Below are 278,510 nucleotides of genomic sequence, written 5' to 3' on the forward strand. Positions count from 1 at the left end.
AAGAAATGGCACAACAAGAGCCAAGAGCAGAAACCTCCGTTGACTCTGCAGGCAGGAGGTTGGGCAGGCAGGGTTGAGGCAGGGCAGCAGGACCAAACCAGGGCTCTATGGCACAGAACCCCTTCCCAAACCCCATGAGGCTGGGGCATAGCTGGTGGGGACAGCAGTGGGAGGTGGGGATGGCATGTGGCAGCAGCCCCGGCAGCCAGTGGCCCATGGTCCCTCTGACACAGCAGGGAGCAAAGCCAGGTCAGCCTCGCCTGTGGGTGCTTTTGTCTGGAATTTGTCCCAGGGATGTCACATGCATCACCCTGGACTTGTCCCCACTTGGACACGCTCAGCTCACTGGGATTTAAACCCACCCTAAATGTCATTAAATCCCACTGCCTCCCTCCTCTCTGGAAAGCCCCGGAGCAGGGATGTGGTGCTAATTGCTGAGGGCATTTATGGTGGCTCATTGCTCCTCCATCCCTCTTGCTACCCATCTCTGGGGACACGAGGGTCCTGTCCTCCTTCTGTGGGATGGCCCATCTGGGGCTTTCCAGATGGGAAATCCTGGTTGTGGAGGGAAAAATGAGAGGTTTTTGTGCTGCAGAGGATGCTGTGAGCCCCAGGGGTGACACCCAGCTGGGCACAGTGGGGAATGGGACTTGAGAGGGAGCTGGGGCAGCTCATGTACTGTCACCCCAAATGCCACCACCTGCACCCGAGTGTGGGAGGGACTCAGATTTGGGGTGATGGGCAGATGTTCACAGCTGTGTGGGGTTTAACCCCTCACATCTAGCTCTGCCCTGCACAGCCTCCTTCCTCCTGACCATGGCAGCCCTCGGGGCTGACCCACAGCCACCCCCCCCTCTCTCCTGCCTCCATCACGTGTCACTGGGCTTTATATTTTAAACGCTGATTAGGGCTGACCTCATATTTCAGAGCTTACTTCATAGTCGCTAATGAGGGATTAGGAATGTTAAGCTAATTAGCAATCAGCAAACGAGGGCTCAGTCAGTCTTCTCAGCCTGACATGCTGTCAATGAACCAGTTATTTGATGATTATCGTAAACCTTCTCAAAGGGGCTGGCTAATTCTGATGGGCAGCAGGGAACCAGGGCAAGTGGTGGCCCAGGCAACGGGAGCCCATGGCCCCACACGGCCTCGGCTGCTCTCCTCAGGCTTGAGGGCTCAGGGGGCCTGTTCCTAGAGTCAAAGGATTTAAAGAAATAAAGAAGTTGTGTTTTGTTTTATTTTGTTTTCCAGCTGAAGAGTGAGAGTCCCACTTGCTCAGCCTCGCTGCTCCAAGAGAGGCTTTATCTGATGTGCCACCAAAGGAGGAATCTGGCCACCCCTGGATGTTGCTCAGCTCTGTGGTGGCTGGGAACCCTGTGGCAGCGTTGGACCTTGGAGTTGGTGACAAGCCCTGGGGATATGGGGACATATTAATCCTTGTGCTTGGCTCGTGGCAAAGGCTGTGGCTGCATTTCAGGGTGCTGCCCCATAACAGACCCCTCCTTAGGTTCACCAGTGGTTGACCTCTGGGGGGGCATGTGGCAGGGAGCAGATGGGAATCGGGCTGGCAGGGCTGCCAGCATCAGCCCTTTGGAGAGGAAGGAAGACACTCACTTGCTGCCAGGTCTTTATTTTGTGTTTGCCTGCCCTGCCCCAAAACACCCTCCTGAAAAACCCTTCTGGGTGCAACTTCCCAGTTGCTGGAAAGCCTCTTCCTGGAGCAGCTCAGCTTTCCACTGGGTTTGAACTCCCTGGATTGTTAATTATCATGTTATTTTGATTTACCTCTCCCCATCACCATGCGCTCCAGCTGGGAAGCACGGCAGCCAGGAGGTGCAGGGGGGAGGAAGCTGAGCAGCAACATGATCAATAATTCACACTGGTAAGGGGGGGAAAAACCCCAAAACCAAATTATCAAATCCCAGAGCCCTTGTGAGAATGTAGCAAAGGAGGGCATGAATGAGACTACCTGGCTGTTCTGGCCTGGGAGGGCACAAGGAGTGGGGAGGGCTGCTGGGCACTCTCCTAGCTGCTGCTTTCCTCCTCTTTTCACTGTATTTAAAACCGAAGCAGTCCAGCTCCACACCTGGTGATGGCCCATAGGGACAGGGGCTCAGCCCAGTGCTGGGGTCACTCCCCTGCTGTGCTGAGGAGCAGCAGGGGAACAAGGGAAGGGATGGGGACTGGTGGCATTGCTGCTGGGCCAGTGCCACCATGGAGGGATGGGTCTCCAACAGTCAGGGGAGCTGCCTCCACCCTGGACACAGCAGTGCTTTGCACTGGGTGTTGCTAAAGAGCTGTTTTCAGTCCTGGATGGGGATCAGGGTGGTGGCAGAGGCTTGTGGATGGATCTGGGGCAGGGACTGGGCAAGGACGCTCATATTGTTTCTAAAACCCTTTTTCCTGCCTTTTGAGGGTGGTAGGAGGGAACCCCTTCCCCCTCCTTTGCAGACTGGAGATGGCAGTTTCCCCCTAGCAGGGGCTCGGCACCAGCCAGGGCACAGGGCTGTGATCCCCCCTGTCCCTCCAGCCCCCAGTGGAGAGCACCAGCCAGAGGTGGATCCATCCTGCCCCACAGCTGTGCCCTTCCCCATGTGCCACCAGGGCCTGGCAGCCTGGGAGCTAAAAATAAGCCAAACACAGGGAATAACTGGGTGCCTAAATATATCCCTTCTTTAATTAACACCAGGCGACTGCCTCGCAGTCACGTCCCACTGCCCACTAATCCCACTAAGCTGTGCCCACGTCAGAGGGCTCCCCCAAGCAGCCTCCCCTCAGCTCCGGCCACAGCAGCGTCCTGACCGCCGGCTGGATTATTCCCACTGGCCCTAATCTGGGCCCCGTCAGGCTGCTGGGTGGGCTGGTGTGGGATGTGTCTGATGTGAGGGATAAATCAGCAAGGAGGGAGTCAGGGGTGAGACACGGAGCATCAGTCCTCCTGATATGTGCAGGCTGGGGGATAGGTGCTATGTCCCAGGGATGGTGATGCCCTGGGACAGGAGCACCCAGCAAGCTGCTTTATATTCCTGTGCAAGTCATCCCTCTTGTCTTTCTCCTCTCTGGCTGGAGGTTTCCTCAGGCTGGGAACCTCTCTGGCAGTGGGATGCTCTCCCTTACCACTGCCCAGGGAGCTCTTATGTGCAGGGTTTTCATTGTGCTCAGTGGGGTCAGCTGGAAGAGCAGGATCTCACCCTGGATCATCCCTGGCTCTCCCCGGTGCTCCTTTGGGGCAATGGGTCAGGCAATATTCAACCCATTGCAGCTTCATCAGGCTCTGTGGTCCCTCAGTGCAGTAATTGGGTGGAACCCAAGTTGCACCATGGCTCTTGCTGCTGGTTTCAGCGTCCTCTTGCATTTCCAATCCTTATATATATATATATATATATATATATCTAAGGATATATATATATGTATACGTGTATGTATGTATGTTTTGCTCCTTTGCAAGAGCACTGGATGCCAGGAGGGAGAGATGCAGGAGGAGATGGACCTGGTGGCTGCAAACTCCTCTTTGGCCAGCAGCCAGCTTTTCCTTATTGCTACAAGGCTGGTTTTCTCTCCCCAAAGCTGGCTCCTGTGGGGATCTGCAGGCAGCAAGGTGGGGCGGGGGGGGGGGGGGGGGGGCAGCATCCTGGAGGGGTTTCATTTGGGGTCCTTCGAAGTGTATGACCAAGCCACCCTGTGAGCAGCGACCTGCCTTTCGCTGGCCTGGGAATGAGTCTGGGCTTTGCTTTGGCAACTGCCCTTAATCCTGGAGAAGAAGGTCTCTGGGAAAGGTGGGGCCCTTCCAGGTCACCGGCAGCAGGGGGTGGGTTACTTTCCCCGCTGAGGAGCCCGGCTCTCTGCCTTTAATCTCCTCGTCTGAGCTGAGTCCCTGGGACCCAGCCAGGCACCGGGGCTCTAAGCCGGCTCTGTTCTGCAGCATCCATCTCCCCGCTGGGGTCGTGGCCTCCCTGGGGCGGGATTCTGACACCTTAAACACAACCAGGGGAATTGCACGTCTCCCTGGAGAGCCTGCAGCTCCCCTCCCTGCCTGCCTCCATTTCCCCTTGGTCCTGCAGTTCCGGGGAGGGTGGTTCCTGTGCCCTGGATCTCCCCCAGGGCTGGAGAAGGGAACTGTGCTGGGGGCAGAGCCCCACACCTGCTGCAGATGTTTGCCTGGGCTCTTGGTGGGACAGATGACACCCCAGAGCATGGTGGCCTGCAGTGGTGCTGGGCTGAGACTGGGCAGCATGGGGGTGGCTTGTGGCTCTGCAGGAACTGCTTTGTCAAGCAGAAAGTTTTCCAGCCAGAATGTAGAATTCCACGTAGTCGTTTTCCTCACTTGCCTGGGTGGTGAGAAATTGTGGTGTTTGTGTTTTCCTGAGCAGGAGAGGGAAGCATCAAGATGAGCCCAGGGATGCTGAGGGCTGTGAATTCCCAGCCCTTCCCAGCAGCTGGGTGCTGCTGCTGGCCCTCCTCCCAGCAATCGGTGCTCCATGGTTTGGGTCCAACTTGTGGGTGGTGGCAGCTGATCCCAGTGTCTCTCCAAAGTGTCCACGGTGGCTCTAGGGAAGGGCTGGGGCTGAGGCAGCCCTTCCCAACTACTGATGGGGGAGAGAAGGAAGGAGAGAAGCAGCTTTGGAGGGAATGGGAGCCTGGGGGATGGAGCAGGACCTCAGGCTCTGCCTTTGCTTCCAACAGGGAATGGATCCCAGGCCCTGAAAAATACAGATGTTGCAGGAATTTAATATTAAAAATCACAGGAGTGGCATTCCCAGGAGGAGGCAGCTTCCAGGGGTTGCAGCATTGTCCTCATGTGAGCCCAGAGCTGAGCTGCTGCTGGGGCTTCATCCTGTGGTCCTGCATCACCCAACCTTGCACCTTCTCAGCTCCAGTGCTGGGGCAGCACTTTTCCCTGACCCTCGGCTGTGATTTTTGGCTCTACAGGCAAACACCTGAAACAGGACCTCTCGGGGCTGGCACTCCCCATCCCTGCCTCCTGCTCACCCACTGCTGGCTCCACCGAGGATGTTTGAACAGTTTCAATCAGTGCCCAAGAAAAACAGAGAGCAGCAGAGCATGGGCACCTTCTGCAAACAGGTTGGCATCAAACGCCCACTTCCTTCCCATCCTCTCATCCTCTGTCGTCCACGTCCACGTTGCTGGAGTTGAAAAGGAGAGGATTAAAAATGTGCTTTTGACAGTTTCCAGCCCCAGGTTTGTCTCTGTGCCACTCTGGGCTCCCTCCCCCTTGGCTGCTCTCCAGTGATTTTAAAAGCAGATGAGCTCCTGTTGCCTCTCTCCTGCACTTGCCTGTCCTTATAGAAGTTGCTGCAGATGTTGGAGCCAGCTGTCACCCTAATTATAGGGTGCTCCTTAACTATGGTGGTGCCACTGGGTTTGCCCACGGGGCTGTGGATACATGTTTCCCCAGGGGTGGGGGATTCCTGTCTGGGGGGGCCCAGGCTGCTCCCCAGCATTGCTCGCTCTCCTTATTGCTCTGTTAAAAAGATTAGACTATTGAGAGGATGAGGAGGGGAGGAGGACCATCTTGTGGCCCCCTCATGTCCCCAGCCCCTGGATTGCTATGTGCTGACTTTCCTGGTTGCTTTAGCCATTAAACACTTTGAGCTGCCTTTGGGCTGGGAGGGACCTGTGGGTCTAGGAGGATGATGCTCCTTTGGGGTCTGTTTGCTGGATGGGGCTTGTGCCACCCAGGGAGAGGGGGATGATCCCCAAATATTGTTGAGGCTTGTGGGTGAAAAGAGAGGATGGTCGCAGGGATGTGCCTGAGGATGCTCAGGGATGCAGTGGCAGAGCCAGGTCTGGCCAGGGTCCCTGTGCACAGCCAGGGATGGATTCCAGATGGCCCATGGGCACAGGGGTCTTGCTGCAGCATTTTTTCAGCAGCTGGGCTGCCAGAGGGTCCTGTCCAAGGGCAACATCCATCAGAAGGCAGCTGGCAGGGCTGGGGGGAGAAGGAGGAAGAGGTGGGAGGAGGTTTTATTCCCTTGCTGCCAGCTCACAGGGCAGCAGTGGTCTCATGGGGCTGACTCCATTTCTCCATCCCATCTGTCCCCTCCCATCCCTGCCCCAGAGGCTGGTGGCAGTGAAGGAGCTTTTCCTGCTGCTTAAAAATATCTGGGCTGTGGTCAGCAGGCAGGGAAGGCTTGGCCTGCCTGCCCTGCCAGGGGAGTCATGTGGGTATATGGGCTGATGAGCTGGTCCCCTGTGTTGCAGGAGGGAACAGCCTGGGGCCAGGCATGACTTCAGCTGGGGTGAGGGACACCCACCCCCTCCTTCCGTGTTTGGGTGAGAGAGTGGATTTTGGATGAGTGACTGAAAAACTGGTTGGAAATCCAGCAGGTTTGGGGGCTGGTCAGGAGGAAGATGCTTGTCCACGTCATCTGTGGGTTCTGAAGGGCCACAGGAGTGTGCAGACTCCCTGAGAAGGTGCATGGTGTGGGAGGAGCTGTGGAGCTGTTTGGGTTTCCCACCCTGAGCCAGGCTGGGATTAATCAGATGGCTTCAGAGACCAATCTCTGAACTGAAACTGATGGTGATGGACATCTGCAGCTTCAGTGAAACGGTGAGGGAGGGATTTCTGGCCCTTGGGAGGTTCCCTGGGCAGAAGTGAGGGGTGCCATGTCCTTAGAGGGGCTGTGGAAGCCACCCACTGGTGCTGCACCCAAAATCCCTGGCAGAAAGGGCAGTGGAAGCCTGGTTGTGCGGGGGGCAAAGCCCTGGAGGGGCCGTGCATCACCTGCACCTTGCTCCCAGCAAGAGGCTTCCTTTCCAGAGCAGCAAGAAATACCTCCTTCCAGCAGGAAGAAAAAAAAATATAAATAAGGGCAACACGTAAAAGGAAAAAAAAAAAAACAACCAACCCAAACATCCCGCCCCATGCCTGGGATCAAAGCTAGGTGCCGTTGGGAAGCCCTTGGACAGAAATATTCCCGGTTTCTTTGGCCAGACTGCTGCAGTGAAAGGCCGCTTTGTTCCCAGGGCCTCGGCCTCCTGCTCGGCCCCTGGACTTTGCTCCCCCTGGGGCTGGGGAGGCGGCTCCGCCGGGGCAGGTGCCGGGGCTGGTGGGAGCAGCGGCAGCTTTGATGGGCGCGGAGGGGCAGGGTGAGGAGCTGCTGCTGCTCCCTGCGCACCCCCCGCTCTCGGGCCACCTATGAAACACCCGGAGCTATTTATTCCCCGAGTGATGCGTGTCCAAGGGTGCTTACATTCCTGCTCGCCCCCTCTTCCGCCCTAATTCCTGTCTTCTTCTCACGTCTTCCCAAACTTCAGGCCAAAGATACACACTTTTTTTTATTTTTTTTAAGCTATTTTTGTTGTTCTGGCCTGTTTCATAAGCTGCACCGCTCCATGGAACCGGAATTTCCCTCCGACAGCTGCTTGTAGGTACGGGGGCTCATTGGCTCTGCAGGGCTGGGGGCCACCTCGTTTGGCCGAAGTTCCCCTTGCCAGAAGTAAGGAGAAGCAGGGGCCCACATCCTCAAGGTCCTGTATCCCCCAGGTCCCAACCCCCTGCATCCCACATCCTCCTGGATCTGCATCCTCAAGTGCCACATCCCGAAGGTCCCAAACCTCCTTGGACCCACATGCCCAGGTCCCACCTCCCCCAGATCTCACATCCTCAGGTCCCCCATCCCCTGAATCTGCATCCCCAACTCGCACATTCCCAAGGCTCTGTATTTGCCCCCTCACACCCACATCCCTAAGTGCTGTATCCCCAAGACCCCACATCCCCAGGTCCCACATGCCCCGGGACCTACATCCCCAGCTCCCCTCCCACCCTGAGGACAGGATATCCTTTAAGTGTCTCACATCAGGCCAGTTGAAACCCTCTCCAGGTTTTGGATATAGCCAAGCTGACCAGTTTTGGTGGCTCTGCTGTGGGGTGGGAAGGGCAGCTCTGGCCGGAGCCCAGCCTGGGAAGCTCAGCCGGGCTCTGGCTCAGCCGGGCGTGCGGTGGGGAAAGCTGCCCAGAACAGGCCAGGCCTGTGCAAAAATGGGAACCTGTGTTGCTGATGAAAAGTGCTTTCTTTGGGTAGGATGTTTGTGTTTCCTTTGGCAGAGCGGCCGCAGGAGCATGCACAGCACCTGCCTGGGGCAGGCGGGATGGCTCTGCTCCCAGTGCACCCATCCAGCCCCTTCTCTGGAAAGTGGGAGGAAAAGGAAAAGGTTTGGGAAACGCTCCAGTGCTCACTGCAGGCTTGTTGCTAGTGAGTGCCTCGTGCAGGTACCTGGCGGGGCAGCCTGAAAAGATGGGATCTCTCACAGGGCTCCATGCAGGAGTTTCTTTGTTGTTTTGGTTTGTTTTGTCTTGGTTTTTAATATGCTGCCCTCGTAGCATCCCCTGGGATGGAAGGGCACATCCTGCACCCCTGGCATCCCAGTCTGCCCAAGATGCTTCATCCCAGGACATGCCTTTGTTTGTCCCTGGGGCCCTGTGACAGTTAATTCTCCTCTTCCTGCTCCTTATCCCTCTTCTGGGAACAGGCCCCTGGATTGCTCTGGTTTGCGTCAAGGCTTTCAGCCAAGCCAGCTGGGCGGGTAGGTGTGAGCTGTCTGTGCTCCATCTCCTGCTCTGAGGTTCAAGTCCCTGCCCTGTGTGGGGCCTGGCAGGGATGGGGAAGGGCTCCAGGGGCAGATGGCTGCACAGAGGGGAGTGGGAGCCCCCTGGGAAGTTAGAGTCAGGGTTTGCTCCATGGTGTGTGAGCTGGTGTTCATTCTGGGGAGAGTGGCTGGGAGGTCCTGGCTGAGATGTTTCCCAGGAGGCACCACCACCACCAAAGATGGATCTGGGGACAGGAAGGTGGGCAGCAGCCTGGACTAGTGCTCTGCATTTTTTCTTCCCTGCTCTGCCATGTCCTCTGGACTTGATCTCAGGTCTCACTAGGAGGAACTGTGGCTCATGGCCAGGGCAGACTTTATTCCAGCCCCTGGGATTTGGCAGGATTGTGCTCCCAGGGGATACAGGCTGCACCCTCCTTCCTGGCCACCTTTCCACCCACCAGCCCCCAGTTATGGTGGGGACTGGTGTGAGAAGAAGCTGCCCGGGCTCTGTTTCCATGCTTAGCTGCTTTGTCCATGGCAGAAGAGCCTGATGGGTCCCATGCAACGTCCATGTACATTGGAGTGGGATGGACAACCACATGCCTCATGATTTCCTTAGGGAACCCCTCCTTTGGGTGCCTTGAGGAGCCATGCAGCCCCTTGAACTGCCTTGCCCTTTATTTATGGATGTGTCTGTGGTACTTGGAGCTATGACTGGTGGTTTTGTTGCTCCCCTCACCCAGCAGTGTGGTGTCTGTTAAACTAAACTATTAGACTGAAATAAGTCTGAGAGCTGAAGCCAAGGAGAAGTGGAGTTGCTTGGTTTCTGCAACAAGTCCATGGCTTTTGAACCAAACCCTGATGCCTGGCATCAAGGCATTTGGCTGCAGGAGGACTGGCTTTCTGAGGTGATTTATTTTTTTTTCCCTAGACTTTTTTTTTTCCATGGAGAAGATTCTGCCCCCTGCAAATCTCCCACTTCACCCCTCTCATGCCCTGGGGGAACAGGAATCCTGTGAAAGTATCCCAGGGGTGTTTGTCCATGCATCCCACAGCCCTGCCCTGTGGCACCATGTCTGGGGGGGTTCCTGGGCCATCGCCTGCCCCCAGGAAGGGTCCCATGTGTGAGTAGAGGGTGGACTTGCAGGAAGCTCTGTGGTGTTGCCAAGGATGGAAAAATCCTGGGGATCTGCCCTTACTCTGAGAAGACATCTGAGCTGGGAGGTGTTTTTCTTTCCATCCAGTCAGCACTGCCGCTTGGAAATTTCCTATGCCCGACTCCTGGCTGTAATGTTTTCGTAACGAAACAACCCATCTGGCAAAGCCCTGAAAAATGATCCGCCAATTAGTGACTTACATCTTTCCTGTAATTCTACCTCATTAGCCTTTATGAAAAAGAAACACATTAAAAATAATAATTAAAAAAGCCCCAAACAGTCCCCAGGAGCACCTTGCACAGCTCTCCCAATTTCCTGCTAAGGTGGCTGGGGGTGCCGAGGTGGTGGACACTGGCCTAGGATGCCCAGGGCTCATCCATTGGGAGCCAGATGGCTTCCACTGCCTCTGGGTGATGATGCTGGGCCAGTGGCATCCCTCCAGTGCTCTGTGCCCCATCCCTCCAGTGCTGTGCCCCATCTTTCCAATGCTGCGCCCCATCCCTCCAGCTCTGTGTCTCGTCCCTGTGGGCAGCATGTGGCAGGCAGAGAGGACCTGACCTCAGGGGGCTTTAACCTGGGGCATCCTCCTTCATACGTGTAAATGCAGATGCCCGAGTGAGCCCTTGGGTCCGTGCAGGTGCTCCCCAGTCCCCTGTGACCTGAGGCTTTTCTGCCCTTTGTGGTGCTCCCCGTCAGCTGGCGGAGGGGCCTGGGGCCTGGGCGAGGGAGGGGATGCTGACTCAGTGGCCCAAAAGGCTTACTTGGCAATGTGAGAAAATGCTGGGGCAGCATTTTTCTTTTCAGTGGTCGACTTGGCGGGTTGGAAAACCGTTGCTCAGCAGTCTGCAAAAACGTCAACTCATGGGGTTGCAAAAAAACCCTGAGCCATTTGCAGCCCCGGCCAGCAGAGCCATGCACAGACCCGTGCTGCCCTGCCCTCATTTTCTGGGGATGCTGCCTCCACATCCCATTTGTCTCGTATGTGTGAGGGGGTGAAGCCCTCACCCCAAGTTTGCCCTTGTCAGCCCTTGAGCTTGCCCAAGCCCTCTGGGTGGCCACCTTCAGGTTGCCCTCTTGCCAGGCTGCCCGCTGTTACTTGGGCTTCTCCCCAGCAGCTCTTGAGCCCTCGAATGGGAAATGCAAGGCACATCTATGGAGAGATGTCTGCTCTGGTAAACACCCCAGCATCTCCCATGGCTGTAGCAGGACCAGTGTTGTTTTTTTTTTTCCAGACAGGATAAATCCCAGGATTGTGGGTGCAGCAGTGCCTGCACCTTGAGAGGGCCTTCCTGCTACACCTGAGCTTGGAATGGAAGAGGATCAGCAATGCCACCTGCAAACTCACTGATTTTTCAGTGGTCCCATTGCCTGCTGCTCATGAAGGGATCAGACAACCAAAAGGTCAGTTCCCAAACTCCTGCAAAATCAAGGATCTAAGCAGATCAATCCAGGGGAGCTGGGCCTTTCAGAAGGCTCCTTTAGCACCACAGCCTCCCTCTCCCCCAGCACCAGGAGCAGCGTCACCGAACGTGGCTTTCCCTGATGGCAGAGGAAGCAACGAGGCGTGCAGGAACGTTGCTGATGGCTCCTGCTCGCTCTGCAGACACTGTGAAAGGAACAGAGGGAAAGGCTCCATCAAGGAGTGCACGTGTGCTACGTGTATTCCTCCCTTGTCTCAGCCCCGAGAGGCTTTTGGGGGCCTGGCTGCTTCAGCTCCAGCCCAGAGCCATTTGGATCTCTGGGAGTCTTTTTTTAAAGCCTCTGGTAAAGATGATGCTCGTGGCCTCGGCCAGGAGACACAAACACAGCTAACACCACGACAGCCTGACCACACTGCAGTTCTGAATTTATTAGAAACAGCTGTCAGTACATCCTTCTAAAACATTACATGTCAATGTGCTTTATTGCAATTTTTTATTGCATTTTTTTTCTTTTTTTTTTTTTTTTTTTAAATCTAGAGCAAGTAGGCCCAGGATGCTTAGTGTCTGGGATTTAAAAGCCCAACCATCTAGTTAAAGAAAGTACAGCAAAATTGTAACACACCTGGTGACAAGTACAGTGCTGCATTACTGAGCTAGAAACTACAGGATGACTTGTCTGAAAACACTAACATACAATTGGTTTCCTTATGAAGCAGTTTGTTTCTTTTTTTTTTTTTTTAAGTTAAACTACATTAATTCCTTTTTTTTCTTTTTTTTTTTTTTTTTTTTTTTTTCTTTTTTGACTACACCATAAACGACAGAAGAACAGGTTTTACACAAATAACAAACAAGAGTACCAAAGTTACATGCTGGAGTTCACCTGGAAAACCAAAATAATTCGATAGCTTCTGGAGAAGCAGTTTCTTAATAGATGCAGTTTCCCTTAAAGAAAATAGAAGTCAAAGAAAAGCAGAAACATTAATGCAAAGGTTGTACAAAGGAGTGTGCTGTTATTTCAGCCCTCGATATAAGATCAAACACCCACTCATGCTTTACACTGAACCACACCTTATACAAAGAGTCCACTCACAAAGGGACACGTACCAACACCACCCATTGCACATCAGCTCTGGACAAGGAGGCCTTGGGGGGCTACTGAAACGTGCAAACGGTCATTGCATCTCACAGGAGAGCAAGAGGGTTTCTTTTGCTAAACCTTGGCTTGGGACAAAGTTGAATGCTTTGTCCTAGAGTAAGTAACACCCCAATTCAGTTCAGTTTACAAATAGAGTAGTAGCACCCCAAGGAAATCCAGAGTTCAGCGTTTCAGAAGCACGTACGCAAGATGAACACAATAAACTCCTTTTCATTTGACAAAAACAAACCCAACTCTGCCTAAACTCATGGCAGAATGTGCTAACAGTGACTTTTGTTTTTATTTTTAAGGGGCAGTGCCACTTACAGCTAATGCATATAAATGTGTACATGAATATATTTTACATATATCTATATACATACAGTACATATACACACACGCACGCGCACACGCACACAGATGATGCAGACCACTACAATCCCATGGTGCAATAAACAGCCAGATATACAAAATCAACAGGTTTCATCAAACACATCTTTGCTGGATGTAGAAGTCACTCACAAAAACAAAACAGACCAAAACCCCAACCAACCAACCAAACATAACCCCCCCCCCAGCACCCGATAGAGTCCAGCTGGTCCCAGCATCCTCCAGCTCCCCTGAAGCAACAAGACTGATGCCTGGGGAGATGGGGACAGGGCATGATATTCACCCTTGGATACTTTTTTCCTCTTTGGATGGCCTCATTTATACAGACAATCCCAAGCTTCTTGCTATGCACTCTTGGCAAGTGCCCGGGCACAGTGCTGCTGAACACTGGGGTAGGGGGTCTCAGCCCCCTCATGTGCCAAGGCTGGACTCACAGAAGCAATCCCAAAGGAAGGTGGTGGATGGGGGCATCAAATTAAAGCTGCTTTTTCTAATACAGGTTGATCAATGAGGTGTCTTTTTGTTTTTTTATCAGTAAGGGCCTGTTCTTACTTTTTTTTTTTTTTGCCTCCGAACCTCATATTACATTTTTAAAAGGCAAATTTTAGAATAAATGGTGAGTCTAGTCATAAAATACAGTGAGTCGAGGCCAATAGCAATTAAAAAAAAATATGCAAATTCTGCACTAATTGTATGGAGCCAGCCCCAAAGACCAGCACTACAAGCACTGCCATCATCTAAATGGTTAATGAGCTGAAGTTCCCTGTCTGCCCCTGTGAACAAACAGGAAGGAGCTGAAAAGATTTCAAGAGAGATTTTTTTTTCCCCCTTCCCATTTGGTGGAAAGTATTTCTGCCCACAGAATGCAAGATTCACAAAAATGTTGGACAAACTTCATCTGACCCCATCCAAAGCTACTTCTCACGCAGTGCTTTGCTAGCCAAGCTGCTTAATGAACAGGCCCATGTTTATCTGGGCTAGTCACTTGGTTCCCTTCTCCTGGCTGCACATGTTGTGCCCGGGGAAACGAGGGAATCAGCAAAGTTCCTGTCCAATATAGAATGAGGAGCAGCTCCTAAAAACTTCTCTAACTATCTGCTTGCACACATATTTAAGGAGAGCACAACCAATTATTCCAAAGGGAAGGGTCAGCTCTGGCATCTCCTCTTTCTTTTGGGGTTCAAGGTGCTGGTGCTATGTCATGGTCTGTCTACTGCTCCAGCAAAAGACAACCAGAGGGAAGCTTTGGGAAGCTGACCCTCTTTAAAGCTGTCTGCTTTGAACACTGAATTTGAGCAAGCCTAATCCCCCTCCCCTCACAGCATCTTTGTTCTTTGGGAATGTTATTTTGATTCTGTTGTTCCAAAAGCAGAGATTGCAAATCAACACAAGGAAACTTGCATGTAAGAAAATCTGATTTAAAACATGATCTAAACAAAACAACCCCCAACCCATTGTAGTGCTTTGTAAACCTGCTTGTAAACCCTCTGAACCTGCCTCTTACCCCACCAGCAGTACCTGTTTCATGTCTGCACAATGCAGCAAGCATACCAGACTCACTAACATTTCAGATTTTTATTCCCTGTTAGTGTAACAAAAATAAAAAACAAACAGACATTCAAAAACAGAAGTGAGATTGTTCAAGTACCAAATAAGGGGCTTTTCCAAACTTCAGGTGTGACACTCCTATAGCTATTCTGCTGTTTTAAAACAGCCACAGCACTCAGTTATGGACCTGGTGCCACCCAAGCCTGCAGAGAGCCCAGGATTTGGGGCAACCAAGACCCTCCTCCTTCCCCTGTCCTACCCAAAACAGCACTAAGTGTCAGCGTTCATTTCCACAGTGCCCATTACAGTTGCCTGGCTTTGCAAAGGACAAACTTTGATTTTTGCCCTGCTGCGACTTGGATTCAGGTAGGATTAAATACAAGCTCTTTTCCTGGGAATGGTTTTTGGTTGTGGAAGTCTTGCTTACACTAGTGTTAGTGAGAAAAGAATCAGGCCAATCACATTAAATGGAAAGCTTCTTTACCATCTGCCACATCAAGAGAGATGGGTGTGGAAAGGGCATTTGATTTTTGGCATGAGTCAGAGGGCTGTACTGGGTATAACTCTGGATTGCAACTACCAGTGGTGCAAAGCAGCTGCCTTGTCCACTGCTTCTGAGAATTAAAAAAACCCAACGAATTACAATGCCCAAATCTAGAGCACTCCAGTATCAGAAGGGGACTGATCACATATTAGTGCTTCACACACTAGTGAAGGGTCTGTCAGGACATCTCTCTGTTTCTAGGTTGGTTCATCCTGTTCTGAGTTATTACTGGTAATCAATAAAGAAACTAGTGGGAAAAGATTTATTACTTACTAACTTCAAAAACATGGCACTCATGGCTGATGCAATGGGGCCAATGGCAACTGTGGAAGTAGACCTGATTTCCATCCATAACCATACAAAATACTGAATCACCCCTGATCCCTGCAAATATATTTCAAAACAGATTAGAAGAAACTGTGCATATTTGAGTTTCAACTTCCCCCACCCCCATTTAACACTGTGCAAAAGTTATTTAACTCTACATATATATTTAATACAATATGGGTCAATGAGATCAGTACTCCTCTAACCGCAGTCTGGTAACAGACAGCTGCTCCAACAGTGACACTATTTCCCCCTCTTTCCTCCCGATGTTTTGACTCTTGAAACAAAAACCTTCTCACATCTTACTGTTTGAAACGAACTTGAGTTCCTTTGTTTTGCCTTTATGTTCACGTTTCCTGTATTTCTTTTAGGCTTAACAGCTGCTTTTTGAACTAGGGTCTAATCCTGCACCTCACAGGCCCACTTCTGATTTCTCAGTCATGCAAGTGTAGAACAGCTCCTGGAAGCCACGGGTTTCCTCACAGGTCTAATGCTACTGAGCAAACAGAATAAGGCTGAGCACAGTGAGCACAGTGAGCACAGCAGGACTGAGCCCTTGCCACACGGATCACACCGGCTACATGTGTCAGGCAGCTTTATTCCCATTTTCATTTGTCCTACAAGTGCAAAACGAATGCAAAAAGGATCTGTGCAATGGCATGTGAGAGTCAAACGGGACCAACTGTAGCAGCTGGGACTTCAGGTGCCTAAAGCAAACACAAAGAGGCACAAGGCCTCGGAGAGACTGCTGAGGAGAACGGAGCCAAATATGAGGAATATGGGCAGAGTCTGCCCACAGCCCTGACCTGAAGGTTTGGCAATGCAGAATTTCACAGAAAGCTTCAAGATGGCTTATTGGCTCCAAGTGCATCACTCACAGCAAATACATCACCTGCGATTAGCAAAGAGATCTCAGAGAGCAAGGGGCCCAACTCACTCACACCACTAGAAAGCCAAGCTACCTTCACAGACGCCAATGGAATTACACTGTATTTACCTTGGCAGAGCCAGGGCTGGAGCCTGGACCAAGACCTCACAGGATCAGTCAGATTCCACTACTGGGAGACTTCAGACAGTCCTGCTTTGCTATCCCACTGCTGTCAGTGCTGTGAGGGTGTGCCAGGATTTATGAGCCTGAAAGCAGACCTGTGTTTGTTTAAAATAAAACCAAGCCCTATCTAAAAATGGGGCCGATGTGAAACACTTGGGCCAGGTTGTCCCTGTCACAGAAACAGGGATCAGAAATATGTACCCTATCAGCCTCAAACATTAACACTAAGTAGAGGAGAGTCCAGCAAGACTGCAAAGGCAGAGGAAACAATCAGACACTCCTCTTGCACAGGTTTTTCCACAGGCACAAGGCACCTGGCTATCATTTGTGCCTTTGAACTGATTTCTCTCATCCAGCATTTGGACTCAGCCCAGCACCAAGGGAATGTTAGATGGATGAGAGGTGTGAGAATGACAGCTTTACAGCTACCAGATTAGAACTGCAGATTATCCAAGCTGTAGGGCAAGTTTCTTTAAAAAGAAAAATTTCCATGTCCATATACCACTGAGGAATCCATTTGAGATTTTCACTAAGACCAAAGACTACATCTTGTTTTTCCTATCCAAGAGGAAATGGGAGAGAAGGGACACGTGAGATGTGGGTCACTTTGACATAGCACCTTGCCTGAATTTTCTTCTTCTCTCACCCAGTTTTAGGTAAATTTTGTAGTGTTTCATTTGATTAGGAAAGTGTCATCTACAGAATTCTTTACCTGAAGATTGCACTCTGGCTGATTAGAAAGTGCCTGGGATGCATCGGGGTCATTAGTGCAAAATGAAACATCTCACAGGCATGCCAGGCAACCAGACTACCCTTCCTGCAAGGGCTGTCAGTGCTCCACTTCCCTGCTTGCAAATTCCCAACATTCAATGAAATAATACTTCCAGCATAAACATCAAACATCAACAAACCTGGCACTCACTAATGCCCAGGCATTACAGAACAAAACCCCATTTGAACAGGAAATAAGCCCCTGGGTCAGAAGCAGGTCTAGAGCATTCTCAGACCTGCACAACTGTCTGCTTCCTGTCCTGCACAATGGGCCCATTGGAAGGGAACTGCTTCCAGTAATGGGAACAAAAGTAACTTTCAAGGTTGCACACTGAACAATCACTTTGCCAGTTGTGCTTTGATGCCAAGAAGTTCAGTTTGCCAATTTTAGCTCTTTTTCATTTTAGAAGCTTAAGGAATGGAAATAAGCTGCTTTGTATATTTACCAGGGAGGGGATTTATTGGATGACTGCTGTACTTGATGAAGCCCAGGACTACCCACTCCAGTATTTGACAGCAGCTCTTGCCAACGATGGTACCAGACATCAAAAACTGAGTGCAGCTCTCTTCCCTTCTTGTGTTTTGCATCATGTCCAAAATAACTACAAGGGAATTTAGATTATACCAGTGTAAAATCTTGCTTGGCTGCAGTGGTGTGAGGGTTCAGAACCTAGCTTGCAAAGAACAACCCAGAGGAGATCTATAATTAGCATGCTCACTGCTATACAACTGGAAATGACTACACTTCATGAAAGCATTTGGTACAACAAGCCATCCAGAAGCATTTGATTGCACCTACCTCTTCTATACCAAAATCAAGTGTTACAAGAGCCTGTCATTGTTCAGCAAGAGAACTACAACAGGTGAGTGCAAGCTTCATTCTAGTTTACATTCTGAAGCACAGTATCATTACAAATAAAAAACAGAATCCCAAGCTAAGGAATGGGAGGAAGGGGGGGGTGAAGAAAGAAGAGAGTGAGCAATTACATCAGGTCAAACAAATTTAGTGTTTTGAAGCCACACAAAGTTTAGCTTTTCCTTTTATTTGTTTCAAGTTTTGGTGTAGAAAGTATGTGCAGATGCTAATGCAACCTTCCCGTAAGTGCTCAGTCTGGCAACAAACAAAGTTTTGGTGTGTTCAATTTGGTTATAAACGTTTCCTTTAAGTGAAGACCTGTAGTGCCATCGAACCCAAAACTTTGTTACTGTTGGCAATAAAATAAAGCAACTTTTCTTTACAAGAGTTTTTCCATTTAAATAAAAACCTGAAGCTTTCCCATAATTCCTTTGGTCTTCTCTCACCAAATTCCATGCTACCTCAAGACAAGCCCTCTTTTGGAAGTTTGGCTGAATCGCAGTGAAGCTCCTAAAATTAACAGAGAAGAATTGCTGTGGTAGAGCTTCCCCCCCTAGTTTCTTGGGAGTTTAAGACTGAAAGACATTACTGATGCCTCCAACAGAGGCTTCAAATTGTCTCTACAAGAACAAGAGAAAACAAAATCCAATTAGAAGTTCCTCTGAAGGTGCCTGGCAAAAAATTATCTCCATAAATCGATGTTTCGCTTCCAGTATTTTTGTATGTATTGTGTTGAGTTTATTCCCCTCATAAGGAAACACAAGTATCAGTGTAAAAGCACAGCTGAGCTTTTAAGGTAGCACCAGGACACCTACACCCAAGTTGTCATCTTGTTGCTGCTAGGCCTCTTTTTGATTCACATTCACAGAATCACTTCTTGTGCAAAACAAGCAGTCTAAGGAGAAAGAATGCCCTCCAAGTTCTAATAAAAATTGTAGAAAAGAATCCAAGATAGCCAACACTTTCCTCCTCCCCCAAATTTATCTGCAGAGAGAGGGGGGCATCTGTGCGTAGACAGGATAAGCAAGCCTGACATTTAGGGAATCATTGTGTTGGACAAGGGATGTCTGCTGGTAATGAAGAACCAAATCCTTCAGTGTGCTGTACAGGTTATATGGTTCTGCAAACCCATAACCTCTTGGAGTGCTGTAGATCACACAGTGTTTCACTTCTCCATCAGCTCTGCAAGGAAAAGAAACAGGAGAGTTTAACATCAAAGGACAAACCCAAAGTGACAGTCTATTAACAATTAACTAATGCAGCAACCCTGCCAGTCACTAAATTATATCATGGAGGACCCAGTAGATGCAAGTAGAGGAGATTAATATAGTCTGTGAAGAAACAGTGCTTCAGGGCATGCAATTAAATATTCTCGCATAATAATCCACATAAGAGGCCTCTTCTATCTATTGTACTCAATTCCCTCCTGCATTGCTCTCCAATTGCTTCTTGGGAAAAGAAGTCAAGAGCTTAACCAAGAAGATAAGCACCTGAAGTCAGCTAAGACTTTGGGCTCAACTTGTCTGGAAACTTTTCCACTACGTGAAGAAGCCAAAACCCACAAATTCTTAGGACGAACAGAGTATTTCATGAAATGCAGCACTAACTTGAGCCTGCGGGTTTTTTTCATGTTAAGCATGGCATGGGTTCAAGTCAGTTCATTATCTGAAGTCATAGTGACTGAGTCCCTAACTTGGCAAGCAGTTACTGCAACACGGCATTTCCAAAGCTGCTAGAAAAACCTAGCTGCCAGAAAGATCAAGTAGTATGTAATCCCTGTACTGGAGCCTATTGCAATCCAAGTCACATGTAGGAACAGGTTATGTGATGCCCTCCCTTTGCTAGCTTGTAGTATGATACCAACCAAGCAAAGGTATCTGATGACCCCATCACTGCAGTGACTCTGACAGTGTCTTCAGCATGGCAGATACAACAATCTTTAGTTACCTTGAGGTGATATACCTTCACATATTCATTTCTCAGACTTGCTTTCAGAAGCAATTAACCTCATGTGAAATAAATCAGTGAAAGCCATTTTGCACTCCAGAACAGGCCTGAAGGATTTTGAGATAATGGAATCGAAGTATTTCTGACCTCCATTACACCATCATAAAATGAAGTGAAACACAAGAAATCAATGCAAGGCTGTGTGGATGTCATAAGGCCTGCTGCTCACAAATAATGTCTTCTCTGAAGCACCACTGTTATCTTAAACATACAAGAGAAAGCATCTAGAACTGGCCATGTCTGGAAATGGAATGTTACGGTTCTACAGGCCTGTTTTTCTTCTTCCCATGTGTTTGTTGGCAGGGAGGAATATGGGAGAATTTGGCCTTAATTTACTTATGATTGTAGAGCTTCAAGTTGGAATACTGGAGAATTTTATACTAGCTACTGTGGTGACTGAAGAGGCTGCTAGAATTACAGTTATTGCATGTTCAAACTACATTTTATCAAAGCTTTTACCATGCTAGACTTCCTACAAACATGCAAAACATTCCGATGGGGAGGCCTAGGCTACCAACATAAAGAGCTGTGGTAGATATTTACTGAATAGTTAGGGCAAAAAGGAAAACAGGCTTACACCACAGAACAAGCATAACATCCTTTCTTGCTACTCTCTCGAATTAAAAATGCTCCATCAGGTTTTCCACAGAGCAAGTCTTCTGCTTGGATACGGTTGAGATCCCCTACAAACCAAGTTTTTTCATCATGATGTGGCAGGTTTTCATCTTCTTCATTCACAAAATATGGGCTGAAAGAAAGGATAAAGTTGCTAATTTAATCACTGGTCAGTAAAAGAGTCAATAAGCAGAGTAATTTATTCTTGCAGAAAGCATTCAAAGAAATACCGTGACAAATTCCAACTGGGAAATCAGGTTCCTAAGGGACATATATTAAAGGCTTCAACTTAGAACTTAGTTGTTCCAACTCCGTTTAATCCTAAATGCTTCAACAGAGTTGCTGCCTCATATGGCATACAGTTCCCCCAGAGAATTTCTCCCATTTTCTGCAGTCGTTCCTTTTTCTACAGTCCTTTACCAAGAAATTGTGTTTCATGTTACCAATCCCCACAAGATAAAACACTTATTAATGGAACACTTCTTAATAAAATCATATATATAATGACACTTACTCATCAATATTTTCATTTTTGATCCCCAGCCAGTCGTTTATTCGCTTCTGTCTCACCCCTTTATGATTGAGCCACCTGCCAGAATAAGAGAGCACCCATATGTTACCTCAGAGCACATGTACAGGTTTTCTTACTGAGCAAGCTGAAGCTTAATCACAAGGCCCCACAAAGAAACAGTCAGGAGCTTAATTTGTTCTCCAGTAGCAAAAGCCATAGAAGGCAACAGATTCCCTAAGTGTGATTCCTTGCATCATCTTCTGAGATGCCTCCTTTACTGGACACAGTAAGAAGAAACCTCTCAAATGGAGAAAGAGGAGGGTAGAAGTACTGCCTTGGCACAATGCAGTCCAGAAAGGAAGCAGAATACAAATTGTGACAGCTGCCTGTGCCTCTTGGGAAAATAAAATGCCACTGGCTTCTTCTAACCTCCTAATGACACCTTCTGAGATAGTGTGTTCCACTCTGTCTTCTGCTAGAACCCTAGTGCATTAAAGTCCAGCCCAAGGACATTAGCAGCTGGGTGACATGGGTGTCGGTGAATCAAAGATGGGTACGAATAACATCTGCCACACCTAGCACAGAAAGTACTAATCTCAGACAGCAGACACAGGTTTTGTTTATAACTCATTTATCGTAAGTATTTTCTTTACAGGAGTTGCAGAATGTGCCCTAGTTGTGGCAGACATTTAAGTAATGAAGTCATGAAGAGGCCAACCCATTACTCAGATGTCCCATGCCAGCATGTAGTACCTTCACCCTCACAGAACTTTGGTTATGAAAAGCAAATTAAATTCACATTATCCTAATGGAAACAGTCATTAATCAGGTTCATCAGAGACACTATTCTGAGGTACAGATCAGGCTTACTTACACCAGATACTGATCTCTGATTTTGCGGAGCTGAATTAGGTCAGGCTTGATACTATTCATTTTCTTATCAGTCTCCCTGTTGTCCAGAGCTTGTTTCTTCAAATCCTGTTCCAGGCGCATTTTACTATCATGGATCTCACCCAGGCGGGATTTTAATTTTTCATAGTTCATCATTATCCTGCAGACAAGTGTAATATTTGAGAGGTGAGGTCAAACCAGTCTGGAAGGATTGAGCCTTTCCAGTAGCACTTTTATATAGAGTATCACCAGAACTACTGTAACAGCAGCTCCTTTCTTTGACCACCTCATTTTAACATGAAAATTGCTGTAAAAGTGCCAGAAAAGACCTCTTGCCAGAAGGCCTCCTACCCTTTTGCATAGTTTGAACCCTCAGTTTACATTTTTGTCTGGCAGAGATGCAGAAACAAAATATCTCCAGAAGGGTAAGCTAGGACAGGCTCCTCCTTCTCTGTCAGATTCACTTTTTGGTATAGTAATTATGCAATTCCACCACAGGTATCAGTACCAGCAAGATTTCAAATGCAGACTTCAATTACTGGTCAAGAGCTACTAGGAGCTGACACTGTGTTATTCAATATTAGTTTGCATGTTGATACAATTCAGGAAAATAACATATTTCTCCTGGTAATTCTTTAGTCAAAATAAAGCACCACAATCACATAGTCAGATAATTACAGGTAACTGTCTTCAGTCTAAAAATTTCCTTGCTACCCTCCCATGATTCCTAAAGCACTGTATAAAGCTGGGTGTTCTACCTGGCATTTCTTCTAAGGCCTAGATACAGCTTTTTCTGCTGTCACCTTCACAGAAGGGCAACTTCAAATGAGGCCCTTCCTGAACTTCTGTTAGATGACCACTATCCACTAAGGAATAGTGGCAATTAAATACTGATCTTCTTTGAAAGTGACTAAAACTGACAGGACTATGAGATTTACCAGATCTATGTCCATTTTGCAGTTTACAAGTAAAGATTTTTCTGAATTACATTCTAAGCAAATCCAAATACAAGTGGGATAAACAAATGCAACTATTATTTCCTGATCCTCATCACAGTATCTCGATTTACTGAAGTTGAGAGAATAATCCAGAGATCTCCCATCTGTCCTGTCTACAATGCAATTCCCTGACAGAAGAGGGTTTAATGGAGGTTCGGACACCTTGGGCAAAAGTTTCAGAGAAAATACTGAGTTTGCCAGTGTTTTTTAGGAGGCAATATTGTATAAGAGAATTTTATGGGAGCATCAATGTGGACACTAGCTCTTCCTTGTAAGCAGGACTGGAGAGCCTACCGTTCGATCTCTTTGTCATTCCCCTCCCTGCGAAACCGCTCGATGTATTCTTTGCTGTATCGCTCCTGCGAGTGGCACTGCTCCTCAAATATCTTAATGGTTTCATTAAATGCTTCAATTGCAGTCCTCTTCATCTGAATTTCCTAGGTGAGGAAAGAGTCCTTCATCATTTGTTCGTGATACAGAGGACAACGCAAGACTCGATTACGGTCCCTTAAATTGACTGAGATGATGAACTTGTCTCCCCCCCCCCACAAGTCAAAATGTGATTAATCAGTTTGAAATTTAGTCAAATGTCTGCACAGAGTCAGGGAAGTACAGGGAAGTCTTACTCCCTGTAAATCTGCTCTCCTCCTGCTCTCTATTAGGCTGCAAACCCCTCAAATATTTGAGTCATATTTTCCATCTTAGTTTGCAGGAAGACTGCCAGCAAACCTCCTCCCCATATACGAAGTATCTGATTTTACAAGAAGCAGTCCAAATACTGTATTCACACTTCCTTAATGCATAATATCTGGTATCTGATTTGAACATGATTTCATAAAAACCTGGACAAACCCCTCTACACTTCTCACTGCAGCACAGAGCAGCTGGAAATACTCAGCAGGCAAGGAAGAAGTCTGCAGTGCAAAGCTTGTAGGGGATGGCCTTTTCCACTGCTCTACCTTATACTAGGAAGCTCAGCTCCTCTTTCTTCCTTGCACCTTCTCCAGGACTATTAGCAACAAGTAATATTCACTGTTACCATCAACTTCCAAACACCTTGTTCTATTCCAAAATTTACTAAGTGCTTTCCTTTTATTTTCTGACCTTGGACTGTCCTTATTAGCCAGAACAAGTTAAAATAATGTTCTTTACTTTTTAAACAAGAATAAACAAATTCTACAGATAGCTAAAGCAGAACCAACCTGTGATGTCCTGGTATATTCTTCATACAATTTGTCGTACTCTTTACTTTTTTCCTGATACTGAGCATGGTATTCTTGAAGCTTTTTACCTACTGCATCTATATTATCTTCTTTCACCAACTGATCCTGTACATACAAAAAACTATTCAGTCTTCAAGCAAGGCAGCTTTTCCTTAAGATTATGCATTAGTTCACTTTAGCATTTTACAGCCATTAGCATCACTTGTATAATCTGGTTTCTACAGAACACAAAACACCATAGTTAAAATCCCTCTTCCTCCATGCAACAAATTTACAGTTTACAGACAGTAGGAACTGGAGCTACGAGACAACAAGAACTATGCCAAAATCCTAAGCTTCCAAAACACACTACAGCTTAGGTCCAGGATTCCTATCCTCTGTTGGAGAAAGGAGGAAGTGAATTACTTGAAATCTGGTTTAATATCAGAGTAATTTTTTTCTGAAAAGCTCTGCAGTTCTTTTTTTTGTTAATGCAGGACAATGTTGCAGCCTGCTAAATAAAAGCTTTAAAAATAGGATTGAAAAATTTAATGTCTATGCACAGTGCAAGCAACTGCAGGGCTTACATGTGCTTCAGGGGCAGCTCTGGCTAGAACAGTGCCCTGTGGGGCCAAGAGGGTCCAAGGGGGGTGGGGGGGGGAAAAGAGCTCAAGTCTGCTGCATGTCACAGGGTTTTACTTCTCTATTGGACAGCTCAGATGGAGACTGGAAACTTTACAAAATGAAGCAGCTTAAATGGCTAGACAATTTGGAAGATCCATTATTATGAGCTAAGTGAAGTAAAATGTGAAAATTAACCTTTTTTTTCAGTTTTCAAAAAAACCCCAACAAACCAAAACACCCATCAGGCTTCACACAGAGAAAACAAAACAATATACACATTTGCAATTCTTCTCTTGTCTGCACTAATAGCTATTGGGGTCTGTTGAAGATCTTACCTGCTGGTACCGAGACACTGGATACATCAACTTCACATCAAGCTTTGGGTTATACTGAGCAAGAGACTCATTCCGGTAGTGGTTAATCAGTTCCACAACTGAATTAAATGTCAGTGGATCAGAAAAGCCATATTTTCCATCCCGATGATAGATCTTTATCAGTTTATTGTTGCCACCCTTCCTGTAAAGCCGTACAGTAAATTTAGAAGTTTTACTGTGTACCTCCTATCTCTCTTGAACACTAATACTGCCAGCAAAGACACTGGTGAGGTTCCTGGGCAAGTGGCTTTGACACTGCACACCTTCATAGCAATTCTCTACATCCTACCAAATGTTTTTAGTTTAGGAGTCAATACACACAGAATTATCAGCAGATATTATCTGAACAGGAGCAAAGCCCCAAAGTAAATTAGTTCTGGAGGCCGCTTATGGTATTTAAGACCTAGCTTGGCCAGAAGTTTCACAAGGGAAAAGGAGGATGCTGAGGGCTGAATGAAGGAGCCAGGTGAAAACCCAAACCCACAATTTCCTGCAATTTGGGCCATTAATAGTATATAACTGAGAATACATTTATACAGTGATTAACAAATCTTTTGAGTTATGGATACTGATACAGGATACATGAACCTAAACAAAAGCCTTTGAGGATTACAAGATGGCTGTAAGTTCAGGACTTTACATTATCCAGATTTATACATTCTAACACTTTCCACAAATATAATGTTTGTTTATTTATTTATTTATTTTTCACCAACAGACTGTTTAGATAATATCCTGTCCTTCCTGCACTCTCAATTTTGGTTCTTAAAGACATCCAGAAAAATAAGCAAGTCATGCCAGATATTAGTGCACAGGTTGCGAACTTCAAGGCAGAAGTCAAAGCAGAATTTTACACTACCCTTGGGATCAAACCTGCCATGAAGAAAACAGAATTCCATGGCAAGATCAAATATCTATCATATCATAGGAACTTCCAGGGGTGAGGTCCAGAGGCAGTGGCTTATGCACGTCACCTGATTGTTTCTAGCAAACCCCGCTGGGAGCCTGGCAGAAGCAAGTGGCTGGACAGGCTGGGCTAGGCACCAGCAGCCTGTCACATGAGGTCTGCTGTCTTAACTGCAGTAGACAGGGCTGGGGCAGCTCTGGGAAGTCTGCCACTTGCAGGCAATTTTAATGAAGAAAGGAACATGGCTCCAGTTCCATTATTTCCCAAATTTTAGATCAGAAAGCACAAGATACTCTTTTTACAAAGACACTGCGTTCAGTTCCCCAGAGCTGCATGCTGATGAGATATTCAACACACTCCCATCAATCAAAGCCCTAGTTTACAAATACCTTTTACTTTACCAGTTCTGAAACTATGAAGCACTACTGAGTGATCCCCTCCCTGAGTCCCATGTAATATACATAGAGATCTGTCCAGTACTGTTTAGTGAGGGACAGCATTCAATGCACAGAACAAAACCAACTATCAGACCTGGCTATTTATTTGCTTACTCTGTGATCTGCAGTACCTTTGGGAACATTTCTGAACTCTACACAGCCACTACTGACACTGCTATAGCAATTACCTCCTCAGGGTTTTACTACATGGACCACAACTGCTCAATGCCTACCGTAATGTCAGAGTGTAGTCTCCCTGCATCTTGGTTGATGCATCACGCACCAGGAATGTTCCATCTGGCATGTCTCGTAATTTGTCATTTACTTCTTCCCTGGAGAATGGAAAGGAAGGCCAAATGAGATGTGTAAAGGACATGATCATCTTTGCCACAATTATCAATACTGGAATCAGTAACACCAGTGTGCGTAAGAAGTTCCATCTTTAAAATATCAGGCAAATCTTCTTTCACACTCAGGCCTCCAGTCTTTCAAGGCCACCTAAAGCAAGCTTGAACTTGTGTAGTTATACTAAAAAATAGCAGCTGCAGTCAACTGCCACTTCGGAAGCAGTCTCTGTTTAAGCAACAGTAGCAGCTGTGTCTCAAAGTTCACAGCCTTTCCCTGTAATCTGCTCAGGTTTTAAAGTCTACACTGGAAACAAGTGCCCTTTGAGAAGCCAGTCCTGACCTCTTAAGACATGGGCTCTAGCATCATAGCTCAAAGGTGCCTAGAGTTTAGCACAGTTCTAGTCTCAAGAGATTCATTATTGGCTTAACTCTGATCTTATTTACAGTAGTTTTAAACCACTACAACCTTGCTAGCTTCAGAGCAATTTTTCCTTATTTACAACTGAAGCAAAAGGATACTCAGTCCAGATCTTTAACCTAAACAAAAAAAAAAATCTTCTAATACAAGTGAATACCTGTAAGCATTAGGAAAATTATTTCAGCTGAATAGTTAAGTGTCTTACCAGGCTTGACCACTTAATTCTGATTACATATCTCACTTTATAACAGCTCCCTCACAGACACACTAAGCACTTTTTAATACAATCACTTGGAAACTAAAGTTTATCAGGTAGCCTCAACATTATCTAAGTGTGGTAGAAAGCTTGCTTGAATCATACAAAGAAAAACCAACAGCAGCTTTTTTTGTTCAAATACTAAGGAACAAATATATTCCTACAAAACAGTCTTAGTTTTGATTATCTACAGGAAAACCATTATGTTCGTAAAACTGACTCCTGTTAAACATCACATGCATATCTGCTTCTCCTCTCAGAACATTTTACAGATTGGACCCAGTTAACTGGATGGCCTTCTCCTTTTTGAATGGATACATATGCTCTAAGGGCTTGGGCTTATACCTTCACTTTGCATGCTGGAGCTCATGACAAGATTTTCAGCACAAGTTCTTGACTGAAGAACAAGGCTCCTGCCCTGACAGCTCAATGCCACCCATGCTTGCTGGCTGTCAAATTAAGGTCATGAACAATTCCATCTTTACGTGGCATGCGTATCACATTTTAATCTAATAAAGCCACTTCAATGTGATTTGTACTGAATTACCTCTTGCCATCACGTGCACTGTTAATTGAGGAAGAAATCCACAGTCAATAAACTTATTTCAATATCGAGCAGCTTTAAACAAACCCTGCCTAGTGGCTTTTGTGATCAGGTTTTGCCACTCTGCTTCCCTTTAGAATTAAAAGAAAAAGATCACTGCCGAGGCCCTTCAAAAGCAAGATCTATGTGGATTTGCTTTATAAAGATAAGGGCAGTACAATAAAGATATGAAAACTTTATTTCCCCTCTCAGAACTTCAGTGATACTGTGGCAAACACATTGTTCTTGCCTCTATCTGACAAATTGTTTCAAAGTACTATGTGCACAAGTTTGAGCAATTCCTGATCACACTCCCAGCAAGCTTATGTTCCCCTTAGAGTTCCAAATTCTGGCCTCTTCAGAAGTGCCTTAAGAGGGAAAAAGATGACTGGACACTTCAGTTCTATTATGCAATTCACTGTCTGAACCTCACCCAAGCCATCTATTTTCTCAAGCATATAAAAATGGTTTCCACAAGAGGTAAAACTTAATTTATTTGGTAGGTGTCTTTATCATCTGCTCAGCACAGCTGGTGATGGTTAGCATTTGTAAGAGCTATTTTTATACCACCACGTAATAGAAATCAATACAGACGCAATTTTAACCAAATGTTAGAGAAACCAAAAATAAGAAAGCAACTCCTTCTATTCTGAGCAAGCCTCCTACTGAAAGTTTGCTGAACTGCATGCACCCCAGCACTGCATGCTTACAGAACCTTATTAGCTAACACATTCAGAAGCACTTTTCTTTTGAATTAAATACTTTACTCTTTTTCAAAGACTTTGTGTAGCTGGAGGAATATGGAAAGCCAAAATAACTGTCACCAACACTGGCAATATCTGCGCCAGAACAGTAAAAACTTGAATGCAAGTCCTGAACCCAGTGGAATACTTGTATTTAGGTGCTTTGCCAAGTAGAGTCCTGAAGCATTTCCCTCCTGTAAAATGCTGCCTGAAATAGGCATGTTCCTTTCCTCTTGAAGTCTAACAAGCTTAATCTATTTTTAATAACATATACTAATACATTCTAGCAATATGGCTTACCTTGAGATGTCTCCCCAGTACCACTCCGCTTCCTGCAGAGAGAAACTGGAATTGTCCTTCATTCCATTCGTATTGACTGGAGTAATTGGTTTGGGGGGTTTTGGAGGAAGAGCTGAAAATTAAGAACAGATTAGAGAGAGGTAAGCAGGGGAACATAAACCCTAAACTGTTTATGAAATACAACAGAAAAAAAGTGCGAGAAAATGTGCATCTTGAACTTCGATTTCAAGCTCTCTCCAAATACATGGAATTTGTAATTTTTTAAAAAAATTTTGAAGTCAACAGCTGCACCATGATCTTGGATTTCCTAGTACTCAAACCAAAGATGCTTCAGGGAGGGGAAAGGGAAGGAGTAAGAGGAAACATAAAATTTTGTTAAAAGGAACACTGGCTCAGGCAGGACTACAAGGACAATCACTGCCTAAACTTCCAAACAAGTTACAAAGGTGTATTGTGTTTGAAAGCCACAGATCCAAGGTTCATACTAGATTTGTTATTTAGGCCCCTGTTAGGAACAATAGCTATGACTCTGAATACTACAGGACCTGAGGTGATAAAGGAAGGGGAAAGGGGACATTAGGTCATTACTGGAGTGCCTGCTCCACTTTACATAGCTGGAATGTTTACCACAGGAAAGGGGATGCTACAAATCCCCCAAAGACAGGCAGAACTGCCCATCCAACTGCCTATACCTGCTCAGAATTCCCCTATTCTGAATTATAGGCAAACAGACTTTTACTTCTTTTCTCAAAATTGGCTACACAATGTAAGGACATACAACCCACTCAAGTTCTTTCTGTTTGTTCAGTTTTTGCTCAAACAACTTTATCCAGTCTTGAACGGAAGCCCAATATCAGGAGTAATTCAGCAGCCACAGGCACACTCATGTATTGCTGGAGACTTGTCTGTCAGCAGAAATGCACTACACTACTTCCTTTGAGAAAGATGTCTTGAGTGCTCTCCCTTGCTCCCAAAAGTTGGATGCTTCATCACCAACACTGCCACCGAGCAGGAGCATTTTTCAGGCATTTAATGAGACAGAGCATTTTACAGGGACAGGTTACATTTGAATTCAGAGTAAGAAAGCAGCTACACACATTGATTTGCTACTAGCACATTTTTAAGTCAGCCCCTGAACATCTGTGCTCCCAGCCCTGTGCCCTGGCCATCAGATTACACAAGCACCAGTGAGCAGGCCTGACACGCTGACAGCAGCCATCTTTCAGATGCACAGTCCCAGTGTACAAGCAGATTTAAAAAAAGAAAAAAGAAGAAAAAAAAAGAGCAGAAAGAAGATTTTGATCTCTAGCTCCAGTGCAGAATGGCTTAACGCTGAGAGGTGTGCAGCTTGGCACCCTCCCTCTGCTCACCTCCGAGCCACACCTCCCACATTAAAGAAGAGAAAACAGTGTTCCAACTGCAGTTCCAAATACCATTTCATGTTGAATATCTGACACAGTAACTTCACTGTTCTCAGACAAACCAGTAGATACTTTAATCGAGCCAATCTAAACTAAATCTGAACCTTGACCCAGACGTTTGCACCCTGGGGTTGCTGACCAAACACCTGATTCAGATAGCAGCATTCATTCTGTGGGACTGAGCATTAAACTGTAGCATACAGGTTCTTTTTATGGGCTGAGCTGGAAACTTTCAGGTGTGCACATATCTGGTGAGGCAATAACAGGTCTTGTTATAAAAAGAAGGTGAAAACCTTTGGATTCAGTGAAGTAGCTTCCTGGTTAGGAGGCTTCAGTTACTCCTAGCTCAACTACTACAGTTGTTTGTATAGCACCTAAATATTTGTACAAAGCACCATTGAGAGCAGGACTCAGTTCTAACCCTGCTTTGCTTGAAGCTCCCAGCCCCATCCTACTTTTGCAGGGTCAGAGGAGCATCCATCCAGGTTAAGCCTGCAGTGTCAATTACATTTACTGTGTCCAATGCTGTTCCATCTTCCCCATTCAAAATTCCTAAGTTAGGAAACATCTTCAGGTCCTCTCTCCTCCCCACCTCACATCTGGGCTGTGCTACCCCTGTGTACCCTAAGCAAGCCACAGGACATGGCAGTAAATCCAAGTTCAGAAAACCTGTAGATGTTCTGATCTACTCCAGAATTTTTTGTAGATTCTGAGTCATCAACAAGGACATGAAGATTCATGTGAAACACACACATCAGTGTGGAGAATTCTTAGAAAACCATCCCAGCACCAGCAATTTCACTGGGCCTTGCAAGCTAAGGCTTGGACATATAAAAAACTTAAAAACTTCAACGTATTTTACAGTGTAAAGCCTGTTTTACACTGTTAATAGGGGCTTTCCAGAAGAGGTTTTCAAGTATTCTCTAGAGTACTTGAGTACTTCTCTAGCCCTCCTTGTAAGATTAAGTCTTGCTCCTTTATATACTGTGGAATTATTTAGCAGCTTTGTTAGGGCTCATTCCAAAGCACTGGGCACTGAAAAGCAAATTAACAAAGAAAGGTAAGGAAGGGGAGTCTGGCATATGGACACAGAGCACTAGAAACTACACCAAGTATCCTTACTACAGGTGGGATTTTTCCTTCTTTCCCTTAATGGGTAAGTATCAGTTCTCACTATCAGGGGGTTGTCTGCAGAACTTTATTCTGCATGAGAAAACTGGAAGGAAATTCTTCCAGAGAGAAGAATAAGGCTTGGAACAGTTCCTGTAAAACCTGACTCATGGAAGCCAGTCCTTTTCACAAAAGGCTTTTGAAAAATGCTTTTTAATAGCTTGCACATTTTAAAAATACAAAAGTATTTGCAAGGGTGGATCCTGTTTCCAGAGAGCTATGGATCTAATTCTTTACTTTCAATTCTTTGAGCTCTTTGAGTCATAATAGATTTTCCCCTGTACTGGATACACAGCCAGCCCCTCGCTATTGGTTTGCCTGCAGACTAACATGCCCATCCATGTCAATGTTTCATGGCTATCCTCTCAGCCTGATCTGACTGTAGTTTAAACCAAACAGCCCAGAACCTGTGATGACACAAGGGAAGCATTTTGTAATAGCATGCCAGGCCTACTGTTACAGAGCAGTATTCACCCTACTGCTGCTGCTCTTATAACACTGGGACATTGGTTTGCTAGAAGAGGCATCCTAAAATAGTTTTCACTAGTACCTAGATAGTACTAATCACCTTGCTAAGATAAATACCGAGATATAGAAAGACAGTCTTTAATTAAAGAGTTTACAGATATATATATTTTTTTTTAAATCCAGTTTTATATACCTTACCTGGTGAACATCAGAGAGCTAAAATCCTACAGTTAAGTAAAATAAGGCTGGCTTGAAGTCAACAGAAATGCTTTCAAGAGCAGCCGTGTTTCTTTCCATGTCACTAGATCCAATTCTGATCTAGCCACAGGCACAATCTTAATTTATCTCAAAACAAACTCTGATTAAAGTGAACCATCCTGATGGTTTCTTGCCTCCTTTTTCCTGGGAGAGGGAGAACACTGATCACAAGTGATTAACAGCACAATGCATCTATCTGTTCTAATAAAGAACTTGTTAGCACCAGACGTGCAAGCATCCTTCCCTACCACGTCTATAGGACAGCTTTACGGCATGTAACTTTCCAAAGGGACCAGCTCAGCTGGACTCTTCCACTCTTGCACGAGAGAGATCAGGTTCAGCCCTGAGCAACCGCCAGCAGGCAGCAACGCGGGCAGGCTGGCTCTCCCTCACGCACTAGCGGACATCTCCGGTTTTCCTTTCTCTAGCAACTCCAGTCCCCTTTTTTCCATCTCCCCCAGGCAGCCTAGCTTGAGCTAAATCCCAGTCCCAGATCTGTGTCACTTAGAAGGCAGGAAATGAAAACGAGCTGGCGATGGCGTGTAGGCGGCGGCAGCCAATGCGCCAGGCCCGCCATCGGATGTAGCTGCCAGCAGGGCCGAGGCTGCTGTGCCGGCTCCAGCAGGTACCTCCAGCCCAGCTGCTCTGCAGGTCCTTGGAGAGAAAAGCCCATTGATTAGGCTTTGCCAAGGTAATTTTTCTGATGCTTTCTTGACTGCGTAGAATTGCTTTTTAAAAAGGCTACTCAAGGTTTAACTGACATGATTGCCTATCATTCAAACCACGTCCAACACCAAGACAACTGAGAAAGCTGGCAAGTGACTCAAGTTCAGTACTGCTGCTTTTTTTAAAAAAAAACCATAAAGCTTCTTGTAGAACACAGTAGGCTATATTAATCCCAAATCTAACTATAGCAAAGTACACTGCGACTTCCATGAGATATGCACTTCTCCCAGTTAGGTTCTGAATCACAACCTTCTAAAGTCTACAGGTCAAAGAGCCACCAGGTCCTGTGTCTCAGGGCTTTCAATGGCCTTAATTCAGGAGGAGTGTAAAAAGAAGAATGCCTTGGGTTCTCCAAGTGCTACATCCCACATGGCATCCAGTCAAGCAGCCCTTTTCTTCCTTGGTTGCAGAATTTATGTACAAGATAAACCTGCCAGTTAATTAAACTCTAATTTTCAGTTTTAAGGCAGATGCCACTTAGTCTAAGAATGGCTCCATAACATATTTCTTCTAGTATTTTCCAAGAGCTGCAGGCCAGATACAAAAAAGCATAGCAGGTTTAAATGCCGTGTTAACACTCTCTTAACTGTTAAAATCATAACTACCAAATACTCTGATAAAGTCAATTTTAATTCACTTGGCACTTTCATGAGCCTGTTTACTAGACTCTTTTCTGATGCTCTCAGTCTAGTCTCCCTCCACATTATGACAAGCAGAAACCAAATCAGAGGATTTCTGAGATAGTTACCCAGCTTTATATACCCAGGCTGGTATACAGTAGATATCCTAAAAACTGTAGTTTAAAGCTTTAAAAAGTGTTAATACTACGGAAACACACAAGTAACCCACGGTTAGGGCAGATAACATTTTGATGACACAGTCTTTAAGGACAAAAAGGTTTCCTCTTTGGAGGTATACATGAGGAATTGGAATAAAAATGCAGGCTAGCTTTAAAAAAAAAATTAAATTAAAACCCCAGTCTTTAACTACTCTCTGTATCTTACCCAATTTCTCACTTTTCTCAGTTTCTTTAACACTTTCATGACAAGGCTCAAAACCTTGCCTTCCCTCAATAGCCCTGTCACTGCTGAATAAGATTCTCTCAAGACACTTAGGAAAAAAAAAAAAAAAGCATAATTTGAACAAAGGTGCTTTTTCCACATACTTTTAGAGAAATTGTGTACTACATGTGCAAGCTGGAGCAACGATCTCTGCTTCTGCAGAGATTTTCCAGCTGACAAAGAGGAGGGAGGTGCACACCTGCTGACAGCAGTTCATTCCCCACCACCGGCAGGTAAGTTCTCTTGCCAGCTCCACATCTCAGCTTGTGACTTCTCTTGCCAAGACCCCTTTTGCAAAGGACTGAGCACCAGTGCCCTCCCAAGCTCCCCATTCTCAAAGGGCAGCAAACACAAACCGAAAACTCCTCAAGGGATGGAGAAGGAAGCTACTCAATCTCATTATTGCTGGCCACAGAACCTCAAGCGTGCTCACATTTTCACTCTCCTCCCCCAAAACAGGCGAGATGCCAGAGTACAGCATATTCAAAGAACTGAAGTCTTTCAATATCTCATTACAGAAAACAGCAGACAAGCTGGCAGAAAGCCAGGCAGGCTTCCAATGAAAACACTCCCATTATAGCTTTGCTTGTGTTTCTATAAACTTTCATAAAAACCAACACCTTTAAGAAATATTTCAGTTTTGATTAATTGGCTTTTTTGATAAAGATCTGTTTTGTTTGAAAACTCCCCAGCTATCCAGTCCTCTCCCACACCTCCCAACCACTGCTGCACCTCCTAGAGCCTGCCAGACTTCTGCTGCACTCTGTTCTTCACAAGCATCCACAGCTACCACACAGGTTGAAAGATTATCTGCTATGGGACACCTGCAGAATGGTGGACAACAACAGTGTGTGAAGAGGCTGGCTCAAGTTCAGAATCCTTTTGGGCATTTCACAAGCATCACTCGCTGCTTTTCAAGGATTGCTATTTTGTGGGCTGAAATGGAAAAAATGGAAGATACTCGCTGTCAGATAAATTACACCAGGATCTTTGACTTCTGTATTATAAAGTAACACAGCATCTTCATTCCAGCCTTTTCATGAAGCTGCAAAGCCAAAAAAACCCAACTTCTCAATTATTTTCACTGCTCGATGAAAAACAATTTTCCTTTCAAGCACAGTGTAACAGCTGCAAAGCTACAGCAGTGTCAGAGGTTCCATGACCAACAGGGCGGAGATGACTGTCTTAAAGTTGACATGAGGAGGATGAAAAGGACAAGCCGTCTTTTACTTACCAAGCATAATTAGCACACTATTAATAAGCTGGATACTAAAGCAATAAAAATGCTTTAGAAGTTTGGCCATGTTTTATCGCTCAGAAAGACTGTTACTACCCAGCATCACATGCTCAGCTCACTTGAGGGAGGAAAAGCTTTATCTCCTAGCCAGTAGACTTAGGCTTTTACCAACTCTCTGGATGAAAGTCAGCAGCAGACATTTTATTGTCCATGAAATCTGAAATGTTTGATAAGAACAACTGTACTTTGTAGTATCCAATGTATTATGTAGTCTAGAAGACTATATAATAGATTGGATACTACAAGAAGTCTAGAAGACTATAAAATAAAAGTAGATATAAAATGTAATGAGCAAGTAGATTCTCCTTTCACTTATAACTTAAAGGTCTTTCTCGCCTGCCTTCACAGACTTACCAGCACATGCTTTCTATCCCTCCACAGGCAGAGTCCTCAAACACCTATTAAAAAATACTCTTTGGTCAATACATGAAGATAGATTTTGGATAAGAGTAAGGAAATCACAAAATTTAGCGTAAGTACAGAGCTGCAGTTACCCAGGGTGAAGAAATAGCTTTTCATTGTAGAAGGCAGAATGAAATCGGGCATCAGGAGTGATATACCATGGCTTGGAGAGCTGCCAAAGCCAAAAGAAAAAGCCATTTTAAATAAAAACAGTCCAGAGCTGTTTTCCCCAGGTATTTCAAAGACTAACCATCCACCCAGACATCAGGTACAAGCCTCATAGGAAAATAAATTCACAGAAATCACTGGCACTACTGAGAAATGTGCCGCACAAGAGTCTACTTAAAAATAATAATACAGCTGTAAATACATGTGACTTTTGCTGCTCTAAAGCAGCATTTTATTTCAGCTTACCACTAGTTCAGACCTTTTAGAGCAGTATGTAAAATTGTTCCTCATTCAGTACCTGTCCTTGTGCTATGTCTAACTATTTTCTAGCTACCAAAGTAGAAATATTTCAACAACATGTAAATTGCTAACAGAGAGCTATATAAACCAAGATCAAAAGATGCATTTCAAATCAACACTCCAGAAGAAATCTGCAATTAGAAAAGTCTGACAAGTGTTGTAGGTTGTGTCACACATCATATTTTCAAAGAACCCTGGCCTCAAAAGAAGTTCCACCAAGGCAGAAGTCCCAACCCCTGCAGTCTCATGCAGGGCCCTCAGCAGAAGCCGAGTTTCACAGCAGGCATGAAGTTGTCTTATGTCAGGTTCAGGATGCACAGCCATTGCTCATGCCAAGATCTCAAGGTATAACAAAAGAAATTGATTCAATCTCCTCACTCAAGTACACTGTGATCTTCAAAATATTTTAATGAAATCCATTTCACAGCAGCAGTTTGACTTATTTCTGGCAAAACTCATCAGTGAGACTGTACTGTACCATTCGAAATGGGAAGGATCTTAAACATTCATCTCATTGATTCAAGCTTCCTTGTATCCTTCAAGAGACTACTTCTGGAGACAGCAGATGAATCAGAATAAGGATGCTACAAACACCAAAGTCTTCTAAAATTACACCAGTTCCTTGGAGGGCCAACAATATAGATCTCTATGATGCCCCCAGGATGACTATACAGGGCAGCATGAGTACTGATAGCCTGGGAAATTTAATTGCAACGTACAAATTCAGGTTGTAACAGACAACTGAACTTACACAACATTCTCAAGGAACTTCCCATGCATTTCACCTCTAAAACATTTTTCTGGGACAGGTGTTGGAATGCAAGCTTTACTGCCCACACTCAAAGAGAAATACACCCGAACAGTGGGTTGTGCTCCCTATTAGAGCAATTTTTCTTTCAATCCAGCATGGCAGCTCAGATGTCAGGATTTTTGCTTGGGTTTGTTGAGGGATGCAAGGAAGGAGAGCATTCCTCCAAAAGTAAAGATGATCATATGCACCATCAAGTTTTAGGGACTACAGAGGCTGAAATTTAGGATAAGGCTACAGAAGGTAAAAACCCTGAAGAAATGGCTCCTGTGGATTTCTTCTCTCAGGGGGAAGAGGAGGAAAGAAGCACAGAGCAACTAGTAGCTAACAGAAGGAAATGGGAAGTTCATATTTGGAAGAATATTTGGGCCAACCCAAAACTCAAGTTATTCTGTAGTAAAAGAACAAACTTAAAGGGGACACAGATTGATTTCTTTTTAATTTGTCTGAAGCCACAAATTTTTGTGCTGAGAAACATGGTGTTTTCAAGTCTTTCCTAAATAACCATGCTTCAGGGATATTTTATTTTAGAAGAAATAACATTCCTATGAACTATCATTAAAAGAACATTTTTCCAGTTCCCAAAAACTGGTATAGAGTCTGGAAGAATGTTGGAAGCAGAAACAGGTTGAAGCAGTTGAAGTATTTAATCTCCTTTTTCAAAGAGTGCTGGATGGAAGGTAGCCATCCTGAGTGTGCCACTGGACTCAAAGCCAGAGAAGAACCTGGATCCTGTTCAGCCACAGGAAAGCTTCAGAGCACATTGTGCTTTGGCATCAGGATTCATCAGGCAGCTGGTTGGTGTCCAGCAGGGCAACTGGGGTCTTTTTTGGAAAGGAGTACAATAGGCACCACTTGCACTTTGCTTCTTTTCAACTGTATGAATTCTTGTAAAGCTCTCTGCATATAACCACTTTTCTTCAGAAGAACTATAAGAATTTAAGGTACTGGAATATACTCACTGAAACATTGCAAAATCTTTGTTGAGGGGAGGACACAGCAAAGATTAAGGACAATGAAAGCAATCTTTTCTAAAGAGGTAACATCCACTCACATTGTTTGGGGACCCAGCACCAGCTCATATGCTGTAATTTACATTATGTGCAGAAGTGAATTCCTGCTTACTTGGCTATTGTGCAGATTTTAACCTGTCAGAAGGAATAAGATAAAAAACAGAAGAAAAAAGAAAATCTGACTCATTTCCATAGGGGCACTTAGTACATGAGCAGAGTCTGTTCTTTAAGCATTACTCAGCAACCTACTTTACAAAAATGAGTTTCCAAAAATCCAGCTTGAACACACCTATTGCTTTAGTGGGGCCAAAGTTTTACAGCAACCTGTTTCAACACAGTTAACAGTCTTTTTGACAATAATAAAGCCTAAGCTTTAAAACATACAGGGAATGCTGATAAAAGTATTCTTTATGCTGCTGTTTCCAGTGCCCTCTAGTTCTCTGCCCAAAAAGTGACTCACTAAACAACCAATATGAGATGATGTAAGGCATCCAACTGCTTTTAGTACTGGGCACAGATGTGTATGACCAGCTATGCCTCTGTTTTCCCAAGCTGTAGAGGAAAGATAAGACCAAATAGCTTCATCCTGGAATAAAGTATCATGCAGGCAACAGTGCAGACAGAAGTCAACTCTGCTGCCTGGGAAAACGTTCCTTTCCCCAAAGGAAATTCCAAGAAGAGCCTTCTCTTTTTAAACAGGTGAGGCAGAAGGAAGCATCATAGTCATTAACTCCTGTCAGGTATAGGCACCATGCAAAACAAAATTGTTTGGAACAACAATTGCAGAAACAACATTGTCTGCAGCTTTTGCCTTCAAACACGTGGTGAAGAGCTTAGTTTCTTCTCAGAATGCTCTCCCATGGTTTAGTTTGCATAAACTTACAGCTTTACAGAACACAGAGCTGAACAACTCCCTTCAGCAAGCCTTCCCTCTCCAACTATTTCTACATCATCTGAAAGCCTACTGATAAACAAAAATGTCACCCTTTTAAAGCAGGCTCTCCCATCTCAAAGTATCATTTCACTTTATATTAATGACGCTATTTTTTGTGTTCATGTACTTAATTGAAAGCTGATGAGTGATATTCTTTAACAGTTAGAGCCATCAAAACGAAAACCAAATGCAAGGAATGCAAAAGCAAGCCTGAAAACGCAATCAGAAAGAAAAATTAGTTACAGCAGTTATTAAATGAAAAGGCCAGTAGAGACATCTAAGTGTAACTGAAACAGAATACAAACATTTCACATCACAGTCCCCACAGGAGCTGTGACTCCAAACCGTTTTCCAGGATATGCAGAATGCAAGTGACTGAGCCTTACTTATTCCCTGCTGCACCCCAAAACAGTTTGCACAAACTTCCCTTCTGTAATAAGGAAACTTTACATCCCCAACATCTGCTCTTTTGGAAACATGACTTTCCAAAAGTAAGAAATTGGCAACAAAGACAGTTGTTGCTACAGAGCTGCTGTCTTGATTATATGCACTAGTGGAACTACTATTTATTTATTTTAAGATGTGTAACAGTAGAACTTTTATTTGACAAGCTTCTGGAGTCAGCTCAGGTAAGCTGAAGGACAATACTGACAATGCTATTAAAATTTGCATCTGTTCTCCCACTGGAAAACTAGTCAGGCATAGACATGCAGTGTTCACCTACATCTGGCTACTGCATACCACAAAGCCCACTTGAGAAGCCACATTCAGTTTCCACTCTAATATTGATAATGATACAGCAGGACTGGTATCTGAGTAAATACTGCCCTTGAAATCAGAACCCTGTGTTTTCCAAATTACAATTATAGTATTGCTCCCCTAAAACAAGGGTTGTCAAACGATATATGAGAAGAAAACAGAAACTATAATGAATAAATACACTTTTTCCCTTGAATTCTTGTCTCACTCATACAATGGCAGTGCTGCTTTTGTGAAGTAGACTAAACTAAGCAGCCTATAGATGATTCCTGCCTATCCCTTAATTATTAAAAGGTTTTGTAGCAACAGCATTGTTACAGCCAGTCTCAGCACATCAGGCAAGGAAGAGTAGTATTGTTGAAAAAGACAGTTGGGTCAAGTTATAAAGGTGGTCAGTCATATTTGGGTCTCACAGGCTTCCAAAGGCAGCTGTCACATAGTCTTAGGACAAACACTTATTCTGCTCTCTGCTCATAAACAGACAGGGCCCATTCTGCATTAGTAAGCCTACTTTAAACTTGTGATTTTCTTCATAACCCACACAAATTAAACTAACCTCTAATTTGTAGTTGAGCCAAATATCTTTGCTGACATTGGTATCTGAAATCCCAGTGGAACACATTTACTGATTTTCATCCAACTGTGACAAAATGTATTCAGTGATTACACATTTTATCATCAACACTACTGATAACATATCCTAGATTATGGGGGAAAAACATTACTTAGTCTCACTAATTAAAAGAGAGGTAATATCTAGGTAGTTATGCTTCAGGTACTCTGGTAACTTTTGCAGTCACTTCAACATCCTCTGTTCAGAAGCTCAACTTCTGGCAGTAACAACTTTGTGTGGACCTGAACAGATATTGTTAAATAAAAACTAAATTCAATTCAGTAACCTATTGACTTGTCTTTTCACCCAGCAAAACCGACAGCAGGAACAAACATGCAAGTCAACCCCTGACAGCCAGAACCAACCAGCACATGATGCTGCTCTAGCCATAATACTCTAAATTAATCCTGATTAGAAAGTTTAGAAGCTACTCTATGCAACCAATGATTCTAGTTTCGGCTTTAGATCACTTTAAGTTATTTAGTTGCACCTTGTACTGTTCACCAGATATAGATCCTACCTTATGCCAGTGATACATTTTATTATGTGTTTATACATGTCAGCAGAAGGAAAAAGTTTTAAGTAACAGGAGTCTCCCTGCTGGTTGTCACCACTGTTGCTCCTGTATTAGTTGTACTGCTCGAAGGCATGCTTTGCAAGGCTGGCAGAACCAAATTCCAACTTCCCCTGCTCTATTTAGGAAAACTGTTCTGCTCCTCTGTTTTGGATGGATGAAAAGCTAGCAGGAAGCCAGCAATCCCTTGTTGCCTGACCCTGCTTCTGCTGGAGTTGGGGAAAATTGATGCTTCCCCAAAGAGGGAGAGGCATCAACTTTATTATTATTATTTTTGGAATTTTTGAGCAAGCCTTGTAGCAGAGAGGCTTCAGGAGCTGCTCTGAGCATCCATTTACACCTACAACCCCAGACAGAAAACACAAGCACACTGATAAGCTGGTGCAGGTGCACTGAGGCCTGACAGAAGCCTCGGCTGCACTGCAGGCTGCCTGCCATCACAGGATTTTAGTTCTGCATTATTATTGGGCAATGCTAAGGTGAATATTAAGTCAGCCTGCCAAGATAAATTAAAGGTCTGCTGGCCCTTAACAAGAAACAGTATCCCCACCCTTGACTTAGAGGTTACGGGTGACACCACACATTACGTTCACCTCACTTTTGTCTTCTGCCTCAAGTTTAGGCACATTAACATGTAATCATGAGCAGTCACGCGTGATTTGAGGACTTGGCTCCTGGTATCAGTCGATGCCTAGTCCTGCAGCATAAAGACCAAGCAGGGATCTCTTCACGCAAGTTCCGTGAACAAAAGACCGTGCTGCCTCCTTTGGCAGCAGGGACACTCGCTGCAGATTGTGAGTTTGTGCGCTGCTGAGAAAACATATTGCCACCATTCAGCTGCTCAGGAACTCCAGCCACCGCGCGGGGGAATGTTATACTGAAAACCTTCACAAATTTTTGTTGGAAGAGGGCCAAATGGAGTTGTGGTTGTTACCGGGTGCAAATGCAGTGACTTTATCCCAAGGCATGTCGAGTGTTTAAGTCTTCCAAATAAATTCCTCCATGCTCCCCTTAGGGATGACCTATCAATCCCAGACCAGAAAATCCTTTCCCACCCCACCTCTGGATGAGGAAAATGCAAACCATCTCCTCCACACTATCCTTCCCTCTCCCTGCAATTTAGAAGTTACAGTTCTGTGAAATTGGGACATACACATGGGGATCATCCCATGCATAATTTCCAGCTCTGGCTTTTCTAGTTTAAAAATATGAAAGAAAGTTACTGAACACTTCAGAATCAGCATGTAACATTAAGTCCTTTTGCTAACTGGTGTTTGGACCCTGATCGCTGACAACAGGGCTTCAATGATGGGAGGCACTGGCATTATTAATGACAGAATTAATGTAAACTTCATGAGGCTGTATGGCCAAATATCTGTGGAAATACTGGAAAGTTGTTTTCTGACCAGTTCAGTTAGGTCAGCCCCTTTTAGCAGACTCCTCACACTAAGCCATTCAAGGAGCTTTATTTTTTTTTTTTAATAAGAAACCCCACACCAATTAAGTCACCTACAATAGAACTCAGGTTTTTGTTCACTTGATACGAGCAAATACAAATGCTAACCTCAAGAACAGTTATAATCAAAAACATTTACAAGGAAGATATCCTTTGAAATCACAAAAGCAAAGAGATTTATTTGTCTGAACTTTATGCTTTCAGGAGTAACATCTAAAAATAGGTGGTGTCAGCTATGCAAGAATTAAATGAGCAGTGGCCAGTATTGTGTGTCTGAGAGATCTGTCCAATTTTTAAAGTGTCAGCTTCCAGAGGAAGTGAGTACCAGTCCTTAAGATCCAAAAATCTCAGGATGATCACCTCCTACTCTTTTAATTCGAGTACCACATACCTATGGAGAGAAAAAATGAGCTCGCTGGGCTGAAACAAAGAGGCTAAACCACACTTGGCGATACAAGCCATGATTCAAGTACGGATTGAAAAGTGCATTTTTAAAGTCTAACAATACACACCCTGCAGAAGATAACCACTTAGGGGTACTTATTTGCTATCAATTTTTCTGCAGGCTAAGATTTTTGGTGCATATTTTACTGTACCTTCTGGCTGTATAGATCAGAGACTTGAGAACATAGAGGCCCTTCAATTACCTTACTGCTCTCAGCCTGTTAGACTCTCCTAGGTACAGATACAGTTTCACCAGTACCCATTTATGCTCAGTTTAATTCATTACCAAAGAAAGACTCAACCTCTTCTCCTTGTAAGCCTTCCCTTCCTCTTTGGACACAAAAGAAACTTTCTGTCCCATCTAAAAACTTCAGGCAAGTGAGGGACAATGTGAATCTCCATTTTCAGCACTGGCAATCCATGGCGGGGGCGGGGGGGGGGAAAGTTGCACCAAATCCTTTTGAACAAGGTTATTAAGCGTTATCAAAGTACCAGTGCCTCCAGGGACGGATTCCAGCCTGTTCCCGAGTATTATCCCCCCATCACCAAAACCCAGTGACGACACACACCTCTTCTGGAAGAGAAAAGGGTCTTGGAGACTGTAAAAACGATTGAACTGCAACTGAATGGAGGTAGGTAAATCATCACCATCAAAGTGTTACAGGCACATAAAGGCACACAGGTGAAGAGGCTAATAAAAATGCTCCTCTAGAAGTGAATACAGCAGAAATATATGGTTTTCAATAAAGGTTTAAAAAGGAAAAAACGGAGACTTGGAAGAGGGGCTACACGCAACAATCCTGCCTCCTTCCACTTGCCAAAAGGCACCAATAATTGCAGTTATCGTCCCTCCACCCAACCCCTCCAGAAACAGTATTAAGATACTTTCGCCCAGGAAACAGCAGGTTCACATCCCTGAAAAGTTTATGCAAAGTTTAACTACAGAGATTTAATATTTTTTTTTTTATTCCTTCCCCCCTCCTCTGCAGATTCCCCCTTTCTTGTTCAAAGGGGAAAAGTCTGCCAAGAGGAGGGAGGACGGACGGACGGGGAGGGGGGGAGAAAGAAGGCAGGAATGAAAGGTGGCCCCGACCCGCTGCGAGGGGCTCCAGCTCCCTACCTGGAGGGTCCATCTCAATGTAAAATATCAGCTCAGTGGAATAGGGCATCATCACTTCCCTCCAGTCCGTGTCATCGCGGTCCATATCCCACACCGTGTTGTACATCGCGACAGTCAAGTCCCGGCAGGTTTATAAATAAAGAGATTGGTTTTCTCGGCTTTTTTTTTTTTTTTTTTAACCGGGAGGGAGGAGGGGAAGAAAAAATGTATAAAAAAAAAAAAAAGGGGGGAAAACAAAAAAAGCAAAAGGACAAGAAAAAAAGAAAGGCCGAAAAGAAGCTAGCCCGCTCTAAAATAACACTTCTACCGAGAAAAAAAAAAAAAAAAAGGGAAAAAAATAATTAAATAGCAGAATTAAACTTAATTAAAAAATTCCCACTACACAAGCCACCTCAGCAGCCGCCCTGCAGGAACCAAGATAGGTAGGTAGTTATATATATATAATATATATATATACACGGAGAGTGCTTCTTTTTGTCTAAAAAGACACCTTTCCACGGAAAAGCCACTTTCCTGAATTCTCTCTAAAAATCGCCATTTTCGGGGTATTTGTAAAACACCGGGCTGAAAGCAACCCAAGACCTCCACACAAAAGCGGGGAGTGGGAAGAAGCGGGTAAAAAGGGGAGATTTCGGTCTCTGGATGAATTCTTTCCGCCGCCGGCAGAGGAGGAGGAGGAGGAGGAGAAAGGAGGGGGCGGCGGGCAACAATAACGGCGGGCGCGGAGCCCGCGGGAGGCGGGCGGCGCTGGGGGCAGCCGGGCTGGGGGCAGCCGGGCCGGGCTGCGCTCAGCGCCGGGCGGCGGCGAGGCCCGCCGTGCCGTGCCGTGCCTTGCCCAGCGGTCAGCCGGCGCGGCGCAGGCGGCGGCCCCGGGCGGCGGGCGGCCCCGGGCGGTGTGCGGCGCTGCCGGCGCCGCTCGCTGTCATTTTAAGAGGCTCCGAGGGGCCCAACCGTCGCCAACCGCCTCTCGCCCGAGGCCACGCCCCCCTCCCGGCGCCGCGCGGGCGGGGCTTCGCGCCGGCTTTTTAACCCCTTCGAGAGGGGCCCGGAGGGAGGGGAGCCGACGATCCCACCCGTCTGAGGAGGGGGTGGGCAGGGAAAAGAGAAGATGGGCGGGCCGGTGAGCAGTGCTCACAAAGCGAGCTCATCACAAAACGCAAGGCTCTCTTCCCACTGTCCCAACTGTTCCCCGCCTCCCGTTCGCCACTGCGGCCGCCTCTCTCGCCTCCTTCCCCCGGCGCCCCCCCGCTCCTCGGGGCAGGTGGTAGGGCCCCGGCCGGGCAGTCGCCAAGGGGCCGCGGAGCAGGCGCGCGGGGCGGGGGGAGGCGAGTCCAGTTGCCAGAGCGGCCGTCTTTGTCTGAGGGAGCAGCGGGCGCCGCGATTGGCGGAGAGCTCCGGGCGCCTCACCCAATCAGCTGGCGGCGGGGCTGGCCGGCTCGATGGCGATTGGCTGGGAGCCCCGGTTACTAAGCGGGACAAAGAGGCGAGCGCTGAGGCGGGGAGCGGGTCGGGGCGCGGGGGCGTCCGGCCCGGCCCGGCCCGGCCCGGCCCGGGAGCTGCCGTCGGGCCCGCGCTCCCCATCCCCGCGCTGCCGGTGGGGAGACGCTCCCTGCACACCCCGCCGGGGACATTCACCCCCCTGGGCCCGGTGGTCCGCAGCGCCGGGCCTGTCTGCTGCCCTGCAGCCAGAGCGGGCTGGCCGGCCTTTTGGGGATGGGGTCTGCGGGAGGGGAGCGCGCCCGGCACGGAAGGGGCTTTGCGGGTAGAGCCGCTGTCCCCATCCCCGGCTACCAGGAGCAGGGGCTCTCCTGCCTTCTGCGGGTCCCTGAGGTGTGTGCCAGAAAATGCCCCGGGCATCATAACCGTGCAGGGACTGAGCGTGACCCCGGGGCGGGCAGCGCTCTGCCTCGCGGTGCAGCCCGGGGGGAAACCGAGCCAAAGCGGCGGAAAAAAAAAAAAAAAAAAAAAAGGAGGAAAAGGCACCAAACCGGGGTGGCTGCCTCTAACAAGCTTTGGGATAAACCTGAGCCGCAAACGCACCCGAAAGAGCCGCGTCCCGGCGGGCAGAGGCTGAGCCCGCAGCCCGCGGGAGCGCGGCCGGCCCGGCAGGCAGCCCGGGGCTCGCTGTGGCGGAGCGTCCTCAGAGTTACAGCGGCTGAGAAATTAAGGAAAAGCCCTTTCTGGAGGCTTCCAACCAGTGTCGCGGGCACAAGGACGGACGAGCACCTTGATCTGCTGTGGAGATGTCAGGGAACATGAGAAAACTCGGCGCCGAAGCTGTCCCCTTTATTTGCACTTTAAAGCATGAAAGAGAAAGGGATGAACAATTTCTCCTGCTCTAGCTCCGTGCGGAACGCTCCTGAAAACCTAGTCTTGGTTTAGGTGAACTGGAGGGGGACTGCAACATTGAATAACTGAGAGGCTGTGCCGAACAGAAGAGTATGTGGGAAGAGCTGGGTGCAGAGGACCTGAAGTTTGCTGATTTATCACAACTTCCACAGCAAGCAATTGAGAGCAGCCCTGCTCCAGTAAAAGAGCTCCTTGAGGGACAGGCAGCTGCAGAGGAGCTTTGATTCACATAACTCACTGTAGATAAATTAATTTTATATCCCCAACCACAAACTCTTGATTAATCCACGATAACCAGATACCATCCCTTTTTCTAATTTTTAAATTAAATTTCTTGGGCTGATACAATATATCAGCTCGAGCTTTCTGGAAGTGAAATGCCCCTCCTGAAGCCCCTCCCAGTGAAATTCCGGTTGGTACCAGGGGCACAAGCCACCCACTGCCCACCAACAGTGTGCAGGGAGGGCTGGAGAGCAGCCCCACAAAGGCTGGGCGGTGGAGATGTGGACGCTGCTGTGCAGAACCCACGGTGCTGCAAAATGGGGCTGCTGTCCCTACTGCAGCCCCCACCTGGATTAGCAGCTCTGGCGGGGGGAGGAAGGAGGGAGGGAGGCTTGAGTTGAAACTCATTTTCCCCCTTCCTGCACCTCATTATAAGTTCCACCCACATAAGACCTAATTACTTGGCTTTTATGCTGGCAAAGTGGATTTCATCCTTGCTGTTTCCCATGGTGGTTGCCTTCATTTTCATGGCGGCACTGATGGTTACAGCTTATTGATGTTTTCACTTTAGTGATTTAAAGCAGAATACATTTTGTTATTAGCACTGGTTTCTCTCATTGCTGCTTTAATCAAAGATGCAATTTAAGGCAAAGGATTGTGTGTAATGGTAAACAGTAGGATAATGCCTTGAGAGAACAGAATATTAATGTGTTTTTATTTCTCAAAACTGCTTATAATATATCCAGGATTACTGGGCTCCCAACAGACACCCATGGGGTGCTCCCTTTCCTACCTTGCTGCCTGCCCTGCAATAGGGGTGAGTGGCTGTGTGTGTGCTGGGGGGCAGAGGGAGCCACGTGTGCTGCCTTCCTGCAAAATCCCCTTGGCCTGCGTGTCTCTCCTCCACAGCCACAAAGTCTGAGCATCCAGTGTCATGGCAGTGCCCTTTGGAGAACAGAGACAAAACCAGGAGCACACCGAGCACTCAGGGATGCTCAGGGTCTGGCCGAGCACTAGATCACCCCAAATCAGGAAAAGCTACATTCAGACACTGAAATAAAATGGCAATGCTTGACCAGGGGGCACAGTCCTTGAGAAAGGGCCCTGGTGCCCCATGCTAAGCAGGAGAGAGGCAGCCCCTCCAGCCCTGTGCCAGCCCCTGCTGGCAAGAGGCAAAAGGCAAGTGGCAAGCACAGCACCTCCTGCTGTCCCCAAGTTGACAGCCATGCACATGCTTGCTTTCATTTCCTTGGATCTGACAATTTGCATTTCAAGGCCAGATTAAATATTGAAGTTTTGACCCCTTCCATGTACTTGAGGAGGAGCCGAATGGACCCGCACTGGAACGGGCTGAACACAGAAAAACCATTTGTGCCAACTGCCTGGTTTCCTCTTTGCAGAGCCATGAGAATGTGATATCTGACAGCTGAATGGAGGCCACAACAGGCTTCTGTAGTTGGGGGGCTGGATCCACAGAGCTGCCAGCCAAACAACTAAAATGATGAGAGATTTCTGGGGCAGGCTGGAGACTCCTGGCCACTCCTGAGATCCAAGTATTAGCTTCATTGCTAGCACCAGCTCAGGGCCTGCTGGAGGGGAGAATGTTGAAGGTGGAGCTGCTTTTGCATCAGAAGGGATAACTCCCTGGCTGGCAGGAAATGTTATGTGAAACTTCCAGCCTTGCACGGCACAGGCACTGGGATTTGTGGGGCATCTGCCATAACTGGTGGCCAGCTTCCCATAGGGGTGGCCGCATCTTGCAAGTAACAGCATGAGAACAACCAGTCATAACAGTTTGGTTCAGCTAACAGGTTATTCTTGCCTTCTTCTCACCTCCTGGTGAGGAGAAGATGAGGAAAGGCAGGAGGGTTAGTCTGCTTTAGCTCAGAGCTGGGACTTGCGGGCAGGAGAGGAAGTGGTGGGAAAGGCAGAGGCTCATCCTTGTCTTCCTACACCAGCATGGTGCTGGCAGCACGGGGATGGTGCATCTTTCCCTTCAGTTGTACAATCTGAGTCCCAAAACCACCCCAGAACCACAAAGCATTTGCTACCAGATGAAGACAATCCCTGAGTACCCCACAGTATTAAAGAGCAGTTTCCCTCCCTGCATCCTCCTGCACCTTCATGTGAAATGCAATGGGTGCTTTCAAGAAGGACTGTGCTGCCTCCTCCTCTGTGCTTTAGAGTCACTTTATGTCCCAATAGGCTGCAAACCAGTCGCCTTGCTCCACCCCAGATGCAGCCACATTTCTGTGGTGAGGAAAAAGTCTGGCAAGTGTGCCAAAGTCGGGCGCTTTGGTTTGAAAATGATACATTGCATTAAAAACCCATATTAAAGAATAATATGTGGTCTGCAGAGACATTCAAATGAAACACTTCAGTGTTAGGAAGTGTCTTCTTATTTACAGCTGTCAGAGCAGCTTGTGCCCTCTTCCCTCCTGTGTCCACACGACAAGGAAAGAAGTTGAAATAGGGGCTCACGTAGGTAAAGGTCGCAGCACAATGCACGCACACAGAGTTGAGCTTGCAAGGAATCATACATTAGGCATTTCCTAACTTAAAAGCACTTGGCTTTGCATTGTAAACAACATTCTTTTAGCATAGGAAATAACATTAAAAAAATATATTTTAAATAAATGTCTACAATGTAGGTTATTGCAGCTGGACCTAATGTATTCCTCAGCAAGGTTTGGACTGGCCTTTCCTCACTGCTCCAGAGGTTTCTGCCCCCAAAATTGCAGCAGTAGCAGTGGGGGTTGGAAGCTGAAAGCTGCTCTCCTGTGAAGGGAGAGGAGGTGTGTGTGGCTTCTGCAGCTGGGCAGTGTATGCCAACCCTGTGCTCTGCCCACTGGGGTCTGGAGTGAACACGTCTGTGGCAAAGGGTGCCTGGGGATGGGTGTGCAAGGGGGTGGGCACCGGGGGGGGTGAGGGAAAGGACATGCCGAGCTGAGCTGTGCTGAATTGCTGCTTTGGCAGGCAGCACCGGGCCAGCTCTTTAGAAAGTTCACGTTCAGTTATTGTTTTGACAGGCTGCCAAAGTTTTCCTGAGGAATGCAGGCAGCAGAAGGGAAATGGCGATTTTCAAACTTTTTTTTTTTTTTTAACTCAGCCAAACCCAGAATGGAATTTCATGGGAAAAGTGAAAGGTACATCTTTTGCCTCAGAGCATCGTTGCTGCCAAATTTCAGAGGCTGGCTGCAAACAATGGAGGTGTCAGAGCATCTCCAAAGCAGTGCACACTTGCACACACTCACATGTGGTCACACAGACTCATGCTCACACTGGAAGCATCTTCTCTAACGGCGAGTGCTCCTTCCCTACACCCAACAGCCCCATAAGACTGACATGAACCCATAGCACTTAAAAATCCAAAGAACTATCCATGGTGCAAAAGCAGAAGACAAAGCTGGTTTGCAGCTGATTCAAGGTTTGCCACTGGGCCTTGGGAGGACGTGTGGGTGCCTCCCCACCTCGATCCCAGCCTGCAGCCAGCTGTGCACGGTGCTTCAGGGACCCTGCAACCATGCGGAACCCTCCCTTTCCCCCACACACTCTTCAGCATGTCAGTCCCAGAGCTGCAGGGTATTTTTGCAGGTCTTTCTACCCCTGGGAAGGGCAGGAGGTTGCAAGCTCCCCTCCTCCTCTACAGAGGCAGCAGAGTTGGGCTCCAGCACTGCGGCACCCCGGGGTCTGCGGGGCCGTGGAACCAGGCTGGGGAGCTGCCAGTTACCTTCTATTTTCCAGTACACTAATTTCTCTTGTCATCTTGCCAGTGACAAACAGAGAGAGTTAAACAGAGCAATCCATTAAAGAAGCAGCCTGGCAGACCGATTGTTAAGGGTTTCAGCGATCCCCATTTACACTGGCTTAAAAAAAATGTTGCCTCGAGCAGCTCCAATTACAGAATTATCGGACCACACTCCGGTCCCTTTGTGCACTTCGCATCTCTGTCATTGTTCCAGGCCTCTCTCCATTTAGTGGCTTGGAAATGGTGAGCAAAATGGAAGGAGACTTGTAACAAGTTCAGAGAAATTAGAGGGGAAAAAAAGAGAGAGAAGAAAACCACATGCCACCGCCCCCCAGTTCTAATGTCCTGAACCAGGACATTTTTTGAAATGTAACACTGTATAGGAATTTAAAATATTTTTCACTTCCTCTATTAATTGCTTTAATGCACTGGAACTACTTGCTCAGATGTTTTATTATTTTTTTTTTTTCCCAAGGAATGTACAATAAGCACTCTGTAAATTCCTCAGGTCTGATTTTAAGAGGAACTGTAGAACTTTATTCTTGGAGGAAAGAAATAATTCCAATACCTTCCTGCAATAACTCTTTCTTTTTAATAAACATGGCAGTGAATGTTTTGATCACAGCCAGTGGTGCAAGCAGCAGAAAGAGGAAATCAAGGACACGTCTAGGAAAATGAGGTTTTTTCCCTGCTCTGCTGCCATCCCACTTGGTCACCTTCAGGCTGAATTGTCAGCACAGGTTTGAAGGTGGCACCATTCCCAGTGGGAGGAATTCTGGAAAAGCCCAAATGAATGGTCACTTCTGCAAATGCAAATCTTGAACTCTGCAGATGTGTTATTATTATGAAAAAACCCCACAAACCCACCATAATAGTTTTCCTTCCCTAGGATGTGAAGCTGAAGGGTTTCCTAACCCTCCTACCCGTGGCTGAGCACACCACATCCCCCATGACACAGCAGCTACGTGACATCAACATTATGCCCCCAAACAAACAATACCTATTTTTCTTCCATCAAACTCCCCCATCCCTGGCTTCCCAAGCAATTTTACAATCCCTTAGCTAGTGTTACCCTAGTACTAGTACCCCTGTATATCCATAACATGTTACCCCATGGTAAGAAAATGCCTCCCTTTTCTTGTAGTGGAGATTATCTAGTCTGACAGGGAGGACAGGTGAGCAAAGCCATCCCTACGTGCTGCTGGGGGGAGACCAAGATCAAGCTTCAGTGCTAACACACAAGTGAGCTCTGGCTTCACTCTGGCACTGAACAGGAGGAAGTTTCTCATGACTGAGTCCCCTTGTCCCCATCTCTTTCCCTCATGGATCTGATCCATGGCTCTTCAGGTCCAGGGAACCTTGCTGCAAAGCATCCATACTCAGAGCTCTGCCCAGCCACAGTAACGGAGATTCCCACCCAATGTTTTGGGTGGAGGTGGAAAGAGGAAGGAAAAAACCATAACAACCCAAGGAGCTTTCAAGGGTATTGAAAAGTCACCTCATTTCTTGTTAATTGCTTAGGCCAAGAATTCAAATGTTGGCAGCATGTTGGCTGGGGTTGTTTCCCTTGCAGTTATCCACATGCAATTCATGCTTTGGAAAATGACCCATTTACCATCATGCATTGTTGCTTAGCTACATGCACTTTCCCTCTAAGTTTTCCCAAATGGAAACATGGCTCTGTTTGCTTTGGAGATCATTTTCCCTGGCTTTCTTTGCTTTACAGTAAATAAGCACAAGAAGAACAGTCTCTGAACACAAAGTGAAGAAATAAAACAAACAAAATTGTGTAGGCTAATCATTTATAAAGTAGCACATGGATGCCTTCCTTGTCCAGCCAAGGTGATGGGCAAGGAGGGTTTGAGCAAAAGCAACTGGCAGATCAGCTTCCGTATGACCTTTTAATGTCTGTCCTTTGCATTAAGGTTCTTTCCCTGCTGAAGATTTCCAAACCCAAAGAGGGAATTCTGCTGAATAATGCTGAGTTCCCCAGAGAAGAATATTAATTTCATGGACGACAGGTGGGACTTTAGAGCACTGAGAACTCACTTCATATCTCTGCTGCCATGCTTGCCTTGTGGAGTCCTAGACATCCTCTAGAAACAGGCAGGAAAACACCTCCTTCATCCCTGCGAACTACCAAGCCATTTTGCACCACTGTTTGGGACTTTATCTCCATCAAACCCCAAAATTTCACAGATTCACCAAGTCCTAGCTACAGTGGCATAGCTGTCAGTGGGCACATGCTGGCAGATCAGCCACCACAGCATGAAGTTCAGCTTCCCAGCACCCCAGGTAAATCCCTTGGCCATTGGCTGGAAGCCTGAGCCCATCAATGCCTGCACAGCACAGCACAGCTGTCCTCTAAACTTGCAACAAATCCAGAGCATTTGGAAGGGATCAGTTTTACTGCCTGTGCACAGAGGGGCTGTGCAGCACGTGTGCGTCTGGTCCCCTCCCTCCTGGGAGTGTTGGTGTTGCTAAGCACGTGCCTTAGGGCTGAGCTGTGCTGCCATGGTGCTCGTGTTCAGGATTTCCAGATGTCTGGCAGTTCTGCTGTTCCTTGATGAGCAAACAAAACTTGCAATGTCTTCAGATTTTACTGAGGACAAAGCTTTTGGGTAAAAAGGTGGCCAGGTCTCTCGCACAACACCTAAGTTGGTAGAGATCAATGTGCAAAGCTTTTTGTTTCTTGGCGCCACGAACACGCACTGGGTGTAACCTCTTTGTTGGCTGGAGGCAAAGGTGGCAGCTGCCCGAGTGCTGGATGCCTGCAGCTTCCAGGAGGAGTGGGCTGCCCTGAAGGGTGAGCCCTTGCCCTGCCTTCTGCTGACAAAGCACAAAATGTGTATTGTCTTCAAGAAGAAAAAGGGAGAAACAAAGTAAATAGGGCGATACCGATTACCAGGTCGAAACACTGGTCTAAGGTTCAATACAACAGTTCCCAGGCCAAGAACCTGCCAGAGAGTGAAGAGATGTATTGTGCCCATGCAAATCCCGGCCAGTGGGCTAGCACATCTCAAACACTGCATGCTCTGTGAGAGCTGCCAGCACCTGAAGAAGCCACCTGTACTGCCCCAGCATTTGGAAGCTCTTATCTTGCTTTGATCAAACGTACACAATGCAACTTTGGTTTAGGTGATACCTCCCAGATGAATGGCCTCTTAAGTGCTTTGAGGAATTAAATGAGAGAAAAGAGGAAGAGAGGGAAGAAGAAAAAGCCTTGCTGCTGCACTACAGAATGCCAAGTTGTTAGGTACTAAAATGACTAAGAAGGGAGCTAGGAGCAATGTGAGACTGGAAGGGGTAAGGGGTGACCAGGCTCACTGCCACCACAGGCACCCTGAGACAGTGGCTGGGTCCCAAAGCAAGTATTCACTTCACCATCCCCTGGAGCTGACTCAGGCCAAGGGCAGCGTTCATGAATGAAAATTCCTCTGGTTTTATTGTCTTTAAATGCCTGGAAATGCCTGCCTGTTGCTCAGAGAAACAACATGCAGGCAGGATAAAGGTCTGGCAAGCACCTCCCCTTCGCACAGTGTCCTTCCCGGGCACCCTTTGGGGCCCAGCCCTGCTGGCACTAGGTGCCCCCTGTGGTTGATTTGGAGCTTGCCCTGTGAAAATCAGACATCAAAAGGTCTCTTCCAGCAAGGGCTATTTCCACATCAAATGCCTACCTCCCGTCCTGAGCCATCAGGGAGAGAGCTCTTCATAAAAGGAGAGGAAAGATTAATATTATTTTTCAAAAGTATAATGGGAGGTTTCTACTCCCTGAGCACTTCAGAGTTGGTTTTTGCACAAAGCCAGAATTACTCCAAGCCCAAAGGAGAAAGAAAAAAAAAACACGTGCTAGAGTGGGTTACAAATGCCTGAAAAAGTGGTAGGTCTGAATAAAAGTGTTCATGTCACCACCATTTTGGGGCTGGAGGAGGCTGCTGCTGGAAGAGCCTGGCTTTCCTGTGGGGATATGCGCCCTCCATCCTCGCTTGGAGCAGCAGGGTTCTCCTGAACACCTGCTCAAGCACAGGGAGCACAGGGACGTGGAGAGAACCACAGATGGGCTGAGTTGCAAACTGGTGGTAGGGGACAAGGTGTGGAGAAGATGCTGGGAGCACCCTCTTGGGCAAGTGGCACAGGAAAATGCCTGCTGCCAGGCACAACCCTCCTGTGGCTCCACAGAGAGAGAGGTGGCATGAATCTAGCCCAGCAACTGGCCAGCAGTGTGACTGGACCATGGCATGGCTCTGCCTTGCAAAGGCACCTTTGGCCTCAACATCTTCTTAGAAACATGCTATTTCATCATGGAGTAACCACATCCCAGCAGCATTGACAGCAAGTTTCTGCTCCGTGGGCATGAGCCATTGGGCCAGATGGGTGTATAAACAATTTTTTGGTCACTTCCACTGCAGGAACCAACTTGAAAAATACCTCTGATTCAGAAGCTTGCAGCTTGCTTCTGAACAGCCAGACAAGGAGCAAGCTCCCACTCTGGAAAATCCCCTGCCTGTGTCTGCTCTGCATCCTTTTCCATGATGGGAAGGGTTGGGCCAAATACAGAAGATGTGTGGGGCTGGCAGAGCCATTCTGGGGCAATGTCCCCAGGCTGTTGGGTCAGGGCTTGCAGGGCTCAGCATCTGGGAGGTGATCTGTCCTTGTGCAACTACTTTCTGCTTCTTGGTCATTCAACAGACTGAGCCGAATCTCTTGCCAGCATGTACCTCACTTTCCTCTGTGAAGTGAGTTACAGGAGAATCCTTGCAGTCCCAAGCCCCACAGTCACTGGTGACACGAGATCCTGAGTGGTTTTCACTTACTAAGTGGGGAGGGAGAAAATCCTTGTGGGTAAGGGAGAGAAAAGTGCAAAATGTGATCCTGAGAGTTTAGAGAAACTCTTCTGGTTAAGCCAAATCTTGCCTGTCCCCAGCACTTGGAGTTGCCTTATTCATGAAGAGAGGTGGAACAGCCAACTTCACCACCTAAATCCTGCTTGAGCCATTAAAGAAATGCTTGAATAGTGCTTCAGGTTCATCCACTGGCCACTGCAGGGGCAAAGATTTCACAGTCACCCAAGAAAGCAGAAAAATCCCTCAGTCTTTCCACTGGGGATTGAGGCCAACGGCTGTAGGTTAGTGATGGGAGAAAGAACCAGCAAGAGGGTGGCCAGGCAGTGGTTGGTGAGTCTGTGCTGGCAAGGACTGAGTGCCCCAGCATCCTTCCTTGCCAGCTTTCCTGCCCAACCAGATCCAAAGCAAAGAAGGGTGATGGCAGATGCAGCTCCTCTCCCTCTGATTTTGGCTGCCTCTGGGAAGGTGGGGAAGCCCTGGGAAAGGGCTTTGTGGTGGTGACAGAGGCTGGCATGCAGTGGGTCAGTGCTGGGAAAGCCAAGAGGAGATGCCTGGGGCATATGATTGTGCCAGTAGGACACGGCTGGTTTGCTGCCTGCGGGACTTCAAATGCTCTGCCCAAAACAACTCGCTCAGATTTACTGTAAGTGGCAGCCTGGCCATCTATAGCTTGTGGTGAACCCTGAAAGGGCTGTGGGAGCCAAGCTGGCAGCCTGCCCGGAGGCTGGAGGAGCAGAGCAGGGGGCTCTGTAGCCCTGCCTGCCTGCCCCAGCCCCTGGCCCATGGGAACAGCATTTCCCAGATGTTGCTGATGTTTGTTTGGGTGAAGGCTGTGAAATTTGCCCTCAGCCCAGTGCAGGTCCCAGCGCCAAGTTTGGAAACATGTGAGGTGGATTTTCTCTTGCCAGCTGCTTTCTGCTGCCCAGTGAAATGTGAGCAGTAGTCCCAGATGAGCAGCTGTGGCTGCTGCCATGCCCAGGGCAGCCCCCAGCCCCACGTGCTGGTGCCAGCGCGCTGGCAGCGGAGCAGCCGGCTGTGCCCCAGCCGGGGCAGAAACGGATGGAACAGCTCAGCAAAGACACAGCCAGGCTGGCCAGCCCTGGGGCACCCGTGGCCAAGCTGGGAAACAGCCGGGATGTGCCTGGCTTCTGGCCTTTGTCTGAGGAGCTGGTGTTGGGGCAGTGGCAGCACGGTGGCGGCAGTGTGGTGGCCATCTGTGTCACCCTGGCCTAGATGCTCACATTCTCCTGAGCCCCAGGAGGTGCTGTGAGATGGAGGGTGACTGTGTGAGGCCTGGCTGAGGGGACTTGCCGGCGGCCGCTCCAGCTCTTCTCCTGGCTCCTCTCCCGGCCGGCAGGCTGCTGGAGCCTGGAGCTGCCGGCACCGGCCAGCTCGGTGGCATCACCCATGTCCCCGTCCCCCTGCCCCAAAGCCTCCCAGCGAAACCTCGTTGTGGGGCGCCGTGGCCCAGGGTCACTGGGCTGTGGGGTGCCATAGAAACATGCCATAGGGCCAAGGGACAGGATTTTTGACTCTCCTCTCCCTGGCGTGGAGGCCAAGCATCCTGCAAGGGAATACTCCTAAGGGGCCAGATCCTGCTTGCACACAGCTGTGGTGCTGGTGCCCACCGGCAGGCATCAGTGCCCTGGGCTCTGAGGACTGATGGCCTGATCCAGCACAGGCGATGGGTGGGGGAACTGGGTGACACCAGCTAGGGGTGTCAGGACCATGGCTGCATCCTGCAGCAACTCCCCCCTGGCCTGCCCCAGGCACCCAGTGCTGGCTGAGGACGTTTTCTGTTCTTGCAAGAAATCCTGCTGAAAACAAGAGGGGCTGTGCCTGCCAAGGCAGCTCCTTCAGAGCTCTGCTTTTGAACAGCAGTGATTTTTGCTTGGAAACGTCCAACTTTTTGCCCTGCAGAGGCTCTGATTTCGAATCCATCAGCACCAAGCTTCCAGGGACTGAGGGGATCCTGGTGCCTGCCCCTCTCCTGCCTTTTCTGGCTGTGGGATTGGCTTGCTAGAAAAAAAATGGAGTATGGAGCTAAAACATCCAGCCCAAACCTGATGTGCCTGGGGGGAAGCACTGACCCTGGCCCCGCAGCCCTCCAGCACCAGCTCGGGCTTAACTCTCTCCTCTTGTGGAAAGAGTTCAAGCCTTTCAGTTAAATCCGGGAAGGAGTTAGCAAGTCTTTGTGGCAGGCAGATTAGAGGCAGAGGTAAATTCTCCTGCTAAATGTAATCTGGCTGGTTAAAAGCTCAGCTCAGCTTTTATCCCAGCATTGTCTTTGCTTCTTTTAAATATAGGAGACACTTCTGCAAACAGGGACTTTTTTCCTTTCACCTGTTCAGAGACACAGGAGACTGGGGAGACCCTGCTACCTTCCTCCTCCTATCCCCAGGGTGTCCTTAGGGTTTATTACCACCCCCTCAGCGCACTCTCCTCTGTGGGATGGGTTTGGTGCTGGCAGCCTCTGTTCCTGCGGGTGCAGCAGGAGGGGGATTACAGCTAGCAGGGCCACGGGTCAGGGCAGGTGAAGGCAGCAGAAGCTCCTGGAACTGGGGAAATGGGGCTGAGGGCAGAGCCAGGGGCCTCTTTCACGCTGCAAGCCAGGGGTTCCTCTACTTCCATGCCCTGGGAAGCCCCCCCTGGATGGGATGGGGAAGGAGTTTGGGGGACTGAGAAGCTGGGGGTTCTGCTCACTGTGAAGCATATAGGAACCAAAGCCAGAAAATTAAAGAAATTGTAGTTATATAAAAATACAGAACAGCTATCTGGTTCTCTCTTGAAAACCCGCTTTCCAGAGCTGGTGGCACTAAGGAGGGTACAGGAGGGACAGAGACTCCCTGGGCAAGGCTAAGCAGCAGCCATGCATCAGTCCCAGGAGCTCATGGGTGCCCTGGAAAGGGTCCCATTGTCCACAGGGCTGGAAGATGCACAAGGACCTCTCCAAGGTGGTTATGGCCAGAGTGAGGAGCAATTGCAGGAAGCAAGAGGCAGGCAGGGATCAGGGGTTTACCAAGGATTGAGGGGTTTTCCATGCATTTAAACTAGTCATCATGAACCCAGAGCTATCTAGGAATGAATGACTGGAGCACAGCACCCAGGACACAGAGGAGAAAGGTGGGGAGAAACTAATACCTGCCCTGGTCCCCACCCTAGGGCTTGCAAGGAGCAGGAGGAAGATGCTCACAGAAGCTTGGAAGCCCTCAGAGCCCCAGGGATGGCCAATGGGTCCCAATTTGGGGTGAGATAAACATGTGCCACACAAACCCAGTGAGGTGCATGCTGCTGGGGGAGAGGGTGGGGGTTCAGGGGGGACAGGAGAAAATCCCAGGGGACAGCAGGGCACTGTGCCCTCTCTGGGACAGAGTGGTCCATCCTGGGAGCCATGAGGGCTGGGTAGCTCCAGGAGCTTTGTTAAGTTTAATCTTCCCTTGGATTAATGCTCAGGGGAGCTGGGGACAGTGGTTAAACCTGCAGGAGTGAGCCCTCCCATTGAGCATGGCACTGCAGGGGAGTCAGGGGGGGACAGAGGGCACAGGTGAAGGGCAAGGAGAGGAACAGGCAGTCCCAAGGCCTAATCTGACATGTGGCCTCGGATTTTGTGGGCATGTTTCTGGGTCCTGCCCCCCCGGGAGCAAAGGGATGGGCAGCATGAGGGCCAGCTCCATGCTGGGGTCAGGTCTGATAACACTGCTCAGCTCCAAGAGGCTGCTGCTGGGTTTGACTCTGCAGGGCCCCTGTGGGGTGAACCCCTCAGGATCAGGGCAGCCTGGAGGTGCCAGCCCAAGGGGGAAACTGTCTGCTCTTGGAAGGATGCTGTTCTGGGGGAATGCCTGCCTGGGTTGAAGTCTCTGGGATGAAATCCCTCTCTCAGGCTGAGCTGGCTTCACTGGGGCTGAGATTTCAGCCCAGCTCAGAGGAGAAGTGCAGCGATGCCCAGGGATGCTCAGACAACCCACGCTCCTACATGTGATGACCCCAGACCCCAACAGAGGACTCCCTATCTCATGGCATTCGGAGCCATCCCCCTTTGCAGCCATCTGCCACTCTGTGGGGCTTGCAATCCCATGTGAGGGCAGAGCAGCCTGGCTTGCATCCCAAAGCAGGTACCATGAGCCCCATGCAACCCCCTGTGACACCTCATCCCAGCCTTCTGGGATCCCCACACCGGGTCCCCAGCCATGGCTGAGCAGTAAATGCCACATGGATGGCATTAAAGGAGGTTCCTGTTCCTTGGCTGAGTGGGTGCTGCTCCCTCCTAGGCATCCCCTGGTCCAAGCTGTTTTAATGAGCAGTTGGCTTTGTCACAAAGGTCCCACTGAGTTACACCAGTGTCCCCCAGACCCTGAGCACCAGTTACACCTACTTCACCCCTCTGCAGGCTTGGCCCCTCATGGGAATCCCCTGCCCTGCACCTAATGCAGCCTGTGGCTCCATGCTCTGGGGCTGACATCACCCAAACCTGTCACCCGTTCCAGGGAGATGCCACAGGACACTGTCACCTCTACCAATGCAGCCAGTGTCACCTTGGGTGCCTCTCCAGTGGGGCAGGGGTGGCTTTACAGAGGCTGTGAGTGCCATGTACGTGTCCCCTGAGACAGCAAGGCAGAATGGGATATGCTGTCCTAAGTGGCATCTTAACTAGATCTGATCCAGCCTTGCAAAGCCACAGCACCTTCAATTCCCTTAGCACTCCAAATCTGCTACTGTGCATCTAAGCGGATTATTTTAAATACCCCATGATGGACTGCTCCTTTGTAATATAATCCAGCCTCGTGTGTCCCATTCCCCTCCTATTTGCTGTCATTTAATTGCAGCTGTGACTTCCCCAAAACTTCCCCAGCTCCCCCTGCTCCCTAGGAAATGTCCCATGTACCAGTGCCTTCCTCAGATCTTGCTCTGCTCTGTGCAGCTGGATCCTGGGGGTACTCGGGCTGCCTTCCCCACATCCTCAGTGTGCAGCCTTTCACGTCTTGGGGTGAGCAGTGGCTATGGGGTGTGCTGCCTTGGAGCTGCTTCATCTGCACCTACAGCTGAGCCCCTGCCCCACATGGCCCTCACCTGCACCTCAGGGCCAGATCCTGCTTCAACTGCTTTCACCCAAAGAGTGGTCCTGCAGGAGCCCTTTTGGGTGAGTTTTACCAGTTTTCAGGCCTCTTGCTCAAGCTGACTGGCTCTGACACCTTAGCCCTGCCATGAAGTCAGCCAAGCAAGAAAGCATCCTGCCTCCCACTGGAGAAGGAGGTTTGGGGAGGGAGGGGGCTGACACGGAGCTCATCCAGCCCTACTCTCAGCAATGGCAAAGAAGCTGCTGCTTTTCCAAGCACTTTCCTTTGGGGCTTGTCTGATTAATGAGGGCTTGTTATTTCCAAACTGTTTGAAATCGTGTTTATTTTATCTGCTGCTGGATTCCTCTGACTCAGGGCTCATCGTTAACTGCCAAAGATGAGTGACAGATCCCACTAATTACAGCTAATGATGGCCTTAAAGGATCTCTGTGCACGCACATGTGTTTGTGTGCACACATGCCAAGGGCCATTTATAATTTAAAGTGGGGAGAGTCATTAGCATAAACCGTGCCCAGATTAATTGCAGAGAGCAGCCTCTCCAGGGAGGGTGCTCACCACGAGGTTGTGGTTTCAAGCACTGGATGCTGAGGAGGGATGGTACAGGCCACCTGGGCAGTGGCAGTGTGGTCCTGAGGCAGGTGGCAGCCTTGGGAATACCAAATCAAAGCCAAGGAAAGCCACAGGAAATGTTTGGCACACAGTGACCGAGCAGCCGGCGGGGACCAGGGGACCCTGATATGGAGCACAGACATGACCAGCTTAGCATCCTCCCCACCCAGCAGAGCTCTTCAGGATGTTTCCAAGCTGAAACAAGTGACACACCTAGGAAAGCCAGTTCTCCTCCAGCTTCCATGGGAACAGGCAGTGAGAGCACCAGGAGACACTCTTGTGACCTCCCTGAAGATAAAGTAGCTGCAGGAGCACAACCCCTTACTAGACACCAGAGATGTCACCTGGGTGGCTGGGGTTAGCAGTGCCCCTGCCTTGGGGAGAGCTCTCTCCCATTTAGATGCTGGGAGATCCAGCCCTGGCATTGAGTTCTTTGCTTTTACCTTTCTCCCCCAGAGGGAGAAAGAGAGAATGGAGAAGATGAAGCTTTTCCCATCCCTGAGCTGGAGGACACAGCATGGGAAGCAGTGGCTGCAGGAACTCACGGCCACCATCCCAGCGAGGAGACAGACAGGTGGCAGCTCAAGCAAGGTGAGCATATCCTATGGAAGAGCTCACCAGGGGATTTTAACTGGCACAGTAGGATTTAGAATCATAGAATCATTGCTCTCCATAACCATAGCTCTCCATAATCTTTGAGAAGTCGTGGAGACTGGGAGACATCCCTGAGAACTGGAAGGACAGCTAATGTCACCCCCATCTATGAGAAGGCTTCAAAGGGCCACAAGGATGATCAGAGGACTGGAGGACCTGCCATATGAGGAGAGGCTGAGTAAACTGGGTTTGTTCAGCCTTGAGAAAAAAAGGCTTCGGGTAGACCTTATCGTGTTCCAGTACTTAAAGGGTGGCTACCAAGATGATGGGGACTCCCTGTTTACAAGAAGCCACATGAAAAGACAAGAAGTAATGGGCACAAGTTGCTCCTGAGAGATTCTGATTGGACGCAAGAGGTAAATTTTTCACCATGAGGACAATCAAGCATTGGAATTGTCTTCCATGGGAAGTGGTAGATTCCCCCACATTGGACAGTTTTAAGTCTCAGCTAGACAGGTGCTGAGCCATCTCATATAAACTGTAGTATTACCTGGAAAGGTTGGACTAGGTGATCCTTGAGGTCCCTTCTAACCTGAAATTCTATGATTCTATGATTTAGGTTGGAAAAGATCTTTAAGATCATTGAGTCCATCTGTAAACTTAGCACTGCCAAGACCACTACTAAACCATGTTCCCAAGACCTTCCCTAAACCAGCTCTTAAATTGCCTTTCCCCCACTCCTGCAAAGGGGGTGCATGGGGACAGACCCATGTGTCCCCCCCAGCTCCAGCTCCCTGCCTTTCCCCTCCTTGGGGGTCTGAGTGATGCCCTCACCCCCCTCTATGCTGTGCCAACATGGGTTGTAGAAGTGGCATCCGGGAAGAAACCAAAAGCTATTCCAGATGGCAAAAGACTCAGCAGAGCCCAGCAATGGCTCCACAGCCCTTATATTTCTGCAAACCAAATCTACCCTTCTTGGAAAAAGGTAATTCAAGCTCCTCAGTCTTCCTCGGAGCTGATAAGTGGGAAGAGAGAAGCACTGGCTCCCCAGGGAAGGGAAGCGCCATCCTGCAAACTGCTTCTGCATCTGTCTCTGCCTTCAGAAGATCTTACTTGGAAGTAATGGCAGCAGCAAGAATTGGGATGCTGAGATGGACTCTGGGGACAGTGCAGAGGGATTTCGGGGACTGGATGTGTTTGGCACAGGGGGATTGCCTGCCAGCACAGGACCCTGAAAGCTGGGAGAAAACAACTTGGGTGAGGGCTTTTGGCTTCCTCATGAAAAGATTAAGGTCAAGTCTTATGGCTCACGAATTTGTCTTGGATCTTTTTAATTGTTCTAGACTTCAAAACACTCAGGTTTCACTTTTCAAGACACTCCAGATGTTTCAATTTAAGGTTCTTGCAGGAACAGCTGTCAGAAGGCTGCGGGGCAGAGTTCTCCTCGGAAGTGTGCAGTCACTTGATAGTAATGACTGCTCCTGAAATGGCCCAGCAAGGCTTTTTGGTCAGGGCCAGCTCAGGCTGGTGCTTTTTGCATTACCAAAACCCTGTGTTTGGGAGTTCACACTGGGGTCCTGTGGCTTATGCTCTCCCCATCTCTCTCTTCCCCCTAGGGTGGATTCCTTTGGCATAATCACTGCAGTCACCTTCCCCATAGCTTTAAAACCCAACGTAGCAGGATCAGGAGGTGACAGAAGAGAAGCTTTGGAGAAGCCACTGGTGTTGGAGTGAGAGCAGTGCCAGTGATGTGGGGTGCCTGCTTCTGCGGGCTCAGCACCGTCTTGCTGCAGACCAAGAGCTCCGGTGGCACTGGTGACCTTGGGGACATCAGTCTGGGAAGTCCACGTCTCTGGGTACACAGAGCTGCACAGCCCATGGGAAAAGGGGGGGCTTTGAGGCCCCAGGACAACTTTGAAGTGTGCAGAGCTAAACAGTCTCTCCCAAGGCCAGGTGAGATGTTTTTACCCCTGTGCCATGGCCGAGGAGAGCAGGAGCCATCCGAGATGTAGGGTGCACAGCAGGGTGGGCCACCACAAGGTCCTCAGTCTGGGCACCACGCTGCAAGCTGCTTGCTCAGTGGCACACTGAGCCCTCCTCAAATAACTCCCATGATCACAGCCACCCAGAAAAAGAGCCCAACTGCAAAGAAAACAGGGAAGCAGCTGAAAAAATAAAGGCAGTGCCACGGCACTTTGTGTGCCAGGTCGGAAATTTGGGATGGTGCCGAAGCACAGCCCCGGATGCTCCTTCCGCCCCAGGGCATGAAGGGCCAACACAGGCTGCAGAAATTAGGGGTACCAGAAACCAGGGAGAGGGCACCCTGCCAACGGCAGTGGGGATGGGCAGCCAGGACTCATGAGCCCTCCAGATGTTTGGGAAGATCAGAGGATGCTCAGCAAGGATGCTTGGCAAGGATGCTGCAGCCACCCCATTTTCCATGGCATGAGATCCAATGGTCGAACCCCAGTTCTGTGTCCTGGGGATGATGCTGTAGGATGCCAGTCTGTGTGGGCACCCCAACTCACCACCCACACCTCTCACCAAATGCCAAAAGAATCTAAAAGGTAGAGAAATGTGCTCAGTGACCCACAAGTACCACCATGTACTCTCAGAGACTTGGTGTAGTCCCTGAGCCCTGGCCATGGGGCAGTAACTCTTTTAGCTGAAGGAAAGGATAAATGGAGATGAACTGGGCAGACAAAGCTTTTCTGGGAGAACTGGAAGGTCATTAAGCCTTGAGGTCAGGATAAGAGGCAACACCAGTGCCTGGCTCCCAACCCTGCAATTACTACTGCCAGTGACTGAGAACATCAAACTCATTGCACCTCTGTCTATCTCCAGCATTAGCCAGCCTGGGGGCAGGATCAGGTCATGGCTCATCTTGGTGCCCCTGCTTGCTGGCACAGGGAAGGTGTGGGTGGCGGCAGCGGTCCCTGCCCTATCTGGCATCCTCTGGGATTAGCTGTGCAGCATCAGGGAGCAGGGCACTGCCTGCAGTGGCCGAGTAGGAACAGATACACACAGATAAGGCAACCTGAACCCTGGGGACAGCCAGCCAGTTTAGTTAACTCCCACGCATCCAGGCTCTAATGAAGACACTGTCATCCCCTGTCCCTCCCTGGCAGCTCATGTGTGGACATCGCTCCTGGCTCCCAGGGGGACAAAACCCTCCTGCTTGCACGGGTGGGCCCACTCTCTTGGTGTTGTTTAGTGGCTCTCATGTCCCTTTGGGGACACTGCTGGCATAGGAACTCAGCTGGTGCAGAGTAACACAGCCTGCATGGGGACAGAGATGCTACAGGCATCCACAGCCAATGTGATGCTCCATGGCTGGTACAGAGAGCTATGGACAGTGTGGAGGCATAGCCAGGATGGAAACCACTGACAGCATAGGGACAGACAGCCTGGGTGGGGATCCAGGTGGTACAGGGAGATGTAGCCAGAATGGGGACCCTGTCAATCCAGGGACACAACAGAAGGGATGGAGACCCATGGACAGTGTGGCACATGCAGCCAGGATGGGGACACAGGCAGGATAGAGATACACACAGGGGAACCCGTAGAGCCCTGGAGTGCAGCGATGCTGGAGGGCAAAGGACAACCAGCCACACTGCCCACCCCTCTGATGGCCTCTCCCTGTCCCCTTGTACCTCCCTGGGCTCCAGCTCTCTGCAGCAGACAGGAAGGTCCAGCACTGCATGGGTGCATGGAGGTAGGGGAAGCTGTGCCAGGTCCCTGCCTGCATCCTCATCTCTGGCAGGCTGTGGGCTGCCTGGGGATGGGCACAGCACGGCACTCCCCATCCTGTTAGCTCCAGCATGAAGGTCCCCACCGCAGGAGCGGCCGGGCCTGACCTTGATCTCCATTTCCAGGTAAACAGATGAGGCAAGCAGCTCTCCTTGCCTCCCTGCCCAGCAGCCCTGGCCACACAGACCCACCATTCAGCCCTGCTGCCCCGCACAAACCCCCAGTGTTCAGGAGAGGGCTGGTGCTCCCTGGGGGGCACTGGGGGACACATGCCATGGCTGGGCAGTTGACACCCAGCCAGGCTGGAGCGGGGCCAGCAGACACAGTAAGAACCCCTGTGTTTTAGCCAGCTCCCGCCATGCTGAGGAGGGGGCAGAAAGGGCCCTTTGTGTGCATGGGACCCAGGGGGGTGCCCCTGTGGCTCAGCTGCATCCAGGGCCCAGTGAGACAGGGGTGATGGTTGCTGGTGGGTCTGTGGGGTGGTGCTGAGGAGCAACAGGTAGGAACCCCAAGGCGTGAGGGGGTCAGAGGTGGCAGGAGGGGGACCCCAGCCAGCACACCAGGGTGCACAGTGCTGTGTTCACCCTGCACTCCCATGTGGCCTCTACTGACACAGATGACAAGTGAGCCCTGGAAGCACATGGGACTTCTCAACAGATACTTGGGAGGCTGAGAGAGAAGGGTGGCAGTTCCTACCCCATCTGGGCTCTTCTCCCCTTCCAGTCCCCCAACCCTGTCCCCAGGCTTTCCTCAGCACTGCTGGCGAGGTCCATCCTACAGCACAGCCAGGGGTGCTCTGGCCATAGCAAGGCTCAGAGGGCCACCCATCCCTCCATGGAGCCTGGCACCCAGCTGAGTGCATCCCTGCCTCAGCCATCGGCCAGGCTGAAGGGGAGAGGGGAAAGCAGAAAGCAGAGCTGGGATGCTCCAGCATCTCTGCTGTTCATCCTGCTGCCTCCACCATCCACAAGCTGCCATCAGTGCCTTTGCTAGGGACAATTTCCCCTCTTCCATGCCTGGCACCTTCCTCTCTTGCTGCTCCCCTGAGAAGGTGGTTTTCTTCCACAACTAGCAAGGAAAGCGTTTTCCACCACGGCAGATGAAAATGGATTCACAATCCAATTTTACCCTAGTAGCACTTCAGTGGTTTTGATGGAGCTGCTCTGGATGGGTGCTGGTTTGAGCCAGAGGACAGCTGTCGTGGCTTCATAGACCAGGGGTTTCTTATCTGTGTCACCTTTGATTACTGTAATTGAAATCCTGCTCTGATCTGAGCTGTGCCTGAATGTTTCTTGCCTGTGCAGCTCTCAGCTCGAATGGCAAAATGACGTTAATAGGTTTTAAAGCCAGGCAAGGCCTGCGGGAGCATTTCTGCCTGACCTTCTGTATAGCAGCCGACAGCCACCGCTTACCCCAGCCCTGCGCTCAGCTGCTGCCACGGCCCTGCCATCCTCCCTCATTTTCTCTCCTGGAAGCACAAATCCTGCTTTTCCCCAGTGCTGCTTACGTGTGTGTGCTGGGCATCCTGCCCCCTCACACGCCTTTGGAGCAGAGCTGGGATGCTCTTGAGGGAGGCAGGGTCCAGAAGTGCCAGTGGGATCACAGAAGGATCAGCCTCCCTTTAGCCCTCCTGGTCCAGCATAAACTCCCCCACGGGCAGCATTACCCTTTTCTGGCATCTCCTGACCAAAAGGGCAGCAGGGTGACATGCTGCTGCCAGGCAGGCTGCAGGGGACAGAAATGCCACCACACAGGAAAAGATGCTCCTGGCTTTGGTGCCAAGCTGGAAAACTGGCTGTGGCTGGCGGTGCGGCTGGTGCTTTGCCACCCTCCCCTTCTGCTTTTGTGAAGCTTCTGGTGGTGTTTAGCCAGAGTTACTGCAGCAGAAAGAGCGAGTCCAGCCCAGACAGCCTCTGAGGGCAGGAGCTGGGAGGACACGTGCGCTGGCCCATGGTTTGGCTCAGCAAGCAGAAGGCATGAGGAGTGAGCCAGCCCTGGCCAAACTGTGACAGCAAAGCTGGTGGCTCCATTCGGGATGGGGAGGGTTTGCTCAGCCAGCCTGGCCTCCAGGAGCTGCCCTCTGGAGCAGGAAGGAGCTTCCCAGGTGCAAAAACCACATCCAGAGAGCCCTGCAGCCGCTAAGGGCCAAACCCTGGCCACACCAGACAACCTCCTTGAACCCCCAAGTTCTCCAGACCGGCAGCTTTCACGGCCACGCAGCTGAGAGGCGTGTGCTGGCCCAGCAGCCTGGGCTCGCACCAGTGAGAATCCGACGGAGCCATCCCAAAAGTTCCTATGCTGGTAAAAAAAAAAAAAGAAGGCTGCCCCAGCAGCCGGGCAGCCCCACGCATGGAGGCTCCCTCCAAATCCCAGCCAGCCGAGCAGCAGCGTTTCCTCTCCGGCAGTGAAACCCCCGTCAGGTCAGGGGCGGGCGGCACACACAATGCTTGGGGTTATCCAGCCCGTTATCAGCTCCAGCCACGCAGTGCGGGAAGGAAAAGAGTTTCAATCCCAGCCGAGCCATTTCCGTCAGAATTCAACCCCCCCCCCCCCCCCCGCCACGGCGGGTGCTGGGACATGCTGTGCTTTCAGCACCAGGGCTGTGGCTGCCCTCAGGAGAGAGGGGCTGCGGGGCTGTCACCCTACATCCCTGTGGCATTGGCAAAGGTTCCTCCTCGTGCCTGGGAAGCTACTGGTCCCTGGGAAGGAGCTGGTGATTCCGAGGGAAGGGGCTGCCACTGGGGTGTGTGGTGAACATCTGGTCTGGCTGAAATATCCCAGGCTGGGCACTGCTGCTCCCTGCCCTAGGTGGGCATCCCTGTTGTGCCAGGAAAATGCCTGCTTGGAGCAGCACAGGCACCCTGAGAAACCCCACTGGTAAAGGACACCTCTGCCAACCAGGAGGGGAAACTAAGGCACAGGGAGATACGGAGGGAAGCCTCCTGCCCCCTCATCCCCAGGCTGCTGCGAGGTATCCTTCCTGGGACTGCTACATCACACCCTGCTGGAGGAAAGAGGCTGCGGCACAGGGTCAGTCCTGGTTCCTCAGCCTAAACTCACGGGGTGGGGGTACACCTCTCCCAGGCCCTCCTGGCAGTGAGCACGGAGCAGGCAGGGGAGCTGGCAGAGACACCAGCAAAAGCTGGGCTTGCCGTGATGCTGCGATCCCCTCCCGCTCCATGATTAATTGAACATGGGCTAAAATTAGCTGCGGAGGCAGCACCCCTGGGGTCTCCCAGTGGCATCCCACCAGCTGCCTGCAAGTGGGCTAGAGAGTGGCTGCCTCCCAGCTGGGTGTTTGGGGGACTCCCGTCCTCTGCTATGGGTGGGAGCGTTGCTCCCTGCTCCACAACGTGGCTTTGCACCTCTTGCCTCCCCCCTGCTGCCCATCGCCCGGGCTTCTCCCTCTATGGATTCACCAGGCTCGGCTGCATTATGGCCAGAGCAGCTGGAGATGCACAAAGCAGCCTTTTGGGATAGCAGGAGCATGGTTCCCTGTCATATTCCTCCCATGCCTTCAGGGATCTGTTATTTTTAGATTCTCTCCCTACCTCACGTCACTAGCTGGGCTCTCTCTTTTCTTACTGTCCCCCCCACTCCTTCTTCAGTGTTAATTTGTTAATTCTGTATTATCTGCAGATTAGGGGGAGCCATAACCAGGTGCCTTGGTGCAGGGGACTGCCTGGCCACAGCCTCTGCATGCCACCCTGCACCCAGGATTTTTGGTTGCATTTTCTCATGGCTGTTTGCAACCCATCAGCTCCCCAGCACCCGACCCGAGGGGATGGAACAGTCAGGGGACCTGCAAACTGGAGGCAGCCTGTGGCTGAGGTGCCAAGTGGCAGGATGCACTCATGGCTGCACTGGGATGCTCCTGCATGGGCAGGGCAGCATCTGGATGTAGTCCCTAGCACCCCCAGGCTGGCCCCTCCTGGCAAGCTCTCGGCTCCATCCAAAATCCCCTGCACATCCAAGAGTACAGCCTTTGCTGTGACATGCTGACACACAAGCTGGGGAAGAGCAAGAGGATGGGCTTTTCCCTTGGATTCAGAAGAAAGCAATCTGGGAAAATAAGTTAATTAAAAACTTCAAAGCCAGATACTTCTAATTTGGTTTAACACAGGAGTCCTGCTTGGCAGCAATGTTGTCACAGAGATGCTTGCCTGGGGCTCAGCCTGGGAAGTGTCCAGTGTGTCACAACACGAGATGTTACCTGCCACCAGCATCACAGCAGCCCCGGGCCCTGCATCACTGGTGAGCACTGAGGTGTGGGTGGGGTGCCATGGGGCTGGATTCAGGGCTGGTCTGGGGACTGGCACTTCCAGGGACCAGATTTTGGAGCAACTGAGAGAATTACTCTAGTGGAGGCTGTGCCTCAGTTTCCCCGTGGCACTTCCCCACCAAAAACGGGGCAGGGCTGGGGGTCCTGGGGGTTCTTGCCTTGGTAGGGTGCAGCAAAACAGCAGCCCCCATCCTGGGGTGAGGAGGGGACCCTGGCTTCACTGGTCCTGTCCCCTCCAGCCACTGCTCTCAAGGAGGAAGGGGGAAAACTCCTTTGCTTGATTCTCACTCTTTTCACCAAAAAAAGCCAACATTCTCTCCTTTTTCTCCAGAAACCTATGCCATAGGGCAGCAGTGCTCCTGCCTCCAGTACTTCACTGCTTTTCTCTGCCTCCCTCCTCAGCTTCTGGGGTTGGGTGGGTTTTTTTGGTGGTGGTGGGTGTTTGGTGGGGTTTTTTTTTGTATTGTGTTTGGCTTTGTTGGCTTTTTTGTTTTGTTTTGTTTTTCCAGAAGTCTGTGCTGCATGGTGAGTAAAGGCATCTTGGTGTCTGAGGGCTAACGGCTTGCTGGAGAGATAATAAAGCAAAGGGGAGTAAATTAAAGTGGCTATAAATAGCACCAGGAGAGGAAAAGGAGATGAAGTCATCTTCCTTCAGCTGAGCTGGTATTTGCATCACTTCTTCCTTTTGCCTTTCCCTGCCCCCTTACCCAACTCTGGAAACACCCCCCTCAGGCTCCAGGTCCCTGCTCTGGGCTCGGTGTGTCCCCATGGGGCTGAGAGCTGTCCCCATGGGGCTGAGAGCTGTCCCCATGCCCCTCGGTTGGGGGTGGCTGCCCAGCACAGAGGGCTTGCAGGAGAGCAAGGTGAGGTGACCTGGATGTAGCCACCTGGCCCCAGGCTCCATCCCAGCTTTGACACTGACCCATAGCATTGCCCTATACAAACCAGCATGACCACACTGCTCCATCCCCCAGTCACTGGGAAGAGCATTCAGGAGGCATCATGGACCCATCCAGTGCCATTCCCCTTCACAGCCCATCCATGGAGGCTGCAGAGACCCCCCACCCCCCAGGAGCTGTGCCTACAGGAAGGGATGCCACAAACTCAACAACAGCAGATTTGCCAGGTTCCATATGGAACCAGATTCCATAATTTTAATTTTCACTCTTGACCATTTTTGCATCCAAGCCTCCATCATCAGCCATAGGACACATGGAATAGCCAGGACACCAACCCCACAGGAGCCTCCCCAGGGTTAGCAGCCAGCTTCAGACCTCACCCAAAACATCACTCTTCCTGCCAAAGTGGCCACTGTCTCTGCAACCCCTGAGTGGCCTCAAACCTCCCCCCCCAGCTGCCCCAAAAGCCCCCCGTGGCCCACTCGCATGAGGTATATTTACCCCTGAGTCAGAATGAGGTCACACCGTGGTTTCCTCCATGTAAGCTCCCAACTCCTATTCCTGTGCTATGCACACACACCCGCCGTGTTATTGCAGGGTATTTATAGCTATTTTACATGTATAATTATAAAACCACAACTCCACACACGCACGAAAATAATCACGGTGCCAGGACATGGGGGAACGGGGCCAGGGCGATGGGAGCAGGGCTGGGACGTGGACCCCCCCACTAATAATAATCCTTTGCACTTTATATAGAGCCTCTTTCATCCGCAGCTCTCCAAAATGCTTTGCAGGCATTTAATTAAGCTTCCCAACATCCTAACACGATGACAGCCAAGTAATAATATCCTTGCTTTTAGGTATGAAGAGAGGGGAGGCGGCAGAACTCGCCTGAAGTCCTGCAGCGAAGCAGCCTGTGGGGCAGCAAGCGCAGGTGCCCTGCACCCTGCCCCACACTTGTGGGGTCCCCAGGCAGGGACATGCCCATTGGAGGAGATTTTGACCCAGAAAGGGGTGAGGACCTCAGAGTCTTGCCCAACCCCTCTGCTCGGTTTGGGGTGGGGGTGACCAGTGACAGCACAGGGTACAGGGATGGCAACAACAACTGGGCTGCAGCTGCCCAACATCTGGATAAGCGAGTGGAAGAGCCATATGGATCTAGACAAACTCATGGGCAAGAGCTCAGGGGAGAGCAATAAATAAGATGACAGGTCTGAAAGGGCTGATTTACGAGGAATATTAGGAGTTGTAATCCTCCCTAGCCCGGCCACCCCCCAGGGAGGCAAGGTGATGACAAGGACCTCAATACATCACAGAGAGACAGGATTCACTAGGGACACATCTCCAAGCAGGAGGGCTGGAAGCAGCTGTACCTCTTGGGGGTCTGGGCAGCTTAGTGGGGGGACATAGCTAGATCTCAACGGATGCCTAGAGATGAGATCCTACAGGGATGGACCTCTGTGGTCCTCAAGGTCTGCTGTTTGTGCTTCACCAAGCGCCCTCCCTCCCATGTACATCCCTGCCTGGGTGGACCACTTGCCTCCCATCCTTGGAGTGTTGCAGAGAGCACCAGGGGCACGAGGTTGTTTTGAACACTGATGGGATGCAAAATGCCACCAAGCAAGAGAGACACAGCAGAAGATGGCCAGTAAAGGGATGGGACTTCAATCACCAGAGAATTTGAGAGCAAAGAGGTGCTGGAGGCAAGTGCTGGGGTTAGTAATAAAAGGGGCAGGACTGCAGTCCTGGAGGTGAAGACCAGGTGGGATCATTAACATCTGCAGAAAAACACACATTCGTGGCTCCTTTCCCATGCATGGAGAGAAGGGGCACGGGTGCTCTTTCTCATCCCCATCCTGGCAATACCCCATAAGCAAAGCAGCAGCAGGTTGATGGACAAAGTGTGATTCTGCACACATGAACAATAAATGCAAGTCAAAAACCTCAAACCCAGGACTGATCATCTGCAAGCACCATCCTGCCATTTTGTGGTTGTGTTGGTATTTTTTTCCTTCCAGACTGCAGCCAGATCCCTGCTCACCAAAACAAGCTGAGCAGCAGCCCCCAGCTGAGAGCACTGACATCTACACTGTGCTCCCCAAATGGGGGAGCAGGACCCACCTGTACCACACCAAGACCAAATAGAAGCAACACAAACATAAAGCAAGAAAACAGCTTCAAACCTTCCAAGGGGCTGCAAAGAAATGCTCCCAAACCAGTCTCTCCAAAGTGAGAGGGAGGGAAACAGGAGCAGTATGCCTGCCCAGGGAACCAGTGCAGCTCAGGCAGTGCTGCAGAAACCTGGGCACCTTCCTGTCACCACACCAGCCACCCAAACCTGCTGCTATCATCTCCCTGAATTTCAATCCCATTACCGCCAACTTCTCCACCATCTCTTACCTGGGGCTGCTGGCATCTCTGCTGCCTCGCTGACCACGATCAGGGACTCCAGGATCCTTGCACGGAGCTCAGGGCTTGCCTCAGTGCTGTGGGGAGAAGAGGGTGCTCCATGAGGGTGCCAGCAGCTCAGCTCTCCCCACCAGAGACCCCCCCACTGCTGGGACAGGAGCCAACCACCCCAATGAATCTCTTGTGAGTCTGGGGCTCTGGCCTCCCCCTTGGGCTGCTGGTGGGCTGCCATCCAGCCAAACCAGCCTGGCTGGGGGCCAGCATGCCCAAACCTGGCTACAGGCACACTGCTCTCGCTCTGCACAGCAGGGGCACCTCACCTGGCTGCTGCTGCAGGGTGGAGAAGCAGCTCCCCAAAGAGCTCGCCGAGGAGCCGGGGCGAGAGGCGGCTCCTGCGGGCGCCCTGGCTGAGGCGGCAGAAGTGCCGGGCGAGCTGGCGCAGGAGCTGGGCCTGGGGCTGCGGCAGGGCCGGGGGGGCCAGCAGGGCTCTGGCTCGCTGGCCACACTCCTCCAGGCCTGGGGTCTCTGCAGAAGAGGGGAAACAGGAGAAGAAAGGTGAGCTCAGGATGCTGGGGCATCCCCTTGCCTCTCAGCACCTGCCAGCACACATGGCACGAGCTGTGGCAGGTCTTGACTCTCCCTTCTCAGAGCCACAAGATGCCTGACCTCAACCTCTCCTCCAAATGCCACGACAGTTTCTTTGCAGCCCAGCCCTTCCCACAGACAGGCTGTTGGACACATGGGTACTCCAGGGAGCACAGGGCACACAGAGGTGACGCCCTGGAGGCTGCCAGCCCCATTTACCCACTCACAGCACCCTGAGAAGATTGTAGGGGGACTTCAGCCCATACCCCCTCTCAGCACAGCCAGGGAGGGAGCACTGGTAGCTGAGCTGCTCACCTGCCAGAAGCTGGACCCAAGCACCCCTCACTGCTTCTCCAACAGAAGAGAAGTGGGAGAGACCTGCCCTCGAGCACAGCAAAGCCATGGAAGAGGCAGAGCAAAGCAGAGGTGGGGAAACAGGCACCAGGTGCAAGATCTGCTGAATTTAATGGCTCAGCCCTCCCCTGCAGAAAAAGCAAGCTAGGAGGGAAAAGGTTCTTTAGGAATAAAAGAGGGGCACCTGGGCTGAGAGCAACAGGCACCACCATCATGAGGCCTCTGCAGCCATCCCTGCATGGTCTCTCTTGCCCCCTGAAATGCAGCAGCAGGGAGGGCTGGTTTTGGGACAGCTACATCCAGTGACACCTGAATTGCCCATGTAAATAAAATCAGGCATCTAATGGCATTGCACATCATGGAGGTGTCACCAGAGCCCCTGTCACAGTGTTCCGAGCAGCCCACAGTCTGGTGTTCTCACCAACATCCCCCCAAGTCCCTAGTGCCCTCTGGCAGCCTTGGCCAGGACTCCCCAGGCTTGTGAGCCATGAGCTCAGCGGTCTGGGACTGTGGTCCTGCCCTGGGCATGGGAAACAGCTGCTCTCCAGCCATCCTCAATCCCTGCCATGGCCTGACTCTTTCATCTGTGGGGGACAGGGAGGTCCCCAGGGCTGTGTTGCTCTCAGTCGGCTTCAAAGCCTGGCTTGGCCGGGGGCTGACTCAGCTCCCTGCAGCTCTTTGCACCAGGGCTGAGGCTTGGCACATGCCCAGCCATGTCCAGGCACCCACCCTTGGGGCTGGGGTGCTTCAGAGCTGGAGGGGTGGGTCTGGGATCCCCTCTGAAGCAGGTGCACAACCCAGCTGGAGTGGTGATGGGGTGGCTGTGTGCCCCCATATCCAAAAGGCTGCTCCTGTGGGATGTTTGGCTGTGCTCCAGGCCTCCCCTACCCCAACCAGCTGCTTTTTGCTCCCAGAGGATGTCACAGGGAAAGGTCCGCAGCCAAAGGGGGAATTTGGTGATGTTTTTGACCTCCTTTTGCAGGCAGTCAGCTTGCCACTCTTCTAGCCCACTGTCTTGAGTGGGGCAGAAGCAGCCTGCTTACAGGGCAGGCTGTCAAAAACCAGCACCATCTCCTGAAAGACTTATGTTTTGGTTTTGTTTTGTTTTTTTTTAAGCCCCAGAGAAATCCCCATTGGTTTTGCCTCCATTCCTGCCCCCTCCTCCTCCTCCTGAACCAGTTGTGCCAGGAGCAGAGCCTGCTCCAGTGCATGCTGTGGGGAAAGGCGCTTCTCTTTGAAGTTGCTTAATGAGGCAACCCAGCTAATTGCTTCCTAATTGCATTTTTATCTTTGGAAGGGAGGCAGCCTTTGATTTCTCCTCTCTTCGAAGGGTGAGGGGAAGGCAGCATCTCCATGCCACTGGCCTCGGGGGTATTTCTCCTGGCTCCCTGTCTCTGCACAGGGCAGGGAGGATGGGGTGTCAAGATATTCCTCATCTTCTCTTTGTGTCCCTCCTGCCTTACTGGAGGCCATGAGGTGCCTGTTGTATTTTCCCAACAGGACATGGTAGGAAAAGGCCATCCTGGTTCTTTTAGTGCCTCTGAAGGCAGCCAAGAGCACTATTTGCCTGTGCACTAACCTGGCTTAGGATGGGGAGGTGATGCACAGGGATGGAGGATACTGCAGTGACTGGCAGCTAGATGAGAGCTTCTGTGAAAGGGGAAATCTTGGTTTCAAAGGCAGCAGGGGGTTCAGGTCCTATCTAACGTGGTGGGCAAGTTCTTGGTGTCTGCCTGGTGATGCCTGTGAGGCCAGGGGCTGAGAGGGGCTGAGCAGCTCTGTGAGAACTCATTTGAAAGGGGTTTTGGTCCAGACTCCCTGTAGGGATGGACTGTAGACTCTGCTGACCTGGGTACAAGCCCTGGCCTGCTTGAAAAAAATTCAAATAAAACCAAGTCTTTGATGGTCTTGTACATTTGCACAGAGGCTGGAACACTTGCAGGGGCCTAAGACACTTCCTAATGGCACTAAGCTGAAAAAGCAGAGAATTTTCTAAGCCCATATAAAGCCAAGAGTTAACGAGATTACAGTAAAAAATTCTCAGGCAGCGGAGCCAAAATATTATAATAATGCTTTCTTCTGGGGCCAGCAGCACCCAGCCTTGGCAGCTGCCTGTCCCAACCAGCAGCACCTCCTCCTCCAGGCACTGCAGTGGGAGAGGACCATGCTGTGGTGGGGATGACGCTGCCCACCAGGTATCCCCTTGCTTTCCCAGAACATCTCCCAAAAGCTGCGGTGCTGCTTCAGCACAGGGGATGTTCCCAGTGATCCTTCTTGTGATCTGCCCTTAGTGCAGCATCTGGCATGGGATGGGGCCAGGATCTGCCCTGGAGATGCTGGGAAGCCTTTCTAGGAGCTTTCCAGAGCTCCTCCAACCCCATCAGGGTCCTAGGCACAGGGGGAGCCTAGTGGTACTTACCTTGAGCCATGTGGACCAGGTGGCTGTAGAGAGCTGGAGGGATCAGGGGTGCTGGCAGCTCCTGGAGGTACCACTTCAAGGCCTCTGCCAGTGTCTGAGCATCATACAGGTCCATGTCCACGGCTGAGGGGTCTGCAGGGAGACACCCAGTGGGAGACCTTAGACCACGGTGCTGCCCCTCTGGAGTGGAACTCCAGACATGGGTGTTGATTTCTTTGCCCGTGCTTCCTTTCCCCAAGTGTTTCAGCCCATGATTTCACTGCCAACTGTACCCCCCTCCCCCAGCAAATACTCCTGTCCCAATTTCCAGTGACCCTGAGTTCCATGTGCCCATGGAGGGCACGAGGCAGCTTCTCTGCCCCCTGTGCACTATACATCCAGTGCATTGGGCAGGGGCTATTGCTGTCCTACCAGGGTCCTGCTGCAGGCTGGCACCCATGGGTTGGGCTGAGCCCCAGGCACTCTAGGGCCATCAAGGCACAGGCACCAATTGCCAACCCCAGACCTGGAGAAACTGCTTGGAAAAATGCACCCATGGAACAGGATTATGGTCCCCAGGCAACACACATTGCTGAAGGCCCATAGCACCCACAGTGAGCCCAAAATACTGTGAATGCAACCCAAAAGGCAACTGGTGGAGGCAGAGAAGAATGCTCCAGGGATGAGGCAGGCTGAACCAACCCAGCCTGGGGTCAGGACAGGGCAGTGCTCTGAGCAGAAATGTCCCACGGTCCAGCAGGAGTCAAAGGGTGGGACACGTCCCTCTGAGCCCCATGGCCAGGCCAGCACAAGGGCATTGCTTCAGCGGGGTCCAGGGTGAAGAGCCCTTTCAGCATCCTTTGGTGTTGCTACATGTGTTTTTCTTGGAGGTCTCTCAGCCTGGTCAGGCTGGGAGGTGGCTGCCCGGAGAGTAATGGTCCCTTTTGCAAAGATCTGGAGGTTTCAAAATCTGCCTTTGATTCGAACTGGAGCCAAAGACAATGTTTTGAAATTCCTCTCATAGGAGAAGTCTTGGGGAGGTGGGGGGAATAATAAGAAAGCCCAAGATATTTGGGATTGTTTGAAACTGTTCATTTGTAGAAACTGAATTTTTCACTTCTTCTAAAGGAGAATATTGAAAAAAACCCAGCACATTTTGTGCTTAAAGATAAGGTGTCAGGCCCCAAATGGCCTTGTGTGTTGTGATTAAAAGGTGGTGGGCTTGCTCTGCTCTGACCCCCCTTCACCTCCCCAGTCTGGGTCTTTACCTCCAAATGCAGCTTTACCAAAATTAATGTTATTTTGGGAGATGCTTCATCTCCCAGCCCAGCATTTTCCAGCAGAAAATGGCTTGAGTCTCCAACCATTTCAGCTGACTGCACGTGGCTGTGCTCCCTCCCTGGGGCAATAAAGCCTTAAAAGTTGAGAAAAGCTGTTTCCTAGGACAAGACTTTGGAGGCCCATGCCTGGTAGGGCTAGGATGGGGAGCAGCTCTCTGACTTCTGCCAAAGGCTGGCTTTGAGCACCTTGACCTTGATCTCATCACCTTAGGGCATCCCCACTGTAGACAAGGCAGCTGGGGAGCCTGCCTGCATCCCTCCCCTGCTATCTGCTTGGGGCCAAGAAGCCATGGTGTGTCCCTTATGGATGCTGCCTGCCATTTGACTCAGAGACCAGAGAGAAAATGGATTGACCAATGCCCAAAGCGAAGCCTTTAACCCAGCCATTGGAGACACTACCTCATTCTCAGGAGCAAGCACTTGGCTGGCTGGGAACTGTGCCCAGGGGCAGCACGGGGACAGCTGGGAGAGATGCCACCATGCCAGGGCAGGCAGCCATCCAGCATGGCCAAACATGACCCCGGGGCAAAAGTAGGAACTGCCTTTCTGGCACCCCTGGATGTCACAGCATCACCCCATGGGCTCCTCTGCCCTCGGCATCCCCAAGGTGGGCAGGGCTATGCCAGCTCTTCGCTGCTGCTCCTTTGCCCTGCTCTGATCCATGCTGATGCTCCCATCTCCCAGCCACACTTCTTGACCTTTTCAGCTGGCCAAAAGGGTTATTTCTACCAGGGCTTGTGGTGGGATAACAGCCAGTTGCCCATTCTTGCTAGTATTTTCCCTGGAGAAGTGAGCTGGCAGGTCAGCTCCAGTGGGCAAGGGGAGGAGAGCAGGGCCAGGGATCCTGCAAGATGCTCCAAACCCCATTTTAGGCCAAATCTCCCCAGTGCATGGCTACAACCCAGGGATGCTGATGGAGAGTCTAACTGCCTGGGCAGCATTGCAGATTAATTGCTCCCATCAGCAGGATGCACCAGGCAAACCCCAAACCCCTTCTATTCCAGGGGGGGAGCCTGGCTGCTCTTCCCTGTCCTCTGAGAAGGCTTCTGCAGGGACCTGTCACTTGCTTCAAGGATGTTGGTGCAGACTAGGGAGAGCAGCCTCAAGCTGTTCCTGTGCAGGGAAGGGTCTGGTGCCAGGCACTGGCCCCAGGCCATCAGCCCAGGGCTCCACCGTGGCCTAATTAGCTCATTTGCATCATTAGACGTGGGTTTTAAGGGGGGTTGTTCAAAGGGAAGACTCAGTCAGTTTCAAAGCAAGACTCAAAAACATCTTTACACCCAGAGAGAGGCGTGACGGGGAGTGCAGGGGGATTTACACCCTGCTAACCGAGAGTGATGGCTGATGGAACCATTTTCCTTGGCACCTTGGCTAGAGAAAGCCACTAGCCTGTTGCCCCTCCTGCTGGAGAGGCTGTGGAATCCTTGCACCCCAATCTCACCACCTTCCCCTGGAGCCACAGGGCTGAGAGCAGGACCCAGGGGTGCTTTGGGCTGCTCCCTGGCACCGGCTGCACCCCATCAGCTCGGGGAGGCTTGGCTGGCAGCCAGGGAAGGGTTAACCCTAGAGCCTTCCCAACCAATTACCAGCCTGACCCCACGGATGCTGCCCTCTCCTTATCAGGGGGAGATGATAACCAGCTATAAGAAGTTAATGATGCTGCAGGATGAGTCACAGCTCTCCCGCTGCTCTCCAGATGTTCCCATCCCTTCCCTGGGGGAATGACGGAGGGATTCCATCCGCTTACCACAAACAGGAGGAAAACACTCCAAAACCCCAACCTCAACCCCATACCAAGCCCCTCTTGCACACAACCTGCCAACAGAGCAAGCAAGTGGTTGGAGACCAGCAGAGAGCATCCCTTGCCCAGGGGGGATGAAAAGCAGGATTGAATTTGGCACTGGGGAAGGGACAAGCGGGGTGACAACAGACCCAGAGGGAAAAGCAACGGGTGCTCCCAGCCTCTTCCCACCGGGATGCCAGACCCCACATCCCAGCAGAGCCAGAGGGCTGCCGGTGCTAGGGGCTGAGTCAGGCTGGGCAGGAAATGCTGGGACCTCTCCCGGCGTGAGTAAGTCCCGAGTTTCGGTAAAGGGAGTTTCAGTAAACGGGGAGGATGTTTAGCCAAGAGGTGGCGGGAGAAAAAGCGGGGGCGGGGGGTGAGGGGAGCGGGGGGACGACGAGGCGGGGGTGGTGGGGGAGAAGGGCGTTTGGAGGAGAGGTTTGAGCGGGTCCGGTAAGCAGCTGTCCCCTGCACGTGCACATAGGCAGCTGTGCCCCCTGTCCCCTGCCAGCGTGTGGGTGATAGGGTACAGACCCTGCCCAGCACCCACCACCCCTCTTACAGCAGGGGGTCCTACAGGCTAAGCTGGGCCCCAGCTGCCAAGTCCTGCCATGGTGTGATGCTCTTGGGTGTATGGTCTGCATGCAGAGGGGCACCCAAACCACCCATACCTGGGCATGACTTAAATACTCGCTTGGGAGTTTCCCTACCCCTTCCAGACCTCTTGCTGATGCTGCAAGAAGGTCCTTGTCACCCAGTCCTGGGGACTGTACCTTCCCATCCATGTGGACGATGCCTGCAGAAGGACCTGTACACCCCCTGGACCCAGCCAGGTGTTTCAGGCTCCTGGGCATCCCACAGTGGGGATTTACTGGGAAAGTGTGCATCCAGTCAGGAAATATTTCCCCAGCTTTGATTCACCATTATTGTAACATCTCTCAGCCAGCCTGCTGGTACCTTGTGCTGGGGAGTTGGCAGCTCCAGGACACCCCTTGCCAAGAAACTCCTGCCAGTCCCAAAAGCCCTCCCGATGGGTTTCACCTCAGCATACCACTGGCTTGCACTCAGCCAGAGCAGGGGTGCTGGGACCCCCTTTCAAGGCTGCAGTTCCCCACAGACCACTTCCCTTCTTCAGTCCCCCCAGCAGCTACTGGAGGGGATGGGAAAAGCTCACCCCCAGTTCACCCTGGTGGGTCTGGCAGGGATGTCTGCACCACTGCCATTTATTTACCCTTCTTTCATCACCACCAAATATAAGAGATGAGCTCATGCCTCTTGCCAGGCTCCGATGACGCGAGGTTTATTTCCACTGCAGGTATAAATAAAAAGCAGTGCGGCAGGCACCGGGGCGCCTTGTCTTTGGGAGTAAAGTCATCGTGGTGGGGTTAATTGCTTGGCCAGGGGAAACCAGAACCTTTGGGGACCTCCAACTCCCTCCAGCATCCCAGGGATGAGGACGGAGATGCACTCCCTGTCTAGGTGCCTTAATGATGGGGGGAGCAATTGTTAGCCCCGCCCCCCCCCAGGCTGGTCTTCCCTCCAGCTCAGCTCTTTCTGCCCAGCAGCAGCTCCTGGCAGCCCAAGCGAAGCCCCAGAGCCCACCACTGTTTGCTAATCCCCACCGAGGCCTGACCTAATTCCCGGGCACGTGAGCATGTCTCCAGGCAGACTGCTCCGCGCCGGGGCCGAGATGAAAGCGCAGAGCAGGATGGCAGCGCGGGCACGGCACGCCTGGAGACACCCGCTCCAATCCGCCTTGTGCTGCTGCCGGATTCGCCCCGGCACCCCCAGGTGCAGGCAGATCCTGCCTGGCTCTGCCAGCAACAGAGGCTTTTCCCAGTGCTAACTGGGGAATGCTCATGGCATTTGCATTTGCGGATGGACCCCAGAGCCTGGGTCAGGATATCCAATGTCTGGGAGGTTTCTGACTTGGGTGGGTTCAGCCCCATCCAAGTCATTTGGGGAACCCAGGGAGTCACGGGGTTTTGGGGCCCTGCAGGGTCTCTATTCCCTGTCCCCACCAGGGAGTAGAGACGAGGATGCAGAGCATCCCTACCCAGCTTTGGCAAAGTGCTGCCTGGCCACTCCACACAGGACTTCACAGCCATCCCCATGCCAAGCCTCCTCCAGCTCAGGTCCCTCAGCTCCAAAGGGCTCCAGCACCCACCAGCTCACCCACAGCTCTGCTGCCACTGGCCAGAGAAGGTCCCAAGTTTCCCGGTTTTGGCAACAGCCCTGAGAAAAAGGCTTCCCAGCCCATCCCAGCACCAGGGGGAGAGGGGTGCAGGCAGCCCCCAGTTGTATACGGGGTGAGAAGATATCACCAGTGGGCTCTGGGGAGGGTTGTAGACTTCATGTCCACAGGCACCAGCAACTTTGCAGCTGATTTGCCTCATCCCCTGTGGTGATGGGACTAGGGGGCTGCTTTGTCAGGCTAGCATAGGTAAGGGCTCCCAAAGGACCAGGAATGGGGAAAGGGTTTGATTGACACAAGCCAGACAGACACCTGTGCTTGCACAGCCCTTGGGGACATGGTGCCCCTGGACTCCCCAGAACAGCTCCTTGTCCTGGGAGAAATCTCCTCCTCCTCCTCACCAAAAATTCAGATGCTCTTTCAGTGCAGAAAACACCCTGTTTTCTCCAAGGTTAAAATTTGGGGGTTAGAAACTCAACACCTGAACTTTTCCAGCCCCTGCTCCTTTTTCCTTGTGCCCTCCAGCAGTTTTCCTGCCACCACTGCCAAACACTAGCGTGATCTGGGTATTCGCAGGGAAGCCAAAAGCTCTGGTGGGAATCTGGTTTTCCCCTCAGCCAAGATAGGGTTTGGTTCCAGCCTCAGCTCTGACTTTTCCCTCATTTCCCAACACAGAGTTAGACTTCTGCAGGCAGGCTGCTGGGAAAGATGGGGTTCTGGGGGAGAGGACCAAGGGAGGAAGGGAAATGTGACCCTCACCTCTGCCATCCTGGGCATGGAGCATGCAAATTCCCAGGTTTTGGCAGGGCTGTTTTATCCCACCAAATATAATGAAAGGGCTTGTATGGGCACCAAAGCAGGGAATGTTCTCCTGCCCTCCCCAGCCTGATTTGGGCTCCAACCAGGCCTTGAGGAAGCACTGCTGGATCTCTGATCCACAGGAGACTGGGGGGGGAAGGAGGCTGACAAGGCTGGGTTCTGCCGGGATGCTTGGCCCTGGCAGGGACATCATCCCCCATCCTGTTTGCAGAGCATCCCTCTGGCAGGGCTGAACACCAGCCCTTTCAAGCTCAGCACTAGCAAATGTGTGACATGTCCTACCCCTCCAGCCAGCTCCAAGGAACTCCGGCCGTGCCCTGCTCAGTGTTGCCGAGCACATGGGGCAGATCCCTGAGTTGCCAAATAAAAGAGCTTATTTAGGTCTCAGGGCAGATAGGGAGCTTGGGAGCATCGAGTCATTCAAGACTGCTGAGAATTTTTCAGGGCTCTCAAATGGTTTGAAAACCATGAATGCATTTCCCTGCCTGGTGCTGGGTCCTGCAGTGGGAGCAGAAGCCCAGACAGACCCAGCAACTGCTCAGAGTTCCAGCCCAGGCTCCGGCAAAGCCAGTGGGATTTGCCGCCGGGCTTGGGGAGTCTCTTGAGGCTGGGCAGGATTTCAGCAGTGGCCGCTGCGCTGCTGCTGCTGCTGGGGATGCTGCACCGGCTGCGCGGGGGTGACCGGTAACTCCTGCGTGCTCGGAAAGCAAAGCATCCTTCTCGGGCTATTGTCACCGCTCCTGCCCAGCCTGGGCATCGACCCCCAGGGCAGCCGGAGCTGCGGGGACCGATCTCTGGATGCCTTCACCTCATCGGGAGACCAGCTGGGAAATCCGGGCAGGGGGACAAGGCCGTGCGAAAGAGCTTTCTGCTGCTCCTGCCCCAGACGGCAGCGGCGGCTTCCCCGAGGGAAGAGCGGGGGAAAGGCACCGTGCCCCCCCATCATCCCCGGGGGAGCAGGACCCTCCTCGGGCATTGTGTGTTCGGAGCAGCCACGGGACCCCCAGCATCTCCTCTCCCGCATCCCTTCCTCCTGCGCAGCCCCGTCCCCCTCCCGGCGGGGACTCGGCTCCCGGTGCGCGGGGAAGCGATGAGGTCATGTTGCTTAATATAGCGATGTCATCACAGCCCTTCTCCCCAGCAACACGGCCCGCCTGCCGCCGGCTCCCGGCGCTGGCAGAGCCGCCGGTCCCCCCCCCCCCCGTCCCTGCACCGCCGTGCCGGGATGCCGGGCCCAAGGGCGGGGGGGTGGGGGGGACTCGGTGCCAGGACGGGACCGTGCGGGACCGGACCGTGCCTGGTGCCACAGTGCCGCCCGCCGGGCAGCGCGGCCGGCAGGACGGAGATGCTCGACGCAGCGCCCCCCCCCCCCCCCCGATTTAAGCAGCACACATCACATCCCCACATCGCATCCCCAACGCCCCCCCTGCCGCCCCAGCGGTGAATTTAGCAGCGGGGGTGGGGAGATGTTTTTTCTCTCCTCCCCACACCCCTGCTCACGCTTCCCTCCAGTCCTGCAAAACGCTTCCCGCTCTCCCCAAAACAAGGAGCTTTTCATTCCCTTTTTCTTTTTCCCTATAGCACCTACGAGAGCCTTTCTCCCTGCCCCATTTGTCAAATAGAAACCATAGAGGTTTGCAAAAGAAAATATTTTCCTCCCTAAAAATAAATTATATAAAAAAAAAGAGCTTCCTGTGAAGTGACCCAGCCCTGCACCTGCATCCCTCTTGGCAGCATCACATCGGGGTATTGGGGGAGTGGAAAGGGGGTCACATGCAGGCAGGGTCTTACAGGGCTGTAATTAGGGCTGTAATGAGGTCAGAGCCCATAACCCATCCTTGCTGTGTCTGGGCAGCCTTGCTTGCCTGGCAGCTTCCCCTCCTCAGCCCCCTTCCCTCCTGGGGGTAGAGGGAAGGGGACAGCTCTGGCACTTACCTGCCAGAAGTGCCTGCTTCAGCTCAGCATCTCCCAGCACCCCAGATGTGGATCTGTAGAGCATCTCACTGTCGAGACCTGGGGAGCAGCCAGAAGAGAGGGGTCAGTCCTGAGCCCCACATCCTCCCCTCCCAATATAAGGAAGTGGGCAAGGACTGAGACCACCAAGCTCCCTTGCCCTGCCCACACTGTGCGGGTACACACTGGGGTGTGTGGGGAGAGGTGTGGCTCCAGTGATGCTCTCGGGGCATCCCCAGACACGGGCAGGGTGGGTGGTCACACACATGCACCCATGTACACCCATGGATGGACACCATGGCTGCCAGTACCTTGTTTTTCCAGTGCCTCGATGAGTCTGGACACTGTTGGCAGTGCTTGCTCGGGAAGGGTGGGGTGGTCGGTGGGCTCTGCCTGCCCGTGGGTTCCTGTGGTGGAAAGATGAGGAGAAGGGGCTTGGAAACTCCTGCTTGCAGGAATTCCAGTCTCTTGCGTCTGCTGCCCCAGGGCAGCACCAAGCTGCTGCTTTGGCACAGCCACAACCAATATGTCAGCTCACGCACATCCATTTTTAAAGAACTTCTCCCTTATTTTATCCTCTTTTTGCAGTAAGTGACTGTCGGGGGCTCAGCTGCTTGCTGATCTGGCTGGGCATTTGTCCTGCCCGTGGGGAGCATCCCACCCAGAGCGAGGAGACCCTTCAGGCCAAAGTCCCTTCCCCTCCTGCTGTGGCACTGGGAACTGTTGCCTCTCATCACCCACAGCCCTCAGTGGCACCAGACCCATACCCAGCACAGGCACGGCTCCCTGCAGCTCTCATCCACTTGGATTCTCTGGTGTCTATAATAACGTCAAGCACAAGCCCAGGCTGGGCTTAGCCACCCCCTTGGCTGACACAGACCTCTCTTAGTCCTTGAAGAGCCCTTCAGCCAAACATGGCCCAGGCTTCCCACAGCACAAATCCCCAGGTGCTGTTGGCCCCTGGGTTTTATACCAAGGACATCTCAGCTTAGACCCTGCCAGAGAGGAGCAAACCCCCTTCAAGGAGCAGCATTCCTTGCTTCAGGACTCACTGTATCTATCTATCCATCCATCCCTCTGTCCTTATCATTCCAGCTGATAAACCCTTCCTGTGTGGGCCCTAACCAACGGAGATGCTGGCAGTGCAGTGCTGGGATTCCACCTCCCCTCTCATTAGTGGCCTTGAACCCCCATGGGAAGGTGGTGGGCAGGGGCTGCCATCAGCTGCAGAACATCAGAGCTGCATGTGAGCACCAGTGTGTGGATGGCATCTGGAAGGGCTGATGTACCAAGAGATCTTTTCCCAATTTGTATGGCAAATGGATCTGTTCTGTTGGAAATATATTAAAAATGTATAGCAAATTAAATAAAGCCTAAGTGTGACTTTTTCCCCCCAGTGAGGTGCACTGCTGTCCACTTCCCTTGTTAGGTTCATTCTCTCTTTAGTTTTTGCTGCCTGGCAGGAGGCAGGGAGCTCACATGTGAAGCCAAGAAACCCATTACAATTTTAAGGAATGAAAAAGACAAAAAAAATAAATAGGGACTTTGCCTTCAAACATAAACCACAACCTGGCTGCAATAGGTGGATCCAGGCTCTGATCTTGGCTGCTCTGGTGTTCCCTCTTTGGAACAGGGAGGAATACAAACCTCCTGCTCATGGATGGCTGATCAGGTCCCAGAGCACACTGTGACCCTCGAGCCCTGCAAGAGGGTCCCCTCTGCTGCCTGATGGTGTGTGGGTGCCTGGGGTGGGAACGGTGAAGATTTCAGGGTTTATAGCAAAGGACACGGCTGGGAGGCCACGGAAAATGTCTCCACTGCACGAGTGCTTTTTTAGATAAGGAAAACTGGGCTTTGGCCTCCAAAGTGATGGCCTAGGGAAAAGGTGGTGACTGCACATAATAACTGTCTCTTTCTCCTTGCTGGAAACAGCAGGAATGGCCCTGAACTCAAGTTGGAGCTTTAACCAGTGCTGTCCTCACAGGCGCCAGGCTGGACTCCAGCATCCTGACGCACTGCTCAGCTCCAGCCCCAGGTGAAGTAGAGATGGTGCCTCATGGTGGTGATGCCCCCTGGAACAACCAAGCAGGGATAAAATAGCTGCTGAGCTCTTGGGGAGTCCCCTGAGACCTGGACCCCCTGCAGATCCATTTTTTAGGATGTGATTACATTTTAAAAAGACCATTTATCCTTGCAGAGCCAGCCCTGGCTCCAGGCTAGGAAATGCAGTGTTTCTCTCCCATTTAGGGCTTCCTCAGTGGCTTCATCCTGCTCAGGGTGTCCCTGGGCTCAGTGACCACCAAGGGCATGAAGGGTGGTAAGCTGCTGTCACAGAAAAATAAGTAATGGAGTGGCCAAAACCAGTGTCCCTCAAAACCTCCATCTGGGAATGGACGCAGTATGGGAAGAATTTTCCAAAAAAAGAAAAAGAAAAAAGGTGTCTTCTCTTTAAGATGATTCTGAAGATTTTTACTCTAAGGGAAACCCTATCAGCTGGGAGGTTTGGGTTTAAACTGACATAAAACAGTACACACTGCTCTGCTGCTGCAGAAAGAAGTGGTGGAGGGCCACAAGGGTCCCACACACCCTGGCATTGCCCCAGGAAAGGCACCCACAGAGGGACACCACAGCAAGGCATTGGAGAGGCAGCACCAAATGTCCCTATGGATAGTGGGGATGGACACAAGGCCATGGCCAGAGCATCTCCTGCAGATGGCAGCACCCTCCCCAATCTACCCCCAAACCCTGATTTTAGTGGGTTTTTACCTATTAAAAAAAAAGTTGCACTTCTAAAAATATTTTGATTTATCCCTTTGAAGAAGCACATGCAGCACTGAGCCTCCTGCATTGAGACCTTCCACATGGGCCAGGCTCTCCAGCCAGGCTGCACTTGCTGCTGGAGATGTGCCTTGATCTATGGGGCATCACCACATCCCTGACAGCTGTGGTCCTTGGGGACATCTGCCAGCCCCTTGGAGAGAAGCCCATAGCACCCCCTGCAGGGGGCAGGTGCAAGGCAATGGTGATGGGCAGCAAGGGCAGAAACAAGGAGGTGGCTTCATGCTTCTCACTGGTGAAAAGGGCTGGAGACCCCTTAGTTCTGCTCCTGTCTGACCCCAGTTGGCCACAGTACAGCACTGAGTTTGCTAGGGCTCTGCCTGCAAAAACAGCCAGGGACAGAGGGATCCTCACACACCAGTGAGGGAAGGGGGCTCAACTCCCCCAATCTGGCACAGTAAAGACTCCCAAAAAGTGGTCTCCTCCCTCCTGCAAAAGCACAATATAACTGCTCATTGATCCTCACCAGCACTGCTGGGACTGTGGCTGCCTTGGCACACTCAGAGCATTGGCTGGGGACAAGAACCCATGTTTTGAGGAGGCAGAGGGGAGTTCCACTATTCTTCTCAGGCTGTTGAGAAGGGGGTCAACAGCAGGATCAACATGACAATCCCACACACGGTGATAGATGTTGTCAGGGGAAGGAGTTGCCCCACACCAGCTGTGTCCTTCTGTGCTCAGCCCAGGTGGTCCCCACCCTCTTAAGTCACAGTGGCAAAGGGGCCTTGAGCCCTATTTTGGAGAGAGATTGACACATCAGCAGATGCCCCTCTAAACCCAGGGCCACGGTATCTCTGATGCCTAGCCAGCCCAGGAGGGAAACAGCCTCGCCAGTTACTACATCTGGTCCCAAGCTGGGCAAGGAGGGTGCCCAATGCACCAGGCCAGCAGCCAGGCAGGCTGGGGTAGTGACAGCTCAAGGCTGCACCGCTCTTTCTGCTCCAGGCCCACAGGGACAGCACTTACTCTCCATCACATCCCAGAAAAGGAGAGCATCACAGCTTTGGCTGGGGTTGCTGGGTCGCTCATAGCTGGAAGAGGGGTTTCTTACTGTTTTTTTCAGCCTTGGTACATTACGTAAGTGCTGCGAAACCCCTCCCAGCCCCAGCGCACTCGGCCATGGTACGTGGTGAGGGCAGAGCCAGCTGCATGAGCCCGGCAGAGAAAAGGCTGGAAGCTCTGGAAGTTCTTGGAAGGGCCCTGCTGAATATTGCACCCCCCCATACTCCCCCTACCCCCCCCCCAGCACTGTGCTGCAGTCCTCTGGGGATGGAGGAGACCCCGGGGACTAACCCCACTGCCTGCCAAGATTGTCCCCTGTCCCAGCTTGTACAAAGTGACAGGGAGGCTGGGAGCTGGCGGGGGGCCAGCGCTCGCCCAGGCACCGAGAGCAGCCAGAATCGGGTGCTGCAGTGGTGGGGAGAAAAGCAGGTGGAAAAAGAGGTCCCCGGGGATCCCCATGGGGCCTTCTGCTCCTCTTTGGTGGGTCAAAGGGTTCCTGCATCTCTTCTCACAGACAGGGACCCTCTTGGACACACTATGCTGGCACAGCAGCCAGCCTGGGATGCTGGTGAGGAGCAATCCCTGCAGCATGTTCGCCTGGTGGTGTGAGCAATACCCTGGGCACCCCCTGCTCCTCCTGCAGCTGCCTTGATGCACCAGGGCAGCAGATATTCCCAGGGCAGCTCCTCCTTCCTCTGAGGATGGATCCCCACCAGACCACCCCAAACGCAAGCATCCGCCTGGGCTCCCCACCACCCTTGCACCTTGCAGGGGACACCCACCCAGGGGCTTCCACCTTCCCACTCGCCCAGCACTCACCCCAGGGTGGGGGGGTTCCAGCAGGTGGTGGGGGCAAGGGCCGCGGCCTGGCCTTGGTGGTGGCAGTGACGATGCGTGTGGGACCCAGGTACTCCACGTAGGTGCCGGGGAAGTTTCCACGCTCCTTGGTGCGCTCGTTGAGGCCATGGAGCCAACCCTGGGGGCTGCGCTCGTCCCCGTCCTTGTAGTCGGGGCTGCTGAGCAGCCCGGCCCTGCTGACGGTCAGCACATCCCCGGGGCACAGTGCCAGGTCCTCTTCCCGGTCCTTCTGGTACTCGTAGAGAGCCCGGTACTGCAGCCCATCCGAGGAGGCCATGGTGACAGCGTGGGTCACACTGCCCAAATCCAGCTGGGCATCGGGGGCCTGGGGCGCCCGCACGGGGCAGGTATGGTTGGGCTGGGGTGGGACGGGAGGGCTCCCTTCCCTGCGCCGCAGAGCAAATATCTCAGGGCTGGAAAAATCTCCACGTAGGAGAGTGGCTCCCAACCCCTCCAGCCCCAAAGTCACTGCGGAGCCACCTTGGTGCCTGGTGCTGGCAGCACGGGCTCAGGCGTGGGCAGGGAGGCTTTGAATCTCCAGGGCAAATGGAGGGGAGCTAATGAGGCTAATCGGGGTGCTGGGTACAAACGGTCTCTCCTCTTCTCAGCCTGGTCTCACCCGCACCGTGCTGGGGACATCCCCCCGTCTGCCAGAGAGAACAGGAGCACGTTAGCCACCAAACCACTACCTCAACCCCAATCCCCCCTGACCCCAGCCTCCCGTCAGCGGGGAGAGCCCAGCAGCTCCATCAGCTCCTGCTGCCCGGGGAGCTCCCGCCAGCGGGGCCCGACCACTGCACGCAAGGAAAGTACCGGCAAGAGTCTGGAAAGTAGGGCAAGAGATCACACCACGGGCTTTTAAAATAGACGTATGTGCCGAGAAACCTCCCGCTGCACGCAGCTCCCTTCCAGCAGCTCCATCCCAGCACCTCTGCACAGACCCAGTAGATGAAGACATCGGATTTCGGGGTGGGTTTGGGTCTTTCTTCTTCCTTCCTTTTTTGGGGGTGGTGCATTTTAAATGTTCCTCCAAGAACGACACCTTCCCCGGGGGAGGTGTGTGTGGGGGGAATGTGCCCACCCGCTGCCCCCCAGCTTCCCGCAGGTCCCCGTGAAGGAGGGAGGGATAGAGGAATAGATGGATGACGACCAGCAGCCGCGGGGCCGTTCGTCTGTCTGTCTATCCCCCCCGACCACTCTCCCCCAAGCCTTACCGGGCTCGGCGGCTCTCCCGGCAGGAGCGGAGAACGGGAGCGGAGCCGCGCTCCGGCGGTGATGTCAGCGTCCCTCCTCCTCCTCCTCCCCGGTAGCCGGGCGTCCCCCCCGCCGCAGCGCCGCGGGGAGGGGGGGAGGACGGGACGCCCGGCTACCGGGGAGGGGGGGAAAAACTGTAGGAGGTGGATGATTTCATCTCCAGATGCAGCATGTCTGCCTCCCCTGTGAGATGGAGACCCCCCCACCCCATCTGTGGGTCTCCATCCATCCTTAGGGATGCCAAAGGACAGGGTAGAACAAGCACCCCATCCCCCCCACCCTGTACCCCCCTCAGCTCTCCCTGCCCCAGCACCCAGCCTACCTCATCCCTTAGCTGGCATCAAAAACACCCGTAGGACAGGCAGGAGCTGCCATGGAGAACCCCAGCCCAGGGATGCTCCAGTTCTTTGCTCTACACCTGAGCATTCAGGTAGAAATATTGCCCAGCCCTGGGGTAACAGCTGGGCACCCCGTAAAACAGCAGAGGGTGATGCCCTGAGAGCCCACACATGTGGTGAGGCTCCTTAAAAATTAACACAGCATCAGTTAAGGTACAGCAGGGCATAGAACTTGGAGGGGACTGACAGGGCTCACATGGAAAGGGCCAAGCTCAGCCACAGCAGGGACATGCCCATCACCAGCCCACAGCAACAGCAGCATGGTTGCATGCAACAAGAGCATCAGTTCTCAGCTCACTTCCACAGGGGGACACCCATGCTATAGGTACCTCTGCCCTGTGCTGGTTCATGTCTCCATTAATCTCAGCATATATACACTGTCCCAATATTTCATTGTTTGTGAGGCTCAAGGAGGTCAATGTGACATTCCCAGAAGTCCAGAGGCTTGGGGTGGATTTTTTTTTTTAAATCCTTGCTTCTCACCCTGACTTCCCCAATCTTAGCAACTGTTCCTTGTCTTTACTGCAGGTTGGCCATCCTAAAAATAGATGGTACCTAAAACATGAGCTCTGGGAAATTCACACTGGCTGAATCCAGGCCAGCACTGGAGCAGTGCAGGGGTAGCACAAGGTCCAAGGGGGAACCCCAGGTGTTGGGGAAGGGCTGGGAAAACAGGGGGAAACAAGGCACTGAGGCCAGAGCAATTCTGAAGATGTGCAGCCATTCTCACCCATAATTTCAGCAAACATCCCTCTCCTTTCCCTGCAGCATGTGGCTTGACCATGCAGGGCAGCAGCATCCCTGCTGAATCCCTGAACCCCTGATGAATCCCAGAGGATTTATCTCCAGTTGCATTTCCCTGAGTGGCTCACAGCCCCCACTGCCCAGCCACTGGCTTTTGAAGACTAAAAGGGTCCCACTCCTGCTGGCACCACACTGCTGGGATGGAACCAGAGTTGCTCCTGGCTACTGCCTGGCTGCAAAGAGCCCAACATTACCCTTCCCTCACATCCTGCTTTCCTAGTCATGTTCTATGTCCCACAGGGCTGAGCACTGAGCCAGTGCTCTAGGGGCTGTCTGGGGAAAAGCAAGGATGTGTTTTCCTCTGGGAGGGGGATTATGGCTGGGGAGGCTGGTGGGTAAATCACCAACTGCTGCTACCATCCATCCTACCCTACGATCAACCCTACATACAGGCCAGAAATTAACACAGTCCCAGGGCTCTGGGGCAGAGAAATACTTTGGCATGACACCCACCATCTCCTCTTCCCAAGCTGCTGAGTAGGATCCCCTCACATCCAGCAGCTCTCATCACCCCTTTCTGATGTAGGTCAGGATCCTCAAACCCTCTCTTCTGGAACCCAGTTCCATTTTCCCCCCCAACCCTGAGCACCACCCTAGCCCTCCCCAGCAAGGCTGGCCCCTGTCCCAGGGCCCTACCTCATTATTTGTCTCCAGAATGCTCCACACCCCAGGTGCACTGCAGCAGGGTCATTCCCAAACCCCTCCCACCCTGAGGTGCCACTCACCCCCTATATACCCACCACACCACTAACCCCTCACCTTGCTCCAGTCCCAAAGGAGGTGGGTACAGCCTTTAGGGTGGGCAAAGAGCCCCCAGACAACACCCCATGAAGAAGTGAAAGGTGCCTCAGGCCTTCCCTGCTATTTATGGAGCAAGCAGAGGTGCTGCCTATCAGGGCCCTGATTAGCTACAGATCCTTCCTCGTTTTCCTAATGAGCAGCACTCATTGCAATGAGATTTTTGACTTGGCTGGCTGTTGCTCTTCTGCCAGGTGTGTGGGAGGAGGCATCCTTGCACCCCATGTTCCCCTTCAGGCCCCCCTTTGCTCACTGTCCACACAGCCCAGGATGGGCAATAGTGAGGAGTGGGACGTATATCCTTGCTGGGGTCCCATGCCCTGCTTGCAAGCTCCTTTCCTCTTGTGGCTGGATGGACAGCCCTTGGTGGGAGCATCTCCAGAGGATGCTCACCAGCCATCTGCCCCATCCTTCCCAAAGCATCAGGGGCAGCTCTGCTGCTCCCCTCTTTACTTTGGGGGCTGCCAAGTGCCGTCCAATCCAGCCCTGAGATGAGCTGGCCGTGCTTGCCCTTTGCTTCCTGGCAGTGGCTGGGGGAAATTAGCCACATGGCTGCAAATAAATAGAGCATAAATGGAGTTGTTAACATGCCCAGCTAGAGTAAGTGTGGAGTAAGAAGCTCAGCCCTTCCCAGCTGGGGAAATCAGAGAGAAACAATGTTTGATTTTTGCTGACTTTTCAGAGTCAGCTTTTTTTTGTTTCATCTCTGTTTCCCCCCTTTGAAGGGGCCCACCTTTTGCTTTCTCTTAGCTTTAGGAGCAGGAAAACTCCCTCTCTTGGTTTTCTCTCGGGGTGCCCAGGAGTGAGCTCTGGCCTCTGTGGGTTTTGATTTAGGAAGAGCCAAGTGCTTCTTCAAACAACCTCCCGGCGTGGTGCCCGCGGGCAGCCGGGAGCAGCTCATTCCCACAGCTGCCCAGCTGGGATGAGGGTGTGCTGAGCCTGGGGAGGGAGACACTGGGAAAAGCCTGAGGAACATAAGGAAAGGCTTGGGGCACAGCCCGGGGCTGGTACTGGGGCTCTTTCCTGTACATCTCCGTAGGGTTGAAGCTTCACAGCATGGCAGGTGCCAGGAGAGACTGCTGTGCCAAGCAGGGCATCCCAGCACTGCACCAGGGACTGAGAGCCCCTCAGCACCACCTCCCTGGGTGCCATCACACCCTTGCACTGAGCCCCAAGCTGGGCCTGGTCCCACACCCTAACCCATGGTGGGAGAAAGCTCCATCAACCAGCTGTCCCCATCCATCCTCACTGGCGAGACAACGGTGAAGGCTTCACAGCCCAGAGCATCAGCACTCGGGCATGGGCTTGTCCTGACTTGACCCCACAGCACAGCCCTCCACATCCCCAAACCTGCCCAGCTCTGCTCGACAGCAGCTGGTGCCTCTGCATGGCTCTTGTTAATTAATTCGGGAGGGATTTACCCGCCCGGACACATGTGAGAAACAAGAAAACCTTCTGTGGAGGGGCCTTGGCACCCAGCCGGTGGCACGGCAGGCATGGGGGGAACACGCTGCGGGGGGTAAATACATGGGGAGAAGTTCAGCCTGACACACAAGCAGGGAGATGTAACTGAGCCCCTGTTTAATTGCATTAACACACAGCTAGGAACAGCATCACTATTCAAATAGTTTACATAAGGTGCAGGACTAGATCCTTATCCCAAGGGGATGCACTGCTGGGACATGCTTGCAGCCCCCACTTATCACCCCTGTGTTCACACCCTGGGCTCTGCATGGCACAAATGCTGGCACCTGACGGGGCAGTCCCCTTTTGTGGGATTGAAGTTGTGGTTTTGCACATCGGCACGGAAATGTGGAAGGTTCCCCCAAGGAGGGAGCTGCAGCCACGGGGAAATCGGTGTGATGTCACTCCTTATTCTCTTCCAGGATAGGGGAATTGGTGGTTTCCCCAGTTCTCAGGCCAAAATGCTTTGACCCCTTTCAAAGCTGAGAACAAAAATATTTCATTTTCAAGATGTCAAAAACTTTTGGCTCCTGAAGATTTTTATTTCTCCCCAGGAGGGGGGAAGTGATGAATTGAGCACAAATTTACAACATTCATTAAGTTCTCTCCACAAGTCCTAAGCCAGGTTCATCTCTGGCACACTGCAGTGTGTCCATCCATCCACCGCTGTTCAGGCAATTGGACACTGGACAGACAGCAGGACAGATGCTGTCACCCCAAAACATGCACGTGAAAGCCTATTGCTCAGTGCAAGACACTGTGGCAGGATCCTGACACTGGCCACGTGCCTGGCTCCTGCACTCCCTCAGGCATGGGCTAGCAGCTGCGCTGGGGACAGAGGACCTCGAAGGTGACCACTTATGGCCACTTCCCTGGTCTCAGACTCCCTGAGCCAGGTTGCTGGAGAAGAGCCATCGTACCCAAGTCCAGGTGAGAGGCAATTCTGTGCTCCAGGGAAGGATGGCTTGGGGTCCAATTGGGCTGTGTGCAGAGACAGGAAAAGCAAGGAGGTGACAAGACCCTGCTGGTCAGGAGGGACATGGGAATGTCACCAGGCTTGTCCTGCTGTGGTCAGGCCTTCGTGAAGAGCCGGCATATCCAGCTGTGGCTCCCTAATGTGGCTTGGGTGGGTGATGCTGGGGAGCTGCCAAAACCCAGGCTGTAGTACCAGGTGCTGGAGAAGCAAGTGGAACAGCCATAGCTTGTCCATGGTTTTCCCTGGGGCTGGGAACACTTGGGAGTGAGACAGACTATTTACATATTTGCCAAAAATTATTTTTGGGGTGAGGAGATTATGTGCAGTGAATAGGGTCAGGTTGGGATGTGACAGCTTTTGGGAGAGGGCCAACATAATGGGGGTCCTAATTCACATCTGGGGGGAAGTGGTCCCTCTTCAGGAGAGGGATGAAGGCTCATCCCCTCCCTCTGAGTGGCTCTGTGGAAGCCATGGGTGGGCAGCTGCTGCAGAGAAGGGCTGGGACAGCAGGCAGCAAGGGGGAAAGCTCCAGCACGGGTTACATGAATACCCAGGGTGCCTGGGAGGATTGCAGGCTTCCCCCAAATACCACTGGAGCCTAATGGGGCTGACTTCATCCTGCTGAAATGTATCATTATGGCCAGGCAGGGAATTTGCTGTGGGGTTCTGGGGGAGCTGGGTGTGGGGCAGAGCATGCCAAGCATCCAGACCCCGTGTTTGCTGCCTGCTGTTGCAAGATGAGGGCTCCTGGCCTCCTGCGTGGCTCCTCAGTTTGGTGACAAGCAGAAGGGACACACAGTGGGTGCTAGGGTGGAGATCAACACAAGCCCCTGCCCCATCCTGGATGGGCACGGACCAACCTGATGCTCAGACCTGGGGTCACAACATCCTCCCATGTGCTGCTTGGCTCCCTGCTGCAGCCCCCCTCCATGGGAAACCAGCCCTGTTCCCAAGCATTATTTCAGAGATCACTTTTGGCAGCCCTTAGGCAATGGCAGGTCTCTGCCGACCTGCTCCAGCCCTGGCATCTGTTACAGCCGTCGCTGTCCTCTCCCGCCGTCACCCTCCCCCGGCCCCGCAGCGAAAATCTGCCTCCCCGAGCAACAGTTAGGGACGGCCCGAACAGCCCGGGCTTTTCCTTTGCTGTTGTCCCCTACCCTCCTCTGCCCGCTTCCGTTTTGGTCCAAGAGGTTGAAGCTTTGGGTTTTGGAGAGATCTCTGCCCGAGCAGTCCCGGGCGGTGGGGCCAGCAGCGCAGCCCCCCAGCACGGCCCTTGGAAGATGGGGTGACTCAACAATGGTCGCGCCGGGAGTGGGTGGCGGGGGGGGGGGGCTGTGACCCGTGGGGACACCCGTGGCTGGAAAATCCCAAGCACAGCGCCCAGCACCGCTGCCGAGCACCTGCGCAGGAGGGCGGCGGGGCGGTTCTGCAGCCCCCGCCCGGACTGATATCGTCGCCCCTCAAAGTCCCCATCCCAGGGGTTCCAGCCTCCTGCTCCGCGTGGCTCTGTCGGGTGGGGACCCAGCGAGGACACAGGGAGGAACGCACGGGCCCCGTGAGGGCTGTCAGCTCACAGGGGGATCGGGGACATCATCTCCCCCACCCCACGCCGAGAGGCCGGGGCGATGGGCGCGGGCAGCAGCCGGCCGGGCTACCCGCGTCCCCCGGGGCCGGTGGATCCGACGGCAGAGGGCAGCAAGCCACCGGGCACCCAGGGACACCCCGGAGGTTGGCCCAGGCGGGGGCCGGGCCGGGGGGCGGGGGGCACCGGCGGCGGAGGCGGAGGCGGCCCCGGGGCCGCGCCCGCTTTAAAGGGAGGAGGCGGCGGGTCGGGGGCGGCAGAGCGGCTGGGGCGGGTTGGGGCTCTGAGGTCTGATCTCCACTCAGGTAGGCTGGGCTCGGCAGTTTCGGGTAGTGTGACCCTCGTTGGTTCCCCCCCCGCGCCTGTGAGGACCTCCTAAACTCCCCTGGAGGGGGGCTAAGCCCTGCTGACAGCAGGGCAGTGGCTGTGTTGGGCTGGGGGCTCCCCCTGATAACTTCTCTCTGCTCTCCCCAGGCGCAAAGATGGGGTGCTTCACCTTTATCAAGGTTATGATGATCCTTTTCAACCTGGCCATATTTGTAAGTCCACCCCAGCTGCTGTCCCTGCCCGCGGCAGCACAGGGAGGGGGGTGCAGAGGGGTGGGCCTGGGCAGCCCCCTCATCTGTCCCGGGAACCTGGGGTGAGGGGCTGGAGTCTGTGAAAGCAGCTCCTGGGAAGCACCTGCAGCTGGACATGGGCCCAGTGAAGCCCACTGGTGTGGGCTGCCCCTTCATGCCCCTTTCTATGAGGTGTGTGTGGGAGGGTGTGTGGGCAGTTGGGTGTAGACAGGACTTGTGCTCCTGGTGGGGACTAAGGTCTGGTCTCTTGCCCCAGGCTAAGGACTAAAGGCTGGAGCTTGTGGGAGTCTCCTGCTCCAGGGGTCTGTCCAGCTCTGGCCAAAGCCAATGGGACAGTGCTGGGCTCTGGGGACAGTGGCTGTTACATCAGCCACCCATGTCCCTCCTTGTGCTGAAGCTCTGGCAAGGGGTGCTGTTTGCCCCAGAGCAGGGGGGTTTGCTGGGTTCCTGCTTGGGAGGGCTCTGCCCTCTGTAAGGGAGCAGCCCATGTGTGCAGGGGTGACCTGTGGTGTTGGAGGTCTCCAGAGCACACCCAGCCTTTGCGCTCACCCAGGACAGAGGGTGGTGGAGCTCCTTTGTGCTATGCTGGCTCTGCAGGAACATTGGAGCCACCTGGAAGTGGGTATGATGGGTTATAGCCTTGGGAAGGGGGGTTACAGAACCTCCAGGCTTGGCCTGGTGCAAATTCCCTCCTTAAAGCTCCTACCAAGACTTAGGACTGGTGGGTGGGGGGCAGCGCTGGGGCAGCCTGGAGGCAGCTTTGAGGTCTGTGGCTGGGGGCTGCTCAGCTGCTCCCCAGGAAGGAGGAACTTGTGACAGGGTGATGCTGGCCAGTGTCTGAGCTGCCCATGTGGGCCTCTCTGGGGTCAGGGGATGGCAGGTAGCACTTGGCTGGGGGTTTCTGCCCTGCTGCTGGCACCAAAACCCCTTGAGCTGGGCAAGGGGGCAGCTGTGATACCACAGCTGGGTGTGCTGGTCATGGGGTGTGTTTTGGGGTAGTGACCCATCCAGCTGCCCCAAGGATGTGGTGGCAACAGCCTGAGCTGCCCTCTGTGGCCACAAAGTCTTGCTCTGGCATGGTGAAAACTTGGGGAAGAACACCTGTGCCAGAGTCTTCCCAAATTTCGGGTTTCTGCCTGCCTGGGAGCTGACATGATCCTTCTCCCCCCAGCTCAGTGGCGGGACCCTCCTGGGAGTTGGCATCTGGGTCACAGTGGATGAAAAGTCATTCCTGGATGTATTTGGGGCGCTGTCTTCTAGCGTCCTGCATGTTGTGAATGTGAGCTACTTCCTCATCGTCATTGGTGCCATCCTGCTGGTGATTGGTTTCCTTGGGTGCTGTAGTGCCCAGAAAGAGAGCAAGTGTCTCCTGATGGTGGTATGGACTTGACTTATCATCTTACCAAGCCTCATTTAAGCTGGGTCTCTGATGGGGGAGATCTGAGGGACAGATTTCTTTGTGGAGATTTGCTCCTTGGGTGCTTCCATGGGGTGGAAGGATGGGTGGAAAGGCAGTGCTGGATCCACAGTCTGCTGAGGACAAGGCTGAAAGGAAGCAGAAGCTGGTGCTGAGCACAGGTTTTTCTTGGAGCGTGTCCAGAGAGGTCAGTCACATGCAGACAGAGGGTTGGAGGACCCCAAGGTTGTGCTGTGTCTGCCTCGGAGCAGAGCTGAAGACAATGAGATAGGGCTTGAGCTCTGAGGTATGATTCTGTGGCCCTTGGTCCTGCTTTGACATCCTTTCCCTTGCTGTATTCTAGTTCTTCTCAGTGATGCTGATCATCTTCATTGCTGAAATTGCTGCTGCTGTGGTGACCTTGGTCTACACAAATATTGTGAGTGGCGTATCTGAGTCTTGGGTTGGGCTAATCTGGGACTTGTTTTACTCCTTGGGAAAACAGGAGACTTTGGCGGGGCTGGCAATGCTGTCCTTGGATAGGGAAGCTGAGAGGTGGGCACTGCTAAGGGGTCCTGGTCCCTGCTGGCACCAGCTATGTGGGCAGTGAGGCTGGAATGAGGGTGGAGGGAACAGGGATTCCCATTGCCCTGAGGAAATGAGGGCTTGGTACAAGTTTCATCTACTTCTTTGAGCACATGTAGTCTAGTACCAGCTGGGGCTTGAGACCTCTCCACCTCTGATGGTAGGAGCCACATAGGAGAGGAAGTCCCTCATGCTGAGCAAACTCAACCCCTATTAGGCACCCAAGAAACCACCTGGGAAGAAAGGTGGCAGCTCCCACCCTCATGGGCTTTGCTTCATTAGGCACAGGAGAAGTCAACCGCAGGGCAAGCGTCATTCCTGGCTCCCTGGGTTATGCTTATCAGATGACTCACTGGCCATGAAGTGGCCTTGGTGCCAGGAGGCATTGGTTAGTGGGGAAGGGGCCAAGCTGGCTTTGGGACAAAGGGATGCAGTGTGATGTGCTTCTGGCCATGGTAGGACTGGTTGGTCTCCTCATGGGCTGAGACTAGTATGAGGGCTCTTGGCTCTGTGGTGCTCCCCAGGATCTTCTCTGATGGTGTTTCTCTGCCTCTTCTTCCAGGCAGAAACGCTGCTGAAGTCTGTGGTGACCCCTCTCCTTCAGAAGAAGTATGGGAGTGATCCAATTCTCTCAGAGAACTGGAATGAGACCATGAAAGAGGTGGGCTGACCCTTTGGGCCCCCAGCTGTAGGTCAGGATGCTCCCAGCACAGGCTTGGTGTTGCCCACCTGGGTGGGTCAGCAGGATGGGGATGAAGACGTTGTGGTCCTGGATGTGCAGAGCTATCGCCACACCGTGGCTTCCCAGCTGCCTGGGACCTACCCACTTAGGATCTAGGTGCCCCTTTGTTGGGGTGAGAGCTGTACATGCTGTAGAGTGGGGCAAAGTCCTGATCCCAAGAAAGCCCTCGTGCATCTTTCCCAGAGCTGGGTTGAGCCGGGTGACCCCCTCTATGGGCCAGTGGGATCCAGGCTGTGTTTGACCCAGGAGAGAGACCTGCAGTGATGCTCTCCCCTTCCCTTCATCTCTGTCCCTCCTAGCTCAAATGCTGTGGCCTGAATAACTACACAGACTTCACCGACTCCCCCTGGTATAAGGAACACAACGGCACCTTCCCGAGTACCTGCTGTAAGGACCTGCAGCCCTGCACCTCCGTCCTGGCTGCACAGAAAAATGTCACGGTACGGATGCTCCAGTGGCTCCTGCCTTCTGGCAGAGCCTGGTTTGGGGTGACCTGGCACAGGGCTCTGGGCATGGTGGTCCCGTGGGCTTTAAGTCCTGGGAGATGCTGTGGTGGCCTTGGCTTCTCCCTGGTGGAGACAAGTAGAGCTGCTACCAGCCCTACAGGGAGCTCTGCAGCAGGGTGGAGTGCCCAGAGCTGAGCATCAACCCAGGCATCACTGTGCCTTTTTGGGTGACTTTCTTCCCTCTTCCTCTTCTTCACCCACAGTACTGTGCTTTGGCCTGAGGTGTGGCTGCTAGTTAAAAGGGAGTTCACTGAAGGAAAAAAAAAAAAAAATCAGTAAAAATAACATTAGCTTAATCCTGGCTCAAACCAGGACAGTGGCTGAGATGAATTGCTCCCTGAAGTCCCCAGATCTCCTCCATGGCCGTGCAGCAACTATACCTTCCTTTTTGGGAATGCTGCTTCCCAACAGTCAGGGGTTTGCTGCCTCATGTCCTCCCCTGTGTGGTTGCCTCTTGCAGGGTTGTTTCAGGCAGATTGTGCAAGAAATCAAGACTCATGGAGGTGTGGCAGGTGGTGTGGCAGCTGGCATTGCTGCCCTGGAGGTGAGTGCCTGAGCATTATTGTGCTGCCTCCTCCTCCTTGCACCTGGAGGTGGGTGGTGGGGCTAGGACCAGACTAGGTGGCTGAGGGGCTGCAGCCCCATGAACTGTCCCAGGGTGGCTACTGAGCCTTCTTCCCTGGGGACACCCAGCTCTTTCTCCTTGGGTGTGCTGAGGGTGGGTGCTATGGGCTGTGACCCAAACCTGTTGCTGGGGGTGATACTTGGAAGGGCTGACTTGCCTCTTGTCACCCACAGGTTGCAGCCATGGTGGTTTCCATGTACCTGTACTGCCAGCTGGATCAGAAGTGACCCCAGGAGGATGATCTGTGCCCCCCTGCCATGCTGGGGGGGGCAGGGGGCACCCCATTGCTCCTTGGACCTGTGTTCCTGTGCACTGTGATTTACAGCTGTGTTCTGATCTACCGAGCTGGGATCTGTAGAGTTTGTCTATATTTTTGTACTGATGTGGCACACGGGGCCGGTACATGGAAACTTTTTTTGGGGGGAGGTGGATGGGGTGGGGTGTTTGAAGGGGGGGAAGCTGCTTGATCTGTTAGGGAGACAAAGTGGCACGGGCTGATCAGGGCTGCTGATCCAGCAGTGGCATAGGGATGTCTTGATTAAACCCTTGCAGGCATGTACTATACCCTTTCCCATGCTGTCCCCATTGTGTCCCTGTGCAGGGGCTGGCAGGGCAGGGGGTTGGTGCTGGGGCTGCTCTGTGTCCCATGCATTACTCCAGTGAACTGGGGTCCAGCTAAGGTGCTGGAGGGGGGCAACTGCACCCTCAAAGGGGGATGTATCTACATCTGTGCCCACATTCTGCCAGCCCTGATCCTGTCACTGTGTTGTCCCCTGAAAGAGGCGCTGGCTGGTCCCTGCCCTGGCATGAAGCACAGCCTTGTTAGTCCCCAGCCCTGGGGTGGCCAGGACCACCCTCTACCCCTTGTCATTTCATGGCTGAGCCCCTCTCCATGCTGTAAAGAAAAAGAAATAAATTTTTCATCTTGGATACCAATTATTTTCTGGAGGTGCTCTCTGTGCTGCCTTCCATCAATAACCCCTGCTGGGGGAGCACAGCAGTGGGGGGACCCCCCAGCCCCATGAGCTGCACGCAGGCAGCACAGCCCTTCCTCCAGCCTGCCTGCCCTTCCTCCAGCCTGCCTGCCCTTCCTCCACTGTAGCTCCTCACTTGCTTGGGTGCTTGGAAACAACTAGTTTGGTGTTTGCACAACAGCTGGGGAGTGGTGGGGGCTACCATTAGCCTTGCACCCCTGCCCTTTGGCTCAGCCCACTCAGAGATGCTGGTTCACTTGGTTTAAAAGGCAGGGCTGGCTCTGGGGTGTGTGTGTGTGCACTGGTGTTCTCATCAGCCCTGGGAACCCCAAATGGGTGGTTTGGGGAAGGTGTCCTGCCAGCTCTATCTCCAAGCATCTCCATTCCCCAGCATGTAATGCACCCAGAATCCCTCAGTGTGTGGGGATGGTGGGGGGTCATGGGTGGGCTGGGAGGGCTTCCAGTCCCCCTCTTTCCCCAGCATCACTCCTTGCCTGGTTTCGGTGCCAGCCAGTCATTCCATCTTGAGCATCCACTCACTGTGCCTCAGTATCCCCATTTCAGAATCAAGGCCAAGGTGAGTAGTTCTGTGGGTGGGTGTTGTTGAGGGCTGCTTCACCCTGTTTTTGACATGAGGCTCCCTGGTTGTGGGGCAGAGTGTGAGGGCCGTGGGGCAGTGAAGGACAGGCAATTAGCAGTGGGGTGGGAGGCCGGTGTGCAAACAGCTTCCCTGTGTTCCATGCCTGCCATGGCACCCCCTTATCAGCTCCTGCACTGGGTACAGGGCTGTACGGGGGCACAGCGAGGTCCAGTGTCTCCCCAGCACTGTTTGGCACCCTGGCAGGAGCAGCTGGGTGGCAATGGGACAGACATGGGGACCTACTCCCCACCCCAGGTGACTCAGCCCTGGGGATGTGGGTTCTGGCCCTGCCCCAAGGTGAGGTGTGGGGGGGAAGCTGCCAGAAAATGCCTCCTCTTCCTCCTCCTTGTTGACAGGTGGGGGTCCCAGTTCCACCATAAACTGGTGCATAATGTCAGGGCTTTTACTTCTCTTTTCCCTGGCTGAGCACACGGGATCTGCCTGGACCCTGGTGCCCAAAGCCCTTCCTGGAGGTGTCACGGTGCCCAGGAGCTGCGTGGCTGCCAAACAGCACCAAGCTCTGCCAGCTGGCACCCAGCTGGGTGCGACTGGGCACACCTGGCCTGGCTGTGACCCCTCTGCTCCCTCTTTTTGGGGCTGCCTTGCAAAGCTGACTCCTTTTGCCACCATCCCCCCGGGGCGGAGCAGGTGGGGGCGATGCCTGCTGGCTGGAGGCTCCCGGCCACACACCTCTTCCCTGCCGCGGGGTTTCTCTGGGCCAGGACAAGCAGTTTCTGCAGAGCTGAGTTTTGGCAACAACGCTCCAACCACCAGCTTGGCTCCTCCCCTCCACCTGCTCGAGGAAACTTGAAGGACCAGTTTCTCCTCCCGGATGCGTTTCCTCCCCCGTCACTCTTCCTGGCTCCAGTGGCAGCCAAAGGGTGACAGCAGGAGGGTAAGCCTGGCTGGTGCTGCCTCCCTGGTGCTCCTGCTGTGCCCCTGCCCTCTGCTTCCCACTGCCCAGGCACTGCTGGAGCTTCCAGGCTCCCTGGAGGAGACCTCATCCGAGCTGGTCCCCCACCAGCCCTGGCATGCACCCCAGCTCACTGCCCCATCCCTGCCAACCTGCCTGGGTGCCACCATGCCTCTCTGTACCCTGTAACTCTTGGGCTGATTCTCCCAGACTGGCACCCCTGGGTGCCTGGCAGCACCCCAAAAGCTGACAGTTCTGCCAACAGAGCATGAGGCATGTCCCCAGGAGCATTTAACAGCAAACAGAAACTTCCTTATTGCCCCCAGGAAGGTGTCCTTGGACTCGAGGTGCCCAGGAAGCTGCCAGGTGTGTGTGCTGGGGTGGGGGTCTCCACTTTTCCACCCATGACAGAGTGGGGGACAGCAGGAAGGTGAAGTCTCCCTGGCAGGGAATGCAGGCAGTGGGCAGTGCCCTGCTGTGCCTGAGCCTGGATCACTACTATCTTCAGCTGTGTACCCTGGCCATGGGTGGTGCCACCCACAGTGGGCAATAACCCCTGCGCGGGTGCTGACCCCCCTGAAACGGCTTGGAAAGAAACCCTCTGGGATGGGCAGAGCTGGCAGGAGCAAAAGGCAGGGTGGCTGCATCCAAGGCAGACTTTGCTTTTCTCCTGGGTTGGATTTGCCACTCTCCTGGCTCGGGTGGTGATGAGGATGGCAGGGGGGGGACCCTGTTATGCTGGGGGACACTGGGCAGCAGAGCTGGTGTCACCATCAGAGCCAGACATTTGGTCCCCATGCTCCAGAGTTTGCTCTGTACAGGGAAACAGGGGTGCGCAGAGACCCCCACCCACCTGGAGTCCCTGGGAATGCTGTGGCATCTCTGGCCTCATCCCATCTGCTGTGGCTCCACAAGCCCCGAAGCGGTGGGGACTGGCCTGGTACTGCTGGATTTCCCCCTCGTGCAGCAGCCTTGGACCTTCTTCCTGCAGGAAACAGCCACTTGGAGCTTACGCATGGAATTTCCCCCTGCTTGAGGGGTAGGATTGTTCTTGGCTGAGCTGCTCTCTGGGAGGCAATGAGGAAGGGGCAGGGGGCTGGGTTGGGTAGGCTGGACTCAGCCCCCTGCAGCGTCCTTCCCAGTGGTGTGTTCAGCTTCCCCGTGAGAACAGGGTGGGGACAATGAGGGGCTGGAGCCCCTGGCAGATGCCTGAAGATGCCTTTCACCCCTGGCAGCCCCATGGTGTGCTGGCTGACGTGTCTCCCCACCACGGATGGTGCCAAGCATGGGCCAAACTCCCAGGAGATTAGCAGGGCATGTTTGCCACCAGCATCACCTGCCCCAGGGCAGGAGCAAAGCCCTTGGTGGCAGAGGGGTGTGTGCTGGCAGGGAGTGGGCAGCACTCAGCGCTTTGGGAAATGAGCTGCCCCCTCCCTCCTGGGAACTGGCTTTGGTGGGGGACAGAGTGGTCATGAGTGGGAGGAGGAATTGCAGCTGTTTGGATTTGTGCTGCTAAAGGAAGTGAATGGGAAGGAAAAGCAAACTAAACTCATCTGGCACCAGCTGCCCAAGGAGCACCCACTGTGGGGCACTGCCCCACACCCACCCTAACAGCCAGGCCAGGATGTTCCCGGACTGGGGAGGAGAGGACATCCTTGAAGGGCATGGGCTGGCCTGGGGGAAGAAACGAGGCAATGCACCCTCTCCTTGGCACAGCCCTTCCCCCTCGCTCCCTTTCTCCTCCTCCCTGCCCCAGAGATAAAGCCTCTTGTGTGCCCACACAGCCCCAAGGGCGCGTTCCAGGCAGCTCCTTCCTCTGGTCATTTGTTGGGATCTCAGAGGAGACGATGGAAGGGCTATTAAAAAGGCAGCAGGCAGGAGCTGACATAGAACCTGGGCTGTTAAACATTAACACCACACCAAGCAGAACACGGTGTAATACGCATCGCAGCAACAGTCCTGGGTACCCAGTTGAAGATAATTCACTGCAGACTGGTGCTGGGAGGTGCAGCAGGGGATGGGGACAGGGATAGGGACAGGCTGGGTGCAGGGGAGGGATGCCCAGCAGCCAGGAGCAAGGGGAGAAGCCAAGCAGAGCTCCTTTCTGGGAGCTGTTTGGGCACCTTGGCGTTGCAGGGCTTTTTATAAAGCAGAGGGTGCTGAAAAATCAGGCATCAGCTCCGTGAGCTGGGATGCAGGTGGCCTGAGCAGTGTCACTTCCGCCCACTCACAGATGGGGACGGGGCCATCATGCCCTAGGCACTGTCCTAGCACTTCCAGCATTTACATCCCGCTGTCAGAGGGAACCATGTCTGGTATCCTGGATGATGCTGGCTGGAGGGTGCTTCCTTCCATCTGTGGGGCACGGAGGGACCAATGTGCTGCAGGAAGGGTCAACCTGGACCTTGTATCCCACACCCCAGCCCATCATCGGAGCATGGGGACTCTCCCTCCCTGGCATAGAGATCCCTCTCCAACAAGCATAACGCATAAAAATAACCACCACTAGCAATTATGCAAAATTGCCCTTCTCCTCCACCCCCACCAAGCTCTGCAAAGGTCAAGTTTCATGCCAAGGCTATTTTGCTTTTGTTTAATTATCAGCCAGCTCCTGGGACACAGAGCAGCCCAGACAGGTTCTCCTTTGTATGGCTGCACAAAGCCAGGGAGGTTGGGCTTTGGGGGGGAGGGGGGCATGGTGGGACCAGGTGAGACCTGGGAACCCACAATTTGGGGTCCTTATTCCAAGACCCCACTTCTCTCAAAGGAAAGAAACCCAAATCTACCAGAGGCCAGAAATGCAGCCCAGCCCTACAGGGCTCAGACTGCTGGATGGTGGGGTGCAAACACTGGGGCTGGAGGCTTGCTGCCCACCACCTAGGACAAGTAAACACTTCATCCCACTGACCCCAGAGGGGACACCAAACCAGAAGGTCTGTATTTCTCTGAGGACAGCACCTGGAGGTTGCAGGGGGTGGGAGCACAGTGGCTGATTACACCAAACAAGTCCCCATTCATCTGGTCAGTTTCTGTTGGTTGCTGAAGATAAAGGTGATAAAGCTTGAGGAGGAAACAGCTCACACACCTGTGCCAGCTGCTTGAGAACAGCACAGTGGACCTCTACTGGCAGGGGAGATGCAGGGCAAGTGCCTGGGGCCACTGTTAGCCCACAACCAGCCCTGCAGTGCACAGGGCAGAGGTGCCAGAGGACAGGGGTCTGTTCTTTCACAGCAGATGGCCACATGCCAGGGACTCTAGAGCAGGCCAGCCATGAAATACAATGAGGCTCAACAGCTTTGCAATGTTTAATCTTGAAAAAATAATTTGATCCAGAAAGCAGCAAGCCCTGGGGATGCCCACGCACCCAGTCCTACCACAGCTGCTGCACCAGAGCCTCGCTGGAGGAACAGGGAGGGACAGAGAACAGCAGCCAGCAGGCCCATGGCAGTGTGCAGAGAGGGGAGAGATTGAAGCCCACCAGTCAAGTCCTGCTGTTGCTGAGAGCAGGGAGCCACAGCCCTCTGGTCATGGCCAGGAGGGCAGCAGAAGAGAAGAGAACTTGCATTTAGCCATTCCCTGGCCATAGGACCACCTTCCCCAGCCCCAGGAGGAGAGAGGAAGCCAAGCCTGAGCCCTGCCAGAGAAGAAAGGAAAGGGGTGCATTTAGTTTCAGGGAGAAGGGGAACAGGGCCTTGGGAACAGGGATGCCAAGGAAAGGGCATCATGGTGGTGAGCTGTGCAAGTTTTTCTGAAGCAGGGTATGGAGAGCAAGCTGTTTTCCCCGGGAAGAAACAGATTCCCTTTCCCATCGTGCCAAAAGGACCTGCAGAGAGGCCACCTGCCCACTGGCTGCCAGAGCAGAGTTCCAGCAAAGGGCAGCACTGGGGGTGGCAGACAAGGGCAGGGCTGAACCCAAGCCCAGTACCACCATCTCAAGGGTGCCAACCTGCACTCTCGTCTCCCTTCTACATCCATCCTGTCCCTGCTGCTGGGACAGACGTGTAAGGGACCACAGGGGCTGGAGTCCCTGCAGCCACACTAGAGCTGTGCTGCATCCACACAGAGCTCATTTTGGCCCAAGAGGAGCAGATTTCCTGTGCTGGACAAAGGAGGAAGAAGGGGAACAGAGGATGGAGCCAAAGGGACAAGAGACAAACCTTCCATGACTCCTCCCACAGACTGAGAGCTCCCAGCTCTCCACCCTGCTTTCCTCCTATCCTCCCCTCCCCACAAGCAATAAATAAATAAGTTAGTGTAGTGTAGACCCCGATGCTCAGTTCACAGTGAGAAAATGAAGGGGAAGAGCCCTTGCGACCACAGCAAAAGGGGCTGAGCAGCAAATCCTTTTCCCAAAGGCAAACCAGAGCATAGCATTCCTGCCCAAGCCTGAGGAAGCCGGACAGAGAACAGATCTCTTGCTGCATGGATAAGACAGGGAGATACACTCAGCAAGGGAACCAGGACTGCCCCCAATGGGGGAGGGAATATTGGTACCAAATGACTGGGGGCAGGAGGGGGCCCTGGAGTCCTTCCTAAGGCACGGGAGAAAGGTTAGAGACCCCTTCCTCTCCCTACCCAGAAGGGGTGTACCACAGCAGGACAGTCAGGCTGCCCATCCCAGCTCAGCTCACTGCCTCCCTGCTAGCAAGATACCATGGTGAAGGGGAATATTCAGGAGAACAAACCTGCTCTGCCTTCAGCAAGAGCTGGCCAGGAAGGAGGGAAAGGCAGGGTACAGTACCACAGGCAAGGATCACACCAGAGCACAGCACCTCTCACTCCAGAGGACCCCAGTCCATCCTGCCCCTGAAGCCAGGGGGATGCTTGCTGGCTGCTCCCATCTTGCTCTGCAAGGCACTTACACCCCCTCTCCCATGACTCAAGAGGGCTGGGCTGGTGCTCCCCAGAGTGAAGGTGAGTGAAGATGGTGACCTGCTTCCATCTACAGTCACCTCCAGCTCCCAGAACCACAGGTAAAGGGGCACCTGACCACCCTCGTGTTGGGTACAGGGTGTCCCCTACACATCCACAGCAAGTTCAGCTCCTCTTCAGCATTCCCTTTTGCCTATGAGCTGGGGCTGCACCAGTTGCTGCAGCCCAAGAAGCAAAGCCGGCGTGCAGGGAGATGTCCAACCCAGCATACAGTCTTCAAGGTGCATCCACTGCGCAGAAGATAGAAGAAATGTTGGATGATCCCCTCTTCACCACAGTGTTCACCGCTGGGGATGAAGCCAGCCAGGAAGAGTTAATAAATAAACACCCAGCTGGCAGGCTGCAGCACTTCCACCCAAGCATGCTGCCTTCTCAGGACTTAGGGACCAAAAAGGGAAGCAGAGGTGTTTCTCAAGGCCCCCTTTAGCCCCCAACTGAGTATCTCCTTCCTCCAGCCTTGCCCAGCCAGGGTGCAACAGGAGCAGCATTAGTAAAGAGTCTCTGTTAAAAAAAAATGAAATTCCTGGGATGGGAAGGACCTTGTCCAGTGTGAGGGAGAGGGAGACCACCACAGGGGGCTGGAGGGAGCCCAAGCTGAAATGGGAGTCCGTGTCCTGCCACCAGCCTCCAAGAGCTGCTGCCACCTGTCTCTGCACCATGGAGGTCTCCATCTTCTCCCAGTCTCCCTCGCTTCCCAGCTGCCAGTCTCACGTCTGCTCTGCTGCAGCCACCGCTGGCACTGCCACTGCCCCCTCCTCCTTGGCAGGGGGCTCCATGTAGATTGGTGTCACTGATGAGGGCTTCTTGGACCTGCAGGTGAGGAGGTTGCATGGGAGCAGGCAGATGTGGTGGTCTCCCTCAGGACCCCCACTCCCAGCAGCACTGCCTGCCTTCCTGGAGTGACCTCCTTCTGACTAGGACATCCTCCAGCCCTAGACACAAATCCTGTCCCCCTTCCACCCCAATGATTCAGAAGGGAGGCGATATGTCCCAGGATTGGGTTGGGACAGAAGCAGATGATGCAGTGCCCTCGGCAGGGGACAGTGCTGTAAGGATGGGAGAGAACTACCCCAGTTGCTGTGGCCCCAGTACTTACGAGTAGGGGGAGGCAGGGACCCCCACCACGAGGAAGTGGTTCTTCTTGCGGAAGAGCCTCCACAGCCCCTTATGGTTCCCACGGACATCCAGGTCCCAGATGTGGAGGCACTAGGATGGTGGGGAGGGGCATCAGAGTCTGGGGACAGACACCAGGGCCAGATATCCCCTGGCAAGGGAAAAGCCACATCTGCTGCCCCTCACCATGACACAGCAGAGGGGATAGCACAGTGACTGGGGAGGTGCAGGACAGCACCACCCCAGTCACTATCCGTGAGAGAAGAGGGGGAACCCATTCCCATCCCTGCCTCAGGACAGGGGGTCTGACCACCACCTCCACCATCCAGAAAAGCTCAGACCCTGGGGTCCCACACAAGGTCATAGGATTTAATCTCCACCAGCCAAGCATCTGCCCTGGATTACCCAGTGCTTCTGTTAACACCAAAAGCTTAAATACCACCCAAGGGCAGCAAGAATCCATTTGCTGAGCTGAATCCCAGGCAATGGACAAACCCAAGAACAGGCATCAGATGTTCCCCAGCAATGTTGAGATCAGGGCAGGGGTCAGGACCGGCTATGTCAGGGCCTCACCTTGGCAAGCTGAGTCCAGGTGGCGAAATCTGCTTCCTGCTCCATCCTGATGAACATGACATAGACCTTGCCCTCAGTGTCGGGCACAAAAGAGTCCTCACATGGGTTCTTGCTGTGGTCCAAGACTTCAGCCTCACTGTGGAAACAGAACAGGGAGTGAGAGCGGACCTCACCTCCTCCCTGCTCCCACTGCAGGGCACTTCAGACAGGCAAGTGGTGCCTGGGGATGCCAAGGCCACCTCCACCCTTTCTTCTGGACTGGTTGGTTCACTCAGCATGCCCCATGGTCTCCCAACTGTCCTGAAGGCACTTACCCCAGGAGCCGATGAATTTCAGTCTCGTAAGCATCCTTCCTCAAGCTGTTGGAGGAGAGAGCAGAGATCAGGGCAGAAACAGATAGCTTGACAAGCAGGGATCACCCCAAAATGATCCAGTCTTAAAACTGCCCCAGTGTAATAAAAAAAAGGTAGGTTAGAACCAATGATTGGAGAGCAGAGACTGCCACATAACCTGGAGGATGAGACAGAAACAGGTGAGCCTTCAACATGTCCATCAGTGGCACAGGGTGGCTGAATCCAACTTCACAAAACCCACTGCAAACATTCCCCAGGGGCTGGAGGTTATGGCTGTTGCTCCAGAAGGAAGTGAGACATCCCCAGCACAAGGGGACAAGGGGCAGGTCAAGCAACTGTTTCATCCAGATCTCATTCTGACCAGCACTCACCTCTCCACATTTTTAAACTGGACGTTTGGAACTGTGTTGAACTTGTGCTTCTTGAAATAGGCTTCCTGGGAGGAAGAGAGAAAGGAATGAAGGAAACAGGGTTTGGTCTGGAGTCAGCAGCATTTAGAGGTCACCTCAAGCACCTCTGCTACCTGGAAAGGTGGCTGAGTTGGAGCTCAGCACCAGGACAGGGCCTGGGGGCTGAGGGAGGTCACTCACATGGAAGTAGCCGTTCATGTTGAGCCCCACGATGCCGAAGTGGTAGGAGCGCGAGATGTCAGGGATGATGCATTCCCGGCCCTTCCGCTGCTCCGGCATCCGCATCCACATGTCCCAGTCCCAGAGCTGAGGAGGGGAAACTGCCACTCACATTCAGGTCTGAGGACATGATTTGGTAATGTGGCCCATCCAGGGACCTTTCTGGTTGCCCATGCCATCTCTAGCCCCTTTGGCCCCAGCCTGCCTGGGCTGTTCCAGGCAGCTCCATGCCTGGTTATGTGATCCTTAAGTTATTGACTGTCCCTAATCCATTCTGCTTGGGCATCCTTCCCAGTGGAAGCTCAGGGAGAGCAAGGGCTCCTCCAAGAGCTGTACCCACAGGGACTGGGTGATGATCAGGGGCTGCTGACAGACTGATATGGGGCTGCAGAAGACAGGGTTCCTCTAGGATACTCACCTTTTCAGGGGTTGGCCACTTTGGCTCCAGCTCCTCCTTGTACAGGCTCTTGCGGAGCACCCAGCCCAGGCCTGGCATGGTCTCCACACGGTACAGGAGCGAGGGGTCCTCAGCTGTGTGCTCATAGCCCTGCCACATTAAGGGGAGCATTCAGCACCCTGCATGCACCCCTACCCTGCCAAAATAGGAGGCAACTTGCTCCATGGAGCATGGAGACCTCCAGCATGGGGAGCAAGGGACAGCCGTTGGGAAGCACAGGGCAGAAACAAGGTGGTGATTTGCAGGAACAGTTCAGGGCTGGGGGGACAGAACCACTTAGGATCATGGTGGGTGAACATCACACTTTACAGACAGAAATTGGACCCCACCCTGACACAGGAACAATGCAGGGCAGACATGTCCCTGCTCCACCACCTTCACTCACCCACCTGGTCATTCCAAGCTGAGATGCAGTACAGGCTCTCATCTTCCTCCAAAAGGTGTATTGACTGGCTCAGAAAGCTGAGGAAAGAGTTGCCCAGTCCCTGGTCAAACATCCTTCCCTCAGGCAAACCAAGGCAAATTCTCCAAAAAGGGACAAGCCACCCCCCCACTGCTGGGACCATCTGAACCACGATGTCGGTGTGAGATCAGGGGAAGAGCACCCAAACCAACTAAGCTGTATCTAATCATGGAGAAGGGACAACACTGTCTCCTGCTCCATCAGGGTCCATCCTCCTTATGAAAGAACTGAAGCCCTGGAGATGTTGCCCCTTTCCTCTTGCCATGGAGAAGTCCTAACTGTTTTTGTACAGAATGGATCATTGTCCCTAAGAAGCAAACCAGGAAGAGATCCCAGACCTTGAAGTCCCCCTGCACCGAGTGCCAGGACAGTGGACTCAAAACCTTCTGCAGGCAGAGCTCAATTACAGCTGCTGCCTGGGAAATGCTCAGCTTTGGACAAGTGAGCTACAGCACAGCAGGGATCTGGCTTCTCCTGAACAGCCAGAAAGGCCCCACCCAAACAGGAGCTCAGGGACCCATAGCTTTACCTGAAGAAGTCAACAGAAATGTCAAGGTCTTCCTCCAGAACCACAGCAAATTTAGCATCCTGTAGGGCAAGGAGAGCTGTCAGGAGGATAGGACCAGGAAAAAGCAGACACCAAGCAGTGTCTCCCTGTATTGTTCCCTGCCAGACAGGACCAACTCAAGCGCCTGCATGACAGGGGTCACAGCTGCCATGATCCCAGGGAAACCCTGCATTGCCTTGCTCCTGTGGGGAAGCAGCCAGACAAGGTGCAGGCAGAGGTGTCACTCACCGGGAACAGGTTGAAGGTTGCAGTCAGACTGGCTTTGTAGTGCTGCAAGAAAAGACACGATGCTGCCAGTGATAACATCAACCCTGACCACAGGGAGGGGGGTAGCCTGGCACAGATGCAGGGCTAAGCCTCTCTAAGGATCTGGGAAAGCCCTCTCACCTGGGAAACTCTGGCATTTTTAATGCTGATGGGGGTATGCTGGATTCCTGAGAGGCCAAACAGCTCCACGACATCCATTGGCTCCTGCAAGGGGAAGGTACAAGGGTCATCAAACACGTGGGTCTCCACACATTCTTCCCACCCCTGCCAGTGTCAGCTCCCTGGAACAAGAATAATATGCCTGTGGGATCCCCTGCACAAAGCTGTCCTCTTGAGGGCAAGTGAGGCTCAAAATGATGCTGTGTTGCAGATCCCACAGCAAGGAACTTGTCAAATCTTCTTGGCTTTTCAGTCCTTAAGTATCACCGTAAGTTTCTGTCAGCCCTGCTAGTTTGCAGATGCAAAGTTGTATCCAAGAATATCTGAGGTGCCCAGAATTCCCAGGCCCCCATTTCCACAGCGTGGAAAGTAGGCAGGTATAGAGCCAGGAACACCTAAGAACTGCTTAATGTTGAGACCACAAACAACTTCATTTTCTCTCAGTCGCCAAGAAAGGGACCTCTCTGACCAAACACACCCACACTGGGGGCAGAAGTAATCCACATTTGGGCTGACATATCTCTGTCCCAAGAAGGCCTCACCAAGGCCTTCTCCATCCCCTTACTGTCCATCCCACCTCCTACCCACAAAGGAGAGAAGGAGCTCCCATTAGACCAACCATTCCCCCTTTCCCTGGCATCCAGCATGGCAGCACAAGCATCCAGGCTGCCCCCTCATAGCCCAGGGATGCTGCTCTGGTTGCCATGGCAGTGGATGCTGCTATCTTTAACCACTCTGATGTACTGCAGTAAGAGCCTGCATAAACAAACCAGCTCCCCCAGCCCCACAGCCTGGCAGTGGTGGGAGATGCCTGCAAAGGAACAAGCCTGTTCCCTTTCCAGTCTCCATCACAAGGCAACCAGACAATACCTCATGGGCTGCTGCAGAGATGAGGGCTAGCAAGCTCCTCTTCCTGGCCTCAGCTTTCATGACTCTTGCGAAAAGACCATTTTGGGTCTATCTACCTCTTACTGAAGAGTAGGGATGGACAGGTACAACTGGACTGGTTTGTTCTGCTTCATGCAAGGAAGCTGGATGGGAGCTGTTACACCCTGACCCTAAACAAAGGGCTGGTGATAGTCATGAAGCAAGAAAAGGGGATGTGGAGAACAAAGCATGACCACCTCACTCCTGCACACCAGCCCCTTTCTGATGTGGGGATGTAAAACCTGGGCTTTGGGAAAGGCCAAAGCAGCTTTATCCACACTCTGAGCTGACTGACTGTGCAGCAGAGGGAAAAAGCAGCATGACCCACAGCAGGAGATAGGGGGAAGAGGCTCATAGCCCACCACCCATCAAGCACTGGGCCAGCACGACATCCTCTCAGCAGGAGGGACCAAAGAGGTGGTGACAGGGACCTCTGGGGGTGCTCTCACCTCATAGTACCCATCAATGAAGACTGTGATCATCTGTGGATTGACACCCTGAGCCGACAGCAAGGAGCGCAGCATCCTGGGGAGAGATGGAGCAGCCTGAGCACAGCACAGCCCCAGTGGGCCCAGGGGTCCAGCAGGGGGTATGGATCCCTTCAGGTGGGGAAATCCCTTCAGGTGGGGGATAGGGTGCACAGTAGGGGAACAGGACCTGCTACCCCTGTGCTCTTCCCCTTCCCATGGCTAAGGACTTTGGGATCTGTCCAAGCAGGTCCACCCATATCCCTTGTGGAACCCCTGGGAGAGGCTGGATCCTGCCAGCTGGATGAAGGGAAGGCTTGGGCCACTCCTGGTCTTGAGGTGCAGAGCAGAGAAGCTGTGTCCCCTGGCAGTGCTTACCTGTACAGGTAGTTGGGGCGGTTCCCTGCAATAACAGCTACAGGCACATCAAAGACTTTATTGTCTTTGAGCTGCAAGAGAACAATGTGTGTGAGTGGGGCTGGGGGAGGACATGCCAGAGAGCAGGATCCAAGGGGTAGGGATTTGTCCCGCTGTTCAACAGTGGGGCTGCAGAGTCCTGCCCCTTGGCTCAGGACCACACTGACCAACCAGGACTGCCCTCAGCGTTGCTGGAGACCCTGCCAGCTTCCCCATTTCATCCCACCTCAGACCCAGCTCCCAAACCCAACCTGTAACCACCTGCAGATCTTTGTCCAGACCCTTCAGACTGTGCCAAGGACAGCTCAAAGGTCGTTGTGGACTTGGAATTGCTAGATTAATGGTCGGACTTGACACTCTTAAAGGTCTTTTCCAACCAAAACAATTATATGATTCTACAGCTGCTCTGTCTCCAAACGTACTCTGCTGCTCAAGCTGAGGTTCCTAAAGCCATGGTAACCTGGCAGCTCAGGGGAGATGCAGGGCAAGGGAACTTCTCTTCCACAGCATGACCGTACCTTTGCTGGGGTCAAGAGCTTGCCCAGGGACAGTTTGCACCACCCAGCTGGTTCTTAAGGACAGGCCACTGCATATGAGCTACAAGCACACCTGATCCAGCCCAGCCCTCCCTGCTGGAGCCTTCCCCAAATACTCAGCCCCTGCACTCACAGGGTCAGGGTTGAACTCGATGGGTGTGGGGTCTTTGCAGCTGCAGACGCTTCCGTAACCTTCCACTTTGCTGCAGAACCTCTTCCTGCGGCGGTTCAGCTCGGTGTCGGGCCAATGGCACTCGGCTTCTGGAGGCACCAAGCAGGAAAAACAGACTGCTCATCCCCATGGCCTCACCTTGTGTGCTCCAGGCTGCTCTGTGACACAGACAGCTCTGGGCTCAGCCATCACTGAGCCAGTCCTTATTACTATGATCAAGCAACGTTTCTGGATGTGGGATAGAGCCACAGGAGCTATTCAGAAGCTGCTCCCATCATATGGCCTCTCTGAGTAATGGGCCATGTTCAAGGCCAACAGTTGAAAAAAGAGTGGATCAGGCCTGGTTTTGAGAGGTGACAAATGGCCTGACCATGTCTCCACTTCCTCTCCCTCACCTTTCTCATCAGCCATGCCTGGAATTGCCATGGGAGCAGGAAGAAAGGGAGCTGGACCCATTTTAAAAGTTACCATCCCCATCACAAACAGCCTTAAATCCATCCTGGATGTTGCTGACAGACCCTTGACTTTGACATAAAACCACCAAGAGCAGCAGGCAAACATCTGGCACTGCAGAGCACTTCCTACCTTCCACAGATGTCAGATGAACTTCTGTCTTCAGCAGTACAGGGTCACCCCACGTTGACAGGGCAGGTGACTTGGCATGCTTCTCCCCGTATACTTCCCCTGGAGCAGGGACACAGAGTCAGGATTGCCTGGAAGGGCCCATCCCTGTTGTGTCAGGGCATGACCAGAGGCTGTAGCTCAGTGTGGCAGCTTGGCACCTTTTCCCACTGGCCTCCAGTGAACTGCTGATGGGCCATGCTTTGCTTCCATCCCCTCCCTCACCCCCAGGAATGGAGTTGCCATTCTCTGTAACTTGCTCTCTGCTCACACAGCATGCTGGGGATGGACTGGGCTTATCTTCTCTTGACTTCTCCCCAAAAAAGGAGCCATGAACCCTCTCCTGGCCTGTGCTAGACTCACCTCCCTTCTTCCCCACAAATGTCCACATGTCTCTCCAGCTCAGGAATGGTGCAACTTGGCTCCCCAGACTTTTCAGGACATTCTTGGCTGTGTCCTTGAGGTGAAAGGAGCCTTCATCCTGCAACAAAACACAACCCTGCAGCTGAGCTCTGTCTCCTCATGCAGACAAGGAAAATCTCCCACCAATAGCAAAGAGGTACCGGGATCTCTCCTACCCTTGAACCAGCTGAGCCAGAAAACTTCAAGAGCAGGCTCCTAAGGCCTCTGTGCCACTAAACCTGCCCAGTGGCTTCACTGTGACCCACATGGAGGTCAGAGGAGTTGTGGACTCCTGTTTCATCAAGATCAAATTGTTCTCAAGCAGGGCCATGTGTTCAGCAACATTTCACACAGCTAAACTTGAAACCTTGAAGGAGCACAGTGCTGCTCACACAGCAGCCCAAAGCTAGCACATTCCACATTTACCCCCAAAGTCTGTAACTAGGACCCAGAAGGGTCCCACCACATCCTTACATATCATCATGTCCATTCTCCACCTAACATCTTGTTTACTGCTGCAGACTCTGAAACACCTGCTTTTTGCTCACCTGCCTTCCTAGACACACAGCAATAACTGTAGTAATAAGGTGGGAGAAAGAGGACAAGGGAGGTGATACAGGCAGGAGGCAGAACCCAGTGGGGATGTGACATCAGCCCTGGGAATGCCTGATGACATTCAGGAGGCAACTGCCCAGAAGAGCTCTAGGGCATCTTGACTCAAGTTGACTTTTTCTTTTGACACTAAGGTCACATACCTTAATGGTGAAGATCAGGATCCGGCCCCGTGCAACCATGTTGAGGAAAAGTACCATGGCTTCATCTTCATGGGGAGAATAGGTGTCAAAAACCCTCTTGGCCATCACATGACCCTGTTGGTATTCAAACGTCAGATGGATCTTGAATGCTAAGCAGCCAGGACACAGAATTATGGAAATCTGCCGTGGAAGCCTGAGCAACACAATGAGTTACTTTTCTGGTATGCCAGGGAGTTAGTCCTCTGGAAATTCAGCCCTTGGGCCTTCATGCATGACGTGAAGTGCACAGAGATCCAGGGGACAGCATTACCCAACCTCACAACTCCTCTCCTGCCTGCTCCCCAGGGACAGCTAGGCAAGCACATAAGAGACACTGCTGGAACACTTTGGGTGACCATGTTGAGCTCTGGAAACTACAGGCAAACAAGCATTCCAGAACTTCTCTCCTGGCTGCCCTTTGCCTCAGGCATCCAACAGTTACAGAACAAGGAAAAACACTGCCCAGTAAGGAAGACAAGCACAGGCAGGCAGGGATGCTTTACCGTGGCCTGATTTAAGACGATGACATGGATCCCTCTTCCCTGCTCCCGAGCCTCATCTTCCAGGACCTACAAGAAGCAATAAGAACCATATGTCAAGATCTCTTATTCCCTGCCCATTCAGCTCAGTAGAGCCCCCAAACAAGGGGCAAGTCTCCTGTGACATTTTGGCTTTGCTCGTGGCAGTGACGGATGCCAGAGTAGAAGACAATGTGGGAAAACACCTCCACAATCCTGTAGACAGGAGGGGGATCCACTCTTGACCTTCTCACCAGCCACAGAGTTGTCCTCACCACCCGCTGACTGAGGCTTCACCCATTCAGCTCCACTCATCCTCTGCTGACTGGGACACTTAGCATCCACCACTTACTGTTGTCCCATCCACAGCCACGTAGACCTTCGACCGGCTGGAGTACACCTCGACATCCAAGACCTTCTTGTTGCTGACAGGGTGCCTAGGGACCTCCACATTCAGCATCTCATCATCTACAGGGGAGAAATTCCCAGTCTCAACCAGCCAAGACACCTCTGGCTTGTCCTTGCTCAGTGCTAGGCCAGCCAAGCCAAGGGGGTCATGCCCACCAGGTATCCCAGCCCAGCAAGCCATAGGTCAGAATCTATAGGAACAGCAGCTCAGGGCAACCCAAAATGGCAACAGGTCTGGCCCCAGCTACCCCACACAGACCTCTGCAGCCAAACATGCTGAAGCCTTGAACAGACAGACCAGGAATGGGAACAGTCTATTCTATTCACTTTTATTAACCCCACATGCACAGACCTGTCTTTAATGCTGTAGCTGGTCACAAGTTTGCCCCAACTCATATAAATTGCCTCCCACCCTCCTGTTTCCTTGTTTCCAAAGAAAAGCAAGACACTGCCCCTTACCATAGTCCTGTGCAGACTCCTCTTCTTCCTCATAAGCAGCTCTCCTCGTGTCCAAGATCAGCTTGATGTTCACAATCACAGTCACAAGCAGGAAGAGGACAGCACCTGTCTACAGTGCAGGATGCTTTGTGTTACCAACTTGTGAATAACAACCCCACGATCAGGTCACCTCCTTGGCAGAGGCTGCCAGGCAACCCAAGGAGATCTTGCAAGGGATCACAGACATCTGCCATTTCCCCTGTTTTCTTTTGGGAAAAGGCAAAGAGAAAGAAATACAGGTGATCAAGTTTTAGGGTGAAAAGCTCTCATCAGCTGGAGGGCACTGAACTCTTGATATATGTGAATTAATCTGCTACCAACATGTCCCTGCTTCCAGACTGGTGGGCAAATTGCTGCTAAAATATTGCACCAAGGTTGAGGGTCTCCTCATGCAGAGTTTGGTAATTCAGAGTTACAGCTCCCACAGTAACCTTAACCTCTGCCTCCCCTGCAGCATCTCTTGTCTCTCCCTCCACAACCAGAGGATGTATCCAGGATATTCAGAGGGAGAGGAAATGCTGTGTGACTAAAGCAAGGCAAAGGCAAGAAGCTAAGGTCTCTTTTGGAAAACCACACTGTGCTACAGGTTGGACAGAGCAGCCCCAGCCTTCCTGTCTGCAGCAAACCAAGGCAACCCACATGGATGCTGACACAGAAGGAACAGCTGATGTTACGGGAAGGTCCAGGGTTCATGGAGCACTTCATGGGAACCCTCAACACGAGCATCACCATTTCCCATGGTCCTGTTCCCTGAACAAGGGGAGGGAGAAAACACTACATCATTTTTACAAGCACATTTGTTTATTAAGTTGCATCTTGGTTTTGTCTTCCCAGTTTCAGTCTTTCTGCTGGTATTTGGACTCAGCATAAAACAGAAACTACTCCATGCTAAAATGACCTCTTCTGAGACAGAGCCACAAAGGAAACCTTGGACCACCAACATCCCATACTAGGAAATGACATGCCTGCAGGTTTAAGCTGCAAGAGCACGTCTGGTCATGGCCAAGAGGATGGTCTTAGAGCTGCAGTGCTGGCTAGGGATGCAGGATGGCCTGAGCTGAAAGACAAGGCCTCAGCTGAAGCAGCTTCTCTTTACTTGACCAAGGGAGCTTTGCAGGCCAGGGCCCAGATGCTTTTTCATGGTGGAGAGGTGATGGCAGCATGTGGTGACTGCAGGGCTCTGCACAAGGACGAAGTCCCTGCCCAGCAGCCGCAGCCCTGCTCTGAGGAACAGCTCTAGCAGAGAGCTCAAATGCTGCCCTGGACAGTCATGTAGCCAGGGAAGACTTTGCTGTTGGATTTAAGACACAAAGCCCCAAGCAGCCATCACCCTCAAAGGTAACCCTGCTGCAGGGCTCTCCTAGCAGCCTCCAGGCCAGGAGGGACCACCCAGCTCACTGTAGAGCCACAACTCAGCACCTCCCCAGCCACCACCAGGGAGAGAAGGAGAGAAGTGACAGAAGAGCTCACTGCCATGGGCCAAACTCCTCCTGTCCTTATGCCCCCAGACACCCTCCAGGACACTGGCTGAACCAAGGATTAACTGCTTTACAGCACAAGCGACCAAGTCTGTGGCTTTCCCAGACACCAGCTGCCTCCAGGGCACGAGATCCCATTACTAAGCCCTATTTTCTCCGTCCACCTGTTGTGCTTTATACCAGATTTTATATGCAAACCAAACGGAGTAGGGGTGTTTTCCCACTGCAGGTTAAGCCCTGATGTACAAGTTTGGAACCAAGAGGGGAGGAATCAGTCAGGTTTCTAGCTGAAAGCCTCCCAAGAATGCTTGGATAATTATATCTCCTGCCATAGCCACCCAGGTCTATTTGCAGCTGAAAGGAGCTGCCAGGCATGTCAGACCCTTCCACACATGGGCACAAAGCCACTGCACGTAGCTTTCTGAGGGACAAGTTATGCTTTCCCAGCCTCTTAGGTCACCCAGGTCTGCCAGCAGATGCACCTCTGCCCACGCAGCTGCTCCGTAAGGGAGTAAACCCGACAGATTATCCTCCCTAATCCCCGCGGGCGGCTCACCTGGCACAGCTTCCGCAGCGCGCGCTGGTTCATCAGCTTGTACTTCCAGGCCAGGTACCAGCTCCGCTTCTTGTGGGGCTTGATGGCAGGGTTGGGCTTCCACTCGTCCATAGTCATGGGGGCAGCCAGGTGAGGCAGGGGTCAGGACGTGCTCTGCTCCGCTCCCGTCCCCATCGGGGCTCCCTGACGGGACAGGATGGGCACGGAGTGAGGGAGGTGAGGGGCTTCAGACCCTGCTCTCAACAAAGACAGGGCTTGGCAGGAGCAGCGGCCACCAGCGGCACTCACGTGCCACGAATGGCACCCGTGTGCCCCAAGCAGAAGCCCCACGGAGCCTCTCTGCCTGCCAGCATCCACAGCCCCACAGGGCCAGGCTTCTCCAGAGGCCTGTGAGCAGAGCACTGGGAAGCCCCTGAACCCACGGGGCAGCGAAGACTTCTGCTCCAGACCAACCTCTCAGCGCGGCTGCTGCAGGGGGGGGTTCTCTGGAAAAGATAAGTGGCCGAGAGGCACAGGCTGGTGCCACGCCCTGGGCAGTCAGGCGCTGTGGAAGTGCCCTCACCGGCTGTATCGGCCCCCGGGGCCCCTGCCGGGGACAGGCAGCCTCCCCACCTGCAGCGGAAGGGCTGGAGGCGAGACCAGAGCTGCCCCGCAGAAGACCCTGGGGCAGAGCGGCCGTCCCCAGGCGAGGCCGGGCTCCCCGCACAAGCCAGCGGGCCGGGGCCGGAGGGGGAGGCCTGGCAGAGCCAGGAGCCCGGCGGAGCACAGGCCCGCCCCGCGGGACCGGGCGGATCGGGGAGAGGAGGCGCGGGGCTCCCGGGGCCCGCAGCAGGGCAGCGCGACCCGGTGGCGCCGGCGGGAGGCGCGGGGAGATCGCCCCGGGCCCTTGAGGGGCGTGAGAGCCCAGGGCTGCGGGGAGAGGGGGCGAAGGGGACCGGGCGCTCCGAGAGCCACGAGCCCGACGCCGGAGGCGGCGGCAGAGGAGGGCGGGGGGTGGGGCAGGCGCTTCGGCATCGCGGGAAGCTCAGAGAGCGCGGGGTGGGCAGCCGGGAGGTGGGCGGTGCGGCCCGGCCCGGCGCGGCGCGGCGGGGGAAGGCAGGTCGCGCTACTCACGGTCTGCGCGGGGCCGGCGGGGCGGGGCGGGGCGGGGCCGCTTCCGGCGCCGCAGAGACGCCACGGGGGCGTGGCCAGCGCTAGCCCCGCCCCCAGCGCCGCTCTGCGCGGCCCGGCGGAACTCGCTGGTGCGCGGGGCGGGGCGGGGCGGGCAGGTGGGGGCGGGGCCGGCGGGCGGGGCGGGGCCGGGGCGGGGCGGGGCCGGCGCGCGGTGACAGCGCGGCCGCCGCGGCCGCCCCCACCCGCATGGAGGGCGGCGGGGAGGCGCTGCCCGCCGAGCTGCGGGAGCTGGCCGGCAAGGTGGGGCAGCGGCCGCCCGTCGGGCTGCTGCGGGGGCTGCGGGCCGCCGCCGGGACCGCCGCCGGGACTGTCGCCGCCCCCGCACCGCCCGCACCGCCCGCACCGGCCCGCGGCGCTCGCCCGCCGCTCGCCGAACGCCTCCGGGCACTACGCCTCGAGCTGGTGAGTCCCGCCGCACCGGGGGCGCTGCCTGGCACCCCCGCGGTAACTGCGCCCTCCGCCCCGGTCACTGCCTGCCGTCCATCCCTCCGGTAACTGCTCCGCCCGGTAACTACCTGCCCCCCCCGGGGGTAACGGCCTGCCACGTCGCGGGAACAGCCCCCCAGTAGTGCCCTGCACCCTCCCTGCAGTTTGAGGACACCCCCCGCCTTTTCCCCTTTCCTGTTTGGGATAACAGCCCCCAGCTCAGCTCACACTCCCCCTCCCCAGGGCCCTTCTCTGTCCCCCGGCTCACGCAGCATCCCCCCCCCGGGTCCCCCGGCTCACGCAGCATCCTCCCCGGGTCCCTCGGCCCCCTCTGTCCCTCCTCCCCCAGGCCCTGGCTCCGTGGGGTACCGGGGTGTCCCGGGGATCAGGATTTAGGGCAGGGACCTTCCCCAAGGGCACCGTGACGGGTCTGTCCCCTTCCCCTCCACGGCTGTCACCCCCTGGGTGACAAGGCACAAGCATCGCCGGGAGCTTTCCCGGGGTTTGCTTCCTGCTGTGGCGTCTCCAGCGGCTGGTAAAGGGTTGGGCTCCGGTGGCAGCCTTTCCCAGGGACCGTGGGAGTGCCGGTGGCAGCTTCCTCGCCTCCTCCTTCCCATGGAAGGAGCAAATCCCGGCGGTGCCTGCGCCTCAGGGAAACGTGGCGAGATTGGGCAATGGGTTCAAGTGCTGCTGGGGGAAGGGACTCTCCCACGCACACACACACACACACACACACACACACCATCGTTTCCAGTGGGAAATAGTCTGAATGCACCCGCATCCCTGCCGGCCCCCCAGAGACCCCCTCAGCCTGAGCCCTCCCCCCCGTGCAATTCAGCCATGCCAAAGCTTACGCCCTCCCTCCGTGCCTGCGTCTGGGACGCACTCTGACCGGAGGAGAAAGTCCTTGGGCTGCTCCAGGAGGAGGACGTCTTGACCCTGGTCTGCAAGGCTTGGCTTTGGTAACTTCTGCTCACAAAGGCTTTTCCTTTCTCTGCCCTGGCTCTTCTTACCAGCCGGTGAAGAAGTGGGGACACCTAGGGAATGGCACCCAGCTACCCAAAACCCCACACTGGGTTCCCCTGTCTCCCCATCCCCCCGAACAGGAGCTGAAATTCCTCTCCCAGCAAACCTTGTGCTCAGAGGAGAAGCTGGCCTAGGAGGGGCTGGTGGGAGGAGAAAACAGCAAATTCCCACTCTAGCCTGCTGGCTCAAGGAGAATGTTTGATCCCTGTGGCTGGATGTCTCAGAGGGAGATGGTGCCTGTGGGTTTCTCAGTGCTGGGGGGGGGGGAGTGGGACTGTGTGTCCCCTGTAGATGCTCTCCCCACCAGTGCCTGCCCCAGAGAGCATGGGGAGGAGCATGATGGTCCCCCCAGCTCCACCTGTGTGTCCCCTTTGAAAGAGGAAGGGCCATTTGCAGATGTGAGGAAGAAGAGTATTGCAGGATGTGCATGGGGAAACTGAGGCATGGAGCAGGGCAGGGTGTCACATCCTGGAGCAGGGGTCTGGGTGATTCTCCTCCACCCTGTGCCACACACTCAGAACCATGGCCACCTTCCTCCACTCTGGATGCTGCTGCTGCTGCCCCAGGTCCAGATGCTGGTGGGCACCATGTGGGGAGCACTGTGTAGGCTTTGGGACAGGTACGGGGGGTCGTTGTGGTGTTTCCATCAGCACATCTAGAGCATCTGGACCTTGGGCTCCTCCTGCACTAACTTTGCCTTGCTGGAGAGGGCGTTTCTTGGGGCGCAACGGGGGGTCAGGCTGGCCTGAAGTAGCAGCAAATCGATGGCCAACTTTCCAGCAAACAGTATGGAAAGTGGGGAGCATTTCCCCATCCTTTGCTCTCGGGGGGGTTCTTCTGCCATCTCTGACAGCCACAGTTGTACAAGACAGAGAAAAATGGGGAACCCCCCATCAGGGGTTCCCAGCTTTCTTCCTCCCACGTCTTCCCCTTGCCAAGGCCAGATGCTTTAGCAGCGTGTGCAGAAAAGTCCAATGTAGGCAGTTTTTGAAATAGCTTGCCTAGAAAGGAAGTTTCTGTACTTGGAAGCTGGCTCCTGCCCCAGTCCAGGCACATGGCTGCTATTTTTTATTTAAATCCAGCTTGAGGAGCATGGGGAGGGGCAGGGAGTTGGTGTCAGGTCTCTACAGATTGTCCCCCCTTTGTTTTTTTCTTGTCCTCTGGACTGGGGGGTGTCACGTGTTAAAATCCTGGCTGGAGTTTTTCCCAGGCTCCTTCCTCGGATGCTTTTGTCACTGTGCTCGCTGTGGGACCGGAGATGGGGGGTCCCCAGAGACCGGTGGGTCACTGGTGGGTGGGCAGGTGACTCTGAGGGCACCGGATGCTGGGGACTGGGCGCTGTGCTTAGAAATGATCCCGAGGGACTGGGACCCTGTGGATTTCCACTGCGTTGCTGGTGCTGAGGTGTGTTTGTGAAGGAGTCCATGGGCACCTGCAGCTCCCAGGCTGCCTGTACCTGCCCTGCAGTGGGTTTCTCTCCTTCTCCCCCCACCGCTGCTGCCGCCTTATTCCCTTTCCTGGCGAAATATTTGCATCCTCTGCAGGGGAAATCCAGTGGCTTTCGGCGGCCAGTATCACACAGACAGGAATGTCTTGGCATGTGGGGCTTTCCGTTAGGAAAACAGATGTTTCTGCAGCAACTGAAGTTTTGCAAAGAGCTTCCCCTGGCTCAGAGGGACAGGAGCCCGAGGGGCGGGCGGTGTGATCCACAATTCCCATTCCCCTGCACTGTCCTCCCCCGTTTTGGTAATGATTTGGGTCTCAAGCTCCAAATCCTTCTGTGTCACATTGTCACCAGGCTTGGATCAGACCCTAGAAAGTAAATACATGAAGGGGCCTGGCTGAAACAGTCCTGAGAGCTGTTGATGGTCCAGCCAGATCTGAGCAATGTCCCTGTGCTTTCCTGCCTGGTCCCTCTTGCCCTGCCTGCTGCCTCCCAGGGCTTGGGAGATGCTCTGGGCTTAGATCTGCACCAAATGCCTCCACTTCTGTGCTTACCTCTGTCCCCATCAGGAACAGTGACATAAGTGCCCTGGATTTGTTTCTCCAAGAGCACTGACAGCCAGTGAGTGCCATAAGTTGTTGGTCCCTAACAGTGTGTCCTCAGGCCTTGCAGAGTCCCCTGGGATGGTTCTCTGCAGGGTGTTCCCCTATGCTGTACTGTTCATCAAACACCTTGGGAGACTTGTGGCCACCACGGTGACACCTCTGCCGGGATGGGTTGGGTCTTGGGTCCCTCAGCCACCAGGGTCCCCTTGGTGACCCCCTAAAAGCCCTGCACTCTCTATCTCCCTGCCAGGCTTACCTGCGAGCGGTCGACGTGAAGATCCTGCAGCAGCTGGTGGTGGTGAACGAGGGCATCGAGGCGGTGAAGTGGCTGCTGGAGGAGAGGAGCACGCTGACCAGCCGCTGCAGCAGCCTGACCAGCAGCCAGTACAGCCTGGTGGAAAGCCAGGCAGCCTCACGGCGGGGCAGCTGGGACAGCCTGCAGGACCCCAACGACAGGCTGGACAGCATCTCCCTTGGTAGCTACCTGGACACTCTGGCAGATGACATGGATGAATATTCCCAAAACGCCGCTGAAACCACCGTTGCATCCATGCCAGGCAGAGCCCTGGTCAGGGCAGAGCAGGATTGGGTCAGGATCGACCCTGAGAGGGGTCTTGCAAAGCAAGAAAAGGGCAGAGCGGAGCATGAGTGGCCCCATGTGGACCTCTCCCCACCCGGGCTGCCCCAGGATCACCGGATTGCTAAGGAGCCGCCGGTGGTCAATGGGTATTTGGGCCAGCAGCCCTCCTCTTTGGAACCAGGCAGAGACACCAAATTGCCTTTGGGGGCTGGGGAGAGGCTGGGGAAGGGGAACCTGGGTGGGAAGTCTCGGAAAGCTGAGGCTGACTTGGAGAACTGCAAACTCAACAGCAAACTGCACCTGGAGTACGATGCCCACTGGCGCTGGCTCCAGTCTCAGGATGATGTGACATTCTTGTAGCCTGTGGCTTTGCCTTCCCAATCCAGCTCTCCTGACTGCCTGGCTCTGCTTCACTTTGTCTCCGCTTGGAAGAGCTGGGGTGGCTGGGGAGCGGGGACAGGCTGGCTTGGTGGTGTTGCACTGTTTGTTGGACTCCCTGCCAGTGTTTGGTGATGCAGCCCTAAGGGGCAGGATGCCTGACCTGCAGTGAATTTCTGGGAGAGGTGGGATGAAGTGGGTCCCTGCAAACTTAATTTTTGCTCTGGGGTGGTGCCTGCAGGTGGCTGGTCACTCCTCTGTTGTTCTTGATCTTGGTGACAGGGAGGAGCTGGTGGGGAAACTTGAGGCAGCAGGACTTCTGGGACCTTTCCGCTTTAATCCTCAGCCTCCTTTCTTCAAAAACTGGGGACCCTTCCCCCAAACTGGCTACCCAGATTGGGTAGGAGATGCTCCCATGCATTCAAAGCTCAGTGGCACCAGCATGTTTGGTGCAAGCTGCAGGGCAGGACCATAAGCAGGGCACCCCTGTTGGATGGGCTCATCTCCATCATCGTCTTCAAGGGCAGTGTCCATTCAGGGTAGAATTGACCTGGGACACCTGGGGTTTGGCCACAGCACATGGTGGATGCTAAAACCCCCTTCCCTGTGGGTGAAGCCCTGCCTGGTTTAAACACCTCTGTGAAGCCAATCTGAAGCATGATCAGGGCTGTCACCCTGCTGCTCCTGTTGGGCTGGGGAGCCATTTTCCGTGCCCCACGAAGGAAGGCCAGTGGTGGAGACTTCCCTTCCCTGTGTGATTATATGAGAAGGGCAAAGCACTGGATGGGAGGTGGAGATCCAGTATTCCCAATTTGTTTCTGGGCTGTTTCCCAGCTTGGGACCAGGTCCTTCAGAACCCCTGGGATGTGGCAGCGTATAGGCAGCCTTGTAGGGTCTGTGGGGCCCAGACTCCAAAAGGCTCATTACTTTCCCTAATGCGGCTTGATGGGAGTCATGGCTGGGATTCTTCATCCCTGTGATGAACAATGCCAGGTCTCTGCCCCCCACCAGCAAACAGAAACACGAGGCTCCACTGCTGGGGTGGATCTGCAGTGACCCTGGAGACAGCTTCTCTGTCCTTTTTAAAAGCCTTGGTTTCTGCCTGTGCCTTTTACTGCTCACCCACCATTCCTCCCAGCACACTCCTTGTCCCTTGCTGGCTTGTCGAGCATGGCTTGCAGCTGGAGCTGTGTGAGCTCAGGCAGGACCTGCTCCCTTCACTGGACGATGCAGGGAAGGATCTGGGCATCCTGCAGCCCCCTGCTTCAAGGAGAGGGGCTCTTCCATGTGTGTGGATGAGCCTGGAGGGTCCTGGCTTCACAACCTTCTGGTGTGTCTGTCTGTGGCCGAGTGCTGTGACAGCTTTGCTTCAGCCACAGTGCTGTCATTCCTCTGCCTGTGCAGATTGCAGCCTGCCTCTTTCCTTGCTGGGGTGGTGGGAGTGGGGACAGCATCTGCTGAGGTCAATGAGAAGCCAAGAGAGAGGGAAGACCTTGCTGTGGCATTTCCTACATGTGATCTGGCTGTGGTTAGGAAGGCGGTCAGGTGCATGACAGGCTCAGCTTTGTGTCTCAGAAGCAGTCCCTTCAGTGGAAACTACCCTCCGTGCTGAGACCCCCAAGCACCCTCCCTTCCCCTGCAGATCCTCAGGGCTTCCCTGAATGGATATGGAGAGCAGGACAACATCCAAAACTCCCAGAGATGGCATCTGCCAAGGACCTGGGGGGAATTCCAGCAAAATGGGACAGGGTTGCCCTACATGAGCATCCTGCCTGCCTCGGAGCAGCTGTGCTTGGCTTGTTGTTGCCTGCGAGCAGCTCGTGGCTCCCTGTGTGGCTCTGTTGCTGCTGCTGAGCCACCACGTCCCCCAAGTCTGGCTGTCCCCCGCTTTCCTTATAGCCCTGCATGCGATGAATCAGCTGAGGGTCCTGGGAGGAGATGGGCTATGTCCTCCAGTGCTGTTAAAATAATTCTTGACAAAAAATAGCTGGCTTAATAAATGATAGCACTTCTCCCAGGCTGCGCTGTCAGTGCTTTGCTGAGCTCATTGGGAGGGGGTTTCCAGGGGAAGGGGAGAAGCTCCAGCCCTAGACGCCTTGGAGCTGCCAGAAGCAATGCAGGCAGGGCACAGACCACCAGTCCAGGAATCTGTCTCTTCTCACACCAGGGTGGTGACACCTAAAATAATGCTTCCTGAAGCAGCTGAGTACCAGAGCACATCTGTTGGGAGTGAGGATGCTGGTATGACTGGATTTTCAGGAGGTGAGGCTTACTGAGCTCAGCTGAACTACAACTCCATCTACAAACAGCAGCTTCACCCTTCCTGCCCCAAATTTTGTTTGGCAGGTCCATTAGTTGCACTGGGGTATCTGTTTGCTTCCCTTGTTCTGCAGCTGCAGCTTTGGCTCCTGTGGCCTCCTCCACCCAGGACGTGCAGGGTGGCTCTGGGTGTAGGACAGACTTCTCCAGCCTGGCGTGGGGTAGGAGGAGCCACAGTTCTGATTTCAGGCTGTTGGGATTTGCTCCTGGGTGGGTCCCTTTAAAACCATTAGCGCCAGTGCTCACACAAACATCAGCCTTTCCAAAGCAAATGCAAACAGCTTATCCAGCCCTGCCATCCCAGCCTCAGCATCCGTCCCGGCTCCTGGCTTGGAAACCATGAACTTTTGCAGAAGAAGGGGTGGATGCTGGAGCCAGATAGACTCAGCAGGATTTCCCCACTTTCTGCTAGGCCGCGGTAAAAAAAACAAACAAAAAAAACAAAAAAAAACAATGAAGAAAACCTTAGAATCAAAATGCCCAGCCCATTCCTCTGCTGGATTTAGAGCCTGGCAGTTGGGCAGCTGTGTTGCCACAGATGAGCCTCTGCTGGGGCTCCCCTGGGCATGGACTCTTCAGCCTGGCTTACAGGAGCCTAAGTGGCCCATACACCCTAAATCTGGGTATCCCTCAAATCCCAGCCCTTGGAGCTGGAGGGGTGGATAAGAACCTCACAGTTTTCCTGCCATCCTGTGTCTCTGGACTGCCTGGATGAGGGGTCACCCACCTCTGGGCTTTCCTCAGGTACATGCAGATCCAACGTGTCCCAGACCTGCCATGGGGAAACACCCTGGTGACCTCTGCCTTGTTGAAAGGTGGGTGCAACAATGGGGTGCACAGCACCCATGGGTGGGAAAGAGCCTGCAGCACTGATCTGCAGCCTCTTCTCACTGCTGCCCAGGGAGGAGCAGTCTGCCTGGCCCTGCCTTTGGCTGCCCTTGGGCTGCTCGGCGCCGGTATCAGGTAAGAAAACAAGCAGATACAGCAGGCAGGGTCCCAGCTGGTGCCAGAAAACACCCACCTCTGTCACAATAAAAACACCAGCAAGCCAATTTTTTTTAAAGATATACACAGAGATTAGACTGTATTAATGAGGCAGTAAAACACTTTAATAGCTCTCCTTGCTAGTTATTAAAAAGTCCCCTGGGCGTTCCCCTCCCTATGAGCAGCTCAGCTCTGAAAGGGCCTGTCCCTGAGCACTGCAGCCATTTAAGCAATTTATGTTAGTTCCTGTGGGGAGGCAATGTGAAAATAACCTTTTCCCACGGGGGGGGGGGGAAGAGCCTGGTCCCTGTGGTCAGAGGGGAGGTGGCATCCAGACCCTCTGCCAACCACTGTGGCCTTTGGTCTGGTATCCCTGTGGCCCCACACAAGCCTGTGGGCTCACTGGTGTGGGGTGCCTCACCGTGGGGTGACCTGAGCAATGGGTGTAGGGGATGTGTGGGTGCAAGTGCAGCCTGTGGGGCAGATACTGGCACCTCTCCTTCCTTGGGGCTGGAGCAGGAATGCTCCCTGTTGTCACTTGTACTCTTCCCTGTGCATTGCTAAGGGGTCAGGTGCTGGAAGGAAAACTCTGTTATGGCTGCTCTTGGGGCTGCTCTAAAATGCACCCTTCGGGCTGTGAACAAGCACCAGCTCGTCTGAAGGCTTGCTTCAGACCTGCCTGGCATGGTCTTGCCTTTGGCACCCACTGCTGAGATGAAAAGATAAGAAGAGGTCCGGGTGGAGCAAGTGTAACCTGGGGCTGACAGTGTCCTGCCTACCAGTTCCCCCAGCTGTTTTGCAGGGTGATCTGCCTAAAAATCAGACCCCTTGGGAAAGTTTTCAGCCAGAGAAGCATGATGAACCAGTGGCAGTGGAAGGATGTCACCCAGGCCACCCCAGCCCCTGGAGAAGTGTCAAGCTCAAGCACCCCAAGGTTCTCTGTAAGCTTTCCAGGGCCCTGAGCTTGCACTGCCTTGTCCATTGCAGGCAGCGTGGGGCAGGAGGGACAATAAATGGAGCAGGAAGGGCTGGTTATGTCCCTAAGCCCTGAGATATTTTGTGGGGATCCTCAGGGTGAGCTCCGTGATGCCAAAAGCACCTCCCATTCAAAACAGCATTCAGCCCCTGTCCTAGGGGACCTGGCACCCAGCCTGGCCCCATTGTCCAGCTCTCCTCCAGCCAGCACGTCTCACTCAGCCTTCTCCCCACACCCTGCCCAGCACCTCCCTGTATGGGTTAAACCAGCTCAGTGGAGAACTCTTGTGTCCTGGGTTTCCAGCCAGTTTTCAGCTTTTCCTTCCCACTCGTTACAGGTCTCCAAGACACTACCCTTCTACAGGTTTTGTGCAGAGAGGCAGCAGAGGAGAAGAAAGAGCTATCACCTGGTGTCCATCTTCTAAGGAAAGGGCTTGCAGCATGTGCTCCATCTCTGCTACACACCAGAGAACCCACACTGGACTGGGGATGGTCCAACTGCTCGGGGCAGCTCAGGCACCAAGCAGGATTCTCAGGGTCACCTCCTACCTCCTCCCCACCAGTGGGACCCCCCCAGGCTCCACCCTGAGTCTGCTCATGGTGTCAGCAGCTGAGTGAGCGGGAGGCTGGTAAACACAGGGATAAAGCTGGAGTGTTAGCCAGGAGCGAGCTGAGCCTTTGGGAAAGGCCTCCCTGGGCTGTTCCCTGCTGGGATGGCAGCCGGCCAGGCCTTCGCTTTGGAGACTAATCCTCTGGCTTTAGAGCTTCCCAGCGCTCCTTGGGAGTGAAAAACAAGCGTGACTGCTCCAGGCCCTGTGGCACGTGAGCAGGGGTGGATGATGAGGACGCTGGGTGCTGAGGGGGAGCAGTGGCACAGCTCTCCCCTTCCTCCTCCCACGGTGCTGAGTACCCACCCTAGCCCATCAGGGTCCCAGAGGTGCCACCATCTCCTCTCCCCCTACCTGTGTGACCCATCACTTGGTAAGAGTCCCCCCTGCTTCCCACGAGGAGCTGGGACCTGGGGATGCCCCCCATCAGTGCCACCCCACAGGTGACACCAAAAGCCATCTGTGCTCTGGCCACCACCTCCTGCCTGCTAACCCTGCTTTGGTCCCCAGAGGGGAGGGGAAGAAAAATCTGAATTGCTCTTCTGATAAATTAATCTGCTTTCACCGTCTTAGTGCAGCCTGACCTAAAAGAACCCCTCTGGGTTTTGGTTTGTTTTGTTTTTTTTTTTTCCCTAGTGGGGTTTTTAAAGGAAAAATTAAAGCAGATGTATTGCGAAGAGGCTGTGGGAGACAGGGACCAGACCTGCAGCAGGGGGAAAGCAGTTCAGACAGAGCCTGATTTTCTGTGCTGCTCTCTCCTGTGAGGCCCCCTGATCCCAGGGGCTGGAGAAAATGGCATCTGCCAGGGGCAGAGAAACAGAAAGAGTAAAAGGTTAAAAGGTGTGTTGGTTCCCCCTGGCAGGGTGCAGAGTCGGGGATTTTTGATGAGAGAGAAGCAAAAGCTGAGCTGCTTAAGGGAGAAATCGTGTGGCAGCAGGAGGGCAGCAGGGCTGGCAGGGGAGGGCAGGCATAGGCAGAGATGCTGCCTGGACAGGGCTGATGCTGCATGGCCACCTCTCAGGGGGATATCAGGATGGGGAGCTGGACCAGAGGGGGATGTCCCCAAATGGTAGGGAAGCAGCTGCAGTGCTCATTTTTCTCCATGGATGGTCGTGTTCCTGAGGGGGACCAGGATTGGGGCTGGGTAGGACAGTGCTGGGCACCAGGGCGGGGATGAGAGATGGAATGTGTCTCTCCCAGGTACCTTCTTCTACTCCATCTCATCTCCCACTGCCACATTTCACATCACTTCTCCTCAGACCCCTTTGTCCCCAGGGATGAAGCCTGGATTGCCCAAATGCCCAGCCCTGGCTTTGCAGATGCAGCCCAGGTAAGGGAAACCAGCCACTCCAGGAAAAAAATGACCCTGACAAAATGCCAAAGCTCAGGTTTCTTGGGTTACATCCAGGTGTGGAGCTCTGTCAGCCTTTAAATCTCACTGTCTGCCCTGCAAAAGGCTCTGCTTTTGCACTGGTCTGCCCTTTTCTCACTCCTTCCCTGCCTCAGCTTCTCTCTTGTCGAAAACAGGGACGATTAGAAAGGAAATAAACCTTCAGCCTACCCCAGTTCCTCCGTGGCTGTGCCATGGGGTTGGTTCCAGCTCTGTGAGTCTCAGAGCAGAGCAAAGAGGCCATGCAGCTGCTCTGCTCCTCATCCATGTGTCTCTGTACGTCTGTCCATCCCTGGAGAGTGCTGTGAACCAGTGCCAGAAGCAGCCCTAGCTGGGATTTGTGCCCTGGGAGAGGAGATGCTGGGAACTGAAAGGGTTTGAGGGAGTTTTTGGGCAGCTGCCCCTGCTTCAGAGGCTCAGCCCTAGACCATGGGGCAGGAGGGTGCAGACAGTGTGAGCAGTAGGGATTATGGTTGCTATAAAAAGCACCAGCATCTCTCACCATGGCTCCCTAAGGCGCTTAGGGGAGGAAAGGGAGACTTAAAGAGCAACCTTCTGCACAGAGGAGGTGCAGGGACTGGAGCTGTCAGAGCAGCCCAGCACCCTCATCAGCTGCCTTCCCTCTCAGCATCCCCAAAAAGCTCCCCTGGGTAAAGAAGACCTGGGCACCTCTTCTCATGGACTTTCTCCCTGGGTCCCTGATGTTGGGTGACCAGACTCATGTCCCTGTCTTGGAGGATGTGAGCAACAAGGAAAGGGCTGGGGAGGGACAGCCCAGCCTGGAGTGGGGGTCCTGGAGGGTAAGAAGAGCAGATGAGATTGCTGTCCTGAATGTACTGACTCCCAAACAGCTCTCCCCTCCCCAGTTTAGGGGGAAGAGGAAGAAGGCAGATGCCAGATGATGGCAATAATACCAGGGACGGGGGGATGCGAAGGAAGGGAACTGCTGTCCTCTGCTGTTTTGCCCCAGTATGTGGCTGGTTCCAGTGGGCCAGTAGAGAAAGCAGCTGCAGCCGTGGGGTCCTGCACAGCTCCAGTGCCAGCCTGTTCCTGGTGTGGGCCAGGTGTGACCCTGCAGCTCATGGAGGTGGTTGGTGGCTCCCCCACATGCTCAGCACTGTCATGTTACCCCAGGGCTCGGTTGGTCCAGGGCTGGGCACAGCACCACGATCCCTCTTTGCATCCCTGCAAAAGAGGGGTTCCAAAGGGGCTCCTGGATGCAGGAGGCTGGGGAGGGGAGCAGGTCCAGGACGTTTTGTTGCTGGCCCCTTGCCAGACTTGAGCAGCCCGGTGGCCACAGGAGGGAGCTTGGCTCCTTCCTTCTCCTCCTGGTCGAAGGACAGTGGCCTAGGGTAGGTGACAGCCACGCTGGTCCTGGGTTCAAGCTGCTGCTTGGTGCAGGACCAGCTCCCCATGGGCAAACCGTGGCATTTGAGACCCCAAATGTCTTGGGAAGGGAGCAAGAACCCGGCTGGAGCAGAGGTGGATGTCTCCATCCTCAGGGAAGCCCCCAGCTTATTTCCAGCAGCTGGTGGTGAGTGGTGGGTCCCTGGTGCAGAAAAGCCCCCAGGGGCTGTTGCCTGCAGCCACAGGGGGACCACCTGGTGAGTGGCATGTCCCCATGGCAGGGACTGGTCCCTTGGAGAGCAGTGTCTGTGCCAGACACATGGTCTCATCGTTTCTCTGCAGTGGTGTCCAGGGGAACCTGGGATGTTGACAGGACAGGGGGGCAAGAAAACCAGCACAAAACCCCTCCCCCCCCCCTTTACAATCTCCTGTCTCCCAGGAATTTGGACCTTCCCATTTTCCCCAGCCCACAGCCATCTCCCAGGGACTGACAGACCCAGAATCACCTCCCAGCATCCACCCCGTGCTGCCCAGGGCCAAAACCCAGAGCCAAAAAAAACAAAAAAGAGAAAAATTATGGTGGCAGCAATGACGTGTCTAATTGGAACTGGTTAATTGCTGGGGGGAGGTTTGTGTACTGTGCTACTGCCTTTGCTTGCTGCAAAGCTGACAAAGCCCCAGTGTGGGACCCCTGGTAATGGCTCTCATTAAAAGCTATCAGAGCAGGAGGTTGAAATCACATCCATTTTCCCTAACCACTTCCAGAAGGGGAAAATGGTGCTCTGGCCCCTGCTATTAGGGGTGACCTGGGTACCTCAGGCTGGGAAAGGCAGGGCTCGTTTCCCTGAACGCGGAGGCAGAAGTCCTGACCATTTGCCTTCTCCTGGCAAGACTGGGTGGCTGGGCCATCAGTACAGCCTTCTTTTTTTAAGTTCAGGAACGATGTGGAAATCAAAGGGATCTTCATAGGGAAGAGACACCAGGAGCAAGGAATGAGCTTGATCCCAGTGCCTCTGCTCTGCTATACAGAGAAATGGTGGATCCTGGTTTAAAACTCTCAGTTGGGTAAGTGTTAGCCTTAAAATACCAGTGAAATCATCAGGGTGCTTGTTTTCCCACTTGGTTTGGGAGGTCACCCCACCGTGCCTGCTACAGGCTTCCTCCAAGCTCCTTAAAAAGAGGGGAGCAGTGGGAAAGGGGACTGTCACCCCTCTGCCTCACAGACTCAGGGCATATCCAGTGAAACAGGCTGTGAGCTGGAGCTGCAATACTCAGGGGAGGAGTGATGGCCTAGGCAGGTTATTGACATACCAGGCTGGGTTTGTCCCCTGCTGACCTTTCAGCGCCTTTCTGCAGCCCCCAGCTCCCTGCTGTGTCCTGGGTCTGTGTCCAGAGGCGCAGACACCCCTGTTTCTCACACAGCTGCCTCACCTCCTTTGCCCTGACCACCCTGTCCCCAGGAGAGCCGCACACCAAAGGACCGGCCGGCTCCTCTCTGGCTCGGTTCTCTTGTGGGCCTTGGGTGGTGAGTGTGTTGTGCATTTGGTTTTCTTTTTTGCTATTCACAAGGAAGAAAGGGAGGTCACAAACCCATGGGCAGATGTCGGGGCAGAACTAGTGATCCTGGGAGAAGGAGCAATGCCACCCACCCTTGCAAGGTCCTTAGTGGTCAACAAAAGTGCGGCAAGGAGGGCTTTGCTCCATGGTGCCAGCCCTGCCCATCCCTTCCTCTCGCCACCCAGTCCTGCAAGGTGGCTGCGGCATTGTCCTGCTGCTCCTTCCCTCCTCTCCATCCCTCCACTCCATCCCACTGCTCCATCCTGCTGGTCACCACGCTGGTCACGTCTGCTGAGGCAGGTGGCAGGTCTCGCCGATGGCAATGACCACGTCCTGGGGCTGGCGGTCCCGGCGCTGCGGCGCCTCCGACATCTCGCTCATCTCGTTGACGCTGTTGCTGATGCAGTTGATGTCACTCTTGTTGCTGTTGTCATCTGGGTTGGGGCCGAAGATCCAGTCTGGAGGAGGGAAAAGCACAAAACGAGCCCCTGGTTACCTCCAGCTGTCCCCCACTACACCCTACCCCTCACTCCAGGTGTTCACCCCCCCAAGAGGGTCCCTTGCCCACCCCTGCCCCTCCAGCCCCCTCCACTCCCCTGCTACTGGGGTCTCTGCTCTCCCCAGCTCTGGGCCAGTTTTCAGGCTGTTGTTTTCTGGGAACCCTCCCTGCTTAGGCAAATGAAATCACCCTGCTAATCCCAAAAATGAAAATGAAGTTTCTCTGAAGCAAAGTGTGCATCTCAGCTTTCCAGCACAGGAAAGCAAAGGATTTCCTACAGCGTATTTTTGCTGTAGGAAATGGAGGGGAATAATTAATTACTGTGTGACATTCAAATAGGGCTAAAGGCACAGCTGGGGACATGGCTTATCCACCATAGGAGTGCACCACAGCCAGGGCTTCAAACCCTCCATGGGCAGCTTCAGGGCTGCAGATCTGGCAAGTGACCAGAGCTGTAGGTCATGGCTCTGAGCTGATCTGGCCACTCTCACAACCCTGAGGGTGCTCAATCCCCCCTCCAAAATACAGTGGTCACTGCTGGATGGTACTGTGACTGAGATGTCCCCTGCAGCATGAGGGGCTGCAGCTCAGTGCAGGCAGGTGCTGCCACTTCCCAGACATGCCTAAAAAAAACAAATGGCTGTTGGTGCAGTGAGAGGCCATGTCCAGCCATGGGCAATGGGGAAACCAAAGTTGGGAAACCCAGGTGAAGGGAGAGGAGCCCATGGGGCCAGGCAGGACCTGGCAGCAGTGGGCAGAGGACCAGTAGGACTCCTTTGCTTCAGCCCTGCTCCCAAAATAAAGTGGAGACCTCCCACCACGCTGAGTGCAGGTGGTATGTTCAGAGAGTGGAAAGGGCAGGAGAAAAACTGCCCAAGTCCCCTCAAGTACCATAGTGCTGGCAAGAGTGATAGGGGAACTCAGCAAAAACATGGTCCAAAGGCTTTTGGGGAACCCCAGCTCTGTCCCGAGCTCCAGCTGGGGCACTGAGCTTTCCTTGAAGGGTCCACAGCCCCACCACAGCTTGGGCATCACAACCTTTCCCTGAGAAAATCAGCCAAGTTCAGGGGGCTCATGTAGGTCTTTTTTCCTTTATAGCCTCCATTTTGCTTGGATTTAGACCAAAGCCAAACACTGCCCCTGCTGCTTACTGGCCTGGCCTGACAGCCTGGGCTGGGTCCCTGCCATTGGAAGCCCCCTCCTGCCTCCAATTCCTCCCAGGCTTGTTCCAGACTCCTTGGTGTGAGGAGGCTCGAGAAGGCAGTAAGATCACGTCCTACAAACACTAGTAAAGGTTTCTTCTTGTTCTCCTTTATGTCAGAGGTAAAACTCCAGTGGGAGCCAGGGCTGGTCTGGCAGGAAAAAAGGGGAACAACATGTAGAAAAAGAGTTGACAGGTCCCAAATATCCTGGGAGCCATCAGGTGAGGCAATGAGAAGCAAAGACCACAGCTTTGCATGCCTGAACAAGGGGGATGTGGCATTTGATGGCCAAGCCATGAACCCTTGGGGGCATTTGCAGGCAGCAGGGAAGCAAGAGCTGGGCACAGCACCGTGACAAAGGCAGCAACACAAAGGATGGGTGTTTCGGGAGAGTGCTGGAGGGGGCTCATTTCCATGAGAAAAGGGTGACGGTGCATTGTCACCACAGGGTCCCCGCCCAGGGAAGGTGCCTTGGGTGAGGCTGCTGCAGTCTAATTCCTGGGTAACTGCAGGCTGGATTGTAGACACTAATCCGAACTGCTGCTTCTCTGGGAATTATTTCTGGAGCCTGCTGGATCTAATTATCTGGTAATCTGCAGGAAGATGTAATTAGGCTGTCATTAGAGGGTATTTACTGCAATGCCTTTATGATTTGACTGTGTAAGTAAGGAGTGAAGTAATTACACAATTACACGTTATTTGTGGCCATTTATGGCCTGTAACTTCAGCATGTTGCCATGTGCAGAAGAGGGGAGCGAGGCACCATGGAGCTGGCAGAGAGTCTCCTGCCAGCAGGACCTTGGAGAAACAACCATAAAAATGTCAGCGCCCTTGCCTACCCCCACCAGCTGTCTCTGTCACAGCTGTGGATGCTCCTTCTCAGCTTCTCCCTCCAGCTCTTCCCCCACCTTGCACAGCCTGCGGGTGAGAAATCAGGGTCCCCTGAGGTCCCCATTGGATGTCTGGGGAAGGGGGAATGAGAGGAGAGAGGAGACTTGCACATCTTTGGTCCTGTTGCAATTTAATCTTGTTCTGTTGTGGAAGGACTTTTGCAGGGGATGGGATGCACAAGCTCACATCAAGCACTGGCATGAGTTAGAAACCTGGATAAGCCTGCGAGGAGTTGTGATCAGGTCATGGAGTGTGGTGAGCCAGTGGTAACCAACTGAAGGCACCTGAAGCCCTTAGCACCATGCCAGGTATTTCTCCCTCCGTCCCTTACATCTGGCAGGGGGTCTGCATGAGCATGAGAAAATGGACAGAGCTGCCAATGAGAGGAAAATTAGATCCTCTTTTGCAGCAAAGTCCATGTCTAGGTTCGCACACACTCCAGCAAAGTCAGGCTGAACCGGGGCACCCAGCAGAGCTGGGGCACCCAAGGGCAGAGCTGGGGAGAGCAGAGCTCCCACAGTGTGGTCCTGGGGCAGTGGCACCCCCAGATCGAGGACAGTCACACTGTGGAGGTAAGGAAAAGCATTCCTTGCCACTTCCCAGCCCCTGGAAGGAGCTCCTAACACATGCTGCAAAATCAGGGAATGCACAGAAGCATGTACAAATGCCTCAGATAAAAGAGAGGGACAAAGTGACTTTCTCAGCCAGGCTCCGGGGGCAGCATCTGACCCAGAGACACCTCTCCCCACCTGCCAGGTGCTGCTGAGGCTCAGAGTGCCTGCTGAGATCCTGCAGGGAGAAAGACGAGGTGGAAAGTGCTGAGATGGGGTGAGATGGATACGAAGTGATTGATCCGGAGCAGCAGGGGAGAGGAGATAAGACAGACTGGGCAAATCAAGAGCTGTGGAAAAGCACCTCTCCCTAAACAGCAGAGTGATGTGACACAAAGTGCCTTTGCACGTCCTTTGTTCTCCCTGAGTCTTTGACAACAATGTTTGGGGCTGCCCGGCTTTCACAGTGTGTTTTACCCTTCAGAGTTGGTCCTTGCTCAGAAACCCCTTACAACGCAGGCAGGGGAGCAGCCTCCTGCTGCCTGTGTGCAGAGGGGCACAGGAATGCTCTGTGCCCAGTATCATCCAGGTGGGGTGGCCAGGTCCCCTGCGGGTGATACTGGGTGGGATGTCCACGAGGCACTTCAGCCACTGGAAAAAGAGATGTCCCTGACAGACGAGTAGAGGGAGGTAGGAAAAAGGACTAACATTCAAATGCAACCCGGTGAGTGAGACATTCACTCCCTGCAGAGATGGAAACAAGCAACGGAAGGGGAAACACATTAGATGAACACTCCAACTCATGCTCTAATTTATTTGCTTTAAACGGAGCTGGGTGTGAAAACAGCTGCCGAAAAAGCCCTTTTCCCAGCAGCTGGAGCAGAAGACCTATTTGTTTGAAACAGGACCTGACCTTGTGATCACTTTGTACTCTGCAGCAAGGAACGACCAGCTCTGGCCACAGAATTCTGGAGGGACATGAGTTCAAGGGTATCCCTGTGTTTGACAGGATGCAGCAGTCACAGCTGGACATCAGCAAAACACCATATCTGTTGGATTTGCAGAACAGGCTCTGCTTATTCATTAGCAAAATCAGCAGATATCTCCCAAGTTTTCTATGCTGGAAAATCCCTGCCTGCCTCTGGCAATGGTAATTTATTGGCAAGAAATCCTCCTCTTCCCCCAGATTTACATCTTTCTAAATTATCTTGCTCTTGGAGCCTGTTCTTCCTCCCCTGTTGTGCAGAAATGTCTTAGGTTAGCCATGCTGGATGAGCCCGAACTGTCCTGCAGCCCAAGCAGCACAAGCACACTGCTTTGCCAATTGACAGGTAAGGACAGTCCCTCTGCAGAGCTGTCACTGGTGTGAAGGGTCTGGTGGGGAAAGGAGGTGACACAGAGAAGACATTAAATTAATTTGTCTCAAAAAGGGCTTCTCTGCACCAGTATAACCCTGGGCCAAACCTGTATTTGATCCCAGTCCCATCCGCAGGGCATCATACTGCTCCGGAGAGCAGGTCAGGGCTGGTACATGGGAGGCAGGGATGATCCTGGGCATGGTTAGTTATTCTCTACCATCTTCCAGCCTTAGGCATTTGACATCAAGGCAGAGCACAGCCAGTCATAAGTGAGAAGCCCAGCTTGGTCCAAGCTGAAGGAAGACCAGCACTTGCCGAGGAGCAGAAAGGCACAGTTCTCAAGCCATGGACTTGACACAGCCCATCGCTGGGCCCATCCCATGGCAGGAATGGAAAAGCTGATGTGGGATGGTGCCTGCTCTAGGCCAGCCTCAGTCGATCCCTGGCCTGCTTGGGCTTTCTGTGGTCTTAGAATGGGGCGACCTCTGCCTGCGTTTCTTAAGGCCAGACCAGTGTGGACACTTGTCCAGCTGACAGCCACAGCCGTGGGGATGCCAGGGCAGATGCAGAGATAGGGTATCTGCCTGTTATTGCAGTACCTGGGAGTGGGAATTAACACAGTAAAAGCCATCCTATGGCAGCTGCAGTTAGACATCAGCACCCCTAAAACAGTGGCTAAGGAACCTCTAATGCACCCCCAGGCACTGAAAGGGAAACTGAGGCAGGGGGTGGTGTCAGAGGTGGGTTAGCACCGAGGTGGGGAAACAGAGGGGAACCTGACACTGTATCTTCTTTTCCCTTACCTTTGGGAGGCAAACGAATCATCCTCAAAACAGAGCTCAAAAATAAGATGCAACTCCTCTCTAATAGGCCATGGGCTGAACTACCTGACGAGCCCTGCGGTTCTGTGTGGGATAAATTAAAAGCAGATGCCAAGTCCCTGCAGGATCACCCAGCAGCTAGTTTCAGCAATGCTACATTCATGCACAGTTTCTTTGTTCAAGGAGGCGCTTTCCAAAGGAAGCCTGAAATGTGGCATGTGGAGATAAGGCTGAAAAATAAAAATACAGCTGGTGGGTCAAAAGGGCAAAGAAAAACTGACCCTGCTCTGAGAGAGTGGCTTAGGGTTTTGAGCAGTCCCAAAGCCATCAACCAGCACAGTCCTGCTGGCATTGATGAGCATGCCCTGCCTTACCCGATCTGCCTTGGGCCCATTCCTGAAGGAGAAGTTTCCTCAAGGTCTCATCCGGAGATCAGCAGCTCAGAGGAGACCTGGGCTGAACTGTGTAACCCAGCAAAGTCTCAGCTCCCCCACAGACCAGCAGACCCTTCCTGTGTGGTTCCCGTCCAGGCAGCAAGATGCTTTCCTGGGGACCACATGCACCACACTCTCCATGGCAACAACTTTGTTTCCAGTAAAACTTCCCCTGCCTTATTTTTTCTCCTGTTTTTGTGTTTAAATAAGGTCAATATTCAGTGAACTGCTGGGGACAGAGGAGGGAGGGTGGGCTGATTCCCAAGGATTGCAGTAGTTAGGTGCCCTGTACATTGGTGGCAGGATAGTCATTTGCCAAGCTGGCACTTCGCCGCAGCGCCGCCTCCGGCAGCTCTCCAGTGCTCCTGAGTTAAGCTGCTTTCCAAATGCTTCGACCCAATTTGTCTTAACTGGTGGCTGGATCTGATCCGTGCTCATGCAGGAGCCATCCCTCCACCTCGAGGGGCTTGCATCCATCCCCAAGCAGAGTTGCTCAATGAGTTTTGGGAAAGTGGCAAACATGAGACTTTGTCAGCTCAGAGCAAGCAGGGAAGGGACCAGAGAGACATTAAGGGTTTTTGGGCTTTTCTTGGCCATGTGTCTCCAGGAAGAGCCAAATACAGGCTCTTTCAGAGCCCTTTTATCCACATCCAGGTGCTCTGGACAAATGAGGACAGCCAGGATCCCTATCCTTGCCAAGGGGAACTCCGACTTCCCCCTCTCCAACAGTGCATCCTTCCCTCTCCTCTGATGCAGCTGCCCATTTTCTGATCCTCCCCACCCCACCGAGCATCATAGCAGCATTTGTCTCCCCCCAGGGATGCCTGGACAAGCTCTAATTGAATTTTTAAGAAGTGGATGTGAGAGGTGTCGATGTCTGAAATACTCATTCAGATTTTGCAGGGGAAGAGCTCAGGAGCATCCCTTGAGCCCCTCTGCCATCCCAAATCAAGCCCAGCGCCTGCTTCTCACTGTCCCTGTGAATGCGCAGAGCTGGGTGATGCTTTGACTCCCCCATCCATGTCCTGCAAGCTGTTATTGAGGAGCCTAAATCATCCCCGGTGTGTCCAAATGACTGTTTAAAGTAGTGATTAACTATTTGCACTTTAATCTCCTCAAAACAGGCTCCAGCCCTTTGGCATCTTATTTCCATCTCTCTCTGTATCCTAAATATGATTAGCACAGAAATGCTGATAGTGAAGGCTGGAGCTGCTGCTGAGTATATAAAACCAGGAATTGTGTTAAAGCAGCTGGTAGACCAGCTTCTTGTTTACTACCCCTTGATCCTCCTATCCTGTCCCCAAAGTGTTTTTATGCAAACTCATTCAAATGAATCCTTCTCTTTAAAGGCTGCTGCCTGGAAGTGCTAACAAACACAGACTCATCTTCTCTCCTCAGAGGACTGGATCATTTTAAGTGCATAAATGGTGTGAAAATGGGCCCGGAGTGCTACACAGGATGAGCTGGAGGCAGCCTTGGGTGCTGAGGGGAGTTTGGGAAGGGCTTCCTCCTCTCTGTGTAGATGGGGCAGAAGTTCATCTCTGGATTTCTGGTCCTGACTTGGAGAGATGTCACCTCCAGCCAGAGCAGGGAGGATGCTCTGCCCTTAGCAAGGGCATTCAGAAGGGCTTCCTCCAATGTGGCAGAAAGCAGGCACACCTCAGGGCCGTCCTTGTGCCTGTCCAGCTTTAGAACATCCATGGTGCCGTGAAAGGCTGTGAAAGTCTCTTTGCAAAGGGCTTTGCAAGGGAAAGGGCACCCTGCTGACCCTGTCCCATGCTGGGCAAAAGCAAAAGGTGCCCAAGGTCACCCAGAATCATGGATGCAGAGCTGGGAAGGTCAAGGCAGGAGCACAGGAACCTCCGGCTGCGGCTTCAGCCGCCCTCCCTGCCTGGGGCAGGTACAACGTTGATGTGGATTTTGGCCCTGGTTTGCGGGCCACTTAAGGGCTGGTTTGAGCACCCCAATCCATGGTTCCTCACATCAGGGACCCCAGCAATCATGTCAGGGGTGTAAGCTCCACAGCTGAACCAGCCCCTGCCTCAGAGGGGGTTATAACCTGCTCTGACCTGGTGCTTTGAGCATCTCAGGGCAGGAACATGTATATTTTTAGGTGCTGTCCCTGCTGCTTACCTTGCTTGGGAAGGCAAGGTTAGATCAGATGAGCAGCAGAGCCAGGAGACATTACAGCCCCAGCAAGCTGCTGATTAAGTGTTATATTTAACACTTTAAGGCAGTATCTGTTCCCTTCCAGCTGGGGTGAAGAAAGACTTCTCAGTAGCAGCTCCCTGCCGTTATCCTGGCTGAGCCTCATGTAAGACCCTGAGCATTGCTCCCTGCCAGGGGTTTTGACCCTTCTCATTCCAAATACCTCCTTTCAAAATATCCATGTCCCAGATCTGCCAGCCCCTGCCTGATCAGGACCCCCTGCCCGAGGGACTTGGCTTGCCCTCACATCAGCAAGGCATGGATGTTGCCCTCCTGGCAGGCATCAGTCGGAGTTTTGGCTGGTGTGCATCTCCTGTGTGCCAGGAGCAGGGAATAAAAGAGAATAATGAATGGACATGTGGGTTTTGCTCCAGATGAGTGTGATCTTCCCCCCTGCTGGAGGGGTGGGCTTGGAGCAAGGGGTGTGCAAAAGGATTTCAGCCCCACTCCCCAGAGCATTCAGCAGAGGCAAGCACATCTGCAGGAGCCAGGGACTTAAATCTCTCTGTGGATCCTTCCTGCCCTGACTTCCAAGCTGGAAAACCACCACCAGCTGCCTGCAGCAGGGTCCTGTCTCCCAAAAGGACAAGGCAACCTGGCTGCTGAGGTGTGGAGGCCAAAAGTACTGGGGATTCAGAAGGGAACAGGGCATGTTTGCACTCCCTGGCACCGCTAGCCTTACAAATTACAGTGCAAACAGCAAAAGTCCCACCTAGGGCTTGCCCTGAGCAGCCAAGCACCTCTGCCTGCACCTCTGCCTGCCCACAGCAGCAACAGTGTTTGAACTCTCATCCCCAATGACATGGGACCTTCCTTCCTCAGAAACAGGGTGAAACAAAAGAGCCAGGGAGCCAGTTCCCAGAAAAATGCACACTCTTTGGGCTGTCACTTACAGATTTTCTGCAGCAGCCTCAAAGGCTGTGATGATTGTGCTGGGTGCTGGGCAAGGGAAGCAGACTGCTGACCCGAGTTTCCTAGGAGTTTGTGGGTTCACTGGTGTCTCATAAGATATTAAGCTTTTATTTCATAATGCACTAGTGGGTCATTATCCTGTGCTCAGGTATCTGTTGCCATGCAACTTTTCATTTTGGAGACAGGCTCAGTTGAAACTGGCCGACGGATTTTGCAATTGTTCTGCAGCACAGACGTGCACACGTACGCGTTCGTACACACACGCACAAGCCTCACTTCTTCAGGAAAGGAGCTAAACCCCAGGATTTTCTCTGGGAAGCCAGTCAATACACAGCTCAGCTTGGAGAGCCCAGCATGTCAGATGGACTAATACCCTTGTAAATGTGAAAGGATCAAGGCTTCCACCCAAAGTCCACCTGAGTCAAAGGGAGAGGCCAGCCAGCATCCCCAGGCTTGGCACAAGCCCCTTCTGACCACACGCACCCAACGCGTGACGCCCCCACTCACCTATGAAGTCGTGAAAAAGGTCCTTGATGAGATGCCCCACAATGGCGTATGCCACTGCCACCACCACCAGCGCTGCCATGAGAAGGTAGAGGACAGCCTTGGGCAGAGGAATGGCATCTCGAGGAGGGGGTTTGTACTCCTTGTAGAGCTGGTCATTGTCTGAGTATGAGTACTGGAACAAGTGGTCCAGGCCAGCCGTGAAGTTGCTGGAGTTCATGGATTGGCTGTTGGACAGGTAGTTGTCCTGCTCAGGGTCCTGGAGGACACTTACCATGGAGCTGGTGGTGGCTTCCACTTGCTGTACCAGGTTCAGAGTCTTGTTAACGCTGGGGAGGATCTGGGAGAGGAAAGTGCTCCAATCTTTGATGGCACTGATGTTGCAAATAATCATAATTGCAAGGAGGAAAGAGATCTCCAAGCCCAAGAGATTTAAAAGGGAGAGAAAGAAGTGAGAATTGCCGTGCTTACACCAAACCCTGTACTGCAAACTGGGCAGAGAAGATCTTGCTGGGGTAAGATTCTCGTCTGCAAATTCTTACATGATCCAGTAGGGATGCAGCTGTGGTATGTCAGCCCTCACTCCTGGAAATACCCACAGCGAACCCCTATGGGCATGAAGTTCCTTGGGAAAAAGTAGGTGCTGGAATGATTTTGACTGATACCATTTTTGCTCCTCAGACGTCTCCCCCTGCTGCTACTCACTGCTGGAAGCTGGAGAGACAGGATCCGGTAGGTATTTTCAGTCATCTGGAAAAGAAAGATGAATTGCCGTTCTCCAGCTTCTTTGAACAGGTGACGGTCCTCGGAGAGACCGAAATCCCCCGCTTGCCGTCCCCCGGACCCGGGCTGGGGCACAGCGGGCACAAGGCGCCCGGAGCCGCGACTCTTCCCGTCACGCCGCCCGAAGCGTTTGCAGAGGAGAAACGTGTCTTCAAACCCCGCAAAGTTCAGCGGCTCCCGGTGTGCGCCGGGGCCGGAGCCGCGCAGCTCCCGGCCGCGCCAGCCTGGCTTTCCGCAACTTCTTTTACCGGCATCTCCCGATCGATTCCTTCAAGAAGCAAATCACGGGCAGAGACGGCGACCGCGGGAGCTGTGAGCCCGGCGGGAGGCAGCTCAGCCCCGGAGCGGCCGCGCTCGGGTTTTACCTTAGCTGCTCGGGTTTTACCTTAAGGACTTTTGCAAGCAACCAGATGCGCTCGCCTGATGCTCCGGCTTGTTTTATTCAGCGCTGGGCTCCCCGCGGACCTCCCCGCCAACGGCGACCGAGCGGCTGCCGCTGCCTGCCCCCCGCGGGGGGTGCGTGCGGGTGTCTGTGCCTGACCCCTTCCCCGGCCTCTTCCCCTCCTCTCCCTTCTCCCCGCAGCCGCCCGAGGGGGATTAGCAGCCGAGAAGTCAGCTCCGCAACTCCCGAGCCCGCCGTGAAGCTGGCGATGAGGCGGGAGCGCAGGCTCAGCCCCCGCCGCTGCTCCCCGGGGGAGTTAATCCTTTCGATGCCAAGAGACCTGCCTTGATCCGGCCGCTGGGTCTCGCCAGGGAGGTGTGCAGGGGCCGGTGGGGAACAGCCCGGCCGCGGGTGCCGAGCTCAGCCTTTGTCTGGGAGCTGCGCCGGCGGCAGCGAGAAGTCGAATCGCGGGCGCTGCCGGGAGCAGGGCGGACAGCATCGACCCCCCGCCGGCATCCCAGGGGAGCCGTGCTCCCCACAGCCCCCGCCCGGCCAAGTTTTGGCATCAGCGGGATGCCTGATGTGCAGAAAGCCCAAAGGATTTGGGGCCGAGCTCCCTCGCCATCTCCCCTCCCTGCTTCGCTGTCTGTGTAAACTGGTACGTGCCAGCCTGTGCCTGGTCAGCTTGATGATGGGTTTAACCTGGCCCGAGTTCCCTACAAACACATCTCCTCATCCACCTTGGCAATGGGATTTCACTGGGTTGCTGGCTTGGTATGAAGGCACTGGGACTTATTTAAAGAGGAGGAAGAGGAGATGTTAGAGAGGAGGAAATTGTCTTTCTATATTTGGAGGTGAAAATAAATCAAAGCACCATTTTTCACATCTACTTTTCATGTGTGTGTGGGTGTGTGCAGCTTCCCTGTGTAAGAAACAGCTGTCATGAGGGCAAGAAAATCACCACATTAGGCCCAAATGCAGCTAAATGGAGCTTCTGAGAAATAATAGCAAAAGATTGACTTTTGTGTCTTAGTGCTACCAGCCAGCAGCCATCCTGCCAGCTGCCTGGGGGTTGGAAGGGTAGAGAATAAAATGGCAACATCTCTCCCTTACAGTAAAATTCCTGAGGCTCAGGTAGGTGATGGACAGATTGTACAGCCCAGGAGCAAAGAAAATGTGGAGGAAAAAGCTTTTCTGCCCCTCTTGGAGTGTGCATGGACCAGGTCATATTGATGTCCGTCCTCCAGGAGCATTTTAAGGCCTCCTAAGATTTCTTCACAGAAGTGACAGCTGTGACTGGCTACAGAGACACATCAGGTAGGTGATGGGCAGCTGCTTGGAGACATGTCCTGCAATGGGACACGTCCTGATGTCCCCCTGCCCCTGCATTGTGATGCTGTTGGTGGAAGCTGCTCCTCTGCCTCCGGAGCATAAAACTGTGGGAATGCTTTGAGGGTGAGGGCAGAAGTCAGAAGCCAAGGGCAAACAGCTCGTCTCTCAGACTCTGAGTCCTGCCATGCAAGATTTTATTCTTCCAACAGGAAAAAATGTGGCAAGATTATTTATTTATAAGAGCTTTCCCATGCAAGGTGAGGTTTGGGCTCCATGCAGGGGGTACCACCATGCAGCCTGGCTTTGCCCCACTCTGCAGGCATGTCCTTTGGCTGAGGTCCCCAGGAGGAGAGGACAACCCCTGGGACATGGCCACTGGTCCTTGGGGACTGAAGCTGCTCTGAAGCTGTATTTTCACGGCAGCTGCTTGGTGTTAGCAGTTGCCATGGCACCACTGCATCAACCAGAGGGAAGTAGAAAGCATCTGGTCCAGTCTGAGCCATCCCTGTGGCTGGCTCTGGGTATGACCATCCCAGGTGGGCTCCCATCCCACCATGTCCCTTTATTCCCAGGATGGGATGGAGTCAAGCGATTTGGGCAAAGTATTTGCAAAGGTATGTGTGCATGGGGGGGGATTCATCAGAGGAACTGAGGGCAAAAGGGGAAGGGGCTCTGGAGGTCTTAAGGTCCTCACCACCTTCAAGTACTTTAATCAGACCTGGGCTGGAGTCCCAGGAGGCTGGGTCAGAGTCTCTACCCTGTGTTACATGGGTCAAAACAGCCAAACCAGAGGAATTCTATGGTTCTATGATACTAATTCAGCATGGGTGGTGAGGACCAGCCAAATGAGTGGCTGAACAGAATTGAGGGTGGGAGACACCTTCCCCACCTATAAACTTGAGGTGAAAACAGCCCTTTCCTTTCCTGCCATGCCATCAGCTGACTGTTTTTTGGTTTGGTTGTTGCTTTTTTTTTTCTTCTCATTTGAAAACAAAGGGAGAATGTACTGAGACCTGGCTGGCACCTTCTCCCCAGTGCTTCACAAGTGCTGGCCAAAGCAGCAGTGGTGTGGCTGTTTCTGAGCACGGGCACCTGCTGAGCTGGGGCTGTCAGGGCTTCACTGCTTTGGGCATCCTTGAACACTGCTACCCACGGGCACCAACTCACAGAGCCTGCCTGCTGGCTTGGCAGTGTGGATGCTGGTGGTCCTTGTCCTGCTCCTCACAGCCAGAGACTCACAGCACAGCTGGTGCAGCTGGCACAGCCCCATCTCCACAGCTCCCACCCTGCTCTCTGGGAAATGTGTGGCTGTGAATCAGCACGTGGAGGATGAAGCAGCATTAAAGGGGCTTAGGGTAATACCAAGAGCAAAAAAATTAAAAATCTCTCTGCCTTTTGCTTTTCCCTACAGTGAAAGTGAAGTTGGCCTCTTTCATTTTCATTAACACCCATATCAATCCAAACTGACTATATAGATGCTTGATTGTTCATTATACACCCTCTGCATCTCTTGTCTGAAAGGGAGGCTTTATTTCCATGATTATGTTTTCCATCCCATTACAGAGGGAGAGAGCATGGAGCAATATAAAAAGTGTGGATTTTAATAACCTTATATTTCAAACTTCCTGTTATTGAAATAAATGTTTGCATTTGCTGTGATGGGGGCTGGGGGAAGGAAGATTAAAAGGATTGCCATGGATTCCACTTAGGGAACATTGTTAATGATTTCGATAAATCACTTTAAATAAAAATCACAATCTCCACAATTCCACCCAAATGCCATTTGGCAGAGGGGTTGATTATGGGAGCAAAATGAATTTCAGAATTAGCTGCTTGTCCTAATGCAATTGGACAAATTCAATTTAGGGATACACACGTAACCAATGACACACATATCTCATGCAGAGAAGCTGTGTTTTGGCCCCTGGGAAAAAGAACAAATAACATTTTAGTGGGCCAAGAAAGACCCTGTCCCTCATGATGGATGTTCAGTGTTCGCTTCAGCAATTTCCTTACTATTTGTATTTTATGGCTTGTAACTCCAGTCACAGCACTGGTGTTTTATTCCCACACAGATAGGATCAAACTGGGACATGCTTTTGGTAATGCTGGTGTCCATGTGGAACTGGAAAAAACAACTCACATTGGGGTGATGTCCTGAGCAGACAGTCTTGTTTCTTGTCTGTAACTGGAACCAGATCCCAGGGCTTCTACAGAAGGTGAAACCTGAGGTAGTCCTTCAGCCCAGGTGCTACATGATGGCTGAGATCTGCCCCTGCTCCCAGTTCTGCTGCTGGCTGTCTGTCCTCCTTTGTGACACTGAGGGGATATGGAGGTGACAGGCTGTTGATGTGGCAACAACTATCAGGTGCAAATTGAGCTGGAGAGGTGGAGAGAGGTGTAGTAGTTAGTTGCTGTTAAGTGTGCCATGGCACAGGAGGCTTTTTGTCTCACCCTGGCCAAGAGTTATCCAGAAGTTGGCTGAGAAGATAATCAGGAGGTGCAGCTCCAGCAGCAAAATGTCCCTCTGTACTTTTGAATGAAGTATTTGTCTGCCAAAGGGTCAGTTTTCAATCTTAAGGTTCTTTTGTGTCTGTCTTCTGTGCTGGCACACCCTGATCCCCACCAAAAATCTCACCGTGCCTCTTCAGCAGAGTAAGATGCACAAAGATTGATGCCCTCACTTGGCACAAGGTCAAATGTTCTTCACAGGAGTTCTTCACATTTTAGCTGTGCAGGGTGGCATCCACGTTCACATCCAGTTGCTAGCTCATGGGGGCTGAGCAGCTCATGTCCCAGTCTCATCAGCCTTCCCACGGATGAGGCATGCTGACCTTCATGCATCCCTGGATGGGTGGGATGCTTTTCCCTTCCTCCCTGCCCTGGCTGTGCACAGCGGCTGCACCTACACCTGAGAGCAGCAACTTCATTTCCAAACAAATTCCAGACTTGTTTCAAAGTTTTCTCAGCAACCTTCCGGCCTGACAAGAAGTTGTGAAATACAGGCTTATCTTGGATTTTCACTCCTGGCATTCCTCTTGCCCAGTGATTTCTGCTTGAAAAAACAAACAAACAAGGAACAGCAGCAGTTTTTAGCAGATGAATCAGACTGAGCTATCTTCATCTATCTATATATATAAACACCTTTTACAAAAAAAGGTTTTTTAAATGCTGTGTTGTTCATGCTCCAAAAGCTGAAGAAGCCCAGATGATAATAACAAATGACATAAAGAACTTGCCATATTAAGTGCCATGCCTAGGAAGACTCTTCCCCATCTGCTGTCTCTGGTAAACAAAGCTGGGTTTTAACTCTGCATGTGGCACTGTCTCACGGACAGCTTGGCTTATTGTACTTCCCTACCTTAAAAAATGTCAATGGATCTGAGAGGCTGAATGCATGCACAAAAATAACCTGCATGAAAAGCTTGCTTCATGAAAGAAAGAGGAGCACTTCACAAGTAAACATGTCTAGGCCAATGGGACTAACTGCAGTGGAAGTGAGGTGGGAAGAGTGAATTATATGTTCTCTTTCCATCCCTAGGAAACACTGCTTGGCCACCAAACAGGGAAAAATAGCTGAGAATTATTTGCAGGTTTTATCTATGGGCAAAGCTGATGCACATGGGCCAAAAAAACCCAGGAAGGCTTCATCCCAACAGTCAGAAAAGTACTGGTTTTTCCATGTTCCTCTCCACTCACAGCTTCGCCATCCTGTAATCCAGTGAGAAGGTGAGCCAGGTTGTTGGCATCTAAAACTTCCCAAAGCCTCTCAAAGGGATCTGGAGGGAGAACCTGGCAATCTCTGCATTTTCAGTCTTCTCAACCATTTAAGCTGGATATGCAGAGCTAAAATAAAAAGTCACCAGCTGTTTGTTTTTTTTTTTTTCAAGCTAAATGCTGAATGGATGCAAACCTTGTTTGAGTCTTCAGAGAGTCTGGAAGGGCAGGACTGAGGTGTCCCTCCACTTGCTAACACCTGGGGCCCAGGAGGAAACTTTAAATGTCAACAGTGGTAGCAGGTAGGGTAGAGATGCAGAAATTTAGCAAGTAAAATAGGAAAACTCACCTGCTTCCCTAAAATACTTCCTTAGTATTTCAGCTAGAAGTACCAAAATAGAGACCTCCCCAAATGTTAGTTCTCATTCCCTACGGACACGCACACAGGAGTGTGTAGCTCTGCTGTCTGTCCCTCGCAAAGTCTGCTCCAGTGTCATCTCCTCCCAGAGCAGGACCTGCTTCTAACTGTAATGTCGTGCTGGTGCTTCAGGTGTGGAGGAAAAGCTGAGCAGGGTTGAGGCTGTGAAATGCAGCTGGGTTGCCAGGCAGGTTACAAATACACTGTGTGACTCCTGATCAATCTGCCACCGCATCGGAGAGGGGATGCAGTGCTCTCTTCTGCATTGCAGGCTGTGCTCCAGCAGTGCCCTTTCCCCACCACCCTTTCTAACCAGGCACTCATTCACTCAGCAACACATAGAGCAGTTCATGCCTGATCCATGCCATGTTGCCTGCTTAGGTTGTGTCTGTGTCTGCAGACTGCCCTCTCTTCTCAAAGGTGGGAAGCCAACCCCTGGGGCCATGTCCTGGCCAGCTCACTATGCCAGACAAGCTCACAGTAAAAGACCTTCTTTTCTTGTGCTCCAAAGCAATGTGTGCAAAGGGTGGGCCATGGATGAGAACATTCAGCTGCTATAGGTGTGTGGGTCCTGGGATGGAGATAAGATGTAGGCACAGCCCTTCTGGACTGAAGGGTGGTAGCATCTCATTTCCCCATTCAGGTCAGGCAAGATCAGGTAACTCGTGGACTGCAGCAGCCCTGAACTGAGTGACAGGAACATGGGGAAGCTCCAGCCTGGACTGAGCTGCATCTCAGCAGGGACATTTCCCCCAGCATCCTGTGGTGCTTCACCTCTAGCAGCAACACTTCTCTTGTCAGCAGCAGACAGGTGTGACTGGCAGTGGCAGCAAAATGCTTTGGTACTTTGGGATAGGATAATCTCAGAAGCAGAACCAGCAAAAGTAAGAAATACATTTTAACAAGTATGGAAACCACTTTTAACCCACCTGCAACCAGAGGTGTGACTGCATACCTTCTGTATTTTTATTTTGTAATGAAAGTGCTGCATGTTGTCTTTTCCAACCTGCCTGCCTGATGCTACTGAAGTGTAACTCAGCCAGGGAAATGTTCTCTTCTAGGAGTTCAAAATCGCCAGAGAAGGCTGAACTAGGACTAACAACGAAATTCATAATGAGCAGGGCAGGATTTTGTTGCATAGGCTGTTAATTACACAGAGACATAGTCCTTTGACTCCTGCCCTTCACTGCTGTGAAACTATTAAGTGACTTCTAATGTTACATCAAATAGTCCAGAGCTCAACAAAGATCTTGGTTTTCAAAACGTTGATTGCATGTTCTCCTGGCTGAACCTGCCGTTCCACAGGTGAAGGAGGTCTCTCATCAGTGAGGAGCTATGCAGTAAATTCTTGTCCTTCAGTGTTGGGTTAGAGCATTTCCTAGTGAATTCAACTTGAGTTTTCTTCACTGCAATCAGAGCCCACTTGCTCTGTCCCATCAAGCTCAAAGAGCTGCCTACTCCCTTCTTCTCTGGGGCACCCTTTGGTGTTTTTGATGGACAGAGTGATCTATAGATTAGTGTAAAAATGACCTTACATACTCTATTTCTTTCATTAGAGAGAAGAGAATAAACTAAGACACATTGACTAAGTCCAGGCATGTTTAGACGATCCAGGAAGAAGAGGTGAGAGATGGAGCAGCAACACCTCTCTTCATGGTGGTGCTGAGCTTCCATGAAATTGCACACAGACCTTTTCTCCAGAACAGGTCCCTGCTGAAGGCAATCCCAGGATGTCACTGGTGAAAGAGCACAGACACTGAGATTTCTGTCTCAAAACCAATTCTGGCTGTGGAGCTGTGCCCCAAGGAAAGGGAGCCTGGCCCTAGGAGTCAGACATTGTAGGCCTGTAGCTCCCATCCTAGGCTATACCTATCTTCACTCTTACCCTCTGAAACTATTCCCTCCCCATGTCAACAAAGCAAAAGTCTCCCTTTTAAACAGTTGAATGCACTCTGGGCACTCTCTGCACACTTCTGCCCGCCTCCTCCCATCTGCAGACCTGCCTTCCCTGCGTCCAGGCATGCTGCACACTGACTTCCTGGCCTTAGATTTGTTTTGAGTCGTGTGTTGCCTGTGCCAGCCTCTAGGCAGAGAGCAGACAAGCAGCCCTTCATCCACCACTGCTGATAATTTATAGCCTTTTCAACAGCTCCGGGGCTTTCAGTCACCATACGGGTTAATGGCTGCTACCAGAAGACTTTGCAGTTTTAGGCTTTCTTTAACAAGTGTCTAACATGCACCTGAAATATAAGTGACTTTGTTTGATTGTTCTTTTGCCCAGCTCAGCCCAAGGTCAAAGCCAAGAACAATACGGAGGAGCAATACTAAAACACATAAAAACCCTCTGCAAACTTCTCTGCAGGGCTCCAAAGCACAAATGTATTTTTATTCTCTTCGTGGTTTTCAGAGGGAATCTGCTCACAGACAGGGAAGCTGAGGCACACAGCAGCTGAGCACCAGACCCCAAACATAGTCAAAACAGGGACTAGATCCTCCTTGGTTTCAGCTGACTTTAATTAACAGAAAGCCAGGTGAGGTGCCTGCTTCATTCACCATAAACAAGATTCTTTAACCCAAGCCAAGGCTGCTGCTTTAATGGAGGACAGAAGCAGTACTGGGAGGGAAGGAGATGTGGCAATGGAGCTGAGCTGCTGAGCCTGTGTGAGGAGGGAAGGGACAGTAGAGAGCTCTCATATCTGAGACCCCAGCATTAATTCATATGTTGATGAATGCCATAAATTAGATTGCAATCAGCCTGCATTCTCAAGGGACTTATTCCATGTAACGAGGCAGATCCGAGTCTGTTCCAAATCCAGAGAACTTCTGGAGACTCCGAGTGCTGTTCCTTCCTTCCCCACCCTTGGTAAATAAATAATGTTGGAAAAGAGGAAAGTATTAGCTCTGAATGGATTTTAATTGAAGCAATGATAAATTCATGTTGTAATCTTTAATTAGCGGAGATAGTCGCCGGAAATGTAATTTACAGGAAACTTGTTCTGTTGCTTGGAAGTCACAGGAAGGTCCTATTGACGGGGTTGAGAAGGGGCTGTGGTTTCTGCAGTCTTGTAAATAATGTATAAAGGCCTGGGATGAAGGCACTTGGGTCTTCCGGGTAAAGCAGCCAGAACAGGCAAAGGGTCTCACAGCAGATTTGGGTCCTGGGTCCTGGCAAACCTCAGTCGAGCTTCTGGCTGCAGCTGAGAATCGAGCAGGAAAAAATGATTAAAGTCAGATGATGGCTGGTTTTGATGGTCTGAGCCTGCAGGTATCCACCCTTCACATACACAGCCTCTCTCCAGCTCCTGACCTTATCTTGAACATCACTGCTTTCTGTGAGCAGTGTCCCCTGTCCTTTTGTTTTACTCAGTCTCCTGGGATCCTGTGGATCTTGATCCTCCTGCTGTTCTCCACAAACCCTGGCCCACGCAGGTTCCAAAGTTCATCTCCTGGCTTAGTGAAGCTGGGCTGGGGAGTTTTTCAAAGCAGCAAAGACAGTAGTCAACTGTTGAAACTACTCTTCCTCCTCCGACATGTTCTCCACTGCTCTCACCTCAGGACACTTTCAAAGCTCCTCAGTTTGGGAGCAGGACAGGTCACAAGGGATCCTGTGCAAATTCTGGGAGCAAATTATAAGTGGCTGAACTGGAGACATCAAGAGGTCTCTTCCAGGCAATGTGCCTGTGAGACTCTGAAACTAAATTACCCTGTCTGGAGCTCCCAGTGAAAGAAATGGCTATGAGTCATGAGTAGTGATTAAGGACAGCTTTAGGTGCAGGGACACAGAATAAAATCATAGTGCTTGCTCCTCTGCTTGTCTTCTCTCTGCTCATGCTCCTCTTCGTGCCTGCTTATGCTGGGATGAAAGCAAGTTTCCTTTCATCTCAATTCCTAGCAGAGCTAGAGTCGTCCCAGCAAAGGGAATGTGAGTCAGTTCTAGTCCTGAAGTCTGTTGACAAGTTGCTAAAAAAACCCCAATTACTGGGAGAGGAGAAAGGGAAAGAAAAGAGATTCTGCCTTTCCATGCTGAAAGCTTTGTGGGGTGTAATGGAGAGAGCAAGTCTACCTTGGCAAATAATTGGTGCCAGCTGGGAAGAATTAGCTTGATGTGTGAATCCCATGTAGGGTTTGTTAAGCCAGTCCTTCCCTGGTAATCTGAGGCCACTTTGCAAGGAAGCCATGGGGAGAGTGTTCCCTGTGCCCTTTAACTAAACAGGGTCTTCTGACTTCATGCCAAGTGTGAGTAACGTATCTCCCATGCCTCAGTTTCTCCTTGATAACAAGGGGATGGCACTGAATTGCTGGGTGTGTAGCACCTGGGGTGTGTGTGGTTGGAGAGGGGGTAGACCTCAGTAGCCCATGCCTGTGCACAAGGCTAACCTCTGACCACCTGAGCGTGGGCACAGGGAGGTACCCCAAAGTCCAGCAGGGACTGCACTAATGGGTTGCTGCCTGCAGGGGGGTGGGGTTTGGGGTGGCCTTGGAACACTTCTCGTGAGCCCCAGGGCTGCAGTGCTACAGGGATGGAAAGCCCAGCCTCCCTTCTTCCTATAAGTAAGGGAAATGAAGCAAAGCTGAAAAGAGACGCCTTTCTGGATGCAGCAGGGAGCTCCTATTTTCTTCCTCCTTCATTAAATATGGTGTTTTCCTCTAATGAAGGGGCCATCCAGAGCACTAATGAAACTCTTCTCACATCTCAGTGTTTCAAATGCCACTTCCCCTTCCTGCACTGACATGAACCCAGGCTTCAGCAGCTCCAAGGGTGGGCACCTCGCTGCTTCTCTGCTGCAAAATGAAAGCAAAATTAGTTTCCCACCAAGAACTGCAAAGCACCCATGCAGCGGGTTGCTTCATTTGCCACTTCTCCACCTACATCAATAACTCCTTCATCTCTTTCCTGCTGAGCTCTGCTGTGTGCTGGAGAAGGGCAGCATGGTGGTGCCAGAGGGCTTCTGGGCTACCTTCTCCCCATCCATGAGTCCCAGCAGAGAGTCTCCACTGGGACCCTGATAAATCTGACTGGTCTGTGCTTTGCCTTAGGTCTTGGTTTTGGGTGTGTTTCTATAGGGTTTATCACCACCGGGGTACACCGTCCCCAGGTAAATTGCAAATCTGAGGTCACCTGGCACCCCCAGGCACACCTGAGCTGCCCAGCTCTCCACAGTCCCCTCTCCATGTTAGAGGTGATAAGGCAGAAAGTTCCCTCAGAGCTATGAGCATCCTCACTTCTGTTAAAGGTTCAGCTGCTAGTGACTGCCCCTGTGAGAGGCTGGGAGATGCAGACAGGAGATGCCCTGCAGAGCAGCATGACCAGCCTGAGGGTGCTGCAGGGGGCAGAAGTCCCAGGTATCCTGCCAGCTCTGGGTGTCTGCCCCTCAAATCTTCCTGATGTTGCTGGGCATGGGCTGCCTCTCTGCTGTGAGGATGTGTGGGGATGGCAGCAGCTCCAGGAGTGACTGTGCAGGCACAGAGGATGGCCTGTAAGTGTCTCCTCATTTATCATCAACGTGAAGTTCAATTTCAGCCTATTGGGGTTTTCTCGATTTGCCAGTTAATTAATAAAATCTGCATCGCAGATGAGTTCTATTTACATAAGAGCTGAAGGAGGCAAGTCTTCATCTTACTTAACAGCAGTGAAGATTCAGATGTCAGATTAACTCATTGCTCTCAGTGCCAAATTGTTATTTACTTGGTTGTGTTTTAAAGATGCTCTGAATTTCCACTCTCTTACTGTGAAACAGAAGCAGTAACAGGGTCTTTGTTTTTTTGAGCCCGGATTGTTTTATTGGAACAACTTCCAATAAGCTGCAAAATTGGTTCTGTACAAAGGTAGAGCCTAGAGGGGCAAGGATAGAGATCTGTCAAATCATGGACAGTACAGAGCTGGAAGGGAAGGACTGGTGCCTCTTCCTCATAACAAGGTGTTTCTGAAAGCAATCAAGCAGTAGATGTGATACAGACACATGCAAGTGCTTTTCACCTCAAGTGGAATGGCCCAGCCTGTTGCCACAGGATGTTGTGGAGGGTGTCACGAGTTCAGGGTGAGATTTGATCAAGTGTTGGTGGATGTTAAACCCCAAGAGCTGAGTATGGCTGCTAGCTGATGAAGACCCTTGAACCACAGATAGATCAAGTCTGGGAAGACTGCATCAAGAACACTTTGTATGTGCCCTGTTTCTGTTGATTGTTATGTATCTGCTACAGCCACTGGCCAAACTGGGAGGGCCACTGGCCTAAACCCATTCAGCCATTCCTAAGGCAATTTAGTTGATCATTTGGAGAAGAGACAACATGGGTCCCTTTGCTTCTTCAGTTGGTGGGAATGAGGCAGATGTATCTGAGAAGGTTAAGAGTTCTGGTATGTAAGGATATCTTCAGTGATGTTAGGTTTTTATCTTGAAATTGTCCATGGGCAATATTTTGGGGTGAAAACACCCCTAGCTAGTCTACAATGTTGAGTAGCATAGCACAGGGGAGAGAATCCCTTTGGATATGACCTTTGTTTGTCAGTGCCTCAACATTGTCCTTGTCTAATGAGCTTCTCGGAGGACTGAAGAATTACAAGGCTGTAGAGGTGCCAAAAGAAATTAGGGAATATGATTGGGAAGGAAACCTGGGAAATGAACCTTGCTTTTTAATCAATGTACCAAGCAAAGCAGGGCTAATCAGCATTAATCAAGTAGAGAACCGTTGTTAGATGGAGGCCCTAATTTAGAATAGGGGGCTCTACTAATGACCCAGCAGAAGCAGAAGAGCTTTTCCAGCTAGAATTCCCTGGCCCAAGACAGTGATTGATCTGCTGAGTGTGTATTGATCTGCTTTCCCAACTGCATGGCAGCCTGGGCTCTGCAATCCCTTCTCCTTTTTGCAAGAGAAGAGCTGGGTGGGCTCCCATGGAAGCGAGTCACGCAGCAGCGACCACCAGCCAGACAATAAACCTGCACCCAGCAGGACTGGGGAGTTTTTGTTTTCGTTATTCAGCCAGCGTGTGGGTGGGAATGACTCTGTCCTAGCAGCAGCTGGCTTCTTGTAGGCAGAAACCCGTGCCCTGGGAGAGCAGGAATTCCCTCAGAGAGCAGCCACCACCCTGCACAGATGCTCAGCAAGCTTTGCAAACTATTTGGGGGAGGCTGAACCTAGGGATGCTGAAAGCAGTTCCCCGGGAGGTGCCTTCAACTTGGGTCTTCCTAAGCCCAAGTAGGGCACCTGCAACCTGAGCTAAAGAAAACAGTGTGGGCAGAAAGAAACAGGTCATGTGGGTCTGCTTTTATCTCCACAGGGTAGACATTGCCCCAGAGAGGCCAAGGTGGCCATGTCTACTCTAGTACCTAAGAGAGCCAGGGCACTGTCCCACATTGGTCCATCCTCTCATCACTAGCACGCTCTCCAGCACTGTGTTGGTCCATGACAGTTAACACCCTTCTGGCCAGTGATGGAACATAGCTATGGGGACAGGCAGACAGGACCTGTTCCCATATGGTGATATTGAACCAAGCCACCTGGCTCTGAGGAGAAGACCCTCAGATGTGGGGCTGTACCACGGCCACCTGCCAGCAACCAGATTCAGATCTGTTTTATTTGGGTTGCTGGGTAATATCAAGGAGCTGTTGTGCTGGATACTGTCCTCTTACATTGTGGGAACCATTCCCAGGCAAAACATGGGTGGGATAAGAGGGGCAGGGGCAGAAGCTGAGGCATAAGCCAGCTGAAGGACCTGCTGGGGTCAGTGGCAGAGGGATGAGCTCCATCTTTCCAGGATGTGTCAGGTCCCTCTTCACACCTAACAGGAGACTCCAAGAATGAATTTTACCTTCTGAGGTCACATCCCATGCTGGCTTTCAGTAAGTGACATGGGTGCTGCTTCTGTCACTCTCACAATTAGTTATTTACAAATGCTTACTGTCTGTGCCATTAAGCCTGGGCGTGCAGGCAATAACTTGGAGGCTGAGACACTCTGCTTCCCAGATGAAGAAGGTGCATGTTTTTTGGAGTCTTTGTTTCATTCCATTAGCCAAATCCTCCCCCTGCCTTGCCATCCCTGATGTTTGAGGTGTCAGGCATGAAAGCAAAGGGAAGTCAATCAGATGTGTGGAGGCCTATTGGGGATAATTGCCAGGCTGCCTCGCAGAGAGTTTTGCCTGCTCAGCTGAGTCAGCTGGGGAGGGGAACATCACAAATGTGATGCCACCAACTTCTCTGTGATCTTTTCTTCCTCCTGAGCAGAAACGGGCTTAGAAACATCATCTGAAGAAGACATAGAAAAGAACAGCTGGTCTTGAGGGAGTCGGACAGATGGGCCCATCTCCTGCCAGAGAGGAAGGGAGGGCTGTGCGGGCAGCATGGACAGCTGTGAACGTGCTCAGGAGGCTTTTGCGAGGTAGTTATGGAGAAGTCAGTCAGGCTCTTTGCAGTGGAGCATAGTGGGAGAACAAGCAGCGATGGACATCATCTGGAGCAAGCAAGGTGCAGACTGGTTCTATATGTCCTCCTTAGATGTCACAAGTTTTTCCAGTGAGGACAGTCAAGCAGCGGGACAGGTGCCCAGCAGGGCTGTGCACCATCTGTCCTCGGAGGATTTTAAGACCTCAGTGGACAAAGCCCTGAACAGCCTGGTCTGACCTCAGAGCTGATCCTGCTTTGGGCAGGAGGTTGGACTTAGAGACCTCCTGAGTTCCCTTCCAACTTTGATTATCCTATGACCCTAGGAATACAACCTTCTCAGTGTCTGAAGGGACAGAGGGAAACAGAAGGTAGAGGTTGTACATTGTACACCAAAGAAAGCCCTTCCAGAAGTAGGGAAAGGGAAGTACAGAGATGCCTTGGAATGGAAAACGGAGTTTATCCATCCTTGGAGGCTTCTAGGAACAGACAAGATGCATGTTGATCAGGACCTGTGTGGGCAGACTTAACAAAATCTTGTGTGCCTTCACGTGTGAGCCTGAGCCTCTGAGGCAATATTCCTGCTCCCCACCCATTCCAGCACTGAGATGGACCTTCCTGAGGGTGAGGGCTGCTCCTCTTGCCTTTCACCTCCAGCATCTTGAGGTCTTGGGGGTGTCATGCCTTTCCCAGCCTTTCCTGGCCCCAGGTCTGCTGCCACCTTCACATGTTCTTCCTCTCAAAAGCAGCATTGGCAGTGCTTTCCAGGAAAAATCCCAATGCTTTGTAGGAATCTCCTCATCCCTTTCTAGAAATCACCCTAGGTGCTTTCTAGGAATGTTTCAGGACTTTTTCTAGGAACACATCTTATTGATTTCTAGGAATTTTGTGGGATGCTTTCTCTGAATTCCGGCTTTGCTTTCTCTGAGTATCCCATGTTGCTTTCTGGGAACCCACCACAAGTTTTTTCAGAATTTTCCAGAGTTCTTTCTAGGAAAATCCATGTTGCTTTCTCAGGATTTCTCAGGTTGCTTTCCAGCAATTTTCCTCTAGCTTTCTGAGATTATTCCCAGGTGTTTTCCAGGAATTTCACATATTACTTTCTAGAAACTGTCAGGCTGCTTCCCAGGAATATGCCCTCTGCTTTCTAGGAATGTCTCAGGATGTTTTTCAGGCATCTTTCCTTCCCTTTCCTAGAATTTCCCTATAGCTTTTTTTTTCAGTTGTCCTAGGGTGCTTCCAAGGAATTTCTTGGGTTTCTTCCAAGGAATATCTCAGTATGATTTCTAGGAATTCTTATAATATTTTCCAGGACTTTTAAAGTTTCTTCCCAGGAATTCTATATTGCTTGCTAGAAATCTCCCCTTTTCTTTCCAGGAATGTCCCATGATAGTTTAAAGACATTTCTCATGTTGCTTTCCAGGAATGTTCTAGTATGCTTACCAGGAACTTTGCAAATATTTTGTCAGAATTTCCTAGGATTCTTTGTAGGAAGAATTCTTTCCTTTCTTGGAATTTTATGTCACTTCCCAGGATTTTTCCAGGATCCTTTGCAGGAATCCTAGAAGCCTCTTTTTGTTGCTTTACTAGATCTCTTCTGCCTTCATGCAACTCTTTTTGAGCCTGTTTTCCCAATGTTGGCATGGGGAAGTGGCTGAGGTGGGTCCCTCTTTCCTGTTTTTATCTCTACTGGCTTTTGTGTGGAAGTGTGTTTGTTACAGCAGCCCTGGGGACTACTTCCTTGCCGTGTTCTTGTCATTGCTGTCTTTGTGGAGACTCCAGAGATGCAGGTGACTTTTGGCCACTGCTGCCAGTCTGCTGCTGGTTCAGGGATCTGACCGTGCCCAGAGCCATCTGCAATAACTCGGGTGTCAAAGCATCATTTGTTGAAATGTGTTTAGGCCTCCAAGCTGATGTCGTGAAGAGCAGCAATGTCTTCTGCTCTGCCTTAGCCATAAAAGTGGTGCTGAGGACGTTTCTCTTCTGCCACATGAAACAAAGGCATTTGCTTATCACTCCAGTCATGTCCAAGCTGCCCAGGTTGAATGCTCAAAAAGTCTGGGGAAGAAGGCACCTGGATCAGCAGTGTGGACGATGTGGAAACCACCAGTTCCTGTGCAATATGGTCCCATTAATCTCCTAAGGAGGTGAACGTGGTTTGTGGGTAATGCCCTGAGATGAAAGATGGGCTGGAGATTTTAAACCATTAGTGAAATCCTGGTGTTACAAAAGGCAAAATCCAGTGAGAGATCCAGAATTGGTCCCTTAGTTTCAAACCTTTGATGTGATGGTGATTTAGTGAGTGACCTTGGGTGCGACCTTGGTTTCCCACCAGCTTTGGGCTGCAGCTGGAATGGTGAGGGCAGCTGTGCCTTTCTCTCTCCCTGTCTCTGTGTCAGAAGTGTAGGAGATCTATTGAAGCTGAAACTTTTTGTGGGTAAAAAAAGAACAGCTTTGACAAATATCTCCGTTAAAAAAAAAAAAAGCCCTCAAATTCTTGAAAAGTCCTACTTTGACAACCAAGATTTTTACTTTCCTAGTTTGAAACATCCTTGTTCTGCAATTGCAGCTGATCATTAACAGCATGTTCAGAAGCTACTGAAACAAAACATTTTAATTGGCCCAAATCAGGTGGTTTTATTTTTGTTTTGTTTCATTTTAAATTCACAGAAGCTTGAGATTTTGATCTTTTGTCTTCATCTGGAACAGTGGAGAAAAAAGAAATCTCCAAAAGTAGCTTTGTGAAGTAAAGCCTTTACCCACACTGCTCTTAGCTCCAGCACTTGAGGGAAAGGCTCACGTCTTTCTGCCTGAGCCTGTTGATGAGCTCAATAAACCTTCCTCTCCCTCAGAAAAAAAAGAATGGCAGCTCTCAGCTGGGTGTTATCTTGCAAGCAGATACTCAGCTGTGAGAGCTGAGGCATGGGCACCTCTCTATTTCAGGTCCTGTTGGAAGGTGACATCTCCCAGTGGAGAAGGCAGGTATGGGGGGGCAGTAATGTTTTTCCCTGAAAGGTGAATTTCAAGGGTTCTTGGTGGTGTTTCCTCCATAGGAAAGAAGAGAGGAAAGACTTGATTACCCCTCCTCCCTGAACATGCATGTCTAGGCTCTCTGTGATGCTCCTGCATGAGGGGGTGGTGAGTCTCAGAGCCCTCAGCAGCACTCCCTGTGAAGCAGGGCCAGATGACCTTTAGTTGTACTCGTCCAAGCATGTGGAGTGAAGCTCCTGAGGCAAGCATGCAAATATGGGGCTCATTTAAATGCTGAACCTTCCATGATTAAATAAAGCACTTGGGCATGTTAAGGGGCAGCTGTTTGTTTTCCCCAGCCCTCACTGAGTTTTCCATTTAGGTAGAGAGAAGGTAATGGAAGGACCTTCTGTTGAAGCAATCGCACAAGCTCTGTGCTGTCCTGAACACTTCTGCTAGGGGGTGGCACATGCAGCTTTTCCAGGGAAGGAAACTCTGGAGAGAAAGCCCACCAGCCCTAGCACCTTGACAGACACTTGACTAATGACAGCCTAATCTGTAGAGCAGGGCCTGGTACAGAAGATGGCTTGTGCTGGAGTGTCAGGTGAGCAATCACAGTGAGGGGCTCTCTGTGTCGTTGAGCAGCTGATCTGAACAATGCACAGGGATATTCACTGGAGAAGGGCAGGTGGGACCATTCCTTGAGCTGGTGGGATTCCATGTGGCATTCACAGGGGAGATTCAAATAGGACTTTCACTTCATATTGGGCACAAAGGGTGGTGTGGCAGGTTTGTCAACATGCCAGGCTTCGCTAAGACCATCCAGAATCTATTTAACATAATCTGGCCTTTCATAACTCTTAACATTTTCTCCTGTGGTCCCTAAATGGCATGCAAAACCATGCACTTTGGAAGGAGGAAATAATAATTAAAAAAAGGCAATTTAATAACATTTTTTTAAACATTTTAATAAAAATTATACATGAGGCTTTGTGGCAGAGGGAGGTGTTTATGCCTCACTTAATATGGAAATAAAGGGCAATCAGTCCAAGCTAGTCACACCTGCAGTGCAGAGCAAGAAAAGACCAGGCTGATGCTGTGGGGGAAGACACAAGAGAAAGAGGCAACTCTAAATGTTTCATTTTAATGTTCTCCCCCTGAAGTGATTTGTGCCTTTTTTGTAGTGCTTCTCTTCTTCCAAGCCTGCTCAGAAAGCTGGCACTTGCCAGGGGATGTGCAGCCATCTGTGGGGGTCTGTGGTGGGCATGTGAGCCTGCAGCCTGGGAGCCAGGAGCTCACAGAGACTTGGGAGTAAAAGCACAGTAGAACTAGTGGTCCTCATCAGTCTGGTTCTTCACCTGAGACCAAACTGCCTTGGTCCTTGCAGACCTGACCCCTGCTCTCAACCAGAGGGATTTCTCCTAGAAGCAGAGATTTGCATTTCTACCAGTTTTCAAGAAGGGCAAAGTTTATCTGACTAATCAGGCCAGGAGGAGGATGCCCGGCAGGCACCTGAGCATAAGCAGGTTGGTGTTTCAAGCTGCAAATGACCCTGGATTTTTTCTTTTCCCTCCTCTGTGAGTCTATGAGTCCTTCTGCCTGACACAGCTGATTATTTCAAAAAATCAAAATCATTAGGAAGGAAACAAAATCCTTTCATCAGGCAGGAACATTCTCCTGAGAAGAGAGAGCAACCCACAGTGGCAGAAAACAGTGAGACCATCTAAGTGGGTTCAAGCAGGAGGAGAGTAATGGAGAGTGATCTGGCACGGAGCGAATTCAGGGGACTTTCTGCTTTGCTTCATGCCTGGATGCCCAGCTCACATCCGACTTCAAAACCTCCTGCTGCTGCCTGCTAATACCAGCTTGCTTGAAGCCCAGGGCCTTAGCTCTGGAGATTTGTGTGTCAGGGATGACGTTAAGTGATGATTTTTTTTTTCTTTTTTAAGATGGTGAAGGAGAGCAGGCTTGTTTCCACTTTGACTTGGCTGGCAGCAGACAGACAGACAGCGAGTGAAAAGCAACTGGTTGTTGACTGTGACTGTTGTGGAAACAGTTAACTCAGTTGTTTGGGAAGTTTCAGCTGCAGAGCTGATCTCTGCCTTCATTTACACACAAGCTGCCATTTGGGTCATGTGAGTGAGCAGAATTTGGTGACAACCCCAATCAAGCTGGGACCCAGTGTGGTCAGGAATATGAGCAAGAGAGCCACTGTTTTCACTGGAAAACTGACCACATCTGATCAGAACTCCGGTGGCGGACACCAGAGTCGTTATGGAAAGGGTTTTCAAATCAGAAGCTCACTTTCATGTCCTTTTTAATATAGTTGTGGAAAGGTGGTGGCTCAGGGCAGACCAGAAATCCAACCTGATTCCTTCCAGAGAGCAACTCCTGTAGGCAGAGTAAAGCCCCTTGGAGCTGCTGGTAAGACTGTACCTGGAGGGAAACAAATGCTCCAGATGCAAATATGAGGGAAAGTATCAAGTGAAACAGGGCTTAGTTGAAAGTGTGCTGCACATGGTTAGTGGGAAAGCTGACCCACATGTGATCCCTTGGAGTGGGAGGCCCTGGGTCTGGAATGCTGGTAAAAACGAAAGGCTCAGGGAATGGGAGGCAGTCATGGGTAGAGGCCCGTGGAGTGGGAGGCCCAGGAAATTTGTAGGCTGTAAGAGTGGGAATCTCGGGGACTTGGAGGCCCAGGGAATAGAATCCCAGTGAATGGGAGGCTAAGAAAGTGGGAGGTTCAGCTAGTGAGAGGTCTAGGTTGGTTCTTCTACCGCAAAATAAAAATGCAGGTAGGAAATTCGTGCCAAAGGGGATGTTGATCTGGTTCCAACGAGCCTGTTCACAGTCTCAGCAGTAATCTTTTCACTTCCATCCCACTGCTCACTCAGCATGCCTCTGCACAACAAGAAAGACTTTTGATCCGCAGCATGTTTCAGTTATTTCCCTTTATTTTCTGTTTTTTTTCTTTGAAAAAGGTTTGTTTCCTTCCCTGTTGTTCAAAAAAATCTCCAAAACTGTGCATTTTAGGAATACAGTCTTGGGCTGTTTCCAAACCTGTTTTGTTCCCTGCACCATGAAAATAAGGAGGAGGCTTTGGAGGAGGCTGGTCTATCCCCACTTCCCACAGTGAAGATGCTGGGGTGTCAGACCCGCTGTCCCTGCAGCAAACTGGGCCAGGAGAGGCTGAAATCTGCAGCCTTGCATTACTGCTGATCACTAGGATGGGCCTTGTACTGTCGCTCTTTTAGATGCCATCTTCTCTCTGTCTCTTTTCCACTTAGTGTCTCAAAGGACAAGTGATTAAGCTGCATGGGGGCAGAAGAGAACCCCCTATAGGATCCATGTTCCTAAATATTTTTCTAAATAGAGAACAAGGTGCCACAGCAGTGGTAAGGATCTAGTTGACCTTTCAAGTTGTAGAGCACACTTACTAAATGCCAAGCTGCCAGAAAAAGCACACGGAACTTGATTTTTCTCAACTTTACTATAGGAGTTTTTTGAGAGATAGTGATGAAGAGGGTGCCTTACCAGAGCAAGGACAGCCAGGAATGTAGAGGGATTGGATGAAGCATAAGCAGTGTTTGTCTCCCAGTGAAGTCTAGTTTGGAGGGATCAGTAAGCAAAGAACTAGAAGGTGACATGCATGGCTCCTCATGGCCATTTTGAAGACAGTGAGGTACTCACCAACCACAGGGCTGTCTCCACAGTGCTTTTGATCTAGTTGTGAGGACTTTCTGCTGAGTTGTCTCAGTGTAAACTCAACCTAAGCTCAAGCCCTTTTGTATGACACTGAACAGTTCCTGGAGATGCAGGTAACAGACCAGCAGAAACTCCTACATATGTCAGGCAGTGAATTTCCATAACTGATAAGCTTTTGAAGATCCACAATTAAAGGCCACCTTGTCACAGTGCTGAGAGCTTTGATCTGGCTCTGGGAAAGCAAATAAATCCCAAAAGTGTTATAGACTCATCTTGGGTGCCTTTAATCAGCCAAAACAAAGTCTGTGACTGACCCAGTAACAACCATGCAGCTGGCTGTGCTGTCACCACAGGCTGTTGTCATGCTCTGAGGGCTGTAAGCTAAAGTCCTTGGTTTGGTGGGTGGTAGAATTGGCATGAGGTCTCCTTGTCCCATGTCACAATGCCACAGCTCCATGACACTAGGATGCTGGCAAACATGGATGCCTTACTGCTGGGAACAGTCCAGGCCCACCCACAACATCTTGTGTGTATGAAGATCCCTGTGATAGAGAATAGTGTGGTGGGGGCAGAGATATCTCCATCTGGGATGGCAGACCACCAGAGACTAAAGCTCAAGAAATTAGTTCTTTAAGCCAAAAAGTACAGTGCCTTATTCAAGATGTCTTGGACTCTCAGCATTTGATGTACATGTTTTAGCTGCTTATTATCCATCTTATATAATGGGAGGAAAAATGGTTCTTTCTGGAAGAGGGACACTGTGTTAGTGACAGAGAGAAGAGCCCAGTCTGACAGCAGGACAGATCTGCCCTGCTGAAGTGTCCCAGCTGAGGCCTCAGTCCAGGGATCGGGTCTTGTGGTCCCCTGAAGTCTGGACCTCAGTGTGGATGAGTGATGCCAGACAAATGCATCCAAAGAAACCCAGCAGAGTCCCAAATGGGCGCATCTACATGACCAAAGCCCCAAGCCTGTTCCATCCCATGTGGCACCAAGTGATGTGAAGATACTGTGGCAGTGGCCAGTGGGTGGCTCAGGCTAAGCAGTGCTTCATTGCTTCAAGGGAGGAACAAGGGGTGACCATCTACAGGGGAAAATGCAAGCAGACCAGCTGCATGGAGCCAGAGTCTATCCACAAAGCCATATTGCAGCTTAGTGATGCAATCCCAAAATAGTCTGCCTGTCCAGCAAGAAACTTTCTCTAGTTCAACCTGCATGTTTCTTTAAGGTGACACTCATTTCCTCCAGTCTGGCTTCCCCCGCTTCAGTGACCGAATAATCACCTGTCAAGTGGCTTCTGTGGTGACAGACTGGGGGAGGGAGCACAGAGCAGCGAGGAATCATCACTTCAGGTGATTTTTAATATCCAAGAGGCAGTGGCAGACAGGAGAGTGATGGAAAAGTGTGGACATTGGCAGCACATCTGCCAGGAGCTGCCTGTCCTGCAGGCAGGCAGATGGACTTCTCAGCACGTGTTTCAGCAGGAGAGTGATCTGCCATATAGCATGAAAGGGGACAGAAGCACCAAAGGGTGGAGACCTGCCCAAGGGGGACAGGGGAGAGCAGTGACCCTGCAGTCAACCAGGGCTCAAAGAGGCCATTTGATCTGGGATACAAAGAGATTGGCAGGAGCTGGGCTTGATGGGGCCCAGATCATCATACATTTTAGCCAGGTTTGTCTATGGAGGGTGAGGATGGACGCTTGGGCAGTGCTTGTGGGCTGAGGTGCACAGCCTCCCTGCCCTGGCTGGGGACATCTGTGGTAACAGGTGTTAGCAGGAGGGGATTTTCACAGAATGTGGAGGTCTGCTCATGTACATTCAGGTTCTTGTTAGTGGGATCCTCTACTCACAGCGAGCAAAAGGACTGAGATTAGCTACACCACACATGGTCTCAGTAGTGCCTTTCTTATCTTCCTGTGGTCCTTTGGGAGCTCTACTCCAGCCTGCAGGTCTGGAGGTCTTTGAGGATCTTGCACTCCAAGCTCCAAATCTGAGTTGTCATTACAGTGCAGTGCAAGCTGCTGTTCCCAGGGACTGCACCTGCCTCTCTGATCTGTAACCCCAGCAGTGAGGTGTAAGGCAAGAGGACCGTGAATGCAAAGTTCTCTAGATATTCCCAAGGCAGATGCTTTGCTTGCTGCTTGTACCATGCTCCAACTCAGCAGGCACACAGTGAGTTTTGTCTGTGCAGGCTGTGCAAAATCCAAATCCAGTGTTTCATTTCAAACAGTGGCTGAACCACAAAGAACCTCCAGTTACTTTCATTGCCACAGCTTCCCATGGGATGAATTTGTCTGGCAAGTGTGAGCATAACCAGCCCCACTGATGAATTCTTCCAGAGACACACCTTTTTTTTTTCCTTTTCTTTTCTTTTTTAAATGAACACCTCCATTTTTGCCATGACCATGGCAGGCAGTGGTCATATTTAATTTCTTTTTCCCATCCAGGGAAAGATGTTCAGCTTTCAGGGCTGAAGGTGTCTTGAAAACCAATTTTCTATTTTCTTACCCTACTCAGCACCTCTGACAAGGTATGATGAGAACAGAATTCTTCCTTTATCGCTGGTTAGCAACAAGCTACTAACAGAAAAAGATCTGGAAACACCCCTTGCTACTTTAGATTTATTTTTACTTGTCTCTCTGGGCCTGATGTGTCACTTTGCCTCACCTGGGCCTGCCAATGGGCCCATCACAAGCACCCTGCTCTGCTGCCTCCGTTCACATGCTGGACCACCCTGTCCTCCCTGCTGGGGCCACCTCTGCTCCCAGCTTGCTCTGCTCCTGGAGCAACCCTGCTCTTGCTGCTCCCTGACTCCCAGCCTGCTTTTATTTCCAACTGAATTTTGATTGGCAAATGCACAAACATAAATATTAGCTTGAATATTTACTGAAGAGATTTAGTGTCCTTCCATCTCCTCTTTTTTTGGTAACTTCTATCCCAGTACCTGATAGGGCTCTAGCTAAACCAAGTGATGTCCTGCCCCTCCCCTGGGAGCAGGAGATGGACTTTGACATCCAAAGCTGGTTATTCTTCTTTAAGAGATCAAAGAACAAGAGGGCTTTTTATCTTCCTCCTGAGACAAGTGTGGGACACAGACAGACTGATGGATCATTGTGTCCCTGGTCTGATGGGAGTAGGTGTGTGCCTGGGCTTGCAGTACATGCAACTGTCCCAAAGCTGCAGAAGTCACAAGTCCCAACCCTCCTGTTGTCTCCACTGAACCTTAGGCTGGGACCAAGCATTGCAGCTGGGGCTTGATCATTCCCACTTGCCCTCCCCAAGGCTATGGAGCTCTAAGGTGGCCCAGGGGGCTCTGTGCCCCCTAAGGCAGGGGAAAGAGGTTATGGACTGAACTCCACAGCTTTTGCACAAGTAATCTCTGCTGGCAGCCTGATTGCTGCTTCCTCTGTCACAGCACTTGGTGTGCGTAGAGGAGCGGGTGCCACACTTTTTTTTTAGGAGAGAGATAATTAAAACACAGACCCTCCACTTTTACCTGGGGAAATAATTTTCTTTGTTCCCACTCCTCAGAGCTCCTGGGTGTAGCTGTAGTCACAGCCTCTTCATGCTTGCACACATTTGGATGGAGTCTCTAGTTTTTCACTACCCAGGATAGCCCTTAGTATTTCCATACTCCAAACCTAAAATGTCATTTTTCTTAACTAAAAGTGCACAGCCTCCCTGCATTTTCTGTGACAGATCATGCCTCTATCTGCCTGCCCACAGGTCACCCAAAAGCATTAAGTGGTGACGATGTTGAGCTATGAGCCTGTGCTCCAGCTGGGTAGAAACTTTCAGGCAGGGTGCTTGAACTCAAGACCCTGTGAGGTGGTCAGATCCCACCTCAAGGCTGGAAGTGTCTCTTGGTGTTCCCTGTGTAGTGCACCTTTTTCTCCTACTGGGAAGTTTTTTTGCCTTCTGGACAGCTGCAGAAATTCAGTCACCTACTTTCCCTAAAAAGAGGATGTGTTAATGAAACCAGAATGTGCTCCACACTCAGTCTCCAGCCAGATGTATTCCCCTGATGGGCTTTCCTATTGTTTAAGCCAATGTAGTCCAGGCCTTCTCCCAGCTAGCTCAATCTCCTATCTGCCGTTTCTATAGCAACCTCTTATCCTAAAAGAGCCTGAAATCCCTTTGTAAACACATCTTGAGGATATGCCCACAAACACATGTGGGAGGGGGGATGGCAGGTGCCCCAGAGCCCAGAGGGGCACCCAAGAGGAAGTCAAGAGTCATCTTGTACCACTCTGGCTTTGCAGGCAAATTTGAGAGTTTTATTTTTGCCAGCCCAGCTGGTGCTTTAATAACTCTACTGCTGTTTTGCACTCAGAAGAAAAGGGTCAGAAGGCCTGTTGTGCCTTTAAGTAGCTATGGCTCTGGACCACTGCAGGACCTTTATGGCCCAGACCTAGGCCCTGGCTCACAGCCCTTGGCTCCTCCTGGTAGCCTTGTATCTAAGGAAGCCTTGATCCAGCATCTCTGGATATCAATGGAGAGATTCACTTCACTTTAATGAGGATAGCTCACGTGGGGTAAGAGCAGGACCCAACCTGCTTTCTCTGCAAGACTGTGAAGGCAAGAACAAAAAGCCACTGGGTTAGAAACAGAGTTGGTGAACTCAGGTATGGCCCCATACTTGCGATGGACCGTAAATCTTTGTAGCTGCTCCAGTTAAATGCAGCACGAATCACAATTCCTCTCAACACAGCTTTGCTGCTCCTGCTCCCCTGCTCCCCAGGGATCCTGAAGTCCCTCCTCTGGCTGAGACACTGCACCAGCAGTGCATGCTGCCTGCACTTGCCCATTGATGTTATCCTGCATTTGCCTGATGATGGCACAGGAAGGTGCTGGGGTCGGTGGCAGCATGAACAGCTGATCACACAGCTCTGCCTTCAGGGCACAGACATCCATCTTGCCTTTGGCACCTACTGAGGTCCTCCATTTCCTCAGTGAATATGTGGGACTTAACTACTGGGAGATATTTTTCAACCCTTGTCTGTGGATTTTTTGGCCTGAAATTTTCTAGAGGAGATCTCATGGCATAGAGAGCATGCTTTCCTCCCTTCTGCCTAGGATAGACAAAAGGGTGGAGTAAAGCCCACACAAATGCTCTGAATTAAAGTTTTCTGGTCCCACATCATCAATGAGACCAGTAAGCATGGATGGGCACCCACAATGTGTTTCTGGAATGGTTTTACTGAGGCAGTAGAGAGCACCTGATCTTCCCCAGCATGCAGGCAGTCCAAACCATCTGGAAACTGAAATAAGTGTTTGATGGCAAAGTTTCCAGCACAGGCCAGGAGAATTATTTGGTCTTCCTCTGGCAGTTCCTGGTAGCTGAAGTGAGGACAGCTGAAAGTGTCAGAAAAGCACATTTATAGGTGGTGTCAAATTCTGCTGTCCTCAAGCGGCCATGGTTGACCACACATGGGTAAGCTGATGGAGTCCTTTCAGAGCCACCTAAGAAGAGGTGCCCAGCCACAACCTCTTCTCAACAAGCCTTTCTTGGAAGTCCTCAAACACTGATTGGGCTCGACTTTAATGTGCCAATGGTCTCCTGAGGATTTTCTTCTGCCTCTGCCCAGCTCTATAACAACACCAGTTGTGTGAATGATTTTGAGGATGAGGAAGTTGTGGTTTAGCACTTAATCAATTTCACTGGAAGGAGCACAGGGTTTGGGTAGCAGAGGAACAGAGAACCTCTGTGGTGTGGAAACACAAAACAATTGGCATGAAATTATGCTGATTATTCATGTATTAGTTGGAAAAAGGAAGAGCTCTGGAGGAGGCTCAGCCTGCTAATTTCCCTCCTGAGACAGGCACAGAAAGGTCTCTTAGAGCAAAATCCACCTCCTGGGCAGCCTCCCCTCAGCCTAGCTGAGGTAACATTAGTAAGACAAGCCCAGGGAACTTGTCCTGGGGTTAATGTGACTGGTTAGACGCTTTGAGGCGACAGTGTCTGCTCACATGCTCCTGTTTCACCTCCCCTTCCAGGGTTGGGTCTGGAGGAAACAGAGTCACCCTGTTAACACTGAGGTGTCAGCCCAGACATCGTCACCAGCTGCTCAGCCCTGGAGTGAGGCTGGTGATCTTCACAGGTGGAGGTCTGAGAGCTGACAGCTGGAAGTAAACCAAAAAACTGTTACCTCTGCAGGTGAAGAGATCATCCTCATGCTAAGCAGAAGAATCAGACCTTCCCATGAAACCCTCACTGCAGGAAGCCTTGTTTGTTCCTAAGAAGCTCTCTGCCAGCTATGAGAGGCTGGGAGGGGAGCAAGGAGGAGAAGATGCAGTTGTTGCTGGGAGACAGGGAGTGAAAAAGGTCGAAGTCACCTTCCTGTTTTTTTGTGTGCAGGTTTTTGGTCTGGTTTTTTTTTGTTTGTTTGTTTCAGTTTTGTTTGTTGTTTAAAAAAAAAAGGCTTGTGACTATCTGTACCTGTGAAAAATGGGCTCTGAAAGCCGACACACTGCAGAGGGAGGTGTGAAAATCCTGACCTCGGAGGTGCTGGGAGCACGACTGTTTTGGTGACTTCATTTATTTTGCTGCTTTACTTTCAGGGTGTGCTGCTGTGTGGTTTAAACCCTGGCCAGAAGTTCAGCTGAGTGTTAAGGCTTTGGTGTGAACTCAGCTATAGATCCCACTCCTTTTTGCTTCTAGTGGCTTATTGCCAGTGTAAGCAGCCTGGTGTTGGGACGTGCTCCACCCCAGAGGTGATTTGGGCACCTGGGGTTTCTCTCCATAAGGAAGTTGGTCAATCCTTGCACAACACGCAGTAGTTTGATGTGGGTCAGGGATTAAATTGCTGGACAGGGTGAAATTGTCCCTTCCTGCCCACACTGAGGGGACAGGAGAGCCTGAATCGTGGCAGTAACAACTGAGATTTCACTAGAGGAGAGGCAATGGTGAAGGTCTTATTTGCCTCACCCAGGCTCTTATCAGGGCAATCTTGCTTTCAACAAGAAGCAAGTACAGTACAAGAGCAATGCCCCTCTGCTTACTTAAACGCATTATTTGCCTGATTAATGAAGGAAGAAAATACGAGCAAGAACAAACTGCTCCAGCCCTGCTGTTTGGCTAAAAGCCTGTGTGTGTGTGTATTGGTAAACAGTGATCCCACAGTGAGAAGCCTGGTCACAGCTGTGTAGGAGTGGGTTGAAGTGACAGACTAAAATATGTGTGAGCTCCAAGTACTCAAACTGAGAGATCTCCCAGCTCCTCAGGGTCCTACAGCATTGAGGAGCAAGTATTCTTGGCTGAATCATGCCCGTGGCTTGAACTGATTTCAGCTTTTCATGGGGAACCTTCCCTGTGCTTCCCAGTGTGGCTGCTGGCCTGGGTTAGTGCTGGGGTGGTGGATGGTGGTATGGATGTCACCCAGGCCGTGCAACTTGTGCTCCTGGACACGCAGCATTGCCTGTGGTTGTGGGTGAAGGCTCATATTCCCTGCTTTTCCCCAGGGCTGCTGAAGCAGATGGGCAGCCCTGACCTCCTCAGAGGAAAGCTAACCTGCTTCCCTAAGCAGCCCATGAGGAAACCAGGAGGCCTTGGGGACAAGGAATTGAAGAATATGGAGGGATAAAAAGAAAAGCCTTTCAAAGCCAGTGCCCAAACAGGTCTGACTGGGAACTGTGTTAGCAGCAGGGCTGAGTTGTGAGAAGTTGGAGGAACGACCATGAAGATCAATTGTTGAAACCAGGACTGGGTCCCTGGAGAGGAGCTTACACAGCTGCTGAGTTCTTGTTAGGATGACCAGTTATCCCTATTTAGCCAACCCAGCCTGGAGGTCCTGCTGAGGCCCTCAGGAGTATCTCTGGGACATGGGATCTCTCAGTACCTTCAACAAACTGAGGCTTTGGGACCTGTCTGCTGCCAGCCTCCCCCAGGCCCTGTGACTTGGTGCTGACTCCATCCTGGACCAGAAAACTAGCAAGATGGTTTCTGAGCAACAGAGCTTAAAAAAACCCTCCTTTTTTTCTGTGCTTCCCTGGGATCCAAAAAGGTGTGAGGTGGGCATTGCACACTCTCCTAGGATGCTCTCTGGTGTCTAGGAAGGGACTGAGCTCTCAGCCTGTCTCAGCAGGGCTAACACTGGGGCTCTGCCCCATCCTACTGCCTGTTCCAGTAGCACGTGCACAAAGTGAGTCTTCTGGCAACCTCCATCTTCTGAGCTACGTGGGATGAAATGAGCTGACCAATTCAAAAGTCACAGGGTGGGCTGGCACACACAGTGTGCTGTTGCCTTTCTTCAGAAGACCTGGCTAATAACAGTAATAAAGCCAGCAGCTTTGCAGCTCTGGTGATGTACCAGCATGCTGTCATGCTCCGATGGCAAAACACTTCAATCCAAACAAGCAGAAGGTGACAGGCCTGCAGAGAGACATGTGTTCCTGCTCTATTATTTTTATTGTTGTTAATAGCAGTGTTTTTAAAAGCCCTACATCTCCTGATCACACCTTTAAGCGACAAAAGCTGGTCTCTGTATGGTGGGAGGGCAGGAGGAGAGACCCAGAGGAGGCAGAGGGCAGAGACAACCTCTCAGCCAGTTGCTGTTTAAGCCCCACGCTGTGGGCAGAGCAGGTTGTGCTGTGAGATCAAAGTGTTCCTGAGAAACCATTTGCTTTGTGTTTAACCCTCTCAGGCTGCTAGCAGCAGGGTGTGCTGAGGAAGCCCTGCCACACTTGATCAGCTCATCTTGGTACAAGATGCCCTGAAGAGGACCCAGCTCCCAGCAGATTAGCACTGGCCCATCTGAACTGAAGTCAGAAGAAACACCTGGGCTGGTTTCTTTGCTGTCCTCCCCAGAGCCATCCTTGACACCTCTTTCCTGAAAGACAGAGAATTTGACAGCCAGCTCCAGCTCATGGCTAGCATCATGGACCAGGAGAGGGAGTGGGAACATTTAGTCTTTTTCTGCTGCCCCCAGCAGTCTTAATGCTCCCTAAGCACAGTAGGAAAAGGGGTGTTGCCCCCCAGCAGCCTGTTGGATTGGGATGCCTCTGGGGGTTCAGGGCTGGGCTTTCCTCTCTTGCTTAGAGTTGACCAGTTCCTCCCTGCAAGGGGTGACCAAATGATTTAGCTGAGCCAGGGGCTGAGGTCCCTCCCTACATGGTCACACTGGCTCTGACAGGGACCCAGATCTTGGCCCAGGATCTGTCACTTAGGCAGGGCAGCAACATGCTCTGTGCTCAAAAATCCTCAGAAACTGATAAACCTGAGATCTTTGGAGAGATCAGAAGGAACCTGTAATGTCAGTGCTGAGACTTTTGGTGCGAAAATTTCTGCTTCTAAGCATTAGAGGAAAGTGTCACCCTGCAATGGCAGGAGAGAGCACGCCTGGCCCTGGGCTGGTGACGAGTTGCAAATCACTGGTGTTTTGTAACAGGGCAGCTTCTTGCTCTTCTGCTCTTCTCTCCACTTGCGGGCAGAGACATCTCTCCTGCAGATCATAACATAATAGATTGAAGTAAGAGTTCAGATGAACAAGCCTGTCCACCCAGGGAACCCTGTAAATTGCTCTGCTGTCTCCCTGGTAGAGCAGGGAGGCATTTGCTCTCCCTTTCTAAAGAAAATGCAATGCAGAGAGAGAAAGCAAGACAGAGTTCAGGAGAGAGCCACCTGTGTGGGTGGAAGCACTGGAAAACAGGGAACCTCCAGTCTAATAGAAAATGCAACCTGATGAATGCAATTAATGGCAAAGAGATCTGGGGTTTCAATGCCTGAAAATCAAGAGAGTGTGTAGGGATGGATGGGGTTTGCTCAGAAGAGAGTCTTGATCCAGTAGCTCCTGTATGCATGTGAGAGCAGGATCTGCTTGGGGGTCTAAAGCTAGGCCTGTGCTTAAGTGATGGTTTGAGCAGAACTGACTGCTGTGTGGTAGAAATGGTCCAGCCTCCCCCATCAGTGATTGCTCTCCCCCAGTAAATTCAGGGTATTTCCTTTCAGATGCATTAGTGCAGGAGTCATCTACGTGACCTCTCTGACCTTCCTGGACCACAGCCAGGGCTTTTGGGTCTGTTTTCCCCACTGGTCATTGCAAAAAGTCACGTCCCTTGCTCTGCAAAGTGCTCAGAGCAGCAGCAGGAAGAAAGAAACCAGTTTTGTCTGAATGGAGCGAGGGGGAGAGGGAGAAAATGAAAGGACGTGTCCCTGGCAATCTGGAAGCTGGGCTGGTTTCAGTGATCAAAAGTGGCATTAGAGCAGTGCTGGGGAGAGGAGCTGCTTTAAATGAGTGGGTTTCATCTTAATTGCATCTCTCTAAAGCCAGTGTAGCTGTTGTGTGAGAAAACCTTTCTGAGCCAGAGCCTGATTGACAGGATGGAGCAAAGGAGGAAAGGGAAAGGGGGGAACACGGCTGTGTCCCCAGCCTTCAGCAAGGAAGGCTGGAGGAGGCTGAGACCTGCCAGGATGTGCTGATGCATCTGTCCCTTGCACTCTGCTGTGCTAGGGTCTTGTTTTCAAGACCTGCCTGGGGAAAGTTCTCAGGGCAATGGACCTGAAGGGAAAAGCAGCTGCTTCTGCAGGGAGGCTCCAGGGACTGCAGGGGATTTTTGTCCCATGGCACGTCTGTAAAGGAGGAGGGATGAGACCAGCAGTGTCTTTTCTGCCTGCTCAGGGCCTGGCTTTTGGAGCTGCCACATCCACAGGGACACAGACAGAAGCTGAAGCCTCCTCAGGCTCTAGCTGAGGGGTCAATTCTCTTCAAGTCCCCATCCCCAAACATCTTCAAGATCTCCCATGCAAACAGAGGTAACCTGCTCCATCGTTGGCAGAAGCGGGTGTCTGAGTCCTCAGATTGCAGTCAGGCTTTGTGATGCACCAGGCAAATCATTTGTGTCACTGTCCCGTGGTCCCCCTAAACCTGCTGGGGTCTCTGTTCTCCCCAGGTTATGAGCTGCTGTTTGATTTTGAGCTGGTAATACACAGGTGCTCTGTGCATGCACATATATTCCTCTGCCACCTTCTGAGGCATGAAAGTACTGGTGGAGCCCTGGTTAATCACCTCATGTGAATTAGCAGGGCTGCCAGGATGTGGGGGTGTGAGGATAAGGGTAAGGATAGCACCAGCAGAGCATAATCCTTTGGCTCACCCTCCTGAGGGAATACAATCTCATTGCCATAAATACCCTCTCCTGGCTAGACGTGGGGATGAAATAGTCTGGAGCAGCTTTAAGTCCACCACAGACCCAGGAAGTCTGGTGGTAACAGAGACAAGGTGGTGGCTGTGGGGACCAGCCATCCAAGGGCTGTTTAAGCCAAGCTGCCACAGGAGGTATGTGGGCTTGGGGAAAGTTAGTTTCAAAGTGAATGACTGATGTGAGGATGGAGATGGGAGAGGAGATAGGACAGGAGCGCACTTTAAGAGATGTGAACTGGGAAAGGACATGGAAAATGGGCTCCATGGGGACCAGAAGGGAGTTTTGGACAGGGTATTAAATATTTGCTAGCTTTTAATTTTGCCAGCTGGCAAAACTCTCCCTTTCCAACAATATTATCTTGCAGAAGCTGCACTGTGGCTGGAGGGTTGAACTAAGAGTTGTCATGAAAGTGATGATGCTCATACTGCTCTTTTATTATCGGGTGGTTTCCCTGTAGGCTGTTTTTAGATTCAGAGCTGTAGGCTCTGTGGCCACCAACAGCTCACTAGAAGTTGGGCTGTGGAGGCTGTGCTGGTTGGTAAATGAAGTGGCTCTCAGACACCTCTTTGTGTCTTGGCACATCATGATCTGTAGCACTTCTCACATAGCTCTCAGCCCTTGGTGGCAGCTGTCTGTCCCCTAGAAACCTCTCAGGATCCAGGGGCACAGTGCTGTGGTGATCAATCCACAGTCTGAAACAGAACTCAGATCTGCTGGGAGGAGATTTACTTGCTAGACTTCCATCATGCCCTGGAGAGCACTTCTCCATCTGTGGACAAAATGAGGTAGCAACAGAGATTATGAACTTCTCCACCCCTCAGTGGCTGTACACCATGGGGCTGGTGTATAATCAGCTGAAGCCAAGTAACACTAATGAGCAGTTGATTAGTATAATCACAGCTTCACCTGTTCATCAGGGGATTAGGGTATCTCCTCATCAGCTACTAGAGAGGCCCCAGAGAGTGATCCGAAATTGAGGAATTTGAGAAATAACTCACCAGACGGGAAGGGGACATTGGTCTCTGCATGTCTTGGACACAGTAAGAGTTGCTCCACTTCATTACTTTTGTTTAAGCGCCCTGATAATGCTGCTGTAAAATTATTTCCTGGCCCAGGACCCAAGTGTCTCTGAGAGCCAGCATGGAGCATGGTGGGACTGTGGAGGAGTGGGGGTCTTTGGCAGGTTCATGATGTTTGCTGGGCTGTTGATGGAGTGTGAATTTTGAGTTCAGAGCCAGAGATACTCTGGTGATGTTGGTACTTTATGTTTGTTAGCAGCTTGGGAACATTTGGTCAGAGAGCACTTCTGCTTCTCTGTAACACATTTTTGCTCGAGACAGGGCTGTATCTGACTTGGGAAATGCTTTGCCCCCTGCAGGAATGCACCTGTCCCCAGGAGTGGCACCACATGCCACACCACTGAGAAGCAATGCAGAATTGCCTTCAGATTCAAGCCACGGCACAGGCTGCTCGGTCTCCCTGCGCCTCCATTTCCCCACTGGGTTTGATTGCTCCTAGAAGCTGCCCAGAACTGGACCTTCAGCTGAAACCACTGGGCCTCCCATCCCTGGTAGCTGCTGCCCTGGAGTCCCCTCAGCTCTGCTCTGCCAAAGCTCAGCTGGGAGGGAAGGGCTGCACCTCTTCCTCCAGGAACATCTTCCTTCACCCTCAGACACAGCTATTTGTTTTGCCCTTTGTTTTTAACTGCCTTTGGCTTTCCAGCCCACTTCTCCTCTGCTAGCCTGCTCCTCAGCCCCCAGCACACACCCTGCCAGCCTGGCTCTGCTGCTGGAGGAGGATGGGGACAGGGACGGTTGCATAAGCCACACGCTGTCCTCCAGCCCGCTCCCGCATCGGCATTCATGCTGCGCAGCCCCTATTATTGGGCTTGCAAATGACACTAATTTCCCTTCTTAAGCCCTCCCTATAATTTAGCAGCAATGTCCTGTACTCAGATATTATTAGCTGTGTCTTACGTGAACAGTTGCCCTCTTTCTGTTGGCAGGGGGGAGATAATGAATTTGATAAGGAGAACAAACCCGGACCAAGCGCCTTTGTCTTTATTTTTTAATTGACCTGACTGCTTGGGGTTGGAATGGCATTACACAGGCTCTGCTTAAGAAAGTCTCATTTCTCCTTAGCTGTCACTGTCAGCTCAGAGGGGATCCCCAGACCTCTGCACTACAGGAGCAGGATGTCTTAGGAAGCAAACCAGGACAGTAATGGATGTAGGGCTTCTAACCTCCCCGTAGCTCTGATCTGTTTCAAGAGCTGTCGCTCCTTGAGAGGCTCAAAGCCACCCAGCTCTTTTGTTATACTCCATTCCTTTAAGGTTTTATTGTGTTGGGCTGAACACAAGGTGACCTTGAACCTAAGACACACCTGCACGTGTTTCGTCAGGAGCAGAGAGAAAAACACTGTGGAAAGATAAGCTCCAAATACACTGACCTGCCCCTGCCCTGGGCTGTCCATGCTGTGAGCAGCTCAGCCCATCCTGTCCTGCCTCCCTGCTTCCTCTTCCAGCCAATGCACCATTTCCAGCCCAATGCAGGATGCTATATGGGGAATTTCTGGTGGCTCCACAACCATGTAATAAGACTTGGCTGGGCCTCCAGTTCCTCCTGCTCCTCCACCATAGATCAAACATACGAACACTCATTGTCCCCACTTTGTAACTGCCTCTTGACCACACTTGGAGAGGATTCTGCACTTGATGCTGCTACAGGTTTTCTGAAGATCTCCTGCTTTAGGCCATGGGTAGACTCTGCTTCTGGGCATGGACAAGGGCAAAACTCAAACCCTGGGGACCCAGGGAAGGAGCAGCCCAGGAGTAGATCAGGGAAGGAGAGATGTTGGGAGAGAGAGTGAAGCAGCGAGATGCTGGACAGGACCTCTTCATTAAGAATTGAAGAACTGTGCTGGAAACTCAGCTTCAACTCCCCAGACACTGGACAGAGGACATTTTCCTTCCTCCCACACAGTAGTCACCAGGAGTCTCTTACTGGCAATAGATGAGGAATTGATGTTCCAGGTTTGTTAATTTTCTGTGCTTTCTTGTACTCAGTAGTGCCCTGAGTTTGTGAAAAGGATTATCATCTGGGTAAGTAAACATATTAGAGATTCAGTCTGTAGAGGAAGACTTACAAGATAATCTTCAGTTGACCCGTCTCTTCCTGATTACCAGCCTCTCCTTGAGCAGATGCTCAGCTCCACAGCAGGGATCACAAATGCTAGCTTTTTCTCAGCTCAGTTTCTGCAGTAATGTAATATTCCTGCTGATAATTGATGATAAAATCCAGGGCTTTGCTACAGGTCATCTCTGCTGGTGTCCCAGGAACTTATTCTGAAGCTTAGCAAAGGTTTTGCTTGTTTAAAACCAGGAAGTGGGCTGGGCTTAGTAACAAAGGGAGGAAGAAACCCCCAGCCAGAAAGAGTTGGATCAGTTTGTGCTGTCATTTCTTCTGGCTTTGATTCAGTTCTCCTGGGAAGACACCCTGCTGGGCTCTGCTCCTTCTCCCTGTCACCTGAGGTTGCTCCACCAGCTGGCTTCAAAGCTTCAGTGTTCACAGAGATCTCTTTGAAATATTCTATGTTGACCTGAGAATACAAAAAAATAAAAAAGGAGGAGGAAGAAAGTGAGGAGAAGAAAAACTCTGTGGGCTTTTGGAAATGTGTGATGGATGTGCTTCTTGCCAGCTCTTCGCTGGATCAGCTGAACAAATCCTGGGAGCTTTGGGAAGACCCACTCACCTGCTCTTGAAAGGACTGAGGCTGAGAGGAGAGGGCAGAGGTGTGGAGAGAAGTAAGGATGGCCAGTGGTGTGCAATGTGTCCGTACAAAGAACAAGAGGAATAGGACAGTTTGGCCTTGGAGCATCTTTGCTTCACTCAGTGGTCACACCTCAGATGACCTTGTGACCACTGTTCTCAACAGATATGCAGAGTCCATTGTGTTATCATTGGAGACGACCAGAAGGTTGTCATTGCAGAGCTAGAGAGGGTTGAAATGGCCATCAGGCAAACAAACTGGCAGGTGAGATCATAGAATGGTTGGGGTTGGAAGGGACCTTAAAGATCATCTAGATTCAACCCCCCTACATTGGCAGGGACACCTTCCACAAGATCAAGTTGCTCAGTGCCCCATCCAACATGACCTTGAACACTTCAAGGATGGGGCATCCACAACTTCCTTGGGCAACCTGATGTTGCCCAAGATGTTACCACAGATCCTATTTCAAAGAACAAAAATTGCAGTTGGGGGGGAGAAGAGCTCCAAGCCTGCCAGCCTTTGTAAGCACATGCTTCTCTGCTGGGAGAAACATGCTTTAACACATGCCACATTCAACCCGTGATCTTTTCTCTTTTCAGATTCTGCTAACCTGAAATCAGATGTGTCTTGATTGAGCATAACAAGGAGAAAATTGGAAGTGCATGGCACAGGACTGATGATGGGAAATCTCTCTCTTGCTCTGTCCCAGGGACTTATTTCCCCAGCCTTGCCAGGTGCCCAGCTCCTCCAGAGAAGTGGTAGATAACCTCTGCACTGATTGGACAAGGAGCTACATAAGTAGCATCCCGTGGCATCTCTAAGCTTGTTCCACCTGGGAGATGGTGTCTGCTCCCCCAGTCTGCAGCCAGAGTGTTTCAGGCAAGGGAGGCCAATTACCTTCCATGCTGAGCAAGTTGGGAGTGATTTCATGCTGCCCTGGTGCACCAAAGCTCTGTCCGGAGAACCCGTCCTTTTGGAGCACAGATACTAAACATCAAACAGGACTTGAAGTTTCCAGCATTTTATTTCCCATTTAGCCAAGGCAATTAAAAGCACCACCATGTAACGCAGCTGATTTTTCTCCTGCATTTTTATTTGCTTGTGTCCTTAAAGAGCGTGGCTCAGAAGCAATCACATCCATCCCACAGCAGTGCCCTACTGCAGCATGAAGAAGCCTGGCTGCTTGCCCTGGCAGGGCATCTGATTGTCTCCTCCATGATTACACAACCCTGAAAGCCTGGGTTCTAAGAGGATGCCCTCACCCACCTGGAGAACCACTCTGCAGGCACATCTCCTTGCAAGATGGCTGTTCTGATGTTGGCATAGCCAGCAAGGCAGCAAGGGAAGGAGAATGAATTTTGAGGACAGGGCCACAGATTGGGGTGGGAAGGCCCTGAGAAGATGGAGTCAGACTCTTCTTGGAGATGTTAAGTGAAAGGAAGAGAGCAATGGGTGCAAGTTGTGACAAATGAAATTCCAAGTAGATGTTAGAAAAAACCCTCACCCTCGGGAGGGTCAGACACAGGGACAGGGGCACAGAGAGGTGGGGAATCTCAGTCCTTAGAGATACTAAAGACTTAGCTGGAAAAATGCCCTGGGCAGCCTGATCTAAGTTGGCTCTACTTTGAGGAGTGATGGATCGGAAACTTCCAGAGAGGTTCCTTCCAGTCTAAATTATTCTGTGACCTGATGAACAAGTCATGTCTGGGCAGGACACCTGCAGGACTGCGGGATGCATTCCTGGTGTTAATTGTCAGGGCTGTCCATGATCAGAGGACACATAGGAATATTTGTCCCAGCATCACGCTGGTGGATACATCCCACTAGAGAGAAGGGTCAGTTTTCCCATGCCTCCTTGGAGCTCCTGTGCAGTACCAGACTTCAGAGGACACAGTTTTGCTTGGCTGAGGCCAGGGTATGTCTGTAGCCTCCTTAGCCAGCACCAGAGATGTGATGTGGACTGGGTGGCTTGCGTTGAGCTCTGCTGCTTGGGCTGCAGGAAACACTGCCTGCTCTCCTGGCTGGAGGGGGAGCAGGTTGCACAGCAGCACCAGGCAGGGTGACAGGGACAAATGTCTGGAAATAGCGATATTCCTGCTTCAGGCCAGGCAGGAAGGTCTTAAGGCATCACCTTCCCTCTAAAAGATGGAGAAGAGCACAGATGACTGTAAAAGAGGTGGGAGGTATCTGAGTGGGATGCAAAAGGTGGCTAGAGCAGGTCCTCCTTAAAGCAGGATAGAATTATCCCAGTTCTACACCAGTGAGTGAAGTTTGCTCCTTGTGCAGGTAATCCCTCCAGCTGGTCATTCCCTGGTCTCTGCCCATTCCTCAGGGCACACCCAGGTATTTACCATCAATGCTGGCTCTTGGGGGACTTTGAAGAGCATTTCCTTCCACTCAGTTATCTCTGGGAGCTGTAAAATGAGGCATCAGAGGTGGCTGTATCATTCCATTTGTTCCCTGGCAGCCGGTGGGTTCCAACCAAGTAATTAAGGGTTGGTTTTGCTTGTACCTGAGAATCAACCAGTGAGGCAGAGATAAGGTAATAGCAAAGCAGCAAGTACTCCACTATTATTTCTGGCTATGAATTAATCACAGACACTGCAGCTCTGTGAGTAAGTGCATTGATCATTTGCTTCCACAATAAGCATTTCAACTAGTTATGCTCTTTTCCTCACTATAAATACTTTGGAGACTGCAGACTTAATGAGTACAAGTCCAGGCTCTTCCCAGAACACTAATAGCCTCCACTTAAAAAAAATATTCCAGCCCTTTATTTTGTGCCTGCTGAAAAGCCTGTCGCTGTCAACTGCCCATGTCTGGGGTCTGCTGAGGGAGACTCAACTCTCCAATTCACAAGAGGATCCAACCTGTTCCCTGAGAGAGTCTGGGAAAGATTAAAAGCAGCTGAAAACAAACCACTCTGGGTTGACAAGTGACATTTGGATGCTGTCATGTGGTGGCTGCTGGCACTGTCCCCCTTGAGAGCTGTAGCACGAGTCTCAGGAAAACCAGTACTTTGGGTAAAGCCTTGGGGAGTGATGGGGTGAGTTGAGGAGCCCACCTTGCTATTCTACTTTGGTCTTTACAGCTCTGTGGTGAGGGAGGATGAAACCCCAAACAGGGAAATGAGGCCAGATGGCCCCAAAACCCTCGAAGGAAAAAAAATGTTGGAGCAAACTGGGTTATTACCTTTTGAAGCCTAGCCCATGTTTTCTGAACCCTTGAAAGTCACTCTCTGAGGTGAGGAAAGGGAGGAAATTCAAGTTGTTCCTTTCCCCAGAGCAGGACAAGCACATATCTTGCAGGCTTTAATGCCATAAAATGTTTATTTAATCATCCTGTTTCTGCCCAGAGGGATGGTCACAATGGCATGAGCACTGTGGGGACGGGATGACATGAATGCACATGAAGCCAGGCTTTGTCACTCCTGCCTTCTGGAAAAGCAGTGCTGATGGGGCTGAGAAAACAGCCCAGTGAGCATCCCAATGGACACGACTCCCACACCTGCTCAGGATCCCATGCTGTCCCTGCTGCACACATGGGATGGGTGGCACAGGTGAGTGGGAACAGGAACAGTCCAGCCAGACCAGGATCATCTCCAGATGGCTGCTGCTGCATGCTTACTTCCTCAAACAGCTGTGGAGGAGCCACATCTAACAGTAGGTTTCCCTCACCCCTAAGCAGGTACTTGAGGAAAAAGTCCATTATGTCAAGTGATGTTTTAGGCTCATTTTTTTTCCCTCTTGGAGGAAGGATGATCTACACAAAGGTACAAATAGATTCAGAAAATTGAAGTCAAGTTCTGTGCAGACTCTCTACCCTTACTGTAATAATTAATTTCCAGCTTTTAAGGCTCTGGGCTTTATTATACACTCAGTAAAACAGGACTAATGATCTTTGGTCTGTGTATTTGCACTGCAAACTCTTCTGGGTCAAGACTGTCTCCTAATTTGTCCAGCTGGGAATTAGTGGTCTAATTTTCAGATCGAAACTCTGTGCATGCCCTTTTGTAGCAAACTGTGAAGAAAACTCCCATAGTTCCCTAATGACTCAAATAGGCAGGATTATTCACTCCAATTTTCCACCCAAACAAACACGGGAAGCAGCTGTCACAGCCAACATACCTTTCAAGAGCTGAACAATCTTTTCTACCATGGGGTGGATTGGAAAGTTGAACATTGACTTTTGTTGCTGTCCCAAACTACTTAACTCTCAGCATGGGTCAGCTAGTACATTCCCTTTAGATACTCTGATATGTTTGTTGTGGTTTTGGTTGTTTGTTTTTTTTACTGGTTATTTGAACTTGTATTTTATAAATTAAATAACTTAAATTAAAAGTTTAATTGTTACCAAAAAAAGCTGAGGTATGAAACGGGGTTTTTAACTTATTTTTAGAACCATATTAAAAAGAAACAACCGACAAAACAGAACGTGGACTAAATTGAAGTGCTTTTTCAGGTTGTTGGGTGTTTTTTTTTGTTTGTTTCAGACAAGGTCCCTGCTTTCTGCAGGCTTTGGCAAATATTTGGCTGGGTAAACCACTTCTGGCCCACTTTTCCCACCTGCAGATGGACCCTTATTTAACAGCCTGTGGAGAGGGTAAGGATGAGGGCAGGTTCAGTCATGGTAAAATTTACCTACCTGCTAAAGCTGATGTGAAATTATTTCCAAGACTTAACCAGGCCTTTAACTCCATGCTGAGTAAGCTGCCTTATTTGCCAGACAGCACAACCCAGGAAATTTCTTCATATACAAGTGGTAAATACTTAAATACAGGTTTCACCAGCAAATTGCCCCTGGGCCAAAAAGGGCTTGCTTGGTTTATTTGTTAAAAGTTTTCCTTTATTAGACACAGCTGTACAGAGAAAAAGTGAATATGGCAATAACAAGGAGGTAGCTGCCCAGACATCCCTGGAGGATCTAGGCTGAGAAACCCTCTCATATCATCAAACAGGAGGAATTCAGATGAGAAACATAGATGTTATGGGAAGTTCTTTTGCTTCAGTTAGGTGTCCATTCTGCCAGAGATGCTGAGGTTAGAAATAAGATAAATTAAAAATAAAAATTAAGACTTTTCCTGGCCAACCTAAGATAAGCTTTATTTTCTGTCACCCAGTTCTCCTCACCCTTTGTGAGCTAAGTCTGGAGGATGGCTCTAGCATGTGTCTCTTTTGGACATCTGGAGCTGAATGACACTTTGGTGGGCTGGCTGTGACACATCTAGGATGGGGTGAACATGCCACTTGGACCACATCAGGGGTCACAGGCCGGTGTTTGGGGGCTACCATTCCCCCCACCAGGGGTCGACACTCAGCCCTAAATACCCAGAAGCCAGACCACTTTAAACATATACCCATGTACCACAGACTCCTAAGTGCCACCTTGGAATCAACCCAGCTCCTCACTGGCTTAAGCCTGTTATCCCACTCCCAGCTGAAGGCACCCAGAGTTACCAAGTGCTATTATCCTTGAGTTTACTCTTCTCATTTATCTCCCTCTCTGTTACAGATACGCTCCCTGTGTCTTATTTGCATTTGTCTGGCTTCATCTCTCAGCCACTGGTTCTTTTTCTGGCTTTCTCTGATGGATTAAAAAGCTCTTTAGAAACTGGTGTTTTCTTCCGTTGCTGGCACTTATGCACTGTAATCAAATCACCTCTTGACCTCCTTTCTGATAAGCTAAATAGACTCTTTCAAAGTCTCGTAGAATTTTTTTCCCTTGCTCTCAGATTATTTGCAAGCTCTCTCCTGTGGCTCTCAGCCTGTACACAGCCCTCTGGTCTCCTCTGGGGTTGGGGAGGGGGGGAAATGGGTGTTTGAAAGAGATGGGAAAAGTAGTCTCATGGCTGAGGCTTTGGCTTAGAGTCTGGCCTCACTGCAAGGGCATCTACTTGGTCCTCAGTCTACCTGGTACCCGTGCCATGCTCCCTCTTCATCTCCACCCTCCAGAGCTCACCTTTCGGAAAATCAATCCTGCTTCGCCATCTTATTTAGGACACAAATGGTCTCAGCACAGGGCAGCCCCAATGCCCAGGCAAGAATGCTTCTCCTCACACAAAGGACCCAGACCAGTGTACACCCACAAAACAGAGGTGACCTGCTGAAATGCCTTGTGGACTTGGGAGAAATGCTTGCTGTTCCTCTCTATGGCTGTACCCTTCATGAGCACCTCTTCTTCCTCTCTTCTCCACCTTCACTACTCCGCCTTCCTTATGCACCTGCAGCCCTTCTTCTTGGGACACAACATCAGCATCCTCACCTTGCATATATCCCTTGTAGAGATGTCTCCTCAGAGCCCTTCCTTTGTTCCAGGATGACCAATCATCTGCTCTGCAGCATTATAAGAACTCCTGGGATGTGAAAATTCCTCCTTTCCACACTCAGATGTTGTCAGCCCCTAGTTTCTAGCTCTGTTGTTATTAGAGCTCCTCCTCTACTGCTCCCATAACATCTGTATTTTTTCAGCAATGAAGTGAGGAGCCCCAGATTTTAAGCCATCCCTTGGTGTGTCAGGCTTGGAATGACTCCACCACCCTTTCCCACCACTGAGAGGCATTCCAGAGGTATTTAATTAAACCCACATCAGAGAGCTGTTAGCAAGCTTTCTCCAATTAGCAAGGTGGGGAGGACTCTGCCTACCTCAGTGTCAGATTAATTGGCACTTTTCTTCCAATTTAAGGCAGAGCTCTGGGCACACGGAGGTCACAGCATTGCAGTGCAACCCCATCTCATTTTCTAGTTTCCTTTCTCTCTCCCACTTTAAATATGATTGAAAATTTCCTTAGACACTTGGACCATGTTGAGCTTTGCCTGCCAGGGCAAACAAAGAAGGAAAATTAGTGGCACTCAGATTGCTCCTCTATGTAGTTTTCTTTTGGGATCTCCACTCTCCTCCTTCTTACCTGTTCTGTGTGTGTGTGCATATCTCTTGTCTCCTTCTCTTTTTGTAAGACATGCCCCAAACCACAACTGCCTGTAAATCAACCTCAGCTGGACCTGCAGCTCCTCAGGCTCTTTCTGTATGGAGCAAGTTGAATTAGTCAGAGCTGATCCACCCTAACTCAAGATCTGCCTCCATAGATGTCAATTTAAACTTGCAGGAAGCCACAGGGATGACATGCAAGGAGATATCTTCTTCAAAAGCCTTAACAGGAGACTTGCTTAGCAGAGGCTCTTCTCCTGATGCCGCAAGACCTGCTGGCTGGATGTGTGACACTCCAGTCCTTTACACGCACTGTCACAGCCCAGTGCTGTGTCCCAGCTGGGGCTGCCACAGTCCCTCAGTCACTCCGTGACCTTCTTACTGGTTACAGGTGGTCAGCTCTGCAAGGGTCATAGAATCATAGATTGGTTTGTATTGGAAGGGACCTTAAAGGTCACCTAGTTACAACCCCCCTGCATGGGTCTCCCACTAGACCAGGTTGCTCAAAGTCCCATCCAACCTGTGCTTGACCACTTCCAGGGAGGAGGGAGGGTCCCAGCTGTGGCACTGAACACAGCCTTCTTCCATGTCTAAACACCCCCAGATACTTAATGCCCCACTCATTATTCACCTATATGTGCTAGGGAAACAATGTTTGGGAAGAGTTGCAAGTTTAAGATTGGGTTACTTCTGCAGCTAAGGCTTGGAATGTGTCTTTTCAGTAGGCTCAGTTTTTGTGGCATGTTTTGTCATGGACCATTAGCACACTGCTTCTTCAGGTCTCCTCTAGAAACCCATGCTACCTTTGGACTTTGGTGACACAGGAAGAGAGGCTTAAAGGTGTAAGGGCCCTTCCAGACCTATGTGGCTCCACAAGCCTGCATGGTAAAGAGCAAATTTAAGTAGCCAAGAAGCTGGAGTGTGATCAGGGCAGTATTATGTGGCATTGCCTGACATGACATTACACCCCACAGCCTTGCATCCCGCTTAGGATCCAGCTAGTGATCCCAGTGCCAGGATAACTGGTGGGCACTAGAGACTCGAGCACAATGTGGCTCTGTAGCTCAGGGGATGGATGGAACCACATGCCAGGACTGGTTAAATAATCAAAGTCCTGCTCTTTGGGCTATGAGTAATGACACAACACTGCCAAAACTTATGTTTCCTTTGGAATGGGAGGGAACCCAACTCCTACTCTAGAGGATATAGAAACAAATTTAACAGCTCTTTTCCGCGACTTCCAAAATCAGTCATATTCGGGCTGCATTTTCACCCTTGGAAATCCTTACAGGGGTGTCCTGAGTACATTGGCAATCAGCTCCATTTTTCCTCCCACATTTAAACACAGCTACAATTGCATCAACACAGCGGATCCTCTTCTCTCAAAGCAGGGCACTGGGGTTTGTTTATTATTTGCAAATCACAAACCAGCACATACAAAAGAGCCCTACCTCAACACACGAGCCCACGATGGGGACATGCTGCTATGACAACACCATGAGGCTGAATCATCCTGACAGACGAGACGCACATAATTGTGTGATCACCTTCTCCCTCTTGTTCAAAGGAAATTTTATTAGCACTGCTGAAAGTACATTAGAGAGCGAAGCATGAAGCACCCACACATCAATCAGGGCTCAGCTAATCAATGCAAGCACCCCCTGAGCCCAGTGTCTCACTGTTTGTCCATTCAGCATTTCACAGGCTTGGGGATAACATTTACAGGAACTTGAGCTTGCATGTAAAAGATCAAGAAAGACCAAATTTCTGGGAAAATGAAACATTTACGGCTTTTGGATCCCGCTGAGAACACCAGATTTTTGACTGTAGAATGTTTGTGGTCAGTGAAGGGACAGTCTGGATCCAGGATGGTGGTTAGAGAATGAGCATGACTGATGGCAAACAGGAATGAAAAATATTTTTTTAAAAACCCCAACAATAATTATGAATGGCAGGCAGGAGAGGACAGCTGGTCTGTTATGTTACAGACAAACAGGAATATGCAGGGTGATAATTCACTCAGCCATACCTATAAATCCACGTGTTTATGCTGGGCAGGTGCATTAGTCACAGCCTCCCTTCCCAGCTGGTGAGAGAGCAGTTCCCCTTGTTTTCCTCACTCTCTTGTTTCTCCTAACATAAAAACATCAGAATTATGACTCTCCAATCATAAGACTGCTTCACATGTCCTTTTTTAGCTACATAATCCCTGGGCAGCACAAAAATGGCTTAATGTCAATTCCAGAATATCCCTAAATGTGAGTGTCTGGCATTCTTTTTTATGGTCTGTCCTTTCCTTTCCAAATCTATTGGTGGTTTTGCTTCCTCAAGTCTTTCATACCTTAATCTTGCTCACCCAGAAGACTCCAGCCGGTATAAAAGGCTTCTCAAGTGGAAAGAAGCCCATTGTATTTATTAATCACACTCTTTTTGAAAAGGTGGTCAAAACATTCCAAAGGTGTGTTTTTTTTTTTTCCCAAGCATTTTGTCAAGATTTCAACACTCAGTGACAAAATAAAGCAATTTCACTAGGGTATTTACAGCATTTGGAGATTTTCTACAAGAGGTATCAACGGCATTTTTACATGACTTGGGCAGTTTTCTGCCAATGCTCCTTTCTGATACTGCCCAAATAAATATCAGTCGAATTCACCCAGATACTGACAGGCAGCATTGTTGGCAGCAGCAATAGGAGCTGAGATGTTTTCCTCTGTAGATATTGCATATGCATGAGTGTCTCACTGAGAATATTTCCATCTGCTCAGTGGTGAAAGGAAGATGTGGGTATTCCAGGAGAGCCATGCTGAGATCACTCAATCAGCCACTAATAAAATCAGCCCCAGAGTAATCTGAAACAAGAGGTTCAGATGCTCAGACATGAAACGCTGTTGAATGAGCCTGTGCTACAAGCCAGGGCTATTCCCTCCAGTGACAGAACAAAAGATAAAAAGCAGCATCTCTCCCCACTCCCCTCTGCTTGTGGCACCAAGGTTTAGCCAGGTGCAAGGAGGGACTGTTAGAAAGTCAGCTTCAAAAGGCAGAGAAGAAAAAAACCCAAGAAACCCAAGAGGGAGGACAGTGAAGCATGACAACAGATTTGCAAAGAAAAAGCAAGACTTCTCCCTTGCTGGAGATGAGCTGCCAGTGAGGTGCACTGAAAACTGGCTGAATGGCCATGCCCAAGGGTGGTGATCAGTGACATGAAGTCCAGTAGGAGGCCAGTAGCCAGCAGTCTACCCCAGGGGTCAATATTGGGGCTATAGGTTCTAAACAGAGAGACAAATTGCAAAGCAGGGACTTCAGAGCCTCAAGAAAGACATCAAAAAGCAGTTCTGTGGGCTTGTACTGCTTAGAAACCTGGGGGTGTCTTTTGATGGGGTTGCCTCACCACAGGTGAGGAAAACTTGTGCATTAGCCTTTAAACTCAATTTTCTTCCAGGGCTTGGCAGATGGATTTAATGATTTGGAAAGGGCTGACTGAGCTGTAGAGAATGGGTCTACCTCAGATCTCTTCCTTGGACCCTTCTTCCCCTGGCAAACAAAGCAGGTGGCAGGGTGCAGGTGATGGCATGAGGCTGGCTGTCATTCTGCTATGTCCTGTTATCAGTCATCTCCTCTCCCCCACCACCTGGACTTTGGAAAGATGGGATCCTTGCTACCTGTCTCAGGGAACACAGCCAGGGGAACACAAAGACATACAGCAGAGAACAAAAATTACCCTGGCACAAAGCAGACACACTGTCACACCTCCAAGGGGTAAACTGATACAGGCTCTTGCTTCTGTTTCAAACTCAATTTTAAGCTGGTGCCATGAGAGAAACAGCATAAAGGGCACTAGGTCTGGCAACAGAGCCTGCCATTCCCAGGATGATGGATGGGAGCTGAGTACGATTATCTGGATGCCGAGGGCTGGTACACAGCCTTTTCTGTTCAGCAGGCTCTAGCTGTCCTTCCCCATCAACAGGAAGATCAAAACAAACTGCAAAGTCTCTTGGCTGGGCTTGTCTCTGCTCCAGCTATCTTGGAGAACAGAACAAGGAGCAGCAGTGGCAGGTGCTCAGAAAGGACTGTCTGTGATGTTGTGTCAAAGATGATCTGCTGCACAGCAATGCAAGTGAACATCTCATGCTTCAGCCACACAGCTGCTCTCCTGCCCTCTGGTCTCCCTGTCCCCTGAGCTGCTGGTGTGCAGTCCCACACAGCACTGCTCTCTGCAGCAGCAGCCTGACCTCCCTAGAGAGCTGACACCTCCCAAGTGGTGCACCCCACCTCAACTCCACCTGGGTGGTGATGATGTCAACAGCAACAGCCACAAACTTTTTTGCTCAGTTATCTACCAAAAGGCCCTAGTGAGTAAAAACACAGGGCCGTGTTTACACTAGTTCTAAGAGGTGATGTGAATCCTTCCCGATTCCTTGGAGCTGTCTTGCTTTTCATGCCCAAGGCCTGGTTGCACCAGCACTCCCACAGGGATTTCCAGTGTGAACACTCCATTAGCAGCAATCCCACCTCCTGAAAACTCACCATCCCCTTCCCTTCTGCACCTGATGAGAGGAGTAAAGGAGAAAATGCCAGACCAATTTTTACATTCACCCTCTTGCAGGTGCCACCTACTTTCACTTGGAGGCTTACCTGGAGTTGGCACGGACAGTGGGGACACCATGAGCTTGTGGGAAAAGAGCTGCTGAAGCCATCCACATACCCAGTGCTCAGTGCCACCCATGGGATTGAAAATGGGGACACCTGCTCAGGGGCAGTGTGATACTCACAGAGCTGGCCATGCAGCAGGGAGAACCAGGTGGCCTAGAAGAAGCCACCATGATAAAACAGCTCTACAGCTTCAGCCCATGGATTCCACTTCTGTGGGAGGAGACATGAAGAAGAAGGCAAGGGATGATGGTTGCTGCATTACTCCCTGACTGACAAGGGTCTTCCACTGGCTTCTTAGTTCTGCCTTAGTTTGGAGGTCAAATGCAATAGGAAATGCCTGAAAGTGGCAGATCAGAAGCTGTCACCAACTGCTGGCTGCGTTTTTTCTCAGGCTGACAAAAGTGCAGGGATCTATAGCCAGCTTTAGGAGAGATGGGGACCACGTCATCTTGTGTCACTTGATGAAACTAACGACTTGAGTTTGATGGGGTGTTTTTTTTTTCTCTCTTGAAAATTGAAATGCTTGGGGAAAACTGTATCCTCTGTTTCATGGCTGCTGGCAGCTCCCCTGAATGAGCCATTGTCAGGCCTCAGACATGTGAGTCAGAGCATCTTTAATCTCTGGGCGGGAGAATTCTTCATGGCTTTCATGCTTTGGAATAAATCTTCAGAGATGTTCCCAAATTAAGCATGATTCCTTTCTAATCTCCTTGCACTTCTCCCTCTCCCCATTTTATCAGCCAGGCTCAAACACATTCAGCATGGCCTACTTCGAAGCAAACTGATTAATGCAATTGCTTCAGGTTTTAGGAGGGATCAGTGCTTGCAGCAGGGGAAAGGGCTCCTGCAGTTGCCTGCAGCCCCAGCTCCACAACAGCTTGGGAGGCTTATAGAGATCTGTCTGTGAGCAGAGCTGACAGTAGAGGGTGGCAGCAGGGATGACACACTCAAACGGGCATCTTCTGGACTCCAGCAGGAGCCTGCTCAGTGTTCAGGTGATTCTCCAAGCCCTTGAGGATCAGAAGCTGCATCACGCTCCATAATGTGGCTCGTGCCTCATGGGCTTGAGGGAGAAGGAGAGAGAGGAGCTGTTGGTCAGAAAAAGGGACGTGCTGTGCTGCTCAGTGGCACCCTGCCCCTTCCTGGCCCATGGCAGCAGCTGGGTACCACAACCTCCACCTGCTCCTTCAACCAGAGGCAGCTGAGTGGAATAAGGCAGTTCATGCTGCTCAGCTGCAGCTGGCACACATCTGGCATAGCAGAGATGTTTTGGGTTTGCATCAGCACCATGTGGGATCCAGCTGTGGCTGTAGGATGTGCAAAGCCTGAGTTGGGGAGCAGTTGTCTGAATGTCATGATGCTATAGGACAGGGCTAGAGAGAGAGTTGTTGGAAGGAGGGTGGTGAGATGCTGTGGGAGAAAACACCAGCTCTGCATCCATGTGTGTGTATTGACATTGCTTGCTGGAAAGAAACCTGCTCCTGCTGGCTCTTGCAGATCAATTTTTCTGATAAAAGATGCCATATCTCACTGCCAACCTTGCCTGCATTCAGCTCATGCAAGTTGTCTTCTGTTTGCCTGATGGAGGGGCTCCTCACATGCTGTGTCCTTGGATAGCCCCTAAAAGTTTACAGCCTAAATACACAAGAGCATGCAATGATTAGCTGCATATTACAGACAGGAACCTAGACATGGAAGAATGATGAAGAAAGGAATCTCCTTCTGCACCTGCAGTTTTGAAGTGGCAGGATCCTGAATCCAGCTCTGGAGTTACATTTGCTGAGAGATACAAAAGGGTCAGTGCCCTTTGATTTATCACCAGGTTTCCCAGGACCACCCGTGGAGACATTCAAGGTCAGGCCTGATGGGGCTCTAAGCAATCTGTTCTTGTGTCAGATGTCCCTGCTTAATGTAGGGAGGTTGGACTAGATGATCTTTAGAGGTCCCTTCCAACCCAAGACATTCTATGATTGATTCTATAACCAGAGTGGGCCAGGCTATAGTTTTTGAAGGTGAAATGAAATAATAGTTAAAATGCTGCACTAAAATGTCAGTGCACTTTGGATGGATAGCACCAAAATGGGACCTTGCCTACAGAAAGCTGAAGCTCATGGAGCTCCACAGAGCTCATGGAGCACAGTGGGTGCTGATATAGCTGCCTTGCCTGCTCAGGCGGGGTGGCAAGGAGTCCTACCAGCTCCTGCCTTTGCAGTCTGGCCCATGTGTCTACATTCTTGCCTTTTTTCTTGATTGACAGGCATGGAGGACCCTCATGCTTCAGTGAGTGTATAATGGCTGCCTTGATGTCATTTCTTGAAGCTTTGGAATAGCTGTGCTTTCTAATTACTTCTTCCCGCCTGCCTGAAGAGCACCTTTTCCTTTCAGATTAACTTCTTGCTGTCTCTTTGAACTTGTGCCTCTGTACTCCAAGCACCCCGGGTTTTGTGAGATCAAGGCAGGCTTGGTTAAAGTAAAAGGCAAGTAGTAATCAAGATTTTTTTTTTTTCCCTTTTCTGCACACAAACGTGCCAGGTTTGCTGATTACTGTGTGTGGCACAATCAGCTGACTTAGGGTCCTTGTGCCTTCAGAAGAGACTCTCCAAGAAGAACAAGTTAGTAGGCTGCCTTTGAAGGGGAAAAGCCTTCTTCTCAGTGTTGAGAGGGGCTTTGGTAGTGTCCAGCATGTGCATCCATATGCACCGCACATATATTTTGGATATATGCAGAGGCATCTTTGCTCTGGTAAGCAGGAAGACTTTTGGTCTGTGTCCTAGGTGCTTCTCATGGCAGTGCAGTTTTAAAATTCAAGCTGAAAGGGCTGGTTTACTCCAAACAGTCAGATGTCCTGGAGAGAAATGGCAGAGTTCAGATCTGGACAGAAGTGCTCCACTATACAGTGGGATATTGCTTTGGTTGAGTTTAAACTATTAAAGAGTCTCATTGTTCTTACTGAATATAGATTCAGCAGAGCTTTTAAAATCCTAGCTCACTGTAGTTTTATTGTGGCACGGAGGAAAGCCCTAAGGTTATCCTGAGTACAGATAGGAAATTTAGGCATAATATGGAATTTGCAGCATCCTTATTGTCCAAAGAAATGGGGCAGGAGTTGTCTTTGGGATTTGTGCACTGCCAAGCACAATGAGGTAAGCTGACAAACGGGCATCCTCTCTTCCAAGATCTGTATCCTGACCACCTACTTCAGGCAGTGTGTTAAGCTGCTGCTGGTCTCCTTAATGGCTTCCCTATGGAAATGTAGAAAACAGATCAGGAGGGAGGTCTAGGGGTCACCTCTTTCCAAAGCATAAACCCAGCTGAAGGGTATGTTGCTTGCTCTCAAAAACTGCAAAGCTGGAATGCCATCCCTCTCCAGACAGGATTATTTTTCCTCTTGGCAAGGTTTTCCTTAATTTCTAACCTAGATCCACTAGGGCTGAAACTGGAGCCTCCCACTTTCTTTCTGACCTGTTGTGATCACAGAAAAGACTCCCTTCTTCACCAGAACCTTTTACAACCTTGCAGACTGCTCTCATATTGCCCTTTTCTGAGACTAAAACCATCACCACCTTTTCAGTCTCCTCCTGCGCTTTCTGTTTGCAAGGGCTCTGATCATGCTGGTCACTCTTCTCACCTCCTGACACGTTGAGACTGGGTGCCCAAAACTAGGCACCATATTGCAGCTGTGGAGAGAGGAAGGATGCCTGGATGCATCCGACAGGTTATATCTGATGATACACCCCAGGATGTCACAGAGCCCTTTAGAAGCTGCACACGGAGTGGCTCCAGCAGCTCAGGACCCAAGCAGCCCTGAGCACAACCTCCTTCCGTGCTGGAAATCAATTCTTTATTGGTGCTTGCACACCAGCCTTTCTCAGAGCAAACTGCAAAACCCTGCTGCAAAGCAGGACAACTTCCTTGGGACAGGTTGAACCAGAGCAGCCCATTTGCCACGAAGCTGTTCCACAGTGCCCAGTAAATGAGTCGTTTCATGCTCCGGTGTGACCATCGACAAGAGGCGTTTTGCACTAGTGGAGTTTCTCTCTCCTCTCCCCAGCTGCCTGTTTACTCCAGACTTGTCAGAGTGAACAATTTGGAGCAAGCAGCCAAAAGATTTTAAAGTTATTAGGAAAAAGAAGAAAAGGAAAAAAAAGGAAAAAGAAAAAAAAAAAAAAAGAAAAAAAAAAAGAGAAGAGCTGCATAATTCTGCTTCTTGCAGAAACAAAGCTTAAAAAAAAGATGAAAGGTATTTGCCTTGTCTCTCTGCAGGCTCTACTTTGGCAGCCAGCTAGAGAGACTTTGGAAAAACAATTCCAGGAGCTGGGAGCTCTTAGCATCAGTAAAACCTGCTGCTGGGACAGCTGAGCTGCCTCCCAGCAATCCGCTCCCCTTTGCTTCCTGGCAGGTTCAGGTTTTTTGAGCTGAAAGTCACCAAGTAGCTTGATCCACTTCCTGTGCCAGATGGGCAAATGATTGCCCACAAATGGCAAGTAAATTCCTTGCCTGGCATTCCTGGCATTGAGGTTCTTCCTTTCTGTTTCATTGCTGCAGAGACTCATACATGAACTCCATGCCCCCAGAAATCCCATTGCTAGCAGACTGCAAAGAGGAGAAAACAAACAAGGAGGACAAACCAGGTGTCACAGCTCTGGAGAACATCTTGGAGGCTGCCTTGTGGTGAGGCTGAATGTCTGCAGCATGGCTGATTTGGATGAGGCTGGTTTGGAGACCACCCACACTCAATTATATGGAAGGCTGTGGACAGAGCTCGGAGGTTTCAAAAAGTTCTGGCCCACACCTCTTTCTTTTTGAGGCACTTTCCCTTGTGACTGTAGATGCCACTGCGTATGCCAACCCTCCTGGATTTCTTTCATGACAATCCCAAGGCAGAGAGGGGGGTTAAGACATTTTTTCATCCGGGCATTGAACCTGGAGGCTGAAAACTCGAGTACAATTTCCCTGTGACTGGGATGAAGGTGCTGGAGTGTCCATCCTCAAAAATCTTCAGAGCTCAACCAGATAAAGCCAAGAGCAAACTGATTTCATCTTTGAAGCTGGGCCTGCTCAGAGAATGGGGTGGGACCACAGACCTCCAGAGGTCTCTCCCCACCTAAATGAGTCTGTGATTGCAGGCATGGTTTGGGGTAAGGCTCATCTTTCTTGTCCTCAGATCTCCATCTCTAGAAATAGGAAAAGTCACCTTCTGAATTCTGCATTATCCATCCACCCAAATTCATAAAGTAGAAAGTAAAAAATAAAATACCCAGTCCCTTTTTTCAAGGCTGGGAAGATTGTTGTGCTTGTCAGACATTTCATTTTTTATGACATTTTCACTGATTTTTTTTTTTCTTGAAAATGTTATTGCTTTTTAGCTTGACTGAAAAGAGAAGCTTACAGAGAAGAGAAATTCTCAATAACCATCTTGATAATGCCTTCTGGTTTGGGATTTTTGTCTTAAAAAAACCCCCACAACCCACAAACAAATGATTAAAAGCACACATTGCCAATGCTAAAAATCCCTCACGGTCTGCAACCCTGCAAAATGAGAACGATGGATATTCCTGTATTTTTCACAAAAGTATTTTTTCCCCTTTATTTTTTAAGTCCTTTCATTCAGGCTGTAAGCTTTTCAGGGCAAAAATTGCCTCTTTAACAATGTCATTTTCCAGCTCCTAGTTCATGAAGGTTTTCAATTTGGCTGGGAGCTCTATAAGTCAGATAATCATGCAGGACCACAATGTCTCGGGTTCCAAGCAACGCTGACGATTTCAGGTCACGACTCCACACTAAGACTTTCAGTTTATTTAAGAGCTAAACTTTAAAGGTGTTTTGTATTGGTTTGGGTTGTTGGTTTGTTTTGTTTTTTTTTCCAGTAGCTGAGTTTGCTGGTGCCCTGCTTGTTTCGTAAACTCTTATGAAAGCAATGATTACTTTTTTTTTCAGGGAGAAGCTCTAAGTTCTCTGCTTTTCATGAATTGCAGCTATCAGAAATTATCATCTTTGTGCCTAAGTGATCTGTCATGTCTGCCCCTTCCCTTAACACTTACAAACATGTATCATGTTGATGAATTTAGATGGTCATTTAAAGGCAAATTGCTTGTCCTACTTTTTGCTTCTTATTGATTGTCACATTATTAACTGATTTATTTTGTTAATATAATCCAGAGTGTCTGCAACCCACTTAATCAGCAGAGCCTGATCAGAAGACTAGGGTTTAATTAGACTGCGCTAATTGCCCCAATGAAATGATGTTTCCTCTGTCCAGAGCCATTACTTACAGGAGCCAGATTTTTTTTTTCTATTGAGCTTTAATCAGGGGCAGGGAGAATAGTATTTTGCATCCTGCAAGAGGAAGGACTTCTCTAAGCAAAGACAAAGCAGCTGGGGAGAGCAGTCACACATGGTTAGAGGTGACATCCCTCATGACTGAGCAATGTGACAGTTTGCCCAGCCAGTGAGACTAGATGTGTTTAAGGTTGCATGGTCCATACTGATCTCCCAGGCTGGACTTGGAGCTCTCTGGAGCCATAAAGGACCTGGGGCAACTCAGTAGCACAGCGGGAAGGTCTGGGAAGCACCATGTGCTGCCACAACAATAATTTGAAAACCCTGTTGCCTGTGTGTTATACTCAGCCCCTGCCAGTCCCCCTTTAAATAGAGATGAAGTGTTTGGGGACTGTGCCCACTTCAGAAGATGTCTTCCAAGGAATGCACATCCACCACCCATCAAGACCACTTCCTCAAACACAGGTGTCAGTGTAGAGAGCACCTCTGCTGTCAGCCAGCCTTGCTCCTGGTCCTTGGAGGTTGTATAAATCACAAAACTCATGTGCAGGGGCCAAACGCTTCTTGCAAGGGAACCAGTCTCTGCAGAGCTTAGACAGCAGGGAGGGAAGCAATTCCTCCTGCCCTGGAGAAAGACCCAAGAAAGTCTTTCTTGGTCATGCAAGCTCGTAAGCAAATACTATTAAATGTGGTGGAGGGTGCTTGGTAGATCAACTGCTTAGAAAGTATGTGTGATTGTATCTGTATATATATTATATATTCATATCTATTCCGTCCTTCAGCTTTCACTGTGTTGGGTGTCTCTGTAGATAAAAGCAGCATGATGGAGGTAGTTGTCATGGGAAGATGGTTGCAATCCTATTTATTTCAGTCCTGGTCCTGTAACTGAGTGTATTTGTACCCATGAGCAGCACCCCTGAACGCAGCCCCAAAGAATTCTGGTGGCAGCGGTGGGTGAGGGGTGAGGACCCAGGGGCATCAGGAACTGTCCCTTCATCCATAAGGCTGAGATTTGCCCTTGGATTTATTCTGCTGCTCTCTGAGTGCTCTGTAAACATCTGAGCTTGGCAAGGAAATTGCAACTGATTGTAAATGTCTTGCAAAAAGGGACCTTCAGCAGGGCTAAACCAATTTGCGAAATGAAGCTGAATTTTGGAAGACATTTCGGTCTTTCCTACTTGCCTTAGGAAATAAGGGATGTCTTTTTGGAAGTGCCTACCCAGCTTGACATTTCCTAAAACCAGGATTTTTAATGTCTGCATGTTGTGTTGTTGTGTTGCATGTGCTTATAAAGGTGAGGGAGATAAGACTGGCTAATTAGCTTGTAAACAAAACAGAACATTTTGCTTTGCATCAAATGAAGTATTTTGAGTTTCTGAGTCAGACTCATGCATGCTTAAAAATATTTTTTGGCAAAAATAAGATCAATTAGAAGCAAAGCTGGTGCAGGGGGGAAGTATTCCGTGGGGACAGCCTTGGTCTTGAATGAAGTGCTGGGTCTTGAAAGCAGTCCCATGGAGCAGGATGCAGCTGAAGCACTGAAGTTGCTGATAGTTTTTTTGGAGCAGAGGGGATATTGCTTAGTAGATGAGCAACAGTAAACCCAGGCTGCTGGGTAAGCCACTGCTTCCAGATAATCTTTAGCCAGTGCCATGAGTCTGAAAAAGAATCAGCTGCTTAATGTCAAATTAGGGACAGAGAGACTGTGATTAGTACTGGATGCAACAACACTGAAGGAGAAAGCCCAGGGCTTAGTCACTGGAGGAGATTTGTTCCATTATCCAGAGGCCACTCAGCTTTCTGCTTCCCTGCTTGGCCCACGTCCTTCTTCTGTCTCTGTGCCCCCAGCCCCTTCTCCATGGCTTTCAATCAATGGATTGTGGCTCAGCATGGTGCAGAGATCTCTGGCTTTGAGGGGAGGTCATAATGATTTCCAACACAGGGGCAAGGAGATATTTGGAGAGGGAAACACCAAACCCATGGGGAAGCAGGCAGGTGAGCAGTATTTCTGGGGGTCAGAGCTCACTGGAGGAGCTTCTCTGGAGATTTTTCCCTGTTCTTTTTGCCTTTGCTGCTTTAAGCAAATAGGATTTTGTGGGTCTTTTTTTGGTAAATAAATAAGATTAGCAAAGATTTATTTTTTCTCTTCTAACCGTAGTAAGGATTAGGTACCACTGGGGCCAAAGGGGACAGCAGTCATAAATGAATCAAAAGAAACTGTGAAATCTAATATGTAATGTGTGATGCCAAAGGGCTCTGAGACCTCAGCAGTCACTGGCTGTCCAGCTGGGCCACCACGGGAGCTGTGCCTTGGGTGTGCTCAGCACACAGCAGGGCTCAGGCTGAAGTGGGTGCTGTATGGCAGAGGGTACTGAAGGGATGCTGAGTGGGATGCAGGACAGCTCCATAGCCTCAGCCCTTTGCTGCTGGACACAGGTGTAAGTGTTGTGACAACTCAGCAGCCAGATGCCCCGGGGGTGGGAAGCGTTTCAGCTGCCCAACTCACATCAGTCTGGGCTCATGACTCAGTTTTCTTCCAGGTGGTACTCTTGTAAACATGTAGAAAGCAGCAGCAGTGCTGGGAGCCTCGCTGCTGAGCCTCTGCCTCCGCCCCCCGTGCAGCCTGGCTGGGTGTTGAATGACACCTGACCTCCAGAGAGGCAAAAGACTTTTCTACCTGAAGTTAATATTTTTAGAGCACTTAAGGTTTCCTTCCTCAATAAGCGGCTTTGGTGGGAGAGCAGTTGAGCTGTCTCTGGCCCTGATGAAACGGGATCACAACTCCAGCTGACAGCAACTTGGTATGATCGGATTCCGTTTCCCTCTCGTGGTTTGCTAAGGAATTAACTGGAAGGATATTTAGCTAATTATTTTCCCAGCTGAATAGGGTCGAGCTATGCTGGTGCACTGGAGTCTTCATCCTGCAGTCCTGGTCCCTTCAGAGCTTCTCCAGAGAAGATCCTGTAACTCTGCCCTTCTTATGGTGATTGCAGATTTTCACCTCTGCTTTTCATTGCAGAATGGCTGAAGCTGTTAGATGAGGTCTGAGGTGTCCCTCCATCAGTAGGTACTTTCTCACATTACCTCTCCCTCACATTATTATCTGCCTGCCATGAAGCTCACAAGCTCTCTTGAGCAGGACCTATTCTTATTCTTGCCTGCAAAGAGCTGGTTACCAGGCTTGAATTCCTGCAGTGCATTTCTTAAAGGTTTCTGTGGGGAACTGGGGGAGGGCCTGTGCTCCATAGCAAAAGGAAGGAGCCTCAAATTTAAAAAAAAAAAAAAAGTATGTAAAAGAAGGAAGATGCCACAAATTAGGGAGGACCCTGGAGAGCCACTGCATCCACCAGAGACTGGGTGGAATAGTGGTCCCACTGTGGTCTGGTGGTGGTTGATACCAAAAGAGTACCATGATTTTATACCATGGTGGTGACTGGAAGACAGGCTCTGTTTGATTATATATATAAAAAACTGGGGTTTTTTACCTAATCCTTTGAATCCCTGAGGAAGATGTTTGGCATCCTCCCCTTGCCTTGCTCATACTAGAGGGACTCAGCATCCTGCAGAGACAGCAAGGGAAATCACAGGATTATTCCCCATGGTGATTATCCTGTGATCTCTCAGGGCTGTATAAATGGGAGCTGATTACAGCTGAAAAGGAGTAAATTGTGTAATTAGAAAGGGGGAAGTGGGGAGGGTTTAACCTCTGCCTGGAAGTGCCAGTTGGAGAGAGGCTGAGCAGTGCCTGTGCTGGGACCCACAGCACCAGACAGGGCTATTGCTGACCTTGTCCCTGGCTCCTCCTGCCACCTTGGGTAAGCCCTTTGGTCTTCCCCTCTGGAGAAAGGATGAAATATTTTGCTGTAACTCTTAGCCAATGTCTTTGGGAAGAAAAGGGATCTCTCCTGTGCATGCCTCCTGGCCCCAGGCTTGCAGCGTGCTTGGCTTTGGAATGGGCTGGCTGTGCTCAGGCATTAGCATCACCCCAACTTTCCCTCTGGGACTTGTCACAAATGGTTAGAAAGGAACAGCTGTCACAGGATGGAGTCCTCAGCAGTCCTGTGTTGGCTGTAAGGTGACTAAGACCTGTCTTGTCATTCTACATAGAGCAGGAAAGAACATTTTGCCTCTCCTTCCTCTTACGAGTGACCCAGCCTGGCCTAGGCCAGAAAATGTCTGTTCCCATTGCAGGTGAAAAAGCAAAGAGCAGAATCGTGCTCTCAAAGCCATGGAGAGCGAGGCTATTACTGGGAATATTATTCATGCCAGGAAAAATAGCCAATTACCTTCCTATAGAACCACCCTCTGCCCAGTGAGCCAGTAATTGCAACATCTACCATTCGTCACAGAGCTCTGAAAGCACTTTGGGATTAGAGAACTGATAAATGGATTTGGACGTAGAAGAAATGGGGGGAAAAGCAAAGGTACTAGATATTCAGGAGGTGTCAATGGCCACAGGGAATCTGTGCCCATTTATACCTCATGTTCTACAGATGCAAACATTTGGCTTTGTCTTATATCCAGTCTTTTTTATGGTCCATGTTTTAAAGGCGCCTAACTGTACTGGCATAGATGTTTAATAATTTGAATAGAAAAACAGTATGTAACTGAGGTGGGAATACTGCAAAAGGGGCTTTTTGTGTTTCTTGATGTTTAAGAACATTATCTGTGCAACTGGAAGTGACTGAAATAAGTTGGTTTTTTTTTCATTTATTTCCCAAGTTTACCTGTGAAACAACAAACAAAGGGGAAATCCATCTTTCCCCTTCTTTCCCTCTTTGGAGAAAGAAGGAAAGACAAAAGTCTTCTTAAGACCTGCAGGGCATTTCATATTGACTTGTTTGCTCTGCTGGACTGCACTGAGGGCCATGTTTCATTACCTGTCTGTCCCCAGATGCTCCATGGATGGCATTTGGATGGAGATTTGATGAGTTTCCCAAGATCTATTAATGCTGTCAGCCACTGAGGCCTCCAGGAACCCACAGGCTCAGAGTCCTGTGAGAGGCGCATCTTGTATCACAGGCTCTGTGGGAATCTCATCTTGAGGGTGCCTTCCCTGCCCACCGATGGAAGAGTTAATTGCACGGATTCAAGGACCTGACTCATTTCATGGAGTTGTCTGGGGTTTCCCCTGTGTAGCCAGAAGGAGAATTTAGCTGGATGTCTCCAAAATGCTGTGATTTTGCAATTTGTAAAAAGTCTGTCCTTTAAATTGCTTGGTGAGCACCAGTCCTCATTTATCATGTCAGCTGTGATCCATGGAGCAGCAACAGCCTCGCTCTTTCCTCAAAACTAGCCACTCTCCTCTTTCAAAGACAAGAAATCTACACTCAAAATGCTGCTGCTCTGAGTTTGCTTTTCATCCTGGACTTCTTTTCTAGATCCTTCACCAGCTTTGCTGCCCTTCTTTGGACACGCTCCGGCACCTCGATGCCCTTGCCATAGCGAGGGGCTCAAAACTGGACACAGTATTTGAGGTGAGGCCCCACCAGCGCTGAGCACAGGGGGACAATCCCTTTCCTGCTCCTGTTGCTGATCCAAGCCAGGACGCTGCCGGCCTCCTTGGCCACCTGGGCACGCTGCTGGCTTACTCAGCCGGCAGCAAACCAACACCCCCAGGTGATGTCCCTCTGGGCAGCTTTCCAGCTGCTCTTCCCCAAGCCTGTAGCGTTCCACGGGGTTCTTGGAACCCAAGCGGGTTGATCCGTGTTGAGCCTCATACAACTGGCCTTGCCGCACCGACCCAGCCTGCCCAGCTCCCCCTGCGGAGCCCTCCTACCCTCAGGCGGATCGACGCTCCCGCCCAACCCGGTGTCACCTGCGAACTCCCCGAGGGTGCCCCTGATCCCTTTGTCCAGACCACTGAGAATGACAGTAAAGCGACCTGGCCCCAGCACCGAGGCCCGTGGCACCAGCCGCAGCCCCGCTCAGCGCAGCCCTCCGGGGCCGCCCCTCCAAGCCCCGGGCAGCCGGCTTCCCGGGGTGAATGCTGCGGGAAACGGCGCCAAAACGCACCCGCTCCAGCCACCCCTGCCCGCGGCTGGACGCGCTCGGCCCCGCCTCTGGGCCCGCCCCGCGCCTCTCCCGCCTCCCGCGCCTCTCCCGCCTCCCGCGCCTCTCCCGCCTCCCGCGCGGCGCGCGCCGGCCGGGCCGTTACCGCCGCCCCGCGCCTTCCGTGAGGCGATGGTGAGTGCGGGGAGGGGGGGGCCGGGCTGCGGGGTGCGCGGTGACCCCCCCCCGGCCCCGCCAGCCCCTCTCAGCCTGTGTGTTGTCCCCCGTTTCCCAGAGGAGGAGCCTGGCCCCCAGCCAGCTGGCCAAGAGGAAGGCGGGCGACGAGGAGGAGGAGGAGGAGGAGGAGAAGGGCCGGGCTCCCCGGGCGGTGAGCGACGGGTCCTGGGGTGTGGCGGCCTCGGTGCGAAGGGGAACGCCCGCACCTCTCGACCTGGAGACCGGGGTTGTCCAGGCGGGGTTGGGGTGGGCTTGGCCCGCTGGGACCCCCGCAGCCTCTCCGGCCGTGGGCGGGGCAGGCGGTGCGGGGAGAGGCCGTGCGGGGAGAGGCCGTGCGGGGAGAGGCTGTGCGGGGGGCAGGCGGTGCGGGAGGCAGGCGGTGCGGGGAGAGGCCGTGCGGGAGGCAGGCGGTGCGGGGCCGCTGCCCGAGTCAGTCCCTGGGGCTGAGGGGCGGCTGTCGTGGCCTCTTCTTCCGGGGACTGAGGACCAGGCCTCAAGTTTACTCCGTTTGCACCAGGTGGGAGAAAACTTCTGTCAGGATGTGTAGCTGGCAGAAGAACTTCGTAGTGTGCAGACGATGCTTCGTGGTTTTATGGTACAAGCTGTCCCCAGGAGAGCTTCCGGGTGTTTTGTGAGAGCAGTAGCTAGGAATAGGTAGATGTTTAAGACAAAACAGGGTTATGATACTGTGTTCTGTGTCACACAGGTCAAAGAGTCTCAGCTATTGCTTTCTGCATCAGCTCCCTTTTTCAGTGCCAGCAGGTGGTTAGAACCATGCCTCAATCTGAAGAGGACTGTGTTAAATCAAGTAACAGAACAATGACTTATTTACCTTGCTGAGTGTCTGAAGTTTAGGTTTCAGCGTGAGGCCTTTCGCCTGCATAACAACAGATGTGTGGGAACCTCTGGGGACTTCAGTGTAGTTTGTTCCATGCTATTGACCCTTCCTTTTTTTTTCCTTCTGCTATTTTTTCAGGGGGAGGGGGAGCAGGGTGGCATGAATCTTGATACAGATCAGCCTGCTGTTTTACAGACAGGAAGGTGTTAGCTATTTTTGTAATTAGGGGAATATTTTAGCCCTCATGCATGTTCAACTTCAGGGCACGGTGACCTTGGTGGTGTTGCTGGCTCTGTCTTTTGGCGGTGGGGGATGAGTAATGATTGTGTCTGTTCAGAGATACTCAGCTGGCTGGGTGGATTGTCTGTGTGGTTAAGTGCTTACTGAGTGTGACAGCGATGCATCTATCTTCTGGTCTCACCAGATGCCCTTGAGTTGTTTTGCTTTGATTCTGTTTTTCAGACTCGGAAGAGACAGAAGCCCGTCAGTGAGGCAGAGAGTGGAGAATGCTACAGGTCACCTTTCCGGAAGCCCTTGGCTCAGTTGACCAACAGGCCTCACTGCCTGGATAGCAGTCAGCATGTAAGTGGCGTTACTTCTAGCACACCATAGCAGGTGAGTTGCATATGGAGCTCAGTCATCAACGGAGGCCAAATGCTTCCATGGACCCAAGAGTTATGGAAGTGCTACACACACAAAGCCTTTAGGAGAGACCTTTTGCTAGCGCCAGCCCTTTAATAAGGTTGAAGGAGGTGTGGTGGGGGAACTCTATAACAGAAGTCCTTAATAAGAGACATCCTTGGTGTCTAGGTGAAGGACATTACACAGGATAGCTTTCCACACAGAGAGCTCAGGTGCTGTCTTCTTGCCTGGTTCTCTATGGGCTTCCACTGCTGTAGATCAGGTGGTGGACTGGCTGCATGCTGACCTGGCGTGGATGTTCCTACAGCAGTAACCCATCTTCTTTACAGGAGATGAATTGCCTGACTGAGTTACCAAGGCAGGGAGAACCAACAACATTTAAAGGAGTGAATAATGTCAATGGATTTGTGAGAAGATGGGAGTTAAGAAAAATCAATTTCATGCATTAGAAAACTCAAAGGAAAATAGTCTTGAAAAGCAGAGTTGGTGGGGGGAATTGTGCTGGTTTGCTACTTTCTTCCTTTTGGATATTCTTGAAAATAGTTGGGGCTGAAGCTTGAATAGATTGAATAGAGGGAGTCTCAGCACTTGGCAAAATTGAATTATCGAAAATTGTATTCGTTTTGCCTTCTTGAGCAGTCTCAGGTTTAGACTTAAATGTGCTTTCTTTCTGAATTCCTAGGAGGCTTTTATCCGCAGCATTTTGTCCAAGCCCTTCAAAGTTCCCATTCCAAACTATAAAGGTAAGATGAGGAGGTTTAAGGATTGTCTGTGTTGACTGATGCGGGTAAAACAGATGATGCTCAAGCCTGTCAAATATATCTGTGGGGATTATTGTTACTTTTTGCACTGATGCGTATGTTCCAGAAATCTTGACTTAATTCCGAGAGAAAAATACTGGCACATTAGCAAAGTCTTCATATTTCATACTAGTGTTTAGTTTGGATAATCCTACATTTCAGAATTGGATTTTGTATTCCTACTGCTATGTATTTGATGTAGTGCCAGAAGATTGCAAACCGTATTGCAAATACAGGAACAAGATGAATTCTAAGGGATGGAGGTTTACCATCTAAATAATACCCTAATGATACTAACAGGCAGAAGGCTGTAGGTGAAAAGGTTTTCTTTCTACGTAGCTTGTTGTGTTGAGTCTCAAAAATGATCTTAAAAGCAAGGCAATTTTGAAGTTTAAAGCCTCAGCTTTAAACACAGTATCTCAGAAAAAAAAATGGGCCCGATCTTGTTCCCTCCTTCCCCTTTTACCCTCCAGCTGAAAAACTCAAATGCAGATCAATCAGTTTCACTCAAACTTCCGTTATAAAAATATGTCTGTAAGCAGACACTGGCTATGAAATGACAAGCCTCAAAAGAGTTTGACAAAGCTTGTGGAAAAGAGATTTGTCAGGAGACTGAAACAGAATTCTAACTGGGGAAGCTGCTTTCTGTGGCTGTTATCTTCTTCTCTTAGTGGGGAGATGAGGCAGTTCTACGTGCTCTTTTCTTGGTGTATGTGTGCCTCAGCTTGTGATACACCCTCATTTTGCAAGGAGCTTTAGCAAGCAGTGGGCAAATTGGCTCTGCTTGAATCTTTCCCAGGCAAAATCAATCCTGGGAGCACACTGCCTGAGTTTTGATGGGAAAAGGGATTTTTGCTCATGTTCTTTTTGCGTTCATCTCCATTTAGAAACTGTGACATCAAAATATAATACTAATAAAAGGAACTCTTCCTTGGTTTCTGCTTCCTTTGTTTCTGTTTCCCCAAGGCCAAACACCTACTGTTGCTCAGCAGAGAGAAAATAATACCCTAGAGTAGGTAATGGCAGTATTGGCCTAACTGTGATACTGTAAAACTTTGTCACTGTTAAAGATCAGTTGCTGACCTTGCATAAAAGATACAACTCTGTCTAGGTCTGGGTTGGGTGATCCAAAAAGAGAATTTGACCCAGTATATACTATGTACATGGGAATGTATTTATTCAGTTGTTCAGAGGTACATTCTGGAACCCTGCTTGTCTGTCAAAAAACTGAAAAGAACCAGGTTTGTTGGGTACTGGGAGTAGCTCCAATGCCCAGAGATTGTGCCTCTTTATGGTTGGATGCCAGTGGTGCAGGTCTGGGATGAAGCCATCAGTCACCTTCCAAGGCAGCTTATACTGTTGTGTACCAGCATATATGGCATCTGCTGCACCCAGTCATGCCTAGCTTGGTGCACCCAATGTGGTGGGCAGTGCCATTGCTCCAGCTTTGCCTCTGCTCCTTCACTGTATTCTTTCCTGCTGCAGAGCTACTTGCTGTGTGCTGGCAGAGTGCTGCCAAGCAACTGTCCCGTGTGGGTTTGCTGTCTGCACCAGCTGTGCCTGCATCTCTACTCCAGCACCCAATTAATTGACTTAACATAATCAAGCTCTTTTGCAAAGCTCTACTTTCTTCCAGGAAGAAGCTGTTCTTTGAGTTGTTCCTCTGTTTACTTTCAGGGCCGCTGGGCTTGCGCGCACTGGGTATCAGACGGGCAGGGCTGAGGAGTCCTCTCCACGACCCTTTTGAGGAAGGAGCTCTGGTTCTGTATGAGCCCCCGCTGCTGAGTGCCCACGACCAGCTGAAAATAGACAAGTGAGTCATCACCTGGCATAAATGCTTCAGCTCTGACCTCCTTCTACATATAGGTTTGTGTGCTTTCTTCCCAAATGTGCCTGAGCTGGGGTCTAAACATCAAGAGAAGTCTGGTTCCAAGTATTCTGCCTCTGATTTGATTCAAATATGGTAACAATCAAAGAAAGAATGTCCTCATGTTGCATTGTTTGTGCTTTTCCACAGGCTATTTCATCTCCCACTCATCAAAAATTTAAACCTGTTGTAGGGAATGAGGATGCACACATGGAGAAGCTGCTTAGAAAATCTTATGCCTTAGTTGTTAGGAAACCTCAGCATCTAGGGACAAGCAAAAGGAGATGACTGACAGTCAAATGTTAGGCTGCCTAGTGGTTTTTATTCTTAGGTAGTTCCTTCTGTGCTGTTGTTATAATTTAAAAGGACTGTCAGCTGGATCTTCATGGACAGAGGAAGGAGTTCCTTTCTCCACTTATTCTGTTACAGTATTGTTATTGAAACAGGAGAAATAATAATGACTTCTTAACTGTGTCTCTGAACCACATTCTGCCATTGTTTTAACCACAGCCCAAGTACATTGTTTCACTCATGTTTTAGATTGTAGCCCAGGTCTCTGTGACCTCATTCTCTAAACTGAATTAATCCATTTTTCACTTTCTTGTTGGCTGTTGCTTCACTCATGCCACTGGGGAGTCCTCAGTATAGCAGAGAGATTTAGAAAAACTAAACATATGCTGTGCAAGTTCATTAATCACACTGTCTTCTTCCTTGACTGCTTCCTGCAGGGACAAAGCACCTGTCCATGTTGTGGTGGATCCTGTCCTTAGCCGTGTTCTGCGGCCCCATCAGAGAGAAGTAAGTTTTCCATTGGGACCTGAGTGTATGGCTGGAGGACTCAGTGCGTTTAAAAAAGCTGCAGTTCCTCTGCTGCAGTTGTAACTTACCAGCTGTGAGGGTTACCTAGACCTCAGACTAACAGTCTGTGACAGTCTAACAGACTCTAGTCTGTCACAAAAGCGAAGTGAAATACTTGTTTTATTCATCCTCTTAAGAGGCCTGAATGCTGTAAATATTCTCTGTCCTGTGTTAAGCAAGAGGACATATTGGGATTATTGCAACAGTCCTGTTTGTCCTTAAAAATGTGGCAATTTCACTGCTTTCTTATGGGTAAGAACTTTTTCCTCTTGCCTCTGATCTAGCAGTCAGAGCACTCCCAGCCTAGTGCACAGGTGTGTTCCCTGTGGGGTTGTAGGTCAGGCCAGCTGAATAGGGGAAACTGGGGAGTTTCTATGAGTGTTGTGCACTGGTTGCACAGGTCTAGAGAGGCACATTGGCTGACTTTTGTGTCAGCAATGATACCTTAGGAAAAGACCAGATTCTGCAGAGAGATGGGATCTTGCAGGGTCAGGGCTGAAAGTTTACTTTCAGCCTTTACTTATCAGAAGTCTGTACGTGTCACCTTGCCAAGTGGAACTCGGTGTGGAAGGTGATGGGATATAGTTGCAATCAGTTACGTTACAGCACAGTCTTGAGTTGGGCAGGACAGGCTGTCCACCACTGTGTTTTGCTTGTCAGCAGGATTAATTGGATCTGCAGTCTTTGAGCCAGGAAACACTGAAGCTCTTTTCTCTAGCACTATGGTTCCCAACACAGTGTGGAGTAGATTCCTGCTTCATTGTGTTTTATTTGGAGGCTACGCTTTGTAGGTGGGTGCTGTCCCTGACCTCTGTAGATTTGGAATTCACCAGTGGAGGCTGCTGAAAAACATGGGGTGTCAAATATGTGCAACATCACAAGAGCAGAGCAGTGTGCACTGATCCTCCAAGATCTAACATAGGTATCTTGACAGTTTGAAGTTCATCACAGATGCAGTATATTATCAATTAAGCCTAGAGGCAGCACAGATGAAAGCTGTGATTGTTGATCTTGCAGGCTAAGTAGGTCAAGCTGATGTGTCCCCTGTCTGGGAGATCTTCAGGTGGCTCTGAGGGTGCTGTAGGCTGCTTCTAGTTTGTACTTTTATCTGAGAGTTGGTACTGAACCTGTGACCTGGTGTAATGCTCGACTCTGGCTCCATAGCTGAAGGCACTCTCTTTTTGGGTAAGATACTGCCTAGTGGTGCTTTTGTCAAGTAATGATAGTTATGTTGGTGTCCTAGGCACGATCTCTGGTTTTTGACAGCAGTCTGTTCTGCTCTGACTGTTAAGTCTTTGCCTGCTAAGATTGCTGTGCTGCTTTATGGAGGTGATTCTTCCACACTGTTGTACAGCTTTTCTCTGTCTTTGCCATGTCTTTTACCCAGTTTTTAGGAGGTTACCCAACTGGATCACCAGCCAAATAGACTCTTTTTAGTCAGTAATGATGTCGATAGTTGTTCGACTGGCTTAAATAAACTTCATTAACCTCTTGTTAAGGGCCTAAGAAGGAAAGAAAAGGGCTTGAAGGGACAAGTGAAGGTGTTCCATCTTCTAGTCCTGAGTAGTGTAGCACAGAGGGGTGTATCTGGCCAAGTATGTTTCCAGTTGTGTCCCTCAGTCTCTGCTCTGTTGGCACAATGCAAGGAGCTTGTATGTTCCCAGCACAATGGCCTGGATTTCTCTGACTCTCATCACATGATAAAGGAACATTTTGCAGAGGGTTTTTTTTTTTTCTGTTTTCCCCTTTTATCTGTCTAAGTGATGTGATAGAGCCTAATGCAGGGCTGAGCTCTTCTCCCACCATGTGATGTGGGCTATAACCTCAGCCTTATGTCTTCTCTGAAGCTAAATCTGGTTTGGACCTTGAGTGCTGAGGTGAGTCATTGCACTTCTAGGCAGAAGCGATGAGGGCTGCAGAGGTTATTCTGAGAGTTAATCAGGCAGCAGGAACAATTCTGTTATCTGATTCTGTGTTTTTAAAAATACCTGATTGGGTGTTAAGATGATTAACCTGTTTGCAGTGATGGATGCAGGTTAGCTGATGTCTTGGGCCTATCTAATGCAACCAAGGGTAGAAATTTCTAGGAATTTGTATCAGGAAGCTAGTTATAATTGTACAGTTAAAATGTAGCAAGATTTCGTGCATGTTATTATGAGGTACATGTTGGCACCAGTCATGTTGTTCCAAACCAGATGTGGCTGGATTTTTAGCTGTATCTCTGGTGACTTTCCTCTGTCTCATTAGAGCACTGCCTGTCCCCAGGGATGTGCTACACAGATTGGCTGTTTGTCGTAATATCAGTCCCATGCATTGTAGTAATGAAGCTGTAATTGTCATCCTGCTCTGAGAAAACAATTCTTTTTGGCAGGGGGTGAAATTCCTCTGGGACTGTGTGACGAGCCGGCGGATCCCTGGGAGTCATGGTTGTATCATGGCAGATGAAATGGGGCTGGGCAAAACCCTGCAGTGCATCACGCTCATGTGGACGCTCCTCCGGCAAAGTCCGGACTGCAAACCTGAAATTGAGAAAGCCATGGTGGTGTCACCTTCCAGCCTGGTGAGAAACTGGTACAATGAAGTAGAGAAATGGCTGGGGGGAAGGATCCAACCGCTGGCCATTGATGGAGGCTCCAAAGAAGAGATTGACCGTAAACTAGGTACAGAAATGGTTGCAAATGTCACTAGAGCGCTAGAGACTGATCAAAGTCTCTCCACTAACGTGTTTAGATCAGGTCCTTGCATATTGGTAGTAGCTGATATTTTGGAATAATAAGTCCAGTTGTGTTTAAGTCCCAGTGCCTCTTCGTTGCTCCAGCCAGAAGCCAGGAAAGGAGTGGGCAGAGGTGGGAGGAGGATGGAAGTGAAGATAGCTGTGGGAAAAGAAGCATGGGTGTATGTGGGTAGAAGGGATGCTACAGAGCAATTGAAACAGGTTTTCCTATATTTTTTTTTAAGGCTAAAGTGTTTACTACAGAGCTTGAACCTTTTTTTTTTATTTATTAGTTTCCCTCATTCCTCTTTTTTTCCTTTCCCCCTTTTCCATCTGCAGTTGGCTTTATGAACCAGCGTGGCCTGCGAGTGCCTTCACCCATCCTGATCATCTCCTATGAGACCTTCCGACTCCATGCTGAGGCATTACAGAAGGGCAGTGTTGGGCTGGTCATATGTGATGAGGTACAGGGGAATCTTTAAGAACAATCTGTTCCTGATATTTTCTTGAAATCTGGGCAAAACTGGCTCTGCTTTCTTAAAGGGGGGGAGGATGGGGAAACAAGGTTTAGCTGTGGACAGCACCTGTTGGTGTTTGAGAGGGTCTGGGTAGCTGGCTCATCCATACTGGGTGAGCCTGAACAAGAGAGGGTGTTTTCAGAAGATGAGATATGAAGAAAATCTAGGTGGTGGTAACTGTGGTCACTTTGAAGGTCCCTGGTGGGGCTGGAGGCACCTGCTAGGAACTTCTATGTGAAATACATAGCAGAAAGAAGGTCCACTCTGAAAGAGGCTGTAGAAGGTGGTAGGGCCCTGGCTCACTGATCTCGTTTTCATAAGTTTGTGTCTGCCTTTGCTGAAGTGCTTTCTACAGTGCTTTTTGCCTGGTCTGGCCTCATGTTCTGCCCAGTAATTTTTAATGTGGCTCTGTTTTGAGCAAGAGGTTGGACTGGAGAATCCTGAAGTCTCTCCCAACCTGAATTCTGTGATTTAGCATGCTCTTGTGTGTAGTGTTGTCCTCTGTCAGCCACTTCATCTGGCCATCTTATATTGTGCTTGTGGGGAAGTTTGAAGGGTACTCCTGGGGTGGGACACTCTTCCCCTTGCTATAGTCTCCTGCTTGGGGCAGCGGTAGGAGAGCTGGGTGAGGAAGTTACCTCGTGTTTCTTGTTCAAGAAGAGACAAACCTGGCTTGACTCCCTGCTCGCTGACTGCTGGATCTAGCTTTGCCAAGCCTGTGTTGTCAAGCTCTGCTTTCACGTGGCTGAAACGGAGGTTTTTTTTCATTTATCGTTTTCGATTTGTGGTTATCAGTGGCAAGAGCCAGAGGTGCTCCGAAGGACGAAAGCAAACAAATGCCCTCTACCTTCTTGAAACGATCAAGCAGGGGGCCTCAGCCGCTGTTGAGGTGTCCTCTGCTCCCGGTTACAGGGGATTTGTGAAATAGTGGTGCCACCCAGTGGTTCGGTTTTGTATTTGCTGGAGCAGTGCTGAGAGGAGCTGAAAAAGAGCATCCTCACAAGTGTAACTCCCATCTACCTTCTGTCTACTAAGTCCATGACTGCCCACACCTCTCAGTGTCCCTGGGAGGGGGTCAGTAGCCAGAGATGGTGAGAATGCAGGTCCTTGGCTTTATGCCTTCTGTATGCTCCAAATAAACACTCAACTCTGGAATGGCCTGGTGTGAAAAACATCTCATCACTTAAGCTTTGTCCTACAGTATAGCACTCAGATGCTAATAAATTTACTTTTCCCAGGCATGGGAAATGAGGCCTGTATCCAGATTACCCGTGTAAGAGGTGCAGAACATCTTTTTATTAGTGTGCAAAGGCCTGGAAATCCTGGATATAGGTGATCTGAGTGGCATGTGATCTTGACCTTGGATGATGCAATGTTACTGGTCCAGGGTTTGGTGCCTAGTGTTGGCAGCTAAAAATGTCCCTGTCTTTGAACAGGAAGCAGTTCCTGTAGTTAGACCATGTGTTGGAGGTTATTTTCATGGTAGGCCCTTTTGCTTGGGTGTCATTTAGATGTTAATGGTCTGGGAAGCTTGTGATGTTGTGTTTTTCCACATAATGTCTTCAGGTTTCCCATCACATTCTTGCACTTGCAAGAAGTCTGTTGTGACAGTGGAATACACACACATCCAGCATGTAGTCCACTACTGGGAATGGGAAGAGTGGTGAGATGCCTTGTGGGTGTCAGTGTTGATGAGGATCTCCAATCTGCTTCCCACCAGGACCACTGCATTTGTCACCTTCATTCCTTGTTTTCTTTTTTCAAAGGGCCATAGGCTGAAGAATTCTGAAAACCAAACATACCAGGCTCTCAACAACTTAAATACACCTCGACGAGTCCTAATCTCAGGCACCCCCATTCAGAACGACCTGCTTGAATATTTCAGCCTGGTGCACTTTGTCAACTCTGGCATCCTAGGTAAGAGGTTAATGTGTGAGAGATGTGACGGAGTGGAAGTTGCTGGCAAGGGCTCCAGTGCCAGCAAAAGCAGCAGCCAAGACGTTGTGAGAGGAAAGGTCGTGTACAAGTTGGAGACTTACTCTCCTTCAGTTTGTCAGTCTGGATCAGAGTCCCCTGTTCTAGAGGCTGTACCTCATCAGAGCTCATACTTCGAGTTTTTTCTTTCTGAGATGAGGTTAATACTGTAACTCCTGCCAGCAAAGCTGCATGCATGCAGTTGTTTGCAAGGATAAAACCTGGGAGAAACAGCGGCTGGAATATGAGCAAAAACAGTGCATGCCTGACTGGACTGAGGTTTAACTAAAATTGTATGACCTTTAGTAGTGCATTGTTGTTGGAGTACAAAATTACTGTTGTACAGATTTACCTTATTTGTTTCACACGCTTTTCTGACTAGAAAGGAAAACAAATTATACTGATGGGATAAGAGTTTGTTTTATCTGCTGGGCCCCAAGCTTGTGGTGCATCAACTGGGGCTGTGGGATACTGATCAAAGGTTATTTGATAGTAGTTGTTACCTTTTCATTTCTGCTTTGTGTAGGGACTGCACAGGAATTTAAAAGACATTTTGAAATTCCCATCTTGAAAGGCAGAGATGCAGATGCAAGTGAAGCTGAACGACACAAAGGAGAAGAGAGGCTTAAAGAGCTGATCAGCATCGTGAACAGGTGAACTTAATCCTTCTCCTCCTTGCAGAACTTCTGCATCAACCCTTGGTGTACACTGGTATCTTTCCAAATTACAGTTGTAGCTGTAATGAATTCTCTTGACAGTTACATCTGTTCAGTAAGTGACTGTGCAAGTATTTATTACCTAAGAAATCTACATAGTATATAGTTTTAGTCTGAAAAATAGCCCACTGAAATGGCACAGTTGGCTGCAGTCACCCCAAAGCAAATGTATTAAGATACCAAATAATTATTTGACTCTTATGTTTCTGTTTTTCTCTGGGATCTGAATGGTAAGGAGGCATCCTTTTATTTTTATTAACATAGCTACAGTGTTGACTGGGTCAAACTTGAGACCTGTCCAGCCCAGCTGCTGAGTGGCATATAGAGGCTATAAGAAATGTCACTCAGCTCTGCTGGTGATTGCCTAAGTCACAAAAGTGTCCTGTTCACACTTCCATAGCCCTGCTGGCTCTGGGGCTGATGAGATTCGATTACTAGTGTCAGAGATGTGACTTTTGATCTCCAAGAAGCACCTCTGTGATGAAAAAGCTGTCTCATTTTGCTATTTGTTTAAACCTAGTTTGTTTTCTGTTTGTGAATATAATTGATTTATCCACATCTGCTGCCAATCACTTCTTTCTTTATAAGAATTCTTACTGGAGACTTTCGAATTCTCAGAATTGCTGTTGTCTTCATATTTTTTTATTCTTAATCTAAATTTTTGCAACCATCACAAATACAGTCCTGCAGTTCATAATAATGGTAAATGGAATTTCACACTGAGTACAGCCTCTCTATAGAGACAGCCCTGACCTTGAGTCAGGCTGGCTTGCAGAAGCCAAAGATAAAGGAATGATTAGGAGGAAAAAAGCTTATTCCTTCTTGAGGTGCATTTATTTCTTTTTATAGTTGACATAAAAGGGGTATAAAAATGTACCTGGGTGTGTCAAGGTTTGTGTGCTTTATTGTGCAAGTCATGTATATAAATAGGGAGAATGAAACACATAAGTAGTAGCAGGTGAATTGGTTTAATTTGGTAGGAATTACAAATAAGGCAGTGAAGCAGAGATATGTGGAATCATAGGTGTAAGGTTGGAAGAGCCATGGAAAAGGCCTCTAATCCATCTTGTTGTCCCCAGGTAGGTGTTAGACCTAAACCATTCCTTACTTAACTGCCACCCAGCACTGAAGACCTTAAAAATTCCCCAGGACACCTTTTCCAGAGCATCACTGCCTTTGCAATTAGAAAATGCTCTTAACGTGTAACACAAATCTTCCTTACTGCAGTTTAAGCCTGTTACTTTTCTTCATACTGCTTACAGGTTTGGAGACCAGATTATTCCTTTCTTTAACAGAAAGGCAGATTTTGAGGCTTTAATGTATCCCTGCTGTCTTTCTTCGAAGGGTTTCGTAACATCATCTTTTTGACATTTCCTGGCAGAACTGGGTTTCTGCACCTCTTTCTTATTCTGGTTGCTCAGCTGAGCACTTTTTCTAGCCCATCCCATCTTTTCTACAGTGTGGTAGAACTGCTGCATGGGGCGTTTCTAGGCCCCCAAAGGATGTATGCCCTTTGCTGATATCTTGGGCCAGACAATGACCCCGTCTTGGCTGAGGATGACTACTGACATGGGGAGCTGCCTGTGTGTACTTTGGATTATGTCTGTAGACTGTGCTGATTAAAGCTTGTCCTTGTTTGCTGTCCATTCCACTGAGCTGTTGTAGCTCAAGTTGAGGATGCTGTTGGTAGTCTGAGGAAGAGCTGAGTTTCTCTTGTAAAGGACTGGACTCTGTTAGGTGGGATGATATCTGGTCCCTTCTGATTTCATTAACCAAATATGGAAGCCTCACACAGATGGGGTTACACTGGGCTCTATAGCGTGGGCTGATGGATCCTCTTAGCCTGGCTTCATGTCAATGGTAAATGCCTGGCTTTTGCCATGTGTTGGACTGTCACAGGTTTTTGGAGATGAAATGTCAAAGGGTCTTTGAGCTTGTGAGGAATAATACTGATAAAACAGTTTCTATGTCATCCAAGCATCTGATCTTCATTTCTCTCCCTGCAGATGTTTAATCCGAAGAACTTCAGATATCCTCTCCAAATACCTGCCAGTGAAGATTGAGCAGGTGGTCTGCTGCAGGTACTGAAAGGCTTGTACTGTGCCTGGGAAAAAGGAGAAGAAACAGGAGGGACTAAAAGCCTGCAAAAATACCTTTAATGCTTATGGCAGCTGCTTCCCTCTAGGAAAGATTGTAGCAATGTTGTTCTTCCTCCTGAAGCAGGGATAGACAGCTCACAACTAGTGGTTTTGCCAGCCAGCTGGCATGCCCTGGGCAGCTGTGTACAGCAGGGTCCTGAGATGTGCAAAATATCTGCCTGCTTCTCTTCCAGTTCTGGGTTGAGCTGTCAATGCTCTGCCATCAGCCTTGGAGGCAGTTCTAGGCTGTCCGTGCTTTAGCTTGAAAACTGGGACACTGGAGCTAAAAGGAAAGGACTGTGTAGATGAAAGAGGAAGGATGGAGTTGGTTTGGGAGCAGGCTGAGACAGCAGGGCTCTTGTTCTGTTTCAGGCTGACACCTCTGCAGGCTGAGCTGTATAAGAACTTCCTGAAGCAAGCCAAGCCAGTGGAGGAGCTGAAGGAGGGCAAAATCAGTGTCTCATCTCTCTCTTCCATCACTTCCCTGAAGAAGCTTTGCAACCGTGAGTTGTTCTACTCATGTAACGGGTTTGGTTTCTGCACTGTTGGTGTGGTTTTTTGGGTCTTCCTTGTGCACTCCACAGTCTCTGAGATCTATTTGTTCTCCAGACCCTGCTCTAATCCATGATAAGTGTGTGGAAGAGGAAGAAGGTTTTATGGGAGCCTTGGAATTGTTTCCTGCTGGCTACAGCACCAAATCTGTGGAGCCTCAGCTTTCCGGTACTGTGGAACTCAACAGTACAACTGTGCTGTCTAACATAGGCAGCCATGAGACCGTATTTAGCATCTTCCCAAGTGCCCCTGCAAGGTCTGGAATTTTGGAACTGCTCTAACTTTCTTCTTTCCTTTTTACCTAGGAAAGATGCTGGTTTTGGACTACATCCTTGCTGTTACAAAAAGCACCAGTAATGACAAAGTGGTTTTAGTGTCTAACTACACTCAGACACTGGACCTGTTTGAAAAGCTCTGCAGGAACAGAAGGTTTGTCTTTGGGTTTCATGTGTTTAATCCTGCAAGGTTGTACTTGCAGCCCACACTGTAAACAAAACTGCCTATTTTTAAAGTTTCTGTCAGCAGGAACTTGAGATCTTTTTTCTACCTCAGATACTCCTAAATTGGAACTGATGTGGCTTGTGCTTTGGTGACCAGGGTCACTCAGCAGAAAGGCTGTGGCCCTCCACAGAAGCTCCTAAAGCCAAGGCTCTTGTTACAAGGCTGTTTGTGAATGTTTTTCAAGTAGGATGCTCTGAAGATGGCAGCAGTCTGACTGTAGTAAATGCTGTATATCCTAGGTATTTATATGTCCGTCTGGATGGCACCATGTCCATCAAGAAGAGAGCAAAGATTGTGGAGCGATTCAACAGCCCCTCAGTAAGTAGAACCTGCCAGAAGTGAGCAGATCTCCTTCCAGTTCTGAATGCTGTGAGTGAAAATATGGCTGCCTCTGGAGTTTAATCTGAGCCTGCCTTTTTCCACAGAGCCCTGAGTTTATCTTCATGTTAAGCAGCAAAGCTGGTGGCTGTGGTTTGAATTTGATCGGGGCTAACAGACTGGTTATGTTTGACCCAGACTGGAACCCAGCTAATGATGAGCAGGCCATGGCTCGCGTGTGGCGGGATGGCCAGAAGAAGACATGCTACATCTACCGACTGCTTTCAGTGAGTCTTAACTTCACTACCTCCTCCACATGGAGTTCTTGGTGGTAGCCCAGACTGCAGCTGCTGTGACTGGGACCAGAAGGGCAAGAATTCTTTTGTGTTGGTGGCCAGAATTGATTGGAACTTAATTGCTTCCTGCCCTTAGATGTGTTGCCACGGAAAACCTTGAAGGTTCAAGCTGAGGGGGTCATTGCTATAGGCTTTGGTTTCTAATGGTGATGAGCTTCTGAGAAATAGAAGCAGCTGTGGCTTTCCAGATAAAATGCTGATTTTAAATAATTTAGCCATCTGATTTATGTAATTTCCTGAGGTGTCTGATGCCAAAGTTACTGTTTTTCAGTCTGGCTGCAGTCTGTGCTGGTTGGGTGTCTGTGTACTTAATAAACAGCAAGTACATTCCCAGAATTGCAGCAGCTTTTGGAATAGAGCTGCCAGTCAGCAAGTGGGGTAGCTGCTCTGTAAAGGAAAAGCACAAAGGAGACCAGGATTTTTAGGATACTGTAACACTTTGTCCAGCAGTGCCAGTAATGATTACTGCTCAGAAGTATCCCCTCTCGGCTTTGTTCACCTTCACCTCTCATTAGTTCAGACTGAGATTTTTTTTTGTGTCAGTTTGGATTTTTTGTTTGGGTTTGGTCTTTTTTTTTAAGCTTGTGTTCATTGATCAATTACCATTTTACTTTGCCAACTGTGGGAAACGGGACAGATGTTCTTTGTCCATCTTTTCTTTAAGTGTTCCACTTTTTCTCTGACCTGCCTGCACCTGGAAGCAGGGAGCTCCTTTGATTTTACAACTAGGAAACCAGACTGCAAATCATGACTTATCACCCCCCTCTCTCCTCCTCTCCCTCCACACAGCGGGTTGTGATTGATTGGTGTGTCAGTGAAGCAGCAAATAATGCTGATGCTCATGTCACTCAGGGCTGGTGCTGGTTGCTGTTTTTGTGGGAGGTTGTGTTTGGGTTTTTTTGTCAAGGAGTGGCTGTAGCTGCTCAGGTACTTCCCCTTCCTGTCAGCACAAGTGGCAGCTCCACCTCTTCCTCCTCATCCATGTCTCTATTGGATCCACACCTGTAGCTGCAGTTGAAGACAAGAGAAGCAAAATTGGGTTAGATCAGCAACCAAATTTGGACATGGCTGGAGTGCAGCTAATAAAACTTGCCCATCATTTCTGCTGGTCTGGCAAGGAACTAAATGGTCCTGGCAGCTGCTGCCATTTGATCCATGACACTTCCCCAGTGCAGTGCTCCTTGAGTGTCCCAACTGTGCTTTGTCTCTGACTGTCTCTCCTGTAGACAGGGACCATAGAGGAGAAGATATTCCAGCGCCAGACCCACAAGAAGGCTCTCAGCAGCTGTGTGGTGGATGAAGAGCAGGATGTAGAAAGGCACTTCTCACTTGGGGAGCTGAAGGAGCTCTTCACGCTGAATGAAACCACCACCAGTGACACCCATGACAAGTGAGTACACTGAATAACTAATGGATGAGGTCAGGAAAAAAAAACACTCCACAGTTTAATTCAGGGATTTGGGGTTCCTTGGCAGCAGGAGGGAGCTCAGGAAGAGAAGGCCTCAAGTGTCTCTGTTTTTCAAAGCTGTTAACCACCTGGAGATGAGCACTTTGTTGCTCTCCTCCCTTTTTGTTGTCTTAGAAAAGCGGTGCTGGCTGAACAAGTGAGTAAAGTAACTTGTTGCTGCCTGTGTTTGTAGGCTGTGAAATACATGAAATGAAAAAGAATGAAAAAGAATGAAAAGAGATAAATTGATCAGAGCTGTTCAAATTGGTGGAGCCCAGTTTTGTCCTTCCTTGCCACTCTCCTGAAGGTTTATGGTCTCCAAATGCTGAGCTTCTTCCACTGCCAGGGCTACTCCATCAGCTAAGAATTCATGAGGCCAATCCATGTGCTGTTCTGGGGACTAAATTAATCTTCTCCATTGTCTGCCCTTCTCCTCCATCGCTGACATTGTAGTATTGTAGCCACCAGAAAGAGGACAGGGAGTGCTGGAAAATCATTCACTGTGAAAGTTAAGATTCTTAGTTCAGGCAAGAAATGAGAAGGATTAGTTTTAAGCTGACTCTAAGCTTAGCTCTGTGTGGGTATCTTGTCTGCATGGCAACGAGCTTTGCTGGCAGGGCTGCTGCTGCTCTTTGGTCTCCTTACTGGCAGCTTAGTAGGGCATCTCCAAACCAGCCTGAGCATAATCTGGTGGCCATGGTGGGAGCCAGGGTGGAGCAGTTTGAGCACCGTGCACTCCCTTGAACTCAGGAAGCCTGATGCAGTGCTAAGAATCTGATAGCAGTAGGGGTGTTCCGTCAAGGTCCACTCTAAGCAACATTGCACACCTTTCAGGGGAAACTCCTCTTGAACTTCCTCCAGGTCCTGCTGGATCATTCCCACATAGGTAAACATGGAGGGGAAGTGCCCTTAGAAACACAACCCCAGGGCTTCCAAAATGTGAGTCATTCCTCATCTGTCACATATGCCAGGAGGTGGTTGCGTATATAAATGTTAGTAATTAATCCTGTCTGAAAATCCAGTTGTCAGAGTTGCAGGGGAGGGGGTGTTAATCCAGATGTTACTGGGCTGCAACCCGTGTGCTAAAGAAGTTGGGGAACCTTGCACTGACCTCATGCTGGCTTTGTTCCAGGATCAAGTGTCGTCGCTGTGTGAACGGCCACCAGGTACGGCCCCCTCCTGAGGGGTCCGACTGTACCTCTGACCTCTCCCAGTGGAACCACTGTGCCGATAAGCGGGGGCTGCAGGACTCTGTGCTGAAGGCTGCGTGGGATGCTGCTGTCACCTTCACCTTTCATCATCACTCCCATGAGGAGCAGCGAGGGATTCCCTAACAGGTTACTGCCCCCTGTGGGGGCGAGGGCAGGCTGCTGTGGCAGAACACCCCATTTCAATCCCTTCAGAGGAAAGGGGCAGTGGGTTGCAGTACTTGATGGATTGTTGTGTAGCTGTGGAATAGCAGAACAGCGTGGTTTCTGAGAGGCATTGGTCAGTCTGCTGCAACAGCAAGGAGTTCATGGTTTTTTCTCTGCTGTTGTATTGTGTGCCTGAAAAACAGCCCTTTGGGGACTGGGAATACCTGGACCTTGTGTGCTTGATTGGATTCAGCCCTGGTTCTCGTGCTGTTGGGTGTCTGTGCCAAGTCTTGTCTTCAGGTTTAAGTGAAGCCAGTTTTCTAGCACTTGATGTGCTAGGTCATGTTTTCTCCCTTGACAGCTATGGCTTACAGCTCCTAATCAGAAACTTGCAGCATCCATTTCTGTTGTGAATTGTGAATCTTGCTGATTACTCAAGAGCAAAAGGATTCATGAGGGAAACAAATTTCAGGTTGTATAAACACCTGTCCTGAAAGATCATGCAGGCGCAGGAAATCAGGCTCTAGTAAAGTAACTATTTCTAAAACCACTTGCTTTGTTATGGGCAGGATTCCCTGATCTAGCAGAGTGTTTTAATTAGATCAGATCATTACAAGCCAGTAAATAAAATTCACACTTTGGTACATGATGGGTCTTAATTATATTTTTATTATAAAAATGTTACAAAAGAAGAAACTATTCGAAACCTGTGTAAAATGTTTGCAGACATTGGAGAGGGGGAACATCACTGCAAATAGACAGTAGGCTACTTGGTACATAAATATTTTTTTTTTTATAAAGTAAAATTTTCTAAATGTAAAAGGTCAAGGCTGCGGAATTTTTTTAGCTTGTTTTCCACTACCTTTAAGGGGAGGGAGGAGTTCTTATTTCACAGATCACAGAATGGTTGAAGTTGGAAGGGATCTCAAGGTCATATTGTCCAATGCACCAGCTAAAAAGAGGTCAACTAGAGCTGGTTGCCAGTGGAACACAACCAGATAGCTGAGTCTCTCCAATGATGGAGATAGTTATTGATGAGATACCGGCTGAAACAACATGGAATTTGTAACAATGCTGAGTAAAATAAATAACTACTTGTCCAGAGATCTGTAGGGTCACGGCAGCTCATTTAATATTTGTCCCCCTTAAAATATTCAAACTAGAAATACAGCTGTTGACCCACATGGTCTTGTGTCACTTCACTTTGGTACTCCTTCTCCAAATGAAAAGTGACAAGAACAACTGTACCCTGCTTGAATGAGGGGGGAAAAAATCCCACTTGTGCTATAAAGTTATTGGCCAGGGACAACACTGCTTAGGTTGAAGCTGATCAGTTTGCTCCTGCCTCCATCACATGACACTGATGTAGTCAGCAAAGGCCTGGGAGGAGTCCCATGAGTCGTTGACCACACTGCACACAGCTTTGAGACGTCGCAGGGCTTCCTGAGCTGTTTCAGCATCCTGGTCCAGCCAATTTTGGAAGAGGCGGAGGTGTGTGAATTGAATCTGTCCCCCTCTCTGCTGGATGTGGCCTTCCAGCTTCTTGGTGAACTCCAGGAGCCCATCAGGTTTGATGCAATTTGAGCTATCCAGGGAAAGGAGGACCAAAAAAACCCAAGCAAACCAGTGTCAGTAAGAGTCTAGGCTATAATTTGAGCAGTTTAAATTAACTGCCAGTGCAGGTACTTGAGGATGTTTTAATGCAAAGTACAGCCTTCTTCAGGAATACAAGGTGTGAGTGGTCTTTTAGTTTTGATGAAAAACAAAATGGAGTAATATGAAGGTCTGGAAGCTGCTTAAAATTAAGGTGGTAATCACTGACCAGTTAAACTTATTATCCTGGCCTCCTTCCTACTGACTTAAGTAGACCTAGCTGTGGCCTTAAAATGTTGCTGGGCCAGCAGCACTTCAGTCTCATAGTACCTGTCTACTGCCTGGCCCAAGGGCCTGGCCCAACCTGCAGGTCCCAGTGCAAGCCTCAATGGTACATGTTCATGTATCTCTTCCTTCTGAGAAAATTTGGAGAGCATCTGTCAGATCCTGGTCTTTCTAGGAAACTTAAAGGTCACTGCCCCTGCATAGATGTATAAACAAATACAAAGCTGCATGATGGACTTAATCTTGTAGGATTCAAAGCTGCTGAAGGAGTGGCCAGGGTTAAATAAATGGCCAAGCCTTCATACTCTCAGCAACCTGAGACATTAGAATGTAAAGGAAAGAAGAGGGGGGAAATGAAGCAAAAAAGTAATTAGCTTGCAGAAATGCCACCCTCCATGTGCTTCAGAAAGGTTACTGCCCATCTTTATGGCCATTCAGGCTCAAAGAGCAGCAGTTCAGGTGGAAGACCAAGGATGATGAAAGGAATGCAGATGCCTTCACAGGATCTGCCTGGGGCACTGACAGCACTCATCCTTCTCCAGGGCAGTGGGAACAAATTTATGTAGGAAGGTTACTTCCAAAGTGCAGTACAGGAAGGGCCTGCAGCAGCCTCCCAAGGGAGCAGCAAACCAAAGCTGCTTTTAAAGTAGAGCTTGACTCATTTATAAAAGGGACAGTGAGATGCTGGAGGTCCCTGAGGTTGTATGTGCCCATAGCAGAGTTTCTCTAAGCTTTTCTTGGACACATGTTCCCTTGAGGAAGGAACAAAACCATGCTCAGGTTTCTGCTGTCTGAGCTCAGTTCAGCTCTAACCCTCCCCAAACAAGAAATTCAGTGTGTTTAGAGTGTCGTAATACCTGACATCCAGCTGGCAAAGAGAAGAGGATGAATCTTCAGAGAAAATATCTGCAAGGGCAACCAGCCTGTGATTCCCTAAGAGGAGAGAAAAGAAGGCATTAGATGTAAACTGGGAACACTCTTAAATATTTAAATGTCCACAGAGCTGGGATCATAGTGCAGAAAGGAGGCTGTGAGCATGTGCACATAGCACAAAGGGCTCATCTCTACACCTTCAGTGGCCTAAAGCAAATTCACCCTACTGAGCAGTGTTCAAGGCAATGGAAACATTTGCTGATAGGGCAGTTTGTTTCACTGGAAAAATCCTGGTTTTGTTTGAAAAGTCAATACACAGCTTTGTTTTAAAAATGACAAATAGCACAGGGTTAAACTCAAACCTCAGAAATGAGGTGTATTTCAGGTGATCCCAAGCTTTTCCATTCCGTTTCATTAAAAGAACAGAAAACAATATTCTGGATTTACCTGAAATTTATTTCTGACATTTCTTCTTGGCCTGTGATACAAAAAGTCTTTAATTTCTGTAAATGCAGTTCCATTTCTTTGACACGAGCTCTTCCTTTACTTATTCCCATCCATCCAGTGGCTGCCAGCAGCTTTTAAGGCACAAAATCCCCAAACTTGGGCAAAATTTGTGCCTCTGGATGAGAGGCAGTGCATTTGCTGCTGGATCTGTTCCTGATAAAAAGTCTGAAGCAAATCAGTGTTCAGTCAGATCTGGAGTCCCACTGATCATTGCTTCTGCTGCAGAGAAAAGCAACTGTAGTGCCCGTGGAACACCTGGGCTCTTGGTACATTGCTGAATGGAACAGGAATTCTGCCTTCAGCAAAGGAACTCATTGCTCCTCTGAGTTCACTCTGCTCATGCACGCGCTAAGCTTGGCACAGAGGTCACCCAGCTAGCAATGGTCCAAACTCCAACCCTGAAGTTATCTCCAAGAAAGCTGGTCTAAAGTCAAGGCCCCACAAAAACATCCACAATACCCACCAAGGCGATTCCCAGGCAGTTTGAGGCTCTTCAAAGATGAATTTCTTTTCACTGTATTGATTATTTCTGACAAAAACTCAGTAGTGGAGCTTTCAAACAGCCGGCAGAAGGAAAACGTGATTTCTGCAGAAGAAAGGGATTGACAGTGCACGTTAGTACTCCCTTGCACACTTCGTTATTCCATAATTACATCCTGCAGACAGCTCCAGCCCCTAATGCATATATGCAAGACAAAGCTTCCCCAGCAGTGGACAGCATACAGCAGCACTGCAGCTCTTGTCACAGAAAACAGCAGAGATCACACCCAGGGAAGTGACATTGCCAGCTGACCCAGTTACAGGCTGATGCACTCTGCAGGTTAGAAACTTCTATTCTACAGTTAAGACTATGGACTCCTCTCTGCAGCACACACCAGCTTTGCAGCTCCTCCTCTCTGCCCTGCTGGCACAACGAACCAGACACAGTCCCACTCTGCCAAAAGCTACAAATTGCCCCCAGTGACATTTGGCTAAAGCTGGCACATCCAAAGATCACCTTTTAAATGTCAGGCAGCCAAAAGCAGCCACCTGCAGCACCTTTACAGGCACCAGCACAAAGGAGTTTGCTGTACCTTGCAGGACAGGATCCTGAAGCAAAAGCAGAACTTCTTTCTGGTGCTCAGCGAGGTTCACATCATGAAAGCTCAGTTTCTTCAAATTTGGATTACACTCTAAAATCAAAACAAATTCTCAAGTAAAGTACTGTAAGTCTTCGAGATAAAAAGACCCTGACCCAATTACCAGCTAATGCCCAGAAACTGAGTTGGACTGTGGATAATTTGTGCTGGATGGTTGGTAATTAAAAATGAACCATCCTGCTGTGCAGGATCACTTATATGCTCAGCACAGAAACTGGGAAGGCTGATACCTATTTCTTTTTCTCAGGAGACTTTGAGGATGTCCACACTAAAGAAATTGACCAAAGCTTGGAATAACATAGCAAGAAAGCTCCTCTATGTGTCACAGTGATGCCTCCTGCAGGTTAGCAGAGTACCTTTGAGGGCTTTCAAAAGGAGCCCAAGCTCCTGGGAACAGGGCAGCGTGGCACTGTCAAGGGACAACTGCTGGAGGGACTTTGATGCCTTGAGCACTGGCAGCAGGAATGCAGTGTGCAGAGGTTCCCTGGGGAATCGGATCTCCAGCTGCTCCAGGCAGCTCTCTAAGGGAAGAAAAACAACAAAAGACCTTGGTCTGGAGTGCCCATCTTCAACATAGCTAGGTCCTAGAGCAAGCAAGAAGTCCTTGTGCCTCACATGACTATCATTTAGGTTGGCAGAAAGTGTCTGTGCACTGTGCCCTGCCCCACAGAGCTCTATGGCAACTGAGACCTATGGCAACCTAAGGCTTATTTCAGGACTCCTGCCAGACCACAGGAACACCAGTTTCTACTGGGTTTTGGCAGGGAAACAACACTTGAGAAATGGTCACCCTTTACACACAAACCAGTCCTTCCAGAGCACAGCTCTTCACTGACCACACTCCATACTTTCTCAGACTTTGTTTACTGCTCTTCTGGTCATTCAAGGGCTAATATGGGTGATGAGACCCGTGAGCTGAGAACACACTGCCATAGCTTCCAGACTGAAATCCAGAGGCTTGGGCAGTGCTTTGCCATCACCTGTGGTATTGTGATGATCAAGAGATACTTTCCCTCTGCTTAAAGGGTCTGTCCAAGGCTTGGAGCCTCACAATAGGATGGGCAAAGCAAAAGCTCCTGATCAATTTACTGGTGTGGTGGGATACACTCCCTGGGGGCTGCGTGGACAGTCACCACTAGCAGGTTATGGCTGGCCCTGTACAAAGCTGGTGTTGCAGCAGACTGGCATAACAGCAATAAAATGCTTTGTCCAAGTCTCAGACTCCACAAAGCATGTTACAGACTGGAAATGACAAATTGCAACACCGTCTACATCAGAAAGGTGAGGCTGGATGTGCTTACTTACACATCACTGTAACAGCACAGACTTCAAATCTGCTTGCCAATCTTTTACAGCTTTATCTGCCTGCCACACCTTGGTCCTCATACAGAATCTGCTTCCTACCTGGGATTTCTGCCTCACTGCAGCTTGGATTCCCTTCTGGCCTGTTCCCCTCCAGCTGGTTTTTGAGGTCGAAGCTGACTGAGAGTGTGTGGAGCTGGGGAAAGGCACTCAGGACGCAGTGAACAAGCTCCATGCAAGGCATGTGGGAGAAGACATCGCTGAGGCGCAACACGTGGAGCTGGCAGTCTGAGTGGCGGGAGAGGGCCCGGAGCCCAGAGAGGATGCAGAAGATGTTAGCACCTAAGCCTGGAACAGCATTTGTACAGAAAGGTGTTAGCTGTGCCTGTACAGACACCTACACAGGCAACTGGAGCAGCACCAGTGGCCGAGCAACCTAAGTCAAAGGCTACACTCACAGACTGCTTTACCCATGTGTTCTTAAGCTAGACTGTATATATGGGAGATCTGGCTGTTCCCCTCCCCCTCGCTGGATGGTGTTTAAGCACATGGCCAAGGGCTATTCTGGTGCAGAAGGGCCCCAATCTCTCCCTCATACATGTCCTCACACTCATTAACCATCTCTACGGATGCCATTCTCAAGATTGGGTACCAATACTCTTATAATGCCCATTCCAGTAAAAATAAAGTCAGGGTAAACCTGAGTAGGAAGTACCAAGTCTGGCAGGAAGCAACCTGTCCGCACCACTAACCATTGTAAGACAGAACCAAGTTTTCTAAAGACACCCAGGAGCTCAGCAGGTTACTCAGAGTCCGACATGTTTCCCCAGTCAAAGGAATGGAGAACAATTCCAGCGTGGATACACTTCGGAAGCGGTGAGCAACTTTCAGAGAAAAGGTCCCAGCAGATCCTCCTCTTTTCTTACATCCGGCGTGGCCAGTGCACAGAGATCCTGGGGAGGAAACAGTCCAGTTCTCAGCGTTTTCTCCCTCTGTGGCATCATTTTTGTCAAGAAACCCTGAATTATCCTCTCTAGCAACAGTAAAAACAAAATCATACAGGTCTTCTGGGTCAGCACGTGGTCCCCTGTTTCGTCTGAGGCAGCGACGTTTCTTCCCCACTGCAGATTTCAGCCGTCTGCGTGTCTTTCGAAGAATGGGGTGACAGGACAGCTGGTCTGAGGTGCAATGAGGAGAAGATCCTTCCTGAATGCTAGTGTGGTCACAGGGCACCTCACTGCTTGCCTCCACACATGCTTGGTTTTGCAGAGGAGGACTTGGTCCAGAGAGAACAGGGTTCAGGTGGGTGTCAGCCCTGCATCCATTCATCTCCACATCATTCTCCTCCAGGGCTCTGGGGGATCCCTTCTGGTTCTTGCCATCACTCTGCTCCCTCTCGCCACAACGGACCCGCTCTGCTCGCTCTTGTGCTGACTCCTGGCTTTGGGCTTTGTCTACCTCTCTGCAAAGGCCACACGGGCTGCTGTGATAGGCGAGGGCATTTCCTGAGCGCCAGAACCCAGCACTCATGCTCAAAATGAGAACAAGCAGAACCGTGTCGGGAACAGGCCAGGAGTACATGGACACTTGGCTGACAGAGCCGTGGTGAATCAGCCGGTGAAGAAGTAAAACCAGCGAATGCCTGATGGTCTGGTCGGAGGAGAGGAGGTGCTGGAACTTCAGGATCCGCAGGGAACCAGCCAGGTTTTCAAGCACTTTCTGGTTGTGCTCAGCAGCGAGTTCCACCGCACCCTGCAGCATGTTGCAGAGGGTGAGCTGGGAAACGTGGGGGGAGCTGTGGAGCAGTGGTGAAAAGTGATGGTCATTGAGACGCCAGTCAGAAGAAACATCCAGAACACCATGAAGAACGTTTGAGAAGAACGTTTCGAGGAACTTCTTCCTCCAACAAGTTATATTCTGCAGTTAAACAACAGGGCCGTAGTTAAAAAAAAAAAAGTCAGCCACAATTTTTCTCATTCTTTTAAAGTTAAATCATTGCTATCTACTCACTTGGTAAAGGTGGTATCAAAAAAAACCTACTCCTAGCACAACTGAAACCACCTTTCTAGTTCTCAACATCCTTCCTCAGTGTGTTTATTGAAAAACAGTTACTCCCATCACACACATCCTGCTTCTGACCTGATTTAAACATATTCAGTAGTTTGAAGCTAAGCCATGTTTTTGCCTTTTAAAAAACCACATCATCAGGAATTTTCTTCCCGAGCATCTATTTATAGGCTGTGGTTAAGTTGTCTGCTAATTACTATTTTGCAGCGATGAATCAATGGAATTGCTTCAGGTTTCCTATGTAAAACCATTTGTCCAAACTCACTGTCTTCTGGAAGTATTTTTCTATTGCTTTCTAGGACATCAGTGCATTTTTTTGGCAGCGTAGGTGTAAGCATGATATGTGATAAGAAACTGTTTTTATCCTGTTTCCCTAGGAATTACATTTCTAAAGACAGGATTTATGCTTTTGGGAAACTCACTGGTGTGACATGCAGGGTGTGGCTGCACACTACACCTCCTTTTAAGAACCCCATTTCCCAAAATGCTCTTATTACCAGGGTTGTGCCTTGGTCCAGAGCTCTATGAACGCTTATAAACAAGCACCATCAATCACTCGGAGGCAGCCAGCAGCACAGGCAGGCTTTGAAAGGAAACCTCACAGAAGAAACCTGGGTCGTGCCCCTTCTCCTGCTGGCAGCGTTTCCTCACCTCCGAGTTGGGTGGCCTGGTTTTCATCACATCGTCCCACAGCTTGCGCCAGATAGGCTGTGTCGAGAGGCCTGGGAAACAACCATCATCAACAGGGGGTTTGCACCCCTTCTCCTTGCCCGAGCGCCTGCCCTGGAGCTCGCAGGGGCACCGGGCAGGAGGGGCAGCTCAGGGGGGTGCAGACCCAGGCCCTGGCAGCTAAAGGATGGTGCTCTGCAGCAAGGGAAGGCTGCTGCCTTGAAAGGGACCGAGTTTAAAAATGGCTGGTTTTGTTGGCCCTTGAAATAAGCAGAGTTAGGGAAAGGACCAGACTGCTGCGTGGACCCTGCCTGGGTGTGGGGCTCGAGGGTGTGGGGAGGTGGCCGGGCCACCTCCGATGGCAGGGACTGTGCTCCGGATATATCCCCCCCCTTACAAAAGGGCCTTTTCACCTCTCCAGCCCCGGCTCCCGCTTCCAGCCCGCAGGGGTCCATCCCTCCCGCGCAGGGTCCTCCTTCCAGCCGGAGTCCCTCCGATGCCGGGCTCCCCTCTCCAGGACCTGCCCCCAGGGCGCGGGGGGCTCGTCCCTCCCGCCCACAAGTCCCCCCACGGGTCTGTCACCTGCTCTCCGCGCGGCGTCCTCGGCCCGCTCCAGGCGAAAGACGGTGAGAAGCGGCAAGAGCCCCCGCAGGAGGTGCCCGGGCAGCGCTGCGGAGGCAGAGGGAGAGGGCGGCAGGGTGCGGGCAGGCCCCAGGGTGCGGGCAGGCCCCGCGCCCGCCGCCCCACGCCGCCCGCGCCTTACCCCAGACGTCCCGCTCCAGGGCCGCCATGCTGCGGCTCACGGCCGCCGCGCTCAGCGCCGACAGGCTGCGCGGCCCCTCCGCCGCCATGGCCCCGCTCGGCGCCGCCGGGGGCAGCGCCGCCCCCGCCCTCCCCGGGGCCGCCGCCGCCATCTTGCGGGAAGGAGGGCGCGGGCGGCCATGTTAGGAAGGTCGCGCCGAGCGGCGTCCCCTTCTCACACGGGGCCGGCAGCGGCGACCAAGCCGAGCAGGCTCCAGGGCTGCGATCCCCAGGAAGAGGAGCTAAAAGAAGGGCGGGAGCGGCGCAGCAGCCCTCCCGGGGCTGCCGCCGGCTGCCATGCTGGGAGGGGAGGCCCGAACCCCGCCCCCCGGGAGCGCTCCCCGCTTCCGCCGCCGGGCGGGCAGGGCCGCTTCCGCCGGGTGACCCTGGCGAGTCCTTCTGGGCGGCGGGCGCGGCGCGATGGGGCTGCGCGACAGCGTCGTTCACGCTGGGGAGCCCGAGGTGAGAGGGGCCGGGCCGGGCCGGGCCGGGCCGGGCGGGGGCCGCCGGACGGTCGGTAATGGCTGTGCTTTCTTTTCCTTTTTTTCCCCAGGAGGAGGAGGAGGAGCTGGTGGTAAGAGCCGCGGGGCGCGGGAGGCCTGCAGCCTTTTCAGTGACGGGGGGAGAAAACCCGGTGCCTTTCAGCAGTGACACAGAAGCCCGCAGGGGCTCAGGCCGCCGTCGCTGCGATCCAGCGCTTGGCGGGGAGGCGGTCTGGGGGCTGCGTGGCTCCCTGTCGAAGCAAGGGCCTCGGGGGGGGGGGGGGAGGGAGCTGCGTGTCGGGGTCTCCCGGTTCTCACGGCAGCCCCGTGCCCTGCAGGATCCTCTAACCACGATCCGGGAGCGCTGTGAGCAGACGGAGAAGTGTGCCAAGGCGCGGGAGCGGCTGGAGCAGTGCGACGCGCGGGTGTCCTCCAGGTCCCAGACAGAAGAGCAGTGCACAGAGGAGCTCTTTGACTTCCTGCACGCCAGGGACCACTGTGTAAGTGCAGCACACGCGGGTGCAGCGTCCCTGCTGAACGAATTGTTGCAAAACGTTAAGAAGAGCAGAAGGCTGCGTTGGCAACCCAGAAACCAAAGAGGCAGTTAGTAACACCCTGCTGATTGCCTGCCCTAAACTATGAGTGACCAAATGCTTTGTCTCTTCTTTGCAGGTTGCTCACACACTGTTTAAGAAGCTGAAGTGAAGCCGGGTGTCATTGTCCATCTGCTTCCATGTCGGCGGTTCCTGGATCCACAGTACTGCTTCCTCCCCCTTCGTCCTCCACGTCAAGTGTGGACAGAATGGATTCCTGGCACCACCGAGCTTCAGCCCGTCACTGCGTCTGTCCTGGAAGACAAGCAGCCACCCCAGAAAACGTGTTGATGTTCTGTAATTTTCCATATTAAACATTCAGAGTTCCCATGGAAACACCCACTGTTTATTTGCTAGTTCTTGTGCTTCTGATTTGTACTGGGTTAAGGAGAAATCACTGTGGGTCTTTCGGAGCGACAGGGCTGTTTCCAAGCCCCTCAGGACCAATATTGTTCGTACAGTAACTTGTAACTAAAGGGAATGACCCTTTTCTAGGAGAGAAATTTCTGTCCAGAAAACTCAGCTGTCCTACACTGTCACCTGCTACTGCCTTCTGGCTGTGGTTGACTTTGTTCTTGCCTAGAGCCACTGGCCATATAGCTGCAGATGGGCAAGGTGGTGGTTTCACCTGCTCAAACCCTGAGCAGTGCTGGGTGTTTAACATCAGCCAGCACACCTTTCAGGAGACAGGAAAATCATAATGAAATGCTTAATTGGTTACCAAATTAACTATACATATGCATCTAAGCTTGTGTTTAAAACGAGGTAACCAGATTAGCATGTTAATTATTCACAGAGGGGTATAACTTTTAGCATTTTATTAAAATTAGCTAAGGTAACTAGAGGTTACACCTTCATCCTGTCAGCTACCACTAAATTCTTGCCCAAACTTGCTCAGTCTTTCATCCTGTTACCAATCCTGCTTTTAAACAATGGTCACCCACCAAACGTCGTTTCGGGCATCCAACCATGGGGATCCTCTGTTCTCGTTGCTACGGCTTCAAAACAGAGATCGTCGCGGCCGTCAATCTTTAGGTCAACATCAACAAGGCAGCAAAACCCTTTCCCAGCTATTCGAGGTGAAAACAACCACCACCTTTTAACCGCGGCCGTTCTTCCTCCCTGCAGCAGTCTGTTGCGGCTGGATGTCGAGTTTAAATCCTAGCGGATTGAAACGGAGCTTCATTCCGGTAGGCGCAGGGTGTTAACCTCGGCGGTCGGGAGGGGCTTTGGCAGCGCGGGGGCCGGAAGGAAGCCGCGGGGCTGGGGCAACGGCTCAGCCCTCGGGCCCGTTCTGCTGCCGGGTCCCTTCCAGCAGCCGCTACCAGACCGGCCGGGGGGCGGGAAGGGGCCGGGGCCGGGGCCGGGGCCGGTGCCGGGGCCGCCCCGGAAGGCGCGGGGCGGGGCGGGGCCGGCGATGGCGGCGCTCGGCGGGCGCGGGCGGGCGGGGGCGGCGCTGCTGGCGCGGGGGCCGCCGCCGGGGCTGGGCCCGGGGCAGCGCCGGCACCGCTACAAGGAGAAGTGGGTGAGCGCACCCGCACCCCCGTCGCGCGGCGGTGCACCCCCTCGTTTCTCCCCGCTTTTGCGGTCCCTTTCTCTCGCCGCGGCCCCTCTTCCCTTCCCGCACCTCCCCTGTGCCACAGCTTTCCCAGTCCTACGCCTGCTGCGCCCCTTGCTGTCTCCCCATCCCGTGCCTCCTCGTTTCCCCATTCAGCCCCTCGTTGCACCCCGTTCTACCCCGTTTTGTTGCTATTGTATCGTGTCATACCCCTCCTCATCTCCCTGTTTCACCCCGTTGCTCCCCCTTTGCACCCCCGTGACCCCGCTGCAGGCTGAGCCGTTCCCCTCTTTGCCCACCCCGTGCCCCCAGCCCCATGCAGCCGCTTCCCGTCCTGCCCCCTGCCCCAGGAGACCTCCAGCCTACGGGTGTCAGGGGCGCGACGACTTTCCGGGGCTGCAGAAAGGCCCCAGGGACTTTGGACAGGGCAGAATCTGGCACTGGATTCTCCCAGAAAAATGTCGAGGCTGCGGGGATGGGCACTGGGATACGGAGGTATTTTGTCTTTTAACACCTCTGGTGTTTTTGGTCCCCCCCAGGCTGCCACAGCCCCCCGCATCCCACCCACGCGGCTGGCCCTGCACCATTTTGACATGAACTACAGCCTGCAGCTGAAGGACCTGTGGCCCTCAGTCCGTGCCAGCCTGCTCTGCGAGCAGAAGTACGGTGCCCTCTTCAACAACTTCTCTTCAGTTGACCATGTCACCCAAGAGCTGGAGCTGCTGAGTGCCACCGATTTTATTTCTGAAGCCTCCAGAAAGGTGCAGGGACCGGCACAGGGTGCAGCTGCGGAGGAAGCAGGAAGAGGGGAAAGCAGATCCCAGGACGGGTCTGGCGAGGGCAGGACAGGGATGCAGGCAGACACGATGACACAGGCAGAGGTGTCACCACCACTTCGTGCCTCCATCAGCTCCACCATCAAGTGTTACACCTTCCCCAGGGGTGACATCACGCGCTTCCGCCCTGCCTGGTGAGATCCCTGGACAGACACCCCTGTGGTGCTGCCATTGCCAGCCTCGGGGGCTGTGTGGGTGTGAGCACCTGCTGCTTCCCTACATCCCCACCCTCACTTCCAGCTACTGTTTTCTTTTCCCCTCACACGTTTTCCTTTTTTTATGCAAACTGGTGATTTCCAGGCCAGACACTCTGGGGCTCCTCAGCTATTATCTGATGGACGCAGCATCTCTCCTGCCCGTCCTGGCACTCAGTGTGCAGCCAGGTGACTTTGTCCTCGACCTCTGTGCGGCTCCGGGTGGCAAGACTCTGGCTCTCTTGCAGACTGGGATTTGTGGTAAGTGGAGGTGGGTGTTCCCTATCCCTGGGCGTAAAACACAGCTGGAAGAGTGTGCTGTGCCTGTTAATGCCTGACCCTTAATCATTTCTGGTTGTAAGAGTTGGGAATCAGGTGTAGTTTTGCAAGGGTGACATTCCCAGTGTGCCTGTTTTGTCCTCTCAGGGCACCTGGCAGCCAATGATGTCTCCGTTTCCCGGACAAAGCGGCTGTACCAGATTCTCCAAAGCTATGTTCCCAGAGAAATCAGAGAAACTGTGAGCATCACATCCTATGACGGAAGGGACTGGGGGCAGCTGGAAAGTGGCACTTTCCATAAGGTAGGTGATTGGGAGCTGGTGAAGATGAACCCATCTAGGTCACTTTATTCCTGTTTCAGAGGAAGACAGCAGCTTATTCTACAGTGTAATTGTATAGTTCACCATAACTTAAATGCAGAGAAGGAGAAGGTCTAAGCCACATCTGGAGTAATACTTCCTCCTGCTTTACCCTTCCTGCAGGATCTGGTGCATTTGGAGTAGTACTTTTGTTCACCTGCACAATAGCCCTTAAAAATAATGTTCTAACCCATCACCTGGAAGGACTTAAATGTGAAGATCAGATAATTCTTGTTTCTAAGCCATGTCCAGCCATGGGAGCTGGGTTTGTTATCCTGGGAGGTGTCACTGCAGGAACTCTGGCCATGTGTGGTTGTAGCCATGGTAACACCTTCCAGGAAGATACACAGAGTAGAAACATTAAATGAGGACACGTGAGAGCATGATGTTATCCATCATTTCCATGTCTGCACATTTCCAAAATGCAAAAGCAGCCAGATGAGTTACAGATCAGTGTGGGTAGGGACCTGTGCTTGGGCAGCATCATCTGGGCAAGGTACCAAGTGCCACTTGTTGCCTGGCAAGGGTAGAGTAGCTGGGCAAAGGGCAGGCTGCACCAGGGGACTCGCTGAGCTTGGCCCAGGACTGATGCAGGACCTCTGCTGCTGCAGGTGCTGGTGGATGTGCCCTGCACAACAGACAGGCACTCTGTCATGGAGGAGGAGAACAACATCTTCCACAAGAGACGAACCAAGGAGCGACAGATGTTGCCCATGCTGCAGCTGCAGCTGCTGATGTGAGTGAGCTCGATGCTGTGTTTTGGTGCTATTTCTGTCGGGGTAGCAGCTCTCCATGACCAACACTGAAATCTCTTTTTTACTTTTTGTGTCCCAAACTGGGAGATGTGGAAACCATATGTAGTTTTCTGGAAAGGCAATAGTAGAACACATCAAATCATAGTAAGTGTAAGAAGGCGCCGATATTTTTGGTCAGATCAAATGTCTTTTCTGTCCCCAGTGGCAGCCACAAGAGATAGGGAGGAGGGTCTAAGGAATGGGGTGGGTATAATGTGCTTTTGTGTGATGATCTCCTGGGTTTTGGCAGTCAGCCCTGGAGGATTCCTGAGCATCCACATCTCCCAGCACATGGGAAGACATGGGGGTGCTTCATCACCCCATTTTGATGGGAAGGCTGAATGACTTGACTGTGACCTGAGGCAATTGGGCAGTCCCACTGCAGTGCATGAACCATGAGATCCTCTTTCCCTTTTCATACTCTTATCCCATTATTGCCTTGGAAGTGAGGGCAGGATTACTCATTCCAGCTGCTCTCCAGTAGTGTCTCTCCCATGTTAAGTATTTTACTTAAGTTAAGCAGCTATTTGACCCATATCATCCTGGTCTAAAACAGTCCTGAGGTTGCAGTGACACAGGGAGACTGCTGGGCCTGTGGAGTTCAAGGGGATTTATTTCTTACCTGCTATGAGCTATGTGCTGGCTTCCAAATGTCAGTGGGTGGGAGGTGGAAAAGCTGGTGTCCCACACAGTCCTCATCTTTCCATGACAGTGTGTGTGTTCTCATCTTGCCTGCAGGGCTGGGATCCTCGCTACGAGGCCAGGGGGAGAGGTGGTGTATTCTACGTGCTCCCTCTCTCCGCTGCAGAACGAGTACGTGGTCGAGAGAGCAGTAGACATTGCAGAAACTGAGTTTAACATCAGTATGCACATCCAGGACTTGAGTCCCTTCAGGATGCTCTTCCAGGACACGTTTTCCTTCTTCTCGGATTGCCGGGTGGGGGAGCTTGTTCTGCCTCACCTCACAGCCAACTTTGGACCTATGTATTTCTGCAAATTACGGCGGATGTAGCTGGGGTGACAGATGATGTCTGCTGCCTTTCAGGAAATACCCTACATTTCCAGGGAATGCAAAACTGCTTTCTATTTATTTTTCTGTTTAAAATGCCCTAAAGAAAGTAGGTTTTTTTACTGCAGAGATAGAGAATGAATGAGAAGGAGCTGCTGTCGAGTCTCCTGCACATTTATTTGTTTGAGACTGAGGTGTTTAATCTAGGAAAGCAAGAGAGTTCTTACCAGAGGAAGCGATTTATCCATCTGTCTCAGGGCAGGGTAAATGGCCCTGTGTGGATGCTGCTCTCTTCTGTCTGACTGCTTTGATCCTACATGAGCAGGTTTGGGTTAACAAACACCATCTGGGGATCTCAGCCTTTCTGTCCCAGATCTCACCATCTGCATAATTAAGTTGCATCTGTCTCTACTTATCTCCTACCTTCAGAAAGGGCAGCCTGAGGTCCTGAAATAAGAGGTTTTAAAAAATGCTCCAGCTGTAAGGCTGGAAATGTGCTTGGGATGCTCAAGGTCTGGTGGTGGAAAGAGCTGGTTGCTGCAGAAAGGCCAGTGACTGTTGCCATCCCTCAGGGGCAGGGAAGCTGTGATTGAGAAGGATGTGTGAACACGCCCATGGTAGATGCCATTTCATGGGAAGGTGTCTGTATGGTTTTGACTAATAAATGTGCATTCATGTAATCAACAGCTATCAGTGAAGGGTTACTGGAGTTTATGGTAAGAGTTGCTTAATAGCTGCATTTTTATTTTTTGTGAGCAAACTACAGTGATGGGAAGGGTAGACATGGCTGTCTTTCTTACAGGACAGCCCACAGTTACGTCTGTGTGAGGTTACTCCAATCCCAGCAAGAAAATACTGCAGAGCTTTGGTAATCCTCTTCTCTCCACCTCCCCCTGCTTCTGCAAGAGGTGGCATGGATGACAGTGAGGGTGAACCCCCATCCACGTCCATCCTTCCAGGAAGGTGCAGTTGATAGATTTACCATCATACGCACACAGTTTAAGCCAGTCCTTCCCTCTACATGGCATCTTGGTTCCTTACGGGGCCTGTGCTTATTGGCATGGAGGGTAATCAGACAATGGCTTTTCCTTCTTCCCCTTCTTGCTGTAATCCCTGCAGCACCAGTTGCAGAAGGGAGGTCACTTGCTGTCCCTTGGGCCTCACTGGTGGCCCTGCAGGGGTGGAACGGTGGAGCTATGCTGCTCACTTCTTGCGGCTGAGGGTCTCCACCTCCTTCATGAAGCGCAGGCACAGCTCCTCCTGCCAGGGCAAGGCCACGCACTGCACGGCCACGGGCAGCCCCACGGCTCCTGCCACAGCCTGCAGCGGGGACACGAGGTGAGGGGTTATCCAAGGGGCTCAGGTTTCCAGCAGCTTTTGGAAACTTGATTTAGGCACGTAGCTTGTCCTGGGGGGAGGGAGAGCCCTGCCATTCAAGCAGCCTTAGTGTACTGGGGCAGCAGGAGGGCTCTTGCTGTTCTTGTGATAAAAATGGTTGCCTAAACTTGGGCACACACCCCCTCCCCAGCCCCAGCTCTCTAGCCAGCTCTGCTTTGAGCTGTCTTGCAGCCAGATCCCTTTTCCTTCAGCATCCTCAGGAGGAAAGGGCAGTGCTGTGGGCTACCACAAGGACCTACTCAAAGAAGCCTTGCTGCATAGCTCCTTTCTGGTTTCATCCTGTAATCTAGCCTGGGAGTGCTCCACTAGTCCCTCTCCAATCCTTAGTGATTTATGGTTTTGGGGGCTCAGGAAAAGAGGCATTTGCAAGGGATATATAAAGAGGTGGATTTTTTGGAACTTTGCTCATATTGATGGAGACATTTAGGAGCCCCTGATTTCAGTGAAACTATTGCTTGACCATCCATCAGTCTGCTCAACCACTTTTCATGTCACATACCTGTTTCAGTGTCCGATCCCAAGCATCATCACAACATCCTTGGTAAAGCTTTAGCTCTTCCTCATCAGCTTCTGTCACCTTGCTGACAGGTACAATCCCAGCAGGGAAGTTCAAGACATTGTACAGCATCGTGGAGGAGATGGCAGCTGAGAGAAGCAGAAGAGAGAATGCAGATAGTCACAGCTTCCTGTCTTCCTTCAAACTTACACATTACACATGTTAACTGAAGCCCCTGAGAACCAGCTGCTGCTGGGAGGAGAGATTGCTCTGGGCTGGTTGTCTGCAGGTCCAAGTTCTGCTGCAAGAAACAACTGCTACCAGATCACTTCATCTATGTGTTGGTCTCCATCTGCTCAGATAGGTTTACGGTAGATATTTTTCCTCCCTAATGCCCATGAAGTGTTTGGTTGGGGTGTGAAGCTCCATGGTAGTGAATGTTTCTGTTCAGTCTCAACCACTGCCCACCCAGGAAGGTCCCAGACTCACTTACTGAGGAGTTTCCCAGGGTATCCTGTGGTGAAGGCAGGCCCCAGGACAGGGCACAGCACAACATCCAGCTGGAGTTCCCTCCACCGGGTGATGAACTCAGCGCGGTATGCCTTGGGGAGGAGAGGGGAGATGACATGGAGGCCATGTCCGTGCCTGGAGCATCTCAGCTTCTCTAGGGCACGCACCAGGTTCTGGCATGGCCAAGGAGGCACCAGAAGGCAGCTGTGCTCAAGGGAAGAGGCAAGGGAGCATGTAAGTGTCTGCCTCCATAGCATGTGGCTGGACTGTGGCCGGGAATTGGAAGGCTTCCTCTTTAGTTGCCCTGCTCCAGGACAGCCTCTGTTGTGCTGAGAGTTGAATGTGAACATTTGGGCATGTGCAATGTGGGTAACCAATAAAGTCCTGGCTGGGTTGACCCGAAGTCCCATCTACCACATACCTATTTCTCTTTTGTGCCTTTCCCTCCATCTTGTCTCCCCTCCAGCACCCCCCTGCACAAACTCTTTCCTGACTGATGAATCTCCAGCCTGGCACTTGCCATAAAGCCTCAACTTGTACCATGAGACAAAAGTCCTCAAAACATACCTCTATTTGATGGTGATGATTCCACATCTCCTTCACTGACCTGCAAATGGAAATGACAGCAACATTTTTAAGCTTTAAGAGGAGGAGAAACTGCTTAAATAACCCTCCAGGTGGATAACCCCTGGTGATTTTGGCTATTACCTAAAACAGTAAATCTTTCTCAGTTTGTCTAAATTTTCCTTTGGCATTTGGCCAAGAAATTATGCCACAAATGTCTGGAAGTGGTAGGAAGGTTTCTCTTGGGAGTCTGGATTTAGTGGCTCATCTGTGCCACAGTCCTCCTATATGACCGTATTCATCCGAGTGTCTCAGTCCTTTCAGGGTGACACTGGGGAGGTGTGTTCCTAAAGGCTGGAGCCGTGTCCAGGATGGAAGCACAGCCCTTGTAGAGAGCAGGTCAGACCCTGTCGTGAATCCAGTCCACCCCACCACAGACATTTAGAGGAGAATGTACCTTTCATTTTCATGGACATCCCTGGGGTCAATGCCATCTTACCTCATTCCACTCAAGGCGCTCAGATAGTCAGCCAGGCGAGGAAACTGGACAGGCAAGAGGTTCCTGTTAGGGCCATGACCTAGGGGTGTAGTAGCTTGTGCCATCCTGGGGACCCCCCATCCCATCCTGCCTCTGTCCCTGGGGATGCTGCACTCAGGGTGAAATGATTAAAAATGCTCCTCATGGTTCATAATTTACTTTGCTTCCAACTTCTGGTTGTTGGTTTCCAATTTGTTTCTTACAGCCCAATGTTTCCTGCTCACAGAGGAGCTCACTGGCTTGAACCCAGTCACCTTTCATTATTTTTGATAAACAAAACATTTTTTTAGCTCTGCAAGCACTTTGCCTCCCACTCACTGCTGCCTTTCTGATCCTGTCAGCTGGGAGCAACCCAGCTGGACAGAGAGACAGAAAATGGGGGCTGGAGGAGAGAAGCCCAAAAAAAGGATGCTCAGCTGGTGAAAGGGCTACAGTGAGGACCAGCCCTTACTAATCACCAGGAGTCCCCATGAAGGTACAACTTTGGGATGCCTCCAACACAGGGATAGAGCTTCAACCTCCAGTCCCTTTGCTGCAGTAATCCCAGTGCATGAATCTGTAGGACACTGGGCACCTTAAAGGTATCTCTCAGTACCATCACACTTTCAAGCATCTCGACACCACTCTGCCTTGAGCCTGAGGCTAGGGACTCACCAAAGGTTTAAGAATCAGAGCCAGTATCTTCTTCACCAGCCTTGGGATCTTGCAGCAACTCAGCTGTGATTTCAAGCTTGGATCTACAATATTTCCTGTGCTGAGAGATGACAAGAGGGGATCATGCCAGAGAAGCCGCTTGCACTTTCTGAGAAACCCGAGTGTCTCTAGTTAGGGTTGGGAGAGGTGGGCTCACTTTGCCTGTGTGTGGTGCCCATGGGCATGGGGATGGAGTTGTTCTACAGCACTGCTGCCAAAGGGCTCCTACTTACAACACATCCAACCAAGCACGGCCTCCATCAGCAAAAAAGGTCTTCAAAAAGAGTTCAGTCATGACATAATGGACCCGGGGTGGAGAAAAGGGCACCAGCTGCACCAAAACACAAGATTAAGTGGTAGCCTGGGGATGTGAATAATTTCCAAGTCCCGAATGTGAATAAACTTCAAAAGGCAGAGCAGCACCTCCCTGGGTGCTGCCCACACATCTCAGGGCATGGGATCATTCCTCCCTGGCATCTTCCCATGGGATTATTTTTCCCTGAGAGCTGTTTAGCTCTGAGCTGTTTCCTCCTCCATCCTGCTCCAGGCAGTCACTGAGCCACAAACTGCACTAGATTCCCACCTGTCCCAGCAGAACTGGCATCTCTCAGACTTGAACTCACTTGGCTATGAAGAGCACCACTAGCATGTTTCCACATGGAAGAAAAGGTGTTTCCCATCCTGTGCTTGGTGGCCCTTTTCCCTCAGTGGCCCAGGAAGGACAGAGGTCTCCATGGGCATGGAGGAAGAAGGAGAAAACCACCTCTCAGAGTCTTGCTGGGGAAGGACAGACCTAGAAAATGCCAGGGCAACCTTCCAGGGTCAAACACAGACTTTCTGAATGCTGCTGTCTGGTCTGGACCACAGCCACCAGATCTGAGATGGGTTCTCTACACCCCTGGCCCCTTGCAGGTACAAGTTTGCTAATTGCTAGTGCTGCTTCCCCATGAGATGCACTGCTGCCCCAGGTAGGTGCGTGTCTGCACTGTGGCTGCGGTAACTTCACCTCCTACCTCTGGAAGGTCACTTATCCCACAGCTGGGTGGGGGAACTGTACCTGGTTTCTGCAGGGTGATTTCAACAGCGAGGAGCAAAGCTGGGGACACCTCAGGGAGAAGAGCAAGGGGTGGTCATGCTCACCTGGTGCCCGGCTGCCTGCAGAGCCGCCCGGGTCTCCTGCACCGCTCGCCGCGCACAGGGGGGCAGTGGGAAGTAGCCATCTGTGTCGTAGTACCCAACCCGCAGGGGAGCAGAGCTGGAGTACACCTGGAGCAAAGAGACAACAGTTAAGCGTTTCCAACCCTGCTGGGGGTAGGGCTGTCCCCATGCTGGAGCCCAATGCAGAAGGAGACAAAAGCTCCAGACATTAAGGAGTAACTAATCTTCTAATTTGCTGCTTATTGTTTCCATAGGTTACCCTTTCCAAATGTCCACCCCTGCCTTTTTCTCTAGCATTCCCTTCAGATAGAGTGAAGCTACTTAAGACCAGTAGATTCAACCATAGCTACAAAGGATGGAGGTGGAAAAACCTCCTGAAGTTCTTCTGCTGCACAGGGAAAGGAAGTGTCCTCAGTCAAGAGATTTGCTGGAGTTTCTGATCCTGTCTCATCTTCCCCTAAAAATCTCCAGCTTTTTGCTCCTGCTGTTGCCTTCTTCCCCATTCTCTTCTGGGCTCTCTCAATCTGATAAACCATACGCCAGCTGAGAAGGCAGAAAGGATAACTATTTATTAACTTCTTATTTTCAAATGATAATGAGTTGTGCCCTGAAAGAGAACTAACAAGTTACTGGAAAACAGTGCTGTAAAGATAAATGAACCCTTAAAGGATGCATACGTTGAGCATGCCTCAAAAGAGCCAGAGCTTGCAGAGTTGAGGACTCACCTCGTCATTGAAGGGGATGGGGGGCACGGTGGGGTCCAGCTGGAACATCTCCTGGCAGAGCAGTGCCTTCATGCACAGGGCCAGGCTGTCCACATCCCTCGCCATCGGCCCCAGCACACAAGGAACTGGGGGGAGATGAAAGCAAACGTCCACAATAAGCAAATGGGTGCACCAAACACTGGTCTGCCCCTCCACATGGCCATGTTGGTTGCAAGGGATGATTGGGCGATGAGGTGGGATGTTTCAGATGGACTCTGGACAGATCTTGGTTGTCCCAGCTTTCCTCAGGTCTAGAGGAGGACATAAAACTCTTTGCAGCATATAAAGAAAAGTAATAAAAAATTAATGTACCTGCCAGAATCCCATTGATTGGGCCAGTTGCTCCAGAGAGGCTGTGGGAAAAGAAAAAGAAGGAATATTGTAATTTCAGTAGCGGTGAGATATTCCCAATGTGTTTGAATAGAATAGTGGAGTCTTCACCTCAGGACCTGACCCAGAAGGAAATTATTTAAAGTATTAAAGTGACATGAAACAGAAACTTTGGTCAAAATGAAAAAAAAAAAAAAAAAAAAAAAAAACAACAAACAATACAAGCCACATCTAAACTTCAACAAATCTTGGGTTTGGTTGAACATAAATGTTCCATTTTACTTCTCCCAAGAAACAAGTCACAGAACAAGAGGAAATGGCCTCAAGTTATACCAGGGGAGGTTTAGAACCATAGAATCCTAGGAGTCGGAAAGGACCTCCGAAGACCATCAAGTCCAACCCCCCTGCTGCAGCAGTAACACCTAGGGCAGATCACACAGAAACACGTCCAGATGGGTCTTGAAAGTCTCCAGAGAAGGAGACTCCACAGCCTCTCTGGGGAGCCTGTTCCACTGAGTAAAGACGTTTTTCCTCATGTTGTGGTGGAACTTCCTGTGTAGCAACTTGGTGCCATTTCCCCTCTGAAAAGAGACTGGCCCATTCCTGACTTAGACCCTTCAGATATTTATAGACGTTAATAAGGTCCCCTCTTAGTCTTCTCAAGACTAAACAGCCCCAGGTCTCTTAGCCTTTCATCATATGACAGATGTTCCACTTCCTTAATCATCCTCATAGCTCTCCATTGGACTCTTTCCAGTATGTCCCTATTCCTCTTGAACCTGGGAGCCCAAAAGTGGACACAATACTCCAGATGTGGTCTTAGATGTGGTTTAGATTGGATATTAGGAAACATTTATTCACTGAAAGGGTTGTCAGGCGTTGGAACAAGCTGCCCAGGGAAGTGGTTGAGTCACCATCCCTGGAGGGATTTAAAATATTAGATGCGGTGCTTGGGGACATGGGTTAGTGCTGGATTTGGCAGTAATAGTCGGTGCTAGCGCAGTTGAACTTGATGATCTTACAGGTCTTTTCCAAACAAAAGAATGCTATGATTTTGGCTTTATGTAACCTCACAGTCCCATTCTCCTTTTAACAACAGGCCAGATTTACAATGGGAACGTGGCCATTTCTCCACAAAACCCAACGACGCTGCCTCTCAGGAGAGGTTTGGAGCAAAGCAAGGCAGCCTTTAGGAACCCGTCCTCTCTTTTCCTGCCAGATGCTCACCGAGCACCTGGCCCCTTCAGCTGAGTTGGACAATGAGCAGACCCTGGGCAGGGTGGGAGGGCAGACCCCAGCACCTACCTGACCCTGTTGCCTGTGGGTTTGAGCCCGCACAGCCCGCAGAAGCTGGAGGGCAGGCGGATGCTGCCCCCGATGTCCGAGCCAATGCCCAGGATGGAGCCTCCCCCTGCAATCAGAGCTCCTTCCCCTCCTGAGGAGCCTCCTGGGCTCTTCTGGGGGTTGCAGGGGTTCAAGGTCTGGCCAAAGATGGGGTTGCTGCAGTCATAGCTGGGAAGAAGAAAACGAGCAAGTGAGCTCTCAGGAACAGCCTAATGCCTTGGGTTTGTTGACTCTCCCTTGCAGTGAGGAGAGGGGCAACAACGTGGCACAACCAACTCCATCCTTCCATAAACCCCTTGGGATGTGGCTTATTCCCATGAGCCTCCACTCTCCTCTCTCCCATGCTCAAGGGCATTTAATTTATCTTATCTCAAGGTAAGGTTTTTTCCCTTTAAATTTTATCTGAAAGCTATTTTCATTTGAACTGAGATTGTTGGCAGCTGATGGAAGAGGAACTTGTCCAGGTAATATCTCAGGAGACAGGAAGGAGCTGGACCCTGGACCTACAGGCTGGGTTTTAGCTTCAGGAGCACAACCAGAGGAAAGATTTCTTATGATGTATGTTACCTGAAGAGGGATTGTGGCACATTGGTCACTGCAAATGGGATGGCCCCCTGTCTCTTCAAAACCTTGACTAGGACACTGTCCTCCTGCACAGGAGTGTCCAGGCACTGAACAAGCCCACAGGTCGACAGATGCCCCTGCAGAGAGAAGTGACAATGGACATGGTCAGCACAGTTGCTCTGCAGTTTTGCAAGGATGATCTTGTGTCCCCTTTGCAGGGAGAGGTACTAACCAACTCCCTTACATGAAGGGACGAAGACTCCCTCTCCTTCCATCCTTGGCAAAGGTCTGCCAAGCACTTATGAAGCACTTGAAGCTTCTCCTGAGGTTGTCCTTGCTATTTCTCTCCCCTGACACAGATGCATCTTCACATGTGCACTAGCTCAGGATCAAACCCAACATCCTGCTGTCCAGGCAAAGCCACCAGTGGATGTTCAGGGAAGAAAGCTCAAGCAAACACCTTGTGATCCTTTTTCAGATAGTTTTGTTGTTTGGGGCTTGCTCTGGGCTTGGAGCCCTCTTAACTGTGTTGGTAAGACAAGATGGAGGTGACTGCCTAACACATTCAGCTCAGGATTGTGTGGTCCACCTTCCTCTGGGCTTCTCTAGGAAGGGATCCCTGGTGCTTCTAATGCACAGGCCCTTTGCTAAGGAGCTTGGTGGCCAGGCTACAGCACAACAGGGATTCAAGGTTAACGGCTCCTGCTGCTAATGATTCTCTAGAAGCTGAGCCATGTTCTTATCCCTGATACTGCAAACCTCCGAGTAGGAGTCTGAGTTATGGCCCAAATGCCCAGCCTGTGCTGTCCATATATGAGAGAAGAAATAATTTGGGTGTATAACTATTCACCCATGATTTTTTGCTGATGGAGGCTTCTAACTGCCAGGGTTGTAGCTCCAATGAGCCACGGGGCCACAACCTCAGAACCAGCTAGGCTCCCCATGGTGTGAGCAGGAAGGGATCAGGCCCCTTCCCCATTCTCTGTGTCCCACCACTTCACCATCCAGCCCAACTCATGATGGGACACTTCAGGGAAGTACCTTGATGCCAATGTGATCCTTGATGCTGACAGGGATACCATAGAGCAGCCCTTTCTCCTTCTGCCGTTGTATTTCCTGGAGCTGCTCCTCGCATTCTGGGATAAAATGTCTCAAGCAGTTTGTCTGCTGGGTCACTTCCAGGGCCTTTGCCAGACACGTGGAGGAACAGGTGTTAGATAAGAGCATCATTTCACAGCTATATTCAGGGGCTACCTGGGTCTTCAAAACAAGGGCTAGTGGCTTGGTGTGAGTGGTAACCCCCTACCCAGAGCACCCCAGCTCAAGCCACCTTAAAGGACTGCCCAGTGATGGGTCTGACCCAGGAGACAGAGAGATCCCTGCCTCTTTCATCTTTCTCCCAATGTCTGCTATATTAAAGACTTGTCAAAATCACCAGCTCCAACAAGACTTCTCAGCCACCAGCCCACAAACCACGCATGGAGAATGTAAGTGGTTTGCCCATCACACTGTAGACAGGAACCCACCTTTTCTAAGTAGGTGTAGAGGACAGTCTTGGGGGACAGAGCCCCTTCTCGCAGTCCTGCAGTGAGTTCCAGCAGGGGCAGGGACAGGATGGCATCCTTCTGGACACTGGGGACCTGCAAGGGGAAGTTGAAGGCAACAGCAGGTCCAGTTACTCTTTGGCTCAGATGAGGTAAGCCTCAAAAATTTTGCCAACATTATCAATGGAGCTTGCTGGAAAAGTGGACCCTGCATGTGAGGATTCAGACCTTGAGCTGCTGTGTGTTTCATCCTGAGTTTGGATGTCATGAACGTGATGCAAACACAGGAGCCCAGCTGTCTCTGAAGATGTACAAGATCTTCATATATCCACTGCAGCAGGGGATAAGGCAATACCTCACATCAGAGCCTGGCACTGTGGGACTTACCCACTAACCAAGAGGTAATCTCAGATGAGCAAACACCAACCCTGGAAGAATGTACCAAAGTCCTTGCACACACAAGCCTCAGGCTGGCCCTTCACCCCTCAGAACAGGCACAGGCAGAGTGGGTCAGCCCGGTCTGAGGACCAACATCTAATACTCAAGCCTGGCACACTGCAAAGAAGTAAGTTGGGACTCCCAAGTGGGTAAGGTCTACTCGGGTGGACACAACTGGCAGTTCTTAGTGCCACCAGATTTTTTTAAGGTTAAATATACATACATATCTATAGATATGTATATTTAGATATGTATATTTAAGAGGGACACTGAATGGCCTTTGCTTCAGTAGCTTTAAGTTAGGCCAAACATCTTCTGGGCAGCCTGAGGGGCTGGGAGGTCTCACTTGCTGAGATGTCAAGTGAAAGCTGTTTTGAAGACTTTCCAGCAGACACCCAGAAGCCAGGTTTTAGAGACAAAGACATAAGGATGTGGAAAGTTGTGTAAACTTAAAGGTAGGAAGAGGAAAAAGCTTTCTTGCTTCTACCCATGGTGGCAGGAGACATTTCTAGACCCTGAAATAATTGAGTTCTGGATGAATGAAGGTCCAGTGCTTCATCACCTGTGTTGTCCAAAACCTCTTCCCAGTGAGGGAAGGTGGGAGCTCCCTGGCTGTAGACTCCCACCACATCTCATCTGGCATGAGGAGAGCAGTGATCTCCCTTCCTCGCAAGGCAGCCTCTCCTGTTGTTGAGGGCTGCTGGCACACCTCCCCTGGACTCTGCATTACAAAAGCTATGGGGGTGTGAGCTGGAAGGCGGAGCTGAAGAACAACATCAAGCAGACACCCCAGTGGGACTCATATCCCCCCTAGAAGGAAGGTTACCTGCTTCCTGAACTGCTGGACAGCCTTTGCTATTTTCTTCACACCCTCATCCCTGGTCCTCCGAGCCTCTTCCATCTTCTTCTGGATCTGCCTTTTGCGCAGCCATTTCCACACCACCACGGCGGCCACCGAGCTGCCGAGCAGGGCCAGGGCAGCGTGGGGATCCACCTCCCTCTCTGGCAGGAGCTGTCTCAGCTGCTGCTGGATCATAACCAGGCCTTCTGATCTCCAAGGATGGAGTGAGTAAGAAAAGCCAGGCAGGAGCAGGAGACCTTCCCTGCCTTCCCAGACCTGTACTTCCTCCCAGCACCACTTTCTGGGGTCAGCAAATAGCTTGTAAGTCCAAAGCTGATCCCTGCAAAGCTGCCTTCAGTGGAGCTTGCAGTGGAGAATGATTAACCAGAAAATAGGAGGAGTGAAGTTTGGCCAGTGAACCTTGGGGCATTGGATTTATAGGGGTTTTCTTGACCACTGGAAGTTGTCCACTGGGGAGGAAGGGCTGTGGATCAGCTGAACAAAAGAAGAGAGGAAGTAGCTGCTCACCTATTTCCTTCATAGCCAGAGAGGACAATGGGAGAAGGGGAAAAAAACAGCTTGAAATGACACGGCGATGAGGAATGGTGGGATGAGAGGATGTGATGCTCTAGGGTACCCACCTGCTCACTGCTCCCTCAGCCTGTGCTGGCCCCAGCATGGGACAGGGCTCAGCACGGCCATGACGTCTGCAGAGACCAGCAGGAGAGGCAGTTCCACACCATGACAGAGCACACCGGTATTGCCTTAGAAATGGAAAATCCCAGAGTTGCTGGCCAGAAGAAAACTGTTTCCAACTGACACTGGGACAGCTGGTGTCTGAGGTCTTTCCAGCACAGATTCCTCTCACTACATGCACACAAGAACCACACACTGGCCATGAGCTGAAGGCGACGCATCAAGAGCTGTAGGTGACGCATCAAGAGCTGTAGGTAACAACCCAGCCAACGTCAGCTCCAAAACTAATGCCATGGTCTGTTTGTGATCTTCTCTGCTGGTTTTGGATGGTGGATCCTCTTGTGGGTCCCATCTTGAAAACGGTTTTTGGCCAGCTAGATTGTGCATTACAAAACTTTGCAAGGTTACAACTGATGGTCAGAGGCCCAGAACCTGATGCTGCTCGAAGAGAGTCTAGAGCTTCCTCTGGAAAGCAAGGTGAAGAGCCCTCTCCCATCAGGGCTAGGTAGTCCTCTAATGCTTGATGTTTCATTTGTCATCCATTCCTGGTGGTTGTAGGAATTCACTGTTGTTTTCTGTAACAACTTGAGTCAGTATGGAATGCTCTTCTTTCCGTTCTTAACTGTGCAAATTTATGAAGGACTCTTTGGCATCTTCTAAGAAAAAGCCTGGAGCTGACAGCAATTAGCTAAATGGTAACAAATGAAGCTGGCCTTTTACTGCATTCCCTTTCAGTGGCACCCTTGCTCAGAGGATGCCTCCTCAGCTAAGGAGCTGAGGCATGGGGACATGCCTGCAGACCCTCCTGCCCCTGCCCCACAGTGCTGCCTCTGGAAGGTGCATGTGGGCAAGGTCAGCACGCGTCAGCACGCAGCACCACCCAGCCCTCTCCCAGCCCTCTCCCAGCCTCTGAGAATCCCTGCAAAGGAGGCAGAGATGGGCTCTTTGCCTACGTGACAGCAACACAACCCCTGCAACAGGATGAGCAGATGTGGGAGGTTTTTTCCCCTGTGCTGGGGAGTGTCAGGGCTCTGGCTTCCCACATCTGCTGGTGCGCTGGGACCTTTAGACACTCAGCAAATGTTTAACGGAAACAGAGCCAGTTATCTCTGGCTCACTTAGCAGTTTTCAAAGGGCAGATTTCTCAGCAGGTGCAGCTGCATTTCCAGGTGGCCGGATGCTGCTGAGGAAGTCCTTTTCCTTACCCATGTGCAAGCATCTCCACCTCCTTCATGAAGTGGAGGCATGGCCCCTCTGGCCACCACCAAGCCATGCACGGCATGGCCACGGGCAGCCCCACAGCTCCTGCCACAGCAGGGACACAGACAGCAGGGACTGACTGGAGAGAGTGGAGGTTGAATCCACCCTCAGGACTGGGATGGTTTCAAAATCCAAACCTGTTTTTCACCCTTTGAGTAGACCTGCTGAGGCACTCCAAGAGTCATATGAAATCAAAGAGTTCCTGCCATGAAGGGGAGCATCTACATGGAGGTGGGTGGGCTGGATCACAGTGGATGGCTTCTTGTGGACCCACGTCTAGGCCAAAGGGACCAAGGGGTGATGGGGAGAAAAATCTGCCAAGACCACTGTCCCTGTGGGGAAACTGAAGGGAAGCAGAGGGATGTTCCAAGTCAAATCTCAAGTCCATAGCAGAGGAGACAGACCTGTCTGACTCACAGGTCAGTTGGTCACTCCTCCACATTACAGTGGTGTGCACCAAACAACACTGGCCGAGTGGTTTTGCAATAAAGTGATCTAGGTCCAAAGTCAAACTCACCAGTGCAGCTAAGATGATTGCACAAGAAGAGCCAGCCTGGAGTGGTTGATCTGGGATTTCATAGAATCATATAACTATTCAGGTTGGGAAAGCCCCTTGGGATCACCGAGTCCAACCATCATTCCTACTCTACAAAGTTCTCCCCTAAACCATATCCATCAACACCACATCCAAATGACCCTTAAACACATCCAGGGATGGTGACTCAGCCACCTCCCTGGGCAGCCTATTCCAGTGTCTGACCACTCTTTCTGTGAAAATTTTTTTCCTAATGTCCAGTCTAAACCTGGCTTCATCTGCAACAGGGCATTCCCTCTTGTGCTGTCGCTAATTACCGGTGAAAGGAGGCCAGCACCAGCCTCTCTACAGTGACCATTCAGGTAGTTGTAGAGACTGATGAGGTCTCCCCTCAGCCTTCTCTTCCTCAAACTAAACATTCCCAGCTCCTTCAAGCATTCCTTATAAGATTGATTCTCTAGGCCCTTCACCAGCTTCATTGCCCTCCTCTGTCCTCACTCCAGCACCTCAATATCTCTCTTGAATTGAGGGGCCCAAAACTGGACGCAAGACTCCAGGTGTGGCCTCACCAGTGCTGAGTACAGGGGAACAATCACCTCTCTACTTCTGCTGGTCACACTATTTCTAATACAAGCCAGGATGCCATTGGCTTTCTTGGCCACCTGGGCACACTGCTGGCTCATATTCAGCTGCTTGTCAATTAGAACCCCCAGGTCCTTTTCTGCCAGACAGCTTTCCAGCCACGCTTCCTCAAGCCTTTCATTTTCATTTCATTTCATTGTGGCACCCACAACATCTCCTTCATTTTGAACCATCACATAAAAAAAGGCAGTTAGACCCACTCAGAGAGCCCAAGTCCTGTCCCCAGCACAGGCTGCACCATCTTTGCTTGCAAAAGCAAAACTGCACTGATGTACTCTCATCATGCTCCATCAGCTCTCAAGCAAGCTGGGCGTTGACAGAAATTTTCTATAACCAAACTGTCCTCCCTCTAAATTGGTAACAATTATTTTTAAATCAGCTTTGACTCCGTTTTGATTAAGATGACAAAGAAAAAGTCCTGACAGTTGTGTCCTGTGTTCATCATTTTGGAACAAAACATTCTGATGTGCTTTTTCAAACCAATTTAGAAATTCAGATATGTTAAATATGCTCCTCTGGAAGAATTTTAAAGACATTTCATGAAGTACTGAAATCATAGTGAAATGGGCTGGTGCCCTCTGGAGAAGTTGTTCCAGCTGGCTCAGAGGGCTGAATAAATGTTTTCAGAGTACTCTCCAGCTTGTGACTCATTTCAGCCTGGAATATCTATTGGAAGCATGAAACTTTCCACAACTCCAACACTCACAGAAAGTAATAGCTGGTAAGAAATGTACCACTACTTCATTTGCACCTCTCCAACAACCAAGAACATCAGTTGAGAGGTGAGGGTCTGTTTCTGTCAACCCTTTTTTGTGTTGCTCAGCCAGGACCCTGTTGGCTGTCCCCAAATAAACTGCAATAGGACAGGGAGAGAAGCCTCCTGTACCAACCCTCATACCCCTGACAGCCCAGGCTGCTTTCTTTCCTGACCACCCCAACATCTTTCCCACTTTTGTGGGTATTACACTATTTTCCTTGGGCCTTTCCATAGCCAAGTAGGTTGGATGTACTCTACTTACAACTTCGCCAGATAGATAGAGACACCATCAGCAAAGATGCTTCAGAGAGCTGTTAGTTTTTGACCAGAAGTCCAGGAGCATTCCTGCTTCTTCCATCATGCCTGTTGTCTTGCACAGGTTTGTCCCCACTGGCTGACAGCAGAGACTTCAGTGCCCTGAGGGTGAGGGATAGGGATGTTCCCAGCTGCTCTGTGGCTGGGCACAAAGCTCACAGCAAGAGGCTGGGCTGTTCACTGGTCTCACCATGGGCAAACAGGGCAGAGGGGACACCAGGTGATTTGAATGCAAAGTAGAAAAACAGAAGGGGGAGGGGGGGTGGGCAGAAATGAGCAAACTGAGAACAGCTGTTTCAGTGTGAAAGATGTACCACCCCTAATTCTTGCAGGTTTGTGTTTCAAGGGTGAGCCTTGCTATGCCAAAGTGTTTCATTTCACTTATTTTGAAAAACATTTGCTTTTAGCTACTTCAGCTGCCTCTTCCCTTCAAACTCATTTGAAATTAATGGGATCTTGGGGATATTTGTGTCCCTCCACCACATTCTGTGACACCAGAGAGCTCTGTTTGCCTCAGATACTGGAAGAGGTCAACTGACCTAACATCTCATATTCTGTTGATATAAGTACTTCTAGAGAGTTCTATTTGCTTCTGATGTTGTGACTATACAAAGTCTAACCTGCAAACTAAAGGAAAAAAACCTGCAAAATAAAGTAAAAGCAAATTAAAAAAAAAACACCTGGGTTATCAAATGACTCAATCTCTCAACCCTGCTCAATTACTTCCCTGGCTGTAAGATGAAGTGTGAGTTAAGAGCAGATTTAAATTCTTATTAAAATCAGGAGGAAGGAGGAAAAAATTATCAAAGCAAAGACCACAGCCAGGATATTGTGCTGGAGATGAGAAAAACTAGTATAAACAAAGCAACATGGCCCAAGCAACATGTCTACATAGTTCTCCAAGATAGACCAAAGCCTGGATTTTGGTCAGTGCCAGGAAGCTGGACGAGCACTCTGCAAACCCATGGGGCAGGTCTGTAAGGGCTGCACAGCCTGAGCCAACGGCTTATGTTGAAGGAGCCATGGAAAGGTTTGGAACTCAGTGGCATTCTGCTGGTGGTGTGGGAAGGAGCCGACATCCTCAGCCCAGATGAAGTCTGGGGGAAGAACTCTCCTGCAGACCTGAAGTTACACCCTACTAAAGGCCTTTCCCTCATTCAGTTTCAGCACCTGAGCTCATCAGACTGCTCTCAGCACCACCCTTTCCACATTTCTCCCACATTCATGCAGAAATGCCAGCTAGGAGCATGGACACTCTGTCTTGAGAAGGATCCCGAGTTTTACTCAGGAAGGTGCTTTACTCTGCCAAACTGAGGCACTTACCTGCTCTTTGAATTCCTGAACAAACCCCTATATCTCATCCAAACATGTACCTGTTTTCTTCCATGCCACCTGCTGCAGACCAGGGCGGAGAACACCCCTGCACTCTGCTTCAGTATCTGCTGGATTGTAGCAAGGACTTCCTTTTGGGTGCAGGATCCTGAGATGTATTGGTGGGCTGGTGACAGGGGTGGAGGAGAGTGGGAGGAACCATAAATCCCTTCCAGAGCCACCCACAAAGAGTAGCTGGAATGCAGAGTGCAGGTATGCATTGGGAAATTCCTTTTACAAATAGGACCCTCTGACTTTATTCAGCCTTATGAAGACATGGAGGAACACACGAGCAAAGGACATGGTCCTTTTCTTGCAAAACAAGGTCTGTGCATGCAGGGGATGTGGAGTCAGGCTGAGGAGTGTGATTCAGACCTGCTGGTGACCATGTGAGGCTGCTAGATGACTGCAGTGTCCCTGACCAGCCCCAGGGAGGGAGATAAACAAGGGTGGTGTCACCTCTTGGCCCCATGACCCTCTTCTCTTTTAGGGAAATACTGCCTCCAGCCCTGATCCCTGGAGAGATGTGCAGGCTTGGAGAAGACACAGATCATTGCCAACATTAATGCCTTGTTTCAACCTGCACTTGCTTAGTCTAAGAGTTTCATTCTCCTCCATCACTCCCATCTTCCCCTTCCAGCCTCTTCCTCCACCATGAGAGTGAAGGACAGGTCAAGAAATTTTCACAGTGAGGTTGGCAGCACCAAACAGTGTAAATGGTCTGAACGTAGCCACAGAAATATCTAAACTTAGTTTTCCCTCAAGTGCTTATAAGCAATATAAAAAAAACCAAAACCCAACCTTCTTTTTCTATTGCCTAGCTGGAAGAAACAGTGAGAAACAGGAGAGATAGATCAGTTACCATTTCTCACCATTTATGCTTAAACAAAGAAAATTAAGCTTTCCACTGCACAATTCAACTGCAGAGCCCACTGCCACCGGATGGTGTGGAGACCAAGAGAGGAAATGAGTTCAGGAAGGGGCCCAACAGGTTCCTGAAGAGGAGCTTTCTTGGTAGCTGTTAAAAATTTTTGCCACAGTGTCTCTTAGCCAACCTATGGCTCAGCCAGAGGGGGAATCCCTGCACTTAAAAGGTTACCATCACCCACAAACATCTATTCCTGCCCACTGTTAGAAGTAAAATATTGGCATAAACAGCTTTGTGATGTCATATAATGCAAGCCAGGTTGGATGGGGCTTGGAACAACCTGTTAGAGTGGGAGGTGTCCCTGCCCATGCAGGGGCTTGAAACTAGATGATCTACAAAGGTCCTTTCCAACACAAACGGTTCTGTGAACAGATATTGTTACACTATAGTTATTGGGCTCTTTTAGTCCAGTAAAAACTCTAATTCCTTTATTTATTTATTTTTCTTTTCAGTTCAATTTAACTCTAACAAAGAGGAAAATTTGGACAGAGATGAGATTTCTGCTGACTATTTTTAAACAGCCTGTAATGCCAGCATATTGAAACGGTGGTTCAGAGACCGCAGGTTGCTATCTGCTTTGTGCATCAGGAAGAAGGTGGCTGGAGTGAAGAGGAGGAAATGAAAAGCCATCATGGTGAAGGCAGGTTCCCAGAAATCACACCTTGCTCTTCGTGCCATGGGCAAGTGTCTCCACCTCCTTCATGAAGCGCAGGCACAGCTCCTCCTGCCAGGGCAGCGCCACGCACTGCACGGCCACGGGCAGCCCCACGGCTCCTGCCACAGCCTGCAAAAATGAAGTGGTGCTGAGTCAGCACTTCTGGGGAGGCAGAAAAGAGAGAACGTTGCCTTTTGACATGACAGGAAGAGAGGACGAAGGAAGACATGCAAGGGGACTGTGGTCAGGCTGATGCGCACCAGCCTGGCTGCACCACGTGCAGGGTAGTAACACTGTGAATGCAAACTGTGCTCCTAAACAAGCTCCCACTCTCACCAGGAGATGTAGGCAAGCCTTGGACAGTGTGCCAGAGGTGTCACTGTGCCAGCTGTAACCTTCTGCTAAGACTTAAGCTCTTTCCCTGCTGACCTCTTTCAGCCTCTTATCCCAAGGGTCTCCGTAGTGCCCTTGGTAATGCTTCAGTTCTTCTTCATCAGCTCTGGTGACTGTGCTCACCGGCACCACCCCAGCAGGGAAGTCCAAGACGTTGTATAAGTTGGTGTAGGAGGTTGCAGCTGGAAAAGATCACACAGAGCATAGAAAGTGGCAAAAAAAAAAAATTACTGTGCTGGGCCAGCAATGACTTTCAGATTACAATTTGGGTTGCAGGAATTGTAGACTGGAAGACCTGGAGAGACCATGAAAACATGCTGCTTTCTAAGGGGCTCGAGATTTAAGGGCCACATGGCTCCTGATACCAGAGGGTGACACGTGCCTTCACCTCTCACTTGGGTGGAGGTTAGTTCTGCTCTGGGAGAGACAGATACTGTATTTGACCAGATTCAGAGTCTGTCTAGATATTCCATGCCCCAGAGAAACATCCCAGCTACCTTTTAAAGATAATCTAGGTGTCCAGTTCCATAATAATATCTTGGGGATTTTGGATCCCAAAAGGCCATTGCTATAGGGTCAGAGGACCTTGACTGTTTGCTGGAAGCTAAAATATTGCCTTTTTCTGCAAGTCACAGGCAATCAGCCTTTTTGCTATTTGCAAAGTCTTGAGAAAGACAAGATTGCCACATTCAGAAGAGCTTGGCCTTGCACTAAGGTCTACCACCCCTCTGATAACTATCTTCATTGCCACTCTGCTGCAAGAGTAGCTCTTGGGCTTTCTACGGGACAGACGATGCAGGGGAAACTCACCCATTAATGACTGTACCACTAATTGCATCCCCATAATAACGCAAACACCTGCCGCTCAGATGAGGTGGGGGCACGAGAAGACCCACCCAGGGGAAACCTATCCTTTGCTTTCTTCTCCAGGGGGAAGACCAAACACAGCACACGGTTTGGGAAGCGTCCAGGAGACCAAAATATCTTGCTCCAGCTCTGCCCACAGATCCCACCATAGATGCATCCATAGACACCTCAATGGAAATTACCAAATAGCTTCCCAGCGTAGCCATGGTTAAAGGCTGGCCCCAGCATGGGACAAAGAACCACATCCAGCCTTTGCTTCCTCCATTTAGCAATGAATTCAGTGCGGTAAGCCTAGAAGAAAAGGCAGAGGAGATGACAAACCATATCTGTTGGAGAGCAGTGGCAAATCAATGCCTACAGCATGGGAAAAAGAGGGGAAAAAAACCCCAACAAAACCCTTCCTGGATACAACCAAAAAAATCAAATAAAACCTGAGCTGTGCTTTGAAAGAGCCAGTGGATTTTGCTCTTCCACCCTTAGGTTTCCTGTCAGAATACCTGCTGCCCAGACCTAGACATTCATGCTAGGTGGGCTTTTCAGAGATGATTTCTTCAAGTATTTCCCCAACCTTTCCTATGAATGGTTTTGTCTTTCAATTTTATTGAACGGAGATCAACAATAGCTTGAAGAATTGTATCTAGCTGACTAAAAAGGTCAGATTTCCTAAAAGTTGTCGTTATTTTGGTAGAAGAATCTAGAAGACATGAATGCAAAATACTTATACAGAATCTTCTTTCATTCTGCAGGTAAGAAAAAGAAGCAACAAGAGGTGAGCTAAGCCTGAAGTCTTTCCCCCTCAATGCAGGGGGCAGAGCTTCAGGCTTGTTCTGTAGATCCTGGTTTACCACAGCTTTGCTGAGAATCAGCAATGAATGAATCAATCCTCAGAGCTGTTCCACTTTGTCTTTGTATATGGATGGACCACACTATGGCTGCTTCTGCAGCCATTTCCCAGTTACATGGACACATTTGTCCCATGGTCCAGCCCCCTCATCTGCACAACTCTCTTGTTCAAAGTTTCCTGTACAAGAGTCTTCCACATCTCTCACAAAAGTCCCAACCATGAGGCTATTGTTTAGTCTGATCTCAATTTCCATCTGCAGTCTGAGACCCTTCCTGCTTAAACTTCAACAAATGAGAAGGGTTTCCAGGAAATACAGTCAGTGTAGCTAATCTGAATTGTTTTCTGAGAGAAAAGCTGGCCACTGGCTGAAGGTTTTGAATCAGCTCTTGTTTGCAGTAGATGAAAAAAAAATGTGAATGTGGTTTCACTGAAGAAAAACAATTTAAAACATCTCTGAGGCCAACAAACCTTTAAAAGAGGTTCTTGTGTTTGGTTTTTTTTTGTTGTTGTTGTTTGCCATTTTGGTGGTTTTATTTGGGTTTTTTTTTGTTTGTTTGTTTTTTTGGGGTGGGAGAGAGAGAGGAATTTGTTTTTAGCTAAAATCCTCCAAACCCTTTTCCTTTCAAACATTCCTGTCAGCCCAGTAACCAGGCAAGTTTGTGGAAGTTTTTCCTCTGCACTAGAATCTGTTTGACCTCCTGCCCGTGAACTTGCACATCCACTGAGTGAGTGGCACTGATGGAGGGTTTGTGGTGCAGGCTGGGGGCACGTTCCTTCTCAGGGAGGGTTGCCAGGGTGTCCCAGGGATAGTGCCACGTGGGGGGACACTGAAACAGCTCAGCTTCTTCAGCCTTGCAAACCACCAGCTGAAAGGGCATACAATCACTCTCTATAAATAGATCAAGGACGAGGGAAGCAGTGGAAAATGCCAGAGAGAAGTGCTATTTAAACTCAAGGACAAGAATAACGTTCTGGGTAAACTGGAAGTGAATAAACAGCACAGGAAAAATGAAGGTTTCCAACCATCAGAGCAGGAATGAGAGAAGCCAGTCTGACAATAAAAACAAATGCAAGCATAAAATTCAACTGGTTTTAAAGAGGAACCTGATCAGCTTGTGGGCAGCACTGGACTCAGTTGTCCAGAAGAATGCTTCCTGTCCTGTGCTCCTGATCTCAAAGGAGTTAATACAAAATCCACTTAAGCTGAAGATTTCACACCAGTTTTTGACTCCTCAGGTCTCTGCCTGGCCTTTGCTTGTCTGAAATGTCTGAAACAAAGGATTTGCAGCAAGAAACAACAAAAAAAATGAAACCTCATATTTAATAGCTATTTTTATGCTCTTTCTGCTTAGAAAATGCAGGGCAAAGGACAGTCTTTCTTCCCCTTCCTCCAGTAAGTAGAGACCTCCAGAGGAACATCTATTGCCTTGAGCTCTTAGCACAAAGCTTGACTTTCAAAAAAAAAACCTAGCTGTTTTATTTCCACATGATCCATTTCCAACCCTGAAAGTGGTTGGAAAGAAGTTGCTTAGAAACTTAGGGATCACTGACTATATTTAGCAAGGAAAAAGAAGGGAAAAGGAATAAACATCACATTACCGCCACGGCTCCATGCTGATCCCAGAGGTTTTTGGCAGACCTGGAAAGGTGGAAGAATTAATCAGCTTTGGGACTGTGGCAACAGAAAACAATTATCAAAATGCACAGGCAGCTAATTGTTATGGAAACTGCATGACCCTTCTGGGAAGAAGCTGTAGGATCATCCAGCTGATTCCACTGCATTCACACTGCTTATGGGTTCACCAGAAGAGGTTACATCAGAAGCGTAGCATCATGTCTAGGTGCTCTGGCACCTAGCCTAAGATCACGGTAGTCTTCTACCTTCCCGTGCTCCCAGTCTGGTGTCTCTGTCTCTCTTGGAGAGGCAGATACTTCACACCACACTGCACCCCTGTGCAGAGACCTCTGCTTTAACTGCTCACATGATGCTCTGGGCACCAGAACCCACCTGATGGGGAAAGCAGCCTGTATCTCTCTGTGCTGATCTCCACAGAGACATCCTAGCCCTGCCACAATGAGGATCCTTGAGCTCTTAAAATAATCCCTGGCTGCATAGCCCTGGATAACACTGTGCTAAGCCCAGGTGCTGCTGAGGCAGCACTTACTCCTGTGGCCCAGCCTGTTGCTGCACAGCCCCGTGTGCTGTGTACAGCAAGCTGGCACCTACCTGTGCGACCAGTGGACACATCTATGTGTATCCCCTTTCTCTAGAGCTACTTCAGTGTGTCTTACCCCACTCCACAGAGAGCACTGAGATCCCGAGCGATTCGTGGGTACTTTTGGAGGGAAGAGGAAAAAAAAACACATCAGGATTAGCCAACAACAAGGCAGCTGAAATAGCTGGCTACAATGTGATTGCATTTTGAGTGCACTTCTTGTCCTAGCAGAAGTGGGTCTAAAGAGCAAGTGTGGTTTCCAGTGAAATGGTTTTACTGCCACATTCATTTATACATTTAATCCAAACAACCCATGCCAATAAGGCTCTAGAGCACACTGCTGGTCCTGGCGAGCATCTCCTGGGTGTGGGGATGTTGTTGTGATGTGAGATGTTGAGATGCGAGATCCTTGCTAGTGATATCCATCCACATGGAACCTATTGCTGGAAGAGCTGTATGGCTCATGGGTTCCTGAGAATGGATATTTCAACCTCCCCCTGCAAAACTCCCACAAAAGCCTATCAGACCGACTTGATAAGTTCAGCTTGGGACCAAGTATATATAAGTGTATTTTACTGTGAAGACCATCAGGCACTTAACATGAAGCAGCAAAGCACTCCCAGAGGAACAGCCTACCTCCATGGAAACCTGCCAACCTTGCAGACTTCCTATAGCACAGACAACACATGTCCACACACTTACTATGGGTTTCAAAACGATAGCCAAGATCCGTTTCACCAGAGCAGGAAGCCTGTAAGTATTGAACTGGGATTTCAGGTTGGGGTCCACAATGTCTCCTTTGCTGGAAGGGCAGAGAGTGAAGGAAAAGTCAGGACAAGCCATCTGTGCCAGAAATAGAGCAGCAGCAGTGCTGTTTCCAAAGCAGGGTTTGTCTTTGAGGGGAGCTGCTAGAAGACAAAATCAGCCTGTTTCAATCTGAAACACTGAACAAGAGATGCTCATGTGGGGTTTAGGTGCTCAGGTGCAAATGCTCACTGTAAAAGTTACAGAGAAATAAATACTTTACTGCCAATATTGTCAGGGTTGTAAAAGCTCTGGAGAGCTTTGCAGTGATGGGGCCATGTACAGCCCTGAGCATGTTTCACCTTGAAGTGAGCAAGCAGCTGGGTGGGTGTTTGGCCAGGGCTAACCCACCACACCTCCACAGGAAGTTCTATAATGTGTCATGTTCCCCATGTGCCATGGACTAATCCCAAACATAAAACCAATTGCCACAGCACTACTAACACAGGGCATCTTACCCTACTGTGTTATCCATGCACGTGAGCTGCTTTTGTGAACAAGCTGCTGCTTCTGCTGAGTTCATCCTCCCAGAAACTGCTCCTCTGCTGCTCAATATTCAGTTTGTGCCCACAAGAAAATAAACACTCTGGATGCAACAGTTGGCTATACAGTGCTGAGTCTCAAGGCCCACACTGAAACTGAGGCTTTACTCACAAGCAGTCCACCATGTGAGAGGCACCATCTGAGAAAATCCCTCTTGTGAACAGCTCGTCTACCACGTAGTCAATCTTGGGTGGTGCAAAGGGAACAAGCTGCAAGAAAACCATCCCCATTCAGCAGAGATAAAGGATTCATAGGACCCTCTGTGACCCTCCCTGCCTCACCAGTGAGGTAGCTGGGAAGTGGTGGGAAGCTTAGGCCCTCCTTGCTGCTGTAGGACAGAAAGACCCCATTTTCAAAGGGAGCTGGGTTAACAACATCTGCTCATTGTCCATTCCTGTCCCCACAGCATTAACACATATTGTGATCTGGCACAGGCTCCAGTCCTCCACACATTAGAGTTTTCAGAGGTTCCAAAACCCCAAGTATTTTTAATTAATTTACACCACTGGAACAGCTCCCATATAGAAATCCACATTGGTGAAATCACTGAATAATTTAGGCTAGAAGAGGTCCCTGGTGGATCAACTGCTCCAACCCCCTTCCCACTTACCCACCAAGAAATGTGTAAACTGTGTTTTACAGCTGAGGGGTTGTGGAAACTTGTGACTTTGATATATATGGGAACACCAAACATGACGGGAAAAAAAGTGCTGTAGAAAAGGGTGACTTGGAGATATCTGGTTGCCATTCTCCTGTCTGCTAGGCCAGGAACATAAGCAAGATTGCTTTGGCTTGGGAAGCAAACTGTTGCATGTGCCTTCCTCTTTGGGATCTTTGCAACAAGGAGGGATGGTCCCTGGCTTAAGGCCGGCAAAACCAGAGATGGGAAGTGACTTGTCCAGGCTCTGCAAGAAGCAGGCTAACAGCTCCAAGGTAACCACAGGCATGAAGACCTACTGTATGCCCTGCATCCTGGAGGAGCTTTCTTGTCTGCTGGATGGCCCGTTTCATGCTGGGCGAGGGCTGGAAGTAGCCGTCTCCTTCGTAATACCCAATCCGAAGTGGCTTTGAGCTGGTGTAAACCTGTGAGGAGAGGAGCCATCACTTGCACACATGAGATGTACAAGATCAAACCACTTCCAGGGCTCAGGGAAGATCTCAGTTGCTGGGCAAATGGAAGCTTGGGGTTGCCTCTGAGCCTTACCTCCTCATCAAAGGGGAGAGGGGGCACCGTGGGGTCCAGCTGGAACATCTCCTCGCAGAGCAGTGCCTTCATGCAGAGGGCCAGGCTGTCCACATCTCTTGCCATTGGGCCCAGCATCCCTGTCACTGCAAGGACAAAGGTCCTGTCACTGCAGGGAGATGGGATGGCGCTGTCTCACAGTTACTGGTTAGGGGCACAGTGTGGGAAAGTTCCAGTTAGGCCAGGGAAGAGGAATGGGAAATTGAGTATAATGTGAGAGAAGAGAGCAAAGAGGTCCAGGAGGGACAACCTGTAAGTCTCAGAGCAGGGGCAACCTGCTGAGGCTGACCTTCTGGGCCTGGCTTCTGCAGACACAAGGAGGACCTCCTCACAAGAGGATGGAGGACTGTAGCCCTCCTGCCAACACCAAACCCCCTGGCAGCAGCTAAAGCCAGGAGAGCCTCCAGGAAGCATGTCCAGTGAAATACCCCAGGCCTCTGAGGTGCACGTCTCACATTTCTCACTGCTATACACAGCATTGCCTAAACAGGAGTTGCTTCAGTTCTGCTCAGATTCACCTAACACCTACCACCATCCAGAACAGAACAAATGGTGCCAGCAGGCCACAGCACAAGGCAAGGCTTGGTCTAACAGATCACCAGTTTTGACTGGCCGTGAGACACACAGGCACATTTGCTGGCATTTCAGCAGTAGGAGGAGATATAAGAAGCAAAGGTTTGATAGCAGTAACATCTCGCCTGGATGGACTTACCTGATTTCATTCCCACAATAGGAGAAACAACACCCAGTTTGCTAGAAACATAATGGGAGAAGCAAATTAACAGCAGTTGTCACTGTAAGGCAGGTCGTCATGCTGGGCTGTAGACTTTCCATTTGCCCCAGACACCATCTAGGAGGGCAAAAAACCTGCCAAGACTTGATACTTTCTAGGCTAGGAAGACTTTCATGGGCTGTAACCTGCTGTGGGTTAGAGTTTTTAATAATCTCCTTTTCCTGGTGCATCTAATTCCTCATTCGTGAACAAACTGCCTCTGATAAACAGAAAACTCTTAAAAGCAAAGGAAGGGCTGGAAAACATCTAAAAAGGAGATGACCCTGTAGTATTTGATTTCAGCTTCCTAGCCAGGGCTACTAAAAAACTTATTAAGTCTTTGTTGTGCTAACAGATGGAGGTCACCAGCTGTCCTTGATAGAACACTTAGCCCTGGCTAACCCAAGGCAGCCTGCAGGTTAGGGTGCCAACTTGGACCTGGAGGACACCATGGACACTACTGCAAAGACCAATGCACTTTGGGGGACACTTTGCAATCTCTGCAAAGTGAGGGTGGAAGAAGAAGGCAGTTTTTGGGATGTACCTGATCCTGTTGCCTGTGGGTTTGAGCCCGCACAGCCCGCAGAAGCTGGAGGGCAGGCGGATGCTGCCAGCCACGTCCGAGCCGATGCCCAGGATGGAGCCTCCCCCTGCAATCAAAGCTCCTTCCCCTCCTGAGGAGCCTCCTGGGCTCTTTTGGGGGTTGAGAGGGTTCAGTGTCTGGCCAAAGATGGGATTGCTGCAGTCATAGCTGGGGAGAGGAAGATCAGCAGATTGAAATACTTCTGTCTCTGCAAACCAGAGATACAAAGCATCCCTGAAGGGATGAGTGTGGAATGAATCCCAGCAGGCAGAAACAGCATGAAGTAGATTTGTTAGGATAGCTGAATTTAAGAAGAAGGAGGCATAAAATATAAGATAAATAATTTCAGATCGAAATGAGGAAGCGATTCACTCAACATGCATGATTAGCTTGGACAAGGGTGGAAGTCTGTGCATGCAGGCCCACCCTCTCCCAGACAACAAGAGTCACATGTCACAGCGTTTCCATGAAGGTGAACACATGATTACTTTATCATTGTCTGTGGGATGTTGGTTTTCACGAAAGGGATTGCCCCCTGGCTCTTTAGAACCTGGACAATGACGCTGTCTTCCTCCTGCACTTGGCCCAGAAACTTCACCATCCCTCCAGAGGAGACGTGGCCCTTGGGGGTGAAAAGCAAAGCTCTTTAGGTACCAAGAAAGATGCTGTTTTGAGCTGTGACAGTAACAGACATAACTCTTGATAGCTCCTGTGACAAAGTTCCCACCTAATATTTCTCACAGGCACAACAGGACCTGACTACCCCAGGGAAAACCAGATCAGGTCGGAAATTTCTGCAGAAAACAATTTTTGTTTTGTCAGAAGAGAGGAAGCTTTGCCAGATCCACGATATTTGGTCCAGAACATCCTTGTCTGAGAGAATTCTCAGCCAGTTCTGATGAGGAGGGGGCATTCCCGGGCCAAAAGGCAGCAGAATTAGGGATGTACCTTGCAGTTAATGTGGTCCTTGATGCTGACAGGAATGCCATAGAGCAGCCCCTTCTCCTTCTGCTTCTTCAGTTTCTGGAGCTGATCCTCACAGCCATGAATGAAGTCTATCACGCAGTTCACCTCTTGAGTCACCTCCAAAGCCTCTCCAGAGCAGAGAGGAGCAGCAAGACATGAATGGAAAAAAGGAAGGAAACAGTACTTAAATAGAGTTTTCAAGCTGAAAATTAAGTCATCTCCTCAAACCTTCCGTGTTCATTATTCACTCCTTACCTCTAAACTTCAGATGTTTCTTGCTGGAATAATTTTCTGCCCTGGATCTCTGTCCTGTATTTTACCCATAAACCACCCACCAGACACCACAATGTTGACAAATTGTGATCCTTTCCATTGCTGATTATCTCAGCAAATGAGCTGTTTATTTCATGTGAAAGCCCCAATGGCAAAAGACCCCCATGGCATCTCTCCCATGCTGGAGGTATCACTCACTTTGCCTATGTAGGAGTAGAGGACACTTTCTGGGGACAAGGACCCCTCCTTCAGCTTCTCTACCAGCTCCATCATCGTCAGTGAGAGGACGTGCGCAGCCTGGGTGCCTGGGTTCTGCAAAGGGTAGGAAATGGGGTGCAGAGGGGAGAAAATAACAGAAAATACTGGTGTTGAGGCTAAAATGACCCATTTCTAACATCTGCCTGGCAATGACCTTCAATGGGGAATTTCAGGAGTCATCCCCCTGTAGAAAGGCAGGCCTCCCACGCAGCACCGTGTGGGCTGGAGTGAGGAATTTGCTGATGAGGAATTTTGCCAAGTCTTGGTTCAGAAAAACAGAACCAAAAGAGGCAGAAAACTGCCTATTGACTGGAGAGCTGTGTAAACCTGAAAGAGAAACTTGACCTGTATCTGTTTACTCCCCTAAAGGCCCTCACCCCATTCCTAACTTATAGAGAACTTCTGGAACAGCAGTTCGACCAGCTGAAGTTTGACAAAATTTATGGCTAACCAGGGGAAAAAAAAAAAAAAAATTGGGGGCTGTTTGCAGCCTCCCCCACAAGAAAAGAGTAGCAGTAGGTATTTACTATCAGACAAATCCCAAGTCCAAGGACCTGGCCTCCTAAAATCCAGGTGATTCTTTACCTGGGCAAGGGCAGGAGAAAATGGCTTTTTGGCCACTGATGCTGGAGGCATGTGAAGCCCCCCCTGTACTTTGAGCCTGATGAGCAAACAGGTCCTTTTGGAGGGGCAGAAGTGAGGAGGGTGGGAGAGGAAAGGCTTAGAGGGGGGGGACGGGGTGGAAAAGGAGAAAAGGGGATAAGGGAGGTCTGGGGTGGTGAGTTGGTTCAGAGGGTCCCAAACTCTGATCCAGCTTTCATACTCAGGATTCTCTCAACGGGCCTGGACTAAGAAATACTTCCTTTACACTGTATTTACAGGGGGGATTTTTTGTGACAATGGAGGATGGTGACCCTCAAAAAAATTGGTGATGATCCAAAACATGCGTATTTCCTAACTACCATTCAAAGAGGGATTAATCAGCACTTCCCCATTTCTTTTGCTACCCAAAATACAAACCCTTCCTCCTGATGTCAATTATTAATTGAAATAAGTAAAATTTTTTTGGGAAAAAAAACAAACAGCAAACCACACTTGGGGAAAAAGCACACTTTCCCCCAGATTACCTCTTGCTTAAACTTGCAAGCTGCCTTCTCCATTCGCTCCAGGGCCAGATCCCGTGTGCTCCTTGCCTCCTCCATCTTCTGCTGGATCTGCCTGTGTCTCAGCCATTTCAGCAGCCCAACAGCTGCAGCTGAGCTGCAGAGCAGAGAGAAGAGGGTGCGTGGGTCTGATAGATCCAGGACCTGCCACAGCTGCTCTTGGCTCATGATTTCTCTTCCAGTCCTTGTTTTAGTCCAGCAAGAGGCAGCTGGGGCTCCCACTGTCTCCTAAGGAGGGCAGATAAATGCAGACTAGGCAATTGCCTGCTGTGCAAGATTGCTCTGAAGTGGAGTTACATTAACAAAGTCCAGGAGAGACTTTGTTAGGGTCTTTGAAACCTGGGACTTTGGACTTTGAAAGGGTCTGCCTGCTGAAGCAGCACTGAGGGTTGCAAAGCAGAGCACTCAGCTCAGGGTGGGTTTGGGGGATCCCCCAAGGCTGTGACTCCCCACACCACTGGCTGCTGCTGTACTTGGATACACATGGGGTAGAGCTGATTAACAATGTTGAATGTCTGCAAAACTGGGCTATCCCTACTATCCCCATGTCTAATAATTAATTAGCACTTAAGCCCATTAACTAGAGGTGCTCAGCCATCATCTCTGTCCCTCAGGCAGCGGCATGCGCAGCCCTTTGAGCATGGGACAACTTTGTTGTGCTTGTCCTGAGGAACCTGGTGTAGGGAGTGAAATTACACCTGGTGGAGAGGAGGGAGCTCATGGGAACTAAGAGTATGAAGGTGCAAACAGGACGCAGTGAGTCTGGAAAGGCATCGTGGAAGGAGCTATTTGAAGACACCTTGAAGAAATAGGACTGCTCTGTGCCATTTTCAAGTGAAGCTCTTTTGAAAAGCCTTTTAACAACCCAGATCAGAGGCTGAGCACTTACAGAAAATCCTCTCTGATGGACCCAGCATCCTATATGCTTACCAGTTCCTAAGCCAATTTCCATCCAGCACAAGCCAAAGGAGCTGGACCACATATCCTTACCAGCCTCAGGAGCTGTCCCTTGCGACAAGTGCTCCCCACCCACAGGGCTATCCCATGGCTTAGTGCAGAAAGGAGAAGCTGAAAAACAAAGCTTGTCTCAAACCTGGAAGGTCTGCAAGCCCATGGGGAAGCAACAGGGGATGCCTTTGAAAGTATATTGCCAAGAGGCAAGGCAAAATTTCTGTAACTGGAGAGATGCTGGCTCTGCTCCAGGCATAGCGTAGCAGAGCTTGTAAGGAGGCTGCATTCAGGGTAATCATTGCTCTCCAGTAGACATGTCTTGTTTGGGGACAGAAAGCAAATGATCATGCTGCTACCACATTACCTTACCTCTTGCAGACACATTCCCTGGGATTATTACTGTGGCAGCAGGGATGAAGCTTGGGGAAGAAGCAAGACCTTGCAGAGAAATGAGTTGCTGACTGGAAAGGCGAGGAGGACCCTCTCTGTTCAGTTAGGCTGGAGAAGCAAAAGGAACCAAACATCTGTGGATGTTGCCAACCTCTTCCCACTGACTATGGGGACATGGTCTTCATTGCTGCATCCCAGCCTTAAGCATCAGTGCTGCCATTCCCAGGGACCTCCCTGTGTCCAGGCTGGGCTGGCCGCAGCCTGCAGCTCACCCTTTTTGGCAACATCAAGCCCCCAGTGCCACACAGCAGCTTTGGCCCTTCCCACAGCTGTGTCGCTTGACAATAGGCACGGCTTGCTGGAGATCTTTGCTCAGGGCTTCCAGTGAGGAGCATTTACTGGTTCAGGTTGACTGGCCTCTCTGTTATTGGGACTCCTAGCCTTTGCTCACCTCCATGCCAGGGAGAGAGCAGTTAAACCAATAGAGTCCTGCAGAGCTCAGCTCTCCTGGAACATGAGCCCACCTGGAGCAAGCTCCTCCCAGCTTCCTTGAATTTTAAAATGCAAACAGGCAAACCTCATCCAGCATTTTCTGTGTGGCAGGGAGCACCTGCAACCGGTGAAAAAACCCACCCCATGCCTAGAGCTCCCACCTTCCTTTTTTCAAAGCCTGCTGATAAAGAAGCAGGGTCCCCAGGGGTTACTTTCTCCTAGGCTGGGATAAACCTCTCTGCCCAGTCCTTAGAAAGGCACTAGGCTTTGGAATAATTCTGGTTTAAACAAGAATACATTAAAAAAACAAACAGAGCCGGAGCTTTGTTACAATCTGCCTGTGACATTGGTACACTGGGAAAACACTCTTGCCTTGTAGTATCCCTTTCTGGGGCACACTTGGATATCTGTTGTGAGCAGCCGGTGCTGCCAATCCCCGAGTCAGAGGCTGCCAGTGGCTGGAAAACTCCACTGGAAAACCTGGCATGGCCCTCTCCACCAAACGGGAGGAGAGGGTGTGCAGGGCAGGCTGCCCCTCGTGCCTGACCCCAGCACACTGCTTTATCCCTGCAGCACTTCCTACCTCTGCTCTGAGAAAGCAGGAGTAGGTGTCTGAAGGAAGGAGGAGTTAATGATACTCCAGGTTTCCCCTCGGTGGTGGGTGCCAGGAGCCCTGTGAAGTGGGAAGTGGTCCAGGCCCTTCCCTGCTTGCCAGAGCCTGCTGGCAGGCTCAGCTTTGATGTCAGGTTGCTGGTTTGTGGCAGGGAAAACACCAGATTTCATCCCCAGGGAGCTGAGAAGGGAGGGGAAAACCCCTTTCCGGCTTGTAAACAGGAGTCTGAACATCTTGGACAAAACCAGCCCCCCTGCCTCAGTTTCCCCATTTGTAAGAGAAAGATTGTGTTCTTGCACTTCTCCAGGGGGTGTTGAGAGGGTTATTAAAATCCACGCCAATCCCACACACAAAGACAGACCCAAAATAACAGACTTTCTGATAACAAAAAAATACTGTATTAGGACAATGATTGGAAGTGCTGTCACCACGAAGCTCTCCTCTGCTTCCCCTTGCACACCAAAGCCAGCAGCCAGCCCAGCCATCACCGCATCCTCACAGAGGGGAGCACGAGTCCTGTGGGCCAGTCAGACAAAAGGATGACCTGTGCTGATGTTCTCTGGGATTCTGCTCCGGGTGAGCACACGGGACTCAGAAGAGGCTGTTTTTCTTCAGGGCGAGCATCTCCACCTCCTTCATGAACCGAAGGCACAGCTCCTCCTGCCATGGCAAGGCCACGCACTGCACGGCCACGGGCAGCCCCACGCTGCCGTGGAAAGCCTGTGGCACAAAGAGAGGGGGAGAGGGCAGGGGGATGTCCAGGGAAAGGGATGAGGATGCTCACACCCCTGGGAAACCTGGCGGGACTCACCTTTGCCAGGGTCCGGTCCCACCAGTCCTGGAAGTAGCCTTGGTAGCTCTTCAGCTCCTCCTCATCCTTGTCTGTCACTTCTGTAACAGGGACCACGCCGACGGGGAAGTCCAGGGTGTTGTAGAGCATGGTGTAGCTGACTGCCACTGGGGGAGAGGGGCAGCTCTCAGAGCCAGCCTGCTACAGGGAAAGCCCTCATGCCCCCTCTCCATGTACACGAGCCTCCAGTTAACCAGGCATTTGAACTGGGCATTCAAGGGCTGCGGGATGGAAACCTGCCTCTTGGCTCCCACATGGACCAGGGAGGTTGTTCTGGGTGTACCCCAGGGGCTGGAGCTGCAGCTGCTCCAAGAGCTGAGCTTTTCCCACTGCTGGCCAGTGCCTCAGGGATGTGAGAGAGGAGGAACGCTTCCCATTGGTACTGATGGAATGCCACGGCAGGGGCAGGCTGGAGGCGAAGGTGCCCCATTGGCACCTACCTGAGAGCTTCCCAGGGTAGCCGATGCGGAGAGCTGGGCCCAGCATGGGACAAAGCATGACGTCCAGATTCAACTTTTTCCACTGGGCAATGAACTGGTGGCAAAACTCCTGAGGAGGAAACACACTGGTGGTCAGTGGGGTGGATGTGCTGGCCCATGGCTGCTGGCTAAGGCTCTCCTTGGGTGCCCAGCCAGGCCCTTGGCCCTTCCTCAGGAGCAGCCATCAGGCTACATCAGGCCTGATCCTGCTAAAATCCAGCAACTCTTTGCTGCTTGGTCAACAGCCCTCTCAGGGTACAAAGTATCCTCTCCCCCATTCAAGTTGGAGCTGGGGAAGGACTGAGTGAGAGGGCACATGGCAACTGGGACATGGGAATGGGTCTTGAGGAAACCAGAAAGGAGATAAAGGCAAGTTGACTGCAGCTGATGGCCTATGTTTTCAAGTGTAGGAATAAAAAATTCAGGTGTGATTTGGGATCATCAATGTGTCATCCTGATTCTTTAAATGTGCTGAGAACTTGCACATCCAAGTGAGATCTGTTGAGGAGTGATCCATGACCCTACCTCACATCAGCAACGATGTGGTCATCTCCTGACCTTGGTGGATACTAAGTCTGCCCCTTCCTAAAGGGAAATAAAGCAAAAACTATCTAAGCCCAAAGTGCAATACTTTACCTCAATTTCATGATGAAGACTCCAGACTTCATCCACTGTGCTGAAAAAGAAAACAAAACCGATGAAAGGCATCAAGAGGTGCTTGCAAAGTAGAGCTTTAGGAGCAGGGAAGAGCATAAAACAGCAGATGGGGACAAGTTAGCTCTGCTCCTGGAGCTGCAGCCAAGGAAAGAGAGAAGCCCTGACTTTCCTTTGAAGGGATGGCTGTTTTATTTCTGCTTCTGTCCATCATAGAGGGCTGAAGACCAAAGGCAGATGGGTGCAGTGCTGCTTTATCCTCACAAGTGTCCAGCCCCATTACTGCTGCTGTGCTGAGGAGGTGGAAACCCAAGCACATGATTTCTCAAAGGCCAGGCTGTGTGAGGTGGGCTGGGCCTCTGATGTGGGGACAGACATACTGCCTTGGAGGCACAGCACAAAATACACCCTCTCTGCTATGGGAATTGAGTCCCTTCTCACCACTAGCCACCCAACACTGGCATGGCAGCAGGGAAGAGCAAACCTCCTTCCCTGTGCACGTACCTTCCTTCTGTGTGACAGGGTCCTCATGGCATGACTGATGCTGAACCAGTGCAGAAGCTGACACTATTTAATTCCCACAAGCTTCATCCAGTTCCTAAGCAGGAGGCAGTGAGTTCCTGCCCTCATTCCCATCCTTAGTACTGACACAGTTTGCCAAACCCCTCAGGGTTATGGTGCTGACATAAGCTGCTCTCAGTTTGCTCCCACCCCTGTGTTTTCTCCAGAACAGGCAGATGGAGAAATATCCCTAATGCAGCAAACACGGCTGCTCTCCCTAAAGAAACCCAAATTTTCACACATTTTCTCAGACACAGATTTACTCACTTTGCTCTCATGCTTCTTAGGATACCCGAAAATCGAGGTACCTGAGGAGAAAATAAAAAGAAGACAATAGTTTACATTAATTCCAGCCCCTCTGAGACATCTTTGTCACAAATGCAAACTGTTGGTTGACTCAGTGCTCAGGCAGGACTCATGGATTTTCCTCCAACTGAGGAGAGAAGGAACAGAAATAGCTTCACCTCTGTTTTGGAAACATGTCGAAACACAGCCAGGAAGCAAGGCCTAGAGGCACCTTTATGATAAAGCCTTACTGCAATGGGAGACAAGTTATTCACCACTTATTGCTTCACTCCATATATGCAAGAAAGAAATGGACCTTACGAAGGGTTTGGCGATCCAGGAGAGGACACTTTTAAGCCAATTTGGTGACTTCGCCAACCAGAAGAACAGCCCCATGCTGCTTTTCTCCAGCTCCCCTTTGCTGAAAGAGAAACAGGGGGGTTCAGCTGAGCAGTGTTAGGAAGCAATCACAAGGCCAACTCCTCTGAACAGCATGTCTAAGTGACAAAGAGAGGTTTGCTCCATTCCTGTGGGCCCCGCTGTTTATCACAATATTTATGGGAAAGCAACACCCAGTTTCCTCTCACCTTACAAGGCTAGTAACAATCCCAAAGAGACCCATAGTTCAGCTGAATAGCTTGATGGTAAGCTCCCCAGTAAATCCCAGTGTATACCAGCCACTGTCTACATCCAATAGATTTGCTACCTGGATGCTTGCCAGACCCTAGGGAGGATTTTCATAGAAAGGCACTGATCACACCAACTGTTTCAGGCTATACTTACAATTTCCTGAGGAAGGATGCACCCCCATCTGCAAACATTCCCCTGACACAGAAGTTGAAGATTACGTAGTCCACATTCATGAGTTCAAAGGGCACCAGCTGGAAGGAGAAGGGAAGAGGAGTCAGTGGCACAAGCACAAACAAGTTCTGTGAGAGAAGCCATCGAGGGCCCACAATGGGTCGAGCTGGGCTGAGGATTTCCTGACAAGCCCTCAGGAAAGCCTTCAGTGTCTGAGGCCACCAGGTCCTCCCCATCCCTTCCATCCTTCCCTAAAAATGCCATTTTTCCTCTGAGCAACAACTGATGAGTCAAAAGAGACAGAATGGGCTTGGCTCCCTGATATCACAGAATCACAGAATGGTTTGAGTTCAAAGGCACCTTGAAGATCATCTAATTCTAAACCCCCTGCATGGGCAGGAACACCTCCCACTAGATCAGGACTGCTCATATCCAAGCAGTCCCAAGGCACAAAGGTTCCTCCAAAAAGTAGTAGTGGGTGAGAAAGAGTGTGAGTCTGAGCTCCCCACTTTGCTCCTGATCCTTGTGCAAAGGTAAGAGGAAGGTGTGCAGCCATGACCACGCCTCATGCGCAAGACATGACCTTCTGAAATCACAGAGAGAAGGAAGGAAACAATCCCGGCTCAGCACCTCAGAAACCTGAGGCCCTAGAAATGCATCTGGGTCAATGTGGGACTGTTTGGCTATAAAATCTTTGCCATCTGCAACTGCACTTATTTTTTCCTTAGGTCCTTGTTTCCAGATACAAAAATGGGAGGTGGCTTTCCATGCAACATACAGTAGATCCATGGAAGTGCTTGCCAAAGGATATGATGCAGAAGAGGTGAAATTAGCTTGAGAATTGACTAAACAAGTACTTGGACAACAACTCATCACAGCCACTGAAGATAGGTGGCCCATCAGTCTCAGGAGACACTCTGAGCTGACAGTATTCATACAACACCAGGACTGTAAGCTCCCTGCAGGCACTGCCTGGGGACCCAGGTTGTACAGCACCTAACAGAATATGGAACTCAGCCAGGATGTCAGTGAATGCACCCACACTGCAGGCAAGTCATAGAACAGCATGTATACTCCCCAGCACGGTTATGGATTGAGGTGGGCTTCCTTTTGTGTTTACCAGCACCAAAAGAGCACTGAGATCCTGCTGAGAGGAGAAATCAAGTTGCAATATAGAGTATTTCTTTTTCCAGAAGCAGCTGTCTACTTTCATCAAAGCTACGGAAAGCTGAGTGGATTCCAGGCCCCCTTTCCTTGACAAATTTGCTTGATGTTCACCCATGGGTCCCATAGACATGGTAGGAAGAAAGAATAGATGCAACACGTCTATTTGGTTCATGCAACACCCTACCGTGTGGCCAGCATCCTCCAACATCTGCTTCATCTCCCGAACAGCACGTCTCATGGCAGGACTTGGCATGGTGAAGAAATCAGTTTCATAGTAGCCAATGCGGAGGGGCTGTGTGCTGGAATACACCTATGGAGGGAGGGGAAGTGCCAGCTGGAAGGATGTCAGCAGCATCCAGAGCCACCAATCCACCCATGCCGCAGGGCGAGTCTGGAAAGCAGCACTGCTACCACCCACGTGCCCACACACAACAGATGGCAGGTTAGAACAGGTCCAGGAGGGCTCCCGCGAGCCACTGGCGTTTCCAACCTGAGCAATGGCAGCTCTTCTTAGAGACCCCCTTTGAGGTTCTTTACCTCTTCATTGAAGGGGAGGGGGGGCACTGTGCTGTCCAGGCTGAACATGTCCTCGCACAGGAGCGCCCGCATGCACAGTGCCAGGCTTTCCACGTCTTTTGCCATTGGCCCCACTGCTGCGACCACTGGAAGAGACCAGAAGAGAGCATCTATAGCTGGGGGTCCTTTGAGGACATGTCCAGCAAAAGCAGGACCTCTTAGCATTGTTTTGACTCAGTCTACTCTTGGTAACAGCTCCTCTTTGAGGATCGGGCTGGGGATGCCTACAAGTGTCTTCTCACCAGCAAGTCCATTGTTATGGACCCAGAGCTGTTATCCACCAATATGTGCCCCAACATCTTCACTTCACAACTTATAAAATGAAACAAAAATCTTGGTCGATCACAACACAAGGACAACATAAACCCACCCTTCTGACAGTTAATCCCTGCTCCTGTGACGTGACGCAGTGGCAAACAACGCAGCCACCTGAGGGTTACAGGGTGTGTTTGGTTTATAAGTTACACAAACCACTCCCCCTGGCTCCTGCATATTCCAGTTTCTCAGGAATCACAGTATGGAGCTGGCTTTCTAAGAGAGTCCCTGAAATGGAACCCACTTCTCTCTCTGAATATGTTGGAGAAAGATCCTCATAACCAGCTGAGGGTCCTTCTCACCCCTGCCCTGCTGCCCTCCCTAGGGGACAACCAGCAATTCCTACCTGCCTTCTGCCCAAGGACACCAGATATGATTCCTTTTTTACTGCAAAGAAAAGAGACACACAAAAACAGCAGTTGAGTAATTTTCATTGAAGGGAAAGGCTTCAAGCAGTAGCAAGTGGTAATGAAAATACTGTCCTCCCTTTGCAGATGCAGAGGTTGGCAGAAGGAAGGGCCAAGGGGAAGCCCAGGGAAGACCCAGCTTAGGCCAGAATGATTTATGCCCTGTCAGACAGGAACAACCATCCCCTTAGCAAGCAGGTTTCCCCATTCTGGGCAGGGGGAACTGTTCTGAGGGAACCAATGCTTTCCTCCATACAGGCCTCAGAAAATGTCCTGGCAGGAGGAAGAAATGAGTCCTTCCCAGTTCCTCCCATGTTTCCCCTTGCTCACAGGAGTAGGAGCATGCCCGCACAGCAGTTGGAAGGGTGGCAGGTGGGTCACAGCTAGAGACATCACTGCACTTCTCACAGTACCTGAGTCTGTTCCCAGTGGGTTTGAGTGCACAGATCCCACAGAAGGCAGCAGGGAAACGCAGGCTCCCTCCTACATCCGTACCAAAGCCCAAGATGGATCCACCTCCTCCTACAAGTGCCCCTTCTCCACCAGAGGAGCCTCCGGGGCTTCTGGTGTAGAGCAGAGGGTTGAACGTCTGACCAAAGATTAAGTTCTTGCAGTCATAGCTAAAGAGAGAGAGAGATTGCAAATGAGGAATGTAGATATTTGCTGCCGTGGACCTCAGCCACTCTAAAATTAAAGACCTTCAGAAGGTTATTACATCATCACTAGCTGTCACATTGACATCACTTAATCTGGGGGAGCTTCCCAAAGCTCCCATGAAGACCACCAGCCTTTCCATAATGATCCCAGGAAACAGATTCACTGCCAACTGATTTCAGTGTTGTCAACTCTTCCCCAGACAGACCCTCTAGCAGCACAAATACATCAATCCTCCTGGACAGCCTTCCTGTTCAGGTGGTCCTGAGTGTTACAGGACATCCAAAGAAGCCCACCTGGAGCAGGTCCAGGCCCCACTCTATCCTGGGAGGCATTGCTGAGCCCCTGCTTGGGAACAGGCCGAATGCCAACATCTAGCAATAACTGAACATCAGACTCCCCCAGAACTAGTCCAAAATCCCTGGGGCATCCTCTTTGTGTAGCTCTTTTTAAACATAGTCATTGCCATGTCACCTTAAGGAAGACATTTCATATGGCTTAGGCAAGAGTCACCCACAGAGGACCTTTGCCAGAGTTCATTTGGCAGGACACAGGGACACCAGCAGGGTGAATGTCAAACAGAGCACACTTGACTTCACCCCTCTCCTCTTCTCCTCCTGTTTTGCTCCTTAATTTAATTTGGAATTAAAGTTAATTTTCATCATTAGTGTAAATGTGCTGATTTCTTTAAGTAAAACTTAAAGACCCTAGGGAGATGGACCAGGTGTTGTTATTTAAAAAAAAGTGGGAAATGAGGATTAGGTTTGATAGAGAGCCTCACTGGAGATGAGGGAGGACTGCCCCCACGCCAAGGGAATGGAGGGCCCACCTACCTGATGAGGGACTGAGGAACATTGGTTTTGACAAATGGAATTGCTCCCTGTCTCCTGAGCACCTGCACCACCACGCTGTCCTCTGCTGCAGGTTTATTGAGGTTTTTTATAAACCCTAAGGTGGAATCATGACCCTGGGAAAATAGGACAACAAGGTTTCCAAATGGAGGCTTGCAATTCCCCCTGCCTCTGTATTTTTATAAGCACATGTATGCACCTCCAACATCCCATCCATCACACGCAGGTTGCATAGTGTACTGGCAGTAAGTCCGATCAGCTTTCCCTCTTGGCTCATTTGGGCAGCAAACCCCATCACCTGCCAGGGCAGGCCATCCCATCCCACATCAGCTCTGACAAAGCCCATGCTGAGATCTAACCTCCCGCCACCACCAAACTTCCAACCCCAGGGATCTCAGGACACACGTGGTCTCGTGCTGGCCATACCTGGCAGTCAATGGAGTCTTTGATGCTGACAGGTACCCCGTAGAGCAGACCTAGCTTGTCTGCCAGCTTTGCTTTGGGGAGCTGGGTCTCACTTTCCTCCAGATACTCCGTGATGCAGTTGGTTTCTGTGGCGATTTGAAGGGCCTTGGGGAAAGTAGGCCAAGCCAGGTGAGACACAGACCACAGCGTTGCACACCAGCCTTCTGCTTTGCAAGGGACACCTGCCTCTTGCCCCTTCTCCACCTCCCCATCTGGACAATAAGTATCAGGGCAGCCCTTTCTGTTCCTTCCCAAAACATTTTCATGCTGAACTCCAAAACTTGGTCTGAACACAGTGGGGCCATAGCACTGGCTGGTGCATGATGGACAGAGGCACTCAGTCCAGCAAAATACCAAAGGCTCTTGGTGGAGCTTCTGGGGAGACATAAAATGATATCTCCAAAGATGGAACCCAGGAGGTGATCAGACTATTAGGGCAATAGCAGAGAAAGAAAGTAGACAGTGAGTCTTTAAGGTTTACCAACCCATCCCTATAGCTACACCAGCTTCTATGAAGGTATGGACTTTGGAG

The 278,510-nt window shown here is 50.7% G+C and overlaps 11 protein-coding genes across 21 annotated transcripts in view; 5 read left to right on the forward strand and 6 right to left on the reverse strand.

Annotated features, from left to right (window-relative positions):
- Positions 1–11,536: 11,536 nt before the first annotated feature.
- On the reverse strand, positions 11,537–89,206 carry PIK3R3 (phosphoinositide-3-kinase regulatory subunit 3). Of its 2 annotated transcripts, XM_051625166.1 has the most exons (15): positions 88,825–89,206; positions 84,477–84,572; positions 84,148–84,225; positions 76,098–76,229; positions 73,060–73,264; positions 72,731–72,816; positions 28,964–29,075; positions 26,550–26,648; positions 24,934–25,114; positions 23,975–24,100; positions 23,067–23,209; positions 21,758–21,934; positions 20,887–20,961; positions 20,335–20,505; positions 11,537–18,932 (listed from the first exon to the last, which is right to left on the reverse strand). In XM_051625166.1, exons 1-15 carry the CDS (start codon positions 89,138–89,140, stop codon positions 18,731–18,733), a joined length of 2,199 nt encoding a protein of 732 aa, XP_051481126.1. In that variant the 5' UTR covers positions 89,141–89,206; the 3' UTR covers positions 11,537–18,730. The 2 variants fall into 2 exon arrangements, with proteins under 2 accessions (XP_051481126.1, XP_051481127.1); XM_051625167.1 differs by lacking the exons at positions 72,731–72,816; positions 73,060–73,264; positions 76,098–76,229; ... (1 more) ...; positions 84,477–84,572; positions 88,825–89,206 and adding an exon at positions 43,956–44,126.
- A 540-nt stretch (positions 89,207–89,746) lies between these two features.
- Positions 89,747–100,972, forward strand: TSPAN1 (tetraspanin 1). Its single transcript, XM_051625168.1, has 8 exons — positions 89,747–89,832; positions 96,614–96,678; positions 97,889–98,095; positions 98,478–98,552; positions 99,261–99,359; positions 99,740–99,880; positions 100,407–100,490; positions 100,745–100,972. Exons 2-8 carry the CDS (start codon positions 96,622–96,624, stop codon positions 100,796–100,798), a joined length of 717 nt encoding a protein of 238 aa, XP_051481128.1. The 5' UTR covers positions 89,747–89,832; positions 96,614–96,621; the 3' UTR covers positions 100,799–100,972.
- Positions 100,973–106,385: 5,413 nt separating this feature from the next.
- On the reverse strand, positions 106,386–122,915 carry POMGNT1 (protein O-linked mannose N-acetylglucosaminyltransferase 1 (beta 1,2-)). 5 transcript variants are annotated; one of them, XR_007890042.1, is made up of 22 exons: positions 120,407–121,110; positions 118,334–118,442; positions 117,819–117,934; positions 117,452–117,517; positions 116,910–117,023; positions 116,116–116,233; positions 115,717–115,815; positions 115,093–115,220; positions 114,385–114,455; positions 113,989–114,064; positions 112,574–112,657; positions 112,415–112,456; positions 112,148–112,206; positions 111,545–111,617; positions 111,117–111,245; positions 110,660–110,785; positions 110,441–110,505; positions 110,031–110,075; positions 109,717–109,852; positions 109,127–109,236; positions 107,784–108,840; positions 106,386–106,732 (listed from the first exon to the last, which is right to left on the reverse strand). XR_007890042.1 is itself a non-coding variant. In XM_051624974.1 (22 exons), the coding sequence occupies exons 2-22, from the start codon at positions 120,521–120,523 to the stop codon at positions 108,738–108,740; spliced, it is 1,986 nt and encodes a 661-aa protein (XP_051480934.1). In that variant the 5' UTR covers positions 120,524–120,589; positions 122,898–122,915; the 3' UTR covers positions 106,386–108,737. The 5 variants fall into 5 exon arrangements, 4 of the variants coding, with proteins under 4 accessions (XP_051480934.1, XP_051480932.1, XP_051480933.1 ...); XM_051624974.1 differs by adding an exon at positions 122,898–122,915 and having other exon boundaries at positions 106,386–108,840; positions 120,407–120,589; XM_051624972.1 differs by adding an exon at positions 121,520–121,572 and having other exon boundaries at positions 106,386–108,840; positions 120,407–120,589.
- On the forward strand, positions 121,721–128,050 carry LURAP1 (leucine rich adaptor protein 1). Its single transcript, XM_051624975.1, has 2 exons — positions 121,721–121,981; positions 125,331–128,050. The coding sequence occupies exons 1-2, from the start codon at positions 121,766–121,768 to the stop codon at positions 126,018–126,020; spliced, it is 906 nt and encodes a 301-aa protein (XP_051480935.1). The 5' UTR covers positions 121,721–121,765; the 3' UTR covers positions 126,021–128,050.
- Positions 128,051–205,220: 77,170 nt separating this feature from the next.
- RAD54L (RAD54 like) lies at positions 205,221–223,507 on the forward strand. The gene is made up of 17 exons (XM_051625700.1): positions 205,221–205,226; positions 206,569–206,688; positions 207,431–207,491; positions 209,226–209,361; positions 210,144–210,213; positions 212,645–212,933; positions 213,326–213,450; positions 215,271–215,421; positions 216,005–216,131; positions 218,201–218,275; positions 218,705–218,835; positions 218,942–219,052; positions 219,190–219,313; positions 219,625–219,703; positions 219,811–219,990; positions 221,286–221,449; positions 222,639–223,507. Exons 1-17 carry the CDS (start codon positions 205,224–205,226, stop codon positions 222,838–222,840), a joined length of 2,148 nt encoding a protein of 715 aa, XP_051481660.1. The 5' UTR covers positions 205,221–205,223; the 3' UTR covers positions 222,841–223,507.
- Positions 223,508–223,510: 3 nt separating this feature from the next.
- On the reverse strand, positions 223,511–232,437 carry LRRC41 (leucine rich repeat containing 41). Of its 5 annotated transcripts, XM_051625694.1 has the most exons (10): positions 232,060–232,436; positions 231,879–231,965; positions 231,279–231,349; positions 229,313–230,477; positions 228,663–228,908; positions 227,615–227,779; positions 227,193–227,291; positions 226,583–226,705; positions 225,597–225,672; positions 223,511–224,446 (listed from the first exon to the last, which is right to left on the reverse strand). In XM_051625694.1, exons 1-10 carry the CDS (start codon positions 232,208–232,210, stop codon positions 224,212–224,214), a joined length of 2,418 nt encoding a protein of 805 aa, XP_051481654.1. In that variant the 5' UTR covers positions 232,211–232,436; the 3' UTR covers positions 223,511–224,211. The 5 variants fall into 5 exon arrangements, with proteins under 5 accessions (XP_051481654.1, XP_051481657.1, XP_051481656.1 ...); XM_051625697.1 differs by lacking the exon at positions 228,663–228,908; XM_051625696.1 differs by lacking the exon at positions 227,615–227,779.
- Positions 232,438–232,453: 16 nt separating this feature from the next.
- LOC127387407 (cytochrome b-c1 complex subunit 6, mitochondrial) lies at positions 232,454–233,508 on the forward strand. The gene is made up of 4 exons (XM_051625706.1): positions 232,454–232,559; positions 232,651–232,671; positions 232,918–233,079; positions 233,252–233,508. The coding sequence occupies exons 1-4, from the start codon at positions 232,518–232,520 to the stop codon at positions 233,282–233,284; spliced, it is 258 nt and encodes an 85-aa protein (XP_051481666.1). The 5' UTR covers positions 232,454–232,517; the 3' UTR covers positions 233,285–233,508.
- An 815-nt stretch (positions 233,509–234,323) lies between these two features.
- On the forward strand, positions 234,324–238,891 carry NSUN4 (NOP2/Sun RNA methyltransferase 4). 2 transcript variants are annotated; one of them, XM_051625704.1, is made up of 6 exons: positions 234,324–234,362; positions 235,270–235,700; positions 235,867–236,021; positions 236,187–236,341; positions 237,010–237,134; positions 237,931–238,891. In XM_051625704.1, exons 2-6 carry the CDS (start codon positions 235,324–235,326, stop codon positions 238,202–238,204), a joined length of 1,086 nt encoding a protein of 361 aa, XP_051481664.1. In that variant the 5' UTR covers positions 234,324–234,362; positions 235,270–235,323; the 3' UTR covers positions 238,205–238,891. The 2 variants fall into 2 exon arrangements, with proteins under 2 accessions (XP_051481664.1, XP_051481665.1); XM_051625705.1 differs by lacking the exon at positions 234,324–234,362 and adding an exon at positions 234,601–234,697.
- A 20-nt stretch (positions 238,892–238,911) lies between these two features.
- On the reverse strand, positions 238,912–249,868 carry LOC127387404 (vitamin D3 hydroxylase-associated protein-like). Its single transcript, XM_051625703.1, has 15 exons — positions 249,369–249,868; positions 248,087–248,200; positions 247,602–247,745; positions 246,564–246,697; positions 245,958–246,164; positions 244,635–244,675; positions 244,284–244,408; positions 243,541–243,666; positions 242,634–242,731; positions 242,362–242,461; positions 241,669–241,712; positions 241,173–241,212; positions 240,589–240,697; positions 240,099–240,244; positions 238,912–239,521 (listed from the first exon to the last, which is right to left on the reverse strand). Exons 1-15 carry the CDS (start codon positions 249,576–249,578, stop codon positions 239,405–239,407), a joined length of 1,755 nt encoding a protein of 584 aa, XP_051481663.1. The 5' UTR covers positions 249,579–249,868; the 3' UTR covers positions 238,912–239,404.
- Positions 249,869–256,361: 6,493 nt separating this feature from the next.
- LOC127387403 (vitamin D3 hydroxylase-associated protein) lies at positions 256,362–267,635 on the reverse strand. Its single transcript, XM_051625702.1, has 15 exons — positions 267,432–267,635; positions 266,245–266,358; positions 265,756–265,899; positions 265,296–265,429; positions 264,769–264,975; positions 264,165–264,205; positions 263,414–263,538; positions 263,167–263,292; positions 262,321–262,418; positions 261,565–261,664; positions 260,939–260,982; positions 260,246–260,285; positions 257,985–258,093; positions 256,972–257,117; positions 256,362–256,671 (listed from the first exon to the last, which is right to left on the reverse strand). Exons 1-15 carry the CDS (start codon positions 267,633–267,635, stop codon positions 256,543–256,545), a joined length of 1,761 nt encoding a protein of 586 aa, XP_051481662.1. The 3' UTR covers positions 256,362–256,542.
- A 2,653-nt stretch (positions 267,636–270,288) lies between these two features.
- LOC127387402 (fatty-acid amide hydrolase 1-like) overlaps positions 270,289–278,510 on the reverse strand; it is a 10,184-nt gene continuing 1,962 nt past the window's right edge. The window contains exons 3-15 of the mRNA XM_051625701.1: positions 277,940–278,083; positions 277,496–277,629; positions 276,422–276,628; positions 275,948–275,988; positions 275,248–275,372; positions 274,895–275,020; positions 273,526–273,623; positions 273,064–273,163; positions 272,725–272,765; positions 271,879–271,918; positions 271,204–271,312; positions 270,725–270,870; positions 270,289–270,633 (exon numbers count right to left, since the gene is read on the reverse strand). Of these exons, the coding sequence (XP_051481661.1) occupies positions 270,505–270,633; positions 270,725–270,870; positions 271,204–271,312; positions 271,879–271,918; positions 272,725–272,765; positions 273,064–273,163; positions 273,526–273,623; positions 274,895–275,020; positions 275,248–275,372; positions 275,948–275,988; positions 276,422–276,628; positions 277,496–277,629; positions 277,940–278,083 (1,440 nt within the window). The 3' untranslated portion in view covers positions 270,289–270,504. The remainder of the gene's footprint in view (positions 270,634–270,724; positions 270,871–271,203; positions 271,313–271,878; positions 271,919–272,724; positions 272,766–273,063; positions 273,164–273,525; positions 273,624–274,894; positions 275,021–275,247; positions 275,373–275,947; positions 275,989–276,421; positions 276,629–277,495; positions 277,630–277,939; positions 278,084–278,510) is intronic.

Source organism: Apus apus, chromosome 7 (assembly GCF_020740795.1).
Source record: "Apus apus isolate bApuApu2 chromosome 7, bApuApu2.pri.cur, whole genome shotgun sequence".
Classification (NCBI taxonomy): domain Eukaryota; kingdom Metazoa; phylum Chordata; class Aves; order Apodiformes; family Apodidae; genus Apus; species Apus apus.

Bases quoted from the DNA above. Each gene is read 5' to 3' on its own strand.
- LRRC41 (XM_051625694.1), bottom strand. From the start codon at position 232,210: ATGGCGGCGGCGGCCCCGGGGAGGGCGGGGGCGGCGCTGCCCCCGGCG. The intron at 227,780-228,662 runs GTAGGAAGCAGA...TTCTTCCCTTAG, and splicing joins CAGTGAGGCAGAAATCCCAG to AGAGCTGCCTGGAGCAGCTG. The intron at 226,706-227,192 runs GTACAGCAAACT...TTTCTTCTGCAG, and splicing joins TCAGGATCCTGTCCTGCAAG to AAATCACGTTTTCCTTCTGC.
- LOC127387404 (XM_051625703.1), bottom strand. From the start codon at position 249,578: ATGATCCAGCAGCAGCTGAGACAGCTCCTGCCAGAGAGGGAGGTGGAT. The intron at 242,732-243,540 runs GTGAGCATGACC...GTTTTGGTGCAG, and splicing joins TGCAGGCAGCCGGGCACCAG to CTGGTGCCCTTTTCTCCACC. The intron at 240,698-241,172 runs GTATGTTTTGAG...CTCCTCCCCAAG, and splicing joins ATCATCACCATCAAATAGAG to GCATACCGCGCTGAGTTCAT.
- TSPAN1 (XM_051625168.1), top strand. From the start codon at position 96,622: ATGGGGTGCTTCACCTTTATCAAGGTTATGATGATCCTTTTCAACCTG. The intron at 98,096-98,477 runs GTATGGACTTGA...GCTGTATTCTAG, and splicing joins GCAAGTGTCTCCTGATGGTG to TTCTTCTCAGTGATGCTGAT. The intron at 99,881-100,406 runs GTACGGATGCTC...TGCCTCTTGCAG, and splicing joins CTGCACAGAAAAATGTCACG to GGTTGTTTCAGGCAGATTGT.
- LOC127387407 (XM_051625706.1), top strand. From the start codon at position 232,518: ATGGGGCTGCGCGACAGCGTCGTTCACGCTGGGGAGCCCGAG. The intron at 232,560-232,650 runs GTGAGAGGGGCC...TTTTTTCCCCAG, and splicing joins TTCACGCTGGGGAGCCCGAG to GAGGAGGAGGAGGAGCTGGT. The intron at 233,080-233,251 runs GTAAGTGCAGCA...TCTTCTTTGCAG, and splicing joins TGCACGCCAGGGACCACTGT to GTTGCTCACACACTGTTTAA.
- RAD54L (XM_051625700.1), top strand. The intron at 212,934-213,325 runs GTACAGAAATGG...TTCCATCTGCAG, and splicing joins AGAGATTGACCGTAAACTAG to TTGGCTTTATGAACCAGCGT. The intron at 218,836-218,941 runs GTGAGTTGTTCT...TTTGTTCTCCAG, and splicing joins CCTGAAGAAGCTTTGCAACC to ACCCTGCTCTAATCCATGAT.
- POMGNT1 (XM_051624974.1), bottom strand. From the start codon at position 120,523: ATGACTATGGACGAGTGGAAGCCCAACCCTGCCATCAAGCCCCACAAG. The intron at 112,207-112,414 runs GTGAGTGACACC...CTTGCCCTACAG, and splicing joins CAACCTTCAACCTGTTCCCG to GATGCTAAATTTGCTGTGGT. The intron at 110,076-110,440 runs GTGAGTGCTGGT...CTCCTCCAACAG, and splicing joins CAGTTTAAAAATGTGGAGAG to CTTGAGGAAGGATGCTTACG.
- NSUN4 (XM_051625704.1), top strand. From the start codon at position 235,324: ATGAACTACAGCCTGCAGCTGAAGGACCTGTGGCCCTCAGTCCGTGCC. The intron at 236,022-236,186 runs GTAAGTGGAGGT...TTGTCCTCTCAG, and splicing joins CTTGCAGACTGGGATTTGTG to GGCACCTGGCAGCCAATGAT. The intron at 236,342-237,009 runs GTAGGTGATTGG...CTGCTGCTGCAG, and splicing joins AAAGTGGCACTTTCCATAAG to GTGCTGGTGGATGTGCCCTG.
- PIK3R3 (XM_051625166.1), bottom strand. From the start codon at position 89,140: ATGGCCTCCTCGGATGGGCTGCAGTACCGGGCTCTCTACGAGTACCAG. The intron at 25,115-26,549 runs GTAGGCATTGAG...ACGGCTTTACAG, and splicing joins GACTACACTCTGACATTACG to GAAGGGTGGCAACAATAAAC. The intron at 20,506-20,886 runs GTAAGTGTCATT...CCTTTCTTTCAG, and splicing joins AAAAATGAAAATATTGATGA to CCCATATTTTGTGAATGAAG.
- LURAP1 (XM_051624975.1), top strand. From the start codon at position 121,766: ATGGAGGGCGGCGGGGAGGCGCTGCCCGCCGAGCTGCGGGAGCTGGCC. The intron at 121,982-125,330 runs GTGAGTCCCGCC...TCTCCCTGCCAG, and splicing joins GGGCACTACGCCTCGAGCTG to GCTTACCTGCGAGCGGTCGA.
- LOC127387403 (XM_051625702.1), bottom strand. From the start codon at position 267,635: ATGAGCCAAGAGCAGCTGTGGCAGGTCCTGGATCTATCAGACCCACGC. The intron at 264,976-265,295 runs GTAATCATGTGT...TCCTCTCCCCAG, and splicing joins ATCCCACAGACAATGATAAA to CTATGACTGCAGCAATCCCA. The intron at 263,539-264,164 runs GTAAGTCCATCC...TTGTCCTTGCAG, and splicing joins TATTGTGGGAATGAAATCAG to TGACAGGGATGCTGGGCCCA.